Source organism: Lissotriton helveticus, chromosome 1_2, assembly GCF_964261635.1.
Source record: "Lissotriton helveticus chromosome 1_2, aLisHel1.1, whole genome shotgun sequence".
Lineage (NCBI taxonomy): Eukaryota > Metazoa > Chordata > Amphibia > Caudata > Salamandridae > Lissotriton > Lissotriton helveticus.
Window position 1 is genome coordinate 171,734,571 of NC_136058.1, and position 288,358 is coordinate 172,022,928.

Consider the following 288,358-nt stretch of genomic DNA (forward strand, 5'->3'; position numbering starts at 1 on the left):
AATTTGGTGTATTGCATTTCCGAATAACTGCATTGTCGACTTTGTCTCATCACTTAATGGTTCAATTTCTTAAGATCATCCACCATACAGTCACTAAAAACATCTATTGCATCCCTGGGCATCATTGGGATGAAAGTCGATGGAGGTTTAAAAGGACTGGACCCTGGCATATTGCCTCTAATCCCTGCTTCTGACAGATTTTCTTGTGTTGAATCATCTGATGTTGCATTTAAATTGGCTAAAGATTGTGCACTTAGTATTGAATCCACATCTGCAGCCTGAAAATTTGGAAACAATCCTTGAGTAATTTTACTTTGTGATGCCACTTTGGCAGCATTATTTAATTGGACATGCTTTCTCAGTTTCAATTTACGTATAAATGTGAACACATCAACTCTAGTTTGAGTATATTTGAAGCAATTAGTAGGACAATATGATAGACTCAGAGCTAGCAACTGTTTTTCTGCCAACGATAATGTGAGATCGGAAAGATTAATTACAGTATTATCAACACTATCACTAGGTACCTGGTCTACTTTTTGCTGTTGAATTTCGTCTTGCTTTTTCCTCTGTAGTTTGTGTTGCCGCCTCTGTTTCCTCCGTTGGTTTCTTCTGCTTCTTGATTCCGCGCTTGATTGCGCGGTCTTAGAGTTTGCCGGTGTACCTCCACTAAAAACTAAAGCTCTTCCCCTGGGGCAAAATTGATTAGTATATATATATATATTTGTAAATCTTTATATATTTATCAAATTTAAAAATAAATAAAAAATAATATTTGTAGGAGTTTCTAACAAAAGAATGACAAACCCCTTGACAGAAGAGGTGCCAGTGAAATTTGGAGCCTTATAGGACCCCATCAGTTGTGGTGTGTAATTCAAGTCCATTCTGTTTGCTAGGGAGTGTCTTGTTGTGACAATTGAATTGCACCATTTACTGCACACCAAAGGGAATCGAATTGCAGACTAATGATGAGGACATTGCCTTTAAACTGGCAAACCAATACTTTTTCACTACCTTGTTTCCTTTGCTGACAGTGTAAGACATGCTAATGGATTTGAGAGACACCACCTCTCCAGTGGTATGGGATTTCACAGGGAAAGAAATCAGATTGTTTCGAGGAGTCAAGCACGTCCACGTACAGGTCAAGCCAAACGCAGAGTTCCTGAGAACACTTCAGTACAACCTAACCCCATAAACAGTAGCACGCAATACACCTGTAATTGAATCCATGATTATGCAGGGCATTCTGAATGAGAACAATGGGAGTCTATGCGTTTCTCCTATTATGGGGTTGCAGAAACAAGTGGGAAATGTCACTTTGTTCAGGACCTGATGAAGATCAATAACATAGTGATTCCATGTTGTCCCATGTTACCAAATCCATCTGTGATCCTATCCCAGATTCTTCGCAAAGCTGAATGGTTCACTTTGATTGACCTCTGCCAAGCTTTCTTCTCCATTCCATTGCACAAGGAGAGCCAATTTTTACTGCTTTCTGCTTGGAGTTTGGATGACAATGGGCATAAGGTGTTGCAGAGTAAGCTTCAGTACTGTCTAAAAGAAGTACAGCATTTGGGTCATCAAATTGAGAAAGGCAAAAGGAAGGTATCACCAGAAAGAGTGGAGGCAATCATGAAAATGAATCCTCCCAATACTCAAATAGAAGTCAGAATGTTCTTTGGAATAGTTGGCTACTATCGACAGTGGATTCATAATTTTTCCTTGATGGCGAAGCCTTAGCAGATGGTGACCCATGAGGATGTGTGTGATCCGGTACCTTGAGATAATGATTTTCTACTTGCCTTCCTAGAGTTGAGAGAGAGCCTGTGCTGTGCTCCAGCTTTAGGAATGCCTGCTTGCAACAAAGCATTCTCACTGTTCTGCCATGAACAATAGGGTTGTGCTCTATCTGTATTCACCCAGACACATAGAGGTGCCCTTAGACCAGTGGCCTAGCTCTCAGCTACTTTAGATCCTGTAGCTCAGCCTTGCACAGATTTCTTAAATCTGTTGCTGCAACAGGTGTCAGTATTAAATGATGTGAGAGTATTGTGATGGGTCATCCTCTTACAATCTATGTACCACACTCAGTTGAGCTTTTGATGATGAGAACCAAAACACAGCATTTGACAAATAACCAGCTGACCAGGTATGAGCAGGTGTTGCTCACTGCTGAAAATGTCACTCTGAAGCAGTGTTCTTTGTTTAATCCTGCTACATGGCTACTTATTCCAAATGCTGAGGGGAAAGAATGTGAAGATCATGGCTGTCACAATGTCACTAAACTTTGCACTAAACCGAGATTTGACTTTGTCGATGAGCCCTTGCCTGATCTTGATCAAGTCCTTTTTGTTGATGGTTAATGCTTAAGAGACATTGAAGGTAATCTGAGAGCAGCGTTTGCTGTCTGTACCATCTCTGGTGTCATGGAAGATGCTTGTTTATAGGGAGTACACTACGCACAAGTGGATTAAATCATTGCCTTGACCCGTGCATGCCTTGTTTCTGAACAGATCGAGTCACCATCTTTACCAATAGCCAGTATGGTTACAGTGTGGCACACGACTTTGAAGAGCTATGGTCACAGATAAGGTTTTTAATGTCATCAGGTTCGCCAATACAGAATGGGGAGTATGTGAGACAACTGTTGGAAGCTCTATGTGTTAAATGCACAGCCCATGGAAGGGGAAATTATTTTATCACTATTGGAAATAGGTAAGCAGACAAAGTTGCACGTTACTGTGCTTTCCATGCATGTTTTCTGGCAAGAGTATAAAGCAGACCGAGCTCAGCGTGATCTTACCTGTTGCTGAGACATGGGATGAAGTGAGAATGTTACAATCGGAGACCATAGACAAGGAACAAGCGGGTTGGATCAGATAAGGGTGTGAGAAAGGGAAGGACAGCATTTGGGTATCAGTTGATGGCAGTGCGGTATTACCAGATTGTTTGTTACACCCAATGGCAAGGCAAATTCATGGAGCAGATCACATAGGAAAAGATGTGATGGAGAGACTGTTTAGACAAGCTTGGTTCAATCCTAAATTTCGAGCGATTGCAGAAGCAGTGTGTCATCTTTTTGTCATCTGTCAACAAATGAATGCTGGAAAGACGACTGTAGTTGCCTTGAGTCATATTGGCAGATCAGGAGGTCCCTTCAATCAGATCACATGGACTTTGTTGAGATGCCTGTGTGTAATGGATTGAGGTGCATCTTTTATCAATGGGTTAAAGCTTACCCAACTAGGAGATGTGATAACCTCACTGTAGCTAACTTGTTGCTGAGGGAACTCAATCCTAGATTCTGATTTTTAACTACATTGGAATCGGACAGAGGTACACTCTCGCCTGCTAAGGGTCCATAATATAGAGACAGCCCTAAATAGAAGAAGGGGTAGGAAAATGAGAGAACTAGGTAGAAACTTATGGGCCCCGTTAAAAACTTGGAGGGAATCCGTTTTATAACAAATTGGAATTGTGGGAGGTTTTACACGATCTAATGACTTTTACCCCTGATGAAGATGAACTGTCTGACTCCTTATGTTTATGTATACCGTGATTTATGAACCTTTGTATATTTATAGCTGTCTCAATCGTAACTTAAAATACCTATGTGATATATGTATAGTGGTTTTATTGGTATTATAACTGTATTATTCCTAATGGTTTTACCAGGTAATCAATAAAAATAAATAACACAAATAAAGAAATTGTAGTTACAGGTCAGAGACATGTGGAATTGTGGAGCAGGTCAACGGTACCTTAAAAGCAAGGCTGGCCTAAGTGTGTGCTTTGATATCATTAAAATGGCCTGATGCATTGCCTTTTGGGCTAATGAGTTTGCCCTACATTTCTGACAGGGGAAATGGGTTATCACCACATGAAATACTCATGGAAAGAGCAATGCGTCTGTCTGCTGTACCTGCCACTGTGTTAATGCAAAACACACAAGAAGATGAACGGAATGTTGCAGAATGGCAAAACATTCACCCCCAGTCACAGATCTGGGTTTAATCCATCGCCATTTTGCTCACCAACCCATCCCAGCTCAGACATGGCCATATACAAATCAGTCCTGACCCTGTGACTCAGGGGAACAGTCCAGACTGAACTGCCGAGCCATGTCATCCCTGGACCGGAATCAAGCATCCTAGGACCGGTGGCAGAGTGGGCTAAAGAATGGTGATGGACACTTTGGTTAGGAGGTCTTTACATCACCAACGCCCACGGTGCAGAACCACCTAAACAGTAAACACATAACTTTACTTTCCATCAATTTCACACAAGGCATTGCACCAAACTCAAAGGGTTTAACACCCTACTCACTTTATGTTAGTGGCTGGTGTTTTCACTCTGTTGAGAAAAGCAAATGGGATGTTTTAATGTTAGAATCCAGCATGTCCGTTGGAATCTATTTCATCTTACACCTTAGTTCCTTTCTTACCTATTTGTCTTTTAATTAAGTCCCAAAATTGGTTGTTAAAGCATGGGGTGACCACCGTTGTTAGAGAAAGATCCCTCGACACTACCGCCAAGTGCCTGGAAAAAGAAACGGGATCGTGTCACTCTAGATTCGTTGCCGACTTGTAAGTTTCATTTCTGAGATGCACTGTCTCAAAAAGCCTTACACCCGCGTCTTTTGCAGCGGGTAGGGAACTCCTTACCTGTTGTTGGTGCTGCTACTCCCTTCAATCGCGGTCTGGTCTCTCAGTCCCGGCCGGTCTGTGAACATCCGTGTTTACACAACCCTATATTCATGTCACATGATCTATCTAAGAATTTCGGCGCCATCTTAGTAGTTTTTTCGGGCGAATGTGATGTCCACTCTTCAATTTGTTTCAATATTATCGTAATAATAAGGGATTCTTAAGCTGAACATTTGCGGTCTATCCCAATCATTAAAACACGAAAAAGATTTTCATAGGGTGTATTGATGTGGGACACATTTAATTGACCCTATATCTCGCCTAGTTTCACGAATGCGGGCGCCATCTTTCAGATGGGATTTCTTTTTCAGATTTTATTTTATACAGTAGAAATTCCACCATTTTTTCGGGGGTCTACACTTAGTTACTCAGCTCGAAGCAGTGGGACAGGGTAGAATTGCCCAGTCCTAGCACATGTAGTTGTTTTATTGGGCGGGGGGATCACTGGGAAGATGCTCTGGTGATCTGTAAAATCCTAATCCACTAGTTGCACAAGTTTATTTTCTCTGTAAATCGGATTGGATGTAACTCCTGTGAACTTAAGGGTGCGTCTTGCTTAGATGAGGAATATATATGGGGGTTGTGTTGCTGAATCCAACCTGAACTTTAGAGGTAGTGAGAGATAGCCTTATTATAACTTATATATTTCGGACAGTTTGTTTAGCCCTTCAGTGGCAGAATTGAATTTCAGAATCATCATTGCTTCTTTTTGTAAAAGCTTTGCTTCTAAATCTCCACCTCGTGGATCCGGCTCAACTTTCATGATGACTGTCCATCGTACATCCGTGTCTTCATGGTTTTTGGTTTGCCAGTGATTCACCAATGGAGCATTAGGAACCTTCCTTTTAATTCTTGATCTGTGTTGTTGGATCCTTAATCGAATCTCCTGATTTGTTTTGCCAATGTACAATAAATTGCACGGACACTTGATCCCATAAATCACATTCCGTGATTTACAGTTTGTGAAGCAATCATGTCTCCACATTCTGTCATTGTGCTTGAAAGTTGTCCCTTCTTCAGTTAAAGCACAACAGTTGCATCCACTACACTTATGGTGGCCTGTTATGGGTGGTAATCCATGATCACAAAAAATATTGGGACCCTCTCTATGGTTACTTAAATTGACCGGGGATAAGAGAGGACAAAACACAACTAATACTAGTAGGGATCCCCCGTGGTCAAATTATAAATTTACATATGGCATAATCTCACAACATTAAATCAAAACCCTTCAAAATGATTACAGGTACGACAGAAGTATTTTTCTTATTTCATTTTTGCATTTTATTTCTTTTTTCATATTTGTATCAAAAGTATTTTTCATTTTTTTATAAAAAAATTTTTTTACTTGAATCTATATCCTGTCACAAATATAATTTAATACATGTTATAATGTACATATATATATAATGTACATACAATGTGTTTGAAAACCTACAGTGCCTTCCAATAAAACATAATACCCTGTTAATCACACACCAACCAACATATACACTTACTCATACATACCACTTGACAACATAACACACAAATACTTTTGATACAAATATGAAAAAAGAAATAAAATGCAAAAATGAAATAAGAAAAATACTTCTGTCGTACCTGTAATCATTTTGAAGGGTTTTGATTTAATGTTGTGAGATTATGCCATATGTAAATTTATAATTTGACCACGGGGGATCCCTACTAGTATTAGATGGGTGGTAATCCAATCATCGTTCTTAACGTCGGATGTGTTTTCGTTGGTAAGGCTGCTCTAACCAGTCTATTGGCAATACTTGACTCCTTTTTAAATGCGAATATTGGTGGCTTCTTTAAATCTTCGCATAGATTTTTGACTAGGTGCCAATTGTTGTTTACCAACTTTTTCAATTTATTGGAATTAGAGCAGTATGTAGTGACTAGTACTATTCTGTCCAATTTTTCTTTTACTCTTTTTTCCAATAAGCATTCCCTTGGGGTCCACCAAGCTCTTTTTTGCGAGCGTTTAAGCAATTTTTTGGGGTATCCGCGTGCCATCAGGTTCGTGGTTAATTTGTCTGCATGTTTTTTGTATTCCTCCTTGTGTTGACAATTTCTACGGATCCTTAAATATTGCCCGAAAGGCAGATTTTCCTTTAGGCTCCGGGGGTGATTACTGTTGAAATGCAGTGCTCGGTTTCTGTGGGTATCTTTTTTGTACAAAGTAGTTATCAGTCCTCCTTCTTCCGAAGGGTATATTTCAACGTCTAAAAAAGGGATTTTGTTTTTTGAATATGTCAGGCTGAATTTGATCTCTTGGGTTCTATCATTCAGCCATTCATGGAATCTCTTTAGCTCTTTTTCTGGACCTGACCACACAAAGAAAATATCGTCAATATAACGATTCCAGTTTTTTATCCATGTTCCAAAAGGATTATCCTGATAGATAAACTTTTCTTCATAACTAGACATGTACAGGATGGCCAGCTCGGGAGCAAAAGGACAGCCCATTGCAACGCCACCTACTTGAAAGTAAAAGTCTCCATCAAAATGAAAATAATTCCTTTTCAATGCGAAACTTGCCAATTGTACAATGAAATCCATTGGTACCTTGTGGGGTCTTTCTTTTGTCTCTAATGTCTTTTTTAGAACCTGTATACCCTCTTCTTGTGGTATCTCTGTATACAGGGACGTAATGTCCATTGTCACCATCCAATCATTTGTTTTATCAAATTCCACTTCATTTAGTGTGTTTATGAAGTCCGTTGTGTCTCTGATATATGATTTTACGTTAGGTATGAATGGTTTTAAAAAATAATCCACAAACTTTGATGGGTTCCATTAGGGACTCACACCCTGCGACTATTGGACATTCAGGGTTTTTTTTTTCATTTTTGTGTACCTTTGGCAGTACGTAAAACAATGGAATTCTAGGATGTTGAATTTTTAAATATTCCGAATCCTTTTTGGATTCAAGATAGCCTGGCTGATGAGGATTATGAATCCGAAACCGGTCCCAGGATGCTTGTTTCCGGTCTAGGGAAGACATGGCTTGGCAGTTCGGGCTGGACTGTTCCCATGAGGCACAGTGTCAGACTGATTTGCATATGGCCATGTCTGAACTGGGGTGGCAGAGTGAGCTAAAGAATGGTGATGCATTAAACCCAGATCAGTTGACTGGGGGTGAGTGTTTGATTTGCTCAAATGCTCCGTCCATCATCCCCTTTTGTATCGCTTTGTTCTCCCTAAGTTGGCAAAGTATGCTCAGACGTGAGTCCCTTGCTCACTTTGCCACTAGATTCAAGATAGCCTTGCTGATGAGGATTATGAATCCGAAACCGGTCCCAGGATGCTTGTTTCCGGTCCAGGGAAGACATGGCCTGGCAGTTCGGGCTGGACTGTTCCCATGAGGCACAGGGTCAGACTGATTTGCATATGGCCATATCTTAACTAGGGTGGCAGAGTGAGCTAAAGAATGGTGATGGATAAAACCCAGATCAGTTGACTGGGGGTGAGTGTTTGATTTGCTCAAACGCTCCGTCCATCATCCCCTTTTGTATCACTGTGTTAATGAACATCACAGATAATTTGGTTCTTGACTTCTGTAAAGGATTGGCTGGCGTGGTTCGTTTGGTGTCTCATTGGGTTGAAGCAGTGACTGCACAAAGGTCAAAGGATCTCTGCCATGACTTGAACCCAAAAGACTGGGTTCTCATAAAAAACCAGTGAGGAAGAATTGTCTTGATTCTCGTTGGTGTGGGCCATACCAAGTGATACTGGTGACTACAACTGCTGTGAAGTGTAGCAGAGTGCCAAACTGGATCCATGCTTCTAACACTCAACGAGTCTCAGGTCCCTCGGATGAAACAGCATCTCTCCCAGACGTATTTCCAGCCGTGACTGAGGGGTCACCGGAGAGGGCAAGCCAAGCTGTAGAGGTACCTGAAGAGGCTTGACACACACTAAGTCAATCTGAGTATGGGGGGTCACGATACACAAAACCCTGGTGTAGACTGTGAGGAAGACAGTAGCGTTGCGAGTGACAGAGTCTGACTCAGTGGAAGAGACTGGTGTGACAAATGGTTGTGTGCAGTTAAGGAAGAAAAATGCTGCAGGTGAAACGTGGCCTGTGAGACAAGGAGGGAAAATCTGAGGCTTGTATCTGAAAGTGAACTCGCACCATAAGATGACTCTTCAGAGTCTGATCTAAGCAAAACAGAGCAAAAAGGTCCAGGAGAGTTTGAGTGCCATGTCGGAGATATTCCTCCCGCAAGTGGACTTACTTGCTTACAAATGCCCAGGAGAGCGAGATACGAGATTTCAATACCAGTTGTTGAGATCTTGTTGAGAGTTCCTGGAATTGAAGCTAATGCACTTCTGTCATTGACTGTACCTTTCCCCCACCAAGGTTGAATGGCTTACGGACTCTGATTCTGGAAGACAAGGTATTACCATGCTTTGGAGCACTGGAGTAACTGTTACAACGTGATATTGAGGAAGTTGACTCTGATCTGATTAGTGATGTGAAATGAACTTTGATTTGTAAATAATTTGTTGGAAGAAGATAACCAAGGGCCGAGTGGAAGAAGAATAAACTTTTCACCTAGAAGAAGAAGAAAGAGGGCTAAGGAGGTCTTCCAAGCTGGGTAAATACTAGGCCTGGCCAGGAAATTCCATTCCGTTTGCGGAATTTGCAGAATTTGGGTAATTTCACGTTCCGCGTAGAACGCGATACTGCCCAAAATTCTGCATTCCGCGACTTTGCGTCATTTTTTGCATGTTCGCATTCTCAAATGCGTGTTCGCGGGATATTTCCCCCGAGCACGCAAACAGCGATTGCGAACAGTAAAAAAGCATCGCGAACAAGCAATTCCACGTGTTCGTGGAATTTCTGCGTGTTCACGGATATTTTTTACCGTTTTGCGGAGATTAGTGTAATGCGATTACGCAAATTCCGCCCACCCCTAGTAAATACTGTAAACCAGAGACAATTTGAAGAGAACTTTCAGAGATTTCAAAAGTTGCTCGAGAACTCTGTCATACATGAAGAAGGCTACTTAAAGATGGAGTCTGGAAATTTGAATTTTAGGCACAAATTTATTATAGGTACACTCATTGTAGGGGTAGTTATAGTAATAGCTGTAGTCATTTAGAATCCATTTGGAGTTCATCCGAAAGCAAGGAACATGTGGTAGGGGTGCAAGGGACATCCACACCTATCACTGCTGCTTCAAAAGAGGGTACACTAGGATCAGGGAAAGGCTCCATAGAGCAAACTAGTCGCTTTCTTTATGTACAACTATCCAAGGGTGATTATATGCTGACTGTTTATGCTATGTCATTGTATGAGTATGTTGACACCATGGAAGTGAGAGATTTTTATGTGTGCACGCAGTTGCCTACTTCAGTCGAGGAAGGAATCTGTTACCATCACTTACCCTTGACTTATGGCATCAGTTGTAGTTTACGGCTTAGTATGTTCTATGGAAAATGCCAATACGAGTACTATTTTTCAATTTATGATGTGGTACTTTCTGGAATAACCATAAACAAATATTAGAAGGAAATAGAAAGAATGGTAAATTATTACAGTAACACTAGACACTGCTTATGTGCATAGGCATAACATAACCTGCATACTAACAGAGATAGAAAAGAAATTTATAGATAAAGTTAAGGATAGACGTAGGGGGTTAGTTGTTAGTACTGGCAATAAGGAAAAGATTTCTGAGTGGCCCATGGAGAAGTTAGCTCACAAGGCTAAGGAAAGTTCTGGTCCTATAGCTTTAGATTGGGAACAACAAGGCAAGCTTTGCATACGTCAAGTTGAGAGTCAGATTGATACTGTGTTTGTTGAACAGAGTGTGTGTGATCACAACTTCTCAATCAATGGTCCATGGAAGACGTTTTGCAAGATTCAGTTAAAATGGTACCAGGAGCGTATTTTGATTGTGGAAATAATGAGTATGTTTGTTTACCATGCAAGTGGTATGGTACATGCTATGTGGCAGTTGTGTTTCCAAAAATAAACCATGTGGAGGATTTGGAGAGTTTGGAAAGGAAGTTGAACAGCAGGAAAAAAGTGGATTGAGTGCTGGAGAGGTTGTTTGGAGATATATTTGGAGCGATAATAACTAGTTGGTAGTGGTGTGGAATGGTGTCAAGATTAGAAGGCTATCCACAATAGTGGATTAGTTATATGTTAATACAGCTCAATCTTTGTTACTCCTAGATGAGGAGATGGTCTCTACAAGGGTGATGGTGAAGCAGAACCATCTTGCATTAGATGTATTACTGGCAAAAGAATGCGGAGTCTGTCAGCTGCTGACAGCCCAACAGTTTAGTATTTATATCCCTGATAGAAGTAAAGGTCTGAGGGGATATATAAATACCATTACTGATATACATTGTGAGATACAGGACTTGGCAGCTGAAGGAGTTTGGTATAAGGTTGGAAAGGGATTTGGTGTGGCTGGAAAACAGTTTGCAAATTTGGGAAGTGGAATATTTGGATACATCTTGAAACCAATCATTATTGTTATAATTTGTATCATTATCTTGATCAGAATGATAAGAGCATACAAGGGGCACAAAGCAAAACAGTTGGAGAACTCCTTAAAGGAAAGAGAGAGAAGGATGGAAAGACTCCAGGACAGTCATTACGAGAATTTGATGTGAATGGAGGAATTCAGACAGAGAAGATTAGCTATCACATCTGTTTAGATCGATCTGCTCGGCAGGGATGTTTTGAAATGTTTTGAAATGTTTTTAACGTGATCAGAGGGGGGAACAGATGGAGCGGAAATCTCATGTTGATTGTAGTGGTGCATTATACCCACGTGTAGAACACATCAACATACAATCTTGCAATTCATGTTACCATGAGGTACTAGAATTGTGGACCTTATTAATGCAAATATGTGATGGAAAAGTGTCATGGAGAATGAACATAGGAAATAAATGTAACTAGCAGAAAACGTTAACATGCCAAATTTGTGCTGTGAAGCTGACACTACTCACTTATTACATGTGCTTGACAAATTACATTTTCTATAAGTAGGTAAATTGATTAATTGAAATGCTAACAATGGATATGCAAATTGTATTGGTGAAAAGAGACACTCTCTTATGTTAGCCAAAGTTATAGGCATTAAATGCAAGTCCCCGAAAACTCTTGGTTTAGAATTAATAGCTGAATCTCATGTGCACTGCAGATGCTGTCATTTCTCATGTTTCTAATTGCAGTTGGAGATGCATTTTTTGGGGATTAATAATGTCTTTGTTTAAGTAAGCTAAGGAAGGAGAGAATAAGTTACAATTACATGGGTCAGAGGTAATAAAGACAAAGATGATTACACACGGGAGAAGGCTTGAGAGCCAAGGGCAAACTGTTGAGGAGAAGCCTCTTGGACAAAACCGTGGAAAAGTACTTCCATAACTGCACACAGATAGGATGGCGTGATGTGAAGTGCATCATGGGAATGCCACATGTGGATAACTGTTTGTTGGAACTTGGGGAAATGCCCATTTCTTTCTTGCCTTAGGAGAGAGCATCTCAGAACAAGCTCTTTCTATTTATAGTGGATTTATGCTACTTGACCTATTGATGATGGAGCGGTTTCTTAGGAAGACTCCATTCACTGACACATTTTTCCTTTTCATTGCAAATGCTTATGTTGGGATGTCACCATAGAGCTAGAGTAGGGATAGATTGATGCTTTTTTACTCATCAACCCTCGATGCAGGGACATTTGGACTCATGCTTCTTGATTCTCTGTATCCTACTTCTTGAATTAATAGTTCTGTTCATGCTCCACCATCTAAATTGGATCTGGCTTCATGTTAATTCCGTTATATTTCTATACCCTCATGTTGAGGTGTCTCTATGTCCAGTTATTTTTGCTTTGTAATAAATTAACTAACTTTTTCTAGTTGTCTGTGGATTATTATGCAGTAAGAAGAATTGTTGATTAATCAACTGTGTATTAACGTTTTTCTCCCCTTTACACTTTCATGCTGCAAAAAAGAACAATCAGTTTGTGTCTCTAGAACACGTCAAGAACTAGTGGGACCTGCCCTTTCAAAATCCAATGTTAAGAGCTGTTAGAAATGTATATAAGGCACAAATGCAAGTCCAGATCCTCACCACTGACCACCAATGTTAGAAATGGGAGTCTCTAGTTGGCAATGGTTTGCACCTTTGTCCATGTAGGGACTCTTCTTAGCAGTCAGGGTAACGGTTACACTTCCAAAATAACCACTGCTCACCCACTAGGTAGGTTGGCACGAGCATACAGGCTTATCTCAAGTGTAAAGCATTTGTGCATGCTTAAAGTAACACAGTGAAAACACTACACATGGACACCACACCAGTTTAGAAAAATTAGCAAACCTTTATTTTAAACCAAAAAGACTAAAAATGAAAAAATCCAACATACAATACTGTAAAAATAGGCACTTTGCAAGATAACCTTAAATTTTCAAGAATATCTGAAAAACACAGTTCTTCCGAGATAGCAGCTCTATCGAGGGATACCTGAAAATTAAAGAGTCTAACAGGTCCAGCCGACCGTGTCAGTACGGGCCAGCTAAAGCATCAACAGACTCGTAGACCGTACCTATTTCATTGCAGCCGACACATTGGTGCGGGCTGATCGGGCAACTGTTGCGGTTGTGTTGTGAAGTGGAAGCGGTGCAGCGTACACTGCCCTTACTGTGCAGTGCAGGCAGCGGTGACGGTTGCCCAATGGCATCGGTGAGCCAAAGGGTTAAGATGCTAAATGAGGCTGTGCTTGATGCGGTGCTGGCAGGTCATGGTGCAAGCAATGGAGCCAATCGATGTTCAGGTTGGGCAGCGATGGTGTCCGTGACGTCCGGGCATAGTAAAGAAATGCAGTCCTGAGTGCAGTGCCCACAGGGGACGGTGCAAGCAACAGCTCAGTGACTGTCGCCCAGTGGCATCAGTGAAACCAAGGATGCAGTGCAAAGTGTGGCGGTGCCTTCAGGACACGGAACCAGTGACGGCTGCTCTTTTCTTCTGCGGTGACTGAAACCAGCAGTTCCAGAGATGGAGCCCAAAAGGATGGTGAAGTCTTTGCTGTTCATAAGACTTCTTGAACAGGGGGCCAGCTCTATCTTAAGCCCTTGGAGATACTTTGTCAAGCAGGATTCACACACAGTTCCTCTCCTTGGAAGAAACAGCTACTGCATGCCAACCCCAGACAGCACACAGAAAAAGGGGCAGTAATTCTCCTCCAGCTTCTTCCAACTCTTCTCCGTGGTGGAGGTTCCTCTTGAATTCCAATAGCAATCTGAAGTTCAGGGGTCTGTGCCCCAACATTTATAGTCCATTTCTCTTTGTTCTCTGGTGTCAGAGAGGCTCTGTGCTCAGTCAAAATCAGTTCTGTCCTCCCTACTGCAGCGTCCCGGCAGGAGGTGGAGACAGCATTATCCAAGGCATACCAGGCCCATTCAGGTGTAACGGAAATCTCCCCCCTACTCTAAATGCAATCCAGGTCTATTCAGCCCAGCCCTGACTCACACCCTCCCAAGAGGCTGTATGAACAAAAGGCACATCCCAAGCCCCTGTCACTCCAAAGCCAGACAGTCAATCCACAAACCTAGCAGAGGTACACTGGATGGCTAGGCAAGAAAATACCTACTTTCTAAAAGTGGTATTTTCAAACCCAGAATGTAAACATCATCCTTACTAAGAGATGCATCTTTAGCTTCTGAGTTCAGGCATACTAAACTATATTTTCATATCATGTTCCCATTGGCAGTTATACTTATAAGATGTTACAAGTAATCTCCCTAATTTATCCTGTGGGACAGATAGCCTTTCAATAGTGAAAAACAAACTTGGCAGTATTTCACTATCAGGACATGTCACACACATAAGGACCTGTCCTACCTTTCACATACACTGCACCCTGCCCACGGGGGTACATTAGGCCTACCTTTGGGGTGACTCACATGTAAGAAAAAAGAAGAAGGTTAGGGCCTTGCAAGTGGGTGCACTTACCAGGTCGACATGGCAGTACTAGATTGCAAACAGACACTGCAATGGCAGGCCTGAAACCCTTTTGCAAGGCTGCTTGTGTGGGTGGCACAATTAGTGCTGCAAGCCAACTAGCAGCATTTCATTTACAGGCCCTGGGCACAGACATTGCACTGTACTAGGGACTTAACAGTAAACCAAATAAGCCAATTATGGAATCACTAATCCATGACAATAAATTACAGAGTGAGCATTTGCAATTTGGCACTGAACTGCAGTGGCCAAAGGATCTAAACCAGCAAAAACGAAGTCCAACACACAGTAATAACATAGGAAGTAAAGGCAAAAATACAGGGGAAACACACGCCAAGGATTCCAGGTCTAACAAGAGCCAAAATTAAAGAAGGGCCCATCATTGTCTTCCTATGCAGCACATTACCATGTGTTCTTCTGAAGTGAACAAGACTTTAACTGACAAGTAAATATTTGTTCACAATTAATTTACCTCCCACCATTTTCCCATATAAATGTCACCTACAATATTGTAAAATATTAATAAATTAACATAATTAATTAAAAGTTAATTAATTAACGTATTAAAATTAACAATAAAATAATAACCACATCTAAATGAATTCACAAAATTAGCACTATAAAATAACTTTTAATAAATATATTTTAAAATATAATAAAAATTACATTAAAACTAAAAATTATCCCACCCTACTCCCCTATCAACCCTCACCGCACTCCTGCAAAAAAGTACATAATTAACATATTTACAAATTAATTATTAATAATACATATCTCAGTAATTACAAAATAATAAAACAACACAACATAATTACCAATTAATTATTAATTGTTATTAATCAATTAATAATTAATTAATAATAAATTGATTAACTATATAAATAATTAAATACTAAATAATTAATTAATAAAATATTTAATTAATTTCAATTAAATTACTTCCCACCCTATTCCCCTATAAATCCACAGCCCGCCACAGAATTAAATTGCACCAAAAATAATTAACATATAATTAATTATTTCAAAATATTTCCAGAAAATATATTTTAATTAAATTACTCCCCACTCTATTCACCTATAAACCCACAACCCGCTAAGGATTTAGATTACGAAAAAATTAATTTAATTAAAATTCGTTATTTTAAAAAAATTCAAACCTACATTACAAAAATAATACATACTTTTAACACATATACTAACACTTAAAACACTATAAAAAAATCGATATTTGTAACAATTTTATTATGACTGTCGATATTACTAACTTCGATATTATAAGAAATTATATTTCTTACCTGCATTTCGATATTCTGCACCACTATGTTCTTGTAAGTCCATATTATGTCCATTCTATATTTTAGACTCGATATTTTGCCATGTCGATGTTAAAAATGTGATATTCTGACTGATTACCGAGCACGGGTGGCAGTTCTACCAAACAATGCAATGAACTTTAATTTAAAGTTCAGAAATGGCCGCTGTATTTGCTATCTGATGATAGTTGGGAAGGCTGGCATCTGTTTCTCTAGGCCTTTGTTATGCTTATGTTTCTGACGGTAGCCACGCACTTCCAATATGTATTTTTACAAAGCGAAACGCAGCGCACCTAAATTAAATTTAACAAAAAATGTTTTCAACAGTAGCAAAATGCTGCACTTTCACTCTAATGAGGGCGCCCATGCCCATATTGTCAGCAGTACGACAGCTTCTAACATTTTCACCACTTTCCCCACGTGACTGAGTTGTCACTGGTGTGTTGCCTCGTCGTAGCTCCAAGACTTCTCCCTTCATCGAAACCTCTCGCGGAACACTTTTGGGTGAGTCACCAAACTAAAAAGTACAGATTATTATGAAGATAAAGCAGGGCGGCTTGTATTTGTAGCTCAGCAGTGAAGGAATTGACCCGATTAGGGCCACCTGGGTCACTCATGACCATATCAGCCTTCCATACAAATAAAGAGTTGGTCAGACAGTAGAGATTACAAACCAAAGTTATTTACTAGTATGCACTTGAGCGGAGTCCGGTCTGACCAGCATCCTTAGATTGCTGCAGAGGGACTGACCTTAGGTAACATGTTAAGGCATAAAATACATTTCCAATACCCCTGAAGACACGCCCAGACAAGAATTTTCCAGTTTGGTAGCTGGTGAACAAAGGAGGTACAGAAGGATGAGCTACATCCTGGGACCTGGTACACATTATCTTGCATTCTATGTTACTCTGCCTGCCCACACTGTTCTGAGCTGTGGGAGCAAGCCTAAGGTATTCAATAATATGGACAGTCTATTCATTAGCACAGCAAACTCAACCTTGAAGAAATACTCGTACAGAGGGCACATTAGCAGCTGCTTTTCGATGTGGCAGACACGAGGTGAGACAGAAGTTAGTTTCGCTCATTACTCAAAATGGCGGCTAATACAAAATAGTGCCGCAAATGCTAACTTAAATCGCACAATGCTAGAAGAAGTCAATCAACAGCATTTTCAATCCAACAGTTCCTCCTTTTTAGGTTTCGGCTACCGTCCCACTGCGTAAGCAGTGGGTGGGCGGAGCCGAAATCTTTTGTTAGTAGTATGGGGCCTGAACACGCCCCTCTTCTTCATTGGTGGCCCACAAGTCTGGGACAGGCCCCTTCCCCTAAACAGGTGGTGAAAAATCTGGGGGTCTGTCTGGACCAAGACCTCACTCTTGCTCACCATGCCAACTCCACGGCGGGATCCTGCTTTCACATTATCAGCCTCCTTCGGAAAGTGTTTCCTCTTCTCCCTGACAGCACTAGGAAGACCTTGGTCCAGGCCCTCGTATTGAGTCGCCTGGACTATTGCAATGGCCTACTTCTAGCAGCCAACGAAGGAGTGCTCAACAAACTTCAGGTTGTACAGAATACCGCGGCACGCTTGGTGATCAATGCCCCCCCCAGAACACCATCCTTGCCCCTTCTTAAAGGGCTCCACTGGCTCCCCATCCGGAAACGGGTGGAATTTAAGATCTGTTGTGTGGTGCACAAAAGTCTCCACAACCTAGGGCCGCACTATCTGGCCGAAAAAAATTTCCACCACCGCCCTTCCCGTAACTTGAGGTCCAGCAATCAGCTGTTACATCAGATTCCCCGACATAATAAGACCAGACAGGGAGGTCGCGCCCTTTCTGTTATGGGCCCTCGTTTGTGGAACAACCTCCCCCTTTCCCTTAGACAGTGCTCGAGCCGTCAAGCCTTCAGGAAACGTCCAAAGACCACTCTGTTTTAGAATTTGCGCCAGTCTGACCTGTTCACTCTACAGCACCGCGCGGAGATACACCTTCGGGTGTGATTCCGGCGCGTTACAAGCCCATAAATAAATAAATAAATTGGCTGGCCTCGTAAATGCTGGCCAGCCATTGGAGGAGAGGAGCGTCACTGAGTTCAGGGCCCGCCTTGACGCGATTCGGGGGCGTTTCCGTGTCTTTTTTTAAGTCCCGCCCTCTCCTCTTCCCATTGGCTGGAATTTTACCTTCCAGCAAATGGGAAGGGGAGAGGGCGGGAAACACCCCCGAATCCCAAAATGACCTTGTTTTATTGGCTACTTGGATCCCGGGCGGAATCCGACCGCCGCAGCAAGCTTTACACCAGCGTCAAGGAGCAGAACGGTAAGGTGGCTGCCGCCGTGCCCCTGTTTATGTTACAACTTCTGGTAGAAGTGTATGTGTCCTCAAATGCATTTTGCGAGGTTGCTCGGCTTGTTAAATATAACTTCATAGGTTGAAAAGTTTGACCGAGAGATACGTCGAGACCTGCCCCTCCTGCACGCCTGCCCTTTGCCGTGGGACACGCAGGGAAATGCAGTAAAAACAATTCCTCTCTAGGCACCAAAGCGTCTGCACTCCGGCGGCAGCAGTTTTGGGAAGCCTTTTCCAGTGAGCAACTCTTGCCAAACCGCCCTTTTCCTCGGGTTCCGGCGATACTCCGCATCCGAGGGCTGGTGGTGAAGTGCAGCAAAACGAGGCTCACAGGAACAGTTCCTCCCATTCTAGGATGTGTTGGTGGGCGAGGGGTGCAATATCAAATAAACAAATGCGTGGACACTCAACTCCACTGTTTATCGTTTCCCTTATTAGGTCCAGTAAAGCCACCCGCCCTCCCCAGGTCCCCGTCCCCCAAACTTACAGCCATATTGGGGGCGGTAGACGCCCCCGAGTCCGTCCACTTCATCCGAGGTTGACATGGTGCTGGGTCGGGTGGATGGGCTCTCCGGTTCCGAGGCGCGGCAGAGCTGCAGCGGCGGCCTGGCAGGCAGTGGCTTGGGAGGAAGGTACAGAGTGTTCCTGGTCGGTGCCTCTCGACAGGGTGTCTCCCCGCCCTGCAATTATGATTAACCCTTTGAGTAAACGCTCGGCTCTGACACTGCCTTGCAACACGGGGCGCTGTGTGAGGCACGGGGCTCGCCCGTGTGGGGCGGGATGGGTCTGCTGCGAGGACAGGAAGCTTCTCTGTCAGTCAGTGCCTGAACACGAGTGGGGCATGTGTATAACACGCCGAATAAAGCTAGTTTATACTCAAATGGAAAGTGTGTGTGTAGCGTTAGAGGGAACGGACTCCTTTCCTGGCAGGGTGTGGCTCACGGCAAGCGGGGCGACACTCATTATGATGGGGGGACGGGTCTAGTCTATGGGCGGCGTGTGTGCAACACGTCAAACGGGGGTGCCTTCATACTTCATGTACGTGAGTGTGCAATACTGCACATCAGGGAGTCACGGCTACATTCACAATTCTCTGCAGGTGGAGAATGCTCATTTTGCCACAGTTCCCAAGTGTACTGTTGCCGTGTGGCACACCCACCCAGTTCTAACGGGAAGAAGACGGTAGAGTGAGTTACATTTACTCCTGCAGTGTGTGTGTGTACTAGTACAGTCACAAAAAGATCTCAACCTACACAAACCCCTCTCTCAAATGGAAACCCAACCTCGCAGGTTACTCAGAACCAGTAGTTAAAACTTCAAAGTTAAATTGCCCTCGAAATCTGAACGCTTACGAGTCTTTAAAAAGAAATTAATTATGGTAGCTACGCTGTGTAAACACCAACTTCTTCTCATAAAGCTAAATACTCCATACACAGATTTAACACATTGATTTTAACTTGTTAACATATACAACAAGGACTGGGAAAGGCAATAGGTCTGGTGTTGGTGTGTTAAAGAATGTTGAAATGCAGTTGCGTGTTGCATTGCCCAAATGCTGTGTATTGCATTAATGCCTGCCCCATTGTGAGGTTCCGTGAAAATCGTTACGGTGTTTTGGGCATTGCCGAATATGGACGAGTTTGGTATCTATGAACCGTAAATGGCGAGTTCGGTAAGTGTACGCGTTTTCGCTACACTACTTGACACGATTCGCCTAAATTACGTGTTTCCTACCTGAACCCTCGGGTTCCATTTTAGATACGGCATCCATTTTGTTTCTTGCCCTCACGTAGTCATCGAGCAGGCAACTGTTCGCCTCATGACCCCTTTAGTTCCCAAGCCATACGGAAGACGCATATTCCTTTCATGCATCTTTATGACCGGAGGAATGACACTGCAGAGGCAAATGGCTCAGCTTGAGGGTAATCTTGCCGTGCCGGCCTATTGTTTCAGCCGTGCATGTGCTGGGATCAAGCTCTTTGATCCTATGATCATGTTCCCAATATTACCCCCACACTCTTTTCTCTAGATGTGTCTGACTTCCTAGCAGCTGTTCTTGTCTCTTTTCTCTTGCTCATTTACAACTCAAGTGGAATGTGCCTTATGGTGGGAAGATGTGTTTTTACAGTTGGGAACCGGTGATGTTACTGTGATTATGTTCCGGAGTTCTGAAAGCATGAAAGCGACCCTTTTTGAAGTTTATTGTGGGAACTGGGTTGTAACCTTTTGTTCACATGTTGTGCAATGGCAAAATCTTGTATAAAAGAGAGCGACTCACATATGCAATTTGAAGCAGACTCGTAGAACCTACACGCTGTTGTACTTCTAATGACTTTTGCCTCCCTGCAGTAATAAACTCTGATCTTTGACGCCGAAGGAAGCCTCCCGTGTCTCTGTCACTTGTGCGCCGAAACAGGTATCCCACGAAGGTTATAGGTGTTGTTCCCTGGCACCGCTGGGTCTTAAATAGCTTAGTCCTTCAGTTGGCGCCCAACTCGGGGCGACATCGGCGGTACCGGTCCAAAGCCTGACGATTGTGAGGAACTTCGTGTGAAATCTCCGAGGAAAAGGTGCACCCCGCTTCATCGATCCTGTTGTCGAAATAAGTGGTCCGAAGATTTTTCCCGCGAAGATTCCCGCCTCCTGACGGCTGCGACGGACCGATGCCCTGACTGTCGACCTGTTTTCGACGCCCGGCGTAGACCTTCCGTACAAGCGAGACGATAGACGGGCCTTCCTGGTGACGCCATTGAAGTTCTCAGTTAAGTATTTGTGGGTCGCTCCCAGTCCTTAGTGGTTGTTGCAGCTTTTTTAAGCTTTGTTGTATGCATGGTTCCATTGCATTAGTGGTTCTTAGTTGTTGGTCCTTAGTTGTTATTTGACAATTGCAATTGCCAAAAACCGAGGGTTTTGTTTTTCACGAAGAATTAGTGTTTCGGTAACCCTTGAAGTTTGATACTAGGTTAGTGTGCACAATGCCTAGCCATAGTGGATTTCTTGGTTTTCTTAAATGTTGCAACAAGGATTCCCGGTTGGAGGACTCGTGTCCGATACCTCCAGTTGGAACTCCGATATATGAGCTCTATAGTCGACATGGTGTGGGTCCTATTATTTATAATAAATATTGGGTCCGTTACACGAGAAAAGATGGTGTCCTTAGTTGGCCACCGCATGGAAGTTTTGAACTTGCGATTTTAGATAATCTTGAAACTAAATTATTTAAAAAGAAAGCTAGGCCAGCTATGTTTGATTCTTTTCAGTTATGGCGTAAAGAGGCCAAGCAGAAAGAAATCAAACAGCTTAAAAAGGATCGAAGAGAAGGTTTCGTTCCGATCATGCAAGTTATACAACAATGTCAGCGAGATAAAGAAGAGGAAGAAATAGAAGTTTCCACAAGACTACATCACATGAGGATAGACAAATGTTATCCGGTCTTACCAGCTAGTCTTGATAAGAAAGAAGAGGATTCAAAGGAGGATCCCCTGTTAGCGTATTTGATGAAATCGCCACCTCCTTATGCACAGGGTGCTACAGCTCCTGTAGTTCCTCCAGTAGTCCCACCTGTCGTTCCTCCTGTTGTCCCTCCTGTTGTTACGGCGGCTGCTGGTCAGCCCGTTGTTAATCCTACGTTTGTCCCACCACCTGTTCCTATTCCTACTGCACCTTTGCCTGTACCCCCTCAACCGCTAGTTTCTGCTGCTTCGACTGTTTCGTCTGTCTCTACTGTTCCTACGTTCACTTCTAATATTGTCGCTCCTGTTCTTTTTCCTACTTCTCCTTCTGTTCGTACCCGTATCCCTAATACTGTTGCTACGCTCTATTCACCACTATCTGGATCGATACTGCCGCCCAGCGTTTCTGAAACTTCTCAGAGACGAAGTCAAATCCCTGGTGGAAGGGAGAGAGAGAGACGTTAGTGACAATGGCACATAGGTGGATAAGACATCCTGTTAATTACCCTCCACGAGTGGTCTTCGACACGTTTTCTCAGTTCAATGAGCCTACACAGAGATTGGTGTTCGAAGAAATGTGTAACTTTTTGAGGGAGAAATGGTATAATGATGATTTAGATACCGTACCGCCCGATATGATTGAACTTCAGAGTCAATTTTCGAATGGTATGATTGTAGGTGGAGATGTACGACGTGCCTTAGAGCGATTGCTAGCCCATAGGTCAACAGTGCCTTCTCGAGTGTCGTTTGATGACGACTATGAGAATTGGAAAGCGGCTCCTGGGCAGTATCCTATGAGAGAAGTTCCGCCAGTATGGATGCCAGGTGATCCTGGTGCTGCCCCTCCGGTCCCTCCACATTTCCAAAGAGTTTGGATACACCTCCCATGGAAGCGATCAGAAGTCTTACAAGTCAAACAGTCCTTGCCTGATCCACGCAAGAATCCGGCGGGTTACTACAAGGAGTTGTCTCAATTGGTAGATGCGACCATTATGAACCTTGCCGACATCGACATGCTGTTCGGTAATGTTGTACCACAGCCAGTTTGGGCAAAAATTTGTCAGGAAAATCATGCGAATGAGTTAGGCGGTGATTGGGCTACAATAATAGCGGCTGATGGTCGACAAGTTGGTGGGGCTAAGCCTGAGCAGGTAATTTCAGACCTGCCCCAGAGAATAATTACGCTCATGAAAACACTTATGCCGGCGATGAGAGTAAACTGGGATAAATTATCAGCTTGTAAGCAAAAGAAAGACGAGAGTGTCTCCGATTTCTTCACTAGGTTCGAAGAGGCATTTGTCGATCATAGCGGTCAGGATATGGGCACTGAGGGAGGCCAACGTTTATTTGTCGATAAATTCGTATTAAATTTGTTGCCAGAACTATGCAACAAATTGAAAAATTCAGAAAGTGCATGGGCTGTCTCAACCACTGCACAAATATTAGCAACGGCTCAATACTATGAGAATAGGGAGAAAGAAGAAAGTGATCACGTGGATAAGAAAACGAAAGAGCTCAAAACGAAGGTTTTGTTGCAACAAGCGTATCCTCCATGTTCGAATCAAAATGAGTCGCAACAACAATATAGACCACAATCACAGTCCTCCAGAACACAGCCACGTTCTGACTCCTTTGACTATAGATCTACACTTGGGTATAATCAGTGTGCGTATTGTAGAAGGGAGGGTCACATAAAATACGACTGTCCCGCTTTGCGTGACCGTCTTAATGGTGTATCGCCACGAGGAAGCCGTGGTAGTCCTCAGCAGGCATCTCGAGGTAGAGGCCGCGGTACTATTCACAACCAGAATGATCACCCCCAGAATTCACCAGATACGAATAATTGTTTTGACCAGCGAAATGCGGGGCCAGTTAGATCTACACAATATCATGTGGACGATTACTACGTTGAACATGAGACTGTTGCAAACGATCATTACTAGGACAGCCACCGACAAAGAGAGGGAGTAGTATCAGTTCCGGTTGATCAGAGTGGGCCTTACGTCGCGGTAGCTACTTCTGGCGTAGTTGAGCCTTTTCTGTTGGACACTGGTGCGACGAAAAGTTCCATCATGCATTCGAAACTCCCTGGCGCACCTTTGTCTGGCTTAACAAATGTTTCCGTTGGATTCTCTGGCGCCCCTGTTAGCAATCCTGTTTCCAGCCCTTTGCCACTTACGATTGGCCCTCGTGAGCTGGAGGCTCCATTGATTCTATCTACTGGTTGTGGTGAGAATCTTTTGGGCTTGGATTTGTTAAAACGGTTATATGCGACTTTGTATTGCTCCCCTGAAGGAGTGAAGCTTCCATTAGGTCGGAGAGTAATCTCTCCTATGTACTTGTCGATCGATAAACTCCCACCGGAATTGAGCTCCCTTCCTGCGTCTCTATGGGCCACAGGTCCCAATGACGTGGGTCTCTTGGACATCCCACCTTATATGATCAAGCTGAAACCAAATGTGCGTCTGCCACGTATACCACAGTATCGTATCTCCATTGAGGGAGAACGAGCGCTATTAGCGATTGTACACGATCTGATCAAAAAGGATGTCGTTGAAGAAACTCGAGGAAATCTGTGTAATAGTCCTGTACTACCAATTTTAAAACGCACTGATCCATCTAAACCTCCTGTGTACCGTTTCATAATCGATTTGAGAGAGGTGAATAAAATCGTGATTCCACAATTCCCCGTGGTCCCTGATATCACGGCTTTGCTGACCCTGATTCCAGCTTCTGCCTCCTGGTTCACGGTGATCGACCTAAAGAATGCTTTCTTTAGTATCCCGATCGCTGAGGAAAGCAGAGACCTATTCGGATTTTCATTAGGTGGTCGCAGTTTCAGACTAAAACGCGCACCACAAGGCTATTGTGAAAGTCCGTCGATCTATAGCCAGGCACTCAAAAGCCAACTGGATGCATTTGTGTTACCGATGGGTGCGGCTTTGATTCAATACGTTGACGACCTATTAGTGGCAGCTGATACGGAGGCTATTTGCAAAACGGCTACAGTATCACTATTGCGCTACCTACATGACTTACATCACAAGGTGTCACCTTCCAAGCTGCAATATTGTTGCCAAGAAGTAACCTACTTAGGTCACTTATTATCAAAAGAAGGGAGAAGGTTGACCCCAGAGAGAATTGCAGCGATTTCTAGAATGACTGTGCCTAAAACTCAGAGAGATGTACGTGCCTTTCTAGGTATTACGTCATACTGCAGACAATGGATCCCAAATTTTTCACTATTGGCGAAACCATTGTTAGCCCTCACGTGCAAGGATGTTCCGACTCCTTTGCCATGGACTGAAGAGTGTCAGAAAAGTTTCTCTGAATTACGTGATGCGTTGTGTTCGGCTCCTGTGTTAGGTACTCCTGATTACAGTAAGCCGTTTACACTGTACGTTCACGAGAGGGATGGTTGTGCGTTGAGTGTTCTGGCGCAACAATTTGGTGACAAACAGCGCCCATGCGCATATTTTTCTTCGACCTTAGACCCAGTAGCCAGAGCTTTGCCGAGTTGCTTAAGAGCAACAGCGGCAGCCGCGGCGTCCATTCGACAGTCCGCAGGTCTGGTCATGGATAATATGCTTATGGTGATGGTTCCACATGCAGTTGACACTCTCTTGAACCGAACGAAAACTCAACATTTGACGAGCGCCAGGTTGTCTGGGTATGAGTTGACGTTACTGGCTAGTCACATACGCATCAAACGATGTAATGTGTTGAACCCAGCAACATTGTTGCCAATCAACATGGAGTCAAGTGGTGAAGTACCACATGACTGTTATCTGAGAACTGAGGAGGAAACAAAGGGTCGTATTGACCTGAAAGATACTTCATTGGTAGATCCCGATGGTTCTTTGTATGTGGATGGTTCCTGTTTTAAGTTGCCGAATGGTGATGTGACGACTGCGTATGCTGTAGTGACATTGAGTACGGTTGTAGAAACTGCAAGATTGAGTCAGAATTCGGCTCAGGCTGCTGAGCTGATCGCCTTGACAAGAGCGTGTGTGTTGTCCAGAGGAAAACGGGTGAATGTGTTTACCGACAGCCAGTATGCTTTTGGTGTGGCGCACAGTTTTGGGCGATTGTGGAGAGAAAGAGGATTCTTAACGTCGCATGACACGAAGATTCAGCATGGTCAGCTTGTGAACGACCTTCTAGATGCACTTACATTGCCTAAACAGGTGGCAATAATCAAATGTAGTGCGCATCGGAAAGTGACGGATGATGTTGGTCGTGGTAATGCGTTTGCAGACGAGATTGCTAAGGAGACAGCTAAAGATCTGACAAATCGAATGTGTGTTACGAGTTCAGTGAGATGGCGAACGGAGACTAGTATGTGTGAAGACACAGTTGAAAGTGTGAAGGGAATACAGAATGAGGCCACTGAGACGGAAAAGACTAAATGGAAAGAGAGCGCGGGGAAGTTGGATGAAAATGGATGTTGGGTTGACTTGTCAGAAAAGCAGAGATGGATGTTACCGGATGCATATGTGCTCGCTGTTGTTACAATGGCTCATGGTCCAGCACACATAAGCGCAAAAGGCATATGCAAGTTGTTGTCTCCTGTATGGAAGAATGATGGTATCACTAAATGTGCAGAGAGAGTGGTTAAGAATTGTATGGTGTGTTTGATGTATAATCCCGGTAAGGGCACTCCCACTCCACCTGGTCATTTTGCCCCTCCTACATGCCCTTTCGAAGTTATCCAGTTGGACTTCATCCATATGGAGAGATGCAACAATTTGAAATATGTTTTGGTTGTAGTATGTGCCTTCTCCAGATGGATTGAGGCTTACCCCCTTAAGGATAATACTGCCCTATCCACAGCAAAAATTCTGCTCAAAGAGTATTTCCCCAGATACGGCATGCCTCGGATTGTATGGTCGGACAACGGAAGTGAGTTTGTGGGAAGTGTGATGAAGAGTGTGTGTCGGGGCTTAGGTATAGTGCAGAAATTTCATAGTGCTAATCATCCTCAGTCAGCGGGTTTGGTGGAAGGATACAATGGCACCCTGAAACTGAAACTTGCAAAAATTCAGGCAACAACTGGTTTATCATGGCCAGATGCTTTGCCTCTAGCTCTCTTATCGACCAGGGCAACTGTGCACTCTCGAGTAGGGCTTAGCCCATATGAGATTGTGTTCGGCCGTCCTGCTAATATTTGGGGAGTCCCGAGACCTAAAGAATGTGATAGAATTGAATATCCCATGCTGATTGATTATCTCCATGATCTGACTGCTAAATTGAGTTTGATTCATCAACAGGTCTTTGAGGCTCTGCCGTCACAGACAGAGGGTCCTGGTCATCGGCTGCAACCAGGGGACTGGGTCCTCACCCGCAACTTCGGACGAAAACGAAACCTTGACCCGAGGTTTGTGGTACCCTTCCAGGTGCTACTGGCAACGAGGACGGCGGTTCGGCTGGAGGGACGGAAGCATTGGGTGCATGCCACCCACACCAAGAAAGTCCCGCTTCCTTTGCCGGCGGATACTTGGATAATAAAGGGTTTTTCCTCGTCCAAGACCGACGCCCCACAACGCTTTGTCCCGTTCAGCGAAGCTCAGCCCATATCTGACACCCTTGTTGATTCCCCTAAAACAATTTCCTTTCCCTCTACCTTGAAAACTTCAAGTGCTGAACAATTGTCTGAACAATCGAACACTCATTTGCCATCCAATTCATTGTTTGAAGATCAGACACGCCCTGGGAGCAGCCGATACTTTTTTCGCCCACGCACAAAAGACTAATAAACTAATTTTTTTTTTTTTTGGATCCCGCAGTAACTCTGAACATTGTGGACATTTTATATGGTGTACCTTTTTCCTTTTTCGTGCAGCCGAGAACCTTATAATAAATTGAATGTTCAATTTATCTAGAACCTATCATCCGGGTTGGCCGTAGGGCCGTGCGGGTACTTTCTTCTGGTTAGCAGTTATCGACACTAGGTCGGTTTCTTTTGTCAATTTCTGGGAACTCCTGGGAATTGATGATCGCTACACAGAACGAAGTGCGTCAAGAACGTCGCGGACCGTCGTTAGAGGATGGAATTTTCTAAGCTGTCGAAAAGAGAGAAAATGTTGGCGCAAAGATCTGCATTAGATAAGGTGTTTCGTACAAAATGTTTCTTGCTACAGGTTTTCATGTTGTTCCTACCTGTTTCTATGCTGCTGGTGAGTGGAGTATATTATGGTTTTCAATCATTACTGCCTTCTGCCTTGCCTACCTCTCCTTCTAATGATCTAAAATTCGTCTCTACTGTTTCTCCACATTCTTTCCACATACTGCCCCAACATGAGCAAGTCAGACGTGCGGAATTTCGAAACAATTCTTTTGTGCAACTTCTGCACCAGCATCAGATGGTGGTAAATACTACAAATTGTTGGGTGTGTGGACTAATGCCACACACCATGGACAGGGGTATCCCGTATTTTGTGCTTCCGTACAGTCCCCAAGGGTCAGCTCGGGCATTCCAAATCATGTTCCATAGTGCACTACATTCCTACCCCCACCGAGAGCCACGCTCAGCAAGCTTTGGTCCAGGCCCATACCATAAGTCTCTGGCGACAGCGATTGCTGATCTAGATAGAGACATTTTCGATACCTCACTTATCCCAGAGGAGGAAGTGCAGGCCTATAAGTACCTTAGTGAGGCTGAGTATAGTATATCAGTGGGTGATAGGCAGCTTAAAAGCTCATCTCCAATCTGGATTGTACCTCACCTAGGCCACTTTTGTCTGCAAGGTCGTGGCCGAAATCCAAGAGCCCAGCTTGGGAAGAGCGCTTGTGTGGATACTTACGTTCTACCGACGCTCTCTTCCCCTGTCTTCTTAACTGCCAAGGGTACCTATTTTGTATGTTATGATCGAGCATATACGTGGTTACCTCATGATTTCTCGGGTATCTGCTATATTGCAAATCTCTTGCCTCCGACCTTCACTGTTGCCTCAGATTATCACAGAGCCAGAGTTGAGAGAGGTGTTATTAGCAAAGAAGATACTGCCGGTCAAGAAGCAGGAGACTTCTTTAAGGGTTTCCTACCGTTCTGGGGCCCTATGGTTAATAGCATAAATCTGAGACAGTTAACCCGTGTAGTAGAGTCAACTGCTAACATAACCGCAAGTGCCCTTGGTAATTTGACAGCAGAGCTTCAAGCGGATAGGCTTATGACGTTACAGAACCGTATGGTTCTCGACATTGTTCTAGCAGATAGAGGAGGTGTGTGTAAGGTCATCCATTCGAGCTGCTGCATATTCATACCTGATAACGCTCCAACGGTTTATCAAGCCATCTCCAAGTTGCACAAAATCTCGGAGTCCATACACGTGGACGAGGGAGATTGGACGCTTCTAGGATGGTTTTGGGGCCTGATGTCGACCTGGGGTTGGAAGATTCTGATGATTATAGGGGTTGTTGTGACGTTCCTGTTCACGTGTTGTCTTTGTGTACAGTGTGGTCCTGCCTTATGTGGCCTTTGTGCTACAACGTGTATAAGAAGGCCGACTGTTTCCAGAGAGGCATTGATGGATAGAATAATGTTCCAGCAACACCTGAATGATCTGATGAATATCGAGATCGACTCTGATTTCGACTAGTGCTTGCCTACATGAGGGCAAAAGGAGCGTCTGAGGTTCCGTGAAAATCGTTACGGTGTTTTGGGCATTGCCGAATATGGACGAGTTTGGTATCTATGAACCGTAAATGGCGAGTTCGGTAAGTGTACGCGTTTTCGCTACACTACTTGACACGGTTCGCCTAAATTACGTGTTTCCTACCTGAACCCTCGGGTTCCATTTTAGATACGGCATCCATTTTGTTTCTTGCCCTCACGTAGTCAGCGAGCAGGCAACTGTTCGCCTCATGACCCCTTTAGTTCCCAAGCCATACGGAAGACGCATATTCCTTTCATGCGTCTTTATGACCGGAGGAATGACACCGCAGAGGCAAATGGCTCAGCTTGAGGGTAATCTTGCCGTGCCGGCCTATTGTTTCAGCCGTGCATGTGCTGGGATCAAGCTCTTTGATCCTATGATCATGTTCCCAATATTACCCCCACACTCTTTTCTCTAGATGTGTCTGACTTCCTAGCAGCTGTTCTTGTCTCTTTTCTCTTGCTCATTTACAACTCAAGTGGAATGTGCCTTATGGTGGGAAGATGTGTTTTTACAGTTGGGAACCGGTGATGTTACTGTGATTATGTTCCGGAGTTCTGAAAGCATGAAAGCGACCCTTTTTGAAGTTTATTGTGGGAACTGGGTTGTAACCTTTTGTTCACATGTTGTGCAATGGCAAAATCTTGTATAAAAGAGAGCGACTCACATATGCAATTTGAAGCAGACTCGTAGAACCTACACGCTGTTGTACTTCTAATGACTTTTGCCTCCCTGCAGTAATAAACTCTGATCTTTGACGCCGAAGGAAGCCTCCCGTGTCTCTGTCACTTGTGCGCCGAAACAGGTATCCCACGAAGGTTATAGGTGTTGTTCCCTGGCACCGCTGGGTCTTAAATAGCTCAGTCCTTCAATTGGCTTTGCCAGTGATGGGTCAAAAAGTAGCAACAACGGATTACTTTCGGTATATAATGCGTTTGGGAGATAAATACTTGAACAGGAGAATTAGCATGATTACTAAGGTTACTTTTAAGATGTAAAATAGTGCTGCATGCTTGCCAATGTAAGCACTTCAAGGAAGGTGGAACGATGTATCAAAGAACCAATACCAGGAGGTGAGTGACCAATACTCCTCTGACTGGAGCCAAAGCCCACTGTGTACATCATTTTATTTTTATTATGTCTCACCTCTGTCTGTTGCCAGACGTTTTGGTACCTTACAGTGGACTTAGCGCCCGCCCATTTCTACTTCGGTTCATTGTCACTCTCCTTTGCTTGCTTGGAATTCTTAGCTTCGGTAGGTTTTCCTCCCTCTACTTTATTTCTTTGGTTTTTTTCTTCTTCTTTAGCGTTATGGACGCACTGCTGTCCATCCATGGCTCACTATTTCAGGTGGTACTTTTTTCTTTTTATTTAAGCACCACTTTATGAGTGCTTGTTTCTTCCAGCTGGCTCCCTTGTGTACTTCTTCCCCTCTATGTTCCTCCCTCATTCTGTTCCTGCCTTTCATCCTTTGTCAGTTTGCTTGACCCAGTATCTCCTACCCATCCTTCGTTGTCAGTGTGCTCTCCCTACCCTCTCCTGCCCACCCTCCATTGTCCATGTGCTCTCCATACCCTCTCCTGCCCACCCTCTGTTGACGTGTGCTTTCTTTACCCTCTCCTGCCCACCCTCCATTGTCCGTGTGCTTTCTTTACCCTCTCCTGCCCACCCTCCATTGTCCATGTGCTCTCCATACCCTCTCCTGCCCACCCTCTGTTGACGTGTGCTTTCTTTACCCTCTCCTGCCCACCCTCCATTGTCAGTGCTTTCTTTACCCTCTCCTGCCTACCCTCCATTGTCCGTGTGCTTTCGTTACCCTCTCCTGCCCACCCTCCATTGTCCGTGTGCTTTCTTTACCCTCTCCTGCCCACCCTCCATTGTCCGTGTGCTTTCTTTACCCTCTCCTGCCCACCCTCCATTGTCCATGTGCTCTCCATACCCTCTCCTGCCCACCCTCTGTTGACGTGTGCTTTCTTTACCCTCTCCTGCCCACCCTCCATTGTCAGTGTGCTTTCTTTATCCTCTCCTGCCCACCCTCCATTGTCCGTGTGCTTTCTTTACCCTCTCCTGCCCACCCTCCTTTGTCCGTGTGTTTTCTTTACCCTCTCCTGCCCACCCTCTGTTGACGTGTGCTATGTTTACCCTCTCCTGCCCACCCTCCATTGTCCGTGTGCTTTCTTTATCCTCTCCTGCCCACCCTCCATTGTCCGTGTGCTTTCTTTACCCTCTCCTGCCCACCCTCCATTGTCCGTGTGCTTTCTTTACCCTCTCCTGCCCACCCTCCATTGTCCGTGTGCTTTCTTTACCCTCTCCTGCCCACCCTCCATTGTCCGTGTGCTTTCTTTACCCTCTCCTGCCCACCCTCCATTGTCCATGTGCTCTCCATACCCTCTCCTGCCCACCCTCTGTTGACGTGTGCTTTCTTTACCCTCTCCTGCCCACCCTCCATTGTCCGTGTGCTTTCTTTACCCTCTCCTGCCCACCCTCCATTGTCCGTGTGCTTTCTTTACCCTCTCCTGCCCACCTTTCCTTGTCCATGTGCTCTGCCTACCCTCCGTTGTCCGTGTGCTTTCTCTACCCTCTCATATTTAATGTACTTATAAGACCTTTGGGATAGCTCCTTTCATCCATTGGTCTGTTTCTGCATTATTCACATTTTGCTTCCACCCTCCAACACATACACCATAGGCCTGCGGTCTGCGCACTTCAGTTGTTTGGATCCCCCGATTTATGTATGGCTCATGACCGCCCCAGCTCCTTCCCTATTCCTTTGCCTGGCTCACTGCAGTGTCAGTAGCTTCGCAGACTCGGCCTCCTACTCTTGTTGCAAATGGGAATCATTGCAACATGTGTTCTATTTTGTTCAGTATAAACATTTGTTGTCAATTTAGGAGTACCATTCTCAATTTACTTTGTAAGGTGCACAGCGGTTACCCTAGACTCCCCCTATAACATGTGTATTGTGAGTATGTGAAGAAAAAGTTACATGCCTGTGGTAACGACCTATCTGGTGGATGCTCGGTCTACCTGCAGATTTCTTACCTGTAGAATAATCCCAAGGATCACACTGGATACGGAAACTTCAAAGCTTTCAGACTGCTGTTAGTGGTACGCTGGCTTTGTATCGATGCCGGAAGAGGCATCAGATGACATCACTAAACATCCTGGTGTAACAACATTCAGTTCCCATCCATTATTTCCAAGCCTTCAAGGCGAGCTGACGGATTGGCATTGATAAAAGTAGTACAAAACTAAATTTGAATCTGGGGATTTTATTAGCTTTCCCCAACACAAATCCATCAGAGAGGCGGGCTGGTTGCTAAGGTATTATATATATATATGAAAGAGCTTAAAGATTACAGCCTAAATGGTATCAACGGTCAGCATCTTTTTTATTTGCTACATATGAGAAAAAGCCCATGGAGGTCAGCAACTGTCGTTAGTGACAGTGGAAGAGTAGACTGTATCTGACATTCGATACCCGACAATCTCTGTAGGTCAAAGGCCAGCGATTCTGAATATTCATTGAGGTAACCAATTATTCATGTATATAGGAACACAAAAAATTAGCGCCTGTGCTAATTTGGAATCATTCACTTAAGCGTTTTTTAGCAATGGTGTGGCAAAATACTCTTATGGGAATATGAAGGGCAAATACAACCTATTGCTCAGCTTTAGAATTCCTTCTCTCCCCTTCAATATGTATTCATCAATTTGCATAAGCCTTTTTTTTTAATCAACTTTAGTTACATGAACTATTTTTGGTAAAGTTTCATGAAAATGATTGAAGGAAAGTTATGGTTAGGTTATCGCACCAAAAAGTTTTGATTAAAAAAAAACTGGAAACTCACAAAAACACGCACGGTGCAGTTATGATTGTGAATTAAAGCCTAAAAATCCCACTGACATTAACAATCCATAAATTGCAAGATAGTCATGCAAACTATAACTCGGTCACCAAAGGAGAACTAGTGGATGCCAAAAAGAAAAAAAACAAGCATTTAGTAGTGGATGCCAAAAAGAAAAAAAACAAGCATTTACAATGCAATGGTCTCGGCATTTTTAAAGTTAGAGCTATTGGCATTGCTCATGACATTATTTTTATTTATGTTTTTTTTAAAAACATAAATAAATGGCATTGTCATTTACAATGCCAATAGCAGGGCAGAAGAGCAAGCACAACGAACGAGGGGGCAGGACAGGAAGCACAAGCAACGAGCTATAAACAGACACAGAGAGGAGAGAATCCCCAGGTGCATGGAACACTTACCCAATCAACAATTGTGAGACTAAAGGTATATAGGAAGGCACACAAAGCACCAGTTCCTAGAAGAAAGTATGTTGGGGAGCTCATGGGAGGTCAAATGAGAGCAGAAGGAGGTAAGAGGGCATTTGAAGACTGGACCGGATCGTCAGAGCAGAAGTCATGTGGGGAGAACAGATGGCCAAGAAATAAAAGAGTGCAACAGAGAAAGGTAGGGCAGGGAGCAAGGAGAGAAAAGGCAAAAACATTAAAAACGTGACAGGTTAGGAGATCGTAATAAGGGGGTACAAATGAGGGCAGAGAAATGCATGCAAAGGGAAGGAAGTCAAGTTGTCATTTACAATGCCAATAGCTCTAACTTTTCCAAAGGCGAAACCGTTGCATTGTAAATGCTTGTTGCATTTGCTAACAATTTTGTCTTGTGTTAGGAAACAAATATCTTCTTGCAAATTAGGAAGACTACTATTACATGTTAATACACACATTATCAATATTCAAAAATACCTTCATCTATTGACATTAGGTCTTGGACAGACTGCATCATGATAGCCGTCGGCTTAGTGTCATGTACTGGGATCTCCGTGTGGGTGTCAATGTTTTTACACAGTAAGCACAGCAAGCAGGATGGCAATGTATGCACAGGCAACAGGTGAAAAGTATACCAGCAATTGCTACTAGAAAGATAGGAATCTTCCAGCCCCAGGATGCTAGTAGACCCCAGAACCAACCAGAGAGAGTCCAGGTACCATTTTCTTGGTGGATGTCAGATGCGAGCCTATGCAACTTCTGTATAGCAGCATATACATTAGGGCATGGTCAGGGATGTACACGCAGCAGCTGCTGCTAATGACGCGCCAGGCCCCTCCTCGGTCAGCGAGGATGGCGTCTAATATTATCAATTCTGTAGAGCAACAAGCCTCGTAGCCTGGAGCTCAGCTGTAGTATTGGTCAGAATCCCTGCTTTGGCAATAATGACCCCTTTTAGAACTCTGGTGAGCTGACTAATGGTAAGGCTATTGGACATAGGGCCCCAATGAGGGTAGGAGACCTCTCATAGCATCTGTGAACTGTTGCAGAGTGGTGACTGTCTAATCTATGGCTTCTGTATGAATAACCCTTTTAACCCGGGGCAGATGGGCACTCCTACACTGCAATCAATGGTCCTTATGGTAATTAGGTGGTACCATCCCCTGGGGAGTCAAACATAAGTTTGAGATCCACAAACAAAGTAGACATTATGCTAGGGTAAATCCTTGGTAGGCACGTATATGTTCTAACACTATGTGATAATCAGCAGATGTCATATTCATAGTAGAAGACTGATAATGGATGTATATCATAGTAAACAATACAAACCACCCCTCACAGCTCCCCAGATAGGACAATGGCAACGATAACAGACTATCACTCTTATGTGTAAGTGAAGAGAGCAATCCACAGACCCAACAATTGGTAACATTAGACGTATCATGGGCTTCGTGGAACATTTGTAAAAATACATTATCTATATATCAAATCAAAAATCCTTTATTCGACTGTCATAAAAGCAGTCATAAAAGCACATAAGTACATTGTTATACAATTCATTCAAAAATTTTTATAAACATTTTTAAAAGTAAGCAATTCACGAGAGAGTTAAAAATGCAGTAGACCAGCAAAAATAAATGTGCCTGTTCAAGACATGATTTCGTGTTTAGTGCAGGTCGTCTTGGAATCATCCTTCCATACTTAATCTGACCTTCCGGGCTGTTTTTAAAAACTTACAGATAAAAAAGGTGCTGACGTCATGCAACATCTGCAGATATAAAAGTGCAGGCTTGATCTGTACAAAATTCAACTTTGTAAGCAAGGGTTTTAAAAACATTTGTATTGGAATCGAATAATAAGGGCACAGAAATAAAAAGTGAGCCAAGTCTTGCGGAGACAGATTGTCGCAGCCGCAAGCTGGCAACACTTGACCTCTATGCGCTCCACTCGGCACAGCTAAAAGCAAGTGGTAGAAACCAAATCGGAATCTGCTCAACAGAAAGCGGTCGTATCTAGAAATGTTCCATGATAGGTATGGTTCACAGAACACACATGTCTTTGTTAGTATATGGTTCCTAACACTGGACTTCTTCATCTCGATGTCTTCCCTGACAAGTTGTCGTTTTAACAGGAAAGTATTTTTTACAAAATCAACATCATTCTTTGTGGTATGCTGTGGTGTTAGGTATAGATCCAATCTGCCCAGGTCTTTGCAACAGTTTCTAATATAATTCATCCAGGGTATCTTAAGATGTCCTTCCCAGGTGAGGGCTTCAGCAAGGATACTATTTGTCAGCGGTATAGATGCATTGCGCCAACAGTTTAACCAACAGTGCAGGGGGTTTGCAGCAATTTTGTCTCCTAGGTACGGTGAGCCCAGTTCCTCATGTACAGAGAAGTTAGCGGTGCTTTTAGGTAAGCTCAGAACCTGTTTCAAAAAATTATTTTCTAGTGTTACCAGAGCTTCTACTGATGAGAAACCCCACAGCTCACTCCCATAACATGCCACTGCGACGCTTTTTGCCTGATATAGTTTCATTATGGCGGACACTGGGGTGTTACCTAATTTGCGTGCAAAGTCCAATATTCCAAAATTGGTTCGTAATAACTCGCCTTTCTTTTTGTTTATAGCAGGGCCCCATGAAAGTTTGTGGTCAAATAGTACCCCTAAATATGAAAATGTTTTTGTTAGCGGTATACTTTCCCCGTTAACCGAAAAGGGGTATCGTTTTTTGGGGGTGTTTCCAAACGTCATAATAAAAGATTTGGAATTATTAATATTCAGATCACGTGAGGACATGAATTGGAAGAAAGAATCCAACAACTTTTGAAGTCCTAATGCGGTTCTGGACATCAAAACGGCGTCGTCCGCGTATGGCAGGACCGGCACCCCTGTTTTCCCAATACGAGGGTAGTCTGTGTCAGTTTTTACCAGATAATCCTCGAGTCCATTAATGTACAAGTTAAAAAGGAGAGGTGCTAAAATACAGCCCTGTCTGACGCCCCGGTTAATATTAAAATCTCTCGCTACTTTCAAGTCTTTTGTGTACCGTACATTAGCACGTGTGTCGCTATGTAGGTCAGCCAGGAAATTGATTAGATTATTTTCGACGCCCATGTTTTGCAAGATTTCCCATAGTTTACTCCTATCTACGCAGTCAAAGGCCGAAGAAAGGTCCATAAAGGCCATATACAATGTTCCATCTCTTGCTTGGGTGTATTTACCACTTATTAGGTATAGATTCAGACACTGAGTAGTTGTTGCATGTCCTGGTCTGAATCCATACTGTGCTGGGGTCATTATATTATTTTGCTTGGCCCAAGCATTCAGCCGGTTTAAGAGTACCCCTCCCACTACCTTCGCAACAGAGTTTATCAGGGAGATAGGTCTATAGCAAACTGCTTTTGTTCTGTCGCCCTTTTTGTATACCGGGACGATAGTGGATGCTCCCCAGGATTTAGGGGCTCCCACTTCAACCCCGGCGTTAATGACAGATGTAAGAATTGGGGCCCATAAGGTGATGTTGGATTTAAATAGGTCTGGTGGAAGACCGTCGGGGCCCGGGGCTTTGTTGCTAGAGAGACCAAGAATCCCTAGTTCAATTTCTTTAATAGAAAAATGTAGAGGGCTGCTTTCGGGGGGATGAGGTGATTTTGTTGTCTGTGGAGCTTCGCTCTTAAAGATAGAACCAAAATGGGTGATCCAGTCATTCTCTGGTATGACTGTGCCGAGACTCTCAGCGGTCGGGTCGTGAAAAAGAGGTTTATTAATTATTTTCCAGAACTTTGAGCTGTTGCCCAGAATTGAGGGATCGAGCAGAGATTCCCATGTTTTAGTTTTTATAGATTTTTTACATGAGGCAAGTGCTTTTTTGTAATCTGCTCGAAGGGCCTTTACCAGTGCTAGATCTCTCGGTTTGTTTTTAAGAGCAGCCTTTAATTTGCGGTTAGCAGAAGAACAGGCATGATCGAACCATCGTGGATGTTGAGCAGGTGTTCCCTTGGCAGTTACAGTCAGAAAAATTTCTATCCTTCTAGACACCACTGCAAAGGCGGATAGAACGCATTCAGGTGAAGCAGAGTCTGTGGCACAGAGCTTAAGTTCAGGTTCACAGTCTTTGACAACAATCTCATACAGTTTGTCACTATTTATCAGATTCCATTTCAAGCGACGGTTGTTATTAACCGACTTAAGTACCCCTGGATCCTTGATATTGTTTTGGAGTACGAAAGAGTCGCATTGTAGCTCGAGATGTAAGGGGTTGTGATCACTATAAGTGCTCACAAGGATATCGAACTTTAGAACCTGTTGGGCCACACCGGCAGAAAGAAGGATGTGGTCTATGATGGACCCTGACTCAGATCCTTTATAGGTGGGATTTTCAAAGGTAAAGGAGTCCTCTTTCAGAGATAGTGCCATGGTCATATTCGTGGAATCCATTAAAGTGTTCAATTTTGATCCACGTTGGCAGTGTGTGAAGTGGGGGCCTGTTTTAAGACCACAGCCCAACGATCCCAGAGTTGTCAACAGAGGGTTACCGCAAATATGCGTATTGAAGTCGCCGAGGAGTATTTTGTCCTGTGGTAATTTTGTCCAATTTTCAGCTAGACAATTTACAAGGTTGTCGATGTTACAGTCACTTGGATTTGCGACAGAATTATAGAAATTAATCAAAGTTATGACTTTTTTCCCCCTTCTGAGTGTCAGGATCTGAATACTCCTGCTATCCATCTGCACATGATTAATCTGCATTTTAAGGGACAGACTGATAAATATTGCCAGGCCCCCCTTTGCCCTGCCACTAGGTGAAGGGGATGCGTGGACGAAAAAACTTTGGAATCCCTCGATGAAGGTGTTGCCATTTATCAACCAGGTTTCCTGGAAACACAGGATGGTGTACTTCTTAACAAAGGCCACCCATAATGGGTCATTGATTTTAGAGGCCAATCCGGCAATGTTCCAGGACAGTATTTTGATAGGGTTAGAAGTAATATGCTCTGATTTAAGTTCTGGATTTATGCTGGAGTGGGAGCGTGGTTCTGGGATGGTCCCTGTCACATGCTTAGACCTTGAGTTCTCAAGTGATGAGAAAGGTTGTAAAGCTATGGTTTTAGATGGACTACCTACTTCAATCACTGACGGAGCATGAGCTTGATTTGCTCGGGGGCTGACTATGAAGCTCGATATCGTCGTGGGGGTGGAATTTGCTAAGCAAACTACATGGGAGGTGGATGTTTTTACTGCGTTAGTCTTGCTTTCTGAGGGATTCCTTGCTTTATCGGGAAGTGTATCTTGGAATTGGACAGATGACAGTCAGTCAACCTCGTCCAATTGGTCGTGGTTGTAGAGAACATCGTATCTGTTGGCAGTAGGAAACTCATATTCATTAAATTGTACAGTAGCAGGGTTATAGGCACGGTAAAAACCGTGCCTTTGCCGTTCAGCTGTTTCAATTGATTGGTGATTGTATGCTTTAATTCCCCATGGGTGAGTGTATGGGTGGAGGTCTGAACCCATTGGGCTATCAAATCGGGGTAGGGCAGGGACCAGCCAGGGTTGGAAATTTGGCTGTGTCATATGACGTCCTTCTTGGGTGTAGTTATATTTGGTTTTATTCCTACATGTATCTGATCGGGCTGGATAGAAATAACTTAATCCCATAGTCCTAATCAAGCTATTTGTCCCCGAGCTCCTCCAGTCTGCGATGAATTTTGCCGGTCCTAGATGTTTAAAGGTGACCACAATACAGTCACCCTCTGTGGATTTAAAACGAGTGCCCACCCACTCTACTCTTTTGACTTGGTGTATAGTGCCTATTATATTTTGAGGGAGAGGCCTATGTGTAGAGAGCCATTGCATTACTTTGTTCCTCAATTCCTCCCGCGTTTCCTCCCTGTTGACGTCGACTTTGGGCACCCCAATCATGACTATTGTGTAGGGGTTAGCCTGTGGAGATAGATTGATATGTGATAGTGAACTTGTTATGATAGGTTTAGTAGGATGAGCTCCTATTTCTTTTGATTGAGTGTTATTTTTAGGAGAGGCCGTGCGATTCTTGTTCTTTAGTGCACCTGTATGTGTTTTTGGTGGATGTCCCTCTGTAGCCCATTCACTGTCATCATCATCCTCGTCTATTTGGTTATTTGGTTTATTGAATGTAGGAGTCGTTATATTCACAGTGAGGTTGGGGACTGTTTGAGACTTTAATGTTAGGTCTATTGTGGGTAGGCTCTGTGATTGTGATTTATTTTGTTTTTCTGTGTTCTTTACTGAGTTGCCATTTTTTTTGGAATTTTTTACATTAAGTGTAGTTGATGAGGGAACAAAAAGAGAAGAAATGTTAGTTGTTTTGAGCAATCTAAGAATACTGGAAGATATATCATTTTGTGTCCTCTCAAATTTACTCAATACCTTTTCTATGTTATCTATCTGATGACTAATAGGTTGAAGAAGTGTTTTAATTAAAGTTTCAATCTCTCTCATGAAGGGGAAACTCATGGTACTCTTCTTATCAATGTGACCTGTTTCCTCATTAACTACAGAAATTCCTGAATTGGACTTAGATTTTCCATCTGTGTCGTATAGATCTGGGGAGTTTGGAAGGGGTCCCTCACGTTTTGGTCCAGTGGGTTCCACTAAGCTTTTCTTCTGCCACATGTCTTTGAGAGACCGTTTGGGTTTACCCGGAGGTAGGTGGATTTTCCTCATAGGGAATTTAGTTCTAAACTTTTTCCGTTTGATCTTTGGAGCTTTGTGATGTTTTAGTGATTGTGATTCTGTTAAAACAATGGCAGGTAAGGCATTTTCCTCGGTGCGAACTTCCAGTGTCGAGGGAATATCCATTGTCTGCTGATCATTTTTTGCGATGTTAGATAAGATCATAAGACTGTTATCCTGATTATTTGCTAATGACTCCAAGGAAAAAGAGTTAGAGGGTTTTTCCTTAATGTGTGATCTAGGTAATTCCGAGAACGATTGCATTAGTAGAGACTCCTGGGATGAGATAGTGTCATCCTGATTTTGATCGTCATAGGTAGTATGAGAAGACAGATCAGGGAAGCATAGATTAGGTGTCAAGGAGAGTCTCCTCTCGGTGTTCTGAATAGCATCCGCCACAACGTTGATAGTTTTTTGCAGCATTATATCTATGGCGGTTATAGTGGGCAAAGGTGTACTCACTGTTTTTAGTCTGCTGGTAGATCTTGTCGCCATCGGTGTTTTAGTTGTTTTGGTCATCTTTGAACAGTGGTTACTGCCCCTTTCCTCTACGAAGGTACTGGAGTGGGGAAGTACTTAGGGTGGCGGCCCGCCCCGTCTCCTTCAGTCCCCTGAGGGCCACAGAGGGCCCGCCCATTGCCCGGGCTTAGCCCGGCGCGGCCCCGCGCGCTCCCGCGACGCGGGAGATGAGGTCCGTTTTTATTCGCCTCCTGGCGCGCTCCGCCTCAACTCGACTTCCGGTCGCGGAGGCCGCTGGGAGTTGTAGTCTTCCCACTCCCCCACTCTGCGGCAGCACTGATGGTGAGAGGCTGCGGCGGGGGGAGGAGACTGGCAGCGGTGGAGCAGCGTCGATGGCGGCAGTGAAGGCGTTTTGGCAAGGGCTCCCAGGTAGGAGTGACAGCGTTTCTCCCTGATTTGGCTGTAGCAGTTTATGCACCCACACCACAGCAGATGAGGTCCGTTTTTATTCGCCTCCTGGCTCGCTCCGCCTCAACGCGACTTCCGGTCGCGGAGGCCGCTGGGAGTTGTAGTCTTCCCACTCCCCCACTCTGCGGCAGCACTGATGGTGAGAGGCTGCGGCGGGGGGAGGAGACTGGCAGCGGTGGAGCAGCGTCGATGGCGGCAGTGAAGGCGTTTTGGCAAGGGCTCCCAGGTAGGAGTGACAGCGTTTCTCCCTGATTTGGCTGTAGCAGTTTATCTATATATGTCTTTGTGTGTTCACCTTTATGAGGGGCCAAAGTAACAAACGTGTTCAGGGGGAACATGCGTTGTACCAATCAGAAAGTGCACTGGATATTTCTCCTCAAGGAACCATAGTATTCCAAGTACCGCTATCAGGGAAATCAGAACAATCACCATGAAAACGATTTTACTCTTTGTGGACCAACTGAACAAACCAGACTCATCCTGCCATAAACGCAGTGATGCAAATGGCTGTTTCTCCTCAATAATTGGGCGACCAAATGGATACATTGTAGTCGGAGGAAAGAAAATGCAATGGAGCTGATGACAAGAAAACAAGAAGGGGGCAAATGTTCCCAGTGTCCTTCTGAGCCTCACTGGTAGACTCCTATTGTTCATCAAGGTTGTCGCTGTTGAGCACCGGTGGTGGAGCTAGTCAATCCCAACTCTTTGAAGAAATCCCACGTCGCTAACTGTAAGGTACCCCCTTCCAGGGGAGCACATTCAATTTATCCTATCCAATGTCTGAACAATGCACCAATATCTCCTCTCCCTATTCTACTATAGCCTGACTTATCGAGTCCGTCCTCGATAATCTCACTTTTTCTTTGGTGCACTGTTCCTCCGTCGGGGCGCAAATTGTACCTAGCTACCCAGGCACAGAAGGATCAGCAAAAATGGGCTCAGACACAGAGGGGCCAATGGGCTGGGACTCAAGCACAGATAGGCCAGCAGAACGGGGCTCCTGACTGGCTTGGACCTCAGAGGGCACCGTTGCATTCAACACAGCATCATTATCATTCTCCGTTTGGGTTCACGTTAGCTGGGCACCCGAAAAGGGTACAAAACAGGGCTCCTGTTCCCACTGCGAGTCCCCGACGCCATCAAGGACCCATTGATCGTAGTGCAGGGGCAAAGGTACTCTGCGGCAGTGAAGGGTGTAAATTCACTTCTTTCAGCCGGTGACCTTCATGGCGGTTCAGGTAGCAAGGAGCAACTGCACTGGCCCCTTTCACTGCGGCTCCAAACTTCTTTTCGTCTGGAAATGGCAGACTAGAACAAAATCAGTGGCCCGAATATTGTGTCCTGGCCCCTCAGGTGCTGTCGGAAGGGCGTTTTAGATCTGTTGGTGAATAGAATGCAGACTTTTAGTTAACTCATATTGGTAGTCTACCAACAGAGGATATTCAATTTCTGAAAATGTACAAGGCCGCAGGACGTCCCACACGTTTGCTGGGCACCCAAACATGACCACGTGGGAGGCCATCTTTGGCATATTGTCATTCTGCCATACAGGGTCTAATAATTTACAAATGCCTTTTGCACTGATATGGGCTGGCCCATGCACCACAGTGACTACAGGGAGGACATATGCATCTTGTAACATCCATCTCTTTTTTCATGACTTATCAGTCCAACACCCGAACACATCCAAACATGCTATGCTTTCCATAGTGCTAACTCTTCAATTGTTGCTTCACTTGAAATCTCCTTCACATTGTCCAGCTTATCCTCAAACATAGTAATCTTGGGCACCCACCTAGCGGGACCTGCTACAAACCTCTTTTTCATCTTCTTCGAGCTGTCTCCTTAGTTGTCTGATCTGCGAATGCATGCCCCCTACCCACGTTGTCAGTAATATCCTTGTGGGCGCTGCACTTCACTTTTGCTAATTTCTTGGGGAGTGTCTAAGCCGACAAAAGCCTATGTATCAAAGGGCCATGCTGGATCTTCATCCCATGGGACGTGAGAAACCCTCTCTCTGCCCAGAGCCATCCAAAATTATGGGCGGCTCCGAAAGCATACGGGCTGTCAATATAGATATTGACAGCCAGTCCCTCATTCAACTCAGAAGCTCCTATAAGGACAACAAGCTCCGCAGCTTGGGCCGACTGATAGGGAACTTGGGATGTCTCACAACTACTGTGTGCAGTGTTGTGATAGAGTATGCAGCTGTTGTAGTGCCATCTGGTAACTTAAAACAAGATCCATCAACATATAGTTACCCTTGGGGGCCAGATATGGGAACATCAGTCAGGTTTCTACCCGTCCTTTCATCTTCTCCTCCGTCCGAAAATACAGTCATGTATATTAATTTCCTCACGCTCGGAAGGGAGGTTAGCAACGTGGCTAGATTTAAAGTGGCACATCTTTTAATCGTGACATGAGGGTCAATTCATAACCGGTTAGACATGCACTGGTGAGGTGCTGTGCCTTTGTTTTATTCAGAATTGTGTCCACAGCATGAGGTACCATGACTGTGACACCGGTATTAAGTTCGAGCCCAGTCGATTGCCTTAAAGAGATGGCCAATACCGTGCCTGCGCTTAGGCAACTCCGGAGGGCTTTTGCAACAGGGTCAAGATGAGCACCTCCAAAGGCCTGTGTTAAGACAGAAAGCGCACAACCGGCTGACTCGTGTTCGTACAGCACAAACAGCTTCCCAGAGTCAGGTATACCAAGCACAGGCGCAAAGCAAAGCACAACTTTTAATTGCTAAAAAGATTGCTGACAGTCGGGCTTGGCTATATATATTAGGGCTCTCATTATAGCCCTAAGGAGCTCAGCAGAATCTAAAGCTTCTACCAGCTAGGGTAATACCAAACAAGTGTCTGCTGTCGGATGGATTGGGATACTAAAGAATTTATTTTTTAAGCCAATGACCGAAAAGAATTTAGCAGAGGAAGGAATCATTGTCAGAATGGCAGTAATGTCAGGGACCACCAGGAACTGAGGGAGCACTATTTTATTAACTGCGCGCAGATCAATCACAAAATGATAAACATTTGGGTAATCATCGGGGGAATCTGAAGATGCCTTTTTAGAATGGGAAGAATAGGGCTATTACACACATTTGCAGTCGTCTCTTCACTCCCATCTCAATCAGGTCCTGTATAAAGCTCGCTCCCCTGCTTGTGGTATTTTGTACTGGGGAATACGAAGCAAAATGGCATTGCCTTTAACTTTTAATGGAAACTGGGGTCATTTGCAATAGTCCTACATCCATGTCACCTGTTGCCCACAGCATCTTTAAATTCAGCAGGAAGGGCGCATTTTTGGACAGACACTGCTTAGAGCTGATCACATTCTGACCCATTGTCATGTAAACACCTTCCGGGGAGCAATAAATGGTTGCATGCAACTTCTTTAGTAAATCTAGGCCAATAAAATCTTCTCTACAGTTTGAAGTCAACAGGAACGGTGAATCCACAGTAAAAGGATCTATAGTCAATTTAAAAGGTTTGGAGATGGGGCTTACAACCGGTACACTAGAAAATCATAGCAAAACGTTATTATGGCCAGACAAAGCTGCCTCAGGGACCAATGAACAGAGCTATTCATTGCACCTGTATCCACCAAGAATTCCTTAGCTGAGGCATGCAAATCTGCAATACCATAAAGTCGGCGCTGATCTACGGGTATCTGGACTGGCCCCTCACTCTGTCATCTGGCTGTCCTAGTTGTTCAACATTCCTGTCTCTTCATCAAAATCATAGTCATCGTGGTAATACTGGCCGCCCTTTTTGCCATCAAAATAAATACTATCTGAATGATCCTGCGATGTGGCAGCATGCTGGGCTCTGTCCTGTCCACCAGCTCCATGACCCCATCCACCAAAACCTTGTCCTCTATGGGCCGCGACTTTCTGCAACAACACGGGACACTCGATACGCCAATCTCCCTCCGCTTTACAATATGCACAGGCAATATGTACAGGCACAGTATTTCTGCTTGTTTGAAACAGCTGGCGGGCGGTGCCACCACGTCCTCTACCCTTCCCCCGAGAAGCCTGATGTAACAACACCTTTATCTGCAATTCATTGTGCTTTTTCTCCACCTTCTCCTTCTCCTTCTCCTCATTTTCCCAGTGTTCATAATACTGTGTCATACTCAATATTACAGAAGGGGAGGAGGTCCTCCAAGTCCTCTCCGAAGCCTGCACCCGAGCCGCAATCTCTGGGAGCAAGTTGGTAACAAATCGGTTAACGAACAATCAGACACCCCCCTCCACTCACAAATCCTCTCCGCTAAAGTACAGAAACACATCCTCAAACTGAGTGAACAAATCAGACACACTTTCATCTTTCTTCTGACAACATGCAGTTAACTTGTCCCAATCAACTCTTCTTGGTGGAATAATTGAATGCATATAAGAGATAATTCGGCCAGACAAGGCCAGTATCTCGGCCCTAGGCTTCTCACCAGGCTTTCTCTCCTAATCCCATGCTTTAATCTGATCCCAGGTACCACCCAATTCTGCAATGTGGTCCTGTGTGTGTTCCTGCCTCCAAATATCAACGGGTACCAATAAACCAAAGAACATTTCAATATCCGCAAGCGTCATCACTGTCGATGACGTGGCCTCCATCAATTCCTTATAGTACACAGTAGGATTTTTCTTAGGGTCGGGTAACAGAGTCTTAAGGGACAACACCTCACTCCTCTTCCTTGGAGTATAAACCCATTGCTCTTGGAACTGAGCCTCTACCCTTGCTCTGATAACGACATCATGCTGGTCTCGCTGGTCTGGTATTGTAGGGTGATATATGGGGTGCACCACTCTCATCGGAAACTGAGACACCATCTTCGGGCTCTTATCAAGCAGCCTACTCTGGTAGGCAACCATCATCGCAAAATCACCAAATACCTGACCAGGTGCCATGTCAGCTACATAGACATGATTCTTAATATCTTAGATAATCTGTAGCACTGCCTCATTAAAACACTGCTACCAAAGCCAAATCAAAATAACCGTCATGTGTTTAAGCGCATGCTGCTGGACAAAAGGCTCATATTCTTTCATCACCTCCCACACATCCTCCACACTGTAAATGGGGTACGAGTACACTGAGCTGCCTGATTCACCACCACCTTTTTCTCAGCCTCCCCCACATCAGATCGTAACAACATCCATCCTAACCGGTCCTTGGATTTCGTCCAATCCTTGTCCTCAGGGCCACGTACTGGTATGTCAATATTTTGAGACACCGGGAAATAGGGGAAAATAGTGGGAGTGATGACAGAGTTACCGGACAGTAACATTACTACTGGCTGTGTTGTAGGCGTAAGAGCTGGCGAGAGCGATGCCGAGACAACAGGGGTTGCCTGAACACCAACAGACGTAGTTGCCACAGACGAGAAGGCAAAGAAAGGACAGGAGGTGATGTGGCCAAAGCAGATGAAACAACAGTAGCAGAGGCAGAGACAACAGAAATAGAAAAATCTGGTTCCTGAGGTGGTGGGGGAAGTACAACGTATACCCTCTTTGGGGCAAACGGGGCGGGGGGTCGAGCTTCGAACAATTCCTCTACAAATGTATCATTATCTCCTCAAGCAACATACGACTTTTCACAGTGCAATCGAAACTTCCTATTGGCACATTCTATTCCTTTCTCTGTTTTCTCTCTAAAATGCACTACAGCTTTCTGAGTCACTGTCTGCATCTTTCCCTTCTGGGCCTCCTTCTCTGCTTTCATTCGTCTCTGTTTAGCCTCCTTTTGCCATGTTCTAAGGGAATCAAACATTGACTGCCTACTTCTTCTTGCAAACAGTTTATCCAGTAGGAAATTATGTTTTTGTTCATCAAAAGTGTCCGTCAACGGCCACTGCAACTCAGCATTGTACCGCGTATATTTGTGCCATAATGTACCAAACATAATAGGGCCAAGGCCGTGTTTCACGTACATGTCGAAGTAGGGAGTGCCTTTTGGAGGCACAGGCTGACTCTCTTCCAAATGAGCATCAGTAGAATAACAACGACAACCCACACAACACAATTTACTAAAACAGGGCACTTTTCACGAGAAAACGAGTTCACTGTTTATGCTGAGCCGATATTTGCAAATATCTTACCAAAGTTGGTCCTCAGACCTCACCAAATACCAGTGGCGGCTGATGACATTTGAAAGTGGTGGGCGTAAAATTATTGTCATACTGAACCGCTGCGAGCGAGCCCGGCGTACCCGTCCCACTTAGGGCAAACATAGCAAACTAGCAGTTTGTGCTGGACTGTTCCCATGAGTAGCAGGTTCAAGAATGATATGCATATGACTAGGTCCAAACTAGGATTCCACGTTGAGCAAAAGAGCAATGGATTAATCTCAGCTGTCTTAACTGGGGGTGAGTGGTTGAAAAGTTTCAGCACTCCGTCCATCATCTTGTGTTTATTACAGAAATCGCAGCACTTGGTCTCTCTCTCTCTCGTCTTCCCTGACTCGTCTTCTCTCTTCCCTTATCCTTCTAACTCTTCTCTATCTTTCTGTCTTTTTCTTTCTTTATACTCCTCTCCTGCTCTATCTTCATCTTCTATTCTTTCTCTTTTACACTTCTGTCTCTCCCCTCTCTTCCTCCTTCCTCTTTCGTTCCCTCTCTCTTTCTCCACCTCCCATTATTTACCTGTCTTGCTCTTGCTTACACTCTCTGCTTGCTCACTCTAGTCTGCCTCTTTCTCCTTTCTTTGTGGTTTGTATTTTCTTTTCCCTCTGTATCTCCTGTCACTCTTTCCATATATTTCTCGCTCCTGCAAGTGCCTACACTTTTTCTCCACCCCTCTTCCACTACTTTTCTCTCTCTCCCTCCACACGCTCTATTCTCTCCCTTATGTTTCTCTTGTCACTCTCTCACCCCTCCTGCATACTCCTCCCACCCCTTAATCAGTACTTAGTCGGCACCTTATCTTCTTGGACACAATACACAGCACCCTTACTCCATAAACTCAAGACCCAGCACTCTCTCAGTGCCTTAAACAACACATGCTTTTGAATTAATGGTATTTACTATAACAAAAGTATGAAAGGCGGAGTTGGATAACAGCGTGTATAACAGCGTGTAATCTGAGACAGTTTAAACGTAGAAGATTCAAAGAGTATTACAAACGTAATGTACATTTGGTAAAGGAATTATGCGGATTCTAATATGAAAACACAATTACAATCTTCATGTGAGCGTTTACAAAGATCGCTTAGCATAATAAACAAAGTGGACTAAATCATGGCTATAGATTTCTGTGCTCAAAGTAAATATTTAAATACGCGTCCTGTATGCCGACAGGTGTACTGTCCACCTGCTGTAGACAGAACAAAATTGGTCCTGGTATCAACACATCTAGTAGTAGCTGAAGGGGAGATTTGGTAGTAGGCTCCGCCAGTGTTACCTGAGATTGAGAATACACAATAAATAAACGCAAACTGTCTCATATTAACAAAGTAAAACAAGGGTGGAACACTGCTGTGGGCTAACCACACATATTATGTGTGCGTGTGAAGACAAGTGTCACCGCATGTCATACACACAGAGGCATGAACAAAGGCACACAACGCCCTTCTCATTCGTGTTTGTTACTCGAGCTACTTGCTTAACACAGGTATGGTGTGCACAAAAATCCGAACCGCCTGCAGCTTGACAATATCCCTGTTGGTTAACCTAACCTCCACCAAGAGTGGTGAACCCCATCAAAATGTGTGCTTTCCACAGATAACGTCAGGCCACATCATTTCCAGATCGGAATTGCAAGACGTTTTATATGTGCATATACACGACTGACAACCTTTTAGCTCACTGGAAGTAAAAACAACAGAACTGGTCATTTCAAAGTATCATAACATCCTCCACCAACATATGTTTAAAAGCAGCAGTCAGTTACTTGAGAAGGAGTCGTTAATCCAAAGTGTCTATAAGGTGGAATGCTATGCATCACAGAACATTACACCAATTGGAATTATAAACACCAGATTGTGGAAACATGGCCGCTCTTTGCCCCTGATTATCAAGTAAAAATCGGCACAGTTTTCATTCGTCTTCGCTTCCACGTGCACACTAGAAGTAGAGACGCCATCTTCTTCATACTAAACCCGAGAGGGCCTTTTATTCGACTCGGTACTGGGGTCAAGGGCAGTCAGAGTTTGTTTGCAAAAAGGTAACCCCATCCGGTCATTTTAACCTCAAGCTGAAATGCGCTGGTGGCAGGACGGAGCACTGTGCATCACCTGCAATTCCCAGGTTAAATGTGCCGTTTGCATGACATCATTCAATATTCACTTAGCGTTCTTGCTGCTTTGATCTGGAGTGAAGTCCACTACAAGAATGTTACTTTAAACAGTCTATTGGTTTGGTGCTTCTTTAGGCGCGATACCTGCCTGGGTATTTAGAGTCCAGAGGGTAGAGAACTCTTGCAGCTGAAGAAGGCAGCCCATAGTGAAATGCAGGTTTATATTGAAGATATGAAATCTCTTGAACAACTTATGTCTCTCTTACTTTCCAATCGTATTTCTTTACTACTCTAAATCCTCTTCGGCAGGGCTGGGCTTTAAGTAGATCGAGTCCGTCCGGGTCTCAAACTCGGTAGTAATTACAAGCATTGGCGGCCGCAAAAAAAATCGGCCGTGCCCTGCATTGAATCTCTACGTGCATTCTAATGAATAAGTCATTACATTTACACTTGAATGTAAGGTACTGTTCAGCAGAGCAATTTCTTAATAGAAAGAGGTGCTTTCAAAGGCCTTGTAGTGTGGCCACAGGGTGAACCCGAAAGTTAAGAAAGCTAAGCTTTACAACATTCGCCGAATAAATGAGGCACAAGAAGTGCGTGCACGTAGGCCCGTATTCTGATAAGTGCACATTGCTACTGCTGGGAGTCATCTGAAGGAAAGCCAGGCCCACATGCACTCTTCTGCTTGTAAACAGACTGTCTCCCGCTTCTTTGTAACCAGCACGAATCTCTGTTTGCTTGCTTCGCATTCGTGGGGGCCCGGGGGTCGTGGGGGGGCGGGGAATTAAAGAAAGAAAACTTACCTGAACGCCGCCGGTCAGCGCTGCATCTTCTGTTCTGGGACCTTGGCGCCTACAACTGCTGGTACGGAAACCCCGCCCTCCGTCCTCAGCCAATCCTGGCGCTGGAGCAGCACCAGGATTGACACAGGGCATGGTTGCTTTCTGCCCGCCTGCCCATTAGGAAAGCGAGGTTTCGCTCTTCTATGGACATGCGAGCAGGCACAAGTGCACATGCGTGGGCAAGGCTTAAAAATGTGCCTCCTTCCCCACTCATGCGCACCTGTGTGCTGCTGCCTGCCCCAGACAATGCCTTATGCCTGTCAGTCAACATGACACAGGACCGCCCACCCCCTTCAGACTCTGAAGGGGGTGGGTGGTCCTGCATCATGCTGACTGACAGGCGTTGTCCCTCGGCGTCTTTGAACTCAAGTAAACTGAGAGTTTACTTCAGTTCAGAGCAGTACGCCGAGGGAGCTGCGGGTGCGGGCGGGGGGCAACGCCCCAACGCCCCCAATGGACGGGCCGCCACTGCCAAATACAAACAAAAGTAGTACCATGTTCACAAAGAACTCATACAAATTCAAGCACTTGTCCAAAGATGGTCCTCAGATCGCACCAAACACAAACCAAAATGGCGCCGTAGCTACCACAACCAAAGCAAACTCACCTGGTGTATACAGGTCGAACCAATATATTCTCCACTGCCGACTCTTCGGGCCAAACAGTCAGATCCCAGGGTTTCACTGTTCAGGACCCCAGACGGGATGACTACTCGCCGAGGCACCACCCAGTCAGCCAGATGGGGCAGCTGTGAGTACCAAACTCTCTCGTGCAGAGATCCCTGGTCCGCCCATCAACCCAGCGTGGCCCTGACCTCCTCACCCGTCTGTGGACAAGGAAGCGTCACTCACCCGATGGAGTCCCTGTTGGGGTGCCAACTGAAGGAAGTGACTCGATTAGGGCCATCCGGGTCACTCGCGATCACCTCTCAGCCTTCATACAAATGAAGAGTCGGTCAGACAGTAGAGAACACAAACCAAAGCTTTTTATTAGTATGCCTCCTTATATTGCTGCAGAGGGACTGACCTTAAGCAACATAGTAAGGCATAAAGTACATTTCCAATACCCCTGAAGACATGTCCAGGCAGGAATTTTCCAGTCTGGTAGCTGGTGAACAAAGGAGGTACAGAAGGATGAATTACAATCCTGAGATTGGGTACGCATTATCTTGCATTCACAGCTACTCTGCCTGCCCACACCGCTCTGCGCTATGGGAGCAGGTCTATCTAGACAGAAATGTATGCAATAATATGGACAGTCTATTAACCCCTGTGCTGATGACGGCTCCCGGTCGTCATCAGTTACGGTAGGCGTGTGCTGATGACGTCCGGGAGCCGTCATGACCACGCCCGCGATCAGAATGTGCCGCACAGGCGCAGAATTCCGGCCCAGGCAGGGGGTTAATTAGCACAGCAAACTCAACCTTGAAAAAATGCATGTACATAGGGCACATTAGCAGCTGTTTTTCGATAAGGCAGATACGAGGTGAGACAGAAGTTAGTTTTGATCATTACTCAAGATGTCGGCTAAAACAAAATGGTGATGCACATGCTAACTTAAATAACACAATGCTAGAAGGAATTAACGAACGCATTTTCAGTCCAGCAGCACTCTTGTAATAAGCCGGTGCAATGTTTTTTGGGGTTCATTGCCCTGCGTCACGAGTGACTTGGCTTGGAATTAGCCAGTACCTTCAGTCTTTCCTCCTATGTGAGCCCCTTCCTTTTCATGCATGTTTGAAGGCTGTTTTTGCCTTGCTGAAGGTAGCGTTAACATACCAGGAAATGCAGTCATATGCTCAAAGAACAGCACTCGTCTCTAAAGTCTCGCCGATTTGAACATATTTATTTAAATGAGACACTCGTCTTTAAAGCCTTGCTGGCTTGAACATATAAATGTAAATTAGGCACTCGTTGTTTCTATGCTGTGCAACATGTCTATGTAAATGAGGCTCTCATCTCTAAAGCCTTGCAGATTTAAATATATTTATTTAAATTACACACTGGTAGAATTAACAATGGCCTCCTCGTATGAATTCATAAATGCCTCTTCTGGGCGGGCCGTTCTCATAGGTGGACTTGTTTGTTTCAGGTCAAACATGAAATTATCAATGGAAATTACAAAGCGTGGCTCAATCCTAAAGCTACAATACTTAGCCTTCCGCCTGGAAGCAATGTGGCAGCCATTCAAGACACAGCCTGCTCAATGTATAGTCACTGATGCACAGATGCCCTTGTTTTGTGATGGACGCTATCTTCTTGGGATAACAACAGATGGCAGCCCAGCATCCATTTAACAGGAAGTGGCATGAAGGCGTTGCATCTCTGGTCGCATTTAATTTTGTTTCGGCCTAGTAGCATGCATTTATTTTGTTGTTTTGGCTCATCACTGGACAGGCCTCTCCTCCTTTCCTGAAATGTCTTTTCATTCTGTTAATCAGTTTTGTGGTCTGATCACCTTCTTCCTGTGGTTGGTGCAGACAATGCAGACCCATTACGTGCCTTTTATCTCAAAATGCACTTGCAAACTGCACCTCACATCCCTCCATGACCAACCAGAAAGAAAGGTAATGGATGCTCAACCGGCAGTGGCTAGATCAGCGAAGGGAATATCTGTGTATCACACATTACCTACATTATGTGGAGGAAAGGTCAACACTCCTGATGGGCCAAGCCTCGCTCTTTACCAGGAACAAGCATAGTAGATGGCAAACACAAACATAGGGGCCCATTAGGATGTCGGGCGGATTGCCCCCGCCAGGCTGGTGGTGCCTGACGCTTTGTTTATGCAAATGTAAAAGTGCATTTTTAGCATTGTGGCGGGCAGTGCTGAGAGCATCGCCCGCCACAATGCTAAAAATACAGGATGCGCCCGCCACAGTGGCGGGCGCATCCTAATCCCCCCCACGGGACCTCCACCCTTATGGCGGGCGGTCCCGATTACCGATGGGATGGCGGGCGTACTGCCATCCTAATGGACCCCATAGCGTTGTGAGCAGTGCAACATTAAATAATGTATCTGATTGGTGGCAGGAGTTGCTATTCTCCTTTCCTGTTCCCCTCCCCTTGAAGCTTTTCATAAGTCACTAGGGGCCAGATGTAGGTAGAACTTATTTACCGATTCTTAATTACCGAATTTTACCGATTCGGTAATTAAGAATCGGTAAATAAGAAGGGGGGGTATGTAGGAACATCCAGATGTTCCATTTACCGAATCGGTAAATATCTGTATTTACCGATTCGGTAAATACCGACCGGTAATGCTCCATTCATTCCTATGGGCTTTGAAGCCCATAGGAATGAATGGGGCATTACCGGTCGGTATTTACCGAATCGGTAAATACCGATTTTGACAAGGGTGCAGGGGGTGTCACTTTGACACCCTCTAGCACCCCCAAAAAAGGTTCGGGGGCCATGTGGCAGGCAGACCTGCCCTAAGGGCAGGTCTGCCTGTCATATGGCACAGGTGTGCATGCACACATGTGCATGCACACCTGAATCGGTATTTTACCATCAAATTGAATTTGATGGTAAAATACCGAATTTGTAGGGCTTGTGGGACTCAGAAGAGTCCCACCTACATCTCAATTTTAACGATTCTGTAGAAATACCGGTCGGTAAATTTACCGACCGGTATATTTACCGAATCGGTAAAATTACCGAAATGGCCTGTTGCAATCCCCCTACATCTCAAAAGCCAAATACCGGTCATTACCGACCGGTATTTGGCTACCTACATCTGGCCCTAGGTCATTTAGCACATGTTTTGTGCTGCGCACACTTTGATCAGAGTTACACAGGGGATTAACTCGATGAGCATTATTTAAGAGCAGCTTCGGGTAGCAGTTATTATCCCTACATCATCTCACTGTTGCTGCTTACTACACCTTTAGGCCACATTGCACACCCCTGTGATTTCAGTCAGCTCATCTTTTCCAAAAGTGAGCAAGTCCTAGACTTTTGCTGGTTTTAGTAGCATGTTTGTTGTGTCTATTAAAAGTCAGTTTAAAAATGTTGCTGCCTTGAGATTTAAATTACGTGTTTGAGAGAAAGGATTCTATATCAAGGCCGAAAGTCCATCTTTCTAATATTTTAATGGGCTTCTTTCGCCATCAACACATATTTCACAAGTGACTGACTTCCTGTGCTTGCAAGGAAACATGTAAATGAGGGTGGAAGTAGACTGCTAATTACCACTGGACTCATTTGCCAGATTCCCCTTTATTTGTTTTGTTTTACCTTTATAATGTTCCAAAGTAGACTGCTACAGTCCACCACACTAATGACTGTTCATATCAAGCACAGCCTCATGGTCAGGCGCCCTTCTTTGTTGGCAATATTTATTGGGTTTCATTATTAAAACAGGGCAGATAATAAAGGCGATGCCAACATTTGGGTGAAATGCCAATCACAGTACCTTAGCAATGGCAACAACAAAATAAGGGCCCAGAGTAAGACATAGTGTAGTGTTTTGTAACAAGGCTGTCAGGGATGGGAACACTGGTCTCTGGGTGGAGGAGGGGATGGAGTGGTGCAGCAAAAACAACTGCTGCATGCCATTCATACTGTTGTAGCCAGTTTCGGCGTGGTAAAAAGACAGAAAATAAAAACATTGTTTTACCTCCCATGAAGGCTGCTGCCTCAGCACTGCTGTACATAGACAACAAGCACTCAACTCAACATAATTCAACACACAACAACAGAATTCCCCATCACACAATTCCACACAACCCAGCGTATTTACACTTCACATAATACCACTCTATACCACATAATTCTACTCCACCTAATCAAATAGTACTCAATACCACATAAATACACACCTCATAAAACCACTCTATGCCACATAACAATCCACATAAAAACTCCACACCATGCCACATATTTCCACTCAACAATTTCACTCAACGCCTCACAGTTCAATGGCACACAATTTAACTCCACACAAATCCTTTACACACCACATAATTCCTCATCATTTTCCACGCCAAACCACACACTTCCACTACACAACACAATTACGCTACACATCACATATACCCAATTCACAACACATTACTCAACATTGTGTCACACAATTCAACAGCACATCACATAATTAAATTCCACTACATAACATTCCACAATACAATATACCATTACACGTAATTGCACTCCATGACACACAATCCAGCACACGTATATACCACCAAATAGACACACATCATATGCGCCTCTTTTGTTTTTCCTTCTTCTTTTCTTTATTCTTTTATTTCATTGTTATACGTTGGTATTTCAATGTTGATTTTAGGGTTCTTATTAGTTGATAAGATGCTTTGAATATCGAATCATCTGAACTCTGCCTTTTATATATTCATATTCATCACCGATAACACCTGCAACACTGGATTCTGGACCCGTTTACAAACATGAACAGACGATGACGCATGGCTGGAGATTTGCACCCTCATTGTGCCGTACCCACGAGACCCGCGGGATACATATGTTATGACCATGTGGCTGTACACTCTCTAAAGCTATTTCTGAAATACACACCTGCTCCGTTTGCACGGATTGAAACATGGGCCTCATCACAATTCCCTAGCTCCTGAAACACTCTCACTATTTCAAATGTAATTACAATCCTTTGAGGCAGCTGATTTCTTTTGGTAACAACAGGGCCCTTGTGAGTGTTCTTGCTTTTTGAGATATGGTACAGGTTAGATGTCTTGCAGCCACTCATTGTACATTTTCTCTTTTTTTGAATTATTTTGTATGTATGCAAGATGACATATTGCATTTCTCGATTACCATACTGTTATGTATTATGAATAAGGAAAAAGATAATAAACATATTCAAACAAAACAAAATGACACACAATCCTACTCCACATAATTTCAGTACACTCAATACCACATAATTACTATCCACATAACTCCAATGCACACTATGCCACATACTTCCACTACACAAATCCACTCCACACCACACAATTCCATGCCACACAATGCCACAACAAAAAATTCCAATCCAACCCACATAATTCTACTACACACCACATATGAACACTACACTCCAAACCAAAACACATAAGTAAAAAACATTATAATTTACAACACCAATCGCTCTAAATGTCTCAAATGCAAGACCTATTTCATTGCAAATGCTTGTTTGTTTCTATCCTCCGCCTTCCCTCCAAGCCCTGCATAAAGGTGGTGCAGGTCCCAAGGGTAAAAGCTCTATGTGTGCCTATCTCTTAAAGTAACAGCATGTGTCAATGAATAAGCAGGTCATTTTGTAATGAAGGCAGTGATGTCGTGTTTTGATGGTGGGATTTCCATCTGTGTCCTTTACCACACCAGAGGTGGAAAATCTACTGCATTTTGAGTTGGCTGCCATGTGCATGATCACTATTAAATTAGCTGCCCTCCAAGAATCAAAGCACACGTACAGACGACTCGAAAAAGCATGGAGGAACAGCAAAACCTCGGAAGCATGCACCACCTACAAGACCGCCATGACAGAACACCACCAACTCATCAGGTCACGAAGACGAACTTCATCCAGGACAGAATCGTCTCCAACTCCTGCAACTCTAAGGAACTCTTCAACATCATACAAGAATTCACTAAACTCCCAAGCGAAACATTGGACGTGCCTCCCTCCCAGGATCTCTGCAACAAACTAAGCTCCTTTCTCCTTCACAAGATCAATACTCTTTACGACAACTTCGACAAATAAAACCAAGGCACAGACACAACACCAGCAACACCACCCAGCCGACAATCACCACCTGGACCACGGCCGCCACAGAAGACAATGCAAAGATCATGCAGAGCATTTACTCATGAGACCCTACCAACCCCTGACCGCCACACATCCTCCACAGAGCCGCTTCTGCCAAAGTAACTGAACTACAACCTATAATCAACTGCTCTCTTGAAACAGGCACCTTCCCTGATGACTGGAAACACGCAGAAGTAAAACCCCTCCTCAAGAGGCCCTCCACAGACCCGACGAACATTAGAAACTACAGACCCATCTCCCTCCTCCCCTTCGCTGCTAAAGTCACCGAGAAGATTGTCAACAACCAGCTCATGACCTTCATAGAATCCAACTCGATCCTCTACACTTCTCAATCCAGATATATCAGCAACCACAGCACCTAGCCGCCATGGACGACATCCACACTCCCCTCAACCAAGGACACACAGCAGCACTCATCCTACTAGTCTTCTCAGCAGCTCCGACACCGTCTTCCACCGCACAGTAGCCACCAGACTCCACAACACCAGCATACAGGGAGTTGCCCTAGACTGGATCTGTTCCTTCCTTGCCGACAGAACTCAAAGAATAAGGCTCCCACTCTTACTCTCCGAACCCACTGAGATCGGATGTGGAGTACCCCATGGTTCCTCACTCAGCCCCATGCTCTTCAACATCTACCTGGCCCCTCTCACAGCCATCATCAGGAAATACAGACTCAGCATAGTATCTTACGCGGACGACACCCAGCTCATTTTCTCCCTCACCAAGGGCCATATGTATCAACAAACTATTTTGCATTTCCTAAATAGCGAATTTTAAGGAATCGCTATTTAGGAATTGCAAAATGGTATGTATGAAAAAAATCGCTATTTTTTAGCGATTCCTTAATTTTCCTTATTTGCGAATTCGCATTTTGCAAATTCGCAATTAAGGAATAATTTCCAATGCATTCCTATGGGCCAGGAGGCCCATAGGAATGATTGCAAAATAATTCTCAAATTGCGAATTCGCAATTTGCTAATCGCAATTTGAGAATTATTTCAAGGGTGCAGGGGTGTCTCAAAGACAGCCTGCTGCACCCCTGAAATGTACATGTGTGTGCATATGGCGCACATACATGCCCTATGGGTATGTTTGTGCATCACATGCCACCTTAAAAAATGCCATTATATGCATTTTTTGAAGAATTCGCAAGTTACCATCAACTAAAAGTTGGTGGTAATATGCGAATTCTTAACTATATTTCGCTAGCCAAAAATGCTACATACATAGCATTTAAGTAATCGCAAAATTGCGATTCCCTAAATGCTATGGCAAAATAAGGAATCGCACAACTTTGCAATTCCTTATTTTGGGAATGTTTCATACATCCCAAAACATGCAAAACGGCCGTTTGCGAGTCGCAAAGGCCGAAATTCTGCGAATTTCGGCCTTTGCGATTCAAAAACGGCTTGATACATATGGCCCCAAGGAACCCGACATCACCAGCCACAGCTCCCAGGAAGGAATGAAGGTTGTTGCATCCTGGATGAGCAGCAGCTGCTTAAAGCTCAACTCGGAGAAGACAGAAGTCCTCATCCTCAGATTCACCCCCTCCGTGTGGGATGACACCTGGTGGCCAAGCGCCGTCAGCACCCCTCCCACACCCACGAACCATGCCTGCAACCTCGGCACCATACTCGATTCCTCCCTCACCATGAACCTGGAATAAACTACCCCTCAGTATCAGACTAATCCCCACACTATAAACATTCAGGAAGAGCCTCAAGACCTGGCTTTCGGATGACTCAGAGCTGCCCAAAATCCCCCCACCAGCACCTTGAGACCCTCATGGGTGAGTAGTGCACTTCCCAAATCCCTCATTGATTGATTGATTGATTTCTCCTCTGGGAGAAACTACCCTGAGTTAGAAATATTGCCACAAATGTTGCCATTGTCCATGTCAGATAGTGGACTACCCAATACAGACACTGAAAATCTTCCCTGAAAATTGGTTGTACTGTCAGCGTCCACATAACTAGATTACATAATATTCTTACCAGAGGGTTTTTTGCTGAATAAAGACACTGCACCCTCCTTTTTAGGACGGTACAGCACCCTTTCCATGACAATCATTCACAGTAGCAACTCTATTGGTAGTAAAAATTCGATAACTAGTGCACATCTGATCACACAGCCAAAGGTGTTTACATTAAGTTGCATTTCCTTTGTTGTTGTTCAGAAACAAACCTGCACTTTGGAGGTTTGTTTAAGAAAAAACAAAGCAAAGGCCTAACAGGCCAAAAAACATGGTGGCCTATTCTGCACTAGGAGTGGCAACAGTGCATTCAGGTTACCAGTGTTAGCACTTTTGTCACACAGATACCCGCCGGGCTTGTTAATATCTCTAACTAAAGTGTGTGCTCTTCTACCAGGGGAGCAAAGGTCAGAACCTCCCCTGGCTTGGCAGGGTGGCGACCTGCCCGCCATGTCCTTAATAAGCCTCTCAATATGCAGTATCACAACAATGTGTACAGCACCATAAGTCGCCCAGCATTCACAGTGATATAGCATGAAACTCCACAAAAATCAAACCAGTAGCTATAATAGCCAGTAATTGAAACTCAAGCCACAAGCAAGTGTGCATAATGCCACACTATGTACACAGCCATCAGAATGCAAGAATCTACAGTACCACTCAGCACATAATGCACCAAATTGAAACCAGTCACCCTTGGCAAACATCTCTTATTCAGAGCGAATGTTGCCTGTCAAATACTGGTACAAACATACACAATATGTACAGAATTAATTTCTCGAATTCACAGCACTACAATACCAGAAACAGATAACAACCACTCCATACCCCCCCAAGCCCCGCCACTTGCATCCGGATGATGCAATACTTTAACAGCTGGCTTACTCAATGACGCTGTATGATGCATGGTGACTTGGGCACCCACTGGATTGTGAATACTCATTCTATTCCCAGGTCCACGACATACACACCAGGATAGACCTCATCCAATGCACTGAACAACTGGGCATGCATATGCTCTGATCGGAGTAACCAGCACCTCCCATTTTGGATCACTGTCCCCTGCAAGTTACCCCTCAATCGGGTAGGCTGTGCCCCAACATACCGACTTGGACCCAGCAAACAGAAGTACTTCTTGTTCCCCCGTTATGGGAGGACCTGGCAAAATGCATCACCTAATATTTCAAGTTGAACAAAGAAACTACCCCATCCAGGCTGCGGAGTGGGATGCGCACAAGTAGTCACACCGGGCAACTGCATTTTGGCTTCTTGAGGGATAAGCTGACAACCGCATTAGGAGCTGAGAGCCTTTGAGCCAGATCTTGTTAGAAATGAGGATGGCCAACCAGGCCACGACGGTCAAACAGCTCCAACAGTTGCATAAAAAATGCAGTGACGTGGAAGCGCATCTGGGGAAACACGTTTACAAGCGTTGCCTCACAGTGCTACATGCCAAAAGGGATCTCTCGGGGAGGCTACTAGCATGGCAGGTAAAGGAAGACCAGGGACGGGCTCCAATCTGAGCTATTTGAATTGGATATGGCACACTGGTCACAACCCATATAGCCATTAATGTCATGTTCCAGAACTGTTATCAAGAGTTGTATAGAGCAACGTGCTCTCCAACTCCGGAATACACGCATGGGTTTCTGAGTAGCCTACAAATAACCAAATTGTCCTCGCTGCAGCAGGCGGAAGTGGATGAACCAATACAACTGGAGGAAATGCGTGTAGCCATCTCTCAAATTGCTCATTAAAAAATGCTGGGCACAGACAGGCTGCTGATTGAATACTATGTCACTTTCTCTGCCCAAATCACTCAACACCTCTTGGAGGAGTATTTTGAGGCTAGAGCCACTGGACAACTACTGGGCTCATTCTGGAAAGGAAGTGTCGTGAGCGCATAGTACAACTTTTGGGTTTACCTTGTCTACGAGAATTAAATACCACATGGTTTCTGTCATTCAGACCAATCTGGCAAGATTGCATCTTACCTGTTCTACGCTGCCTGCTTTGCGGTGAAGAATGCGTGCTAGACATCTGTCTAACACTTCCATCAGTCATGCCAATGGATATCGAAACTCTGCTGGACCCGATAACGCCCCATGCTCTGTGTTGTCCCCAGAGGTTAACAATCCTGATGACCGCATTCAGTGAGATCTCACAGACGCAAATTGCACGCAGGTAACATCGGAAACAAACATTGCAGATGCTTCCAATGCTGAAGGCGATGCTTCGCATCTATGTGCGGTTAATCTACTAAACGAGGTATTCCAACTTTCACCTACAATGGTAGATGATTTTTTGTCTACAGGAATAGAGGATTTCATGTTTTCTCCATCCACATACACTGTCTTTTGATTCAGCTCACAGAGTACTGGTAAGTCTCTGAATTTGGCCTTCATTTTTTTTTAAAACCAAACGAAAAACCTTGGAACTTTTTCCTATGATTATTTTTTTTTCCAAATTTGTATTTTTCTTTTTTGGGCAAAGTAATCTACTTACAGTAGAACTATTCATAGAGGACAGAATTCTTTGAACACTTCCAGAGACAAAGTGTAAATTTGTCAAACAATTTCATTTATGTAACCTGACATGAAATGGTTTCGAACCTTTTTCTTCTGTAATTACGAACCATTTCAACATGTGTATATAATTATGTTCATTCAGTTAGCATTCACTGCAAATATATGCTTGGAATGGAACATTGCTTTAATATGTACAGCACCATTGCATTTCATGCATAGCAACAGTTTTGATGCATTTTAAAATATGTTTTAATCATGTTTTTAGCAATTCAAGTGATACTCTATTTTAGCATGTTTAGCATTTAGTAATGTTGATCATTCAAAATTGAAGTGGGTGTTGTGTTTTGATTTAGATACCCGTGCATAGGTTTCCCTAATTATGTCCTTACATAGGCACAACTCACATTGCCCTTATTTAGGCATAGAATCCCAGTCCTCATTTAGGCATCAGCCATGCTATCCAAATACAGGCATGGTCACCTACATCCGTCCATCCCACGTCACAATGAGTTCTTAGAAACCAGACCCTTAAGCCATTGGGACTTTCCCTGCTTGGATTATTGATTTCCCCAAAAACTCATTTATTATGCATGAACCTCTATACCCTAAGGGTTCATTCATGACGTCTTACTCTGCCAGACTTTACGTCAATGCTAGCATTCCTAAGTACCTTCCAGGTATAAATATACCTTTACTTACCATGGCAAACCATGGCTCGGCTACACAGCTCGATACGGCTTGCCACAGGAAGTTCGGAAGGAATTCGAGACCCCGCCTGAAGCAATGACCAGACGCTGTCATCCTGCTCGCAGAGAATCCAGCTTCCAAGTGTCCTGACTCACTTCGTGGGGTGTTAGGGATTGAGATCCTGAAAGAGATTTCCACCTCTCTCATTCTAAGGTATGGAGCAGCCTAGAACCTAGAGGGACTCTTGGCATAACAAACTATGTCTTACCATACAATAGAAAACAGCACCTACTTCTTACCTCATACTACACTTAGGTTAGGTACACTGGGGTAGAACTTTTTAGAAGCACCAGATGAGTATTCACATTTTAGCCTGTGTTATTTATGTATGTTGATCTGAATATATGTCATAGCTAAAAGACCATGCTATTGCAGTATTATTTCTTCTTACTGCTCATGCTGTACATTTTATATCTTGCATTCTGTCTTGCAATTGTAACAGCTCATATCTCTTGCACGAGAAATAAGACTGTTCAATAAATCCTTTTATTGAAACGCACGTCTATTCTTTCTGTGTAACTCTGCAGAAACTAAGCATGCACGATTAGCTTTGTGATACTATTCTCTATTATTTCCATGATTCCGATTCAAAAGGGAAACAAAGTTGTCATGTTTATGTGGTTTTCAGAACCGAATCCCTTCTTGTTTATTCAAGAACTTTCTAGTGACCTCTGAGTTAGCTAACACACAAAGTAATTAAGTTTAATATGCTTGATAGGGACATACTGACCTCAGTCCTATGCTAAAACTATAGCGTATATTATTCCAATGTGCAGAACCTATAAGGGAAATAGGAACTACACTACATCCCACCCGGATTTGGTGTAAACCAAAAGTGCAGCTCTGCACTCCAGCCCCGGTACTGCCACTCCTTTGGCAAGTACGGGCAGCGATACGAGCCAAAGCAGAGGCTCACGCTGCAGGGATGAGAGAGGCTGAGAGCATCCCCCTCCGAGCCTGCACCCCGCCCCAGGCGTCGACTCGCGTTACCTGGGGGGTGTGACCTCGATCTCCTCTCCTCTTCCAGCGATTTGGACCTCCGATGCAATCTCTGTCAATTCTGGACAGTGGGACTCAGGCCCTTCCTGACGAGGTTGGTTTGAGGTCCTGCTCTGGCAACGGTGGGCTCGGGCCGGTGGCTCAGATCCTCCGGGGCTGCCGGTCCGGGCCGCTGATGCTACGAAGATCTCCTGCTGCCACAGGACACACACACACAGCGTCGCTGAGACTCACGAGCTTTGGGTGCACGATCACCGGGCACTCCTCACGAAGGTCTCAGCCTGCACGAAGCTCACGCACATAGCGTCGCTGAGACTTACTTGGACTCCGTGTGTGCACGTTAACAGAGCAATCCTCACGAAGATCTCAGGCTGCACAAAGCACACGCACACAGCGTCGCTGAGACTCACTTGTACTCCGGTGCACACGATAACAGGACAATCCTCACGAAGGGCTCAGGCTGCAAAAAGCACACGCACACAGTGTCGCTGAGACTCGCTTGGACTCCAGGGGGCATATTATCAAGGACCGGTGTTAAAATTATCTCCGTTTTATCGGCAGGAAACTGCCGATAAAACGGCGATAATGGGCTTGATAATACGCTCTTGTTAATTCTCGTAGAAGCCCATGTTCACACAAGAACATGGGCTTCTATGGGAATTAACAAGGGCGTATTATCAAGCCTATTATCGGTATTTTATCTGCAGTTTCCTGCCGATAAAACGGCGATAATTTTAACACCGGTCCTTGATAATTTGCCCCTAGGTGCCCACGATCACAGGGCACTTCTTATGAGGGTCTCAGGCTGCAAAAAGCACATGCACACAGCGTCGCTGAGACTCTCCGCGAAACTTTTGTGTTCTTGAGTTTCCGCAACAGGGAGCCAGCTCACCTCGGGCCCTTCTGGATAAGTTACTTCCGGACACAGCACACAGCAAAGTCCTTTCAAGCAGAGGGACAGCACACAGCAAAGTCCCTTCAGCCTCTCCTTGGTTAAAACAGCAAACTGCAGGCTAGCCCCAGAACACACAGCAAGGGTCAGTCCTTTCCTTCAGTCTCTTCAGTTGTTTCATCCTTGGCAATAGGGTTCCTCTTGACCACGAAGTAGCTTCAGTCTTGTTCAAACTTGATCAATCCATTTCTCCAAAGTTCAGGGGCTTCAGCTCTCATTGTTATACCCCAAAATGTCTTTGAAGTCTTTGTACTCAGGGGGGCACTGACCCCTATTCAAACCAGTTCTGGGTGCCTCCTTGCCAGTGACACCTTCTTCCTTTGATTAGCAGGGGTCTGGATTCTCAATCACTTAGCAGGAGATGGGACCATTGTTTTATGGCAGCAACCCAGGACTCTTCACCTCTAGGGGATACTCCTCCCCCTACACTCCAGATGCAGGTCAGTCTGTTGTTGTCTCACCCACTCCCCTGGGTCCAGACATTCCCCAGATCCTATCACTTTCAAATCCAGACAGTCAATCCGCAACCAGGCAGTGACACACAGAAATGTTAGAGCACAAAAACCCAGCCATTTCTAAAAGAGTGGTTTCTAAACATACAATGCAAAAACCACCTTCATAAAAAGATGTGTTATTACATTGTGAGTTCAGGCATACTAAACTTCACCTCTCCATCTTAAGCCTTTGGGAAGATAGGCTGGAAACATATTACACAGCCTCCCCATTCTGTCCTATAGGCAAGATGGCCTTTCAACAGTGAAAAAGATAATGGAGATTATTTCACTGTCAGGACATGGTACACACCTTAGTACATGTCCTACCTTTCACAGGCACTGCACCCTGCCCAGGGGGTACCATGCACCTATCATAGGGGTGTCTGATGTGCATAAGAAGGGAAGGGTAAAGTCTGGCAATTGGGTGCACTTGTCAGAACAACTTGGCAGTTTAACAAACTGCACACAGGCACTGCAATGGCAGGCCGGAGTTCCCTCTTTAAGGCTATTTGTGTGGGTGGCACAATTAGTGCTGCAGGCCCACTAGTGAAAAATAGCAACAATGTATCAACCGGATTCAATGAGGAAGGCAGATACTTGTGTATGTACACGACATTACAAGGAAGAAAAAGGGGAGACTCCTGGTAGTTTGTTCAAAAGTGCTCATGGCATCATATCTTTGACCAATTTATCAGCGCAACTCACAGCGCACATTCTACGTTGGTTCATAAAAAGTTGAAAATCTTGTTCAATCACTGTAAACAACCATTCTTGCTGAACCATTGATCCTTGTACATTTTTTTTCATCACTTTGTCTCCTTGCGCCTTTCGCTGTATTTGTCACTTGTCCCTTGCACCGTCACTCATTGTATCACGAGCAAAATGTGGACCAAGTTCCTTTTGGGTTGCCTTCACAATTTATGCTCATAGTGCTGATATAACTGTTTTGTATAAACTGTGTTTTCAAATAAATTACGCCATGAGCACTTTTGAACAAACTAGCAGGAATCTTCCTTTTTCTTCTTTGTAATGTCGTGTACATACACATGTATCTGCCTTCCTCATTGCATCCTGTTGAGACATTGTTGCTCTTTTTCGCTTACTCACCCAGATCTCACCCTGGTCAATGGGTTATACTCCTGTTGTCTTTTACTGCAGGCCCACTAGTAGCAATTGCATTACCAGCCCTGGCACACATAGTGCACTTTACTAGGGACTTTACTAGTAAGGCAAACATACCAATCATAGACAACCAAATACCATTACACTTTATTCAAGTAGTACTTGTACTTTGACACTGATCAGCAGTGGCAAAGTGCCCAAAGCATCTAAGTTGGCAACACCATGTCAGAAAAAAGGGTCTAGGGAAAAGCAAAAAGTTTAGGGAACTTTAGCCAAAAAGGGCTAAGTCCAACAAAGTTCCTAGAAAATACAGGTATTTATACGTGGCTGCCGGACCTGGAAAGTCGCCCACGGCACAAAACACGTCAGATGACTGTGGCTCTTTTCTGTTGGTGCAGATTTGTGCATGGCAGGGGTTCCCAAATCCCTTTCTCTTCATCCATAGCTAGATGATGTCGGCGGCTGATACACAAGGATGTGGGGCGATACAACATAGGCCCATGAAGGGAGGCGGGAGTTGACTAACTGGGGGATCTTTATATTTATATCTTTATAGGCACTCTCATGTCATTCTAAGACATTATGGATACATACAATATGACATGTCACGCCATGCAACACGCTTTGCACGCCACATGGAACATGGGGGAAGCGAAACCACTTCTATTCGCCTACACTATACACACTCTTAACTTATGGGGCCACACATAATGCAATCACTATACTATACACATAAATATCACACCCTCTGGCTAAGTTGAGGGGGTGTGGGTCAAGTGGGACGGCGTCCTTCCCCAACCATTATCAAGCAAGGCTTGGTACAAAGCACTCCAGAAAGTGAAGGGGGTGTCCTGCAACCTGAGATTCTGTTTCACGCTATTGTGTTCTGTGCATCACGCATACCTCTCCCCATAGCAAATTAAATGTATGATGATGGACCTGACACCTTAGTGCCCAGATGCAAACTAGCAAACGCTGGATTCTATTACATGGTGTGGGAGTCCTCAAAGCTACATATGGTCTGGTAGGATGTCATTAACATTGTTGCTGAACTTGCGGAACACACTCTGACACTCCTGAATCCTGCCTACTAGCGCTTTGCCTCAAAGCCAGTGGTGACTACAATGATTAGGTCATGTCCAGGTGGGAGTGGGGGGCGGGGGCTCTGTTGCACCACTCATGCCCAAGACTTGCCAGACATCCCCAGCCCACACCCACAGAATGACTCACCCACGGTCCCAGGAGACTACCCAGTTTCAGTTTATATAACTCAATGTGTCTTGTTTTCTTTTTTACTTCCTCCCTGTCAATGATTGACAAAAGTTGTTGTTAAGACAGGAAATGTCTTCACTCGGATTGAGACATGACTTATTGTATTGCTTTGAAAATATAATCAATATAATATCAATATAATGTGATGGTACGCAATGGTATTACATCATGTAAAAACTCAATAAAACACATTTAAGAAAAAATAATGTCACGTTTTACATTTTTAAATAAAAGCTTAGAAATAAACTTTATAGTTGTTTACATGAGTTAACCATTACATTAACAATAATAAAATGTTTAATTATTAATATTGTATCATTTTAACACAAGAAAAAATATAGATATGTTTACTTTAAAAGTCGAAATAATATAATTATATATACATTATTTTCATTTGAGCATTATTTTAATTCTCTGTCTCCATAAATTTCGATGGGAGTGTGTTGCAGGATGTGTGAGTTGCCATATGTGGTGCTAGATGTACTTCAAGTCTGGTCTGGAGTACATTTACACCAGATTGTGTGACCATTAGGGCTGTAGTAAATGTAAAAGAGTGGTTTGTTAATAGCAATGGACTCTCTTTTGTGGGTTTGTGTTTGTATTAGCATGTCCCTCCCTAAACCCCTCCTTTCATTTCCCTAAACCCCTCCAAACTAGGAGTAGGTATTCCCCATTTTCCTACCACTCTTTGGTCCATCCCACATTTACACCTAATTGTATACTTAAGTGTCCGGTGATCTCTGCCATGTTGATGGCGATCTACACACATAAAGATAGAAAAGTAGTTATCTGACCATAAGTTAGTGAATAGCATTTTGTAAAAAATAAGTAGTATTACTGTAGCACTACCTCACACACTACAAAATACAGTTTGTGAGTGGGCTCAAAGTGAGGAACCTGGACCTGCTGGAATGATATTGTTTGGATGTTTAGGCACATGCACCCACATGCATCATTGTAGGAATTTGTGATTCCTAAATTGCGAAAAATAAGGAATCGCAATTTAGGATTCGCAAATTCCTATGCAGCAAGAAATTTCAAAAGTTTCAGCGATTCCTTAAGTTTCTGTATTTGCGATTCCTTAATTGTGAATCGCAATTAAGGAATCGCATTACATTGATTCCTATGGGCCTAGAGGCCCATAGGAATCAATGGCAAGGCATTCTCATTTTGCGAATTCGCAATTAAGGAATCGCAAAATGAGAATGCAATTTCAAGGGTGCAGGGGGGGGTCCAAAGGACCCCCCTCCTGCACCCCTGAAATGTCACGTAAGTACATTTTACTCACACACATGTCCCAAGGGCATGTGTGTGTGTAAAACAGAAGTTTCAAATATGCACTTTTGTGAATTTTTAAAACTTTTCGCAAATTACCATGAAGGTTGACTTCATGGTAATTTTCCCCTTCCTAATTGCGAATTCGCAATTTAAAAAAAATCATGCATAGCATTTAAGAAATCGCAAAATTTGTGATTTCTTAAATGCTATAGCAATTTAAGAAATCGCTAAAAATTGCGATTTCTTAAATTGCGGGGAAAAAAATGGTGCATCCCAAAAATGGTTTTTGCATTTGCAAACGGCCGATTTTTGCAATTCGCACAGTTTGCGAATGCAAAAAGCAATGATGCGTGTGCCCGATGGTCCAAGAGTGAAAGTTCGCTTGGGCTGATGCAGACATGAGCGTAGAGATGCTGTGAGACTTTTGGTGCACATGGGCAGGCGCAGTCAGGGCCTCGTGAGACAGATACAGCCATCACGAGTAGCTCTAATTCGCGTAGCACAGGATGTACCAGGAGGACAGGAAAGAAGGGCATTTCAAAGAGAAACTTGAAAAACGACCTTAGACTTCGGGCGCTTGTGATAAACACAAGAGGTGCTTTCATTCTAAGGCTTAAAGTGGCTACAGAAGAAGCACACCAGAGAAACCACATAATCAAATTACACCTACGAAGTTTCATTAAATTGAGGTTCTCACTTATAACACCTTTCATAAACAATGCTTGCATTTATTCCGTAGCACAAAGGGTGCCATTTTGTTGACAGGTTGCAGTGATCCCAATCACACTTTCTGTAGTGATTTACTTGCTAAGTGCATTGAAGGGCTTTGCTAAAACATATTATGGAGTCAGGTTGAAAAATAAACTCACAGATAAAAACAACATTTACACAATGCGCTTTTCAGGACGACATTTACATAATTTAATTATTTTCTATTGAAATTGCATGGGTGTATTTTCCAATTTGAAAAGGCTGCGATTTAATTCATTTAACGAACTGGAGCTGTGAAGTACAATTAAACAGAGCGTTGACGCAGGAGCTGAAAACAGTGGGGGCTTAAAAGGATTATATAAAATGTGGTTACGTGCCAAGTAAGACATGGAGAAGTTCTATTGAGAAGAAAGAGAGAGAGAGAGAGAGACAGAGTTCCTTCGGGGTGTGCGCGTTTTTGTGTGCGTGTGTCGGTGTTTTTGCATGTGTGGGTGTGTTTGTGTGTATGCGCCTGCGTGTGTTGGCGTTTTTGCATCTTTTTGAGAGTGTATTTGTGCACACGTGTCTAAAAAGCTGGAAGAAGTATGGGGAGAGAGAAAGGGAAAGTGAATAACGGAGTGAGAAACGGAGAAGTAAGTAGAGACTAATGGAAAAGGAAGAGCAAAGTGTAAAATCCAGTAAATGAAAGATGAATCCCTATTTGCTGTGTTAAGATGTATGTTTATTCTTGGTAATCAAATAATCAAATGCAGCATTTAGATAAGGTAGTAATCCAGGTTCCAGTTAAGGTTAAGATAAATGCCCCACCGGGAGCAGCTGCCCTGCTGCTCAGCCTACAAGGTAACTGACAGTACACTTAAAGATACACAGATAGAACTAAGGATGACATCATAGAGACAGGCTGAGCAGCAGAGTACAAGAGACTAAGAAAGGACAAGAAAGAGAGAAGAGCAGGGAGAAGCAGGATATAACACACCTTCCCCCTTTAAAAGAAAAGTTGAAGAAGATAAAACAGAGAGCAGAAGAGTAGAATAGAGGAACAACATAAAAACGCACCAAAAATAACACCCTCATCAGAATGGTGGAGAGAAGAGGAAACGCACAAAATAAACTCCGTCTTCAGAATGGTGGAGAGAAGAGGTAAGTGCGAGGGTACCAACATTGTACCAACACCATGAGCTAACAAAAATAAAAGTGGTTATGATAAACCACTTGACAAAATCAACATTAGAATGGAAATGGAACTGAACACCTCAATGAAAATTTGAGCAATAAAGGTTCAGTAGCGTCAATCATAAATGAAGTCTGAACACCTCTAAAAAAAACATAGAGCACCGAAGTGGTTCAGCATACATAAGCACCAACAGAATTGAGCCCTAGGCTCATCACCAGTAATAATAAATAGAACTGTGAATCAATACGAATAGAACACCTCTAGCGAAGTAGAGCACCAAAGTGGTTCACAAAATGAAAGCATGAATATAACTGAGCACATCTACGGCTCATCACAAACACTGAGCATGAAAATTTAATATTAACACTTCTAACAAAATAGAGTTAACAATAGATAACACTGAGCACCTCAACAAAAGTCGCGCAACTAAATGGCTCAGTAGCAATACGAATAAAACTGAGTACCCCTATGGCTCATCATAAACATTGAGCCCTCTATGGCCCATCACCAATAAGCAAAACCAGAATGGAGCACCTCAATAGATATTGAGCAAATAAATGGCTCCAACAAACGTAGTTGAACTAAAATCCCTAAAACTAACCTCCAGAAGATACACATGGAAATGAACTCCTCAAATAAATTGAGCATCAAATGGTTCATTTTAGTACAAGTAAACATAGAAATAATTGAGCGTCACACTTGCCCATTACCTGTAATAATAAAAAGCATTATACACCTCAAACAAATAGAGCTCTAACGAGGTCCAGTAAAAAAAACAACTGCACAATAAACGGGATAGAGCACCTCAATAAATATATTGAGCACAAAAATGGCTCCCCACAAAAAGATTAGGATGCCCAGCTCTGGGCCATCCTGAGCTTCAAAGGAAGAATTATGAACGACCTGCATAAAATGGCTTGCATAAAGTATCACATAACAGGTAATAAATTACATTAAACTTTAAATCATCAGACCAATAGCACAGTTCGTAAATGCATTGAAATACAAGATGCAATTAGCAATATTTTAAACATAACAAATTAAAATAATAAATGTAGTCACCGTTGTCTGATTTCCGGAGGCAGCTTTCTGAAAATGCCAGTAAACTTTTACTGTCACCAACTGCAAGAAGATTGTAAATCTGATTTTCGGAGGAAGCTTTCTCAATACGCCGGTAAACTTTTCCATATAGAGACTGTCACCAACAGCAAGAAGATTGTAAACACAACCGAGTCTACACTGAAGAAGATATGGTGAGCGACATCTCACCCGAACCCAAAGCAGTCTCCACGAAGTCGTCACCTCACCACCGCAATAATCCACAAACCGATCCAGGCGAAAAGAAAATAGCCACCAGATCCTTCTCTGAAACTGCCTCGATGCAGTTGCCAAAGGAGAACATACGTAATGAAGTTGGTTGGCAAACTGAAGACTTGCACCAACCTGCAGACTGAGCCACGACCAACCCAAAATGGCGGCACGCTTTTGACGCGGCGCCGAGTGGCTCATGGCACACTTTTGCAGCATAGCGTCTGTTAGCAGTTAGAGGGATTGATTCAACAATGCCAGAACGTCACGGGGGAAGCTATGAAGGAACTTCAGGAGTACATGGTGACAGGTAAGAGCGCGCGTGCAGGCACAAGAGTGGAGATATTTTGAAAAGTCGGCTTGTGCTCAGTTTAAAAGAAAACACAGTTAAACGGCATTGCAACAACGAAGCTGCCAATGGCCATGGTAAATCGATCAAAAAGTCCATAAAAGTCACCTTTTCCCCAAAGTAGTGCGAAGGATGATACCATCTAGGAGGGAGGAATTTCCTTTAAAGTACACCAAGTAATCTCAGCAGGGTTCACAGACTCTCCAGCTCATCTAAGATGCACAGCCAAAATTGATAACTGTTCACAGCACACCAACGCTAGATTATTTCACAACTCTGATGGCAGCAAAGTTTGTTTCAGAATATACTATCTACTCATTTTCAGCCACATGAAAGCTGGTAGTAGGCAGCATAAAGTATTCATGTACAAGTTCCAAGTTATTCAAATCAAATTGCTTCCTTTTAAAATATCACTGTAAGGCAGGTAGTCTCCACATGTAGCTGCATATTATAGTATATAAAAGCAGATTTCAAACAGCAGGTGACAACTTAAACATCCAAAGTTTAAGCTTACTTTAAAATGTCCTAAACCCAACTTACTTCTGGCTGTCTGCTGGTGTAGACACGGGTGGGGCAATCAAGATGTTGGGCATGAGGTTAAATTAGTTTCTTCTGTTGCAGTATCTTTTTGATCACGCGTAGTTTCTTTTCTTAAATCGTCGCCAGTGTAAAATCCAGTAAATGAAACATGAATCCTTATTTGCTGTATCAGTGTAATGTAAGGGTGGAGGCAGGTCTCTTCAAATAGGTTTATTCAAGTTGTAGGAATAAACAGGTGAAGCCAGGAAACACAGCTATACAGTATTCAGTCAGGCTGCAACTGACTATTCACAGAATGCGAATACACAAGGAACAAAGCATTCCAAGGAACAGCTCGCTCTAACACGAGCCTTAAAGCAACATGCATTAATTAAGTGAAACACAACATAACACATCCCCCCTCCCTCACAATAACAACCCCATAAGAATCCCAAGGGAAAGGGACAAAGAAAACAAGGAAAGGGAAACAAATAAAAACAGATGAATTACCTAACATAATCCTTTAACCAAAAAGGCAAAGCCCTTGTCCTTTGAAAATTCTTAACGGGTGGTAAAGAGGGTACAGGATTTGTGTCCCTACTAACTGGAAGGGAACTTACACTGGAAGAGGAACTCACGTTACCACCCTTGTAGTCAATGTCAACAAGGCAAGGTTCTTGTTCCACACGGCAAGGTTTTTGCACCGACTCCTTAACTGGACAATAAGAGGAACCAATCACCGCTTCCCCCCCCTTTAATTGAGGACGAGAAACACCAGGCGCCAGTTGAGATTGTAATTCACTGCCATCAAAATGATCTTCAACCCAATCAAAATTGGTTTGTTCGTTCCTTACAACCTTACCCTCGTCATGATTTTGACAAATGTCCAAAGCAACATCCTTCAGGTTCCAAACCTTACCATCACTTAGCCTGACTGAATTTTTTAAAACTTCCAGAACTTGTCTAGGCGAATCAAACTTATTCTCGCCCTTCAAAACCTTATAAGGCTTTTTGATCCTAACCCAATCTCCTGCTTTTACAACAACATCTTTGACACAATGACGTTGATCATAGTAAGTCTTGCTTCTGCCATGCACCAATTCCAATTTTTTCCTAACCTCCACTGGTGACCATTGTTGAACATTATCTTTGAAAATCCAGCTAGGGTTAAACTTGCACCTAGGTAATCTACCTCTCATCATCACAAAGGGGGAAACTCCTGTAGAATTATTCGGAGTCACCTTGTAAGACCACACAGCCTTTTGTATCTCCAATTTCCAGTTCATCCCTTTGTAATTGGCTGCTTGCAAAATACCTTTAATCACTCTATTGAAACGTTCTACAGTTCCATTCCCACTAGGATTGTACAATGATGTCGTTTTGTGTGTAATACCACATTTCCCAAAATACTCCTTAGCAGCCTTGGACAGAAACTGAACACCATTGTCCGTTAACACATTTATAGGTAGTCCTTCCACCATAAAAATGTTATCTAAAAATCTTAACACCGCTTGCGTATCCACTTTATCCACAAATTTAACTACAGGCCACTTGGTGAATAGATCAATTGCAACCAACCCATATTCCTTTGGATCCCCAACTGGACCAAATATATCTACTGCGATGGTTTCCCAAGGCATGCTAGGAATGAGTCCATCACTCATTGCTGGTCTCAAGGTCCTTAAAGACTTATCTGCGGAACTGCAAACCGAACAACTTCTGACAAAAGCCTCCACTTCACTGTCGACCCTTGGCCACCAAAACAAACTTTTTACCGATAACTTAGTCCTAACTATTCCAAAATGCCCCTCATGACATAATTGTAGGATCTTCTTCCTCAACCCAGAAGGTGGAACAATCCTGTCCCCTCTCAATAAAACCTCTTTCTCAAAAGATAACTCAGATCTGACCTCCCAAAATGACTTCTTAGCGCCCGACAAAAATCTTTCCTTTGGCCAACCTTGGCAAATGAACTTTGAGACCTCTACTAAAACTTCATCTGCATTATGTTCTCGTAACCAATCCTCCCTACTGATGGCTGGGAAACCAGAATCATGTATCAATGCCACACTAAAGTTCGCCCAAGGATCATCAACACAATTTTCCAGTGGGGAAGGGAGCCTTGACAGACAATCAGCTACAACATTGTGTTTCCCAGGTACATAGGAGATTTTGTAAATGTATTCTTTCATACGCATTGAAATCCTTGCCAACCTAGCAGAAGCAGTCGCAGTGCCATCAGTGGATAAAATGTGGACTAATGGCTTATGATCAGTCCTGATGTTAACCATTTTTCCCCAAATGAATGCACGAAAATGCTCTAAGGCCCACGCACAAGCCAAGGCTTCTCTCTCTATAATGGGGTATCTGCTTTCTGCTGGTGACAAGGCCCTAGATGCAAATAAGATGATTTTTTCTTTACCATTTTCTCCCACCTGCGACAAGACTGCGCCCAGACCTTTGTCACTTGCATCAGTTGTCAAAAGGCAATTCAGATTGGGGTCAAAGTTAGACAAGGCATTCACTTTCTGTAATTCCCACTTGATTTCAGTAAACTCTTTCTCACACTCCTTGGTCCATTCAAATTTGAAATTTTTCTTCAACAGTGACCTAATATTATATACTTTTGAAGCAAAATCCTTAATGAACTTGGCACAGTACTCTGCCATGCCCAAAAATGATTTGATTTCTTCTTTAGATTCGGGTGTAGTCAAGGTAACTATATTCTCTACTAATGAAGGCTTTGGTCTGACACCTTCTTCACTAATTATGTGACCAAGGTATGAGACACTTCTTACCCCAAATTTGCATTTAGATAACTCCACGGTTAAACCAGCCGAATTGAGTGTGTCAAAAACCCTCCAAAGCTTTGTGTCATGATCTTCTTTGTCAGTACCTGCAATTAAAACATCGTCTTGAAAAAAACAAATGCCTTCCATATCTCCAAATAGTTTGTGCATTAAACGTTGAAATACGGCCGCGGCCGATGCGAGGCCGAAAGGCATCCTTATAAATTGGAAACAACCAAATGGTGTAATGAAGGCTGTTAGATGCCTAGACTCAGGTTCTAAAACTACCTGGTGGTAGGCTGCAGAAAGGTCTATCGTGGAGAACCAAGTCGCACCCCTTAAGGAAGAAACCATCTCGTTAATTTTTGGCAAAGGAAAACGTTCAACTACAATGTTTTGGTTAAGATGGCGTAAATCAATACATAAACGGATTTTGCCATTAGACTTCCTTGCCACGACCACTGGACTAATCCACTCCGAAGAGTCTACCTCTTCGATAACTCCTTTAACCAATAGACCCTGAATTTCTTTTTTTGACTTCGTCTCTTATCAACAGAGGAATAGGCCTAACTTTATGTATTTTGGGTTGTGCATCACCTTTGAGTATGATTCTATGCTCAAAACCTTTAAGTTTGCCTAATTGACTACTCACCACTTTAGTGAATTTACTTTTCAAAATATCCTCTAATTTGCTACACTCATCGAGGATTAAAACCTTTTCTTTGCTATTGGGGTCTAAAATGATATGAAGATTCTTCTGGTCATACCACCCCAGAACAGAAGGCCCTTTTTTTGCTATGTATAACTTGCCTCTAGACATCCTGCCTTTAAATATAAAGGTAAGCCATCTGAAACCCACAAGGCCAATTCTTTCCCCTGTATAACTCACAGGACTGACATCTGAGGCATTTAACTTATCTCCTATATTTTGTATAAACTTTTTCTTCCATACCTCCTCGTTGACAATTGTATATGGAGATCCAGAATCTGCATATACTTTGACATTGACGCCTCCTAAAGAAATTTCACAGACAGGTTTGCCCTCCATTGCTTCGTCAGTAATATTTAACATGTAATCGCCCCTCACATTTTTCACACAACCATCCTCATCTTCACTACTTCCGCTAGCACACACATTCTCATTCCAAATGCATTTGACATTAGTACGCCTGCGGCACATTTTGCTAAAATGGCCTATAAGGCCACAAATACTGCACTTTTTACGTAAGGCCGGGCATGACTTGTAATACGCCATATGTTCCTTGCTACCACAACGGTAACATCTTCTATCTTCCATCTTATTATCCATTCTTTGACTCTTAACCGTTTGACTGAAGTTTTTGCTTGGAACTTGCTTATTCTGATACTTCGTGGTTCCCTGAATTTTGAAGACAGCGGACGATGCTTTGTCCGAATCTTTAACAGTATCTTTTATTACGGTGGCACATCTCCCTGACATTTCTGACTTCCTCATTATAGCGAGAACGTCGTCAAGAGGTGCATCCCCATTTACCCACAGGCGATCTTGAATTGGGGAATTGTCATTGTGCATTACGAGCTGGTCCCGAATAAAATCATCATGCAAGTCTCCGAATTTACAGTCAATAGCAAGTTTTTTAAGGTCATCCACCCATTCATCAACTACTTCTTCCTTCTTCTGTTTCCTTTGGAAGAATTTGTGTCTTACCACACCTATGCATACTTTAGGTGCGAAATATCTGTCCATATCTGAGATGGCGTTGTCAAATTCACTTAAATCCACATTAATTAATTTCTGCATTCGTGAATATGTTTTTAACCCTTTGGGTCCAAGGGAATGTAGTAGTAACCTTTTCTTTTGCTCAGGTTTCATTTTGGCATTTTCATCAATAGCACAAATGTAATTATTAAAATATTCCTTCCATTCCACCCATTTCATGTCTGGTTGTGATCCTGTAGCCCAAAAGGGTTGTGGAGGGCTGATAACAAAACTTTGTTGAGCCATTTCTACTTCTGAAACACTTTCAGATTGATCTCCTGAATCCATATACTAACACAAGATAATAGGAGTTTTTCCAAAAATACTTCGCTTCGCGGTAGTAAGATATAGATTGTAAATTAAGTGCCCCGACAGTCTCACCTGTTTATCCTATTCTTCCTTGCTCGACTGATGCGTCGCTGAATGCTTGCGATAAGCGACTCTGCACTGGTTCGTTAAATCCGTTTTTTTTTTTGTTTTTTTTTGCTGCCTCGGTACTCGTGAAGGCAAAGAGAGACTTCGTGACCAAACCAAAATGGCCGCTACGCTGGGTCACGCAACGTGACCTTGCGCAACCGCGTCATCACGCGATAACTATGAATGCGTGACTGACGTGTGTATGGCTTGCGATGGTCGCGCGTCTGAAGACCGCGCATGGAATGCCGCTCTCAGTCAAAGGATGCCTTCAACGGAAACTTGCAGTAAGTGCTGGTAAAAGTTAATAAAACATATACGAACCAGTTCGGTGCTCTGTTGACAGTCGGCAAGGAGGTATCGATTCCTTAAAACCCAATCTGTTAATTTTTACCTTGAGGGTAATGAAAAAAATGTTTTGTTTTTTTTTTTTCCGCTCTCTGTTCTCCGACCTTGTAAAAGTCCCGCTCCTGATCCCGATCGTCGCCAGTTGTAATGTAAGGGTGGAGGCAGGTCTCTTCAAATAGGTTTATTCAAGTTGTAGGAATAAACAGGTGAAGCCAGGAAACACAGCTATACAGTATTCAGTCAGGCTGCAACTGACTATTCACAGAATGCGAATACACAAGGAACAAAGCATTCCAAGGAACAGCTCGCTCTAACACGAGCCTTAAAGCAACATGCATTAATTAAGTGAAACACAACATAACAATCAGGATGTATGTTTATTCTTGGTAATCAAATAATCAAGTACAGCATTTAGATAAGGTAGTACTCCAAGTTCCAGTAAAGGTTAAGGTAAATGCCCCACCGGGAGCAGCTGCCCTGCTGCTCAGCCTCCAAGGTAACTGACAGTACACTTAAAGATACACAGATAGAACTAAGGATGACATCATAGAGACAGGCTGAGCAGCAGAGTACAAGAGACTAAGAAAGGACAAGAAAGAGAGAAGAGCAGGGAGAAGCAGGATATAACACAAAGGTGCATGGATCTCATGGTAATGAATGCGGCTGTTTGCGCACAGCAATAATTGTTGTGTGCCTGTTCAAAATGTTAAATGCCTGTTAATGGGGAATAACTGTATTCCTTTCACCGTGCCAAGGAGGCTCCTCCCCTTTAGCCCAGCGCATGCTTCGATTATGGAACAAGCCCGGCAAAAAAGGATTTTGATCCCCTGGGCTGCGGCCCTTGAAGGCGGGGTTTGGAGGCTCAGGGCCGCTCCTGGTGCCTTTGTCAGATCCCCCTAGACCATGGGTACTCACAAACTTTCTCTCGGGGGCCAAATATACAGTGTGGTTTGTGGCTGAGGGACGCACCGGTGGGGGCGGGGTCAGAGGGGGAGGGGGCGGGGCTAAAGCAAACAAAAATTGTAACCATGAGGTTAAACACAGGTCCCTGCAGCAGACACCTTCGTCCACTGAGCCACCAGACCCAGCATACACACATCTTTCTCTTTCTCCCTCCTTCTCTCTCTCTCTCTCCCTCTCTCTCTCCCTCTCCCTCTCTCCATCCCTCCCTCTCCCTCTGTCTCCCTCCCTCTCTCTCCCTCTCCCTCCCTCTGTGTCTCTCTCCCTCCCTGTCTTCCACTCTCCCTCTGTGTCTCCCTTCCAGTCTCCCACTCTCCCTCTGTGTCTCTCTTCCAGTCTCCCACTCTCCCTCTGTGTCTCCCTCCCAGTCTCCCACTCTCCCTCTATGTCTCCCTCCCAGTATCCCACTCTCCCTCTGTGTCTCCCTTCCAGTCTCCCACTCTCCCTCTGTGTCTCCCTCCTTGTCTCCCTCCCTCTGGGTCTCCCTACCTCTCTCCCACTCTCTGTTTCTCTCCCTCCCTCTGTGTCTCCCTCCCTCCCATTGTGCCTGCCTCCCTCCACTGTGTCTCCCTCCCTGTCTCCCACTCTCTGTTTCCCTCCCTCCCTCTGTGTCTCCTACTCTCCCTCTGTGTCTCCCTCCCTGTCTCCCACTCTCTGTTTCCCCCCTCCCTCTGTGTCTCCCTCCTGCCCTCTCTCTGTGTCTCCCTCCCTCCCTCCCTCTCTGTCCTCTCACCTGTGTGTGTGTGTCAGCCCTCAGCCCGGGCTGAGACAGCTTCCCCGGCCGCGCGCACACAGCCCCACCAAGTACTTCATGGGTCTTTAAAAGACCATTTACATGTTAATGAGGCTTTGTTGAAGTTCACCTCTTAGGCCCCTGCAGCTCCCCTCCAGCTCCTTGTTGAGCGCAGTCTCACAGCGCTCAGACCAATCATAATACTGCACTACGTTTTGATTGGCTGCAGGGAGCCTAAGAGCCCTGGTGCTTCCTGTCTCCCCCAAAAAGCCAGGAAGAAAACGCAGGAGAGGTGGCGGCCGGCCGGGAGATAAGTGATTTTTTTTAAACCATCTCTCATCCCGCGCCCCGCCCCTACTCCCCCGACCCACTGCTGCTTCCAGGTAGCAGCCGAAACTGCAGAAACACACACACATGTGTGTTTTTACTCTGACTTTGGGCTGTCTCTCACTGTTCAGTACTTGTTTGACTCCCAGCTAAGTTTGTGCTACCCAAGGTGCTCTCTCAATCCCAGAGAAGCGTCAGCGGAGGATGAGTTTCCTGATCAATTTTCAATTAAACCCATTTCCCTCATAAACAGACACAACAAAAGTGAATGATCAAATATGCAAGGCAAGAGGCTTCCAATCTGTCACAAAAACCAAGCCAGAATGTAAACGATTTCAGCTGCACTGCCACCAAAGACCTGACCTGGGGCCAATTCGATCAATTCATGTCCTGCATGTAAATTGATCTCTGCCTTAAAAAAATGTGCAGGAATTTCCAACTGGAATTGTATATTCTTCCAACTTTTAGTTAGTAGGTAGATAGTTGAATCTTTGTGTTTCGTTGTGTGGGAAATGAATTTGATTTGGCATATTTTTAGATCTATTTATTTGAAATTATTTCCAGAAAACCACGTTCATCTCCTTGCTGCCACTTCAGAAATGTTTGCTACACATACATCGTCCAAACCTATCCTGATATTATTTACGTCGCGCGCAGTATTGTGAAAAAGGATTCAAAATGGTCTTCAGCAACTTCAGGCTTAAAAGCGCCTTACCTTGAAAGCTATATTTGTTATGATAGTTTTGCGTGAAACAGAGGGATAAACAAATCTGAATATTGGGTTTGTGCATGTGAGGAGGGGTGTACGAAGCTGAAATATCAATGTTGTGCATTCTTAAAAAAAGAAAAAAAAAAGAACTTTTCAAAAGCCACGGATTTGGCATTTTAAAAAGAAAAACCCCCGAAAAATAGTATATGTAAAAATCCCCCAAGTTGGTTATGCAGGGAAATATCCCACAAGACTTTTTTTCTAAGCCAAAGCTCCCATAAAAAATAAATGGTGGTACAAAATGGACCCAACTGATATTTTGTAAGATATTTCACGCTAACGTGAGAAACTTTACAGCTGTGTGGTGTTTGCTGCCTTCGGAGGCAGAATAGTTAATTTGCACAATCCTAATGATGAGCAGCTATGGTGGGACCCTCCAGTTTCATTTTAATTTTCACCACTTTAAAGCTCCCTTTCGGGCATAAATAAGGTGATTTGGAAAGTTTGGTAATGAGCCTCTCATTGCTTGGAGAGCGTGGGCTGATCACTCGACACTGACAAAATGTAGTCTTTGGGAGAGCAGGAATTCGACTTCCAAAAGGAAGATTTAAACGTCCATCATTCCGAAGCCAGTAAACTGAGTACCAACAGCAGATCGAATTAGCATCTGTGCAGTATTTACCGCCCAACAGAACGTATTACTGCTACTACCATGGGAATCAGTTCAAAAGCGGGTTCGAGACCAAAAAAGCGTGTCTCTGGTAACTCGGTTGGAAATACTGTTTATTTAACCTGCTCGAGTTAATACTCCGTGTCTCCATCCCTCCCTCTGTGTCTCCCTCCCTGTCTCCCACTCTCTGTTTTTCTCCCTCCTGCCCTCTCTGTGTCTCCCTTCTCCCTCCCTCCCTCCCCTCTCACCTGTGTGTGTGTGTCAGCCCTCAGCCCGGGCTGAGACAGCTTCCCTGGCCGCGCGCACACAGCCCCATCAAGTACTTCATGGGTCTTTAAAAGACCATTTACATGTTAATGAGGCTTTGTTGAAATTCACCTCTTAGGCCCCTGCAGCTCCCCTCTGACAATCACTGGAATCCCCCGGCCCCCTAGCGCTGCTGCGGCTGTATTTGCAACACTATTTAATTTATTTATTTTTAAACACATGTGTCTGCAATGTCCGCGGGCTGCCCAGGATGGCTTGCCGGGCCGCCACCGGCCCGCGGGCCGTACTATGAGTACCCCTGCCCTAGACTAATTGCAGAAGGGACAAGGAGGTTTCAAGAGAGGTACAAAGAGATAGATGGAAGGAGGAAGAAAAAGTGATCACAGAGGGAGAAAAGAGACAAGCACCAAGGAGATAGAGAATGGATAAATGAAAAGAGATAGAGCGCAAGGCGACAAAGTGAAATGAGCTGGTTTGAGCATTTTTGCAAGAGCTGCTTTTGCTTCCTCAGTCCGGCTCAGGGGCCAAGCCTTGGTACCACTTCCCTGCAGGGCCGGACTGGCCATAGAGGGCACCGGGCGTTTCCCCGGTAGGCCACTAGGGTGGGGGCCGGTTTTGGGCCCCTCAGGGCTATTCTTGTTACCGGGGGTCGGCAATATCGGCCCCCTGTAACAGAATCGGCCGAAACCGGAGCACGCAAACTGGTCAGCTTCACTCACCCTCACCCCGGGGTGGGGGGGGGGGGGTCTGAGCAGTTTGCCAGGGCCGGTTTCTGTTCCCAGTCTGGCCCTGCTTCCCTGGGAGATCACTTGAAATGAGGCCAGGATGCTTCCTTCTGAGATCTAGCTTTTACCACTCCCGACCCAGCTGCACCCGCTGCAGGTAAGACCAGTGGAGCTGCTGGAGGGGATTTGAAGAGACAACCGCTAGGGAAAATGTATTATTTTTTAAATTTTCGCTTGTGGTATTCTCTCAAAATCCCCCCCAGCCAATCCCACCGCTCTTACCAGCAGCAGCCACGGCTGTCCCGACCCACCTTCTGTAGAGCTCCAGCCTCATCAAAAGATGAGAACGGTTGTCCAGAGAAATGGAGTCAAGCAATGTGCAAAGCAGGTCAGCCTACTTTCTGTGTCATTCAACATTGCTACCAAATCGCTGTGTTGCATTACTTTGCCCTGGGTGGTCTGTGGGCGATGCATGGATGTTCCCAAGCAACTCCCACTTCCTGCCCCTGGTACCTCAGTCATGTGCCATTCCGCTCCTCCTATTGTGACTAACTTGGTATCTTTTCTTGCGCATGAGCCTTGTTATTCTACCTGCTTTTGGATGTTGATCATCGGGAGGGTGACCGGCCCTGTTGGTCAATAGGAGTAAACCCAAAATTGTAATCCTTTCGTCATGGGTGGCTGTCACCTCCAAGCACACCTCATTACATGACTAACAGGTGAGGGCCCCTGACAACGGCTATGGGGCCTTTCACCCGGTATCCCAGTGGGGTGACTGCCTATCTGCTCTCCCTGTGTTAATCGATGCTCTCTGTCATGACTGTGTTTCATGATTCCTCTGAGTGTAAGAGGTGTGTGCGTAGTTCTTGGGTATATGAGTGGTGGGGTGCCCACCATTTGGAGAAACCCCTTGTGTATGTACCCTCTAAGGCTGTGGGGTGCGTCAAAGGGTGTAGGAGTAGTCCAAGCTGGTGTCTCCAATTTCGCAGCATGTTGCACTGTACTGCTCACCTCACCTCTCATCCCTGACCTCCCTGCAAAGACCATTGTAAAGTCAAAGTGAATTTGACTAGTTTGATTCACATGACTAAGAATGGATCAAAGGGCTCCTTCGTGTTCATATATCCCTCAATGTATCCAAGGAGCAACTCCTGACCAAAGCACTGTGGTCGGGGTAGTCTGTGGCTGCCTCCCCTAACGGAGTATGAGACATGTTCCAGCACTTAGAAAAGCCGCTGCTGCAGCAACTGGAGGAGAGAAGGTGATTGACTTCATGTCATGTAGAGTGGCTGAGGGCATCTGCCCACTGTCTCAAACTGAGAGTGATGCTGTGACTGCCAGACTTTGGACGTGCATTGCACAGGGCTGCACAAGAGCACTGCAACCCCCTGCCTCGGAAAAAAAACCAGCCACGCCACACACGCACCAGTCAAAGAACCGAGGGAGACTTCAGAGCAGCTGCCATTTGGTATCTCCTTAATCCAGGCATCGCTCTGCGGTTATTTTCTCGCTGGAGTCTTGCATGAGACAGATTCTGAACTCGCAGTTTCGTTAGCATAAAACTTAATAAAAGAATTTCTTCACCATCCTTCACAATCAGATTCACATTACTAAGCAATTTTAATTAATAGCCATAACTATTATCTCTGTGAGCACTGCCTGGACGCTGATGATTTATTGTAAGTGATACATATGGTACTTGAAGTCAATGTTCCACAAAAAATCCATAGGTGGGGTTAAGCTTTGACTGTGCACACCTTTCCACCTTCTGAGAGCGAAAGGCGTAACTAGGAGGTACATGGCAATTCAGTGAGCTTATAATAGTACCTGGGCTCTATGGTGCCAGGGACAATATCCACACTTTTAAGGAATTGTCCTGACACGGATCACTATGTGTGAAACACAAATGACTAAAGCACAGTCTGTCACTGTCCCTCTCCAGGAATAATGGACCGAAAGCAGATACCCCCGATGTTGCAGAACAGATAACATGTAGACGCTAAGAATGTGTGAGCAAAGTGATTGAACAGTCTGTTGGACAATATATGTTTGACACCATCTAACTCTAAAAAAAAATTATATTTTTGCCAAAAATACATTAACCCCTTGAATGTTGGTGACAGAACCACTCCCTCACCATCCTCGGACGCGCTGTGCTGGTGATGGAGTGGTTCCGTCACGGCCCGGCCGTCACGCCTGAGCGGCATTAATGCCGCGCCTGCGCTGAGCGTTTCATTGAGCGGGCGGGGCCATGACAGAACCACTTCGTCACAAGCACAGCGCGCCCGTGTTATGTTATGTTATCTTAATAACCCTTTATAGAGCACAGGTACACCCATAGGTTTCATGGCGCTGTTGTAGAGAGACGTAACCAATCCCTAAACGTAGGCTTGCTTGAACAACCATGTCTTCAGGGAGTTCCTAAAGACCAAGAGGTTGTTGCAGTTCCTGAGTGAGAAGGGGAGGGAGTTCCAGAAAGTAGCAGCTAGATAGGAGAAGCAGTTCCTCCTTGCATTTTTCGTTTGAAGACGGGATGGTGACTAGGCAAAGATGGGCAGAGCGTAAGTTATGCTGGGGTTTGTAGTTGTCAATCATGTTTCTTACAAATTTAGGGCAGTTACCGTGCAGTGCTTTGAAAGCAGTGCAGCCCGTCTTAAAGGCGATCCTTTGGCCCATCTGTAACCAGTGTAGTTTTGCCATACCAGGTTTAGCTGACTGCCATTCGGGTTGTTTCCATATAAGTCTTGCCGCCTGATTTTGGACCATCTGGAGTCGTTTTAGCAGTCCCACTGGCAGGCCAAGATATAGGTCGTTCCAGAAATCTAAACGAGAGAGTACCAGGGCTATCACTACCTGTATGAGTGCCGAGGTGTGCAATTTTCCTGATCTTCCGAAGTTGGAAAAAGCTAGAGGAGACGACAGCTCCCACCTGTCCTTTAAGTGACATGTCGGCGCTGAGGATGACCCCTAAGCTTTTGACCGAAGGGGAAGCCGTGGGCGGGGAGCCCATATCGGTCGGCCAGCAATGTTGGCCCCAACTGAGCTCACTCTTCCCGGCAGTACTAGTTCTGTCTTGCCCGGATTGAGTTTTAGATGGTTCAGGTCCATCCACCTCCATATGTGAGACATTGTTGCCCGGAACTCTGCCGCTGAGTCTGGGGAATTCAGAGGAATTATCAACTGCAGGTCATCAACGTAGTTGAAAATGGTAATCTTGTGGTTGTTTAGGGAATGTATCAGGGGTCTGAGGTATAGATTGAACAAAAGTGGCGACAGTGATGAACTCTGAGGCACCCCACAGAGGGAAGATAGTCTCGGGCTGTAAATGTTCCAAGTCTTACTGACTGCGTCCGATTGGTGATGAAGGAGGCTATCCAACTAAGAGCGGGTACCTTGAGGCCGGCCTGTTCGACATGGTTCAACAGTATGTTATGGTCAACCTTATTGAACGCGGCCGACAGATCCATGAGCACCAAGGCCTGGTGGATGCCCTTGTCTGCATTGACTCTAAGAGTATCCTGGACTGCGAGGATCACCGCTTCGGTCGAGTGTGATGGGCGTAAGCCAGCTTGGTTCGATTCTAGATAGTCGGAGTGTTCGGTGAAGTTCGAAAGACATCTAGACACGTGAGCCTCTATTATTTTGGCCATGAAGGGGAGAAGGGAGATGGGCCGGTAATTGGACGGGTCCAAGGGGTCTGCCCCAAGTTTTTTTATGAGTGGGACGATCGTTGCATTTTTAAAAGTGCAAGGAACCTTGCCCTGTGAAAGAGATTCATTCAGGAAGGGGAGAATGCTCTGGGGTAGAGCCGAACAGACCTCCTTCAAAATGTGTGGTGGGCAGCGGTCATTAGGCGACCCAGAGTTGACCCGAGACAGAACCTCCGAGAGTGTTTTTGGGTCGATAGGAGGGAGGGCATCAAGAGTGTAGTGATTATTACATATGTCGTCTAAAGGTTCCTGACTGAGCGGATTAGGGATACTCTTCTTTATAGCAGAAATTTTGTCTATGAAAAACTTATTTAGCGAGTTACAGAGCTCCTGGGTAGGGATCTGCGTGGGTGCCGTTCTCTCGCTGTTGCATAGGTCATTTACTATTTTAAAGATATCCTTTGATTTATTTTGGGAGTTTAATATTTTCGTAGAGAAATAAGCAGCTTTGCTATTTAGGATAGTTTTCTTATATTCCCTACGGGCTGTGGTGAATTCCTCCTTATCTTGCGGGGTGTATTTTGCTCTCCATTTCCTTTCCTTCTAACGTAATTCAAGTTTTAAGTTTTTTAAGTCAGAGGAGAACCATTTGTGGGCATCCATACCGCGTGTGCGGGAGAATTTAACAGGGGGAGCATGAGTGTCGCTGGCCACTGATAGCCAATCTGTAATTTTTCCTTCCATAATGTCAACATACGAACAGATTGTGGGTACGGTGGATTTCAAAGAGTCGATGAAGGCCGGTATGTTTCAGAATTTCCATTTTCTAGTTACCCCTCCCGCCCGGGGCAGAGATTTGATATAACCGTTAATGGTGGTTGTGAACTGGATTAGATGGTGGTCAGACCATATACAGGGCGTGATGGAGGGAGTCGAGAGTGAGAGGTTGTGTGACCATACTTGGTCCAGGATATGACCTTTTTCATGAGTAGGGGAGTGTATGTGCTGGACCAGGTTCAGTTTCAGAAGGAGCTCTGAGAGTTCGGCTGCCTGGGGGCCGCCTGTGGCATTGTTGAACCAATAATTCAGGTCCCCAATTAGGAGAACTTTGCCAAAATTCACCACTAGGGAAGCCATCTGCTCTCCCAGAGATGCCGGGAATGTGGCCATAGCTTGAGGAGGACGGTAGATCAACACGAGTACCAGCGAGCCAGTGTCCGTGTCGAGTTTGATGACTAAGTTCTCAACCTCCGTAAGGACAAGAGGGTAAAGAGCCACAAACTTGTGGTTTTTGTGGATAATAGCTGCCACCCCACCACCCAATTTGCCCAAGGGGCAATTCGATGATAAGATGTAGTAATCTGAGGGGAGTGCTGCTAGAATATCAGGCAGTGAGTCCTGGGTTAACCAGGTTTCCGTGACTAATAGGATTTCAGGTTTTTCAGTGGCAAGCAGCAGGAAGATGTCAAGTTGGTGTTTAACCAAAGAGCGGGTGTTGAGATATGCACAACGGAGATCCAGTTGGGATTTAGTGGTGAGGTTAGTGATAGCGGATGGATCATGACTAGGTTCTACAAAACGATGATCTGATAAAAGGCCTAGAAATACCATTGATGGAAATACGACGATGTGTATTGAGATCCAGAGAAGGGCAGAGGTGTGTGGGGGGCCGTAGTGTTTTTAGTTCCCTAGTAGAGTAAGTTAAGTTTTGACCATAATCTGTGGCCCCTGGTCCCGGACGGGCGCGGACGGGCGCAGATGGGCTTGCCTTTGGCGCGCCCACTGCACGCGTCCGCTGCGCGTTAACGTCATAGTGTGATTTATAAGGCATGTAGCTGATGAAGCACTAGAGCGCCACCCTGCCACAATGGCCGCTCTAATGTGCTCAACCAGGAAGTGAAGCTGAAATGCCTCCCTCCACACAAACAGCACGAGATTGCTGCTGTGGACCGGGGAAAGCAACAGAGCAAGCGCGAGCAAAAGGTAAAACAATTAGGTTTAAAAGCTAGATTTTTAAAAAACACAGTACAGTGGTATTTTAAATCAGCAGAGCTAGCGTGAGGAGATTGTGCTAACTGTCCTCGAGCGTGTCGGCCACGAACTGGGTTTTAGTACCCTGCAACTGATGGAGCACTAGAGAGCCACCCTGCCACAGTGGCCGCTCTAATGTGCTCAACCAGGAAGTGAAGCTGAAGAGCCTCCTTCCACACAAACAGCACGAGATTGCTGCGGTGGACCGGGGAAAGCAACAGAGCAAGCGCAAGTAAAAAGGTAAAACAATTAGGTTTAAAAGCGAGATTTTTTAAAAACACAGTACAGTGGTATTTTAAATCAGCAGTGCTAGAACAAGGAGATTGTGCTTACTGTCCTCGAGCGCGCCGGCCCCGAACTGGGTTTTAGTACCCTGCAACTGATGGAGCAGTAGAGCGCCAACCTGCCACAATGGCCGCTCTAATGTGCACCGTGGCTGGTGACGGAGTGGTTCCATCACCAGCATGGCGGTGCCGCGCAGCCCCCACTCACCCCCAGTGCCACGGCGGAATTACCGCAGCGGCAAAGGGGTTAATTTATGTTTTGTTGGAAAAAATGGTGCAAACTAACTTGGAGCAAGGTATAGTGCTTGTATAAAATGGAATGAAACCGACAGAGGTTGCTTCTAACTAATATTTTGCATCAGTCTAAGTAACAGAGCCAAATCATTTACCACTTTTTGCTCTGTTTATATGCGTACAATAGAGCAAATATTAAAAGAACTAGGAGCTGGATATACAAAGCCTTTTTGCAGCCGCAAACAGCCCGATTCACAGAATCTGCCCGTTTTCAAACAAAAAAGGGCATTTACAAATGTGCAAACCCCAATTTGCGATTCGCTAACCTGTTACTGAATTGCAATTTGGGTTTGGCGAATTGGTATTTGGAAGGGGCGTTGTTGGAAAGTGGTTTATTAGTAGTGATAAGTAGGGACCTACCACTTGTAATAAGACCACAAACACAATTAAACATTCAGTCAAGATATCAATACATGAATCCCTCTCTCAACCCATGTTAGATGGCAACGAGCATGCAGGCTAAACTATGTATAAAGCATTTAAAAACACCCATACATTAACTAAGTAAGCACAAAACACACAATAAAATCCAACACTAATTTATAAATATAGATTATATTTTTATGACCAAATAGGCACCAAAATGAAAAAAAAAAATGTAGGAAATCAGAGATATGAATTTTTTAAATGTAAAACGAGTGCTTCCAAAGAAAATAGCGCTCAAAGGGTTCAAAGAAACTCGTACTGGACCAGGACAAAGTCAAGAGTTCTTTACACTTACTTTCAGAAGTGTATCTTCATGCAGGAAAGTGGTCCACAGCACCAGCTAAGGATTCAGATGATCTGGTTTGCCTCTTGGGGTCTGGGACTACAACTTCCACAATGCAACTGGTCAATTTATCAAGCTTTATACAAAATTTGGTCTAAACTTCTCTAATCTTCTGTAACTTCTTCCTGAAGTTCCTCTTGTGGGTTCAAAGGGTCGGAAACACTAATCCAGGGGTCTAGAAGCTCTGTGGTGGCCTTTAGGATGTTGGGACTAAATTTCCCACAATGCACCTGGTCTACTCCTCATGCAGTCCATTCCTTTCACCTTTGAAGCAAGGCAAAGTCCCTGGGCTGTATTTCCAAGAGTGCACCAGGTGCATGCCAAGGTTTCAGCAGGGGAGTCCGTCATCGTCTGTAGTGTTAGGAAGGGAACTCTTGTGGCTGTTTTGTATCTTTGCTTTCAGGGAGTCTCTCCTTAGTCCTTTTTAAGCAAGGCAAAGTCCTTAGGGATGTAGTTCCAAAGGGTGCAGCAGGTGCAGCCTTATAAGTGCAGTTGTCTTGGATGCAGCAAAACACACAAGCTGATGGATGGAATGTTGCACAATGGCAAAACATTCACCCCCAGTCACAGATCTGGGTATAATCCCTCGTTATTTTGCTCACCAGGCCACCCCAGTTCGGACATAGCCATATGTAAATCAGCCTTGACCCTGTGCCTCATGGGAACAGTCCAGCCCGAACTGTCAAGCCATGTCTTCCCTGGACCGGAATCAAGCATCCTAGGACCGGTTTTTGGCTATCAGCCGTCTTTAGCCAGGATAGCTTAACTCCAGTGGCGTAGTGAGCACGGGACCCACATCTGGGCATACCCTTCCCACATAGGGTGAACAGCAAAACACACAAGAGGATGGACGGAATGTTGCACAATGGCAAAACATTCACCCCCAGTCACAGATCTGGGTATAATCCATTGTTATTTTGCTCACCAAGCCACCCCAGTTCAGACATAGCCATATGCAAATCAGCCTTGACCCTGTGCCTCATGGGAACAGTCCAGCCTGAACTGCCAAGCCATGTCTTCCCTGGACCGGAATCAAGCATCCTAGGACCGGTTTCTGGCTACCAGCCATCTTCAGCCAGGATAGCTTGACTTCAGTGGCGTAGTGAGCACAGGACCCACATCTGGGCATACCCTTCCCACATAGGGTGAACAGCAAAACACACAAGATGATGGATGGAATGTTGCACAATGGCAAAACATTCACCCCCAGTCACAGATCTGGGTATAACCCCTCGTTATTTTGCTTACCAGACCACCCCAGTTCAGACATAGCCATATGTAAATCAGCCTTGACCGTGTGCCTCACGGGAACAGTCCAGCCCGAACTGTCAAGCCATGTCTTCCCTGGACCGGAATCAAGCATCCTAGGACCGGTTTCTGGCTATCAGCCGTCTTTAGCCAGGATAGCTTGACTCCAGAACGGGGGTTCCAGCGGGTCAGTCCTTCTTCTCTTGATTATTCCAGGCAAGGATCTGAGTTACTACAGAGTTCCTCGGCATCAAGCAGGAGGGCTTCCCTGACCAATAGGATTTTTTTTTGCAGAGTCATTCAGGGTGCTACCCAGGTGTATGACCACTTTCTCCAAAATGGGGCATATTCTTGTCCTAAAAAGTACTATTCTTCCACAATGGAGAAAGTCTCACCTGAAGAGTTGGATGTGGCTAAGCCAACCCATTGGTGTGGCTAAGATTCTCTAACACTCCACTTCTAGCCCCTTCCCTAATCAAATTACTGGGGCTACTGTGTGGCTGGGGGGGACAGGATGTGGGGGTGAGGCTGTGTCCTGTCCACACTTTCATTCCATTTTTGAAAACCAGATGGCTCCCCACCCTCATCCTGCCTTCCGCAGTTTCCGTTCCACTCCCACAGGAAATCCTTTGTCTCTCTAGCAGGCCACTTCACACCTCATTAAAGCAGTTCGGCTCAGCCTGGCAGAGGCTGGCCAATCAGGAGAGGGCAGCTGAAAGGCTGTCTATTGGCTTACAGAAAAGAAAGTTCTATGACTTCTTTTCTGTAATAGTAATTATAAATATGTACAAATAAGGTAAGTTACTACTTTGGGAGTACCTTTAATTAAAGTTGAATTTAACATAATTCTACTTTATCAACAGCCTGGAAGGTAGGGCTGGCTTTTACAATGACAGCAGGTACCCCAGTAGTGCACACTTGAGTATGTTAAGACTACTGGGCCTCTAAACCTACATGCACTACCATATATAAGGGACTTACAGGTAGGTTGTCAATACCAATTGTAATTATACCTAATACCCATGTACTTCTAATCAGAGCACAAACTCTGAGTCTGGTTAGTATAGCCTAGGGCACAATCAGAGTCACAAAACCAGCATCTAGTAGTAAAAATGAGGGCAATAAGTGAGGGGACACTGTAAACAGGTGCTGGTTTCTCACAGGCATGTTTCAGGCATATCTTGCAAATACCAATTTGCATTGATATGAACAAATGTTTTGCAACCAAAACGAAGTCGCAAGATATTTGCACTTTACCGCCCACTGAAAGTTGGTGGTAACCCATTTGCAAATGGGAAGGGGTCCCCAAAGGAATCAACCTATCACAACCCAGCACTCCAGACAGAGGTTTGGTCTTCAAGGTCCTATCAATTCAATGTTCTCTCTCCCTCCTTCTCCCATGTGCAGAGGTGTTCAAGAAGTACAGAGAGATCCAGACATTAGGCACCTGTACCTAATTTCTGAATGGCACATCATCCCTCAACCCCTGTCCCAACCCTTCTTCACACAATTGTGAGACTCTCCAAGAAGGTGACATCAAGTGGTCTCTTAAAAGTGATCCCTGGGAGACCAAAGCCATGCCACTATCACAGCAGACTGGACCATCCCTTCCAAAACTTCAAAGGAAAGCTCTCATGTGGTTGGAACCATAGGGTTGGCTACTTCCCTTTTGTCTCCTTGGGCTGAGTCTTCCCAGGCCAGTGCAGTGTGAAAAGATTATCTCCTCTACTTAGGAAAGACCTAACAACTGGAAAACGCCCCCCTTGTGTAGGGAAGGCTTTGATCCCCTTCAGGTGAGCATGATAATTAATTTGGCCTATCAAGGTGATTCAAAGCCAGATTCAAATTTAGGAGTTGGCTCAGAGTTAGGGAATACCTGAAGTTACTGAAGAAGTGCAGATATGGTAAAAACTAATGTGCTTTTTGCATTCTGTAGACTTCTTTACCAAGAAATTGGTGGGCCAACCTAGCTCTGCCAAAATTGTATTTTGGTGCAAATTTTATCCATGATGTATAATATGAACGCCCACTGACATTATAAGACCCGCACCAATTCATGCAGAGTCCCTTTTACAACAGGCTATCCGTGCGCACATACTGGGTTGAATGGGACAGTAGTTCTACTTGCTCGGCCCATGCACTCAATGTACTGCATAGTAAGACATTGCTCTGTCAGTCTAATCCCTAGGCCTAGTTATTCTGAATATGCAGTAGGCAGCTGGCTCTCACCTCCAGTCATCTGTTGATCCAAACATTTACCATTTAGGACAATATCATCAGTACACACAATCCTTGGCTGTCAGATCATTGTTTTCATTCCCACCTACACTGTACAAGATATGTCAAGATAGTTTGGACACAATTACACAGAAGGGTCATTTTGGTACTTATCAAAGCAAAGAGAGAGGTGTCCTAATATCACCATGCACCCATTCTCCTTTACTTTATCACTTTGCATAAGGCAGGGTCGTAATTTAATAAAATATCAGAGTTTGTCTTATTCTTAATACTTTTTGATTTACCCTTGACCTTTCTAATACCCTCGTAGTTACTCATAATCTGAGCGCAGGGTGAGCCTACCTTGCCCCATATGGTATTGCCAAAGTACCACCCTTATGCTGAAGCATGCCACCTTGTCTTGGTGAAGGGCTCATGTCCTTTTTACAAAATGAACTGAGGAGATATGGCCAACTCATTTGAGTAAATAAGACTGTTACTCTACGAAAGAGCAACCCAGCCTAATTACTTTGTGAAGGCTGTTAAAGAGGAAGAATATGGAACAAGCAAGAGATCTTAGGGAAAAAACACGCTATGAAATAAAAATGCAAATGACTTTGTGATATGCAATAGTTGCGAAAAGCATGGAAAATTATTCATATGCAAAGGTATGTCTTTATTGAAGCAAAGACAGAAAAATAGAAAGGTGCAGTTTAAGAATTTCAGAGCAATATTTACCTAGACTGGTGTGAAAACCAACCCTGGCCACGGGTCAGTTAAGGACAGGAAAACCCTCAAGGAAGGATAACCCTCAGTGGGACAGCAGGTGCAGAATGGACACCCCAGGACAGGACAGGAAACCCCGATTAGGATCAGGACTGGACCACCAGGACACGACCAGCACCCGCAGTTCGGAAGCAACGCCTGCGCTCCACCCTCTCTGCAGCTATCGATCAGGACCCCGATTGGGTCAGCGAATTTCCCAGGAAAGTGCTCCGCCAGCACTTAAGGTTCAGTAAAACCTTCAGAGTCTATGGTCAGATTTTGGACAGAGAGCTCCGCAGCACCTCTGTATCAAGACACCTATTGAGTGCGTTGGGTCAGTGACAGGTCAGCTATTCAGACAAGTCGGACAATTTCTCTAGCTAAACCTAGGCTAGATATACTGTTTTGGGACAGGGTACCACCCCCCAAATGTTGCAAAGTGTCAGAATCCCCAATTTGGATTGGTCCTAAGGTAGGATTTGGTTAACACACCAATCAGAACAGACTATTCTAAGGCCTATTTTGCATCCTAAGGTGCCGCCTAGCAAGATTTACAATGTATTCAAATAGGGTACAAGTTAGGCTTTCTCGCTGGGTGAAGGTGCATCTTTCCATGCATGCTCTGGCATCAACCTTCTTTGGCTTGGTTTCAATGCCACCGCACCATCGACTGATTCGGCGCAGTAGTGCCCTCCAAGATGGACTCCCCAGCCCCATCACCCATCAGTGCCGCGGATACATGAAAAGTAAGCGAAAACAAATTAGCACATGGAAATAAATGAAGGCATTACATGTCATAATTTCGTACTTCACGTTTATCATCATAAAAATATACTATGCAATTACGGGTAAGTGCTACACATAACAACACGATAAGCAATAGCATGAGCTTCACTTCATTATCACATTAAGCTGCCATTTTAAGGCGATTACGCATGCGCACCCTTTCCCTCCAAAACTATCTCTACGTGTAGTCACGTGAGTGTGACTGACGCATGCGCAGGAGAGAGAAAGTCAAGCAGTCAAGCAGCAGCCATTTTAGGAACAAGGATTAATTGTATTAGTAAAACACATAAGCAAGCATCTCTATGATACCCACGCACATTCAAAATACATAAATTAGTAAAACGAACAATTTAAGTTACGAGATTATAATAGATTTTCGAGGTTCTTGACTCGAGCAAGTCGCAATGCGAAATCTTGCTCTATCAATGCATCCCCAGACAGGGGGATGCATCAGTGGACCTACAGTACCAATCACAGTAGTAGACTCTCCTTGAAAAGCAGCCGCCCACAAAGTGAAGCGAGTGGCTGCCATTTTGCCACAAAACCTCAAATAAGTGTGAGTAACAAGGCGGCAACAGAGCTGAATAGTAGCAAGCACAGTGGGAGACCTCGTTGAAAGAGGACCCAGGGCCTCCACCTATGGTGGCACTCTCACAAATGAAGGAACAGCCTACAAACACTAAATGCCAGTGGGAACTCTGACAACAAGAGCTAGGCCTTGAGTTGGCATGCGATGAGCCCTTATTAGCCCCTACATGCATCTAGTTGGACTATGGACCGGGGACCTTGAAAGATGAGAAATTCCTGGTTGCACTAATCAACGAGAGTGGACTGGCAAAACCCTTTTGCCTTGGCCTGATCTGCTGAGACCTCCTGGTACCTTCATAAGAGTATCTAGTTGACAAATGAGGGAAGCCAGGCTGAGATAATCACTGCGGGGAGCCCTAAGAAATGATCCCGCTGGCCGGAGGAGCACTCCAGAACAACAGGCAGCAGGAGACGATTTGTGGGCAAGGTACTATGACCTGCTTCCACAGATTTCTAAAAGCAATAAAATAACAGAACATTGACATCGCCCCAAGTGAAGAGGCAGCACAATGGCTTCTGGCAAAGGCTGCCTCAAACACTCTACAAAGGACACTATGTTAGCTAAAGGGGGCAAAAGCGACAAGGAAGACAGAGCCATAAGGTCCATACAATCCTTACCTAACAGAGAGGATGTACACAACTCTTCCGTGATGATCTCCAAAGGCTACCTTCCTTGTGGAAATCAAAGTGAAATCCGCATGATAGGAGATGACAAAAAGGAATTGCTTTGTGAAATTCAGCTGGATTTTAGTGATATGGCACAAAGAGTCAACAACACGCAAAACTTACTGAATGACAGGTCAGAGGAAATCCACCAAATGGGGAATAGAATACTAGATCTTGAAAACCGAAACTATTATGCTCATTGCTCAAGCATGACGGCCTGGAGATACGATCATGACTCAACAACAATTTCGAATTACAAAAAGGGAACATTCAAGCCTTCATCCACAGTCTACTCTACCACATAAAAGACAGGCCAGATGATCCACTGAGTCACTGGGACCACGATGATAGAATAGCACCTTTGGGGCCTGATCGGGAAGTGCCTCCTAATTTACTTACTTGAATCCACCTCTACGATGAGAAAGATGAAATGATCCCAATTATCCGATCAAAAGTGACTATGTGGACTATAATGGGCCAAAATCTGTGGCTATACCATGATTTGGCTGGGTCAACATTAAAAAGGTGAAGAAAATTCTTTGCAGTCACTGACTTCCTATGCATGCATTAAACGCAATACCAAGGGGGGCAACCGTTTTGACTCATCTTGTTTTGGGACAATACGAATCACTATTATAAAATATTGGAGGAAGCTCATAGAATTGTTGGCCTGCCTACAAATGTTCTCCTAGTAAGTAAAAGGGCCCCTGTACCAGGGAGTGTTTCTCACAGAAGACCTAGCAGTCCGTTTGTTGGGGTGATAGTTGGAGCACCCCCACAGGTAAAGAAACGGAGAAGGCCAATAAGACATCCTGAGAAATGTGGAGAAACTGCATTAGCTAGAGCCTACATGAAGAAATATTGCTAGTGACAGCAGAGTCAGTCATAGCGCATCAACTTTTGTGGTTGTATTAAGGCAATCCCCGGGGCTACCCTTTGGGCTCAGGTACCCAGTTTTGAGGGAGGGCTCCTAATGGACACAAGGCCACAAGATGACCATGACCGAGTACTGAAAGAATGGGTTAGTTCAAGAGGGTGCTGGGAAATTTTTATGAGTGTGGTTTGATCACTTGAGAAGGGGGATGACTTCTTGATACCTATGGGGATGCAGAATAAGGCAGGGCCAGATATTTTGTCTCTCAGAGCCAGGCACACAGCCGAGACTCCCACCTTGCACAGACAAGATAGCCAGATGCGAAAGATGGGTGGGAGACAGAGAATTGACCTAAATCAAATAGTCTAGCCCACTTTTACAATATTTTCTACGGTCATGCTAAAGATAATTAGTCTCTGTGAGAAAGGCCTCAACGAGCCTATCAAGAGATGCACCATCTCAACCTTCCTGCAGTAGAGCTTGAATTAGATGCAGCACCTGCGGGCAGATTGAGCCAGACTGAAATCCAAGTTCTTTCCTCTAAAGTTCTTCTCCTCTGACTCTTACAAATGAGGAGGGGTAGCTATCCTGCATATATTCTTTAGAGGCAGAATTAAATGCACAATCGCTGACAAAATGGTAAGAATGCCTTTCATATTGATCTAATTTGCTAAGGTTATAAATATTTTTACTACTGTGTATGCCCCGTACTTCAGTCAAGAAATATTTCTCAAATCCACTATGTCCTTGATATTTGAGCTCACTGAGAGGGGAGGCAATAATTGGGGGTAACTTTAACCTGGTGATTGACAGACCTGCAGATTGGTCACACTAGAGGTTCGACTGACTGGGGCGGTCAAAGCTGGAGTCATAGCTTGGTTGAGAAACGAGAGCCAGATAGACAACTAGATGGAGAAACAAAAGGATGAACAATACAACACCTTTCATTCCTAAGCGCACAAAACATATCCCCTCTTAGATCACTTCTTTCTTGGTGTGGGCTCTTTAAGCCAAATTACGAAAGTGTTCGTAGGCCCGATAGCCCTACCTGACCACATCTCACTCTCCATTACAGTCCAAGCACCATGCCTTCCTATGTGTGATAGATCTTGGAGGCTCAATTACTTTCTTCTCCATGATCCCTTGATAAGAGAGGAGGTTGGGAAGGAGATCATGGACATATGGCTACCAAAGACAACCCAGAGATTGGAATAGCCATGCTTTGGGATTCTATTAATGTGGCTCTGAGGGGAACCTTCACATCTGGGGCATTGCACCTTGAAAAAGCTAAGCAAGATGCCAGAGCAAGCTTGGTGGTCTAGAATGGGAACATGAGCAAAGAACTTCAAACAGACATAAGTCGAGGCTCTGGATTTAGCTAGATCAGAATACTCAATCTTGGACACAACACATAAATACTATGCAAGGGATAACAAAGCTGGGAAACTTCAGGTATCCCAAGAGCCAGGATCACATCAGGGACAGTAAAAGCAACCACTAATCCAGAGAAGAGTTCTGTCACCGATGACATGGCTATTGCTAACTCAATCAGCCAATTCTACAAGGACGTATACGCTAGAGAAGTGTAAATTCCTCTGGCATATTTTTATGTAGTACTTCTTGCTGGCCCAGTTCTAAAACTGGAGAAAGTAATGCCCCATCCCCCACAGAGGAATCTATAATATGTCTGGAATTCATCACAGTGATTAATAAGCTGAAACTGGGCATGGTGCAGGCGCCAATGGGTCTCCTGCTCTCTCATATAGGATGTTCTGCCACGATCTGGCGCCAATCCTGACCCAGCTCTTTAACCAATTTGGGGCAACTGGGGAGGTAACATAGCCCATGAAAGATGAAGTTATTCATAATGCCTAAACTGTTGAAAAATCCTACTCTTTTCCCAGCATATAGACCCATTTGCTACTAAATCTGGCCATAATGCTCTTCGCAAGCATAGTAGAAAGTCACCTGGCTCCTTTGTTACCTGATATAATTGTAACAGACCAGTCTGGTTTCATACCTGGCCACCATTGTGGAGACAATTCCAAAAAGCTCACTCACTCAGGAATGAGCCCAGCGGACACGCCATAACACCCCCCTGCTCTTGCTTGACGCTGAAAAGCTGTGAAAAGCGTGGATTGGACATTCATGATGCAGGTTTTGAGCAAGGCAGGCCAGGCATTCTACATGTGGGCCATAGTGCTCTGTGTCACTCCACAAACCTATATTAGGGTTAATGGAGTTAAATTGTCACAGACAGCGACAGCCAGGAGGATGAGCACAGTCTGCCCACTCTCACCACTCCTCTTTTTGTTGACTTTAAAGCCATTAGCTAATACCTTTAGGCACAGGGAGGATATTAAGGGGGTGGAACGGTGAGAGGAAATGTATGACCGTATGATGTTTGTGAACGATATTATGATATCCATGATGAACACAAAGGCTTCCTTTCAAATATATGACGTTACTTCACAAGCCATTAGTACGCATGGCATTATTACGAAGTTTTTACTTCGCACTGACCATTACTTCGCAAGTTTATACTGCAAAATCATTTACATTGCGAATGCATTGAAATGTACCTAAAATGTGTATTCACCGCATTTAATTAATACGCATACCATTTCAACTCCTTTACTAGACACAGTAAATACAAAAATATCTAATGCAAACTTATCCCCTGGAACGGGATGACAGGGAATTATAGTTTTTGGGTGGAGGAGTATAGTAAATGTAATTAAAAACCACTTTTAATTTAAAAAAAGTCACGTAATCATTAATGTATTTTAATATTTTCAACATGCTTTTCATAAATTAAATATGTCTTTTGAGTGGGTGATTCCTTTCACTTTTTAAACACATTCACATTTACAAATAGAAACACTACACTACACAAATCCTCAAGCACTATACTACCCTACACAACTCAAACACCTCTACACTACCCTAAACCCTAAATCACTACCCCCTAAACGTCCTTCCCCAGTCCTGTCCCTACACTCTTACACTACACTGCATGACCCCCTGACACTAGATTAGACCCTAAAACTCTACCCTACACTACTCAAACACATCTACACTACCCTAAACCCTAAATCACTACCCCCTAAACGTCCTTCCACCTTCCCCCAGTCCTGTCCCTACACTCTTACACTACACAGCATGACCCCCCAACACTACCCTAAACCCTAAAATTCTACCCTACACGACTCAAACACCTCTACACTACCCTAAACCCTAAATCACTACCTCCTAAACGTTCTTCCGCCTTCCCCCAGTTCCGTCCCTACACTCTTACACTACACAGCATGACCCCCCGACACTAGCCTAAACCCTAAAACTTTACCCAACTACTCAAAGACCTCTAAACTACCCTAAACCCTAAATCACTACCCCCTAAATGTCCTTCCCCCAACCCTGTCCCTACACTATTTCACTACTTTGCAAGACTCCCCTGACACTACCCTAAACCCTAAAACTCTACCCTACACTACTCAAACACCTCTACACCACCCTAAACCATAAATCACTACCCCCTGCACATCCCTCCCCTGACCCCCTGTCCTGTCCCTACTCCCAAACACTACTCTTCACGACCCCCAACTCTACTTTAAACCCAAAAACAAAAATAAACGCTACACAAACAAAACACTACAACCTAAAAGACTACCCTCTGCAAAACCCTAAAAAATACACAAACTACTTACCTCTCTTTCCTCGTGGTTCCTCTCTTCCCCTTCATCCGTGGTTCCTCTCTTCTCCTGCTTAATGCATCGCAATAATTGCACGTCGTTGTTTGGAAATGGAAGCGCCTCCTTTTCCAAACAACGATGTAGATAGTCTGCAAAGTAAAGTTCTCTGTTTGCGAAGTAACGGTAAATGCTAAGTAAAGGCATGCTAAGTAAAAACATGCGTAAAAAAAGATGCAAAGCTGACTGATTCTTTCTCAAGAATGCAAAGGACTCACGTGCCCAAGGTTCCTGCGAATCAATCAATCAATCAGCATTTGTAAAGCGCAACTCTGTCACCCCCAGGGGTATCTGGGTGCGGTGTCTCCCCATCGAAGAGCTAGGTCTTGAGTCTCTTTCTGAAGTCTGCCAGCGAGGGGTGCACTCCTTCTCCCAGCACATGGCTCTTAGCCATTGCTTTAACCCCTTGGCCGCGGCGGTAATTCCGCCGCAGCACTAGGGGGAAGGGGAGCCGCGCGGCGCCGCCATGCTCGTGACAGAACCACTCCGTCACGAGCCACGGGCACGCTTTGCTTGTGACGGAGTGGTTCCGTCACGGCCCTGCCCGCTCAATAGAACGCGCCGCGCAGGCGCGGAATTCCATCAGCGTGGGCGGGGCGGCCGCGCCGTGACGGAACCATTCCGTCACCAGCACAGCGCGTCCGTGGCTCGTGACGGAGTGGTTCCGTCATCAGCACGGAAGAGGTTAAATGGGCAGGTACTCAACACCTGCATTTCCATAACTTGTAAGGGAGAATAACCGCACTCGTTAGAAAGGAGGCAATACTTTTAATAGGACAGTACTTGCACTTCTGAGGAACAAACAGGTACTCTGGGATAGTGACTGCACTTTCATATTTCCATTTCAAGCACATCTCTCGTCTTGTCCGACCGGGAGGATCTGACTCTTCTAAAGAACTCCCCGCCATGCCTGCTCCCCTTGTCGCAGGGATTGCACAGGAGTCACCAAGGGGTTGGGGGCAGGGGGGGCCACTCTGCGGCGTTCTTGTTGAATTATGGTAGAACCTAAAACGGCTTTGATTTGCTCCTCGCCGGCCTGTGCGTTATAGTCAGGCGCGCAACACCCATTGGGCTCACGGGGCTTCAGCCCCCCCCCCCCCCCCTTTCGTCGTGTCTGTCAGCCCGGGCAGAGACAGCTTCGCGGGCTGTGGAGCATCTTATTGCAGCCGCACCGACCATTTACTTGCAAATGGGGCTTTGTTGTGTGCTGACCCCTTCTTACAGCCACTCTGTCTAAGGTGGAAGAATTAGCCCCCCCGAAATATTTTTCAGCCCCCCCCCCCCGAAATTTGGCTCTAGTTGCCCGCCTGTAGGTGATGATATCATGTGAATCTCAGAAATGAATACATCAGTGTTAAACCAGAGTTGGAGAATATCTGAGATGCTGCGTTAAACCAGAGTTGGAGAATATCTGAGATGCTGCCACGTTAATCCCCATTCTGACGTGAATTGGAACTCAATATAAAGTGGCAATACCGCACCTCGAAAATGCAGCGCGCAGTGGGGTTCTAGAATGTTCTGTACACTGCATTGCCTCCCAAAATAACAGGCAAATCCGAACGAGGCCAACATTATTGAAGGCTAGAGAATCAAGCGAAAAGCACTCAAATGTTACTTTGCCAACTACACAAACCCTGTAAAATAGCAACTATTATTATAGTACAAACATATTATCAATGTAAAAATATGAATAGTCACCAAAACAGCTGATCACGGGGCGATGCTTAGTGTGACCATCTGAAATGACTTGCCAGCAGATTCTGCAGCTCAGTGGCGCCTCAGTTAGACATACTTAACCCTCCCCCCGCTAGAGGGGGCTATCAGGGGCGTATTTGACACGTCTTTACATGCTAAAGGGGCATTTTTCGAAGTGAAAGAAATGAACAAATTAAACACGGGGATTACGGGTGGGAGTGATTTCCAAAGAAATTGAGAAAGACGAGGCTGATGGAATGAAGTCTTAGATAAATGTGCGGATTACTTCCCGCATCCGAGGGACTCCTGTCAGTGACCGCCTCGAGACGGTGGATTAGACCTGAGCTCGCGCTGTTGGCACGCACTTCTGAAAGTATGCAGCGGACACAGTAACCTTGGGATGGGAACAGTTAATGAATCAGAGAGCTGCAAAAAACAAGCTTCGAGGTTGAGTGTAAAGGCAAACTGAGCGGAGAGTCGAACTTTACGACTTTCGGTATTCACAAAGGGCATTTACTACTCCTAAATGTCATTGTGAATATACTGAAAGTCGAACCTTACCCCTTTTGGTATTCACAAGGGCATTTATGAGTAGTAAATGCCATTTGTGTATACCGATAGTCGTAACATTTGACTTTCCTCTCAGTTTATTTTTTTGTGATTTGGGACCAGCTACTCTGAGATTAGACTTTACAGAAACTTTTTATGGGGCACACTAGTTTTGTGACAAAACTTAGAGGCGAATATCATATAACAGGCATAAAATAGAATGTGTTGACCTACATCATGGGTCTTTCCAAAAAACAAAGTTTAAAGGGTCCTTGTAGTTAGGCAAAAATATTTGAGAAAACATACAGTTTTAAATTAACAAAACCACTGAAACTTACCAGTTATAATTATCTCGAATAACTGTAACTTGTATCCCTGCCACACACGGTGTTGTCATCAATGTAATTTCAGATGTTGTATTCGTGTTAACAATGATGTTATAGAATATGACATGAGTGATGTAATATGGGAGGTAATTAGTAGTGCATGGCAAGTGCGCAAGTTATATTTACTTTAGGACTCGAGTTACAGTTACTTGAGATAACTATAACTGGTGAATTTCAGTGGTTTTGTTAATTTAAAATAGTATGTATTATCTGAAATTTTCAACTAACCATAGCATCCTTTTAATCTTTCGTTTTTTTCTGTGAATTTCTAAGGCTTTTTTTAATGCTAAGTATGATAATGATACCATACCTAACAATAACATCACTTTAACATTTGTTTTTTTCAGTGAATTTCTAGGGTTTTTAAAACGTAAAGTATTATTTATTACTGTACATAACGCCAACTCCATGCCTTAGGCCGTGTGTGGCATGGGGTTACCTGCAGGGCCTGGCCACATGAGATAACTATAACTGCGCAGTTTCAGTGGTTTTGTTTGTTTAAAACTTCATGTTTTAACTGAGATTATTACCTAACCATAATGACCCTTTAACCTTTGGTATGTGTGTGCGTGTGGGGGGGGGTGTCTTCATATAGATCTTCATCCAGAAAGTGTGCTTTTTGTGATTTTGTGTAATTCCGTTCAGTACTTTTACAGAAATTAAGATATTTCACGCAGCGGAAAACCTGTGGAGCTGACGGATCTAGAGATAAAATCTGATTGACTGCCAACACATCAACAAAGATGTAAGGATAGCCATTTTAGAGCCCAAGTCCTGTGCCTAGAAGTTAAAAAAAAGATATAAGCAAGCAGCATAGATATATCCTGCTCTTCGAAGCCTAGTTTGGGGGATCCCAGAGGGACACTCCTTGGGCCACAAACTGCATTAATTTTTATCAGTGCCCCGGATTCCCGCAGGACCTGTGGATACACGGATCACATTTTTAAAAAAAAGGTGGTCTCACGTTTTTGATAAAGAACCCCCTCCCCACGGGTGGGCCATGGCCCAGGATGAAACTTAAATACATTTTGTGCGGAGGGGGTGCAGGGCCCTCCTCCTGAGCCTCAAAAAGGGCTCAAGCCATATTTACAATTAAATGGAGGAGGGCATCCGGCGTCCTCCCCGAGCCTCCACTAGGGCCTGTAGTCTCTCCAGAGACCCAAACCCCCTGGCGTCGTAGTAAAAAATAAGGGACCACATTAGGGTAACTGGGACACCATCCCCCAGGGCCGGTATCCATTTGAGGGGTGGGGCCCTATCTCTCAGGGTCCGTGTTTGTTATGGGAGAGGGAGGTGTTGAGCTCTCACCCAGAGCCTAGATCGACTTCAAAGACTCCATCCCAAGCAGTGTCCTGTAGATCCCATCCCCTAGGACACTGCAGTGTCCTGCTTTGGGGAGTGCTGTCATACTCTGCCGCACTCTCCCAGGCATGAAACAGACGTTTCTCCACCACTCTGATAACCCGCCTCCTGGTGCAATGCTGGTTGGGAGATTAAGTCATCTTGGATGCTGACGGACCCTGGGGGCCAAGAAGCCCTCCTATTTCCTCCAGTAAGTCCCTTACAGCGGGATTCCTGAGAGCTGCTCGGAGGCCCTGCCCCCTTTCTCCACCACTCTGCAAACACGATTACAGTTACAAAACCATAGAAATTCACCTAAAAGACAAAGGTTACAGGGACATTATAGTTAGGAAAAGGACTTTAAAAACCATAGAAATTCACTGAAGAAACGAAAGGATTATAGGAACGTTATATGTTATAGTTAGGAAATAGAATTTTGAAAACCTTAATTCACTGAAAAAAACAAAGGTTACAGGGATGTTATAGTTAGGCTGAGATTTCCCTCTTACAAAACCAGTGAAATTCAACAGTTATAGTTATCTGAGCCAACTATAACTTGCGCCATTCAATGCACTGCTTACGACCTCACACATTACATCACTCATGGCATGGTCCGTGACATGAAATTAAATTAAATAACATTTTAATTTATTACGTGTACTCCTACCTGAAGGTGTCTAGGTGCTAGTGGTCTAACAAGGAGGAAAGAAGAACAGGGAAAAAACCTGAGAATGGGAAAAGAGCTTAAATTTGAAAATGTTACTGATGACTTCGCACATGACAATGTATTACCCAGTGGGTGGCAGTTGCCACTGAGTAGTTATATCAGGTCAGATATTGCATTGCATATGCCTTTTTTGTTCTGCTAATAATTTTAGCGCTTTTTCACGAATCTCCACAAAACTTTCCAAAAAGTTTCTCACTCTTGCCTAGTTTGTGCATAGAAAGTTTTGGGGTGAGTTGTCAAGAGGGCACTAACAAAAAGGGAGGTTCCAAAATGCAAAATCCTTGTGCATTTTCCCTAGACTTTAACAGACAATACCGCAAAACTGCTGAACATAATTAGACCAAATTTGTCAGGAAGCTAGATCATAGTCCAAAAAACATGCTGTTAGACCTAGCATCCTTGGCGTGGGTTTCCCCTGTATTTTTGCCTTTGCCTCCTGTGTTTTACAGTGTGTTGAACTTCGTTTTTGTTGGTCTAGAGACTTTGAGCACTTTGCCACTTCCTTTCAGTGCCAAAGTGCAAGTGCTCCCTCTGTAAATTGTTGTAATGGATTAGTGTTTCCACAATTGGCTTATTTGGCTTACAGATACATCCCTAGTACAGTGCACTGTGTGTGCCCAGGGCCTGTAAACCAAAGGCTGTTAGTGGGCTTGCAGTTATGATTGTGGCATCCACACAAGTAGCCTTGCAAAAAGGTTTCAGGCCTGTCACTGCAGTAGCTGTGCACAATTTGGTACTGCCATGTCGACCTGGCAATTGCACCCACTTGCCAGGCCCAAATCTTCCCTTTTCTTACATGTGAGTCACCGCTAAAGTAGGCACAGGGTACTCCTGTGGGCAGGGTGCAGTGTATGTGAAAGGTAGGACATGCCCTGATATGTGTGGCCTGTTCTGATAGTGAAATACTGCCAAGATTATTTTTCACTATTGAAAGGCTATCGGTTCCATAGGATAGATTGGGAGTTTCCTTATAACATCTTATAAGTATAACTGCACATGAGAACAAGATAGGAAAATGGAGTTTAGTATGCCTGAGCTCAGAATCTAAAGATGCATCTGTTTGGAAGAATGATTTTTACATTCTGGATTAGAAAATACCACTTTTAGAAAGTCGGTCTTTTCCTGCTTAGCTGTCCAGTGTGCCTCTTCTAGGTTTGTGTATTGACTGTCTGGCTTTGGAGTGACAAGGGCTGGGGATGTGCATTCTGTTCAGATCGACACTTGGGGTGTGATGTGTGTTCTGTCTTTCCAGGGTGAGTCAGGGCTGGCCTGAATAGTCCTGGGCTGCATTCAGAGTAGGGGAGGAGATTTATTTCACACTTGAATGGGCGTCGTCTGCCTTTGACAATGCTGTCTCCACCTCCTGCCGGGCAGCTGCACCAGAAAGGGCAGGATTGGTTTTGGCTGGGCAAAGAGCTTCTTTGCCATCAGTGAACAAGGGAATGTGTGCTACAAAAAGTGGGGCCCAGGCACCAGACTGTTAGATCACTTTTGGACTTCAAGAGGACCCTCTGCCAAGGAGAAGAGCTGGAAGAAGCTGGAGGAGGAGTCCTGCCCCTTTGCTGTGTGCTGTCTGGGGCTGGCATGTAGTAGCTGTTTCTGCTAAGGAGAGGAACTGGTGTGTATCCTACTTGGCAAAGTATCTCCAAGGGCTTGAGGTAGAGCTTGTCCCCTATTCAAGAAGTCTCAAGAACAGCAAAGACTTCATCATACTTCTGGGCACCATCTCTTCAACCACTGGTTTCAGTCACTGCAGAAGAAAAGAGCAGACCGCTCTGTCACTGAGTCCGTCTCTGGTTCCGTGTCCTGAAGGCACCGCAGAGAGCACCTCCCCACTTTGCACCGCATCCTTGGTGTTACTGACACCACTGGGTGACTGTCACCAAGCCGTTGCTTACACCACATCCTGTGGGCACCGCACTCCACACCACCTCATTTCACTCTGCCCGACGTCACCAACACGGTCGCTGCCCGACCCAAACACTGACAGGCTCAGTCGCCTGCACTGTGACGTGCTAGCACCACATTGAGCACCGCCTCACTCCACATCTTAAGCCTTGGCCTCATCGATGCCACTAGACAACTGTCACCGAACCACTGCCTGCACCACGCTGTGAGGGCATCGCACTCTGCACCGCTTCCACTTCACATCGTAACCACAATGGTTGCCCCGACCGACTTGCACTAACAGGATGGGCAGGAATGAGAAAGGTACTGTCTACGAGTCTGTAGACTCTACCGCTGACACATACCAACGCAGTTAGCTGGAACTATTAAACTCTGTCATTTTCAGCATTGCTGTGGCCCGGTCATCCCGGTTGCTGTGTTGGAAGTGGTGCCCATTGACTCATCATGACTGATTGTCAGACTCTGCACAGAGGGGGCCCGGAGTGCTTCATACCCACATTCCATCTTGAGGTAGCGATGGATCCCACCTATTTTGCATGTTTCAAGCATGTCGGTGTTCCACGCGCTGAGCTGCTGCTGCATACTTTTGGTTCTTCGGTGGATGCACCCCAAGCCAGGTCTGTGGTGAAGGGCATGGTGACCTCCCTGTTACTACTTGTTGATCCCTTGCCTGACCCCAAAATGGCTGCCACCGTGTTCCCTACCACGTTGTGTTACTCCTCTGAGAATAAACCAGTCTTCAACCAGACCTTAAACTCATCCCCGATCCATCCTACACTTCAGGACACCAAATCTGTGAACCTACCTCGGACCGTGGAGACCTAGCCTTTTGGCTGGATGTCCGGTGGAGCTACTTGATAGCTTTAGAGGAGATGCACTGTGAGAGGTGTACAATCTGAAACTGACTGCCTAAAATCTCTCTCCTGAGTGACTCTACAACGTATGCATTTCCTTTTCTGCTATCCGTATCTCTTCCCTGTGGGACTCTTCAACTCGCTGACTCCCTCCCTTTGTCCTCTCTGACCCTTGCCTTTCGTGGACCCTGTCTTTTTCTGAGTCGCTAATTTACCCTGGTATTGAATGTGTTATCTTTCTGTATTTAATACAATTTTCTTTTGCCGTTTATTTCCCCTCTGTTGACCTGCTAGTTCGGACCCGCCTCCTAGCCCGCTGTCTCTTGTTACCCTTTGACTAAGTACTCCTTCTCCCGTTGTTGGGGGAAGATCCAATATTCTTACTCTGGAGTCTCAGTGACACCTCTGAGACAGTCCACAGCGTCAAGGGAACCATGCATAGCTGAGGCATGGTATGCGCCCCTTACCAAAGCACTCCCTCTTCGTTTGTTGGGGAAGGATCCAAGAGTCTCAGAGACCACTCTGAGAGAGTCAACTGCGTGAAGGGAGCCTCACACTGTGGATATGTGGGAATTATAGCACTTCCCCTGGGATCACAGCTTACCGGACCTTGGACGAGGTTTTTACCCATTTATTGGTTTGTGCCCCCTTCACCCTCCCCCGTCTCTCCCACCGTCCCCTACCACTTTCCCTCTTTCATTCTTTGTCTACTTTCTCTGCCCCATCCCCTCTCCCCTTAATCTCTCCCCTTGCCTGTTACGCCGCCTAGCCCCCTGTTCCTTGTGCCCTTTAACTAAGCACTCCTTCTCCCCTTGTTGGGGAAAGATCCAATTACTTTTACTCTGGAATCTCAGTGAGCCCTCTGAGAGAGTCCACAGCGCCAAGGGAGTCACTCACAGTTGAGGTATGGTTTGGCGCCCCTTGCCAAAACACTCCCTCTCCCCTTTTTGGGGAAGGATCCTGTAGGTAGGCCTTGGAGTTTCAGAGACCCCTGTGAGAGAGCCCACTGCGTGAAGGGAGCCTCTCGCAATGGAGTTGGGGGGAATGATACCACTTTCCCTGGGATCACAGCTCACTGGACTTTGGACGCAGCTATTACTTGTCTACCGGTTTGAGCCCCTGTCACCCTACCCCTCTTCGTTCATGCTGTGTCTCTCGCCCTCCCCCTCCTCTTTCCCTCCTTCATTCGCTGTCTCCTTCCCCTGCTCCTACCCCCTCTCCCCTGAATTCTCTCCCTTTGCCTGCTTTTTCCCGTACGCATATTGTCCTTATTGCTTGTCTCGACCTAACATGTAACTGTAGCTATGCTCCAATAACTGTGTAACCTTTGTAATGATGTAACCTGCAACTATGGTCTGATACTCATGTAAAGCGCTCTGATACCTCCGGGTCTAGCCACCTCTATATAAAACCTTTCAAACAAATAAACAAATAAAGAACTGTGTTTTTCAGCTATTCTTGCAAATTGAAGGTTCTCTTGCAAAATAACTTTTTTACAGTATTGTATGTTTGGATTTTTGTTGTATATGGTCTTTTTGGTTTACATAAAGTTTTGCTCATTTTTCGAAACTGGTGTGATGTCCATTTGTAGTGTTCTCACTATGTTACTGTATGCATGCACAACTGCTTTGCACCCTGCCTCTGAGATGAGCCTGTCTGCTCGTGCCAAGCTACCATGGGGGTGAGCAGGGATTATTTTAGAAGAAGTGTATCCTCCTTACCCTGATTAGGAAGAAGGGTCCCTACTTGGAAAAGGTGTAAATCATTGCCAACTAGAGACCCCATTTCTAACACATGCTTTTTGTCATTAGGTGTAAATCCGTTCAGTCATTTTTGAGATATTAAGTCTCATATATATTTGTATATCTGGACAGTTGGGTTTGAGGGACTCTTGTCAGAGTCCCTCAAACCCAATCTTAAAAAATAGAGCCTTCTGATTGGGCCAGGTGGCTTTTTTTTTTACCCTTGAGCCATGTTATTGCCGCTGGGGCAAGGCTATAATTCACTGGCCAAAACATCTTAAAAAATGTTGCAGCAGCCATTAAAGGAATATGGGGCTTAGTTCTCTGTCCTGAAGTCAAATAATAAAAATAATATATGATTCCTGAGGCACATACTATGGTATTGGCTGGTGCCACAGGGGCTCTGGGGCTCCCCGACCCCCAATTTTGTGTTTTGTGGGTATCCGTGTGCCAAGGTTCTTATTGGCTTGAGGCAACATCTTGGAAAACATTGCAGCAGCCATTACAGAAATATGGTACCTAGTTCCCTGTCCTGAAGCTAATTTATGAGCTGACGAGGGCTCCACAGGCCGGATACCACTTCTGCGAAGGACAGTTAAACAGAATTTGCTGCTGCAGAGAAGAATGTGTAAAGGAAACAAGTGATGGACAGAATGCTGGACAATGCAAACATTCACCCCCAGTCACAGGGATCTGTGTTAAATCCATCATTCTTTTGCTAACATGAGGCACAAGGGTTAAGACTGATTTGCATATGGCTGGGTCCAAACTGGGGTGGCGTACTGGGCAAAAGAACGATGGATTTAACCCAGATATCTTGACTAGGGGAGAATATCTGAATCATTCAGCATTCCATCCATCATCTGTTGCAGCTACACGTTTCACCCTAAGTGGGATGGGTATGCCCAGACGTTGGTCCCTTGCTCACTGTGCCACTGGATTCAAGCTAGCCTGGCTGATGAAGGGTTACAGACCCCGAAACCGGTCCCAGGATGCTTGCTTCCGGTCCAGGGAGGACCTGGCTTGGCAGTTCCGTCTGGACTGTTCCAATGAGGCACAGGGTCAAGACTGGGGAGGCATAGTGGGCAAAAGAACGATGGATTTAACCCAGATCTCTTCACTGGGGGAGAATGTTTGAATCATTCAGCATTCGTCCATCATTTGTTTCAGTTACGTAGAGAAGAATGTAGCGGGACCTTACACAAAGTAAGGCTGACTGGCAATGCACCCAGGCAGATACACAAGCGGGTTGCTCCAGGGTTCCTTTCAGTTTTCAGACTAGTTTTTTTGCCCAAAAATCCCAAGTTTTAAATTTGGGCTGTCTGGGCACCTTTAACACCACTTTTAATGGTGCATATCTGTTGAGGCGCCACTTAGAGGTTTGAGACTCACTCAGGCTGAGTCCAGGTGCAGGTTCAAGATGGTTGGAGCCTTTTTAGTTCCTGAGTTTCTGATCAGGAAGCTAGCCAATTAGCCCTTGGAGTCACTCTGGTAGTCCTAGGTTCAAGAAGTGAACACTGCTCAAGCAGCAGGTCACGTCTCTGAGAGTTCAAGGCAGGCTTCAGGTAGCATAACAGTTCTTCCAGGTGCACCAAAGCAGTTCTCTATAGTACACAACCGGCCACAACAGCAGGCATTCCTCTAAGAGTCTGAGGGTCCTATTACTATACCTTGTGCCTTCTTCGAAGTAGGAGAAGTATCTAGAGCACTCCCTGTGAAGTGCTTGGAATGTCCTGCTTTCCATCCCTGGCTCCAGTCTGGCTGCCTGAACAATAATGTGGTGCCAAGTACTATGCATGAAGCAGGGCACAACCTATTCATTTGCAAATGAAGCTGTGCCCAGTTCTGCCCCCCATTGTGCCATTGATGGCCGAATCCAGGCACACCTAATCCCTCTATTGTGTGGCTCTGTGAGAGGAATAAACAATGTCCCACTGTCAGCTACACCCAGTCATGTGACCCAGGAACAGGCTGTAGCTACAAAATAGCGAGGGAACAACAAAATGCTTGATTGATATTGATTCTGCCTTACTGCAAAATGAGGCGTATCTCATCTTGGAATTTAATAGTGTGGCCACCAGATTAAATGGAAGAACAGAATTGTCCAAAACATAAAGCCTGGGTGAGCAAGGCTTGCATTGCGACAGAAGATAAAACATCCTACTTCAGAAAAAACTGCAAGTCCCATAATGCACTGTGTTGGCATTGGTGTGAACCGTTAATGATGAAGTCACGATTGGCTGCCTTGAGTCATACTGCAACTCCCATGGGCCTATGAGCAGCTAGGAACTTGATCTAGACCAACAGGAAATGTCTGAAATTGCCCTACATCCATGCGTGCAGGCCGTGATTAAATGATTAGGTCCATCGAAATAACTCCAAAGTAAGTTAAAGCAGAAGCGTTCAAGTAATTGCGTACCGCGCCCTGAGAAGCTTGTCATTTAACTGACGGCGTTGCTATTTTTAGGAACGCGTAACAGATTTAACAGAACACCGTAACTGAAACGAGACCGATTCGTGAAGCAAGCACCCGTCATAGTATGTCTTCTTTTATCATAAGTAATTTAGGCAGTGTCAGAACTCGCACAAAAAGTGTAAAGCCCTGTAGCGGCACTAATAGGTAAAAAAAAAGCCTCTCCTTAATTTTGTAGATAAACCAAGAAAGTCTCAGAGAATCGGTAGAATCTACCGTCAAAAACACACCTGGAAGCAACGTTGCGCCGGTGCATGTATACGTTTGAATTGTTATTAAGTTACTCAGGGAAAGGCTGTAAATATAAATAAGTGACCGTCCCTTTTATTTAAACAGGTTTGAGAAATTCAGCACAAGACAGTTCTCAAGCGTTCGCATTGGTGAGACCATCGTCCACCAGGTAATGCGGCCCGCAGAAATATTATTTCACGAAAGTTCAAACTGTTCTGTTGAATTAGAGATTAGGAGGGTAACACGAAACACTGAAAACCTTTCTTCTACACCATTTATCTTTTAGATAACATCAGTTTTTACCAACTACGAAGCCCTGACGAGAGCCCCAGTACTTCATGCCTGGGACTCGAAACGCCTTGGCATTTGGTAAACACTGAGGAACTATGCAGAATTAACTTTAATTCAATTAGAGGGATATGGAATGAACATTATCCCCCACCTCCCCCCCTTCCCCTCCTTCCCCTACGTTTATATCAAAATTGTTCTCAGTGTTTGCACCCTGTGCAGGCAGACTAAGTGGCAGCCTGCCGTGTGCATTTGTAAATAAGAAATGGTGAAAGGACATGTTTGCGAATTGTTTAATGTAGTGATGTTATATGTGCTAATGTTTGTCGCTTATGATTATTACGTAATTATTGAATGTATTGTTTTCTAATGTGTATGTCTTTGGAATGAATGTGTTATTCTTTTCACACGATTGAATTTTTTTTTAAAATAGCACAAAATACTAATGAATGACCAGGTTTAAGAAATAACCTGATCAAACCAAAAAGTTGTGATTTGTTCATTGCTACAAAGCGATAGAATAAAAATCCATAAGGTGTCACGTTTACCCCATTTTGTTTTAATAATTTATATGGCCCTACCTGACCCTGTTCTTCTGGGCCTAACCCCACTTGTTGGTTCAACTTTCTAAAAGTGGCATTTTCAAAATCTGATGTTGCCACTTTAGAGTATTTTAAATTACAATTTCTTGGACACAAACATGATATTTCTACCTGTTCCCAATCAAAAGTTAGCATTTATTAAATGTAAAAAGGCAGCCTAATCTTTTCCTATGGTAGAGGTAGGCCTCACAGTAGTGAAAAACGAATGTGTAAGCTTTTCGCTACCAGGAAATGTTATACATAAAAGTGCATGCCCATTAAAACGTTTAGGAGTAGACAATCCTAAAGCAGACAGGCCATCGATGATGACAACACTGTGCATGGTGAGAGCATGAGTTATAGTTTCTTCAATTAAGTATTACTGGTGAATTTCAGTGTTTTTGAGTTTAGCCCCTTGAACGCTCATGACGAGCACAGCTCGTCATGAGCCATGGTGCTTGTGTGCTCATGACGAGCTGGGCTCGTCATGATCGTTGGAACGCTCGCACGCTGGGCTAATTCCCCTGCTGTGCGAGCGCTCTACACAAACGGGTGTGGTCATGATGAGCTCAGCTCGTCATGAGCACACGACCACCGTGGCTAATGACGAGCTGAGGTCGTCATGAGCACCGGGGCGCTGTGCGCGCCCCTCCTCCCCCCAGCACAGCGGGGGAATGAGCCCTGCATGCAAGGGGTTAAAATGTTACCTTTTCAACTCACAGTTTCACCTAACTAGAACGCCACTTTAACTTTGTTTATTCAGTGAGTTTAGATAGAAATAGATAGACACCCAACATTCTTGTAGGTATATCCATCATTTTGTTCTCCGGCTCAATGTGTGCCACCACCTAAAATTCACTTCTAGAAACACCACTGGAGGATGATGAGCAAGAACCGTTGTGAGTTTAAACCTCTTTGCATCCCCAGCTGCTGTGGTTGAGGCCTTCTGGGACTCTCATCTAGGCCTGAACCTACACACTTGAACAGCACAGTTTCAGGTAGAGGGACATGAGGAGTGAAAGGCGAGGGAGGCGTCTACAGCATCTGCCCTGCATATAGCATGATGGAGACACACTTCTGGAGCCACACTGCTCCAGGAAGCACCTGTTTGAGTTTCAGGGTGTGACAGCATCAGCACATTCTACTCCCCCATCAGCTGTGCACAGTGCTTTCACTTTCTACACCACCACTAGAAATGTCCATGCAACACAGATTTTACCACTATGGGCCATACAATATATAGCATCACTCTATGTAAGCAATGGGTGGCACAACCATAGTCAATCATATGGACCAGAAAGACACCTAACAGCTGAAAGAGATGGTCTTTCAGACACCAGTTGGTAATAGGTTCAGACACATAGGAGGAAAACCAGAAACAGGAATTTCAATAAACAACTGTAAGCAAGTAATGGAGTAGCACCACATAGATTCTTAGTTGCCAGGCTATACCCAAAACAATGAATATAATCCACAACTCAATGAGTACAGGTGTGCTCTACATGGGATTAATTTGGCAAAAGGTGCAATCTTGAAGATGGTGCCCTACTACTGATGGCTAAAGGTAATGCCTCACAGCCAGAGAATTACAGATTAATTGCTCTACTAGACGTTGATGGGAAGGCATACGCAAAAGTGCTTCTGAAAGAGCTAGAGGCATGGATAATAGGCAATCAAATAATACGACAATACCGAACAGGATTTTGGCCGAACTCATCAACAATGGACAACGACATTGCATTATCATAGGTGGCAACTAAGGCTATAGAGGGAGTTACCCCACCCTATACGCTTGCTTCGTCGACTATAGTGCTGCTTTTGATGTTATCGACCGCAACATACTGTGTGCAAAGCTCGCGAAGTGGGGTATAACGAGGAAACTTCTGGCAGCCAATATGTTTCTTTACACTGGTATATGGGTCTGCACTTAGCTCACACAGACACACACACACAACCTCCAAGATCTACACAAACAAAGGGTTAAAACAGGGTTGTGTGATCGCACCAACACTGTTTAACCTATATACTGCGGATTTGGGAGTTGCACTCTTAAAAACCAACTTCTTCCCATCCAAATTGAGTCACCTTAGAATACCTATCATGCAATACGCGGACGATCTTGTCATCCTGGACCAAACCAGAATAGGCATGAAAAGGGCCTTGGTTACTCTTCATCTTTATAACATGGAAAACAAACTTAAAACCAATGCAAATAAAACCAAAGTATTGGTCTTTGGACATAAACCAGAAAAATCCTTGCTGGGCAGGAACATAGGACCTCTAAGAATTGCAACCTCAAACAAGTACACCTACCTGGGAGTACAATTCTCAGATACTGGTTAGATAACACTCCAGGTCAAAACGCTGGAGGCCAAAGTGGCCAAAGCCACACATGCCCTATGCAAATAAACCAGAAGCTTTTGAGCCATTCAACGAAGGACATCCGAAGAGTAATATAAGCCAAGCTATTACCAACTATTAGCTATGGCCATCTGGCCTTCCTTGGCTTATTGTCCGATAACTTGGAGCATTTATATATCATGGCTTTCAGAAAGGTCTTTAGGCTGCCATCTTCGACAAGGTGTACACTGATCCGACTTGAGTTTCATTTAACATCAATGGACATAGAATGTAAAAAAGATATAGTGAAGCTGTATCGTCATGTGACCAAGGCAAGCCCGGGCACCTTGAGGAAAGCTCTTCATATACTCTTCATGGACAAAACAAGTCGATGGGCTAGGTCCCTTGTTTCAGCTAATAACTCACTGTGCCTGCCAGCTGATCACACAACGGTATTTCAACTGCCAACGGTTAGCTTAAAAAACCTGGTAAAAAACAGGGAAAGATCATCTCAAGGAACCAGGACATAGAAACAATCAGAGCTATCCGTGCCGCAGAGGGTCTTGTCAAATTGCATGAAGCCACTCTATGCCAACCATACCGGAGAGCCGGTGTGGGCAGACAAGCTCTTCAAAACGTTCTGAAGACTAGGCTGCTAACTCTACCAATAAAAGACTACAGGACAATGTTCAACCTAAATAAAGTAAGAACCTGCATGGAGGCTCTAACGTACATATATACTACGACAGTACTAATGGAGCTTGCACGTGCTGCGAACTTCTTTGCCGTTGCCGGAAAGACTTTATATCAAACTTAATGAACAAAAAATAACAGCATAATAACAATGTACATGCAAACTGTGATTGAGCATTAACATCACCACTAGCGATCTTGTACTAAGCCCAAAGGTTAAGATCATTGCCATTTTCGCTGAGCATTAATATCACTGCATGATATGGCCATTAGTGATCTTGAAGCAAGCCCAAACAGTTACGATGAACGAGGGCACCGACTGATCAACATATGTATAAGTCACTAGCTGTTTATTCTTTTACAAATAACCGCATTTTAGATGTCTTTTAACTAATCTATTGTTTTAATTATGGAAATAACATGCATTGTATTTGTAAATGAATTTAGGTAATCATACAATAAAGTATTCATTCAGACTGATAGATAATTTGGCCATTAACTGACCTCTTTGTGGTGTAATAGCCCCAGCATGAATTGTGCTGTTAGCCAAAATACTGGCATTGATGAAGGTGCTCCTGGAGACATGTACAGGGCATAATGTGGGTCTGTGAGCTTCAATGGCAAATAAGTGTCCTCAACTGGGAGGGCTGCATGGGGGATGCGGCCAATGCTTGGTATAACAAACAACATTACATCAATTAGAATGACATAGTCTTTCTCAATACTAAAGTGCATTTCAGGGGAAACAACAAGATAATTATATATATCATAATCATTTGATAACCAGCATAATAGCTTGTTGCAACAGCATTCTCTTTCTCTTCGCTAGAATGCATTTAAAAATGTAGCCAACTCGATGTCATAATCATTTAGTTGCTGGAGAAAGAGCAGGGAAGCTTTGCATTGAGAGAACTTATACCTACATAATAGGGGAAATACAAAAATTCTGGTATAGGGTAGGTAATAATTACAAAAAATTACAAAATGGAGTAAGGCACTGAGGTGATTTCTCATCGCATGGGCAAAAACATATATCAGACGAGGAGTAGTACCCTAGCCAAAAACATAACAGCCAACAAATCATACCCAGTCTAAATCTAGTCTGCATTGTTCAATCATAAACATTCTGTACAAAAAGTAAATATGGTGAATACCCTTCTTTTATCTGAATTACAGAATAATCTCTCACAACTGGTTTTACCACATTAACCACCTCTCTGGAAGACTGTCTGTGCTTTAGAAAATAATCCTGAATCCAGATGTTATCTTTTTTTTATTACTAAATCTGGATTTTCAAACATATCGCACAGCCCAGGGACAAAAAAGTATACCTTATGTACTTTAGCCATGGAATTTCCACTCCATGTTTAGAGGAAAGGCATTCTCCTATGATTGCCCGTTTATGCTCAGCTTCGCTATTTCACCATATTGAGCATTAGAGAATCAGGGGGTCTAGATTAATAAAATCTAGTACACGGGTACTCATAGTACGGCCCGTGGGCCGGCAGCAGCCCGGCAAGCCTTCCATGGCAGCCCGCGGGCCATGAGACATCGTACCCGTGTTTTCAAAGAGTATCTGCAAACACTCTGCTGCTCTGTGGGGGCCGGGCGATTAATCCCAGCGAGGCCAGAGTGGAGCTGCGGGGGCGCTAAGAGGAGGTAAAATACAGCAAAGCCCCATTCACATGCAAGTGGTCTTTTTAAAGACCTGTGAAGTGCTTGGGTGGGGATGTGTGTCTGTGCGCACTGGGGAAGCTGTCTTGCTCAGCCCGTGACACACAGGCAGGGTGAGATGACAGAGGGAGGTAGAGGGACAGAGACAGAGGGAGAAGGAGGTAAAGGGAGGGAAGACAGAGACAGAGGGAGGGAAAGGGAGACCGAGAAATGGAGACAGAGAAAGGGAGACAGACAGAGGGAGAAGGGCGACAGAGGGAGGGCGACAGAGGGAGGGCGACAGAGGGAGGGTGACAGAGGGAGGGCGACAGAGGGAGGGCGACGGAGTGAGGGGGACGGAGTGAGGGAGGGAGGGGGTGAGAGAAGGAGTGACGAAAGGGGAGTGTGGGAGTGAGGGAAGGGGAGTGAGTGAGGGAAGGGGAGTGAGGGGAGTGAGGGAAGGGGTGTGAGGGAAGGGGTGTGAGGGAAGGGGTGTGAGGGAAGGGGAGTGAGGGAGGGGGTGAGGGAGGGGGTGAGGGAGGGAGAGTGAGGGAGGGAGTGAGGGAAGGGGAGTGAGGGAGGGAGCGAGGGAGGAGGGAAGGGAGTGAGGGGAGGGGAGTGAGGGAGTGGGAGTGAGGGAGTGGGAGTGAGGGAGTGGGGGTGAGGGAGTGGGAGTGAGGGAGTGGGAGTGAGGGAGTAGGAGTGAGGGAGTGAGGGAGTGGGAGTGAGGGAGTGGGAGTGAGGGAGTGGGAGTGAGGGAGTGGGAGTGAGGGAAGGGGAGTGAGGGAAGGGGAGTGAGGGGGGAAACACCCTATACGCAGGAACCACCGCCAAACTGCAGAAACTACTACAACGCATACAGAATGCCTCCGCACGCCTCATCCTAGACATTCCTCGCCACAGCCATATATCCGCCCACCTGAAACTCCTGCACTGGCTCCCCATCAGCAAGAGGATCACCTTCAGGCTCCTCACCCACGCACACAAAGCCTCCACAACATGGGCCCCGACTTCCTCAACAGCCGCCTCTCGTTCTACACGCCCACCCGTCAGCTCTGCTCTGCCAGCCTCACCCTCACCACCGTCCCAAGGATCCACAGAACCACCGCAGGAGGAAGATCGTTCTCCTACCTGGTGGCCAAAGCATGGAACTCCCTCCCCGCACACCTCAGAACTACCCATGACCATCTCGCCTTCAGGAAACGCCTCAAGACATGGCTCTTCGAGCAGCAGTAACTCCCCCCCCCCCCCCCCTCTCCTCAGCGCCTTGAGACCTGACGGGTGAGTAGCGCGCTCTATAAATGAACTGATTGATTGATTGATTGATTGAGTGAGGGAAAGAGGGAGGGAGGGAGGGAGAGGGTGAGGGAAGGGGAGTGAGGGAAGGGGAGTGAGGGAAGGGGAGTGAGGGAAGGGGAGTGAGGGAAGGGGAGTGAGGGAAGGGGAGTGAGGGAAGGGGAGTGAGGGGAGGGGTTGAGGGGAGGGGGGAGGGATGGGGAGTGAGGGAAGGGGAGGGAGAAAGGGGGAGCAAGGGAGGGGGGAAGGGAGTGAGGGGAGGGAGTGACAGAGGGGGTGAGGGAGGGGGTGAGGGAAGGGGAGTGAGGGAGTAAGCAAAGGAGAGTGAGGGAGTAAGGGAAGGAGAGTGAGGGAAGGGGATGGAGGGAGTGAGGGAAGGGGAGTGAGGGAAGGGGAGTGAGGGAAGGGGAGTGAGGGAGGGAGAGAGGGAATAGGGGGAAGGGAAGGGGAGTGAGGGTTAGGGAGGGAAGGAGAGGAAAGGAGAGGGAAAGGAGAAAGAGAGGGCGTGAGACAGTCAGAATGAGGGAGAGATAGGGAGAGAGAGGGAGTGAGACAGAGGGAGACTGGGGAGGGAGGGAGGGAGGGAGAGAGAGGGAGACAGAGAGAGAGATAGAAAGAGAGGTGTGTATGCCGGGTCTGGTAGCTCAGTGGACAAAGGCGTCTGCTGCAGAGACCTGTGTTCAACCTCATGGTCAAATCTTTTTGTTGTTGCTCTAGACCCGCCCCCTCTCCCACTGACCCTGCCCCCACCGGTGCGGCCCTCAGACACAAACCACACTGTAAATTTGGCCGCCGAGAGAAAGTTTGTGAGTACCCATGATCTAGTACATAGTCCAACCCTAATTCCTGGTGCAAGCAGAAGTGTGAAATCGATAGGGGAACCCCCAACAGGCAACAACAGAATCTGTTATCCTCAACCTGGATCACCCCAACCTCTCTATAGGCCTGGATCTCCATACCATATGTCACAGTTGGAATACACTTCCTTTTTGTAAACTTCCTGAATTGGAGCAACCAGTACATGCGGCTTCTAAGGCAGGGGGAACAAGAGCAGGCCTCAAAATCCAGGCCATAAAACTTATTTTAACCCTAATGCTCACCTGAACCTTATGTTTCATTAATTGTTCCATGTCGTTTTTTTAATACTAACTCCACATGTTATTGTAGTTCACAACACACATAAACCAAAAAGTAATGTTATTGTAAAACGACCACTAGTCCTAACCCTCATTTAATGACAGTTATACTAACCCTATTCCTAAAGTGTTAACAAAACATTTCTTTACAATGTATTAAGTTGACCCTTTTACCCTAATTCTAAATTCTTGTTAGTTAATTTTCTTTATCCTGATATTTTGGGAGAAGTAATGGTATTACAATGACAAAGTAACAGGGACGATGTTAAGAGAGGGAAAATCAGAGTAATTAAATTACTGACAAGTAATTAGAGCAGTCAAGCACCCACGTGTAAACATGAGATGACTGAGTCAGACATTCATTTTTAGAAGAATAAATGCCAGGGGCCAACGTTTTGCTAAGAAGCCAGTGGCAGGCGCTATCTAACGTCAGGCAGCATAGTACTTTGGGGCATATTATCAAGAGCCATTATGCAGCTTTTTTGGCTTTAAAAGCCAAAAAAGCGGCGAAAATTACTTCGCCCTATCTACAAGGGGATGCTAACATGCATTAGCGCATGTTAGCGCCTGTTTCCCCAAAGCCTCGCTTTGCATCTCCAATGAGATGCAAAGTGGGCGTCACTGGGCAGTACTCCTTGTAAACTATCTCTGATGTGCACATCACGATATTTACACGGAGGCCCACGCATTTTTGCAGATGTTTGTTTTTGGCAAAAACCGCGTTTTTTGCCAAAAACTAACATCTGCAAAAATGCGGACTTAGGTATACTTACCATTGGGGGTGGATTATGCTCATACGACCACAGGGTCGCATCACCAAGGTTATTGCCGTTTTCCATTGAACATCGCTGAAAAAACAGAGTTGTTCCATGGAAAACACAGCTATCGCTGGGATAATTATCGCCGTAGCGCAATGCGTTGTTAATACAGCGCTAGCATGGTGATAATTACCAGCGATAACCTGTGATAGCATTTTTCACGCTGAGTGCGGCCAGCGATAATTATCGCTGCTGCTTGATGATATGCCTTGGTTCCATCACTTGCTCTTTCATCCATCACCAGAGACGTTCTGCCCCTTTATTTCACTCTTTCATGCTCTTTTTCACCAGTACTTTCTTTCCTTGCAGCTATTTTTCACCTGTCTTTTCTCCATTGTCCTTCTTTTGTGCTTTTCTCTTGCTATGGGTCAAAGTCTGGTGAGATAAAATAAGTGCTATCTCCAAAAAGGAGTACCGGTGTGCCTCACCTGTTCACATTAAGCACTGGATTGAGTCCACGTTGAGCCTTCAACAAATTATTCTCATAAATATGTTGAAATATTGCCTCAAACAAAAAAATCTTTCAAGTTTAGGTTTTGAATGAATATCACACTTTCAGTGAAGTAGAAGCACATGAGAAGTAAACAGGAAATAGGGCAGAGTCACACAAGCGAGCTGTATTAAATTGAGATCCATTATTTTTTCTGTCACATCACTGTGCATTCTAGAGCTATTTAAAGGAAAAGCAGCGTTCCATGAAATTAACATTTTTCCATGAAAACTCAAGTAAAAAGGTCTAGCGTTAGTCAAGTCCCTTTGTTTTAACTCAGATTTTATGTATATCATGTTTACTTATAGGGGCTTCCAGCCGGCCCGCTTTATCCTTTGGTGTGGTGTCATTCACAATTTTCTCCCACCCTCTAAAGGATGTAGGATGAGGCAGTAGGTCAATACACGTCAGCCAGTGGCTTACTCCATTGTGAGTGATGGCATACTGCCATCTCAGAAGCAACACAACCAAATAAAGCACTTCCCTTCGGTATCAGGGAATGCTATGGCAGAGCGTGCCTTTAGCTTTTTGCTTTTAGCCAATGTTTGATTTTATTATTGGCGCTTACCCGGCAGATACTCAAAAATAAACGTTGACAAAACCATGACAAAATAAACACTAGCAACAGCTGGCAGCCAATGCCTTAACTATTGGCTTTACCAATGGTTCCTTTCTTAGTTGGGTGCTGGAACTCAGAAACATTCCGTTACTTGCTTTCAGATTCCCAAGCAACACTGTGTACAAAGATGTCAGTGCTCAGTTCAAACATTTATCAGAACAATATCTGCCGGCAGACCTAGTGATCCATGCATGATGGGGAACATTTTGTCTCCTCTTTTTTGGCAGTTAGGTGGATTACCGGGTGACCTCGCTGACTCATGCGCATTTATTTTAAAGAAAAATGTGACCTCAGTTGTTTATTTTTAGGAACCTAATTTTTCATGAGCTGTGGTCTACCTTATACAGGAGTGTCCGACACAGGTTGAGGGTGGCTGACTACTCGTAAGATTTTCAGACTAACCCGTCAGTATGTAAAGGCGTGTCCATTTTATGATTTCTTTTTTATTTTCAAAAATCTTTATTGAAGGCAAGAATCATTGACCACAGCATAGTGCCTACATCCCTGGGCGTGCCGGCAACGCAAAGTTCTGGTATGTATAGCAATGTAGACGAGGGAAAGATACACAGCAAGCCGCCTACAACCACATCGGGCCGGCCGTGGCAGGTGGGATGAAGTTAGCTAGTAGCACTAGACGCTCATGAGCAGTTTGATCCACACAAAAAAGGGGAAAAAAGGAAAACTGTTGAAATCAATATCATTACCACTTGAGCACAGTTATATGTAGAAGATGCCGGGGGGTGTGGTTTGGACGCCGAAGAAGATGGCAGCCTGAACCCTCTTCTCCTCCCGTGGTGCCGAGTCTCCATATGATCGCTGTACTTTCCTGCTATCGCCGACTCTCTCCGATGGTGAAGTGAGGCGGCGGAATTCTTCAGGCAGCTAGCGGTGCTACTCTGGACTTTGGGGAGCCTGCCTAACCGCCAATCTGGAGATCAGAGACCTCGGCCGCATGAGAGCCCTCGCGGTTCTCTGCCTGGCCCATTGACGCATCGATCTTCTGCCCTCACCTCCCGAGAACTGCCCGGCTCCCGATGCTCCTCACACCGGCCCGCTTGGCTGATACTGCTTGATCTTCCGGCGAATGCAGTCCCAACGTGTGCCGCAACCTGGCTTGACCGACCTTCTTTATTTATAAGGTACGGCGCGTAGCAGCAGACAAAATGGCGGCCGCCCGACCCTTTGCTGGCCCGACTTCCGCGAGGCGAATGCCTTTGTTTCCCCGGGAGGCCTAATAGACACTGCATACTAATGGGCAGATGACGCCCTGCTTCCACGAATGCCTAATTACTACTATAGAAGGCTTCTACCCCACTCTGCCTTGTGGATGCCTGCCTGCCATATTATAGGCCCAGCGCTCATGAGTCTCTACAGGCACTACATCATGGTTAAAATCTTGTATGCCTCTGAATGGAGCCATCCTTAGTGCTGCATTATTTCTTGGTGCCCATATTGTGCTCTATTATCTAGATACCACAATGTACTAAAGAAGGTTCCATCCCATTTTCGACTATGCCGGACCCTAAAATGGCCGACGCTTGTGACGCTCCCATTGAAATCGACTGCTACCACATTTGAAGCTGTCTTTTGGTTGTTCTGGTGTTTGGATGGGCAACAACTAGCTCCTGATGTGGTCATCAGTGTCAATCTTGCTTCACTAAATCGATACTTACTCAACCCATACTTCATTCAGTCACTCACGTCAAGTCTGGCCTCACTCTCTGACCTTCTACTTATCTAGAATTTTCGGTCAAATCGCAGCTCATGCAGCCTGTGCAGGCTTCTAGATAACGGTGGCCAACCAACCAATCAACTGCGCTAATCCAAGACATACCACTGTGCTGTCGCTGCTCTATCGATCGTTCACAAGTCGCCAAGGCTGCCCTTCTAGATAACGGAGGCCAACCAACCAACCAACTGCGCTAATCCAAGACATACCACTGTGCTGTCGCTGCTCTATCTATCGATTGTTCACAAGTCGCCAAGGCTGCTCTCAAACTCTAACCATGGGAAAAAAGGAGGCCAAGAATCTGAAACGGCTGAAGGCTGACGCGTCGAATCCAGTTTCACCAATCAAGGGCACGCGTGATATTAATGCGACGCTGGACACAATTCTACTCAAACTTGCTGAAGTCCATGAAATCACAAAGTCTACTAGAGAAGAGATTGCTGCGGTGCGACAAGACATTAAAGATACTAATGTCAGGCTCTCAGAAACCGAATGCAGAATCAGCCAACTTGAAGACTCAGAGGTGAAGGTGAACAAGTCCCTTAAAGAACTCTCATTATCTACTACATCCATGTCACAACGCATCTCTGAATTGGAAGATACAAATCGCAGAGGGAATTTGCAAATATTTGGTATTCCGGAAGGGGCAGAGGATAAAGACGGATCGTGCATACCTTTTCTGCAATCCTGGTTCCCGCAGGCCACCGACCTCTCCTTCGCCACTCCGCTGGAGTTCGACTGAGCCCACAGGGTTCCGGCCCGTATCACGCCTGGTCAAAGGGGCTCTAGACCGATTGTCTGTAAACCACTTAGGTATCAGCACGTGGAGCAAATTTTATTGTTAATGTGCAAGCATAATCACATCTTATGGAAGACCAATAAAGTATACATCTCTCAGGATTATTGCAAAGAAACTGTCAACTTGAGAAAAAACTTTCTGGCCCTCCGCCCACGACTTCGCACGCTTGATTACCAATATGGCTTCGTAGGCCCTGCACATTTCCGAGTGATGATCCAAGGGGTGCCACAAATATTCACTGATCCATCGCATCTGAAGAAATTTCTGGACGGTCCAGATGAATCATCTATGGACACTGCTTCATCGAATGCTTCCGGTGCTGGCACATAGATCATGAGATCGTGTGGCTCATGGTGCGCTTAGAGTGATCCACCTGCAATCACTCTGCAATTACTCTGTCATTCCCTTTGTCTATTGATCAACGCATAGTGATAGTCTATTCCTATGTCTCATTCCACGTTGGATTACTGTCCACTGTCTTCATCATACCTCACGGCGTCTGCTCATCTCCATTGTCTTATGTTACAGGAATGGTTGGCGGTGTGGTAGGACGCTCTTTTTCCTTCTTAAAATGTCTACACTGCTGTGATGCCACCTCCACTGCATGCAAACAAGAGACGTGGATGCCTGCCATGTTATCCATTTGAACTTCATGTGTCTATTCAATAAGGGGGTGGTCTGGAATCTATGAGGGATTTGTAGCGTGGCTGAACATTACTCGTCAAATTGATCTGCACAGCAGCATGTTATGCTTTTAGTATACTTCGTCTGCTCTGGTGTAGTTTGATCTTATGTTGAAATGTAGCAAATCTGGCTTCAGAACTGCCACTTTGTCATGAGCCTAACTTAATGTTCTAACGGTTAATCTAAAGCAACCAATACATGTTATCTCATACCGCGCTTGCGTGGTTGGTGAGTCGGGAGTGTTGAACTGACTGCCTTATTGTGTTCTTTTTATTGAAACAAATGTGACCGATTTTCTAGTTACACTTAATCACTTGGAGTGATGCACTCAAGACTTGTTCTGATGTTCCTAATGCTTGTTTATGTTACACGCTTTACTTCCTGCAAGAAGCAAGCAGGGATATCATATAACTGCCACGGGAGAGGGGACCTGGTGTGGCTACTTCTCCCTGGTCGCCATGTCCTAAGTGTACTTTTGGGGTGGAGAGAGTGGGTCTGGGTTGTGGGTGGGTTTGGGGGGGTTCTTGGTTCTACCTCTATTTATTATTTTATCTTTGTTTTTGCTTTTGACTCTCCGTTTACCTTTGTATTCATGCAGCAACATTCTATATCTCAGTGTCCATGACAGTGCTCACCCTGTGTTCATTCTTCATTGCCTGTCCATTTTCTGGTCTTTTTGGCATCACCTTTGAGAGTTGTATAATGTTCTGCACAATTTGCGCTACGAATAGCGTGGCGTATTACACATCATACCTCCTCACTCCTCATGGCCTTAAATAGACAATCCATTAAGATAGTGTCACTCAACATAAAGGGTATCAACCACCCAATCAAAAAAAGGAAAATTTTAGACTATCTACACAAACAAAAGGGTGACATTGTATTATTACAGGAAACTAAAATTGACTCGTCCCAATTTAACTCTATGAAAAATAAATGGTACAGTGAGGCAATTGGATCCGATGCCTTGGGAAAAAAGAACGGGGTTCTCACTTTAAATGCGAAGAGAGCCAATATTGATGTTTTACACAGTACTGCCGACACAAAAGGTAGATGGGTCTCCACAAAATTGTCAAAGGACAATAAAGAGTTTTATGTGACTAACATCTATGCCCCCAATAAGGACGACCCAGGATTTTGGAAGGAACTCTGTGCCTATGTTGACACCATACCAGATACTGCAACACATGTCTTTGGTGGTGACCTTAATCTCCCTATGGATCCTATTTTAGATAGGGATTCCCGCTGCTCTTTTTGGTCAAACAACTCACACAAAGCACTCGTCAATCTCTGCTCCAGCTTTAATTTAATTGACTCATGGAGACTGTTGAACCCGACAGGTAGAGACTATATCTTTTACACTTCACCTCACGACTCATATTCACGCATAGATTATTTACTCGCTTCTGGCCACTCCACTGCCGACATTGAAGACACTTCCATTGAAACGCGTGTAATTTCTAATCATTCATGCATTACGACGACTCTGGCATTGCACAATGTGGTTAGGAGGTCAACTCTTTGGAGATTCAACAACGCGGTTTTGAAAAAGGAGGCAAATAGAGTGGCTATAGAATCGGCCATAACTGATTATCTTATTCATAACAAAAAGGGGGATACAACAGATCTAACAAGATGGGAAGCACTTAAAACAACGGTCAGGGGGGTATTAATCAAAACTTGTGCAGCCATGAATAAGGATGCTAATATCACCCTACAGCGCTTAGAAGAGGAGATCTCAGTGCTAGAAAAGCGGCATATAGCTTTTAAAGACCCTTTGGCCCTAAATGACTTGATGAACAAGAAATACGAATACAACAAAATAGTAAGTGAAAGGGCAGGTGTGTGGCTTCAACACCACAAGAACTTTAGGCTTTGTCATACTAATAAGGCAGGGAAGAGCCTTGCTTCTTACTTGAAAATCAAGCTACAACAAACGGCTATCAAGAGCATTGTGGATAAGCTAGGGACTCCGCACTTGGACCCTACCAAAATTGCCGACATCTTTAAGAACTTCTATAGTGACAGTAAAAACCTGGAGATCGATGGTTCTAAACTAGGGAAAAATTTAGACAACTGTAAGCTCCCTTCTCTTTCGACGGAAGACCAGATCGAGCTCAACCGTCCCATATCCTCTGATGACATCGCCCAAATCATTAAATCTCTTAAAACCGGGAAAGCACCGGGCCCTGACGGGTTCAGCGCTACGTTCTATAAGAGTTTTTCCTTTTCCCTAAAGGAACCTCTCAAGGACTTATACGAGCACTTTACCATAAGTGGCCAAGTCCAAGGCACCCCAGCAGAGGCTATCATTGCGGAAAGACCCGACGTCCCCGAAGAACTACAGGCCGATATCCTTGATCAACCGCAATTGTAAGATTTACGCCATGATTCTGGCCAAGAGGATTCAAAAGGTTTTGCCCCAACTTGTTCATCCGTCACAAGTGGGGCACACACATTAGAAAGAGCGAAGTTCACTACCTCCCCTACGGTGGCTGTGACCTTAGATGACAAGAAGGCCTTTGATAAGGTCGATTGGTCTTACTTGGAAGCCACTTTACGGAAATTCAACCTGGAGTCCGATTACATCCGTATGGTGATGGCCTTATACTCTAACCCATCGGCGAGAGTAAGAGCAGGCGGATGTCTGTCGGATTCATTCGACCTGAAACAAGGCACGAGACAGGGCTGTCTCCTTTCTCCCTCCCTTTTCTCTTAGCAATTGAACCCTTCCTTTATTCTCTCCGGAATAATGATTTGATTAAGGGTATCTGCTTTGGAAATCTCACAGTCAAAATTTCGGCTTATGCTGACGATGTTTTGGTGGTTTCGGAGAACGCAGACCTGGCAATCCCCGCACTGATGTCCTCTATTGCAGACTTTGCAGAAGTATTAGGCTATAAGCTTAATAAGGATAAGACAGAGGTTAAACTACTTAATAATATAGGTGAGAAGAGCGTTTTAGGAGATTCTGGCTTATGCTGGCAACCGAAGAGCTTTAAATACCTAGGTATAGAGTTTGAGAAAGATTTAATCAGCACTCCCTTGTCAATTGTTTGATAAGTATGCTACCTATGCTACTTTACGATGATTTCCTCAACAAGACATATAAGCTTTTTAACACCTTTTTGTGGCAGGGAAAGAACCCAAGAATCTCCTTGCGGAAACTCCAACTTCCAAAAGACAAAGGGGGGATTGGTCTACTAAATTTCAGATGCTATCAGACGGCTTACCTATATAAGCAAGGGGCGAACTGGTTCCAAGCACATCAGGACTTCACTCCTATATGGGTCCAAGTCGAGAAGTCTATCATTAACAACCTCCCGCTCTTCGCCATTATATCTATGGATGTCACTGTGTTTCCTCACTCCAAGTATATCTTTCTTAACACTAAACTGGCACTTCTTAACCTAGAGAGACATTGCAAAGTTAAAACCAAATTCTCCAAGTCCAACTTAACCTTGTTCTGGTTTAATCCGGCCTTTAAGGATGAAGGTAAATACCTCTTATGGGAAGAGTGGTCTAAGAAAGGGCTGAACTTACTGAAGGACATTTACGATGGGTCTTCACCTCTAGCTTTTGCCTCCTTACAGACACGGTTTGATCTCCAACCACTTGATTTCTATAGGTTCCTACGTCTCAAATCCCTTGTCTCTGCCAGAGCCATCTTGCCACACGCACCTACACTATGCAGTAAACTACTTCAGCTTATGTCTCTAGGCCACATGGTTTCGAAAGTTTATAACATTCTTTCCCCAATGCCTCAGAAGGCTCACAGGAAGTGCGAACTAGACTGGGAGAATGAAACTAACTCCTCTAATAATGTTTTTTTTTTTTTTTTTTAGTAAACTTTATTGTCAGGAAGGCAAAAAAGACATTCACAGTAACTTCATGAATTAGCAGTTTGACATTATAGCATACTTTTATCAGAGATACAGATAATTCCCATTTCGTTCAGATGGCCGAGTCTACTGCACTAGTATGAATATGAAGAGAATAAACGTCATTGTGTAGTGCAGATTCTTATATGCCAACATGTCAGTCCCGGTTCCAGGTCGTAGTTTGCCCACTTACGATACAGCAAGTTGTGTTCAGCAAGGTCAACTAATCAAACGAAAATCACAACTACAAAAACTCAACTAAGGTCATCATCACAATCTAATGCTAAATCTTTACATAGACATTTTTCATCCATTGCACATAGTTTTTACACTCATTTAAAGGCACTCCCGTGTTCCCGCTTCTTCCCACCACAACTCAGAGCCTCAAGCACTAGTTCACCCCTCCTAATCATCCTCTTCCTCCGATTCCAAGTCCTCGCTCTCTGGCAAGGGCACACATGGTTCCCCCCTGTATTTATTCCATGGCAACCACACTTTATTCCATTTACGGGGACAGGCCCGCAGCATATATACTGCCCTCTCCCTTACCATTAGAAGGTCCATATTTCTAATCCAGCCATGCTTCGTAGGCACCTCCGGGGCACCCCACTTCTGTGCAATGTCTCTTTTGGCCACTGTCACTGCCAACGTGACCCACAATTGACCATACCTGTTCAGGTCAGTAGGGTCCCAAATGTTTAACAAGCATTTACGGGGTTCAGGAATGAGTGACACCTCAAGAACTTGGGATATTGTGCGCATAATTTGCTTCCAAAGTTCCTGGATCAACGGGCAATCCCACAGTGTGTGGAGCAAAGTACCTTCCTCCCCGCAGCCTCTCAGACAGAAGGGGTGTGGTGCTCTCTGTATTTTGTGTAGAAGTGTCCTGGTGTAGTAGGTGCGGTGTAGGATCTTGAGCTGGACTAACCTGAATCTGGCCGAGATGCCCACTTCCCTCGGCGATGCCAACGCCTCATTCCACTCTGTGTCATCCATGTCCCCTATGTCTTCAACCCACCTCTCTCTAAGTGTCTGCGTAGGGATTGTCAGGTTGTTAACCAGTTTTTTGTACGTAAGAGAGGTCGCCTTCTGCTCCATAAATTCTGTTAACAATCTGTCCTCCAATGGGGACGATTCTGGGAGTGTGGTGTCAAGTGGAATGGCTTGTAGTAGGGCGTGACGGATTTGCACATACCTGAATGTTTCATTGGGGCCCATACCATACTGCTGCTGCAGCTGTGAGAATGTAATCACCGAGCCCTTATCCCAAAGATCTCCCACCACCGAAATTCCAATTTGATCCCAGCGTGTGAAGCCCTTACTGACCCTCAAGTTTCCTAACGATTTCGCGTCCCACAACGGCGTCATTCTAGTGATCTTCCCCTTCCACCCCAGTCGTGATTGCGCTGTATGCCATAAGGTAGCTGTATGTAACGTTGGTCCAAGCAATTTTCGAACCTGTGAGTGGTTGTATAACACTGAAAGCATGCCGTCCGTCCCCAACTGCGACCAGTCCGCTTTATAAGCAGGGTCATCCCTTGGGACATGGATCCAGTAATTAACTACCTTAAGTTGGGATGCCCAATAGTATAGTTGAAGGTTGGGTAGTGCGATCCCTCCGTCAAACCAGCTGCGAACCAGCTTGTCATGTGCTATACGAGCTGGGCCATTGCCCCACAACAGAGCAGATACTAGCGCCTTGACTTGTTGGAAGTAGCGTGGAGCTACTACATGAGGGGTGTTTTCCAGCACATAGAGAAATCTAGGTAGAGCCATCATTTTATATAACGCTGCCCGCCCAAGGAGGGTCAGCGGAAGGGTAGCCCAATATTTAACGTCCGCACGCAGACGCGTCAGAGGCGGCACTAAGTTCGCAGCGTAGAAGTCCGCCGCGGTAGTGGCGATGAAAATGCCCAGGTATTTAAAGGAGCCGGTCGCTAATTGCAGGGGGCAGTCATTCCGCAGTAACGGCTCCTGGCCTTTAAGGACAAATATTATGGATTTGGACCAGTTTAGGGTGTAACCGGACGCCTTCCCGTGCTCATCGCACAGAGCCAGCAGGGCAGGAATCCCGTCATCGGGATTGGTCATGTAAATCAGCATGTCGTCCGCATATAAGGAGACTTTATCTTCCCACCCGCCCTCCCAGGTGATGCCCCGAAACAGTGGTGTCGCTCTGAGTAGGATAGCTAGCGGCTCCAGTACCAGCGCAAAGAGCAAGGGGGACAATGGGCACCCCTGCCTGGTCCCTCGTCCCAGGGGGAAGGTCTGTGAAATGTGACCATTCGCCACCACCTGTGCCATGGGTGACCTATATAGCAGCCGTATCCATGCTATAAATTTTGGGCCGAAGCCCATACGAGCAAGGACCGCAAATAGATATTCCCATTCCACCAGATCGAAGGCCATTTTGGCGTCAAGAGATAAAATGACTGCCTGTTCTGAAAGGAGATGCGCTCGCGCCAGGACCCCATGCACTCTCCGCAAATTCAGCGACGTGCTTCTGTGTGGCATGAAACCCGATTGATCGGGGTGTATGAGGGTCTGCAGATGCTTAATCAGGCGACTAGCCAGGAGTTTCGCTAGGACCTTTGCTTCCACGTTAAGCAAGGAGATAGGTCGGTACGAGGAGCATGCCGTCTGCGGCTTGTCCGGCTTAGGAATGGTGACTATCGTGGCCGTGCGTTGGTCCAAAGGGAGTTCAGCTATGCCCAAACTCTCTACATACATATCTAGCAGGGGTTTGCTCAACATGGGAGCCGACGCCTTGTACCATTCCACGGGTATCCCGTTAGGTCCGAGTGCCTTTCCGGATCGCAACGACAGTATTGCCAATTGGATTTCGTCTGTGGTTAAGTCAGTGTCTAGTTCCTGCCGCGCGTCCTGCGAAAGTTCGGGGACAGCAATGTGATCAAGCGATGCTAACGCCTCCCGTTCTGTGACAGCCCGAACCGGTGTGTATATTTCCTGATAATGTCTTGCCAAGGTGCAAACTATATGCTCAGGGTGTGTGTGCAGCTGTCCATCCTGTGCATATATTCTCTGAATACCTTTGTTACAGCCACTCCTTTTGTCTAGCCAAGCCAGCATTTTCCCTGCTTTATCGCCCAAGTCATATACCCTGTGTGCGGTGCTTGCCAAGTGTCCCTTGGTAACCATTGTAAGATGGGCCAAATGTTGTTGTTGACTGAGGTGTAGCGCATGCGCAGTGGCAGGGGTGGGGTCGGCCATGTGCGCAGTGTTTGCATCATGTAATGCCAATTCCAATTGTGCGAGGTCCCTTCTGGAGTCTCGTTTGTGTCCCGTGATAGCCGCTATCGCTGCGCCGCGCAAGACTGTTTTGTACGCCTCCCAGAGCACCGAGGGTGAGGAAACTGTGCCTACATTTTCTGTAAAATAGTGAGACGTGGCCAATTTAAGCTTTTTCCTAACAGCAGGGAGTTGTAAGTAATTGGGATATATAGGATAGATCCTGGCACGTTTTCTCTCCTTAGTCGTAATGTGGAGGGATATTGGGGAGTGATCAGATATACCTCTAGGCAGGATCTCTAGTTTGTCTACCGATCCCAGTCCCATCCCCACAAAGAAAAGATAATCAATACGTGAGAGGCTGTTATGTGTAGCTGAGTAATGTGTGTATTGAGTCGCTGTGGGGTTTAATTGACGCCAAACATCAGTGAGGCCTAGCGCGGTCAGAAAACCAGGAAGCGTGGCTGTCCCCCTCGGGCGGTCTCGCATGGGAAAGGTGTCCAACTGCGGATCAGTTATGGCATTGAAGTCCCCCCCAATGATCATGGCGCCCTCTGGGAGGTCAAGTAGAAATTGACCCAGCGCCGGCAGTGCCGTAGAGTGTAGCGCTGGTGGGATATATACTGACACTATGTTGAGAGGTCTCCCTTCCCACTGGCCAGAGAGTGCCGCAAACCTACCCTGGTCATCCCTCTTGCGGCTTTCGACCATAAATGATGAGTTCTTCCTAAGGAGTATCCCGGTGCCTCTCGATCCTGTAGTGAACTCCGCATGAACCGCCATGGCATAACCCCTCCTGTCGAGCGCTTTGCAGGTGGACCCAGCCAGGTGTGTCTCCTGCAACATCACCAAGTCAGGCCCATGGCGTTTGACCGTCTGGAGGACTAACCCTCGCTTAATTTTGTCTCCCAGTCCTCTAACATTCCAGGTGAGCAGTTTTAAGGGGGACACCACTGTCATCGGCGGGCCACTGTCTGCGGGTGTGTTACTAGCTCGCTGTGCCATTTGGGACCAAGAGTAGTACTACTGACGTGTGGAATCGGAGTGTAAGACATATGCAATGACTTGCGCCAGGGTACCATGTGCGTGGAGCCTGTAGCGGGTTCGCGTGGAATCGTAATGTAACATAGATGCACTGACGTGCGTTAGGAGACCAGAAGCGTATGGCCTGGAGTGCGGCCACGTTCCATATTGAAGAGGTGATGATGACTAAGAACAACAACCATAACATTAGAACTATCCCCCCCCACCCCCTCCCTGCTCCCCTGCACCACGGACGAAAACCCGCCCGCCTCCCCAACTTGGCAGAGTGCTTAATCCCATCCCCGTTCATCTTACTTGCTCGTGGGGTTGGTGAGACCCCTACAGGCACCGGCCAATGCCCGCCCTACTCAGCTCCAGTAGCACCAAGGACCCAAGGGGCTATAACTCGTCTTCCCTCATGCAGTCCAGTCAAATCAGCCCCTAACCGGTTGTCCAGAGTCAAGGGGGTCAGTTTCAAGATCCGACTCCAGGGCCGCTGCTCCTTCCTCGTTCGTGGGACTTCTCGACGTGTGATCCCCCTGTCCTCCGCTGCGGCGTCGCTGTCGGTCTCTGTGTGGGCGCTGTGGTTGGCCCACCTGTCTCCATCCATCAAGCCATTCCCTAGCCACTTCCGGTGAGTCAAAGAACCACGTTTTTCCCTCGGCTACAATGCGCAATTTGGCGGGGAAAAGCATCGAGTACGCCAGGCCTCTGTCTCGTAGCGCTTTTTTCACATCCATGAAAGATTTCCTACGCCTAGCCACCTCCGCCGTGTAGTCCGGAAAGAATGCCAGTGTTGAGTTCTGAATTTTCACCGGCGGGGAGACTCTCGCCGCCTGCAGGATTGCGTCCCTGTCTCTGAAATTGAACAACCTGGCCAGTACTGGCCGTGGATGTGCGCCTGGTTTGGCCGTTCCACCGGGAACTCGGTGTGCTCTTTCAACAGAAAAGAAGTGAGACAGACCTTTAGGTTTCAGCTGGGTTTTGATGAGGTCCTCGACGTATAAATCCATTGCAGCTTTACCCTCCGATTCCGGCAGGCCGAGGATGCGAACGTTGTTCCTTCGGGAACGCCCTTCCTGATCGTCGAGCTTCTCTTGTAGCTGTTTTGTGACTTTCTCCATGCGCTCCATGGCTACTTGTAGATCTGATGTGTCCTCGATGAGCGATTTCGTCACAACCTCCACTTGAGACACCCTCTCCGCCATTTTCTTGAAGTCCGCCCGGAGTAAAGTGACCTCGGAGGAAATGGAGCCCACCGTTGTTTTGACCTCGGTGAGGGTTTTCATAACATCCTCCAATGTCACCTTGGGCGCACCCCCCGCTTCTGGAGTCGTTCCAGCAGAGTGACGGCCGCCAGTCTGGGACTGTCCATGTTGGCCGTATGCAAATTTGTCGAGCTTCGCCTGTGTCGACGTACTCCTCGTGCCCTTACCGGCCATGTCGTCTTGGCGGGGATATGCGTAGTCGGACGCTGGGTCAGCCTTGTGGCCACTGAGCCGTGTATTGCCCCCGCGTCCCGGGTGGTCCAATCGTGCGTTGCACCAGTCACAGGGGGGAGCCGGGTATCTCCCACAGGGTGTAGTTGCTCCGCAGTCGGTGGTCGTGGTGACCGGCACGCTGCCCCGCAAGGATTAGTAGCGCGATTCACTGTTCGGCTTTACCCGGTCTGTGAGCGCCTTGCAGCGCAAACTCGGCGCTTCAGCGAGTCTTCAGTGGGTTCTCGCCGGGGGGCCCCCGCGGAGTGCGCCCAATCTCTTCTGCGTCACTCCACAGCCTCGCCAACGCGGGGCTAACTGCTTCAACCAGGCTCCACTCAGGGTTCTCTCCGTGTCAGAATAGTGGGGCGCTGATGTGGCCCCCCGCCAATGAGGGGCGAGTCTCGGAGCTGCAGCAGCGCAGGGAGACGGCAGGACCCCCCAGCGCTGACCGCCGTAGTCCAGTGCGAAAACGGTGAACAAGATGGCGCCGCCCGTGAACCAGGGAGGCCCTCTCCTCCGTCGACAGTTTTGTGTCTCTGGTATGGTGTCCTCAGCAGGCTCCGGTCCAGAAAGTCCCCCGGCCCACACAGGGTTCGCCGCTGTGCAGGTGGCGCGCTCGCGCTCCCCCGCAGCAGAGTGCAGCAATGGCCGGCTGGCTTCACCTCGTCCGGGCCGACATGGACGGACTTCCGCCCGGGTCCCACCAGTCACTTGAGGGCGGTGCGGCTATGCCGGTGCAGGCCCCAGTCTGCCGCCGGAGATTAGAGCAGTTCCCGGGGTCCGTTTTTTACCGGGGCTGGAGCATGGAGCGCCGCTTGGGTCCCCGCACCACCGTCGCTCCTTCGAGCGGGCAAGAAATCGGATGAGTGGTCGGATAGTCGATGCAGGCCGGTGTTCCTGGAGGAGCTCCCTCTTCAAGCTGCCACCATGTTCGGCAGTCGGCCACGCCCCCAATAATGTTTTTGAATGGGACAGAATTCACCTAACTCCTTTCTCCAGCAAAATATCCCCGATACTCTCTCAGACCAAATTTATGCTGATCAATAGATCGTATTGGACCCCGGACAAACTTTTTAAACTTAAGCTCCTTGACAGCCCTCTCTGCTGGAGTTGCAAATCCCATGTTGGTAACCTGGCCCACATGCTCTTCCATTGCCCGATACTCCAAACGTTCTGGGATAAGATTTTTAACTATATTCAACGAATATTTCACTATCGGCCGCCTAGACATTTCGCATATGTCTTACTGGGGTCAATTGATCCGAGAATATCAAGTAAACACGATAGACACCTACTAGATCTCATGCTCACACTTGCGTCTAAAGTCATTTTGTGTAAATGGAAAAGTGCTTCCGATGTATCTTTCAAAATGTGGCAGGAATGGCTGACTTCCCTAAGGGGTGCGGATAATGACGTCCTACACTCATCACCTTGGCGAAAATCTCATTCTAAACTTTGGAGCTCGCTTGATTCAAGGGAGACATGTTACGACCCACCTTAGACTCATTTGGGGATATACCCCCTGAATCACACCCCGTCTTTGTCCACGAATGGAATTTGTGTTGGCCCATATCTGCTACTTTGAGCCAAGTTTATGGTAATCCGCTATGTTGCTGCTGTTCAATTTTCCTTTCCCTTCTGCTTCTTTTCTTCTTCACAGTCTTTTTCCTTCCCTTTCTTCTCGCTTTCCTCGTTCCTCTCCTCCCTTTTCTCACCCTACATTACATTTGTACTTCATGATTAATATTTCATACATGGATAACCTATTCATTGTACATTGAATGTGTGTTTTGCTGGCCATGATTTGTTATATTTTATGTTATTTTCCCAGTGATATGTAACTCAGATTAGATTATCATCATGTATGTATCCTTTGTGTACATCCTTGCATTATTCTATGTCTCCTTTTCGTCTATTTCTGTATTCTTTGCTTCCTTCAATAAAAACGATTTGAAATACATAAGTAGAAGATGCCATGTATGCTGACATATGCTAACAGTAGTTCTAAGAAATGATTTTACCCTGTGTTTGGTCGCCTCTTTGACCATTATACCCCGATCTAGGTGAGATCTCCCATGCATCATGTCACATCCCTGTTTTGTATCCCAGCGGCGCTAATGCTAGGTTCAGAAGTTGTGTTTGCAGTGGTGGTGTGTTCCAAGACATAGATATGGAGGAGGGCCCATATATCTCGTGGCCGAGAAGATGGCAACCACCCTCTTGTGTGACCGGGAGGTCATGCCTGCCATGGAGGGGCAATAGGGTGGAGTAGAGTAGAGTACAGTGTAGTAGTCTAGGTAGGTCATATCTGGCTCTGACGGTCCATTGGACAGTGGTGGAGGCTAAGTGACTCTGGATGACAGGAGTGCTTTGGTAGGCCGTGCACTGGGTTGGGGACATGTACCCATCCTCTATCGCCAGGGGTGGCATGTAAGGGGGGGATTTATCCAATATGACGTGAAGTGAGCCTGAGCACAGCTGAAGTATAACTCCAGGTCTGGTACTTCAAATACCCCAGCATTAAAGGGTCGTGTGAGGGTGTCCCAGCACAGTCTGGCTTGTTTCCAGACCCAAGTAAGGTGAATACGTTGAGATTTAATGGCTTCGAAGAAATGTCAGCTGGGGTCGTAGGGGATATTGATGAAGAGTTAGAGCAGTTTGGCTAAGACCACCATTTTTATAAGGGTGATGCCCCCAGCCAGGGAGATGGGTAGGGGGATCCACCTTGTGATTTTTTCAGTTATCTGATCGAGTGCCCGCCCATAATTGGCCGTCATCAAATCATTCCTGTTGCGAGTGATGACGATGCCAAGGTAAGTAAGTGTACCATTGCACCATGTAAAGGGATAGTCAGGTACGAAGCACGCAGTGGCATCAGTGATGGGATAAATCTGGGACTTCCCCCAATTAATATTGACCCCAGAGAGGTGATCAAACAGAATGAGCAGCCTGAGAATGGGGTTAAGACTTTCATCCGGGTTACGAAGGTAGAGGGTGAGGCCATCTGCGTACAAGTAGATTAGTATTTGCCTCTCTGGGTAGATGAGAGCATGGTCTTGGAAGTGCTGTCGAAGTTTGGCAGCCAGAGGTTCAATAGCCTGGGCTAAGAGGAGGGGTGAAAGAGTGCACCCCTGGTGGGTACCGCTAGCTATTGTGAAGGGGGACGATCGGGTGCCGTTGACCATGATGGTGGCTCATAGACCAATGTATAATAGGTTGATCCAGGCTAAAAAGGGGTGACACGTTGCATTGCAGGACTAAGGCAAGGTAATCCCACTCCAGGGAATCGAACGCCTTAGTGGCGTCGAGAAAGACGGCCGCGGCATTTGTGTCAGGGTCAATATATTGGAACAGCGAACAGGGTGCGCAGGTTGTGTGATGTGTTTCTACTTAGTATGAATCCCGATTGGTTGGGAAGGACCAGGACGGGCATTTAGGGGGCTGATGCGATTAGCGATCAGTTTCGCTAGGATCCTAGCATCTAGGTTCCAAGTCTTCATTCTTTGCGGCTATGAGCTTCAGAACCGTCTCCATGTCTAACATTTTGGTTATGGTTGTGGCGGAGGCGTCATCTAGGTCGGAGATGCGTTGCTCACTTTCTTTAAGTTTTATGCTCTAGGGTGTTTATACGGGCATTCATAGTGTCCATTTTGGTTTCTATAGAGGACAGACTGGATTGTATGGCGAGAAGGAGGGCCTTCTGGTCATCTGTGGAGGTAGGTGGGTCAGGGGGGCCGGACTGTTCTCCCTCCATTTCGAGGCCAGGAAATGTAAATGTAAATGTAAATGTAAATGTATGTATACTTGTAAAGCTCACTGTTACCCCATCTCGGGGCGTCCTGGCGCTGTATACCGCTGGGGAACCCGTCCTGGCTTTCCCTGTGAGATGGTCCCTCCTGGGCACCCCCAAGGTGAAGCCAGGCATCCCCGGCGCTGATAAGGCCGTTGTGGAGATTAAGCAAGCTATTGCCCAGAGTTGCAGAGTGGGACCCATGGTTAGCGTAGGCACCTAGGCGAGAATTATCGAGTCCGCGGACATTGACCCAAGACCCTGCCGCGTCGGAAATTGAACCCTGGTCCCGGGCCGACCTCTGCTTCAGGGTCTGCCGCTTCTAACCAGTGAGCCACACTTCTCCACCAGGGTTAAATAGCCTGTGTGCAAGTGGATTTCCTGGCCTTGAAATTAAGTTCAGGTTGCTTCCCATCCGTTCTGCCCATGTTGTAGTGGTAAGACAGCAAGAAACGGGCAGCGCCCGGAATGGCGGGAGAAAGTTGTAGTGCTGCGTGGGGATAGTTGTGAGTCCGCCAAAGTAGTAGGGCGCGTGTCGTGTCCATGCATGAGGAAAAAGGTCTAGAGTTCCCCACTCCCCTTAGGTCTCCGGCGTTACAGGGAGGATGCTACATGGGGGTGCCACAGGATCAGGAGTGAGCCGCCACTCACTCTGCGTTAACCGCATCGCTGCTAGAGAGATTCTGCTGCTGTGCTGGACAGAAATAAAAACGGGCGTGGTCATGACGAGCTTAGCTCGTCATGAACACAGGAGCACTGTACTGCATGACTGAGCTCGTCATGAGCATGGAAGGGGTTAAACATTAGATGGCCTCCCGCAGACAAATAGGCGATGGGGTCTCCACCAGGCAGGTGGGGGAGTGTGCCTGGTGGGTATAGTTGGAGTTTTGGTGGCGGCGGGACCCCCAGAATGGCAGGGAACGAGGCCTGTAACAGGGCCCACACTCAGATGTCAGGGTGGTTTCTGTCGTTAGGCAGCAGGGGGACCCAGATCCTCTAAGGCCGTGACTCCGCAAGGCCATTGGCAGGCAACGGGGCGTGGTGACAACTGTCCAGAGGGAGGCGGTGAACAAGCTGGCCAGGGGCTAATTTCCTCTCAGCATGCAGTTCAAGCAGGCTATGTCATCTAGTCCTTGCAGGCCCCAAGGGTACACTTGCACAGTTCTACTGATGGTGTATGGGCAGTGTAAGGCCCAGGGGATTGGTGTAGGCTGGGAGTGGCAGGACGGGTCCCCCACCTCATGTGGAGGCCCCACCAGCACCAAAAGGATGTTCAGGATGCGCTCCCCAAGCAGTATTGGTGGCAATTAAAGGCGTGTGGAGCATTGTAGGCGCAGATGGGAGAGCTGTCCCCTACCACTAAGTGATCCGTGGTGGGTCCCAGAGCGCGGCCCGTGAAAAGGCGGCCGGCGGGCATGGCACCGCCAGCGGGAGGTGCAGGGCGCGACGATGCAGGTGCAGGGCAGCGGGCAGGAGGTCGGGAGCAGCAAAGTACCTCAGGCAGACTCACCAAGCTCAGTGGAGGCGAAAGTAGCTCTCTCCGGCGCGGGCAGGCCCTCCAGCAGCTGGATGCAGACTCACCATAGGGCCCAGCCAGGAACGAGGAGAAGACGACCGCCCCAGGCAGTGAATGATATCAGTGCCGGCAAATACCGCGTTTTCTCCGCCAGCGATACACAGCTCAGAAGCACAAGAGCGGGCCACCACCGAGACGGGGGTGCTATCGGCAAACGTTTCTTCAGCCGTCCTGGGCCAGAGCCTCCCGGTCTTCAGGGGAGATTCAGCTGTGTGGCCAATCGGGGAGGCAGCAGCAGGATATCCGGGGCGCTGTGGTAGGCGTGAGGGCTCGGCTCCCACCGGCAGGCCAGGTACCGGCGGCAGAGTCCATCACCGGCCACGTACCCTCACAGGAGCTGCCGGATCACACCGCAGCACAGGGGCGGGTGGTGACATTTGACAGTGGTGTGGCGTGAACTGATTTGCATACTGCACCATAGCGATCGAGCGCAGCGAGCAAGCCCGAACCCCATAAGGAGGGTTTGGGGGGGTTACCCCCCGATAAAATTTTGAAAAAAGAGAAGAAAAATTGTGCATTTTCAAGCAAATTTGAAAGAGACACTGTGTATGTGGTCACTCTCAAGGCCCTCAACTTGAGGGCCTTGAGAGTGACCACATACATAGCCCTAACACCCCTGTAAAAATATATAGCATCAGTTTCCTTACCTTTAACACTGGTGTTTGCTGGGTCGTAGCCGGGGTGAAAGAGCAGCAAAGGAGGTTGGGGTCCTCTTGTTGTTTGCTGAAAAATTGCCCCAAAATGCGGTAATGTTTCAGGTTATTCCTGGCTCACAGTTACTAACATCACTGTCGTGAGAGGCAAGAGGCTTGCACTAGCTGAGACCCTTTTCTGCCTCGCTCCTCAGTATACATAAGGGTAAGTGAAACTGTAGGCTCAAGTCTTTAATGCACGAAATAAACTAATAAAAACACTGTGCCCTTAACATCTTTGTCCCCAACCCAGCGTTACTTGGCTGCAGTTTGACTGATCAAATGCAGTAATAATCAGGGTTGAGTGGGCCCTTCAGGCTGCCGGCCCCGGTGCCACTGCACCTGCTGCACCAATGGAACCATGCGTGAATGTCTCCCATAAAGGCTTTCCCCGCAAATCCCCCTTCTTGCCCATTATATGCATAATCACAAACACACTATCAAGTGCGAGCTGGTTGTGCGTGGTGAAGATGGTCTAGCTAATGCATGTGTGAAAAACATGCAGTTGATTGCACAGTCAGCACCTAACTACAACTTACTTAAACTAGTAGAAAATGTGTTAACTGGCTGGGGATTCACTTTCTGGGGGCCGGCCGTGAGAGACAGAGCAGAGTAATCACAGGGCTATCTCTGGCAGTGTTAAACACCCTGTGTCGTCCTGCAGTGTAGTAATTTTTGTGGTGAAAGGGACACACACTCAGTCAGTGTAAATTATTCCCGATCGTCTATGCAAATTAGATGCAGTAATTAAATAGCATGTACCCGGCAATGAATTTGGGCAAGACAGCTTGACAAGCAGCTGAGGTACACACTTGAAAGTTACAGCTGCCCTCCAACACTCGCATCACTGACAAGGACAAAACTATAGTGACCAACAGGCAGCTGATCGCATGCGAAAGGCACCTAATTTAAAAGCAAATTTGATTAACAATACAAGGCTGAGTCTTGCAGTGTCGACTCATTGATACTTACAAACGTGCGCCAGCCGCCCTGCCAAGACCACTCGCTTAGGCTCAGAAGCACCTAAAATCGCAATGCACTCCTTGTCCCTAGGGTCATTACCTGTCCTCTAGAGGAGGGTTATTTTTAGCATAGCCCGAGACTGCTCGGCCCTGAGATCAAAAAGCCATATATCGATTGCAGTGCAAAACAAGGAGCCTGACCCCGCACAAAGGCTGTGTCTGCAGAGCACTATAAACAGGCAATTCAAAAGTGAAGCCACCCCAAGCCAGTTCTCCTGACTCCTGGTCGAGTCGTCCAATGTGCTACGCTTGAACTTTTGTTTGAAACCGTTTTGTTATGCAACTTTCATCGCGTTGAGAAGAAATAAGTAAATAGGAGCATATGTGCCATGCCCTACCTTTAACCACAATTACTTCTGAAATGCAGTCGTGTTATTGATGCCAAACACATTACTGCCTGAGACTTGGACACCTGATCGACGCTGCATGCTTCATGGTTTACACACTTATAAGCAAAACACTGAAACAATGTCATCTGAGTACAGAAACTCTCCCTCTCTTCGGATGCATTATTACATAAAACATGCGTGCCTAGAGGTCCAGATATTGTGAAATGCCGTGATTTTCAAATAGCACATAGCAAAACATGACACAACCCTCCAACCACAGGGGCACTTTAAAGGTAAGAGTGTGGAACATACGGTCCAGGTACAATGTCCCAGAGCCGCCCAACAGCAGGTCCAACGGTGAATCAAGGTTACGCCAGGTGGCACATTTCAATTAAATGCCTCAAAAATAGGACTAATGTTAAAATAACTGTATCTTTCAATAAACAAGGTAGACGTACACCGCGTGAATGCACGTTTCGGTGTTTTGTCTAAATTGCCACTTACAGAACTTTTTTGTCTTGTGTGTGTTTTTTAGCATCGTACAGTTAACAGTCTCTGATCTCTAGCATACAATAATGAAGAGGTAACCTAAATACAATAGTAAAACTAAACACAACAGATAACATAATGTAAATATAAAAACATGACATGAAATAACGTTATTTATCTCATCGAGTTTGAAGCCCTATTTAAATTTCAACAGTTGTTTTTTCCTCACACTAGAATCTTGGGGCCTAACGACAATGCCTGTTCAAGGATTCAAGGAATATTACTCTAAGGTAAATTTCTTATACCGCGAGAAGCACCTGGATCGACTAAGAAAGTCAAAGACCCGTGCTCCTGGTCTGCTCCATGCACCAGTCTACCTACCAAAAGTGCATTCTGTCTGGACATGCAAGTTATGGCTGTCCAGTAACTAACACTGTGACCTTACTGGAAGAAACTGCCTTCTGGCTAATACTCACATAACAGATCACTTGCCGAGGAAGGCCCCTTCCGCGAGTTTTGAGAATGGGTTATTCCTATTTATACGGTAAACAGTTTCCTTTGGTTGGGCGCTGTCTGACTTGTAAAGTTGTTTTTAGGCCTCAAGGAGGCTGTGTGTCTAGGCAGAGAGTGCCTTTTGGAGTGCATGAGGGGCTGTGGGACCCGATATAAAAGTTACAGCACAAATGGAAATACTTGATCAGCAAGCTTGAATCTGGGACTTTACTGCCCACGGGTCGAGACTCGAGAGAAACCACAGGGCACAGGCTGGCTCATGCGCATGCACCACGGTCCACGAGGCGAGTCCCAGGGCCCCAGAGAGAGAGAGGATATGACATCAGCAGCGCCGCACGCCGCGAAATGGCCAATCACTGCATGACTACATGAAGTCACACACAGTGATTGGCCATTATGCAGTGCGGCTGAGCAGTGTGCCACCACCCATGCATGCCATCCAATAATGGATTGCCCTGCCCTGCTGCGCGGTGACCGGCCAAGGATTGGCTAGGAGGGCACACTGACTGCTCGACCTGTGTCGCGCTTTCTAACGCCGGGGGCTGCGGCCCAGTTAAACCAGCACCCCTCTGGTCACTCTTTATGGGGGAACTTTAATGCGCATGCTCGGGCTAGTTTCAGCCCCAAGCTTCACTTGCGCGCTACACAGATACCGTGGCTGTCTGCTGCTGCAGCTGAGTGAGTGCGTGGACTGTCACTCAAGCTGCGCAGCAGTCCAGACCAGCCCCCCTGTGCAGCGCACTCCCGGATAAGTCGGGTGGTGCCCGGACTCCCGGCGGCGCTTACTAAATTATTCATGGGCGACAGTGACAGTGTTTATTTTCTTGCAGCCGCGGGTCCATGGGGCTAGTGGGGCTACGCCCCTACGCCCCAATGGATGCACCGTGGCTGCCGCAGCAGGATAGTCAAATGGCCTCCATTTCGAGTCCGCAGGGCGGAAAGTATAGAGGGACAGCTAACGCATTTGTAGTTCGATTTGCGGCAATATTTCTATGAGGGCGGATAGCTGGTGCATGCTATCCCTCCATTGAAGTTTCAGGCGTGCAGAACTGGATTAGAGGAGGATGACAGCCAGATTGTGTCCCGAGCAGCAGGAGCCTCACAGAAGTGTGGCCAACTTGCTTGGCGCCCTCTAGCACCCCCCTCATTTTATTAAATGTATGTAAATATATCCTCTGTGAATTTCCTGAAAACTCTGAGACCAACTTTGGATACTCCTGGTCTAATGCAGTGTGACAAAAAGTACTGTACTTATCTGAGAATGAACCATTGTTATTGATTGATTTCATGATATGTTCTTGAATTAACACATAGGGACAGAACGCACGCGCAGGATGGGGAAAGGCACATTTTGAATATGGCCAAACTAATGAAGTGCTATAGCACCTCCACCAATCGTGTCATGCACAAGGTTTGCATATCAATTCTTTTTTTGGGGGAGGTGGGGTGGAGGTGCAAATGGCTCATGCCAAATTTCTGTTGTAGGCCAGCGCTATGAAGGAGGGAATCACACACTGTAAGGTACAAAGAGATTATGCAAAGTCACAGGCTGGGTCTACTCTGTGCATGATGTGGGGATCATCGAATGTCTATCTAAGTTGTAAAAAGTGATCAAAAACTCTTCAGGTTAACGAATTCTGAATGTAAAGAACTGTCCTTAGGCATTTGCATTTGACTGTCAGATGAGTGAAAGGTGAAGGGGTGAATAAAGAATGTATTGTGAGTAAGCTTTACCTGGCTAGCCCGATGAGGGCAGGTCGAACATAAGAGGTGTGTTTGTAGGCCTCTATGGAACAATTAGGACAACCTACTCAAATCTCAAGGAGAACGAGAGCCCGTTCCAGAGGATAGATCATTGTATATGGAAGCGAAAGTGACCAGAGGATGGCCAGTAACTATAGGGATGCCCACCGGAGTCACTTCATTTTAGGGTACATATGGAAATTTGGCAAGGAAGGAATGCATAGGCCTCAGTGCTGAGATCTGTATTTGGCAAGGTGCTGGTGGAGTGACATGCGCGCTGGTAAGATATGGTTGCTACATCTAAAGTAAGGAATGGATCAGGCAGCGTGACTGTAGACCCTTTGCAATTTGTCAGTTGTCTTCTAGAAGAGCCCTCCTCAGGTACTGTTATACTAGTGAAGATGTGATGCTACTATAGCCTGTGTCAGCTACGCATCATTTTCAAAGTAGGTGGCAAATTATAAATCACTGTCATTGCACACTAAACAAGTGAACAGTAAAACTCGCAGGAAGAATAGTATAGTGCCCCAGTAAAACCAGTATGTAAGAAAGTGGATTATTATTTGGGTTGTGCGGATGTCCATCTGATGGAACAATTTCAGGCCAACCACAATAGAATGCAGATTGGATACACCAAGCAGGAGCGTCCCTGTTAAATATTTTACCTTATGACTTAGGGCCTGATTCCGATGTTGATGGTCGGAATGCCGACAGGCCGTCAGTGGCAGTCTAACCGCCAACAGCCCTTCGTTCCAACCACCGTATAATCATCCTGGTGTTTGGGCTCAAGACTCCCGCCTCTGTCAGGATCATAAATCCCAATGGTGCAACAGTCAGTGTCCCTGAATGGCGGCGGTGCCAAGGTAGGCACCACCGACGGTATTTCGATATTTCTTTCTGACAGCCTTTTCATGGCAGGAACCCCGCCATGAAAAGGTTGTCATAAGAAGTCAGGCACCCCAAACAGGGCCCCCGGTCTTCATAGGTCAATGAGAAGTGTACCTCACTTACCTCCATGCACCATGTGCAACGCATGACATGGTGCATGGATGAACGGGAGGTGCTGCACAGCGGCAGCATGGGCTCAGCCCTTTTCCAGGGCTGCAACATGCCCCCACTGTGGTACCGACCACTTTCCGACTGGCAGTCAAATCCTAATACGGTGGTCAGTCATACGCATGCTCGACGGCAGTCTCACGACTTCCGTAATAGCAGCCGTCGGTCCGACCACCAGGCATGGTAATGATGCCCTTGGTCTTTTTTATGGAGCTCAAAATCCTCTAACAGGGCAAGCCTGAAGCTGTATCTAATGAAGTTGCATCGAATTCGGACACGTGTTCTGCAAGGTCCCACTTTACCTCCAGAGATCTTGGAAGTACAAAAATGTCCCAACTTTTCAGGGTTTCTGGAGCACCTCCTCTGGGTCACTTCTAAGGCTCCTAGGGCCTCAGGTAGAGCTCTCAGGGGCCAGGTCTCACTCCAGCAGAGGCCACCAGAAGGGTCTAGTCCAGGTCCAATTCGTATTTTTAAAAACCCCAAAAAATTTTTACAGCTTTATTTGACATAGATAAAATTACTTCTCATTTCAAAATTTTGTGATTCATGGATTAAAATTGTAGATTACAGTCTTGAGCAAACCTCCTTTAGGGGCTAGTCGTGTTTCTAGTATAGCGAGTTCTCTTATCCTGATAATTAAAATCTCATTAGATAGCTACATAAAAACAATTACAATATATACAAGACTCATCTCTAGATACTGTTCCATTATGAATTAATTTGTTTCTGCAGTATGCAACTATATAAGGCACAGTGGATCACTCGCTATATTTCGCCATAACCTACTCAGTGGTATAATCATTAGTTTAGAGCGTCTCAGTTTTTACTCTCGCTCTGGATTATTAGGCGAGCCCTCAAAGTCCATGCCCACCCTAGAAATTTTGCCATGGCTATTGCAATGGGCGGTGAGGTGTCGGTCTGCAGAATGTGTTCTGCTTCTGCTGCACGCCTCGAGCCCAGGAGCCTGCAGATTGGGAGCAACCATGTCCGACGCGGGGCAGCATAAGCAACACAGACAAAAAGGATGTGGGCCAGGGATTCGTTACAGGTTCTGCACCCCGGGCATGTAGATACTACTTGAGCTGACCATTTTACAGTAAATTATCTCACCGGGAGAGTTCCCACCCTGAACTGGAAGTACAACTTACGGCCCAATGGTTTAGTTATTATGTCCCAGTAAGATTCCAGCTTCGGCGTGGCTTTATGATCCAAGAAACGGCAAGTGAGGGTAGATGACTCCCTTTTCCTAATGTTGTTAACCTGGAACCAATCCCAGTACTTAGCCTTCAATGCCTTTTTTGTTGGAAAGTGAGAGTTTTCAGGGTCTGCCCAAATCGAAATCATGCCTATATCCGCCAAGGTGCACAGTCTAAATATCGATTTACTAAATATCGAACTACAGTAATATCGAGTTGGAAATATGGAAGGTACAGAATATCGAGATCAAGAATATCGTTGGACAGAATATCGACCCTAAGGTAAGTAATATCGATTTTTTTATATCGATGTAAGTAATATCGAAGTTAGTAATATCGATATCAAATATATCGATGTTACTAATCTTGATGTTACTAATATCGATATTTGTATTATTGTTATGTATTTTATTATGTATTTAATATGTATGTGTAATATGTTTTTTGTTAAGTATTTTACTTGTTTTAAATTATGTGTACTATTTTTATATATTAATAATGTTATTTTTAAGTCAATTTTATGTTTTAGTACCGGAGCGGGTTGTGGGTTTTTAGGGGAATAGGGTGGGAAGTAATTTAATTATACTAAATTAATTATTATTTTTTAGGAATTGTAAATTATTTTAATTCATTTTTGCGTTTAAGTTTAAGTTATGTAGCGGGTTGTGGGCTTATAGGGGAATTGGGTGGGAAGTAATTTAATTGTAATTAAGTAATGAATTATTTTTCTTTATTGGTATTGATAAGTATTTTATTTGTAATTAATTATAAATTGGCAATTACTTATTTTAATTGGCCAATAATTATATTAATTGCTAATTACTTTCTTTAATTGGTAATTAATGAATTGGTAATTAATGTTTTTAACTGGTAAATAATTTTTTGATTGGTAATTAATATTGTTTAGTGGTGATTACATTTTATTAATTGGTAACTATTTTTTATTAATTGTTAATTAATGTTTAATAAAAAGTATTTTTGGTATAAAAACTATTTTATTGTTTAATATTTTTTAATTGGTAATCAATTTTTAACAATATGTTTTTTGTTATGGAAAATATTTTATTGTTCAATATGTATTATTTGGTAACTAATATTTATTAAATATTTATTGGTATTTATTGTTAATTAATTATTCAATTGAAATTATGTTTTTAATAATTATTAATGTGTATTTGTAAATGATGTAGAGTCATTTAAAAATTAAGTTATTATTTATTTTAAATATTAAAATTATTTAGAAGTATGTTATTTTTAATTCTACGCTATCCAATGCTTTCCCTACTCTTGCACTCTCTGGAGTGGGAATAGTCATTTTTACCCCAACGCTATCCAATGCTTTCCCTACTGTTGCACTCACTGGAGTGGGAATAGTAATTTTTTCCCGTATGCTATCCAACGCTTTCCCTACTGTTGCACTCTCTGGAGTGGGAATAGTAATTTTTACCCCTACGCTATCAAACGCTTTCCCTACTGTTGCACTCTCCGGAGTAGGCATAATAATTTTTACCCCTACACTATCCAACATTTTCCCTACTGTTGCACTCTCTGGAGTGGGAATAGCAATTTTTACCCCCACGCTATCCAATGCTTTCTCTACTGTTGCACTCTCTGGAGTTGGAATAGTAATTTTTACCTCTACGCTATCCAACGCTTTCCCTACTGTTGCACTCTCTGGAGTGGGAATAGTAATTGTTACCTCTACGATATCCAACGCTTACCCTACTGTTGCACTCTCTGGAGTTGGAATAGTAATGTTTACCCCTACGCTATCCAACGCTTTCCCTACTGTTGCACTTTCTGGAGTGGGGATAGTAATTATTACCCCTACCCTATCCAATGTTTTCCCTACTGTTTCACTTTCTGGAGTTGGAATAGTAATTTTTACCCCTACGCTATCCAACTCTTTCCCTACTGTTGCACTCTCTGGAGTGGGAATAGTCATTTTTACCCCTACGCTATCCAACGCTTTCCCTACAGTTGCACTCTCTGGAGTTGGAATAGGAATGTTCCCTCCTACGCTGTCCAACGCTTTCCCTACTGTTGCACTCTCTGGAGTGGGAATATTAATTTTTACCCCTACGCTATCCAACATTTTCCCTACTGTTGCACTCTCTGGAGTGGGAATAGTATTTTTTACCCCTACGCTATCCAATGCTTTCCATACTGTTGCACTCTCTGGAGTTGGAATAGTAATTTTTACCCCTACGCTATCCAACTCTTTCCCTACTGTTGCACTCTCTGGAGTTGGAATAGTAATTTTTACCCTTACGCTAACCAACACTTTCTCTACTGTGGCATTCTCTGGAGTGGGAATAGTAATTTTTACTCCTACGCTATCCAACTCTTTCCCTACTGTTGCACTCTCTGGAGTGGGAATAGTATTTTTCACCGCTACGCTATCCAACGCTTTCCCTACAGTTGCACTCTCTGGAATTGGAATAGGAATGTTCCCCCTACGCTATCCAACGCTTTCCCTGCTGTTGCACTCTCTGGAGTGGGAATAGTAATTTTTACCTCTAAGCTATCCAGAGCTTTCCGTACTGTTGCATTTTATGGAGTGGGAATAGTAATTTTAAGTCCTACGCTATCCAACATTTTCACATTACTGTAGTTTTTTTGGGACTTTGAATAGTAGTTTTATTTATTTAGCTAATTAATATATTTTGTATTATTTTAGATAATGTAGTATATAATTAGTTTTAAAAATATTGAAAGTATATTTAATGTTTTTAATGTATTAAACATACATATTTACTTTTTATTTGTTATTGTTTTATGTGTGTAGATGTATTTGTAATTTATAATATTTTTTATTAATTTCTAAATTATTACAACAATTATTAAAACTCATTATTAAGTAAGTATATATTATATATTTTATGTATATGTTTAATTAGTTTTATTATTATATATGTAGTATTTATTCATTTTAACATTAAATATTTTTAACTATGTTTATTTTATTTATAATTTACTTTATTTTACACTTTTTTTGGTAACAGAAAAAAACGATATTTTTAGCTATAATATTTTTAATATCAATATTTTTGTTTCGATATTTTTGTACTTACCATGTTGTAGATAGGATGTCGATATTCTTGCCTTCGATATTCCTGCGACGATATTTCTGTAGGTCGATATTTTGTAGGTCGATATTCTTGCCTTCGATATTCCTGCGACGATATTTCTGTAGGTCGATATTTTGTAGGTCGATATTCTGTCAGTGAATCATCCGCCAAAAGATCCCTGACCGCCCATAACCATTTGATACGGTGTAAGGTATCAGCCCTTATTATTTCTAGGAAACCTTTCGTGTAGCCTGCAAGTTCTGGTGTGGTCCAGAGTCTCCTCCAATACAGGAGGGGGTAAAGTTTGGCTACTGCTGCAATCGGTTTTTTACCTACATCAATTAATAATGGGCACATTGGGGTACTCTGGGGTAATCTAGTGATTTTTCTTAGAAACCTGTTTTCTGTGATGGTAAGGGCTACAAGGTTCTAACACCCCCAGAGTTCCGAGCCATAAAGGGCTGAGCTAACAGCTTTCAAATTGTAGATTTCTAAAGCTGGGCTAATGGGCTTAAAGTGGGAGAGATTATGTTCCTGATGGAGAATCCCTGAAATCTGCCTGTGTTTGAGGGGCGCTAGTTCGATCTGATGATCCCACTTCATATTTCCTTGGAAGTTCACCCCTAAATACGTGAACTCCTTGACTATTTCTAGCGGTCCATCCTTCATTCTAAAGCCCCCCATGTGGACCTTATGAGCATTAAAAGCCATTAGCTTTGTCTTAGACACATTGACCTCCAAGCCCCTCTGTGAGCAAAAGTCTTCAAAGATTTTGAGGGCTTTCTGAAGCCCACTCAGGGTCTTGGACAAGATCAATGTGTCGTCGGCAAACATCAGTATCGATATTTTTTTCTCCGGCTAGTGTGGGGGTATCAGTATTGCGTTACACTTATATAGTCAAGTATCCCGTTAATATATAACGAGAATAGCGTAGGGGCCATTACACAACCCTGTCTTACACCGCGTTCTATAGGGAATAGTTCAGTGACTTCCCCCTGCTCCCCCCATCCAATCTGGGCACTTTTTCCTTCATGAAGCCTTACAATCAGAGTCAGGAGATCTGGTGGGAGCCCAAGCTGTTGTAGAACTAGCCACAGCTTCCTACTGGGAACAAGGTCGAATGCCGCCTTGAGATCCACAAAGGCAGCATAAAGACTGCCCTTTCCTAACGTCACAATCTTCCAGTGTATCAAAATTAATCTGAACACCGGGTCGATGGTGCTTATGAACGCTCGGAATCCAGCCTGCAATGGGGATAAAACCCCAGACTCCTCGATCCATTCCTGTAGTCTATTTAGCACCATCCTACCGATTATTTTCTGGAGGCAATCGATTAGGCTGATGGGCCTGTAGTTCCCCGGGCTTGATTTGTCCCCTTTCTTGTAGACAGAGATGATTTCTGCACTCTTCCAAGAGTCGGGTATCGGGGCGCCTTGTGCGATGGCATTCGATAACAAAAAAATGTATCTGTACCATCTGGCTTTATCATATAAAAAGACGTAGCCTGGAATGCCATCAGGCCCTGGTGCCTTTCTGGCCAATATTGATTTCAGTGCGGTCTCTACTTCAACCTTGGTGAATGTTTCCTTCGAGTACAACACACTTAAGATTTCGTATTCACTATTGTGTACGATTGAAGCATATTGGGGCTTGAAGTAGTTTACCCAGTCAGCTTGAGAGACATGGTTTTGGGGGCGCTCAGCCTGTCCCCCGGTGGACCATTTGTAAACGTGCCAGAATTGTTTTGGGTTATTCATGGCACAGGCGTCCCTTAATTCTTGCCATCTTTTATCATTCCAAGAATTCGTGGCTTTTGACTGAGTACACTTATAGAGTGACCTAGCTTCACAAACCTTTATTGGGTCACCCCCTTTGATGGCTTTCTCTAGGGCCAGGCTCCCCGCTTTCGGGACAAATACTTTAGGATTCTTTTCCGCTTGAAAAAGTAGGAGCGTAAAAGTTTAAAAAATGTGGTATGAATACTTGTTAAATTGGCTAGATCTCTTTTTTTGGTGAACACAGGCCTCTAGTTCTTTAGTGGCGTGATGCATACTCTGAGCAATATTATATAGTAAGGCTGGCGACTCTATTATCTTTACCCACTTAAGCCTCCTTAGATTGTTGGTTGGAGCAACCTCACCTAGGTTGTGCCTATTCCTAGAGTGTGAATCCGACACTTGACAATTCAAGTGCAGGGTTCCACACAGTGGGTTGTGGTCGCTTTCTAGCCTATCAATGACCTTCATGTCCACCACCAGGTGCCATGGACCCTGGCTTACCAGGACATAATCAATTCTACTGGCATAATAGCCACTGTTAAAGGTGTTCGCTCAATGTCTATCTGATTTGGGGCGCCCATTTAGAGCCTGTAAGCCCTGCTCCATACAAATATTATTTAATTGAATGACCACATCAGTCCATTTCCTAATAGGCTTTAACTCTAGCGGTGGAACACCCCATTTGCTATCGTCTACCTCTGTCCAATAACCATCTTCCAGGGTGAGGGGTTCAAACGTTGAATTAAAGTCCCCCGCTATTATCACGTTTGAAGGATCAGGTTGCATATCAAGAAGGGCTTCGAGAGCGCTAAAACTCTCAATCTTTTCCCCCTTGTTCCCCTGACATAGATGTTAAATATCACTAATGATAATTGATCACGTGTGGTCAGTCTGATTGCCTGTATATCCTCGCTATGAGTGGGGAGAACCTGGACATTGGCCTCGAGCTCTTTGTGAACCCAAATAGTTAAACCACCCGAGGGCCTTCCTTTTGCTCCCTTGTCTCTGGCTACAAAGAAATTCAGATACCCAGCACAAAACTGGGGTATTTTGGCACAGGTGTCTTGAAAGAGGCATATGTCATGTGTCTCTACAAATTTGTACCATTCAAGCGAGCTCATCTTGGAATTAAGACCTGCAATGTTCCAACTCAGGATGCTGCTTTCTGGTGGCGGAATTTCTAAAATCTGGGGCATTATAATAAGCGGTTCTGGAGGGCTGGCCGTACCTGATACAAATGTGCCCAGATTAATGTTAAGCCCTGCAAAGTTCCCACTCGTGTCACTACTTTCAGGTAATGGAAGACCCAGGAACTGGGACATAGTTTGATTCAATGCTGGTGAGATGATCGTTCCTAGCACACCCTCAGCTTCTTGTGATGGAACCCCAACCATATTAAGAGGGGATATACTCATCAGGGACGCCTCCCTAAAAGATGTCATTGTGGGGCCTCTATGTACCCTGGGTATTTCTTTATGATTTAGTCAATCATTATTCTCAAGAGTAGAGCAGCCCTGTGGTCTATACAGTCTCTGAGAGGCCATGATGTCATGGCCAGGAAGGGAGCGTCTGAATTGTATTTTTGAGTTCTCAGGAGGGCTAGTGCGGAACTCCAGTGTAAAAAGATTCTCAACTAGGTCAGTGCTTTTCATAGTAAGTATGATACTATCATGGGGAAGGTTAGGGGAAGAGATCCTACGCGTGGCAGAAATGTCTTCCCTAATCACCAAGTAGCAACCTCTCACATGCCTTATGCAATGGATGGCTTTGTTGGTTAGAGAGTCCCTATTCTCAGTACCGCCATTAGGGTCACATTTTGGAACATTTACCATGTAGATTTTTGAGGAGTTTGGTAAATTAAGCTTGTGCTCTCTATCTGGCCCCAAACTAGGTCCTGGGAGTGTTAAGCCCCTGTTTGCGTAGACTTTATGTCTAAGGGGCGGATAGTTCGTCCTATCTAATTGTGTACTATGCAATGTAATGGTGTTGGTGGTGTCTGCGGCGGGACCTATGTGTCTCTCTACTTGAGCATTCGAGCCATTAGAGCCTTTCATTGCTGGGTGAGATTTCTGATTTAAACTCGTCCCCCTCAAGGCTTTGTTAACAGGTATACCTGAGTTGGTCAGAGGGCCCAGAAAATCTTTAGGTGGTGGACCGAGAGGGGATTCCATGTTGTTGGCGCCCTGTAAGCTACGCTCTCCCTGGGGCCCCATCCCGAATACTACAATTTTAACCAATGATAGTATCTCCTCCAATGAACCCTTCATTACCTACACCTCAGCTCTCAGTATGGAAACTTCTTGTGCCATATCTAGTAGTGCCTGCGCTTGTACTCCTGCGACAATAATTTGTTCTTGTGGGAGAGTATTTGTTAGGGTTTGGATTTGCGCTCGCATTAAGTTATCCTCCCCTTCCCTATTCTACGTTTGTATGTCTGAAAGTGGTTGAAATCTATTAGTGCAGATAACAATTGGGTCTATATGGGCTACATAGTCTACATCTAGAGAAAGCTCGCCAGACTCATGTTCATTTACGGTTGATAAAGTAACACTATGGTCCTGCGTCCCATTGATTGCAGTGGGTGGCTGTTTCTTTCTCGCCTTATAAAACCTTTCGGGTATAACAGATTTTACTTGCTTTGCAGGTAGCTTCTCTATTTGGTTAGATTTAGTGCTGCTGTTTACATGTTTTAGAGGGGTTGAATCAAGAATGTCCTCACACTCACTAATAGGCGTATCTATTCGGTCCATGACACAGTTATTTGCTGCAGGCTTCAGTGACTTTTTTGCCTTTTTCCTAGTATCATGTCTTACTCCCCCCTCACTCCCCTCCCCGCTCTCTTCCAGTGTCTTCCGCTTCCCCACTAGCCTATGTGTGGTTGAGATAACACTGACTACGCTAGGATGGCTAATAGCCCGGTCTAACCTGTCTCTTCTACTGGGCCCCAGTAAACCTTAAAAGTACAGATTTTAAAAATGGGTTATTAAAATTATACAAATAATAGCGAAAGATGTAATTCTGCCAGGTGTAACACCAAATTGTCTGGAAGTCCAAAGGCAAACACAAAAAGGGCCAGAGTACAGAGTGGTACAGTACCTTAGGTTTTCTCAGCACGCTCTGCTTTAGGAATGCACTGAATTTGAAGTGAAAGGGGGGTGGGCCAGCCCTGCCTCTTCCTGGCTGTGATGGGCTAAGACGGGCCCGCCCTTGGCCCGGGCTTTGCCTGGGCGCCGCCCGCACGCTTCCCGCATCGCGTGCGGCGTTGTGCGCTTTTGAGGGCGGGTGTCTGTAGCAGCAACTCCCCCAGGCAGCAGTGTCTTCTGGGATCTGGAGCCCCCTGGTGCAGTGGCGGCGGCAAAAGTAATCAAGACCCGCGTCGAGGGAGGTGTTGCGTGCTTTTGAGCGCGGGTGTCTGTAGCAGCAACTCCCCCCAGGCAGCAATGTCTTCTGGGACCTGGAGTCCCCTGGTGCAGTGGCCGCAGCAAAAGTAATCAAGACCCGCGTCGCGGGTGGCGTTGCGCACTTTTGAGCGTGGGCGTCTGTAGCAGCAACTCCCCCCCCAGGCAGCAGTGTCTTCTGGGATCTGGAGCCCCCTGGTGCAGTGGCGGCGGCAAAAGTAATCAAGACCTGCGTCGTGGGAGATGTTGCGTGCTTTTGAGCGCGGGCGTCTGTAGCAGCAACTCCCCCAGGCAACAGTGTCTTCTGGAACATGGAGCCCCCTGGTGCAGTAGCGGCGGCAAAAGTAATCAAGACCCGCGTCGCGGGTGGCGTTGCACGCTTTTGAGCGCGGGCGTCTGTAGCAGCACCTCCCCCCAGGCAGCAGTATCTTCTGGGACCTGGAGTCCCCTGGTGCAGTGGCAGCGGCAAAAGTAATCAAGACCCGCGTCGCGGGTGGCGTTGCGTGCTTTTGAGTGCGGGCGTCTGTAGCAGCAACTTACCCCAGGCAGCAGTGTCTTCTGGGACCTGGAGCCCCCTAGTGCAGTGGTGGTGGCAAAAGTAATTAAGACCCGCGTTGCAGGTGGTGTTGCGCGCTTTTGAGCGCGGGCGTCTGTAGCAGCTCCTCCCCCCAGGTAGCATTGTCATCTGGGACCTGGAGTCCCCTGGTGCAGTGGCGGCGGCAAAAGTAATCAAGACCCGCATCGTGGATGGCATTGCACGCTTTTGAGCGTGGGCGTCTGTAGCAGCACCTCCCCCCAGGGCAGTGTCTTCTAGGACCTGGAGTCCCCTGGTGCAGTGGCGGCGGCAAAAGTAATCAAGACCCACGTCGTGGGAGGCGTTGCGAGCTTTTGAGCGCAGGCGTCTGTAGCAGCACCTCCCCGTAGGCAGCAGTGTCTTCTGGGACCTGGAGTGCCCTGGTGCAGTGGTGGCGGCAAAAGTAATCAAGACCTAATCTACGGCTCCTAGGTCCTCAGGTAGAGCTCGCAGGGGCCAGGTCTCCTTCCAGCAGAGGCCACCAGAAGGGTCTAGTCCAGGTCCAATTCGTATTAGTCTACTGGTCACTTCAAGTATAAGACCTCTTGAACTTTGTTTTGTCCCTGTGACTACTCAGGATGTCAGCCAATTGACCCTTAGAGCCCATTTCTTTGCTCTCGGTACAAGATTGAAGATCTTCTTCAGGTAAGAAAGTGTTCAGAGGAGGGTGCCCTTGGGGGTGCCATATTTATGGTTTTCACTAGCTAGTGGGTGGGGTGGCTCCACCCTAACCAATGGTCTAAATATTCCCAGGGGCAACCCTAACCACTTTTCCTATTTGCCGTACTACAAAGAATCCCCCAGTGCACCTTACTCCCAAAATCAATGATGGGATGGGGAAACCCATTCTTCCTTGTGCAGAGCCTGTGTGCAGGCCCAGAGGTGTACCAGGGAAGAGATTAGCCCCCACTTATTTGTGGTCACTTAAAACTGAAACCATGTTTTCCAGCCCCACTCTGTGGATGACACAATAGGTGGTGCAGTCAACACATGACATTTAATTTCCAGGCCCTGGGTGCATCTTCTACACCAGTGTTTCCCCAGGGGTCCATGACACATTCCCAGGGGGTCCGCAGGCAGCAGTATCTTGTATAATTAGAAGTTTTCAAACAACAATAAAAGTGTCAAGATAACACCAGTGATTAATGGAGAGATGAGAGTTTTATCCAGTGGCTGCTTTCAATTATCTAATGTAGCACAGAGGGTTAACATGCCTACTGCAAAGAACATGTATAATGCATTTTAAAAAACAGAGATTATTTTGGTACTGTGAGTTCATAAGTGATAATCGTAATCTAGCATAGTGACCTATAAACTGTCATCAAGGAGCTGCTTGCAAACTGCAAGGTACAAGTTAGTGACATGTTTTTCCCAGTCTTTCATTATTCTGATACTGCTAAAAAGGTTTATTTGGGTGGAAATACATTTTTATTGTTAAAGTCAATGCTATGTGCTGCTCATCGCGCTAAAAGGCTATTGTAGCCCGTGAACCTACGGGAGTGCTCTGCTTGTTCCTTTTTTCCCCTGGACTTCAGTCGATCGGATTTCAGCCCACTCCTCACGGCCCCCGCTTCGCGGGCGCCGCTCGAGGTTGGTGACTTTGAAGGAGGGCTGCAACGAGACTAATTCCAGACCCCATCGGGACTGCGAGGACCAGCGTGCAGTGCGCTGCCCAATCTGCACCAGCTGGTCCTCTTCCCGCCCCACCTTTCGGATCGTGAAATCTCCATGCAGACTGCACTTTGACGGATTGCTGCTCATCGCGCTAAAAGGCTATTGTAGCGCGTGAACCTACGGGAGTGCTCTGCTTGTTCCTTTTTTCCCCTGGACTTCAGTCGACTGGATTTCAGCCCACTCCTCGCGGCCCCCGCTTCGCGGGCGCCGCTCGGGGTTGGTGACTTTGAAGGAGGGCTGCAACGAGACTAATTCCAGACCCCATCGGGACTGCGAGGACCAGCGTGCAGTGCGCTGCCCAATCTGCACCAGCTGGTCCTCTTCCCGCCCCACCTACTCCCTCTATTTAACTGACTACGGTATCGCGCACGCGGGACGCGCGCAGGCTAGCCGGGCGAAGCCCGGGCAAAGGGCGGGCCCTCTGAGGCCCTCAGAGGCCTGAGGAGACTGGACTGGGCACTAGACGCCGGTACCTTTGGGACACTTTATAGACAGGTACTTTTTGTGAACTCCTGTTATACATATCTAGGTTTAGGTTTTGAGCGCTGAGCGCTGAAGCCCTGTTGTCTCGTTATTATTACCTATCTTAACTATTTTTACTATCCTTTCAGAATCTGTATGAACTTAAGCTAGTATGACGTCTAAGGAGAAATTAGACAAAGGGCCTATGGATAATTATTTAATTCAGAAAATTACCCAGATTAATTGTAATAGACGGGCCTCTCTAGGTTATGGGAACCTTTCTCTGACCCAGGATGAGGCGCAGTTAATTGATATATCTACGCCTAAAAACACCCCTATTGCCTGTGGGAAAGTGGTCACTGCGATAGCACAGGTGCATGCTGTAAAACTTGCCGATCACTTAGATATCGTGGAAAAACAACATCTTACACCCCCAGTAAGAATATTTAAAAAGGCAAAATCAAGAAAGAGAAGAGGGAAGCAAACTCACAAAGTACAAACAGCTAAAAAGAGCACACAAGTGGTTAACATGATATACAAAAGTACTTGTGCGGGTCATGTAGGGACAGCCCCATCGATAACCCCATCGATAACCCATATACATAGTAGTATGGAAGAAAATAGGTCATCTAACTTAGGAGACAGGGGGGATAAAGATGAAGTATCAGATTATTCTACCACTGAGATCTCCATTTTAAGTACTCCTGTTGGTATGCAACCACCCCACACGAGTCTGTGTAGCACTTATGTTGATGAAGGGCTATCAAATTCCCCTAGATTTTCTCCAGCATCATCTCCAAATACAATCCAGGTGTCACCGCCTAAACCTAATACTAATATCACCAAAAAAAGAGGGGGTTGTCCTATGAAGACTAGGGAAGCTAAATTACAGAAGAGGAGTGCAAATGCAGTAGTGACTGATGCGGCTACTTTACCATCCCTTCCGACTCTACCTCAAATGATAACTTACCCTTGTTCTTTTAGTGAGACTGGATTATTAGTAAAATTAGAAAGCCTGTTAAAAGCGCTAATTCAGCCCCTGCTAGAAAAAATACATTTGTGTAATACTAGACTTGATCAGTTAGATAAAAAAAGTAGGGAAAAATACGCTATTACTAGCTGATCTGGTACAGGGGGTGAATCTCATGAAATCTAGTGGTCCATTTGTTTCAATGATGATTGCTCCTAAACAAGTTCCACCTTGTTCAGCCCCCCCTACAAAAATTGTTCAAATTGGGGTAAAACCAACTGGGCCGATACCAAAAAATGCTCCATCTACATCTTTGTTAAAAAAGAAGCCCGACCCTGAAATTAAAACTGTAAGTATAGTAGGTGGCTAAGGCGGGGAAAATATGATTGTGGAAGAAAGGCCACAGATACTGCAACCTAAGGCCACTAAGGAGAATGGTACAGCAAACTCTTATAATAGAAAATGGCACCCACAGAGAATCATTGACCTACCACCTGAAGCTGCTCCTTACACAATAGTCATGGCGGGTGTCCCCGAGTTACTCATGGACATTAGGGAAGACCATCGAGCCTTAAGAAACAAAGTGACACATTGGTTACATAATAATAGACCCCTGCCTGCGCATATTAATGGAGAAATCCTGACCGTGAGGCGATCATTTTGGGTGGGCTCTAGACCCAAAGACAAGAAAGGGGATGTTATTATTGTAAATTTTAAAGACCATAGAGCGGTCCGGCATATAGGAGATTGGTATGAGTCAAGAAGTAGCGACTCTATCACCACCCACTATCTCAGCTACTTCTATCCTTATTGCCCAGGGCAAAACCCTGGAGATAGGGATAAAGTAAGGCATCCCGCAGATTGGTTTAGCTCAAATCAACGTGGATACGGTTAGATTCCTTTATCCCAAACTCGGAGACAGCTTAATTTTAATCAAAGGCAATTTCTTCCAACAACGTCTGGATTAGATTATGGAAATAATAATCGTTTTGGGAGAATAGAGATTTTCCCCTCCCAGCCTATAATCGACCAATCTATAACAGATTTGACGTTTTTTCGGGCCTTGATTACGTCGATTGACAAAAAAAGGATGCCGATCGGACAAACATTTTGAGTGTAGGAGATGTGGCTGACTCTAAAAAGAATCTTAAAATGTCCACCCTGGGGGAGGGATGTAAAACTACCTTATCTTTAGAACTGACCCTAAATATAAATTATGGTGACGTTGAAGAGCCTCCCTGTAACATTCTGAACACCCAGGAGGCAGAGGTGGGGGATAACAGTGGAGGAGTAAGCCCTTCATGTAAGGAGACATCCTGTGATATCCCCCCGGCAGATTTGGAAGTAAACAATATAAAAGGGAATTCCTGTACATTTCTATCTTGGAATGTAGCAGGACTAAAGAGCAAGATAAATAATCCATCCTGGGAGATTATCCTAAAGGGGCGGGACGTTGTGGTTCTTCAAGAAACTTGGACCACGGACCCGGTGTATATAAGTGGATATAGAACCTTCTTTACTTCGGCTGAGGGGGGCCAACACGGACGTCCGAAGGGAGGTTTAATAACACTTCTCTCTAATCAGCTTAAATATGAGAAAGTACGTTTTAAGTCTAATTCTAGTTACTACCAAGTAATAACCCTAAACTTAAAAAAGGGAGTTAATGTAGTCCTGATAAATTTCTACAATAACATTCTGAAAGATGAAACCCCGAATACCTTAAAAACACTTAGGGAAGATATACAACATGAAATAGACAAATCAAATAAGGAAATGGTAATTTTATGGGGGGGGGGATTTTAACTGTCCACTCTGTACAAAGGGAAAAAAGGGGATTTGTGGCTTAATGCTAGAACAAGATATAAATCTAACACACTTTGATCATTCCTTGATCGGGGACCTACTTAATGAACTAGTATTTATGTATGATCTGGGTTTTGCAAACGAAATAGCTCAGAACCCTACTTCTTTTGGGCCTACATTTATTGGCAGAGGAGCCATGTCCACTATTGATTTTATTCTTGTATCAAATAGTTATAGCCATAGGATCAATAGCTTAGAGATTTTAGAGTTACCCCTAAGTGATCATTTGCCCCTATCATTAGAGATTGAGAACCCTTTTTATGAACATATTGAACATACTCTCACCTCACATACCGCCTCTGATGTGAGTTTGGGAAGGCATAATGGGTACACACTAAAATGGGGCAAAGTCATGCCAGAAATGTTTCTTGCAAAGCTGTTAAATGCCTGTTCAGATAGTTTTTCTATTTGTCTTGGGGAGACGTCTCAGTCCAATCAGATTTTAGAGCATTTTGATAGAATAGCTCTTGAAATTAAGAAAAGTCTGTGGGTGGAGGTAAAAAATAGGACTAGGCGTACTAAAAGCTGGTTTGATACCGCTTGTACCAGGGCACTAAGTAATTTGAAACATGCTATCCACAGGTCTCCCCGGGATCACTTAGTAATAAGAGGGTTGAGGAAAACCTATAATAAGGCCCTGAAAAATAGAAAAAACGCTATAAAAAAGGAGGCCCTAGAATCCCTCTGCGAGGCCGCACAGTCAAAGGATGCATCTGCTTTCTGGCGGGCTGTTAACACTCCCTTCCTCTTTGATAGTCATAAGGCTCGCATAGAGACGGCGATTACCGAAGACGAATGGGTGGGACATTTTTCAACTTTATATAGCTCGCAGGATGTTCCTTATACTACAAATGTTCTTAAATTGGTTAACGGTGGAATGGGTGAGGAGAATCTGGTGATATCCCTGGAGGAAGTTTTAACCGGGTTGAAGGCAACGAAGGGTGGAAAGGCTGCTGGCCCTGACGGGATCCCCGCAGACCTATATAAAGCAAACAAAGAGATCTGGGGTCCCGTGTTGGTACAGCTTTTTAATGCCGCACTTGCCAATGGCTTAAATTCATCCTGGTTTACTTCGATAATTGTGCCGATTTACAAGAAGGGTGATAGACAAAATTGTGCTTGTTATAGGCCAATCTCCCTTCTTGATTCCTCTGTAAAAATTCTTGGTAGAATTATCTTGGCAAGACTCTAGAATTGGGCGGAGGAAAACGAAATAATGAGCGACCTGCAGTATGGTTTCCAGAAAGGCATGGGAACTGTTGAACAATGTTTAAATCTAATGATTATCCAACAAAAATATACAAGGGTTAAAGGTGAACGGTTATATCTTATGTTCGTTGACTTGTCTTCGGCATTTGATTGCGTATCACACACTAAATTGTGGGATATTCTGAAAGGGCTAGGCGTGGAAGCTCCCATAATCTGTTTCCTGAGAGATTTATACTCAGGAGCCACAGCCTCAGTCCGATTCGGCCGTGGGGGAGAATGTACTAGAAGATTTAGAGTGGGACGCGGAGTACGCCAGGGGTGTGTTCTAGCCCCCTTCCTATTTCTTCTTTACATTAATGGACTTGAACATCGTCTCCTGCAGGAGTGCAGGGATGTGCCCAGGGTGGGGAAGAGGTTGATCCCTGCGCTCATGTACGCGGACGAGCCGTCCTAATGGCCCGTACCCCCTTGGCCTTACAAAAATTGTTATTATCATTCGAAAAGTTCATGTTGAGCTTAGACCTGAAAATTAACTGTGGTAAAACATACTCCATGAACTGTGGTACAACATCTGGGAAATAGATGAAAAGTATGTTTCTAAACAATGTTCCCTTGGAAAATATTACTTTTTTCCCTTATTTGGGTATTTTGTTCCATGAACTGGGGGGATGGACAAGTGCTATAAAGGCCAGAACTCTTTTGTTCCAAAAAACTATAATGGCCATCAAGACTTTTTTTAAAAAGCTGGGTAATAAACCAATAAAAGAAATCTTGACTATATACAATGCCAATGTACATCCGTAGACCTCTATGGTGCGGGACTCTGGGGTTTTTCTAATATTGAACCATTACAAATTGTTGAAAACAAATTCCTGCGAGATGTTTTAGCTGTACCGCAGAGCGTTTCAACTTATATTTGTCATATGGAACTGGGCCAACCCCACATATCAGATTTAATTAGAATACAGCCCATTCTCTTGTGGCACAGGGTATGGACTACTAACGAATGTGTAGTTAATCGGGCTGTGATACAGGATATATTGAATATGGAAAATATGGGTACCGTTGACTGGCTAGCATATATTAAACATTTTATGATTGATATTGGACACCGCGAATATTATGAGGACCCACCCTCCATGGAAAACATACCCAGAAATTTTTTGAAAAAACTGACTTTGGAATACCTTGAGGACAAAAGAAGGCGAGCGGAAGCCAGCAAAAAGACAGTTGCCTCGCACAATTTAATATTGACTGGTGTAAAAGTACAGCCCTATTTGACCCTGTTGATGTCAAATTATGATCGATTTCTCTTAACCCGCTTTAGATTAAATCTTGTTTTTAGACTCCTGTCCTTCCCAGAAATGAATTTATGGTCACGACATTTACCTACCTGCCCTTGTGATGATTCCTCACCCCAATCTCATATTCACATTTTATTCTTTTGTAAATTTTATATCATACCTCGCAGAAAAGTTTTAATCCCCTTCCTTAAAGACATGAATTTAAACAGATGTCGTTTAGCTTTTCAAGAATGTCAGAGAATGGATACAGTTTTAACTGTTGTTGTACTTTCAAGCTATTTTAAACATGTTCTTAAATTACGGAAAACTATTGGTGTAAAAGAAATATAATGATACTGTGTGTTTTTAACCAGATTGGTATAAAGTGTAATTTTCATGTTGTCACTTTTATGGTTAATGATTTTAACCGAATAAAGTATTTTCTGATTCTATGCTAACCACTGTGTTATTTTCTGAATCCTGAGTTTGTGCTTTTCCAGACCAAGCTCTATTTAAAAATGCCTACCAGTATGAATTATGTGAATTCTACACTTTGTATTACCCTTTGCCTTATTTGACATTTTCTATTCACAGATTTATATGTAGGATTCACTGTCTCTATATGTGTGTGATGTAAAGTGCTCTCTCTCATACAATGGTATAAGAGATGCTATAAAAATGTTATACATGTGACAGAGGGGCTATAGAGAGATGAGAGGTACTGTTGGATGATGATAGTGGGGGAATCATTGAAGAACCCCAAAAAAGATTGTTGTATTCTGGTGCATAATAAGGACTTAATTTACTATTCTTTATTAGCTAATACAATTCAATATGTAATGATAACTGTGTTGTAGACCAACCACTTGTTTCCATTGTTTCCTAAATGTTTTTTGGGGCGAGCATCCCAAAGCCCCCTTTGTAGTGGTCAGGCTCACTCACTGCACTTGGTGTGCACCCTATGGGGACTGGTCTGAAAACATTTGCCAGGGCTGCTTTGAGTTTCCAGTCTGGCCTTGGCAGGAGCCTCGTACTGCGAAAAAAACCAAGCAACCATTTAAAAGTTAGTCAGGGAGATGCAGCACCAACCTTCCCATCTATTGTCTTCATTTTTTCCAAATTCTTTCAATATAAAATACAACAGAAGTGGCAGAGAGAGCCGTTAGGCTCCTTGGCTTAACAACACGCTCCGCCACTTCAGAAACACAGGGCTGCACCTATATTTACAAGAATATGATGCAGCCCTGTGTTTCCCATACGCTCACGCTAAACTTAACTTTAAGGCACCAACGCAGGCACCCTTGCACCATAGTGCAAGGGTGTCTGCGTGCAGAGGAAGATTGTTTTTCCCTGGTCTTAATTTTGGCACTGCCTCCCATTTACGCTGCCCTTGTTAATAGGGGGCAGTGTCAAAATCAATGGGTGTTGCGGTGGAACGCCCACCGCAACACCCACTGCCCACCCCTTTCACGCTAATTGGGTGAAAGGGGATGTCATTTACAAGCCAGCATTAAGCCATGTTAAGTGGCCTAACGCTGCCTTGTAAATAAAGCAAAGTCCCTGTCGCCATGGGAACGTCGCAAAAAGTGACATTCTCATGGTGATAGGGGCTTGTAAATATGCCCCTAAAATACTTACTAATCAGAGTCTTTGTTTTGTGTGCACACGTTTGTTTATTTTCTTTCAAATTACTGTTTTAATGTTTGAATTTTAAATCCTACAAATTGCGTGGGGGTCCCCTGCTTACAGTGGCGACTCAATGGGGGTCCGCAGGAGTCAAAAGTTTGGGAACCACTGTTCTACACCATATGCTTGAGGCTATGTATGCATGTTTCCTCCACAAGCCTCTTCAAGCCAACAACTATGGTAGACTAATCAATCCCTTAATGGACTTCCCTGCTTAGGCAATTGAACAAGGACATTTACCCGACTCTGCAATGGCAAATGTCTGTTGTATGGTCCTTTGAACCTATCAGTACCCCTCTGTCAACATCTGCCCAGCAAAGAAACCCTGTCCATTAGAAACTCTTCTTACCCTGTACACCCCACCTGTGAGATAGCTAATCATAGTCTGCTCATACATGCATCCCAGTATGCGAACAGTACCACAATGGCCACTGAGGAATACAAAAAAATGATAGATGAAATGCTTAAATTAATCGCAACCACTGGTAATTACTCAGGCCACATCCCAAACCATCATTGTTTTGCACACCATGCCAGGACTGGGTTTGCTCTTATTAGTGCTTATGGGCCAAGTATAGTTTGATTTCAGTGGCACAGTGTGCACGGGACCCATTTCCAGGCATACAAGTCCCACTAAGGGTGACACACTGAAGTATGCAAAAAGTGTTGAATGAAATGCTTGAATTAATCTCAGCCATTGATAATTACTCGGTTGTATGCCGGTTATTACTTTGTTTTGTATACCTCAGTTTGGACTAAGCCATATGCAAATTAGTCTTCACCCTGCTCCAAAGTGAACAGTCCAACCGGAACTGCCAAGCCAGGTCCTCCCTTAACCGGAACACAAGCAATTCAGGACCAGGTCCCTTCTTATTAGAGCTCATCATCCAGGTATAGCTTAGTTGAAGTGCTACAGTGTGCATGGTACCCACATCTACTCATACCTGTCCCACTTAGAGTGACACACTGAAGCATACAAAAAGTGTTGAATGGAATGCTTGAATTAATCTCATCCATTGGTAATTTCTTGGGGTTGCATCACAATCCATCATTATTTTGGACATTCATGCCACCTCAGTTTGGGACCAGCCATATGCCACTCAGCCTTGACCCTTCTCCATTGTGAACAGTTCAGCCCAAACATGGTTATGCAGCCCATTCTGCCTCCCTTTTCAGACCTCTGTCCCCAACTTATGGTTGTTTCTGCCAACAAGCCAACCAACAAGAAGAAACAACTGACAGCTATCAGTTTTTTGCACCAGGTAACTGGCCATGGGCTCCCGGGTGAATTCTCAGACCTAGTGCCTTGTATAGGCATCACTACCAGCCATTGGACTGACATGGAGTGACAAATGGGTCCCTTGGCACATTCCTGGCCATTTTATCATAGTAAGCTCTGGTGGAACTGTCCTTCCTAAGGCCAAGCCTTTCAAGCAAGAATTGTGTACAGGGCCTTAGACTCCCTACTCGCTTGTCACCACCGGGCCCACACAAGGGTCCTTGAAAGTTTCATGGGAGGGAAATGCAGATCTCCACTAACATACTGTTGCTTGGGCAAGCGCTCCTGTCCCTAAGACACTGGCTAAGAAACCTCTCTAAGGTGTCTCTGACTTCTTAGGGCTTTCAAAGTGGGAGCTTACAATATCATACTGCAGACACACTCCTTCCACGATCTCAGGTGTGACACTTTAAGACTGACCATTCCGCTTAGGGTCTGTACCCTGAGACTGAATACATGCCTGGAAGCCCAGGACATACAGTGGGGACATTCTGTGTCATGCAGGGGTCTGCCTGGTGAAAGCTCTTGTCTCATGTCATTGTGACAGTGCAGGCAGCATCTCCAGGCGAGAAGTGACCTAAGCAGTGCCAGACTTGGAATACCCTCCTGTCAGAGCAGGTAACCCCTGGCTCTCTGGTCCTCCCACTGTGGATGAAATCCACCTCCTACCCAGACAGACAGACAGATGCAGATATGTGATTTGGCTCCTCTCCAGAAACATCTTGGCTTCATGGATCCAGTCAGCAAAGTAACAAAGCGGAACTCAAAAATTCTCTGCCGGAGGATAAAATGATAAAATCTGCAACATCCCTGCACCTTGTGAACAACAAAATATTTAAAGCATCCCGGCCATTAGAGGTTCAGGCTAACATCATGTTTAGCCCCTTAATTGAAGTTGTGGAAAAAGGGTTAACTGAATGGGAATTTCAGTCGTATAACGATTTCACCCTCCCGGACATAAACTTGGATCATCTCAGCGTAAGCGGTGAAAAGGTAGGTGGAACATCCTGTGGTAATCCTGTCACTGAAGTTTCTTTCAACAAAAGCTGTGTCTAAAGCTGATACCATTTTGCTCAATCTTTTTACCAGTACACCCTGTCTGTTTTTCCCCTCTCTGCTGGGAAACTCTCCTGAATTAGACTTGGGTGGTCAAGTCTCACATAACCTACCTGGAGTTTATGTTCATGTCTGAATCATTTCATTTTCATTCTTTATTTCGATCGAATAGATCATAAAAGATTAAATCCAAAATTTAAAAAAGTGCACTTGGTTATTACAAAATCATTCAACAATAGTTAAAAAAAAATGACATTACAGTTTTCATCCTAATATACAGAATCAGGCAGTTACAATAGTTTGCCTATCATAAGTCACAAGTCAGATTTAAAATATCGTAGATTGAATGCACTATGTTTCAGTTCGATGTCAACAAAACATGAAATTGTATTAAAACTTATACCGAGTCTATATCAAAGTGCATGCAACGGGTACGTATATGCCACATCGCAGTTAAGAATTTGGCTACCGCAAACACAATCGGGGATGATACGTCCGTCTTTAGTATTCTGTAAGCTGGCAAGTAATGCCTGAACCCCAAGTTTTTAAGAAGGGGAACGAGCCAATACTTTCTGGGTTTCTGGTAAGCATTGCAGAAAAATATGACATGCAAATCATTTTCCTGTTGGTACAAACATGCTGGACATAGCTCTGGGGTTGGGGGGCTGGGACCAGGTACTGCTGAGTGCTCTAAGAGGGAGTGTGCCGTACCTCCACTGTAAACATAATTTTCTTGTCAGGACAGGGCTAATTGTATCAAGGACGAGTTCCCGGTGCTATGAGTCTTTAGATTTAATGAATAAGTGAGTTAAAGACCCCAGGCGTGGATTCTGTAGTAAAGATGTTATTTTAAAATCATAGTAGTCCTGTGATAAAAATTTGCGCGAAACCTTGCTTCAAGCATTTGCTGGGTCCAACCACAGTTCCGGCCTCACATGTCTTTTTTATATATTTTAGCCAGGGAATGTTCGTTATGTTTGGTAGGGATAAAATCTCTTGCAACTCCATCCTGTAGCTCATGAGCTCTGGGGTACTCCAGATTCGTTGCCAGAAAGTTAGTGGTTTTAATCCCAGTACTTCCTCAATTGTTCTTAAGCCCAGATCTAGTCTGAGCGGGAAGAGTGGGGTGCTTGGTGGTAAGGCCACCATCTGCCTGATAAATTTATTCTCAGTGGTTGTCAGGTTTTGGGCGGGTATATGCCCCGACAACTCCCCCCGTGTGTGACTGCCCCCCGGGCCTGCATTTTATAAATTTGGAGCAGTGGCCCGAGGGGTTTGTGAGTTGATCTGTTTGCCATCCTCGAGATACCACCCGTTAACTGCGCTAATTTGATGTTAGCCTTTGTCCGATGTGTATCCCAGGTCAGATTTTGATTGATGGTCACCCCTAGATACTCAAATGTGTTAACCCTCTCTAATCTCAGTGTGCCCATGGTGGGATTGGGGCATGTTGAAGGTGGAGGACTGAGAATCATATATTTGGTTTTCAGGGCATTGATCTCCAGTCCCCGCTCAGCACAAAAGGTTTCGAACCCGTCCAAGACCCGTTGTATTCCCATCGGGGATTTTGACAGCAGCAGGGTGTCGTCCGCAAACATAATAGCGGGCACCCTGCTGTCGTTGAGCTTTGGAGCATCAATGTCCGCTATCCTAGTCAGGTGGTCGATTACCCCGTTGACAAAAAGGCAGAACAGGGTGGGTGCAAGGACACAACCCTGCCTCACCCCCCTGTCAACGGGGAATCTTCCTGAGAGCATCCCATTTCTACCACACCTGACCCGTGCATAGTTTTCTTGGTGCAGTCTTATCAGGATATTCAGGATGTCAGAAGGGATACCCAACTCCGCCAACACGGTCCACAGTCTGGATCTTGGGACCAAATCGAAGGCGGCACGCAGGTCTACAAAGACCGTATAAAGGCTGCCTCCCTCGATTATAGCAGTTTTCCAAAACAAAAGATTCAGTCGGAAAATCTGGTCCGTTGTTGAGATCTTCCTTCGAAAACCAGCCTGGTAGGGGCTGAGAATGGAGAACTCCTCAATCCAGTTTTGGAGGCGATCAAGTATCAGCCTGCCGAATAGTGTTTGGTACACATCGATGAGGCTGATGGGCCTGTAGTTGGCTGGAAGCAGAGGCGATCCCTTCTTAAATATAGGGACAATCTCTGCTCCCAGCCAAGTACAGGGCACCTCCATGCCCCTCAAAACGGCGTTAAAAATTGTCAACAGGTAAGGGGCCCAGATATCTCGTTCTTGTTTGAAAATGTCGCCCGGGAGCCCATCTAGGCCAGGCGCCTTTCCTGAAGCCAGCCCTGAAATGGCCACCCGTACCTCTGCCTCCGTGAAAAGATCCCCCTCTACCAGTGTACCAGTAGTTGGCAATACTTCGGTTGGGTCCCTATCTCCATCCATGTCTGAATCTCTTAAGTGCTTGAAGAAGATTCTTAACTCAATTCTATCAGTGCTTGAGAAATCTACATCAAATTCCGACCATGTTCTTGAGACTGTCCTCAATCCTTCACTGCCTTTCATCAAAGAAAATTGAGATCACAACTGGCAGAATAAATTAACTTAGGAACGGTAACAGAGAAGTAAAGATTGTTCCTACTGTCTCCAAAAGCATCTCCCCAAATGAGCAAAGATCTGATCTGACAGCTAGCAGGTTTTCTCTTTCCATCTGTAAGTCCATGTCTGCCCACATCGTTAATCAAATTGCTGTATCATGCTCACAGGAGGAGGTGATGTTAGAGAGAATAAACAGGGTGAAAAATAAGACTGACAGCAGAGTCTTATCATTAAGATCTGTTTAAAAAGCCAGTGGGTAGTAACCATTGCAGTGAACCAGTCATATCAACGCCCGTATATTCCATCTTTCACAAGAAAGGGTTGCCTAAACCCATGAAAGCTGAACCCAATTGAGAAGTCTGCAGTGGTACTCAGAATCCATCTAGCAAGTTACTCCAGCTATAACAAAGATCCAAAGGCCTGGGCTTTGGAAAATTAGGACAACTTAATAAAAGGGGTCCCGTGAAAAAATTCACTTTGCCACTATTCCCACTAATGCAGACATGGTGCTAGTCCAAGTTTGCAGATCCTGAGGGTCACCTACCCACATTAACAGCTTCCCTTCACAATCACAGTCAGTTGCCATAAGGGGTCCTCTTTAGATAACTATTCAACCTCTGACTCTACCAAACAACACTGGAGAAGTTGGGGAGGATCTAGGATCAAGGAGAGAAATCATTCCAGAAGGTTTGGATCCTTACGCAACCTTGTTTAACCCTCATGTGTGTATCCAGCTCAAAAGAACTATTTCATTAAAAAAATAACACAATCTCAAGAAACTGTAATGGCTCTTAGACAAACTTCTCTACTTAGATTTTACGCCGTTTTTTTAGGATAGTGGGTGGCCAGTGAACAGATCTTTCTTGTTAAATTTGTTTGCTGAGATCCACCTGCTGACATTGGTATAAAATAGTGACATCCAGTTTATATTTTCCAATTTCACATGGGCTTATTGTTATATTTAAGGTTTCTACCTTACATCTTCCCTGTTTCTCTGTCTCTGCTATTCAGCCAGTGAGTGTAGAATGTTAGTGTGTATGTGATGTCATTGGAATGTTTGGTATGCCGTGTGTGGACCGTCAGTTGGATCCTGGGCTGAGCCGCAGAGAGGATGCTCCTGGTGGGGTTTATATTACATATCTACTGGTAAACCACTCTAACCATCTAAGAACAATAAACTTATCATATGTAACCTAACCAAGTCTACTGGAACTCCTTACTATGACACAACACTTATACACCTGGGTAAAGTTCCAATCGTAGGGTATGACTAACCTTGTTTTGGTAAATTGTGATTACTTTTTGAGCAGGGGCATTGATGTAGTACCCCAGCTCTTGTATAAGAACACAATGAATAATAAATGTGTTATTAATCAGGGAGAGGCCATTGGGAAGGCCTCAAACTCAGCCCTAAAGGAAAAGGCTTCCTTTTCAAAGATACATGACACACTAATAACTGTAGCCCCCACTGGGAGATCGGTATTCATCTTTCATGTAGAGGATTTCTCCTGTGGCAACCACTGAGGAGGAGCTTCAGAACTAGGAATGGCGGGCTAAATCACTACTTTATAGCCAACCACTTTCCTGCAGGTTTGGTTCTCAATCCTAATAAAGGCCCTAGTGTAAATTCCTGGAATATGGCTCGCAACTCAAAGAAAACTCGCTCTGCTTGTTTAACCTTAAGGTTGATATCTGTATTCAGGAAACCGGGAATTCCTCTGACATTATTCTCAACAGATATTTTTCAATGTATTTACCTGCCTTATCTCCAGTTCAAGGCCATGGAAGTTGGGGCATTTTGATGCTATTGACTGCGAATATATTGCAGTTCACTAGTTTTTTACACAAATCTAGCATAGAACAGGGACTTCGATTATCTGCGTTTTAGCCTCAATCTTCTACAGCCCATACTTTTTTACTAATGAATGCCTAATTCCCTCCAGACTCAAAGAATACCATATTAGTGAAAGGGCTGAGCCCATAAAATCTAGACCTGTTCTGGAGTCACAATTGGATGGTTGTTTTTCGCAACATGAAAGTATAAAGGGGAGAAAAGTCATTAGGCAAACAATCAATTAGCCAACAATTCCCGTTGATGCATAATAACTCACAGACAATTACTTAAGGTTAGTAAATTTATTACAAAGCCAAAAATGACTGAACATAGAGATACCTCAACAAATGCGTGAATAAGTACAGGGGAATTAGCATAATGCCAAATCTGTGCAACCAGTTTAGACGGTGCAGCATAAGCGATACAATTTGATCAAGAAGTAAGATACAGGAAATTGGGAAGCTTACTCCAAATTTCCCTGCATTGGGGGTTGGTGTGCAAAAAAGCATTAGTCTGTCCCTACTCTAGCACTAAGGTGACATCCCTAAATAAGCATTCTCAATCGGAAGGATAAAAGGCGTTAGTACGTGGAGTCTCCTTAAGAAGTCTCTCCACAATCAATGGGTCTTTTGTAGCATAAAGCTACAAAAGAAAGAGCTCGTTCTACGATTCTCTCTCGCTGAAGGCAAGGAAGAAGTGCCGTACTAACCCTAACTTCAACAGCAAGTTTTCCGTAGATGGCATTCCCAGGGTGCAGTGCAAATCACGCCAACTGCCCTGGGTACAATCCTGAAGGTGATTTTCCACGGCAGAATGGTGCAACTTCCTTGATACAATTTGTCCTTGGTTCCTAGCCCTTCTCCTGTGTGAAGTGCAAGGACATTCCTTTATCGACTCAAACCACATGATTGCAACTTCTTCTCTCCTGGCCTAACTAGTAAAACTATTATTCTATCTAGTGAGAGCACTTCTTTCACCTGCAACACAAAACGGGAGAAAGAAAATATTCCACAGCACACATGAAATTTTAACTGTTACTTCCAAAATGAGTCTCAGGGACTTGCATTTCAGGCCTACAAAATTCAGCTAACATAAAAAAGCATCATATAAGCTTTACGAATTCACACAGCGTTAAGGCACTTTCAGCTAAGGCACTTACCTCCTTATGAAATTACATGATTAATAAGCACTTCTGTACGTAAACTGTGATCCGTTACACAACATGGGTTCTTCATAATAATGATTTCTGCTAGTTGCATTCATTTTCTACATTGATTCTTTGTTACTTTTCAATGGCCTGAAATACATCACTTTTCATGTTAATACATTTCACAATTCTAATACTTCACTTTAATACAACAAATGATTATATGCGAGTGCACTCTAAACATGAATATGATGCATCCTTACAAATGAAATAAGATCTCCGCACTATCAGTGCCTCCAACCCTGCAATAAGAAGACTCAGAGGATATTACTAAAATTGAATCTTCAAATATTCCAAACCTGTCCTTCCTAACTTCGAATTGATTAGATATAAGAGGGCTTTTTGGGAACAAATGATTGTATTATTTGTAATGGTAGAATGGAAGCTACCTCCACATTCAGAATCTAACACCTGTTTATCTATCCTCATGTATATATCTTCCTTCTCTATGTTTGAGTTTCTTTCGAATTTGACCATTCTATAATTTTCTTTACAGTAGATGTTACAGTCCTGGAATCTTCAACATGGAACCAACAATGGGAACATCTCTCATTGAATATCCGCAATGGGCGCACACACTGGGATGAGGGAAGACTGGCCGAAATAAATACTTTCCATAGAAAGGTTTTAGAAGACTTAGAGCAACTGCAGTTTAAACCTCTGAAGAAATATAGCCAATGGATGGGAACTTTTGTAAGGCAAAAAATAGACCGTCCAAGGTCAAGCAAAATAATGAGTGAAATTAGCTCGACAAAGACCATAAGAAGTAAAACAAATTAAGAACTAAAAGAAGGAAAGGAAAAAAATATAAATGGTATGTTCAGCAAAAACAAGTGGACTCAAAATCTATTATCAACATCCTACGCATGCTACGGAAGATCTTCTGGTGGATCCCCACCGAGACCAGGAAGACCGTCACCCAGGCCCTCGTCACCAGCCGATTGGACTACGGCAACGCCCTCTACGCCGGTACCACCGCCAAGCTCCAGAAGAGACTCCAGCGGATCCAGAACGCCTCAGCCAGACTCATCCTCGACATCCCACGAACCAGCCACATCTCCGGACATCTGAGAGACCTTCACTGGCTCCCCGTCAACAAAAGAATCACCTTCCGCCTCCTCACCCACGCACACAAAGCCCTACACGACCAAGGCCCGAGCTACCTCAACAGCCGAGTCAACTTCTACGCTCCCAAACGCCAGCTCCGATCAGCCAACCAAGCCCTCGCCGCCGTCCCCCGCATCCGAAGAACGACTACAGGAGGAAGGTCCTTCTCCTACCTGGCCGCCAAGACCTGGAACTCCCTCCCGACCGACCTGCGCCTGACCCAAGACCACCTCTCCTTCAGGAAGAAGCTGAAGACCTGGCTGTTCGAGCAGTAGCGGCACCCCCCCCCCCCCCCCCAGCGCCTTGAGACCCTACGGGTATGTAGCGCGCTTTATAAGTGTCACTGATTGATTGATTGATTAGATTTGGAGAAGCTGCAGTTACTAAAAACTCGACAAAGTTCTGGACTTTGATAGCAGAAGCGTGTGCAACTAGAAAGGCGCTTTTTATATAATCCTGATAATGAAATGACCTGTTTTAAGATATTAACTTTTTTTGTAGTTTTAAAAAATATTTATTAACTTTGCACCAGCTCGCCTTCAAATGTCGATTGACGTTATTCATGAGCAGATGTAACTCACTAAAGATATTGATATACTATTATGTGGGGTTATAAGGATTAATAGAAACCACAGTGATTTTCTTCTGCTATCATATTTTATTTCAAAGTTTTATATAGCACGAACAAGATCCTTACAGATCTCAGAGCGCTTTACATAAATATGAGATATGAGGACTAAAAGAATATTTAACAAGGCATTTTGTGCAAATAGAGAACAGTGCAAGGTAACAACATGTGAATGGGTGGTCGGTTCAAACAATGTAATACAAGGGAGAGATAAAGAGTAACAGTATTTCTACAGATTATGTTCATGTGAATTTAGCCAAGAGGATCGATTTGACTTCCTTTTTGAAGGATGCAGTGGATGAGATAGGTCTTGTTTCTGGAGGGAGGGCATTCCAGATCCTGGGTGCCATCCCTGAGAAGGAGCGTTTATATGTTTTTTTCTTGTGGAATCTTTGTGGTTTCAAAAGGAGAGTGCCTGCACTTCTTGTGGCTCTTGAGCCTCCTGAAATTGTCAATTACTGAGCAATGTAACTGGGTGAATTGTGGTGTAAAACCTTATGAGTAATGCACACGATTTTCAGGTGTATTCTGGCTTCGTAAGGTAGCCAATTCAGAGATTTTAAGTCAGGAGAGATGTGTGAGCTAATTTTTGATCCAGTGATGAGTCTTGCTGCAGCATTAATAGAGGCTCTTAAGGGTGCGGTTGTTGATAGGGGGAGGCCGCAGAGGACGGCACTTCCATAATCAATCCGAGGGATAACTAACACTTCGACTGCATTCCTAAAGTCGTTGGCTGGGAGGAAGGGTTTCAGCTTCCTCAAGGTATTGATTTGGAAATTAGCTCCCTTCGTTGCATTTCTGATATGTTGTTGCATATTGAGATTGCAGTCGAGGGTTATACCTAAAGATTTTGCTGAGTCTACAATGATAGGTTGAACGTTGAATGCAGTGAGGTGTTTAAGCCAATCCTGAGCGATGGGGATTTTTGAGGAGGGTGCTATTAGGAGGAATTCTGTTTTTAGAGCATTAAGTTTGAGATGGTTCTCTGCCAGTCATGTCTGTGTGTCCTTAAGTGTTGAGTTGAGAAGTTTGATGTCTTCAGGGGATTGTAGTTTAAGGTAGAGTTGGGTATCGTCCGCATACATGTGAAATTGCACATTAGAAGCTTAAAGCAGTGCGGTGAGTGGTTCCATGACTAGATTGAACAGAGTTGGGGATAGGGAGGATCCTTGTTGGACACTTTGGGGTCGATTCCGATCTGGTAAAATCCCCATCCGTACGAATCGTATCCGGAGCCGTTTCCGTACGACTCGTACAGACGGCGTACGACCGGACGATTCCGATCCCGATCGGCCGACCCGGACGCGATTCGTACGGTACACGTCGATTCGTACGGAAAAGCGCACGATCACCTACACACCGTACGGCGCGTACCCCCCATGATCACAGGGGTACGCGCTGTACCCCTGTGGTCATGCGGGGTACGTGCCGTACACCCAGCGTACATGGGGTACGGTGCGTACCCCATGTACGCTGGGTGTACGGCACGTACCCCGCATGACCACAGGGGTACGGCGCGTACCCCTGCGATCATGGGGGGGTACGTGCCGTACCTGGGGGGGGGGGGCGTTCCGTACCTGTTTCGGCGCGAACTCTGCGTTTACGACTGTTTTCGGCTCCCGTAGGAAAAGGGTCGTACGGCGCGTACCCGACACGAATCTTACTTGCTGGGTTGTAAAAACGTGCCGCGATGTCGCGTACAGCGGGTTCCGAGTGAGATTCGTACGGAGATTTGAGTCGTACGGAGTCCTGTACGACTTGTACGGAGTTCGGCACCTAGTACGGATCGTACTTCATCGTACGTACGGGACGTCTACGGATACGATTCGTACGGGGAAAAAACTCTCCGTACGACCATTCGGAGCGCATTTTACTGGATCGGAATCGACACCCTAGTGTTACTGGAACGGGTGTGGACATAGTGTTGTTAATCTTGAATTTCTGAGTCCGGTTATGCAGGAAGGAGGTGAACCATTTGAGTACTGTCCCTGAAAGACCCATTCTGATAGTCAACAGCTCGAGTAAGTTCTCGTGTTTGACCGTGTCGAAAGCTGGTGAAAGGTCGAGTAGAATGAGGAGGCAGGTACCATTTTGATCAAGAATTTGAAGCGCGTCATCAATTATGTGTGTCATAGCTGATTCTGTGCTGTGGCCTGCGCGGAAGCCTGATTGGTGTCGGTTCAGGAGGTCAAAATGTTCGATGTGTTTTGTCAGTTGGAGGTGAACACATTTTTCTAACAATTTGGCTAAGGTAGGGATATTGGAAATAGGACGATAGTTATTAGGGTCAGTAGGGTCAGCTATGGGTTTCTTTAGTATGGGCGATACATGTCCCACTTTGAGGGAGTCCAGGATGCACCCTTGTTGAAGTGAACTGTTAATGATTTTGGTCCAGAGCGGGAGAAGCCATGGGATTAAGTCCTTTACAGCGTTTGCAGGTAGAAGGTCCCAGAGGTGATTTGAGGGCTTCAGGGTACTGAGGATCTTGCCTATAGATTCTTCCGTGTACGTATCAAAGGATGACCATGTAGAATTGTTTTTTAGTTTAATGGATGTTTTGCTGAGGGAGCTGGAGTATAGGCTTAGATCAGTGAGGAGATCATTCTTGATGTTATCTGTTTTTAGTTTGAAGAAGGTAGAGAATTCTTCACAGGACGGTAGAGTGCTGGTTGTGTTATGTAATCGTTGAGGTTCGTCCTTGGATTGAGTTTTGATTAGCTCAAATAGTTTTTTGGGTAGTTTTTTTGCTTGGTCTAGTTGATGGCTAAAAAGTCAGCTTTCGATCGTTTGATTTTTCTAAAGTAAGCGTTTCTCTTTTTCTTTAGTGTTTTGAGGTGCATAGCAATGGGGCAGATCTCCAATTGCCTTCAGCTAGTCTCATAGCTCGTCTATCTTCAATAAGCAAACCTTCGTTCCATGGTTTTGAATTTTTAGAGGAGACTCTCTTTAACTGAAGGGGGGCAACTTCGTTGACTATCGTGGTCATTGACTTGAGGTAGTGGTCAGTGAGAGCCTGAACATCGTTGGTGCCGGTAGGGGGTAGGAGAAGATTGTAGCTGGGAGAGGGTGACGCGTTGGGATTGAGTTTCTTCAGGTCTCTTTTCCAGGCCTTGGGTTTGGTGGATTGGGCCGGGCTGAGTTTCACATATTCATTGATGAAGAATGTGATGATGTGGTGGGCAGACCAATCACAGGGTTGGATTGAGTCTAGTTGGATGGCGGCACCTTTGGAAATGATGAGGTCCAGGATAGAACCTTTGTCGTGAGTGGGGCTGTTGCAGATTTGGGTGAGGTCTAGGGCGTTGAGGAAGTTTTTGAGACTATTGACCACCGAATCGTTGCGATCATCCCAGTGAAAGTTGAAATCACCAAGGAATATTTGTGAGTTTTTGAGACCCTAGTTCATTGTGATCATGTCCATGAGGTTTTCAGTGAAGGTGAGGTTGTCTCCTGGTGGGTGGTAGATAATATGCAGAGAGCATACTGGATTACCCTCACTGTTGACGTCGAGGCAGATGTGTTCACAGGAGGAGAATATAGGGGAGACGGCTCTAGTTACTGAGAGGTTGCTCTGGTGAATACATGCTATTCCACCTCCTGTCTTGCCGGTCCTGTCTAATCTGATGATGTGATAGTTAGGGGGTACTAGAATATCAATGAGAGGGGAGGAAGATTCTGTTAACCAGGTTTCGGTGAGTATGGTAAGGTTGAGGTCAAGTGCGAAAATGAGGTCGGTTATGTCAGATGCGTGTCTAGGGGCAGATCTACAATTAAGTAGTGTGCATTTGAGCCGTGGTGTTATGAGGGAGGCGGAGGGGTCCAGAGTGAGGGTGACTTTTTAAAGATTATTAGAGATGGTACCTCTATTATTTTGTGTAGGGGGCCTGTGAGGGTCGGAGTGGATAGTAGGGATGGGGAGGTGTGTGGTGGCTGTGTGGGCTATGGGAGCGGTATCATAGGAGTGTAGGAGGGCACGTATGTCGTACCGTGTCAGTGGATTGATGCTTCGAATAGGGCGGGTGGAAGAATTATGGGCAGGAATTGAGGTCTAGTAAGGAGGGTTGTGTTTGTGTGAACGTGTAGGAAGGGTGGAGGGCTTGCGGAATAAGAGGGTACTAGGTAGAGAGGGGTGTCTAGGTTGATTCGCATACAGCTCTTTGAAAGTTTGTAGCTCATCTTTAATTTGGAGAAGGGTGGACATAATCTTGTCCAGAGTGGAGTTAGGAACGGTAGTGGAGGGGGGATGATAAAGCGTGGTATACATTGAGGATATTTGGCTCGATTCGGTGTGAGAACTGATGAAGGCATGGGGAGAGTATGGGGAGGAAGTGGGTAGAGTGTTGGGTATGTGTTAGGCGTGGGTGAAGAGGAAGTTAGGGTAGGTGGTGAAGGAAGAGGAGGTGTGGTAGGAGTTTCAATAGTGGGTAAGTGGGTGACTACAGTGATGGGGTGGAGGGGAGTGCCAGGGTAGGGGGGAGGGTGGTATAGGAGGAGGGGGGACTAGATGTGAGAGGAGGCGGGGTGGTGATGTGAGAGGAGGAGGGGGAACTAGATGTGAGAGGAGGGGGTGGTGATGGAGGAGGGGGCTATATGTGAGAGGAGGCGGGGTGGTGATGGAGGAGGGGGAACTGAATGAGAGAGGAGGCAGGGTGGTGATGTGAGAGGAGGAGGGGGACTAGATGTGAGAGGAGGCACGGTGGTGATGTGGGAGGAGGAGGGGTGGTGATAGAGGAGGGGGGCTAGATGTGAGAGGAGGTGGGGTGGTGATGGACGAGGGGGGCTAGATGAAAGAGGAGGCAGGGTAGTGATGTGAGAGGAGGAGGGGGTCTAGATGTGAGAGGAGGCGGGGTGGTGATGGAGGAGGGGGCAATAGATGTGAGAGGAGGTGGGGTGGTGATGGAGGAGGGGGGCTAGGGGTGGGAGGGGATGTGGTTGTTCTGGGGGAAACGATAGGTTGGTTAGGGGGTGGGTTAGCGGTTATATTAGTGTGGGTAGGAAGTAAGCAAAGCTTAGGTGGAAAGAGGAGATGTGTGTTGTAGGGTGGGGTAGAAGGGCTGAGGGAGGCGTGCGGCTCTGGGCATCTAGAAGGCAAGGGGGTTGGGGTGGGAGGGTGGGGTAATGAGTAGGTGATGAAATGGTTTGGGTGTTAGGAGTTGGGGTAGGTTGGGAAGGAGTAAGTGGATTGGATACATGCTCCTTAATAATGGGAAATATGTTATTGAATATGTTAAGGCTACGATCGGTGGACTGAGTGAGAATAGTACCTTTATTGTAGATAGTGATGGTTGCTGTCGCTTGGAAGAGTTGTGATGGTGCAATAGAAATCAGAAGACCATGTGCGGACTTCCTCGTGAAGGAAACCGTGAGTAAGGTTAGGAAGGCTTTCCTCCATTGTGCTCTGCGTTTAGTGTAGAAAATGATGTCGGTGGTCGTGACTCCATTTTGAAGTGAGAAATAAGGGTCTGCAAAAGGGGTTTCTGGGTGGGATTTCAGAAAGTTGTGTTTGAAACGTTTGGCAGATTTTTTAGTGAGCTTGGGGGGGTAATTGATTTTGTATGTGTGGGTGCCTGTGAGTTCCATGGTGAGAATTGTGGTGTAGGTGAGGTGAGTGTGTAGGACTGTAGAACGAGGTGCTGATCTAATGCGTGTAGGAGGGGGAAATAGCAGCTAAAGAGAATGTGATTAGGATGCCTGAGGTAGGACTGGTCTAAGATGGCCGACACTTTAGGAAAGAAAGAGAGTGGCTATGTAGTCCTTTGTCTGTTTCCATGAATTGTGTGAGGAGGAGTTGTCCTGTCTCACTTTCTATATCATTCACGGGATGATGAGATAAGTCCTGTTTCAATTATGATGAACAGGTAAGGAATAGTGAGAGGAGGCGAGTATTTCTGTTTCAGTTTCTCATGGAGATGATTCCTTTTTCCCTTAACATGGATAGGTCGTGGAGGTCGTGGTTTGATGATTCCAGTAAGACAATGTTTTTACCAGGACTAAGTGATGGTCAGTGGGTGGGGAGGTGATTTGCTAAATGTGGTTTATGACCACAGCCATTTTGAGATGCAAAAGAAGTCATGGTTCTCCTGGGGATGATCAATAATAAGTGAGAAGAGGGGACGAACAAAAATAGGAGAGGTAGAAAGAGAGCAAATAATAATAAAAAATTAAAATAAAAATAAAGCCAAGGAGTACCTTCATGAGGAGAGCTCTGTCATCTCAAGGGTCAACCAAAAGGTAGCAGGCAAAAGTGTTGTCAAGCCTGCGACAGGCTCTGTGGCAAAACACCAAAAATGAGGGCCCAAAGGAATGTGTAGACCGCGCCGCTTATGAATAAAGAAACGTTTCTTTTGGGGTGGAGCAATGTAGAGAGAGCGCACTGCCCTCCCGTCTTTTCCACGTCGTCGAGTAGGCTCTGCACCACGCCCCCAGTCACGATGGCCAAAATCTTGCGGGGCCTTTGGCCCAGAAAGTCACCTCGGACGGTGGCGAGATATCAGACTTGCTTCGTAGTAGAGCGCCGAGGGACGAGTCCACTGGAAACCACGCTCAGGACTCAGCGCAGCTCCCTATGGCTCCGACGGTGAAAGTGAGCTCCAGGGTAACTGGGGCAGGCAGCTGCCTCACGGCAGTCTAGGCGATCCCGTGGCCTCCTCCGAGCCCCGCCCGCAGTGGCTCGGAGAACCCAGGCAACCCAGGCGTCAGTCCGAGCGCGTGAGAGGATCCTGGTCCAGGAGTCGGGTCGAGAGTAGACTCCGCAGCAGCGGGTGAGGGGATCCAGGTGTTGGGTCGGAAGCAGACTCCGCAGCGGTGGGGAAATCCAGGCAATGGAGAGGGCACCAGAGAACAGGTGAGTCCTTGCCTTCTACTCCACTGCACCCCAGAGCCCGAAGCAGTGAAGGAACCGAGAGCATGTAGCCTCGGGCCGCGGTGAGCATGAAGTTTCGATCCAGGGGCCTCCAGGGGAGATTCTCTGCAGAGTGGCTGGTGTAGGCGGGTCTCAGTAAGGAGCAAGTGAAATGTTAGGAAACTTTGGAACCCAGGTGAAATTCATTATAACATTGAGGGCTTGATTTAGATCCTAGCAGAATCGGTCCAGACGTCGCTTTTCCATCGGATAATCCATCCACCACCTTGAAGGTCGGAACGCCCTATTTTGATGCTGGTGGGACCATAGACGATATACCTCCCAAGTATCACCGACTCCAACTGAACTTCACACCAGCTTTGATGGCACTATAGAAAAGAGCAGCTGTCAGCGGGACCTAGCCAGTTTTAACAGCTAGCCAATCACAATGTGTCTTCCCGCTAAGGCAACTGCGGCACGGTAAACTGCTACACCTGAGCTTGCAGATTGCAAGGGAACTGAAGTGAAAACCTACCTTTTTTCTCTTTTCCACTTCAGTTTTTGACTGGAACCCGACTGAACAAATCATGCCACTGCTGCTGCATCTTGACCATGAAGGGAAACAATCCAGTCATAGTCAGATTTGAAGGTGAGCAGTCTATCTTACTTATTAAAGTTGAATTGTCACTTAACATTAGCTCGGGACCCATGCGTTTACATACATGTCCTATGAAAATCTTTAAAACACTTGTATAATGCATATGTAGTGAAACTAGTTTTGTCTGTAATGAAATGAAACACACCTGTATCAACACCCATTGATAACTTTTTTTCCAAAATTTGTTTGGTGGAAATATGAATTACCGTAATGAATGCTTCACCACATTCTGAAAGTCTACCACAATTGGCAACAATGACAATGTTGGAACATATTGCTACCGGTCATGTCAGTGAAATGTTGAATTACCTTAAATGAATGTGAGTCACAGAAAGTATCTCACTGTTACATCAATTCCATTCCATTTACACAATGAATTGTACAGCAATAATCAATGTGGGACAAACGTTGTGAAAGCTGTACACAAGTAATCATTCATGTAATACCCCTCACATGTACATTATTTTTTCAAAGTAACACATATGTGACAGTGACAATGTTTTGAAAATACAATTTCTTCTAACTTTGTTGCCCTTAACTTGTCTTCTGGCTATAGTCCAGGGGTTACCTCCTCAGGAAGGAGTGTCTAATGGGCACATATCAGGCACCTCAAGGCTTTTACTTTGGAAGGGTAGGAGTTGGTGTGATAGGGGTCAAGGCAAGATAGCTTAAGAATTGGGAGGGAGTAGGAGGGGTGTAAATGGAGTGTAATGTGTAGTGCAGTATGCAGGTGGTCAAATATAGCCACAGTACATGAGTTGTGTGCTGTCGGCATCCATTCTATAGCCACAGGCATAGGACAATGTTAGACACCTCCTTCAATGGACCCACTCCATCAGGACACCGCCACCAGAACAACGTCAATGCAACTGTGAAACCTAAATATGGTCGGCGTAACTTGCCAACCTGACAGCGAAGGAGTAATGCTAGCCAGCATAGGTTTCCGTTGCAGCGTCGGCGGGGCAGCTCTGATGTGAAGGATAACAATCCAGCAAGTTGGTCGGAGGCTCAGCAGTAATACATCTAAATATGGCAGTCGGAACTTCGTCAGCTTGACAAAGTACTTGAAATCGCTGCCATGGAGGAACAGCATTATTATTTACAACAAGGGGTGGTGATGGACAGAGTCTCTGAATTAAGCAGAGTACTCTCACCCAGTCAAGAGATCAGGGCTAGATCCAACACCGTTTTTTAGCTCATTGCACCATCCCAGTTTCAGAACCTGGCTGTATGCAAATTAGTCTGTCCCTGGCCCAGTGCATCATGGGAACAGGGCAGACCAGACTACAAAAGCCAATTCTTACACTGGGAAGGAAACAAGCTTCCGGGGACCGGTTTCTGCCATTTCAGGCGTCTTCGGCCCGGCTTGCTTGAATCCTGATGGTGCAATGAGCAAGGGACTCACATCTGAGTATACCCTTCCACGCTTAGGGTGGACAAAATTATTTACAACAAGGGGTGGTGATGGACAGAGTCTCTGAATTAAGCAGAGTACTCTCACCCAGTCAAGAGATCAGGGCTAGATCCAACACCGTTTTTTAGCTCATTGCACCATCCCAGTTTCAGAACCTGGCTGTATGCAAATTAGTCTGTCCCTGGCCCAGTGCATCATGGGAACAGGGCAGACCAGACTACAAAAGCCAATTCTTACACTGGGAAGGAAACAAGCTTCCGGGGACCGGTTTCTGCCATTTCAGGCGTCTTCGGCCCGGCTTGCTTGAATCCTGATGGTGCAATGAGCAAGGGACTCACATCTGAGTATACCCTTCCACGCTTAGGGTGGACAAAATTATTTACAACAAGGGGTGGTGATGGACAGAGTCTCTGAATTAAGCAGAGTACTCTCACCCAGTCAAGAGATCAGGGCTAGATCCAACACCGTTTTTTAGCTCATTGCACCATCCCAGTTTCAGAACCTGGCTGTATGCAAATTAGTCTGTCCCTGGCCCAGTGCATCATGGGAACAGGGCAGACCAGACTACAAAAGCCAATTCTTACACTGGGAAGGAAACAAGCTTCCGGGGACCGGTTTCTGCCATTTCAGGCGTCTTCGGCCCGGCTTGCTTGAATCCTGATGGTGCAATGAGCAAGGGACTCTGATCTCTTGACTGGGTGAGAGTATTCTGCTTAATTCAGAGACTCTGTCCCTCACCACCCCTTGTTGTAAATATTTTTGTCCACCCTAAGCGTGGAAGGGTATACTCAGACATGAGTCCCTTGCTCATTGCACCATCAGGATTCAAGCAAGCCGGGCCGAAGACGGCTGTAATGCCAGAAACCGGTCCCCGGAAGCTTGTTTCCTTCCCAGTGTAAGAATTGGCTTTTGTAGTCTGGTCTGCCCTGTTCCCATGATGCACTGGGCCAGGGACAGACTAATTTGCATACAGCCATGTTCTGAAACTGGGATGGTGCAATGAGCTAAAAAACGGTGTTGGATCTAGCCCTGATCTCTTGACTGGGTGAGAGTATTCTGCTTAATTCAGAGACTCTGTCCCTCACCACCCCTTGTTGTAAATATTTTTGTCCACCCTAAGCGTGGAAGGGTATACTCAGACATGAGTCCCTTGCTCATTGCACCATCAGGATTCAAGCAAGCCGGGCCGAAGACGGCTGTAATGCCAGAAACCGGTCCCCGGAAGCTTGTTTCCTTCCCAGTGTAAGAATTGGCTTTTGTAGTCTGGTCTGCCCTGTTCCCATGATGCACTGGGCCAGGGACAGACTAATTTGCATACAGCCATGTTCTGAAACTGGGATGGTGCAATGAGCTAAAAAACGGTGTTGGATCTAGCCCTGATCTCTTGACTGGGTGAGAGTATTCTGCTTAATTCAGAGACTCTGTCCCTCACCACCCCTTGTTGTAAATATATGGAGGAACAGCAGCAGTCTCACCAAGATCTAAATCATTCCCTAAGTTAGCAACTATGAATTAAGGGTGATATGTTTGTTTTATCAGAATATTGCTGTCCCTAAAACATGGGACAAAATAATAAAGCTTTTTTGTCTGTCTGTCACCTTCTATCCTATACTGTTATCAGGGGCCTCTGTGCCATTCATTTTGGGACAATGCCTACTGGAATCTGTATTTTTGGGGCACCTCAGGTGACTGCAGCTTCTGGCTCTTTTTTCATATTAAATTGCTCAACTCCAAGGATGCAATCTATGGGCAATTAGGGGCACACAGCTACTTTTGTCTGTTCAACAATCCACTTCCACTATATGGAGGCCATGGGATGCTCCTATTTCACCCCCCATGGACGTACCTTGCCCTACAGACATCTCCCTGTAGATAATGTTCTGTGGAGACAAGTATGTCCACTAAGGCATGTTCTACCCTATCCTACTGGGAATCACTTCCACCTAGAGCCTCACTAGCTACCCTAGAAGAGTGCTCATTGGTGAGTCCCTTACTGATGCATGATATATCTCCCTTTCTATGCCCTGACTCATGACAGTCAAAGCACCTGTCCCTAGCAAAGGTCTCCTCCCACCCTGGGAACCTACTTTGCTGCTTCCCTGATGTGGTTATAGATTATTTCCCCTTGTCAGAAAATTCAGACCCTAAACAGTTCTCAAGTTTGTCTTCTCTTGGGGTTCTGACCCAACCTTCTTGTGGTCACTCCCTGGGACCTACTTGGGCACACTGGTGCTGAGCCAGACTCTGCTGCCTTCCTAACATCCCTATTCATAGCGAGCTTGTAGTCTATTTGGTGCCGGTGCAACTCTGTAAAACAATTATACAAGATGTGCTCCAGCATGAACTATACAGCTCATCATAATCCTTTACTGGCCTTCACCGACCCATCCAGTGTCTTATTAGACAAATCCACAACATTTTTAGAAGACAGATGTGATTGTTTCTAGAAATCCCGTCAGGCAATACTTTTCTGGGGTTAAACCAGATTTGCACATAATCACTTTTTTCATAGTTAGTCTGGTCATCTGCTTTTAGGGCCAATTGTGAATTCTTCCTAACAATGGGCATGTGATTCCACAGGCTAATACCCAGGCTCCTATGTACATATGCAAGGCCTCCTCATAAGCTGCAAACCACCTTTCAAGGTAATCCTCCACCACATAACTAGGTACCAGGTCTTTTCGGATGTGGACTCTAGGTTTGACTCTCCTAGGTACTTCTGAAGAACTGCCACCATCATCACTGGACTCTAATGCCCATCTGGACCTCAAGTCTATCTTGTACTGGCTTCTCTTGTGGGAGATCAGGGCCCTATTTTCTTCTAGGGACAAGGTCAACTTTGTCTCCTCTAGTGCAACGGTTGCTGCTGCTCTTTTCTCCTCAGCAGCCAAGGCTAACTTTCTCTCCTCAATAGCAAGTGTAGCCAGCTGCAATTTAAGATCCTCTCGGCCTTCCTGTCCTCCAGCTCTGATGGGGACAAACTACAAAAGGACACACTGCTCTTTGCTCCGGACAATGTAGGGGATTCCGCTAGTTGGGGAGATCCCTCCTCTGACACTAAGGCTTCCTCAAATTAGAGCTCATTCCCCTTTAAGGGGGCCTGCAGCTGATGAAACTTTTCAAAGTCTCTGACTTCTTGGATTCCTTTCTTAACTTCCGCCCTCTCTTCACATACTCCTTTTCTCTGCCAGGCTAAGTCTCTTCATGTTTGCCCAATCCACTAGGTGGAGGTGCAAAAATTGAGTGTGTGGTGATGCAAAACACATGTCCTGTATTCCACCAGCAAACATAAATGTAAGAAAGTGGATTATTATTTGAGGTCTGCAGACACCACCCTCTAGGAATAATCACACTATCCTGTCAGGTTGAACCCTAAAATTTACTGAATTAAGCAAAGCTTAGATCCATGGTTGCCATAGGAAGAAACAGGCAGGCTTAACTTAGGGTAATATGTAAAGTTACACAGTACCATAACAGAATTAGAGTCAAATCAACAAACAATTTTTAAAAAATTGAAAAATAGAGTACATTTTAATAACAAAAATAACAGCATAATGGCAAAACTTCAATAAGGGAACCTGGAGAAAGGAATTTTAAAGCTTTAATCAAAAATAGGGTAAAAAAGCACTAAGTGGCAATAATAAGCTAGGGACTCTAAGATTGGGACTTAGACACAATTTCATTCTGGTCACAATGGAGCACAGCTCGGATACACCAAGCATGTTTGTCCTGGTCAAAGATTTTACCATCTGACCTGGGGGGTGGTTTATTTCTTGGCAGTTGGGCAACGTTCCGCCATGGGGGTGGAGTAAATTACTTTGTCCCCATGGTGGAGAGGTCACCCCCTAATTTCTACTGACCAACAAGCAGGCAGTTATTTATAAAACATTTCCAGGTGCTGCCTCCAATGCGCATTACTCTGTGTTATGAGGCTGCCTTCGCAGGATGCAGCCCTGTGGCACTGATTGATTTTTTTTTTCTTTATAAAAAGTATTTCCCAAAACAGAATTTTCTGGTTGTAAAGATAACCTATAATGCTCCCCACACCACGGGAGCTTCTCTCATGTCTGGGGAGCATTGTCATGTTTTGACTGTTCCATACTGCCAGGTTGAAGAGTAAAAAATGACCACATGTGCTCCTATCTAAACCAGGCGGGCAGATATGTAGCCATTTTGCCGTCAGAGAAGTTTGGCCCTGGCGAAGAGACAATAGTCTCAGCCGTGGCCAAAATGAAGGTTCGCCCGCATTTAAATCAGGTGTTCAGACCTTCATGTTGGCGGTTTGTATACTCCATCGCCATTGTGACTGTGAATACATACCGCCAACATATAAATCACCAGTTAGTTTCTTTCATGGAGCTCAGAATCCTCCATCAGGGAAAGCCATATTCAAGGAGGTTGCAGTGAAATATGACACCTTTGCCGCTAGGCCCAGCTGATGCTCTGGAGGTCTTGGAAGTACAAAAATGTTATAAGTCACAATCTGTCAGGGTTTCTAGAGCAGCTCCTGTGGGACATTTGTACGGCTCCCAGGACCTCAGGGACAGAACCTAGGAGCCAGGTCTCACTCCAGCAGAGGCCACCAGCAGGGTCCAGACCAAGTCTAATTGATACTGGTCAATTGGTCAGTTCAGGAAAAGGCCTCTTGAAGCTTGTTGTGTCTCTATACCCACACAGGAGGTCAACCAATTGACTGGGTACACGAGGTAGCAGGTTCAATCCATTAGCCTCCTTTCAGGTTACAGCAAGCAGGGTCCAGTCCTTTTCTGATCTTCCACAAGTCCACAAGTCAAGAAAGTTTTCTGAGGTGGGTGTCATGGGATGCCTCATTTATAGTTGGCACTTGCAAGTGGATGGGGGTGACTTCTGTCTTTTCCCTAAATAATGGGGTAAATTGTCCAAGGGGCAACCCTACCAACTTGTTCAGCAGTTTCTGTTTGAGCTACTTAAAAGCAAATCCTACAGTGCACCTTAATCTTAAAATCCAAGGTGGAGAAACTCTTTATTCTCTGTGCACAGCGGGTACAAGAGTGTGCCCAGGAAAATGAGTAGCCCCCTCTATTGTGGTCACTTAAAATTGATTCTGGGGGTAGCTTCCCTTCTATTTGGTGTGAAGCCATTCTGGCTTGGGAAACGGAGATTTGCCATCTCAAGGGCTCACCTTCCATTTACTTTTGAAAGGGCATGGTCTTTACAAGTAAATGAAGTTCCTCCATCCACCCTAACTGGTCTTCCTGCAAGGGGAAGAAAACACATCCACACCCCCAGGCCATTGTTTATGATTTGGGGGCATGGAGGTCAAGCACTGGCAGACAAGATGTCAGTAGGCTAATGCTAATTAGCCAATTCGATGTTCAAGCAGGTAAAAGGTAACTTTCGAAAAATGCAGACGGCATAAAAAGAGCAGTATGAGATATCAAATAAACACATACATCACTAGAGTCATATCATTGGACCTAGGAAATTAAATAAATGTACTCCTCTTAAAAGTCGACAAATAAGAGGGTGTTCTCCAATGGGTTTTTCCATCCACTAAAACATGTTCCACAGATATGACAGAATATGTATTATCTATTCTATAGGCTCTTTCTTGGCTGGTCGAGGAAGTTGAACAATTTAGAATTAAAGTTACATCTGCTAAAAAGAGTTTGACACACTTGTCAGTGTACTGACTAGCCCAGACTGCCCATGCAGGTCAATAGGGCTTGGAGTTTCTCAGAGCCCAAGATTGGTGAATGAACTTTGCAACTTCTAATGATCTCTAGGCTGATCTGAAAGTCTCCAAGATATCAAGACAGGGATCAGATTGTGAAACTGGTTTTGCAGATTCAAGTGAAGATTGGTAAAACTAGAGATGTGTACCGGACAGGAGGGTGTCAGTTTTTGGAAATCATAACGAAGACTACCAAAATAGAAATATGAATACAAGTGATGCTCCTTGTTTATAAACTTGGGCTAGGGCAATCATTATGAAAGGGAAGGCATAATATAGACTTTGAGACCAGTCCTGTAAGAATGCATCTGTGATTGGAACTTGGTGATCTGGTCTCCAACTATAAAACCTAGCAAGGTGAGAATTCAAATATTCAGTAAATAGGTCTATAGAAAATAGAAAAGGTTTGGAAGAAAAATGTTTGAAAATAGAAAGGTGCAGTCATCAATCACAATAATCCTGAAGATGTCATGAGCACCAATATGCAATCGTTTTGAGACTGTCAAGGAGATATTTTGTTGTACAGATCAACATCTCTTAGCTAAACCCTCAAGGTGTCTATATTTAGTTCCCCCTAAATGGCTGATATATTTATAGAGTTTTATATGGTGCAAACATGACCCAGGCAGGTATCAGAACACTTTACAAATAATCAGGAACAAATGAGAGGGTAAGAAGAAGGGAAAAACAACAACATGATCATGAGAGATAAAGGTCGTCACAACTCTGAGCTGGTGGAGGAGGGCTGATACATCGATACGTCATATATTAGAGCATAGATAAGAGATTAAAAAAACACATGGGTAGAGAATACAAACAAATGTTCAGTAAGATACAGGATGTTGCAATGCCATGCTGGGGAAGGAAGACCCCTACATAGCCAGGCCGAGAAGTAAATATAAAAGGTCATAGATTGCGGGTAAAACATATGTGAAGAAGAAGCATCATAACATGCACCTGGAGTGGAGTTCTTGAATTTCTAGTTCAGAAAAGTACTCATCAGTAGTACTGTAACTTCTTTTTTGAAAGATGCTGTTGAGGTAATCAGTCTGGGTTCAGGAGGCAGGGAGTTCTAAATTCTGAAAGCAATACCTAAGAAGGCACAGTTATATGTTTTCTTTCTTTACATTTTTGTGGTTTCAATGATAAGTTGTTGGAGCTCCTGGACGATCTGCAACCACCCAATAGTTTAAGTTTTTGCGCAAGGACAAAGGGGTGTTGAAGTGTTAGGCTTCGAGGGTCATGCAGGCAGTTTTTAATTGAACCCTGCCCTCATATCGAAGCCAGTTTCGTGATTTCACATCCAGAGAGATGTTTCTTTTGGATCCTGTGATGAGCATTGCAGCCGAGTTAAGAGATGCCCTTAGCGGAGCCAACTTGTAGCTAGGTAAGCCATAAAGATGTGCTTTACTATAATCAAACCTAGAAATGACTAAGGCTTGAACAGCGGACTTGAAGTCATCAGGGGAGAAGAAGGGTTTTATTTTTCTTAGATACTCATTTGGAAGTTCCATTCTTTGGTTGCTGAGCTGATGTGCTCCTGCATGTTCAAGTTCTTGCCTAGTATTATTCCCAGTGATCTTGTGGAATATCTGATGTGTGTTACACAGTTGAGATCATATATTCTTCAATAATGGGTTTGGGTCGGGAGGGGCGATTAGGAGCAGTTCCATTTTGAGGGAGTTTAGTTTGAGATGTTGAAGGTCAGCCAGTTTTGGGTTTTGTGAAGAGTTGTGTTGAGTGACCTGATATCACCACCTAAATAGATTTTTAAGCATAATTGGGTGTTATCTGCATACATGTCATTGTGGTTGTTAGAAGCTTTGGGAATTTCAGATAAAGGCTCCATCAACAGGTTGAAGACCATGGGTGAGAGCGAAGACTCCTTTGGGACCCCTAGTGTGATTGGAGTGGAATTAGAAGGAGACTGATTGAGATTATTCTTTGCATTCGGTTGTGAAGAAGTGAGACAAACCAGTTTAACACTGACCCTGATAGTCCAATCCTTCATTTTAGTAGGTCAAGGAGGTTGTCATGTTTGACAGTATCAAAAGCTGACGAGAGGTCGAGGAGGATTAGCAGGCAGGATTCAGTCTGATCCAGCATTTTAAGCTCGTCATCAACTATGTGAGTAAGGGTCGTTGCAGTGCTGTGACCTTGATGGAAACCAGATTGGAATTGGTCTAGTAGCTGTAATTTATCTATGTGGTTACTTAGTTGGACATGGACACATTTATTGAGGGGCTTTGCCAGAGTTGGAATGGTAGTGATTGGACTGAAGTAATTTCGGTCCATGGCCTGCAGTGGGTTTTTTTAGAATGGGAGTAACCTGCCCCAACTTTAGGCAAACCTGAATCACACCTTGCAGTAGGGAAGCATTTAATATGTTGGTCCAGAGTGAAAGTATGATCATCTTCATCTCATTAAAGAAATTGAAGGTAGAGGATCACGAATGTAATTTGAGGGTTTCAGTGCTACAAGGATATATTTAGTATGGAGATTTCGTCAAAGGTTTTGAATTGGCTTCAGGAGGCGCTATTTGTGGGGGGGGTCCTGGTAGAGGAGGAGACTGAGGGGGAAGGGAGAAGGGGAAGGGATAGGACTGTAAGTTGGTTCATTGTTGTCCGGAGATTAATTTAAATCTTGTTCATCTTTTCAAGGAAGAAGGAGGCAAAGTCCTTACTGTCTGGCTGTGGACAGGACACCGTTGGTGAAAGAATGGGAAGATTATTGTATTGTTTAATTAATTCAAACAGTTTTGTGGGTTATTTCTAGCTTTATCTAGTTGGCTTCTGAAGAAGTTCACTTTTGCACTCCTGGTGTGTTTGTTGTAGGTGCTCCTCCTCGAGCTTGAGGTGTTCAAGGGATGGAGAGACTAACAAATTCCCTTTTCACTTGTTATGTTGTCGAACCATGAAGGTTGTCATTTACAAGATGGTAGTAGAAAAGGACCAATCTATTGTCTGGTAAAAAAAGCATTCCTGTGAATTTTAATAGAAAACCAATCCTGTGAATTTCAATAAAAACAAGTGAGCACATGACATGTATGTATATGCATTTATTTTATTCTTTATCAACAATTAAAATTACATTCATACACTGAAATATGTCTACCTTGTCATAGTTGTATTCTACTGTTTAAACCATGTGCCACCGGAAAAGAACTGACCACATTTTGTACCTCAACCTACCTGGATTACATCAGATTCCGATAGTAGTTATGGAGAGGAAGCAAATATTGCCCTACCATTCGAGGCCTTTAGTTGAATAATTAACCATCTAAACTACGATTGGGCCTCCTGAACTAGAGGAATGATGTCTGAGTAAAAAATGTCTCTTCACAGATGACGTATCTTCAATTTCTGAAGGGCTTGATAATGTGAACTGCACAGGAAAACAACTTGGAAAGAGGAAGATAGGAGATCCACAATTTGAGCTAGAAGCCTGAAATATTGTGAATATTTGAAGAATCTGGATACTCTCCCTTTTTATTAATGGTACTTTGGTTTGTGGTATCTGTGGAATAGCTTTCTCAGAGACTACTTTAAAGTCAAGAAACTGTATTTGTTGCGATGGGACTATATTGCTTCTATCTTGATTAGGAATAGAAACAAAATCCTGGATTAGCTTAGTTGCCTTAGTAAAATGCTGTTGCAGCCTTGAGACTGGAAAATTATATTGTTCATAGATACTATTAACCTGATTCCCTGGGTACACAGAGTTGATATTACTGGTTTAATGACCTTCAGGAAGTACCACTGTGCTCTAGGGGAGGCATGTGACTCCATAAGTCTAACATTTCCATTGGAAATATAAGATCTTTCTTCACTTTTAAAAGATTAGAATCATGAGGCACCCGTGTTTATGGTTTAAATGAGGCATCCAGTCTTATGCTTATAATAACCTGTGGATTCAAACTGCATTAGCTTGTTTGCTCCTTTCTGGAGAAGACAAAGTACCTCGCAATATATGCATGTTTATAGCTCTTGGGAGAAAAAGTGGGTGTGGCCATATTTCTTGAAAAGAAAGTGCATAACACTCTGTAAAATACCTTTGAACAATTTTTAATGTGCAAGAATCTTCTGTTATGTGTTGCCATGCTGGAAGAAAAAGAGTCATGCTTGACCCTATGATATGAGGATCAGAAACAGAAGAACTCACATGATGATTGGTTTCCTATATAGATTCATAATGACCAGTATATATATCATCGGCCTAGCTGGGGAAATAAATGCATTTTGAAATTTAGGGCTTTGTACTAGGATCCTCTAAACTTGGAGTTGAACATTGAGTAATACTGGAATGGCAACCAAGTTCTATCCTTAGTTGGCATTAGCAAAAACCCAAAAACTCTTTTGCGGGAAAACTGGGCTTTGTTAAGAGATGAGGCAGGGGTGCGTGGCTTGGTGCCCGAGACAGATGGAGGCAGCCGTGTGACGCTCCGAGTCTCACCCGGGAGAACTGCGGCTAGGCATAATTTTTTCCTGTGACGAGGCCAAAGATAGTCGTCGGAAGATGTCGGGGATGGACTGCAGTGTGAAAACTTTCCCCCGACGAACATTAAAGCAACAAATCCAGCGCCATTTTGAACTGCTCGCGCGATGAGGTCTTTGCTTTTCAGCTCTCCTCCTCGTATTTCCTAGAGGACAAACCCACCATCCTATGCAGCCAGGATGCCATACAAAGACTTTCTATACAACATTTGAGACCTGGAGAGTTTGCTTACATTTCAGCTGCCTTATTTACCGCTTGCATTACCCTCTGAGCAGCGGCCATCTTAAGAGCTTTCTCATTCCCTAATCTGCCTCCTCATGTAAGCATATGCCGTTCAAAGGTCTAATATCATTGAATTTTTGCTTACTTTGGCTTCCTGAACTCTCTATCTTTCTCATTTTCGATTTCCTGCAAGCTGGAATTACTGTGTTAATGTTGCATGTTACCTTTTAAAATGTACCTCAGCACTGATGAGGGTCGGAGATTTATTTTATTCCAGCGGAGATGGTAAACGTAATGGTGTTCTGATGTTGTGTCGTAAATCCCTTTCCTTTTCGTTTATTTCACAAGATTCTGATACAGATGGTTGTTGGCTTAATGTTAAATTGATGTTTAAGGATGTTCCAGTCTCTTTTCTCAATGTTTACACTCCAACAGGCGGTGACGCATCCTTTTGGCGCACGCTGGCTAAACAAATCACTCTTCACATGAAAGATAATTTTATTTTAGTGGGAGATTGCAACCAAGTGTTTGACCCTTTTATTGATCGGCACTCTATACTGTCATTTATTCCTAACAAGATACATAAATCCTTTACTCAAACGATTACACAATATAAACTTTTGGATGCCTGGAGGTTATGTAATCCTATTACGAGGGAATACACTTTTTATTCCCCGGTGCATCATTCCCAATCATGACTTGATTATTTTTTTGTATCACATAATATCTCACAAGCTCTTACCCATGAGGAAATAGGCCCTATTCTAATATCTGACCATGCTCCTGTCATGATTGATGTTGACATTTTACCCAGGCTTGATGCCCCCAAAATATGGCGTTTTAATAATGCCTTGCTTTCAGACCCAGTTTTCTCTTCTTCATTTACAAGTTTTTTTAATGAATATTTTTTCCTAAATCATTCTGATTCCCTACCGTTTTCAACTATTTGGGATGCTTTCAAAGCTTCCGCTAGGGATTTCATTATATCCTACGTTTCAAAGAAACGTGCTATTGCTTGCAATCATACCCGTTCTTTGTTTCAAGAAATAAAGAGACTGGAGCATTCTTTTTATACTTCTAATTCTAGTGATGTCCTCACCAATCTTATTAATGCCAAATTACAGTTTAATAAGGAAATAACAGACAATGCTTCCTTATACTTGTTGAAATCTTGCGCCAAATTTTATGGTGGCATAAAAAAAGCAGGGAAACTTTTAGCAAATTATTTAAAAGCAAAACAAAACAAAGTGAGTATTGATGCTATTTTTGATGATGATTCGAATTCGAAGTTTAAGGATTCGGAAATTTTAGATGAATTTGCTTTGTTTTACACGAAACTTTACTCATCTGAAACAAACTCCACAGATCACTCACTCTCACAGTTCTTTTCACTCATTCACCAACCCCCACAGCCTATTGCTGATTTTTCGCTTTTGGAAAGTCTGATAACGCAACCAGAACTTTTAATTGCACTCCAGCATCTGAAAAAAGATAAAGCTCCTGGACCAGATGGAGTTACTGTTGAGTTTTTTCTTCACTTTTACAATTTATTAATGCCCAAATTACACCTTTTACTTGAGTTTTTTCAATCCTTAGGAAAATCAAATGGTACTTTCTCCGATGCCCATATTTGTGTAATCCCCAAAGATGGAAAGGACCCAAAATACTGCAAGAATTATAGACCCATTTCACTTGTTAATATTGACTATAAGATTTTTTCCAAATCGTTAGCCATTTGCTTAGATTCCTATCTTCCTAAGATCTTAGGTAAGGAACAGTCTGGCTTTGTGAAATGTCGTGTTATACAAGATAATACCAGACTTTTCTTTAATATCCTATTCAAAGCTTCGCATTTAAAACATCCCCTAGCGGCAATTGCACTGGATGCTGAAAAAGCACTTGATAGGGTTGAATGGCGTTACTTATTTTACACCCTTAAATGGTTTGGATTTGGTCCCAATTTCATCTCCTTAATATCTCTATTATATTCTGGTCGGCGTGCTGCTGTTTGTGCTAATGGGTTGGTGTCCTCCTTCTTTCACCTTGGCAGAGGAGTACGTCAAGGATGTCCTTTATCTCCTTTTCTTTTTAATTTGGCCCTCGAACCCTTCCTTTCCAGAATTCGTCAAAATGTACATATACAAGGTTTTCAAACCCCCACAACTAATGTCAAAATCGCAGCATATGCTGATGACATTTTACTTTTTATTTCCAATCCTTCTAATTCGATTCCAGCCTTTTTAGATGAAGTACACTCCTTTTCATTAGTGTCAGGATATAAATTAAATAGTGACAAATGTGAGATATTGCCCTTAACTAAATACACGTTTAAGACAGATTTTACCTCAACTAATTTTACATGGAAATCGTTCTCCATTAAATATCTTGGCTTAAATTTTACACCGACAATAAAATAAACAGTTATACTATGTTTAAATAATTGTATCCAAAAGCTCACGGACCTTACTAATAAATGGCATCCTCTTTATTTATCCTGGTGGGGCCGTCTGGATACTATTAAGATGATGCTTTCCCCTATAGTTTTATATACCATCTCTAATATCCCAGTTTCCATATCTATTACGTTTTTATTAAATCCATTAATTCAGTGCTTTCTTCCTTTTTATGGAAAAAGAAGAGTTCAGGTATGTCCCTTTCAAAGCTCTCACGTCCTAAAGATGAAGGTGGAGTAAATTTCCCGAACTTTATTGATTACCATAAAGCCTTCCTTCTGCGACAGGCTTCATATTGGTTGCTTTACTCTATGGAGGAATGTCCTCTTTGGACGTCAGTGGAACTCTCATTTCTCTCTCCCTTTTCCTTTCAAAAATACCTCTCTTTTTCTCGTAAACCTCAAAAACATTCTACTCCATTACTTAAGGGTACCTCCAAATTATTAAGCCCTGTTTTTTCTCTGCTTTATGATACTCTAGGAATCCTTTATGGATTCCCCCATATGGCATAATAAAACGTTGTTAATATGTAATAAACCTTTTTACTGGAACTCATGGAAACAATGTGGTATATTTTGGGTACACCAGTTGTTCTCAAATGCAGAATTTCTCCCATTTTCTTCGCTTCAACATTCATATGCTCTACCCAACTGTTTCTCCTCCAAATATCAGCTTCTTCGTAAAGCTGTTCTTGATGTTCATACATCATTATCCAATAACATTGTTTCCAATCCCACCACTCATGTACATACAGATCTCTCCGATCTCTTACACACTCGACACAAGGCTTCCAAATTATACTCCTTTTTGCAAAGCACCAGCACGTTACGACGGAAAACGAGTATTGAAATGGCGTGGGAAAAAGATTTCAACACAGAATGGTCTCTTAGTTTGTGGAATAACTTATGGACCAAAATGCGTAAGTCCTCCAGATCAGCTAGTTTAATGCAAACATTGTTTTATGTGTGTAACAGACTCTTATTTTCTCCACAACTTCTACACAAAAGTGCTGCAGCCTTGCCACCCCATCAATGTCTAGGATCCTGGTGAGAGGACCAGTCACAGCTAATAATTGATCTTGGCAGGTTGTCCAAAGATGATTCACTTCTTTCTTGGGGTTCTTGACACATTTGAGAAGAATAGCAATATATTAGTGTCAATGGTAGGAGCTGCAGTTGTATTATTGGGTCAAGCTCAATGGGAACTTTCTGAATATAGTCTGTTACACCTTTGTTTGTCTGAGGCTAATTGTAATCTACTTGAGACATAACATCTAACATACTCAGAGGGTAATCATGATGTGGAATTCAGGTGCTGGATTAAAGTTGACTCAGATTCAGAAGAGTTTTATTCGGTTTTTCAAGCAAAAAAACCATAAAAGAAACAATATCACAGTTAATAAAATACAGTTAAAACAAGGTGTATGATCATAAAAACCGTATATTAAAAACATTGCATTTAAAAAGATATAATATAAGCAGCAACAATTGGAAGGCAGCTATAATAGTGCCAACAATTTATGAAGTAGTAAGTTTAAGGGCTGATTTTAAAAAAACAAGAATAAAGTGCTTTCGGGCTTCAACAATTGCAAGTAACAGAGGGTTGGTCGGACCTGAGTAAAATTCAGTTTTTTAAAAAGGGGCTTTAAAAAAAACCTCCGGTGAGCATCATAGAGGGAGCAAACAAATAAAAAGTGCACCAAGTCCTGCAGAGACTTATTGTCTCAGCCGCAGGACGGTAGCACTTGGCCTCTGTGGGATCCCCTCGGGCAGCTAGTAAAAGGTGGTAATAGTCCAACCGGAACCTTATTAACAGAAACTGCTCATAGCCCGATAAGGACCATGATAAATAAGGCCCCAGTAATGGTATGGTTTTCAGCATGACGTGTTTGCGAACACTGGGTTTAGTTAATTCCACCTCATCTCGGTTCATTTGTTGTAATAGGGTGAAAGATTTTTTCACATACTCCACGTCAGCAAAAGCAATCGAATCCGGATTTTAAAAAGTTCCGGACGCCCCAGTGCAAAGAAACAATCTTTTTAAATATTTTAGCCAAGGAATTTTGAGCATGTGATCCATGGACAATACGTCTTTTAAAAGCAAGTGATTTAGGACCAAATCTTTGTTTAGCCAGCACTTTAGCCAAAAGTACCGGTTTGCTCATGAACTATTACATTGGAGGTTCCTATTGGTATCCCCAAAAGCTGTTTCAAAAAATTTGTTCTCAACCACCTCAATACCATCAGCTGCCACATACCCCCAAAGTTCACTACCGTAGCTATCTAGTGCAACACTTTTTGCCTGGTAAAGCTGTAGTAATGCAGGGATCGGTCGTTTGCCCATTTTCTTAGCAAAATTAAAAAAAGCAGAGTTTGCCCGAGTTATCTCACCCCTTTTCATTTGGAGCAATGGTCCCCATTTTAACTGGTCGTCAAATAAAACTCCCAGATAAGAAAATGTTCTAGCCATGGGAACCTTCTCTGTATTTACCATAAATGGATAACGTTTCTTGGAACGCAGCCCCACCTGCATAATGTAGGATTTGGTGTTATTAATAGATAAATCACGGGCAGCCATAAAACTATGAAAGGCACTTAATAGGAAATGAAGACCTCTAGCAGTTCTAGCCAGGAAGACGGCATCGTCTGCATATAGCAGAACAGGCAAACTCCTACGACCAAGATAGGGGTAGTCAACTCCAGTGTTGACCAGGCGCTCATCCAAATCGTTAATATACTAGGACACTTACAGCATCCATAACTAAAGATTTAGGACTTTGACAAATATTGTTGTGTTTGAGCAATCAAAAGTTGTGTAATCTTCTTTTCTGGAAGATGTTATCTAGATTATTTGCATCATCATCTTTATCTGCATTATGCACATAATTGTCAGTGCCATTTATGTCAATCAACCACATTAAACATGGGTTGAGGTGTAGTAGTTGAGTTTCACACCTTTCAGCTAGGAGGATCAGAACCAAAGGATTTTTTGGAAAGTGTAGATGATTTTTGCACCCTGATGGCGCAATGAAATTTTGAGAATCATTACCAGGAAGCCTATTTTACTGTCTGATTTTTGTACAGGTGGTTTGGCCCACAATCCAGAACCACACACATCTCCTTATTTATTGTTACCAGGGTTTTTCCTGCTTTCGCCCAAAGGTAAGGCAAGACTTCTGAGCCAACATATTATGTCCTGAAGCTTTAATATGTTTCTAATTGAAGTGGGCATAGTTTGTTACACCGAGGTTTGATGAAAACATTCATGCTAGTCCTAAAGATTTGTACTTCTTCCTACTGAGAACAAAAGGGCAGAGAATCCTCAAAGTTCATATTTAAGGTATTTCTTCTTCTTCTTTTTCTTCGTCTTCTTTTTCCTCCCCTCCTTCTCCTTCTTCAACTTATTGGTACTATTGTTATTGTTATATAGCAAGCTTGCAAATATTGCAGAGAAGGCAAGGCAGGAAAACATAAGCGCAAGGCAGAATTTAGACTGAAGGCCTGATTACAATCTTGGCAGATGGGATACTCCGTCACAAATGTGACGGATATTCCGTCTACTGTTTTACTAGTTCCATAGGATTTAATGGATTTGTAAAATGGTAGGCAAAATATTTGTCATGTTTGTGATGGAGTAACCCTGTCCACCAAGATTTTAATCACACCCTATTTTTTAATTGAACGTTGAAATACAGAAACGGAGTTAATTTAAAAGAAATGTAGACACCAAGACACCAAGAAGGTCAAACTGTGTCCGGTCATAGTGGAAACATGAAATAACACGTCCAAAGTGTTTTCAGCCAAGTCAGTGGGGGATTTCAGAGACTATGACACAGAACAAGGCCGCACCCCTAGAAGTACAGCACCAGATTGACAAAACCAAAGAAGCAGAGTTATTTCTGCCATGCCCAACACCTGTCAGCCAGTGAAGCTTGAGGATCAATGCATCAGACTGACAAGGTGGACACATCATGGTCAGAATGAACTGGAAATGTGGCAACAAGCATTCAACTTGGGGTTTGGTATTTGGGGTTTGGTGCGGTCCCATGACAAAAAGCTGGGGACCACACCTTTGTCATACTGTTAGTGGCAAGTTAACTGAAGTATTTCCATAAAGCATACAAATTCACTAAACCTTACTAAAAATTGATAAGACATTTAGTAAGCAATTTAGAGAGCAAGCTTATGCTACCTATCTTGACCGTGAGCAGCAAAAAGGTTATTGTTGTAATCTCCTTTCTCCTTTTCCTCTTTGTCATCCTTCTTCCCTCTTCAAGTGGTACCTTCCCCCCTCCCCGCGTTATCCTGCCTGTTGAAATGCTCCTAGGGAGCTCACATTAGAATGTTGGCTTTGTCATCACCTGCAGAGAGAGGGTGACAGAATAAAGACGTTCCTACTTACCCTGCTGAGTGCTTGCTTCATTTCAACAGTTATAATGCTCACAGTCAAAGGTATTATCAGGTATACTGCATTATGATTGATTTAGTACATTTGTGTTCCCATTGGTTGTTTTGGGGCATATCATCAAGGGACAGCGATAAATAACGCAAAGCGCGCTTAACGCTTTTTTATTTATCGCCATCTATCTCTGGAATTCATCGCCCTGGTAGCGAGCTATTAACAACTAGTTTCTCCAGGGTGATAAGAATTCCAGCAATAGTGGGGAGATCTCAGTTTTACAGGGAACATCGCTGGTTTTCCAGCAATGTTCCCTGCAAAACGGCAATAACCTTGCTGATACGACCCTGTGGTCGTATCAGCATAATCCACTCCCAATGTCAGGGATAGATAAGTCTGCATTTTAGCAGACGTTAGTTTTTGTCGAAAATAGCGTTTTTCTCCAAAAACTAACATCTGCTTAAATGCTGGGGCAGCCTTGTAAATATTGTGATGTGCACTTCAGCGATATTTGCAAGGTTGTACTGCCCAGTGACGCCCACTTTGCATCTCATTAGAGATGCAAAGGGAGGCGTTGGGTAAAAGGGTGCTAACATGCGCTAATGCATGTTAGCACCCACTTGTAAATAGGGTGAAAATATTACCTCCACTTTTTTTACTTTTATAGTAAAAAAAGCAGAGATAATGCCCTTATTAATATGCCCCTTTGTCCCCATGCTGCAAGGAACTGTTGTTGCTTATAGATCTTGGGTACTATCATTGTTAAGTGAAAACGAGAAAGAATAATAAGAGCCTGCACTCTTGCCATAAAAGTTCCCAGATATGAATGCATGAAATGCACACATTTTTATGTGGGTTGAACATTTATATATAGAAATATTAATTTCAAAATTGTACCAGTTGATAGAGCTATGAAAAAAAATAATATTTAAAAGATGCAGGTACGTCCTAATCTCAATTACACTGATATATACCATCTACTAAGTAACCAACCAATAATGGCTGATACAAAATGTGGTGTACACTGTGTATGTCTGTGTTATTAACTGAAAACTCAAAACAGATTCTAAAAAAAAATACATTAATAATTAAATATCAAGTAGGTTAAGGCTCTACATAATTTAAATGAGCCGATCACTATTATCCTTCCCCTGGGTCTTGCACTTTGTGGCTCACTTCCAACCGTCCGCTGAGAGCTATAAACTTGGGTTTAACAACCCATATTTGCCATAAAATTATCAATAAAAGCTGTTGAGAAGCAAGTATCCAATGGGATTACATAGATCTATAAAATTTGGAAAATATAAAATATTTGAGCAAAGAATATATTCACTAAACAACAGGATTATGATTCAGAATATTGCCTGTGATCAGGGCCATGGGAATTATACAGCAGTGGACAACTAACTTACTCATCAGAGTTGACCAACTTGTGCAAGAAAAAAAAAAGGCCAATTATGCATCAATTATGTAACACTTATTTCCATTAAAAAACAGCTCTGTAGAACAGAATAGCTGATTTTACATTTATTATGTACATGGTTCATTAGGATGTCTTGTAGGATTCAAGACGGAGAACCATACAAAGAGATGGGACATATTAGTAATTCTTTTACAGTCTGACTGTCCTTTTGAAATAACTAGACCTTTGAGAATGATGTTGATCATGTGGAGATGAATTTCTGTTAGTAGTGAAATAGAAAAGAACAGCAAAGTCAGAATCATTTTATCAGATCTTTAAATTACAGTTGAATATTTAAGTGTTTTGTCTCCTATTGCAGAGAGAAGCCCTTCCCAGACTATATCAAATTGGAATGTTTACACAATCTGCAAAATCTCCTTAATCGCAGCAATCAGCAGCTGAAGGTGAGTTGTTCTATTTTGTAAAGTATAACACTCTGATATATCCTGAGCTAAATTCCACAATAATCAATGTTCATAGTAAATCAAAGTTGCCGCAGTCTTCTTGTATCCTTCATTTATTTTTCTTATTCAATGATGATCTTCACACTCGAGCCTAGTCAACACGTGTTTCGTCTTTCGTGGTAACAACCACAGACTTCGTCAGGGCTAATTGTTTCAAGGAGTAAAGTTAAGCCAGTAGGCGAACTTTAAAATCATTTAACAGAAACCATCACAGTCGTCACAATTTTGTACTATGTCATATTCACGGAGAAGGTGCGTGGCCTCTCCTAGTAGTATTCTCTCAATATCAGAGTCAACATCGGACCGGTGAGCGTAGGGTTTCCAGCGCGCACGTGTGAATCGGCATCTCGTCCAGCCATCTGTACGTGAGTGTTCTATTTTGTAAAGTGTCTGGCATTGCACCAGATGTGCAACAATTTTAATAATGTTTAATCAGTTTGAGCTAGAAAATGAGGCAGATGTTGGATTTAGTAGTCAGTGCAGCAATTGAATATATTGATGAGAAAACAGCCATATAATATATATAATATAATATATATATATATATATATATATATATATATATATATATATATATATATATATATATATATATATATATATATAATTTTGTGTTCACAGCTGAAAACATCAAATCCCAAAAAAGGGAAGCTTGTATTTGTTTATAGAGGATACACTCATTAGAAGCAAAGCACCCCCAGTGTCAACAAAAATACTGGAAATGCATCTGGTATTATTATTCAAACGCACACATGCAGGGCAACAACTACAAATTAAATAGTTGAAACAACCATAATATTACAAAAATATAAGTGCGAGATTTAAAGAGGCTAGTACAAGCTCACAAAAGTTAACAGGAATGATACTTAAAAATAGTATACAAGACATTCCTAAACAAGCAACAAGCCAACTCAGTGGTACACCAATCCTAAAATAATTAATTGCCAGAACACATAGAACAGCCAGGAAAGCATGAGTAGCACTTAAAAAATATCAAGACATAGGCATACCCCAAAACTTATTAATCACACATAAAAAGACAACTCTGTACTTCATGACAACCTCAATAATAGTAACAGTAAAAACAATTATAATGTATGCTAGCAATAACAATTTACTAACCCTAATTCAATGGAACACATGGATGACGAAAGACACTTTTAAGTCCTTCGTTCCATCATTCAGTCAAATATACACAATACTAGGTCTGTATGAAAATTCAAACAACCCATTAGTGTAAGCACTGTTACCTAATAAAGTGTGATGTACCAGGACCACAAAATGCTAGCACATATAAATCAGCAAACTAACAGCTGTAACCCACAAAAAATCATCATCGATTTTGAGCAGGGAAAATTTTTGATCATACATACAATCTACCCACTTACTGCAATCCAGGGTTGTACTGTCTGGGCTTTTTAGAAGGGTAACTTACACTTCTGAGACATGTACATTTACTCTTACACTTTTGAGTTACTACTACTTTTGGATTTTCACCATTTACAAGTGTAAAGTTACTCCACCCCCAGAAAAAGTGGTGAAGCCAAATTTAGGAGTGTAAATTGCTACTGCCAAAAAGGAGTAATAGTTAGTCTCGCCTCACACATAGTCAAGCATTGATATTGCAACACCCTCCTAAAGAAAACAATGGATGCAGCGATTCAAATTAGAACACTGTAGGAAATAATGTTATATTAAATTAATGTATTTTACTTTTTTAGATATATGGATAAAATTAATGTAATTTAAAAAAAAAAGAAAAACCATATTAAAAATATATATTTTATGATAATATGTTTTAATACATTTTACTTTTAAAACACATGCAACACATTTTTTTTAATTGATTATTTTCAAATAATTCTACAAAATGTTTTGTAATTTTTAGTACATATTAATTATATATAAACATTTTACTTTATGTGAGATTTGTGTAATACATCTTTAAAAAAGCATTTATTTATTTTAATATACTTAAAATAATAAAATATTTAATTCAAAATAAGCTTAATTTTAATAAAAAAATGTAAGGATCTTAAATATATTAAATTAAATTAAACTAATTTTTCCGAAGTGTGAATGTAAAAAAATTGTTTACATTTTAAATATAAATTCCATACTAAAATAAGAAAACTATTCTTTACTTAGCATTAAAATTGTTAGAAGAGAGGTATATATCAGTCAATCAATACTTTATTAAATTTTATAATGTAAAAACATACAAGTGACATAAAATAAGCCCCCAGCACAGCTATACATGTAAGTATACAGTAAAATTACTTATCAAAACTGGCATAAAGGTAACCTCAGAAGCCAAAACCACTAAATATTTCCCTATCGCGCGCCACTAAGTACCCCCGTAAGTAACTTTGATAGAAAAAACTAACTTTATGTGTTGCTAAAAGTTATAAGTATAAAAGAGTAGGCCCGGCCTAATAAAAGTCCTGTGTTAAAAAAAAAAAAAGGTTTTAAAAATTTGGGCTGGATGGATTTATACAAGGGGCATATCAAAACAATGTGCAAAGATTTGCATTTAGAGATCGAATCACATGTATATGCGGGTGGTTCATAATACTTATACCATGTTCCCTTGGGATAAAACAAGTGGTGGAACAAACCTAACCTGAAATGGGTGAGCAATCGATACTGGTGAACAGGCATTTCAAGGAGTAGGTATGGTTCTATTTCGGGAAGTTTTTTTACCATAGCAAATTTACGAAATAATGGTTTTCCAGAGCAAAGGCTTCCCTCTTATTTGCCACTCTGTGGTGAAAATAGCTCCCGTCTCCCAAGAGCTCTGAAATTCTCTTTAATAGAGACTAACCAGGGAATGTTAAACATAATATTCACCTCCATACACTCTAGGATACCTAGCCTATTAAGGCTTAATTTTTCCTATAACTGAATGGCGCACCACAGAAGAATACGCAGCCGAATATAGTCAACAATGTAGCTCATTCCGAACTCTTCATGTAGTATTTCTGTAGGTAGTGAGGTATTTAATAACTAAAAGCTGTATAATTATATTTTAATAAAAACAATGTGCCATTTATTTTTAAATTACAAAATAGTTATTAATAAAAATGTTTTATTTGTTTTTTAATTTAACATTAAATAACATTTATTTATATTTTGAATTAGTAATTTTTTTTTTAAAGCTAACATTATTTCTTATAACATTTATTTGTAGTCCCTATCTCCATTATTTTCTGTGGGAGGGTGTTGCAGTGCCAGCGATAGGCCATATGTGGTGCTGTACGTACTCCAGCTCAGAGCTGCACTACATTTACTACTTTTTTGTGTCTTTTTTGCCTGCAGTTGACTTTACAGGTGTAGTTTTGAGTTGTGGTGTGTTTACCCTTTTGTGGTTGGGTGAATGTCCCTTTGTAAATCCCCTTCCTTGTCCCTCCTAAACCCCTCCTTACTCTTCCCTAAACCCCTCTCATTTAGTAGCAAGTATGCTCCTTTGTTCAGTTCCCCTGATCCCTCCGACATTTACTACCAAGGGATCGATTACGATGTCATTCGGAAAGGCTCCGAATTGGATTCAGGTCTGCCAAATCTAATTCAGAATCCGTCTTTCTGACCAATTCGGAAAGGTTTGCGAATGACCAATTACAATGTTTGGAAAGCGTTCAGACTTTCCGAGTCAGTTCCAACTTGGTTCTGGATGGCATTCGGAGTACCCGAGTCGTTCGAAGCCGACTAGTAGAGGTCTGCGACCGAGTTTCCGACTGACTTGGATCGGCAGTCAGAATCTGCAGTGGTCCCGCCAAGCATATTGCGGCCTCCGACCACCATGCCACCCCCAGGGAACAATGGTCAAGTTGTAATGGGATCGTCAGACCGCCAGTGTGGTGGTGGCTGGACTGCCACCCCAGTGGACCACGATTCTGGCAGTCCTCGGACCGCCAGACTCGGTATCAGGCTCATAGTGGGCAGCTGGTAAAACAGACAGTGGCAGTTTGCCAAAATATTTTTTAGCTGGGATCTGCTGGGAAGGCAGTTCCTCTGAAGCCAAAGAGATCACTACTGGGCCCGGTGTTAATCTCTTAAGTCTGCCGGCTTTACCACTACAGGATTGCAGACCTAATATTTTCTGGCACCTTGACTGACGGACTACTGTCCACTAAAATCTGAGGGCCTGATTACGAGTTTGGCAGTCCTCACACTGAGCACCACACCAGCGCTCCACACAAGGACCGCTAAACCTTTCTAAGGCTCAAGGGAGAGCCTTAGAAAGCTAATGCAGCAAGACCACTGCAGCACATCCCTTCACAGGAAGGAATACACCATGCACACTGCAGCTGCACCTCCAGCATATTTCAGCCTCTGACTGCTGCCTCACAGCCACAGGATCACAGATCCCCAGTGGTTGCAGCGGTACTGTGGTGGTCCCACTGCCACTCTCGTAATGGGGTGCATGGTGCCGCAGTGTGGCGGTGGCAGGACTGCCACCGCGGCTATGTACCACCGTAGTCCTAATTAAGTCCTCAATCTGGCCTTAAGTGCCAATTGCTGTCATGGGGCATTTCCCAGTTTTGCCAGAAGGGCAATGTTCTTATTGATTATTTGTACAAATGGATGGAGGTGCAATTTATAGAACATCCTAATACAGAGAGGTTATTGGGTGCCTGAGAGATGTATTTGGGGTGAGCGTTTGTTAGACCTGATTGCCTTTGGTGTGGTCTTCCCCCAAACATTTTGTCTTATCACCACAAGTTTGCTAAAATTCATTCACAATTGATGATCATTGGAGGGATCCAGTACGGAGTACCACACAGTAATTTAGTTTATCACTAAAATCCCATATAAATAAACCAGCACCCAATTCGAGTATTTTTTTAATTCTCCTTTATTGCCATCTTTTGCTTTTTCCACATTCACTTCCATTCTGCCTGACTGTCTGAGCCGGTAACTCTGCCTGCAAGCATTGAGTTTGTGCTCAACAACCTGGAGAGCTACACTGTGGGTAAGATCAAAGGTGTCTGCAGGGAGAGGGGCTCCCAGCAACCAAGAGCTCCAAGGACAGGAGCTTCAAAGGACCCTCAGTGCCTAGGAGGAGGCCCACAAGTTGCAAGCTAAAACTCAAGAGGAGGAGGATATGGACGAGCAAGAGGAGGAAATAGAGGGGGAGATGGCAGCCCCCTGATCATGGCTCATGGAGAGATAGGAGGGCCCACATGAGTGAGTTCTCCTGCCAGATCCAGAGCAGGCAGCAGCATCTCTTCCCACTCTTTGTCCCCAGAGAAGCCGGAGGACAGTAGAGCGGGAGTTTAGGCCCTGGACTCAAAATGTAAGTAGCCAATGAGGAAGCTGCTGCAAGGAGGACAGGAGCGGAGATCACCCTGGCCAAGGAAAAAGCAAGCTGAGGCTGAGAGGGCTTTGGCTGGAAGAAACTGGTCTAAACTCATAAAGTAAGTCTTGAGGAGCTGGACTTTAAAGCAAGACAAGTCCAGCATCAATGGTGGCAGCATGCATTGAGTGTCCCATAGAAATGTGAGAGTCTGCATAACCCAACCCCAGTGCCTACCTGTGTGGTGGGGGTGATATTGATAAATGGTTTTCTGCATTTTCTAAATTTTGAGTAAAGGCCCTGGGGGTCTAGTGGACCTCTCCAATTTAAAATATATATGACCCTGGGGAATGTGGTCCCCAGGGCTATAATAGGTTTGGAGAGGGGGCCACGTGGCACCACTCCCATTTAAAAAATAAAAGCCCTGGGTAATTGGGTCCGGGGTCCAGGGATGTCTTTTTAGTGCAGGGAGAGGCCCCTTGGGCAAGGGTCGCTCACCAAAATATTTGGGCAGATTTTTTGCCCATTTTCCACCCCTCACTCTCTGGGAGCAGATCAGCCCTTTTTAGGCCGATCTGCCCCATGGGGGAGGGGGGACTACACCCTAGGGATTATATTCAAAATAATGTTTATGGGTTGCTCTCCTTCAAGGGTGCAATTTTCCTTTGTTTCTGTCCCGAGGGGATGGAAAACAACTAGGAGAATAAATAAATATTTTTATGTGGGGCAACCTCTTGGGTCAAGGGTCACTCCTCATTCACTGGGAGAAATGTTCGAGACATTATCCACCCCCATCCCCTATGACGATATGCCATTTGTTCAAAGGAAGTATATATCTGTAGATGACTCTCTGATCCTGTTCAAGGGCTGTTTGGTTTTCAGATAATACATTCCCAGGTGTGTAATTCAAGGGACTGTTCAAAGTGGGCACCGTGGCATGTGGCATAACCTGTTCTAACTGTAAAGGTTACCCTAAAGAGCTTGTATGTAAAAAATGTAAAAGGAGACGGAGCAGTGCTTTGCATAGTAATGAACTTCTTGCTTTCCAATTTTCAGACAGAAGAGATGTCCAAATGCTCACAACTATTCACAATGAAGGCACTTCATCTGTGACTGGGGTCGGACAGCAAAAGTTCATTTTTGACTACAACAAGCACATGGGAGGTGTTCATAGAGTAGATCAGAGGTTGGAGCTTTTCAATGCTGTTCGAAAAGTCATACATCTGGTTCAAGACGTTGGCTGTTCATTTGTTTCATTTAGTATGCTTCAGTGCTTATGTTGTTTCCAAACATTGTTCTCCAGATTTTAAAAAGAGTTTCCTACAGTTTCAGCAGTCTGTAATAGACAGCCTTGTTGTAGTCGAGAAGAAAATTATTCCTAGAATCGGAGTGGTGGAGGATGTGCCTAGATTGAAAGATCTCCACTTTCCTGAATACTTTTCTGCAGCATCTAAAAAATCAAAAAAAGCCAGAGATGTATAGTCTGTGTCCAAAGAGGAGTAAATTATTCCTAGAATCGGAGTGGTGGAGGATGTGCCTAGATTGAAAGATCTCCACTTTCCTGAATACTTTTCTCCAGCATCTAGAAAATCTAAAAAAGCCAGAGATGTATAGTCTGTGTCCAAAGAGGAGCACAAAAGGAGAGTCACACTTACTCGAGTGTCCTTCTAAACCTGGCCTATGTGTGCCCCAAAGTTGGAAAATGTACCATGCATAACTCAAGTATTGGGAGCAACCATGAGAGTAAAACGGAACTGACTGTGGTCTGTATTGCTACATATATTTTCTGTTTAGAGCCCTGGTTGGCAGTAGTTTGATGTGCTTAGTTACACCTTTTGTGTATGCAGACGTAGTTGATAATTCATCTTCTACCAATAGGTTGGTTCCTTCTATTTGAAAACAATATGGTCTTTTCAGTTGGATATTTTATTGTTTAAGTCTGTGCTTTGTGGGTGTAATCTGTTTATTGTGGGAGTGTTTTTTCGAAAGGAAAGTGGTGTGGAGCTTCATGGTGATGTCTGACTGGCATTTAGCTGGCTGTGTGTGTGTGGACTGGAGTCTGGCTGGCAGTGTATGTGGCTGGTATCTGGCTAGCAGAGTGTGTGAACTGGTATTTGGCTGGCAATGTGTGTGACATGGCATTTGGATGACAGTGTGTGTGGACTGGCAACTGGCTGGCAGTGTGTGTGAACTGGTGTTTGGTTAGAGTTGTGAGTGGACTGGTGTCTGGCTGTTGGTGTCTGTGGACAAGTGACTGGCTGGTGGTGTTTGTCGACTGGCGGCTGGCTGGCGGTGTGTATCTGTAGTGATGTGCTGCTGGTCACTATACACACACTGGCAGCCAAACACCACTCCGCACACACTGCCAGCCACTGGTCCATACACTCCACCAGCTGTCAGGTGGTGTGATTGTTGTGTTAGTCCTGTAGCTGTATGAACAATTTGAGCCCTTGAATGGCACTTGTAAGAAATTGGGTTACTACTTCAGGGGGGCGAAAATGCTACTCAAGCAGCAACTTAAATAACTGTTATGGTGAAGTCTCAAGCAAACCACAAATTAACCTGTGTTCAGCCCTTTGGTAGATTGCCACAGAGCAGTCAGGGTTAACTTAGAGGCAATGTGTAAAGTATTTGTGCAACACTTCAAACAGTAATATTGTGAAAACACAATGCAAAACAAATACCACAACAGATTAGAATAATAGAGTACATTTTAAAAAATAAATCAAGACCAGAATGACAAAAATCCGATCAGTGAAACCAGAGATTTGCAAGTTTAAAAGCTTCAGTGAAAATAGCACCAAAAAAGCACAAAGCGCCAGCTGTGGATATATGATCGCACTAGATCGGGACAAAGTCACAAGATCAGGCCGACCATGATGGAGTGTGGGCCGACTATGGGGACCCACTTGGGTCCTCTAAACACAGTACCTTAATTCTAGTGGCAAAGAGATGCGGAGTCTTACATAGAGGATGCATCATGCAGCAGCGACAATGTGAGGTCGGGGCAAGGAGCAGCGACGCGCAGCAGCGGTTCTGCAAAGCTGCTTTGGGTTATACAAGATCATTGCCTGGAGATGCATCATGTAGTGGCAGTTCTAGCCGGACACTGTAGGTAATGCAGAATTCTTGCATCGGAGTAGTTCATGCAGCAGAGGCGATGCATCGGTTCTGCTTGGGGTATTACCATGCAGAAAAGTAGATGTGTCAGTTCTTCTGGGTCCACAGATGGGCTGGCATAGCACCTTCAGGCCCACTACAAAGGGTCCATAAATGGGGTGGCATCACTTAACAGTGTATGATTCACAGTTGCAGAGTCTAGGTGCTGGTTACAAGAGACTAGCCTTTGAAGTCACTCTGGTGGTCCTGGGTACTGGTTGCAGCTCTAGTCCTCCTCACCCAGGCAAGAGGACAGCAGGTCAGCACAGCAGGATAGCAGTCCTTTAGGACAGCAGTCCAGCAGAGTGGCATCCCATTGAGCAGCACAGCAGTCTTCCTGGCAGAGACGTCCACAGGTCCAGAAGTATAATTAATGATTGGCGCATGAAGTCCAATATTTATACATCTTGTCTCCTTTGAACTCTGAGAAGCTTCTAGAGGATTTCCTTTGAAGTGCACAGATTTTTTGCCTCCCCTGCCCTGGCTCCAGGCTAACTACAGAGGATATGCTTAGTGTGAAGGCAGGACACAGCCTATTCAGGTGTAAGTGGAGCTGTGCCCAGTTCCACCCTCCATCCTGCCAGTGTTGGCCTATCCAGGCACACCTACGCTTTCAATTGTGTATGAATAGGAGAGATACACAAACATCAACTGCCAAATTTTCCTGGTCATGTGACCAAAAGAGAGGCTCCAGGCACAAAATGGCTAAAGCAGAAAAATGGCAACTTTCTAAAAGTACAATTTTCAAAATTGTGATCAGAAGGGGAGCAAGGGGAGCATTGCAATTTCCACCACCATGAACTATTCACCTGTTTCCATTTGGAAGTTATTCATATTAAATGTAATAAGGCAACCCCAATGTTATCATATGGGAGAGTTGGCCTTGTGGGGAGAGGAGTTGGCCTAATGGCTAGGGAGAGGAGTTGGCCTAACAGCTAAGGCAGTCTATCTCGAATCTGGGGAACTGGGTTCGAGTCTGGGCAATGACGCTGAACATCCTGTGATTCTGGGCAAATCACGTAATCTCCCCGTGCCTAACAAAAATGAATGTGTCCTCATGTAATGCAACTGATGCTATGTAAAGCGCTATGATACCAGATTCGGGTCAAGTTTGCGCTATATAAAACTCTATAAAAAAAATATATTGAAAAACGAATTTAAGAGTTTTTCACTATCAGGACTTGTAAAACTTCAAAGTACATGTCCAAGTTTTAAAATATATTGCACCCAGCCCTGTGGGCTATTTAGGGCCTACCTTAGGGGTGACATATGTATACAAAAGGAAGGTTTAGGCTTGGCAAAACTGGTATTTTGCCAGGTCGAAATGGCAGTTTAAACTGCACACACAAGCTGCGAGGGAAAGCCTGAGACATTATTAAAGGGCTACTTAGTGGGTGGCAAAATCCGTGCTGAAGATAAACTAGTAGTATTTAATTTATAGGCCCTGAATACAAGTAGTACCACTTTACCAGGGACTTGCAAGTAAATTAAATATGTAAATTTGGTGTTGGTCAATTCTGCCATGGTTAGAGGAGAGAACACAAACAATTTTGCAACGGTTAGCAGTGGAAAATGCACAGAGTCCTAAAGACCAACAAAACTGTGTTCAGTAAACAGGAAGGAGAAAATAAAAAGGTTTGGGGATGTCCCTGCAGACAGGGCCAAGTCCAACAGCGCCGTTTGTTGATGTGTTATAATGTGTTGGGCCACTGGCTACTGGCGAGAGGAGAGAATGGAAGGTGTGGGATTGGCCTGTAAAGCTGTTGATGCCTTGTTGTGGTTTTACTGGTCAAAAGCTGTGTGTCACTGGTTCATTATTCAAAAATGTTAATTATAATATTAACAAGAATTTCTATGTTTTCATTTTCGTGAAATCTTTTTTTGATAAAATGTACATTTTGTACTTTTCACTCACTCGTGTGCCAATTCTAACCAGTATGTGTGTGTACTTGAGCAGTAGATGGTTGTGCAGTAATGTTTGTCTCTTCTGTCTTTCACTGCCAAGGCGTACATTGTCTCTAAGGAAAACCCAGATATTTTTGTAAACTAGACACCAGGGGACTCCAGGGTGGTGTGTCTCACTTGGATATATCCATATTTATTTGTTACCCAAGAGCCCTTGCTAAAAACCTGTCACCATATTTCTATGAGTCAAAGTAGTGGAGTCTGTAGGGTGCCACAAATATTCTACCACCCAGCGTTCCCACATGTCTTCCAATAAAAATGGTACCTCACCTGTGTGGGTGGGCCCAGCATCCGCAAAAGGAGGACATCCAAGACACAATGTGGCAACATCAACAAAAGAGGTAGTTCAGGGTAGTGTCCCTTGCATGGATCTCATGAAGGTTTCTTACCCACAATACCCTGAAAACCTCAATATTTGCCTCTTGTTGCTCTCCCTGTCTGTACCCTGCATTTCAGCAATTTCTGCAGAAGTTGCAGCCAAGAGAGAATTCCGGTAGGGGAACTACATTTGGTCACTGCAGAAATGCGACCGCCATAAGAACAAGATTTCATTGTAATTCCTCTGTTGCTGCTTCCTCCTCCCCTGCTGTTAGCCAGTCCTTTTGTGTAAACCTCTTACCACCTGAGATGAAACAATCTCAATGATGGATGTTGTGATGAGTAGTGTAGTGTGAAAACAAGTGAAGTAAATAAGCTAAGAGCTGCGACTGTCTCATGAATTCAAAACATGCATGTGCATTTTATACTTATCTCTGTCACCTTAAAAAAAAAAGAAACCCTACTTCTGCAACTTCTATCCAATATTCCAATTCCTCTGCTGCCCAAGTAGATTTCAAGGCAGCGGTGACTACTCAGCAACCATTTCCCCCTGCCCTTTGAATCAATTATGCCTGCCAAGAAGAAGGCATAATGTAAAAGAGAAAAAGCCTGAAATAGCTAGAATAATGCTGTTAAGGAGAGTATGGTGGATAAAGAAATCCCAGTGACTTTTAATGCCCACAACATAGCTATAAATAGCACAATGCAGGCAGTAAAAGAGGTCCAGGAGAGGAGTGCAAGCACCGGGACGAAAGAGATGCCTGTAGTACAACACATGACACAGCCTACTAAGCAGGTGTGTCACCGTGTTCAAATACAAAAGGATGGGCACCCACCCTACAAAATTCAGCAGAGAGTAATGATAGTGCTGATAGGAAGAGAAATCCCTCTAACAGCCAGATAGATTCATCGCTGGGGGGCCAATAAACAAGAGCCAACTTTGTCAGAAATATATTCGCTGATACAGAAATATTGTAAGTAAACTTCAACCCAATGCACAGAAGCTAAACTGAAACAGCTGAGCAGATATATATGTATACAAGACATATATGGAAAGATTCGAGATATACAAGGTTGCAGGGCTGGACTGTGAACCAAAACCGGCCCTGGCAAAGTGCTCGGCCCGCCACCCCTCCCCACTCGGGGGGGTTGGAGGTGCCGCCGAGCTCTTTGCCAGGGCCAGTTTTCGGCCGATTTTGTTACAGGGCCGATTTTACAGCTATGCTGCAAAAACGGCCCTGTAACAAAAACGGCCCCCAGGGGCCCCAAATCGTCCCCCCCACCGGTGCGGCGCACCGGGGGATCGCCCGGTGCCCGCTACAGCCAGTCCGGCCCTGCAAGGTTGTATTATAGAACTAGAGCAACGCAAAGCAGAAACAGAAGAAATGAGTGCCTGAACACAGGGTATGCTTACCAAACAGACAGCAATGTTGTAAGAACTAGAGGATAAAATTGAGGACTTTGAGAATCTGCAAATGCGCAATACTCTACGTATTTTTGGTATAAAAGGAGTTGAAGGAAATTATGGTCAGAGCTTTGTGTTCAACTTATCAGATGGCCATTTTCTGATTTAAACGATTGCATTTTTGAATCTTAAATACAGAGTGCAAATTGGCATCCCTTACAGAAAATGGCTCAAGCACAAAGAAAGGAAAAACCAAGAGCAATACTGATTACATAGGACATTTCATTTTCAGAAAGGAAATCTAGGCTAAATCAAAACAAAATCTCCTTTCACGTGGGTGAAGTATCATTTTTCTAAGATCAAACATTTATTGCCAAACAGTGGAACAGCGCTAGCAATTATGAAAGTTCCTTTCTCTTCTGCAAGGTCTTAGTGCTATGGTTTATATACAAGAACAATGTGGGCTAAAAATTATTATGAGTGGTCAAAAATACTTTGATAATAATGAGCAAACTGAAAGACCTGATGAAAACATGGAAAAAAACTTTTATCCATACAGACTTAACTGTTAACCGCATGTATCCTAATGATTAGATGGGAGTTGCAATGACTCCTGAAATAGCTTGTGCCTATAATTAGATTTGCATCACATTGACCACCTAAAGGACCACAATTGGTAGAGTTTGGTGTAGGTGACAGGGTGGATATTGCGGGAGGAATGGGTAGAAGACATTAGGAGATATTTTGGTTTGAGGGTGGGGGGGTTTGATGGGCGAGGGACCGAGGTGATGGGTTGCAGGGAAGGGAGCTAGAGACTAAAAAATAGAGAGGGAGAAGTATGCTTATTACAAGTTGGTTATAGTGTCAGAAAGGTATCCAGGGTACAGGGAAGACTTCCCATCACAATGAACAGCTTATGAAAGTTTTAGTTTGATTATGGCAGGATTAACTATTCTTACTTGGAATGTATGAGGTCCAAATAGCCCTAAACGCACAGAGTGGTTCAGCAAAGTTTGATAGGCTACAAGACTGTTGTGGTATGTTTAAATGAAAGGCATACAGCTAATAAAGATAGAGCGTGCGTTAGGGAAATTGGATACACTATTTTAGTGCATAGAATACAATCAATATCCTAGCTAGAGGGGTGGCTATACTTGGAAAAAAATAGGTACTAAGATTCAAATTGTCCAAATTAAGGCAGCTGTACAGGGAAGACAAGAAATAGTACAGATAAAACCCATGCCAAAGATAAAAAATATTTGCGGGGATCATGGGTCTAACAAGACGATCTTAGAATTTGATATGATATTTCTCCTAAAGTATCAGGATGGATGTGAAAATTATTCTATTGGGAGATTTCAATTGTATTTTAGATCCCAAAAATATATACTACTAATACTAAAACACCATGACATATGGCTAAAGGTAGGGATACAGTTAAAAGGATGTGTAAGGAAATTGGGATGACAGATGCTTGGAGGTATGTTCACAGATTGATATTGTCTTTGCAACTTGGTATTCAGATACGTTTGGGACCAATTATGTGTTCTGATTATAATGTAATATTAATTGCATCAAATAAGGCATATTGTGAATGGACATTCAATAGTTCCCTCCAGCAAAGCGGTAAAGGAATGCGTTAATAAAAATATAGAGTCAGCTAAATTCGTAACTGTGCTGGATATCTTAAAAGCATATATCAGGGGTTCTACTGTACAATTTGTGGCACAGAATGGCCGTCAAGACAAATTAAGGGAACAAAAACAAATAATAAAATTCGCAATTTGGAAAAAGAATATGCTATGAAATCTACCACTCAGGTAGGAGAGATTTATCAGACGTTTACCACGTTGAGAACAGAAATAGGTAGGGAAATAAGGGAAAAAGCTGCTGCCAAGTTTGCTCACTATAAAGGAAAGACACTAGAAAATGGTGAATCAATAATGCATAAAAAAACAAAGGTTCAAAATAGCGCAAACACGATATTCGAAATAAGGGATGTACAAGGCAATCCGAATACAGAGCTCGATAAGTTGACAGTATACTACACGAATCTATATATGGAAGGCTCCCCTTCTCCCCAGCCAAATTTAGATACAGATGTTCAGGAAAGCTGCCTCCCAATATTAAATACTGAGTTACAGGATGAACTAGTCACAGCTTTGCACAATGATGAAATTCAATGTGCCATAAAGTAATTAGTATCTGAGAAAGCTGAGGGGGAAGATGGCATATCTCTTGAATTGGTATTATTATAAGTATTTGGTGATATCCTCACTCCCATTACTGTGACAGAATTTTGTACAGATAACTATTGTCTTAAAATAAAATAAGCTGCCTAATGAATGTGGTTCATATTAATCAATTTCATTGATCAATGCTGACAAGAAAATATACTCAAAAGCACTGGCAGTGCATCTATCTAGAGTGATTCAGTAAAGACCTACTTGGGTTTATCCCAGAGTATGGTATGACAGAACATATGAGCAGCGCAGCTATTGCTGTGCTTGATACAGCTAACATTCTTCACAAACCTGCTGGAATTATTTTATTAGATGCTGCTAAAACATTTGATCGGGTTTCCTGAAAGTTCTGAAAGCAAATCCCAAGGAAATTCATAGAACGTGTACAGGCCATAGATACGTCACCCAAGGCCCAGATTGCAAGTATGGTAATGACTTCACAACAGATACATTTTACTCTAGGGACCAGGGCCATAGCCATTGGACAGCATTTGAGGACCAGGCCAGCCATAATAATCTTTGCCCCCTCAAAATGACCGAGGCAGCTGGCATAGTATAGTAGACGTGCAGGATTTCAGAAGGTGAATGAACTATAAAAATGTTTTTAAAATGTGTTTTTATACTGTTACATTCGCTGCATATTCCTAGACAGGCTAAATGTCAGCCTATGTTTACTGACAAATGTTTGCTTATTCCTTTAAGGTGGAGATGTGCAGGCAGGCCGACTGCAATTATGTAGCAGGGGATACCTAAATTATGCATAATTGTTGACTAAATGATATGGTAAGCTAACACACATTAGGCTGCTTATTTTGACATTTCTACATGTTATCACTACCTGGGCAAGTTTTCACTTCATTACTACCAGTTCCACAAACAGCTATAAGTAAATAATGACTAGTCAACCTTTGCAATGAACCTTCCACTGCACGGCAGCATCTGTTGCATTAATTTTAGTAACTGTTGAGCTGTTTGAGCTGGAAACAAAATTTCTTTTTTGTTGCTGAATTATGTGGGAAATGCACCACATTCATAACAATGCGGAAACGCCACCGCATTGGCCTTGATTTCAGAGAGTGCTAAAAAACACTGTAGGACGTCAATTCGTTTCTAATCCACCAAAAAATAAATACCTGTAAATGAACAGTACACATATTTCAAAACATGCCAGCAGTTATGAAAGCACAAATGGAACACATTTCGTTTTAGAATTCTGAACTGTAATGGACATAAAACATTTAATAGGATCAAAACAAACATTGGTGATGCAGAAATAATAAGTATTGTATTGCACACTTGCAAATTGCTTACTACCCCTATGCGTGGCACTGAAGAGCTTACCTTTATTGAGAAAACATGGCGTCATATAGGGTGGTGTGCTTTTGGAAGGGTGGTGTCTTTGTTTTGTAATCGTATATGGGAATGGTTTCCATTTCATGCGTGATGACCACCGAGGTGTAGTTATCATGTTATGAGATGCAGCACACAGTAGTGTGGTGGATGATGAGGTGGTAGATACACAAACCTGCAGTTTATGGTTGTTCAGTATGCGGGCAGCTTTGAACAGCTCTGCAAATCCTTTAAGGTATTTCTCACAATTATAGTCTGCTTACCTAGTTACTGCACTGAGTTGTCCAATCAGAAATTTTAGGGCAGAATTATTTAACTTTCATGCAACGGAGCAAGGCAACTTGTTGTACTGCATTGCATAAAAGGCTGAAAGCAGAAATGTCCCATATTTACAAAGATATAGTTAATTTTGCTGTCTCCTAGCACTGGCACACTGTGTGTTTAACAAATACTTTTGATTCAAGAGATGAGGGAAACATTTTCCAGGTGGTAGTGAGAGAATCCTAGGAGGCAGTCATTGGATCTGGGGGCGCTAAATATGATTGTCGCACTGGGCGCCACCAGCGCTAAAGCTGGCCCTGTATGTGTGCTATAAAATGCAGCACACATAAAATGAGGAAGCAACAGGGATAAATAAAGATATTTCTCCTTGTTACACCTCACTGAGGAAGGTGTAGCATTTCGACGCAATCCCTAGCTTTAGTAAGTCTTGGAATGTGCGAAAATCCATGGATGGATGCATGGAAATGCCCATCCTCCACCAATGGAACGCGCCTTCCCAATGCAAGGTAATGTAAGGTAGCAACACGCACTGCCTTGTGTTACTTTGTATTTAGTAAACCACACAAAGCCATGCAAAGTGGCTTTGCATGGCTTAATAAATACCATAAATGATTTTACGTTGGGGCTCCGCCACAGAATTAATACTACTATGACACAAAATCTTAGTAAATATGCCCCCTAGTGTATAGTTCTGGGCATGAGCTTGCATTTTTGGAGGGATTGAGAAGTCGAGGGTTCTGCTGGGATGTGCATTGTTACTATCACCCATCAACAGTCCTTCCACTGAATCCCCACATAGAATCCTCCCACAGAATTCCTTATTCCACACTCCCCATTCTATTAAGAACACTACACACCTTCCCCTTTTTAACCAAAAAAAAAATATATATATGCATAACAGTCTAGTCAAAACCAGTCCAGAGTCAAGTAGTGGCAGTACTTGGCTCAAATACAAAGGTTTCTATAAGTGTTCCTCTTGCAGGGCGTGCAAGTTTGGTGTTAACACCACCCACTACAGCACGCCTTTTTGCCCTACCAGAAAGACTATTCGTGGCAATTACAATTGTCACAGTGAGTTTGCAATATATGTCCTGACATGCACCTGCGGCCTGCGGTATGTTGGCAGCACTAAGTTGCAGGTGCATGTCAGAATATTGCAACACCTACGGGCAATAGTAAATAATGACAATACCTACCCGGTAGCCCGCCACTTCAAATCAACCCACAACAATGATTTGTCCCAGTTGACATATTTTGTCATAGATGTGGTGGCTCCTTTAACACGGGGGGGTGATAGAGAGGGACTCCTAAGGAAAAGAGAAACTGAATTCATAGTAGAGCTGGATAGTAAATATCCAAATGGACTTAATACGACTGAAGACTTACATCATATGTTATAAACTTTCACATTATCTATATCATATATTGTGTGTAAAATTTAAAGAACTAATTCTCAGGAAACATGAATTGAATCCTTATGTGGATCTCTATGTTTTTTATGTCTCAATTTCCAAGGGCTTTCAGAATATACATACTACGTATGATAAACATGAATATCAATTGCACCAAGTGGCACCATGGGGGAAATGGTTGTGACATTACATCTATTTTGAAAATGAAACTGATAATGAGCTAAGTAATTGTCAAAACTCTCTCCAAATGATCATGTAAAACACATTTTTGTATATAGTATATTTACTTTTTTAGTTACTTGCAATCACAAAGGTTGCTTATAGGCACTTTGTAGGTTTATTTAATTAATCAATATCACTCATTATTATTTTGTTGCCACTAAGGGTATGAGGACGGGCATTGGGGGAAATGTCAATGTATTGAAACCTTGAATTTTTTGATCTCATGTGCATATAGTTTCGAGACTTGTTTTATTTACGGTTTTGAGTCTCTATGTATTCATGTCAGGAATGGTGGACTGTCTAATTTATAATTGTTATATATAGTTGTATAGGGATACATCGTATGTAAATATCTGTATATAGAGGAATATATATTTTTTTATATATATATATATATATTTTTCTATGTGTATATACATTGTTTCAAAAGTTATTATCAATATTTTTGAGTTACAATTTTGGTATGACGTCCATAAATTTCGGCGTATGATAGTTTTAGTGAGGAATGCTCTATGAGATCAATGGGGGTTTTTGCATTCATGCAGTTATATTGTTTTTTCCCAGCCTTTTTAATTTAAGTGCAGTGATGGTGGGTGCCGTATTCAATAGCATAGAAAATTGTTTTTTCCATGTCTATGCACCATGTGATTCACTCAGGGGGTGGAGCACTGCAATGTAAAAAAACGTACTTAAATGCATGCTGACCAGGTGTATGGTCTGTGATCAAGAGCACTAGTTGCTCGAAACGCGTCGCCTGAGAGGTTGAATAAAATCTCCCTTACTGCAGCCTGGGGTCCGTGTCTTCTTTGTGCAAAGATTGAAGATTTGGTGTTTATATATATATATATATATATATAGCAAAATCTTCAAACCTCCACATGCAGCGCCGAAAGAAGAGACAGACCCCACGTTATCCAGGCAAGATGTTATTTATTCCGAGTGCCTTCCCAAAATGCAACGTTTCGAGTACTGGCGTATATATATATATATATGTATATACATATTAATCCTAAAACAAGTTTTACATATTTAATACAGAAGAAAAATTGCTTAATGCTGAACAAAATCATTCAATTCCATGGGTAAATTCTTTACTCATGTTCTTTTCAGCACTCATACAGCTTGCCCTTCCTTCGCTGTTTGATCATCAAATTCTTCACTGTGGTTTCTTATATTGCTATCCGGAACAGTACCCTGCCTTTCAGGTGTCTCACACCCACCAGCTTTAAGTTCAAAGATACCCAGTAATTTTAACCCATCACTCGTATCACTAGAGTCAGCAATACACTCATTATCAACATTAGACTCACTTCATCCAACCTCCCTACACGGTGCCATCCTCTCCTCCATCACCTTCTCAACTTCATCATACAAACCAACATATGTGTCTCCTGCAACTCCATCTGTTGACCACTTTCTTTTCACCATGGCATCTTTACACACTGAAATACATCAAAAATCCAAGATTTGTCCTTCCTCTATTCTCACAGCTTTACTAAAAATTTCAACCACTCTAACAGGATCAGGCCATTTGGATAACCTCCTGTTGATCATACCACCCAGTTTTATACAAACCATCTCACCAAATCTCAACTTGGACCTTGCCACAGGAACCTTAGAACAGCCACTCATCATTTTCTCCTGCTACTTCTCAGCACACTCCCTGACTTTAGCAACATCCATAACTGTGTCATACGAATTTCTCTCTTTCAATCACCATGTCATAAGTTTAGATCCTGGTTTCCTGCCACATAACATTTCAAATGGGGACAACCCCATGACAGAATTAGGTGACATTCTATACATCAACAAAGTGGCCCTTAAAGCTTTTCTCCACTGAAAACCACTCTCTCTTCATAGCTAACTGAATTGACACCTTAACAACCCTGTTGAAGTGTTCTACTTGACCATTAGCCTGGGGTTTATATTTAGGCACCCTGTTGTGTTGAACTCCACACCTTCTTAAAAATAACTCTATTTCCTTACTTACATATTGTGGACCATTGTCAGATATAAGTTCCTTTGGTAGCCCTTCACGACAAAAAATGTAATCTAAAAATACAATGACTTGCAGAGATGTAACTTTTTCCACAATTTTAAACTCTGGCCACTTGGAGAAATAATCCACTGACTTTCCAAATGGCCCCAACATTTCAATCCTTAGTTTCCTCCAGGGAACCTGAGCATATTCAATAGGAGTCACATCAACAGCTAATGGTTTGGCCGATTTGTCAGTTTTCACACAGGAACCACACTCTCTCACCCAACTGTCAACCATACCATCAACACCAGGCCACCAGTAGAATTTGCACATCCTCTTCTTGGTGGTGGACATTCCCATATGGCCATCATGAGCTGAAGCACAAATCAATGCTCTTAATTTCTGTGGAGGCACAATTTTGTCACCCCTAATGACAATATCATCCAAAACCAAAAATCCCTCTCTGATTTTGAAAAATGAAACTAATTCCCCACTCAATTTTCTTTATATACAGTTTTTAACATCTCTCAAAAGGCAGTCCGCTTGCATGGCTTCTTTCCGTCTTTCTTCTGAAATAGCTTTGGCTGTGTTCTTGTTCGTACACCACCTGTTAAGATCATCCAGATTATACGCCACATCACATTCCACCGCATCCTTCACATTGGTTTCATCCACAATTGATTATTGTGACATACAATCCGCTTGGACATTAGCATGACCAGGAACATATTCCACTACACATTAATATTCTTGTAATTTAGCAGCCAGTCTTCCTAACGAGCTGTCAACATTCTACCCCACTTGTCATAAAGCTCAAAAGTTTTGTTGAAATATTCTTGGTGTACATTTCTAATGTCTTTAATATTTGATAGACTACAGTATTTCAAGTACCATAAATATCAGGGTTGTGCGAGCACTGCTATTTACAACCTGAAAACAAACTTTTCTTGTCTTAAAACTTCTTGACCAGGATTGCCCAACCCTCTAAGAAACACATTATCTGAGCCAAGAAGCCAGTGATATAAACCATAAAGTGCACTGTGGCTGTCAAAACGTTCTGACAGATTAGTGATTCTAAAAAGCCTGTGTGGTTGGAGAAGAGTCAGTTATGTGGCAGGACTATGCACCATGCAGTTGATTTCACTGAGGCTCCAAAAGACTAACCTTAATAACTGTGGCCCAGGCTAGATGTTTTAAATGGGTCAGGGACAAATGAGTGTTCTAAAGATTGCCTTAAAACCCAGCAGTTGAAGTGGATAAACCAGTATTGGTAAAGCCACTAGGTCTCACCCACAAGAGCTATTGACTTTCTCTTTTTTTTGTTTTACATATTGTACAGCAGCGCAGTTGAAAGTCTAAAAAAGCACTGTGATGGGGCAGCACTCCTTTAAGCCATAAGTCCATTAGTCCTTTTTTTTGTATAATTCTCATCCATAATGCACAGCAGCCACTCTGCTGTACATGCCTAAAAACATTGACAACACAGATAGCTGTCCTTAAAAGCATTTCAGCCATGTTGTACAGCAGCAAGGCTACTGAAAGTAAAGAAAAAAACAACTATGATGCGGTCTGCGCTGGCCATGTCACAGCTTTTTTTTCACTTTTATTTTAAAAAGGCATTCCTCACAATGAACAGCTGCTGCAGAATAGCTTAGTGCTCAGATACACCAAGCAATTTCAACATTTATCTTAATATTAAAAATAATACACAATAAGATTTTCTCAAGCTCAGATTTTTTTGTGTTTCACGAAAATAACACTCCAGAACTCAGCTAGTGGTAACACATTTTCTGCGAAGAAAACATCTTTGTCACCATTAAGCCTCAAATTTCTCAATGAATCAAAGCTGTACACTGGCTCCTGATCTATGTAGCCTTTAGATTTGCTAATTAAACAATGTCACATATTTACATGTCTTTCTGGTACCTGGCATACTCTGAGATTTAATCTACCATAGTTTATTAGCACAGGATTTGCTCCCTGTCCCTATCAGACAGAGGCACTTCATTTTCTATATTAACAATTCAAGAATGCTTGTTTTTTTTTTTAAAAAACACAAATTAAGGGAAAGAAGTAACAGACGATTCTTGGTCTTCCTTGGCTTTGTGCTGTCAGACATGATAACGTGTCGCATTCCTAACTCCTTGCTCCCAAGTATGTCGCATTAAAAAGTATGATACATTCATTCAGTCTTGAATTTTTTTAACAAAAAATCTGAAACTTGTCCTATTTTATCCTAGTAAACATAAAGCTCATTTCTTCCAGTTTTTTTTATTAGTGTGAACTTGGCCCATGGGTGCTGCACCACTTTACATGAGCGAAGTAATGTTATGCATGGTAGGTTAATTTTTCATTTGATGGGTCTTGGAGATTAAGTGATTTGCACGAAAACACAGGACCTTGAGACAACTCTGGAACTTTAGCCTAGTTCCCCAGTTCCAAAGGCGGCCGCTCTGGCAGTGACTCCACATATCATTCAACACAACTTTATTTATTTATTTATTTATTTATTTATATAACTCAACTAATACCCTGAGGCATCTAGGCTCTTGGCATCTAACCACATGACATCACTGAGATTCCATTTGAAGGCTCAGGGTCTGAGTTTAATAGACTATAAGGTAAATAACCAAGTCTTTAAACCTTTCCTAAAGGGCGAGCTTTTAAGCTTAATGGGCAGACGATTCCACAGTCTGGTCATGATGTTTACAACGCTTTCACCACCCCAATTCAGGAGTCGAGGTTTGGATTTTTCCACAAACTTATGAGAAGAGGACCCAAAGATTTCTGGACGGAGTATACCATCAGAACCGATCCATCAAATAATCAGGGCCATAATTATGCAGCGCCTTAAAGGCAATGCATAGGGCCTTCAAATTGATCCATTTTTCCATGGGTAGCTAGAGTAGGCCATTTAGGGCCTGCTTAGCTGAAGGGTGTTTAGATATGCTAAAAAGCAGCCGGGCCCCAGAGTTTTGGAGAACCTGCAGTTTAACAAGAAGTGCTTTATTTATCCCAACCAGAAGAGCATTACAGTAGTCCATCTTAGACAAAACTAGTGGAGAGACCAATGTTTTTTGTGGTTCTGGTGGTATAAAAGGGAAAAAGTTTCTCAGAATTTTCAACATGTAAAAAGTAGATGATGTAAGCGCCTTCATGTGATGAGAAAAGGACAGGGTTGTGGCAAAAATGACTCCCAGATTTTTCGCCTTAGTGGCTGGAATGGGAAGAGGACCCAACTCCACAGGTCACCAATCAGTGGACCAAAAGGATGGGCCTCTACCAAAAAGTAGAACTTCGGTCTTATTAGAATTTAACTTGAGGCAGTTCTCTGTCATCCAATTGCTCATGTGTCGCATGGAGCCGTGAAAGTTGAGGTCTGTGTCCTGAATAATATTTGAAATGGAGACAATATTCTGAGTATCGTCCGTGTATGATACCATAGCAAAACCGTAGGATGTAATCAATCTGGCCAGTGGTGTAACGTACACATTAAAAAGGGTTGGGCTCAAGGACGAGCCCTGTGAGACGCCGCATGAAAGCTTAAAGCAATGGGACATGAAGCCATCCACATCCACAAATTGTTCACGATCTGTCAGGAAGGATTTGAAAAGTGAGAGGACTGTGCCTGCTATAGCTATTTCTTGAAGGCGACTTATCAAGAGGCTGTGATCTACCATATCAAGCGCTGCTGAAAGATCCAGCAGTATCAGGGCAGTCATGCCTCCTTTATCTACTGAGTGCCTAATCTAATTTCTTCTATTGCTGTGATCAAAGTAAGCTCAGTTCCTTGCTCATTCCGGAAGCCATACTGCAGTGAATCCACTTTAATTATTCCCCGGTCGGCACTCTTGAAAACTGTTTTATGGCGGACATTGCAATGCTGGCTGAAAAGATAGTTGTCTGGCTTTTATTGTTTATTTGCCTCTAGGTTCCGTTTTTTTTTTGGTTTTTTTTCTCACCTGCCTCGTGACTCCAGCACTTTCTGCGTGGTAATTTGCAGTCTGTCTGCTTTGTCACCCTCTGCATTCAGGTACCTCACTGCCTGCAAATCTGATGTGCTGACTCAAACTAAAAGTAGCGCACAATGAAGACACTTTGATTCTGCGCCATGTGTCTTCAAAATATGTGAAGATCTATGACACAAACTCAATTTCTTGCTTGCTGCCAACAGTCTCACAGCACCCATTACCAACATGTCGCAGGGTGGGGTCAGTGACATCACTAACCCCACTCAACACTGTGAGGAGTATGGAAAGGGTGGGATGACAATGCTTTCTAATCCCTGATTGACACGAAGCCCCTGGCACTGCAGGGCTTGAGCCTGAAACGCCAGTGGCTAACATTATATCCATATCCTCAGGGGGTGGCGCTTAGCCATGGAGGCAATGATTTTGCTGAGCTGATGACCTCACAGGCTTCAGGGCTGTGAAATTGTCATCTCGACAAATGCTTTTTAAGGCAGATGTCAATTGACAGTCTGTGCATGTGCCAGTACCACGAGGAGAGTGCTGCAGCTCCCAGCTAGGGAAATAATTTCAATAATTTTTTTTAAAAGCAGTATGAACACTGCTGAACTTAAAGAAGCCTAAGCTTAGGGATCAAAGTAAAGGAGGCGGAGCCCCATCGCTCAAGTGAATGGACCACTCCTGGTCAGTTCTTAATACAAATTTAGTACCCCATAAATCTGACGAAAATGTTGTGCTGCCCATGTACAGGCTAACAACTCCTTCTCTATAGTGGAGTAATTGCATTCTGAGTCACAAAACATTCTGGAGGTGTATGACACTACATATTCACCTGTACTATCTTTTTGTATGAGTACCACCCCCAACCAAACACTACTAGCATCCACTGACACTATACATTCCCTACCTACCACATATTAACCTAAAAAATGGTGCACCAACAATCTCCTTTTTTAATCATTTGAATGCCTTTCGCTGGTACTCACCCCACACATATTTAGCATTTTTCTTTAACAACTGCCTTAATTGATGCTCTTTAGTAGAATAGTCTTGTACAAATTTCCCATAGAATTCTGTCAGTCCTAAGAACGACAATAATTGATCTTTTGCAATAGGCGCTGGAGTATTCAAAATCCTTTGCACATGGTTGTGTTTACGTTTAATACCCTCTCTAGAAATTTAATGTCCTAGATACTCCACTTTGTTCTCCCTAAATTTTTATTTGGAAAATGTTAGTCAGTCCTTTTTCTTGCACTCTTTTAAACACATCTTTTAAATTATTTTCATGTTCGTCATATGTTTTCCCAAAAATGAAAATATCATCTTGGAAGGCAATGGCTCCCTTGATACCTTCCAATACCTCTTTCATTAAACTCTGGAACACAGAATTAGCACTTGTCAATCCAAACAGCATCCACAAAAATGTAAACATCCCTTCTGGTGTATCAAACACTGTTTAAAAGTTTGGATTCCTCATGCAGTTCCACCTGGTGGTAAGCACTTGTTAAATCAATAGTGGAAAAAACAGAAGCACCAGATAATGTGGTAACAACTCATGTATATTTGGAAGAGGATGTTTGTCAATCCTAATCTCCTTATTTAAACTGCTTAAATAAACAGACAGATCCCCCATACCTTTAAAAGATAACACAAGGAGAAGATTCTATGGTTTCAATTATTTTCCTCTCAACCAGATCGCTTAACATCACTTTATGTTTGTCACAGTAGGCCAATGGTGCATTCCTCACCTTGTACCTCACTGGTATTGCATCTTCCTTGAAATAATGTTGTGTTTAAATTTGGCATACTTTCCCAAAGACCCTTCAAAAAGATTTTGAAAGAGTGTCCTTATACCACTAACGTATTCCTCACTATTGGCTGTAACTGCTTACACCAGTGGCCTAGCATTAGGGTCGAGTCATACTCATTTCTTGTTGATGAGGCCACCTCAGAATAGCCTCTCCCTTTGTTGCCACGTACATTTTCCTCCTAGTTCTTTTCCCTTCATATTCCAGATCTGCCCACATGTACCCTTGCAAATCAATTCTGTGACCAGAATAATCACCAGGCTGAATATCAGGTGGAAATTATTTCTTCCCACCACAAAGCTCATCAAACAAAATCTTCCCAATGATACTGTACCAAGCATGAGTCAACCATCATAATTACGGGTTTACCATCAATTTCCATCGTACATATGGGTAAACCTTTGCAATTAACATCTTCTACACATAATGTGGAATTGAACTCTGCAGATTCCTCCTCCTCATCATTAGTAATATGTTTAACTCTTTGAAAAGATCTGACACTTTTCCTAGGTGTCCTCTTTTTTTACATTTGACACATACTTTATCCCATGCAAGATAACCTTTAAAATTCTCCACATGGTACAAACTCCCACACTTATAACAAGTGATACCACCTTTCTTTCCATAATATTTAGTACCAAAACTCTTCAATTCAGTATTTTTCTTAACAGCAATAGTCTGATTTTTCTTCGAACTCATGTGACTTTTCACTACAGAAACTTCAGCACCAGTATCTTGAATTCGGACACTCTGACCTTAGATCTCTTTTACAAATTTTTCAGATTGTTCAATACCCTTTGCAATCTTAACAACCACACTTAAAAAGGATTCTGTACCCAACCATAATCTTTCCTGGATCTTTTTACTTTTAGTTTTCATCATTATTTGGTCTCTCAACACCTGTTCATAGGTAATTGAAGCACTACTGAAGTCCTACCAGAGTGTGTAGGACTGATACGTAATCTTTGATTGACTCCTCTTCCTTCTGTGCACGTAAATAAAACTTGAACCTTTCCATTACGATGTTGATTTTCCTTCCGAACCGAATGCTCATTTGTTGGATTGCCTGGTCAAATTTATTCATGCCCCCCACACTCTTTAAAGGGGGAAGATTGTTGAATTCTTTTAAACCTGCCCCACCTAAACAATGCTTTAGTAAAGCAACTTTACTTTTTGCCGCCAAACGATCTTCTTCTTCCAGAACCTCTACATAAGCAAAAAAACATACCAAGTAAGTTTGGTACATAATGTCTTGGTTTCAAGGAAGTAGTCAAGTTTTGGAACGGACTACTTCCTTGAAGCCAAGACATTATGTACCAAACTTACTAACAGAGTATACCCGCGTAGACTTGTTTGCAAATCGATGACAAGAGCGTGGTACTGACCGCGCGAGGCTCTACTAGAACCCAAAACAAAAACAAAGACAAAGACAGACCGTCTGGTATGCGTAACAACCTTCTCACCCGTGTTTAATGATATACGCAAAACCATCATAAAAAGCTGGCCTGTGCTTAATGCTGGCTCTCTTAACCTAGAGCGTCACTTATTTGCTTAAAAAAAAAAGCAAAAACATCAAAGACCACTTAGTCTGTGCAGTCCTACCAGACAACAGAAATCTTAATTCCACTCTACATGATCTCTGGTCTCTAGCACAGCTAAGGGGGCATTTTAAATGTGGTAATTGTGTAGCATGTGAGTTAACTATTGAATCCAAAGAATGTGTGTTTAAAAATGTAAAGAATGAACTTAAGATGTTTCAAATTGCAATATGTGCAATGTTGTGTACGCAATTTTCTGCCCCTGTGACAAAAATTAAGTGGGACAAACAACTCCGAAGATCCGTCTATGAAATTCTCAACACAGGAGCAGGATCAGATGCAAAACATCAAATGCACCCCTGGTGGGACATTTTGAATTGAATGGACATTCCGAAAATGACATTCGCTGGACCGTTATCACCATGGTGAAACTACCTACAAGAGGAGGCTACATTGCAAGAATACTAAACAAAGAGGAACTAAAATGGATACTTAAAACAGACAGTTTAAATACAGGTCTCAACTGCTTCGAGGACTGGACGTCACTGACCTAGTATGCACCTGTAATACTGTTAATCTTCTCCTTAAATGTCTGCTCATATGCTTAGTGGAATCCAAAATGTATGATATGCTACTAGTTCCTCACTTCCCAAACACTCCTAAAATGGCCACCACGTATGCACCTCCAGTAGTCCTCCCCTTATTTCCATCACAGCTAGTGACTAGCCCAGTTTTTAGTCCTTCCTTCCTTTCACTCATTACCCCACATGAAGCAACCAGCCAATAAGAATCCGGTTACCAGTCACGTCCTTGTAGAGGAGAATTCACTGCCGTACACATCGATTGAATTGACAGAACCCCGCCACTGAGCTCCTGTCCAGGCTACCGGTAAGCTATGATCCCTGGGCTTCCCGCTATGACAATTCGCTGTCATGAGTGGGTTATAATTCCCCGTACCTTTTCCCTCCTTACAGGCGACCGTGCCAGTTAAAAATGCATTTGCGTCCATTGCCACTCTCGCCCATCCCTCCTCCCTAAGCGGTAAGTTTTTGGGCGCTGAGTCTCGCTGGTTGTGCCACGCCCACACACACACCAATTAACGGCTTCACCCGGGAAGCGTATATCTACCCCTTCCCACGGAGCACCTTTGGAACTCCACCCAGGCCGTAGCCCGACCTCACGTTCCCTGCATGGGACGTCCAAAAACACTCTCCCGGTAAGCCTAAAACCATGCACGGCAGCAATTTAACCCTAAATCACGAAGCCTTGCTCGTCCCGCACCCACACTCACTTTTAATTCGCTACGACTGTGTGTTTTTATGTGGCATGTACACCAACCTGAGCTACCACCCGAGCGATGCTATGTATGTTTAAATAGCCTTTCTAAATACTTAAACAATCAATCATTTTTATGTATGCATTAATAAGTTAGTATGTACCAACTACTTTTCTCACCAGGCTCACATTGACTTTAGAGCTCGGCACTTTTACCACCGCCGGTTTTTCTAATGAGTATTATTTTACATGCATCATAAACGACCATTCTAAATGAGCAAGCTGCTTTTGTTTTATACTGTGGTTAAGTAGCCGAATTTTATAATTTTCTAAACACTGGGTACGCGCATGCAATCGATCCTTGAACGTTTGTAGGAACCACATTCCTTTTTATGCTCAATTGTTTCACTGTAAGGTTCGCTTGCACAGACCATAAATTCCAACCATAGTTGGTAGCCTAAGTTCCTCCCTTGAGACTGGCGATCTCACCCAACTCTAAGCTCACAGAAAACGCTCTGTACTAGCTACTCTTGCATGTCTCCTCACCCTGCACCTCTGGTCTCTGCACGATTCTTCCTTGACTGCCACATATCGCCTCCTTGGGCTCCCACTCAGCCTTATTTAGGCCATTAGTAACTTCTGCAATTCGCTAAAAATTGGAACCTGGTCTCACTGACACATAACCTTCTTCATTGAGCACTCTATGCCCGTATCCTCCAATGTGGCTCCCAACTCATAAATTGACCTCACTACCACATCACCTGATGCTATAATCACTGAGTCACATGCTACGTTGTCATTGTATAATCTAGACAATTTTAATTCTATGTTCTCTGTATTTTTCCTCCTTAATCTTGCTCCCCCAGGCATATGAGGCTCTAATTGCACAGGCATATTAATTCTTGTCCTGATGATGATCCGCTCATACTTTTGCTGGATCGAAACGTCGACGACATTGTACACACCGTATACGCCTAAACCGTTGGTTATTGTGTTGTAAAGGTGTAAATTGTGATTTATTTTTGTGACACTGTTTATCTTTTGTGTGTAACAAACCTTAGCTTTGCCTGAAGCCCTTCTGTCCTCCCTGCCTTTCCCCCTTTTTTGTACTCTGTTGGCTAAGTAGGGCACAGGCTTGTGCCCCACCTTATGTATTTTTCTGTACTATCTTTTGCATTTCAAAAAGTAAAGAATTGACCTCTGTCCGGCTGGACATGTCCACTTCAATAAAGTAACGATCGAGTCTCTATTCAATTAGTGTCTAATTTCCTTTCTGGGGACCACTGTTTAGAATAATTCCACCCTGTGATAGCAAATCCTTGTTTGCCTCGTGGAAGCAAGAGGAGGAAAACCTCGTATCGCTTTAATAGAGCGGATCTGGATGGTAAAGATGGGAAAAAAAATTAAGCAGGGCCTCACCCATTCATTCAAATGAGCCCCTGGTGGGTAATGTTACGGGCCAATCCTATTATTATAATGCGGGGTCTCTGCAGCACTGGGGACCTTAATCTCACATGTAAATTAGGCGCAGGAGGGCACAGAGACGTTTCGCATCCTAGGGGATCACCACTTCCCCGGGTATTGTTTACTAATTGTTCGGGGGGCTTCGAGGCCAACTCAAGTCTGGGGATCGCCACCCTCCAGGGCTTTTCTTAAATATGCAGGGTGGGCCTCGCCAGTCCCTGAAGCCTCGGGTCCCTAGGCAGTGCCTTATCGGTTCTGTTCTCACACAGGCAGTACTCATGGTGTTATAAAGTGATACACTCTTAGAACCCTTGCAGTTGTAGAATTAAGCAGGCTTCATTTATGTAATAGTCTGTTGGTTTATATTTAGTAGGTGCACCGCAAAATTACAAATGTTTTGCCCCATAACCTCCTATAAACAGTCGATTTTTCACAATAAACTACAGACAAGCGTTGTCAGAAAAAGAAGACCCATACACTCACTTATTTATTGGTAAAAAAATAACCTTTATTAAAACAACACAAATAAATGGAAACACAACTTTATTCAAACAAACAACAGTATAACATGAAATAAGTGGGTGGGACTCCTCCGGATGCAGCGTACAAAACCTGCAAGACAAAAAAGAAACATAAGTAAGTATGTGTGCCATGTCCAAGAGAAAAAGAAAGGTAGTCTGAATGAAAGGAAGATAGTGAGAATTGGACAGAGAGGGAGTGGGTGGAAGGGGGAAGGGGAGGGAGAGTCAAAAGAACAGATTGTCGGCCTACCGCACCCAGCCCTCACTGTTTACCTCCCGTCGCCCGTGTGTCTACTGAAAAAACCATAGGTTTCAGGGATGTTATAGTTAGTTGGACAGTTGACTCATAGAAAACCAGAGAAATTTGCCTATTAAAGTTAGTTGAGCTAACTATAACTCGCGCTCCCGCAATGCACTGCTGATGATGTCAAATACTACATCACTCATGACATGGTCAGTGACATCACTGATGACATCACTGATGTCATCAGACACGTGGCATTGGCTTTTGCAACACTGTAGTGAGCTAATTACTAAGTGTACATGCACACAGGCTTGCGCCACTGTCTTCACACGCACATTATGCTTCTAGCATGCACTCTGTTCCTTTGTATGTAAACATTGGCATAACATTTATTATTTAACCTGGTCTATTCTCGTGCTCTCCAACTCCTCTTTGAACCACGATATATTCACTGAAAAAACCATAGGTTTCAGGGATGTTATAGTTAGTTGGACATTTGACTCATAGAAAACCAGAGAAATTTGCCTATTAAAGTTAGTTGAGCTAACTATAACTCGCGCTCCCGCAATGCACTGCTGATGATGTCAAATACTACATCACTCATGACATGGTCAGTGACATCACTGATGACATCACTGATGTCATCAGACACGTGGCGTTGGCTTTTGCAACACTGTAGTGAGCTAATTACTAAGTGTACATGCACACAGGCTTGCGCCACTGTCTTCACACGCACATTATATATATTCACTGAAAAACCATAGGTTTCAGGGATGGTATAGTTAGTTGGACATTTGACTCATAGAAAACCAGAGAATTTTGCCTATTATAGTTAGTTGAGCTAACTATAACTCGCGCTCCGGCAAAGTCCAAAAACTTTAACCTGCAAAATAATATTGTGAAATATAATGTTCCTGTCACTGAAAGTACAGGCCAACAAAAGTGCAGTAGATTGGATCTAGTGTGCCGGTCACCGAAAGTACAGGCCCATAGGATTCATACGATCTGAGCCTACACTTCAGCCCAATCCAAAAGGGCCCCCCTGCTCACGTGACACGACGCGGTGATGTCACCACGAGGCTCTCTTGCTCCAAACGATCCCACAAAGGCTCGCCATATGCCGGCCTCCTCCACATTCACTTCAAATTGGAGAAAATCCCCTGCCGGGGATATTCACGACCAGGTTGTTGCACCGCTAACACATGCCAGGAGATCACTGTCCGATGCTGTTCCACAGGCGCAAACGTCAACAGGTAAGCACTGCCTTCCTCCTTTGATCCGTTTGATCCTGATCGTCACCAGTTAGTGTTATGAAAACACTCATATACAACATGGGTATTTAGAAGTAGCTTTCTTCCAGGATGCAAGACAGCTTAACATCCACCCAGCTGGCGTCCTTCCATCGAATCCCCACATAGAATCCTCCCACAACATTCCTTATTCCACACTCCCCATTCTCTCAAGATCACAACAAGATCTCTTCAGTTATTTCATGCTGTTTCATTTAGTGATGGCTAATTTATTGACTGCACAGTACTGAGGTGGACAACCCTCATTGTATATATGCCTTAATTGAATGTAAGGGGTGTAAGTTATATTTGGCTGCTGACCACATTCGCTTTAGAATGAGCCAGAAATGTTATGCATGAATGTACATAGCTATATAATACCCAAGCGAAGCATAGGTCAGCCCTCTGTTGATTGGAAGCTAAAGATTGAACTTGAGGTTGTGTTTGTCTTTCCAGGATTTGTTGCTGGGATATGAGGTGATGTAGTTGTCTTGGAAAAAGCCATGTTTTCAACTGTCTTCTTAAGTGTATATGCTCCTGGAAGCTTTGAATGCTGGCTGCTAGTGTGTTTACAAACCTTGGCGGCTTGTACTGAGAAAACAGTGCCTTCTTCAGATTTCTTATCGTAAGGTGGCATGATGATAAGTGGTGCAAACCTGGAGTACAGTGTCCTAATTTGTTCATGTAGCTTAAATTTAGCTCTTAGATATAGTGGTCCTTTTCCTTGAAGGCTCGATGAACAATGCAAAGTGCCTTGAACTTTGCTCTTCTTGCTATTGGTAGCCACTGGAGTGAGTGTAAGTCATATGTTCACTTGGTTGAAGGCAGAGAAGAAGTCTTGCAGCAGCATTTTGGATGAATTGTACTTTGCGTATGATGCACGAAGGTGCAGATCGGTTGGCATGGTCAAGTCTTAACTTTACTACTCCTAAACTGAGAAAAATCTCAACTTTAAGACTTTCGGTATTCACAGAAGGCATTTAGGAGTCCTAAAGTTAGGACTCTTAACTTCTGTGAACTCCAAAATGAGTAAGTGCCTTCTGTGAATACCAAAATGGTAGTAAGTTTAGTATTTTGTCTTAAGTTAGTTATGTGAATCCGGCCCTTAGTCATATTTCCTGAGTTTTTAATGCCTAAGGCAATTATCAAGTCTTAAGTTGTAGACATCTTTCAATCAATCAATCAATCAGATGTCTTTTAAAGCGCGACTACTCATTTGTAAGGGTCTCAAGGTGTTGGGGGTTTAGCTGCTGGGCAGGCAGAGTGCTGTGGTTTTGTCGATGAGCCAGATCTTGAGATCCTTCCTGAAGTGAGGCAGTGACGGTGATTGCCTGAGATGGAGAGGTAGTGTGTTCCAGGTCTTTGCTGCAAGATAGGAAAAGGATCCTCCTCCGACTGTGGTCTTGTGAACAAAAGTTCCCTTCCTACCCTATAGCCCAACCCATCCCATAACCCTAAAATCCCTTACCACCCTATGCCCGACTCCTCTCTAAACCCTAAAATGCCCTTACCACCCTACACTGCTACCCACCCCTAAACCCCAAAAATATCCTTACCACTCTATCCCCCATTCATACCCCTAAACCCTAAAAACACACTTACCACTCTATGGCCCTACCCACCCTTAAACCAAACTCCTTACCACCCAATACCCTTACCTGTCTCCAAAACCTAAAAACCCATTACTACCCAATACCCATAGCCATCCCTAAACCATAAAAATAACCTTACCACTGAATACCCTTGCCCATCCCCAAAACGTAAAAAAAACCCTATTGGCTATTACCTTTACCCACCCCTTAACACCCAAAAAACCTTACATCCAATACTCTACCCACCCCTAAACCTTAAAATTACCCTAACCACTCTATGCCCCTACTGATCCTAACCCTAAAAATGTCCTTACCACCTTATACCCCTACCGACCCCTAATCCCTAAAAACACCCTTACCACCCAACACTCCTACCCACATCTAAATCCTTAAACACCCTTACCACCCAAGACCCCTATGTTATATTCTTCCCTCACTTTTGTTCTGTAATTTGTTCATATGCATAGAACTATGCACATGCTCTGTATAACTGTTGTTCTAAGTTCTGGAACGACTGAAAGGCAGCTAGACTAACTGGTTTCCTGAACTGGATGTACTGTGCCGCTCTCCTATTAAACTATGAATTTCACTTACCATCCTGCTGCATGTCATCCTTTACAAGTGGCGACGGTTAAAGAAAACATCCCCAGCTGCGTTTCTCTCTGTGGCACAGGTGCAGTGATGTTTTTCGGACCCAGTTCAATATCTCCCCTTCGTTTTCGGCATATCCTGCTCCCATGATGACGTTGGAGGTTCACATTTTCGTCCTCTATATGCTCTCGAAGATCTGGTCTCTGTGACCACTTTGTTTCTATTTTGGCACATTTTTGAAAGTTTTGGACCATCCTGAACTCCATTTCTTCCGATGACCGCTCTCCCATGCGTCCTCATGACGGTCTCCTAGTAATGCTCCACAGGAATGCTGACCCGGTGACGGCAAACTTCTACTTCTGTTTCACCTCGCGTTACCCACGTCACATCACGCTTCCATGTCATCATGCTGTCGGCCATTTTCCATTGGTTTCCTCTTCATTCATCGGCTACAACGCAACAGCACTTGTTTGCATGTTCCTGAGAGGTTGTCATTTCAGAGGATTATCGGATGCATTCACAGTAAAATTATTGGTTGTCCAGGTAGGAACAGGCACACCTTTTATTACCTTCATTTATAATTTTTGGTTATCCATGTAGGAAAAGCCTGTTGACTCACGGTGACAGGCACACCTTTTATTAGCTTCATTTATCATTTGACGTGCCGTCCGAAACATATGCCTGTCAACGTAAGCCTATATATTAATGTCAATTAACAGTGACAGACACACACACTCACAAACATCTTTTGTACTGTGTGTCATCCTATTGAAGGCACATCTTGACATATTATTCTCTGTGCCATTTTTGTAAGTTGTTCTTATTAATTACTGTGACAAGAAAATTAAGCTGACAGAATCTTGTCATTCCTTTTTACGAACTATTCTTGTCAATATTTTTGCCTTTTACAACTTTTATCCTATATTTTCTCTATTTTTCGTTTTGCTTCTGCTACCAAAATGCAGTTTGATCCTCCCTGCAAATTTCTACAAAACAAAGGTGAACCTCCCATTCCCTGGACCAGATGGAAGGAAGAGATAATTACTTATCTTAAAGCAATTGATGGCGAACGCATGTCAGTTGAGAGGAAGAAAAAACAAATGTTTGCATTGTTTGGGTTCTGAAGGTCAGGTTGTATATAGAACCTTACCTCCTGTCAGATCCGGGGGTGATTACAGTGTATATGATGAAGCCATTTTGCGTAATGAGAACTGCTTAAAACCGACTACCAGTGTTGCCCCCAATAGATTAAAATGTTATACTAGGGCTCAAGAAGAGGGAGAGAGTTTTGATGAATTTCTTTCAGCTTTACGTGTGTTGTATTTGCATTGTAGCTTTGGTTTGGTCACTGATGAAATGATCAGGGATCAAATCATAGCGCACATTAGGAGCGAAAAAGTGCAAGAACAGTTATGGATAATGGGTGATCTAAATTTAGAAGCTGCCATTGGTACAGCAAAAGCTTTAAAGCAGTAGGAGAAATGGATGAAGTCCCTTAACAAAGACGTGAAAACTCCCATAACTGGAGATGTTAATAGTGTTACCCCTGGAAACTCTAAAAATGTTTCTCACTAGAAGAACTATTCTAAAAGTTTCCATTGTTTCAGATGTCGTAATCCAGGACATATTGTATATTTTCCACGTTGTCCAGCCATTGGAAAACAGTGCAGTAAGTCTGGGCGGTTGGGACATTTCTCCAAGATGTGTAAAGATGTAAAGAAAGGTGTTTCTATTAATTATTCCAAAGGAAAAGTTTCATGTGTTTCTCATGATCCACGTGATGATGATGATGATAACCAGAAGAATCTGGAAACAGGTATTGTGGTCTCCATTCGTGGATTCTTTGATGATTCTATGGCACATAACATTGGTCCTCCTAAAACTCTAGTGTATATTTTGGGCAGCCGCTTGAGTTAATGATAGACTCTGGGTCACCTTGGGCCATAATTACTAGAGAATATTGCATCAAGTCCTTTGGTGATTTAATACATTTAGATACCCTCAGTGAGTCTGACATCATTGCCCAGAGGTGTGATGGATCCAAAATTGACTTCATTGGTTTTAAAGAAGTACCCATTGAATTTAAACTAAGAACAGCTCTTAATAAGCTGCTTGTGTCTGTTAAGTAAATGTTTTAGGATGGCGTGATCAAGCCAAAATTGGTATAATTTTGAATCCTAGAGATAAGGAACCTGTGTCCATCCTTACTGAGAGTTCCACCAGCACTGGTTTTATGGAGCTCTATCCCAATGTTTTTTTTCTGAGAAACTCAGAAGACTAATTGGATTCAGCCACAAAATTAAAATCAGAGAAGGTTCGGTACCGATTAAACAAAAACTTGGAGGTGTTCCTATCAGCGTTAGAGAAGAATTAAAGGGAATGTTGGATCACATGATTAAAGGCGGTATCATCGAAGAGATAGAGTCCTCTGAGTGGGTTTCTCCAATTGTTTTAGCCCGTAAACCTGATAAAATGTTGAGACTCTGTTGATATGAAAGCATTGAATGCTAATTTAGTAGTTTAGTTAACTGTCATCCTCTACCCAACATCAATGAGATGGTGTGTATGTTGGATGGTGCCTGTATCTTTTCCACTTTCGATCTCTGTTCAGCGTACCACCAAATTGAACTCACTGAAGACTCTAAACACTTTACTGCGTTTATTACACCTCACGGTTTGTTTCAATTTAAAAGGATGCCCTTTGATTTAGCCTCAGCAGCATTGGGTTTTCAAGGGGCAATATATCATATATTCAAAGATGTTAGCAATTTTGTCAAATGTTTCCAGGATTACATTCTTATTTTTTCTAAAAAAAAAATGCGGATCATTTTTATCATGTCAAGGAAGTATTTGAGAGATTAGAGAAATGTGGTTTGACACTTAAAGTAGGGAAGTGTACGTTTTTTGGTAAATCTGGTGAATACTTCTGTAATACTCTGTCTGGTGATGGTGTCTCTAAAATATCCTTAGTGGATGCTGTCATCAAAGCACCTTCGCCTGATAATAGGGAGAAACTTCTCTCTTTTGCAGGGTTATGTGAATACTATAGCAAATTCATACCGAATTTTGCCACCAAAATGGAACCTCTTAGAGAGTTGACCAGGAAATCCACTGAATTTGTCTGGTCGGAAAGACAAGAGACAACTATCCAGCAGATTAAGAATGAAATCGTGAATGCTCCTACTCTCAAATCTTTTTGTGTAAACAAGAAGTGGTGATGCAAGTTTGTATGGATTAGGAAGTGTACTGAGTCAATGTTGTGGCAAGGAAGAATGGTGTTTTGCATTTGCGTCTAGAACTCTCTCAGTAACGAAGAGAAGGTATGCTGTGATTGAAAAGGAACTATTGGCTTGTATTTGTGACATTAAACACTTCCGCATGTACGTATGGGGTAGCAGGTTTTTGCGCCGAACCGATCGCAAACCCCATGTTGGTATTTTATCTCCTTGGAAAGGATGGAATTCAACAGTGCGCATTGCTAGACTCACTTCTAGGTTACAAGAATATAACTTTGCAGTAGTGTATGTTCCCGGTAAGAACAACGTTACTGCAGACTGTTTGTCTAGGTTACCTTGTTCTAATAATTGTGATTTTCACAAAGAACAAGTAGATATGGTTGCCACTGTCAAAGATGTTGTTTCCAGTGAGTTGCTGGGGTTATCCGAAATTGAGTGGAGGAATGAAATGAATAATGATGCTATGTCAGTTGATTAGTGAGTATTTGAGGAGAGGTTGGCCCAAAGAGAAGTCTGTCTCTCCTGAGATAGTTCCGTTTTGTCAATTCTCAGGTGAAATCGAAGAAGATGGTAATCTACTGTTCAAAGGTGGCAAGATTATTCCTCCTAAGGCTATGTAAAATAATATTTTACAACTTGCTCATGAGGGACATTTAGGAATTTCCTCCATGAAACGTCTCATCAGAGCTAACTTTTGGTGGCCTGGCCTAGACAAAATGGTTGACAGGACAGTTAGGGAATGCTCTGACTGCATCAGTAGTGATAAAATGCTTAAGAGTTTTTTCTGCCCCCCTCAAGTCCATGACCTGGCCCGAGTCTCCCTGGCAAAAAGTGGCTTTTGATATTTCTGCCCCTTTCAACTGATTACCTTCTGATGCCCGTTTTGCCCTTGTATTTGGTGGACTATCACTCTAAGTGGCCAGAAGTCAAGTTTGTAGCCAATGCCACTTCTCAGGTTGTCATTACATTGTTCAAGCACATTTTTGCTCAAGAAGGATCTCCCGAAGTTTTGATAACGGACAATGGTGTGCAACTCACATCACAAGAAATGGAGGAGTTTTTCTGTAATGGCAGCATCAGGCATGTAACTACGTCCCTTTACGAACCTAGGGAACATGGGCAAGTTGAACGGTTCAACCATGTCCTTAAGGAGGGAATAGAGTTAGCTAATTAGTCCAGTGAACCTTGGAGGGATGTGTTGAGGAAAAAATTGTGGAAGTACCACATCACGCCTCACTCTCTCACTGGGGTGAGTCCCTTTAGAAGTTTGAAAGGAAGAGAACCTGCATCAGATATTGGTCCTTGGTGGATAAAGAATTCCAGCAAAACAATTGATGACATTGAGTTAGATGTTATTGCGGGACGTGTGAAAGATAAGCAAGATTAACCCCTTCAGTGCTGATGACGGCTCCCGATCGTCATCAGTTACGCTGGGCGTGTGCTGATGACGACCGGGAGCCGTCATGACCATGCCCGCGATCGGAATGTGCCGCACAGGCGTAGAATTCCGGCCGCAGCCAGGGGGTTAAATCAAAGAGCTGTTTGATGTTAAAATGAATGTGAGAGTTTCTGATTTTGCTGTTGGAGATTGGGTTAGAATCAAGAAATCAGGTTTCATGGTGAAAGTTGTTTCCAAATTCGGTCATCCTATTAAAACTGTTAAAATGTCTGCCATCTTGTGTAACAATACTGTTTTTGCAAAGTGTGACATGTGAGAAGAGTTGCCAAATGCAGATTCTCAGAACAGAATAAGGTCAGTGAGAGTGATACTCTGTTGTTTAACCCCTTGCATGCTTATGACGAGCTCAGCTCGTCATAACTGCCACGGATGCCCCGCGTGAATGGGGATAACTGTGCTAATTCCAAAGGTGGTCAAACGAAATGTGGTCAAACTGTGGTCTCCAGAGTTAAGGTGAACAATAGAACTAGGTCGTTGGCTGCAAGGTATATGTCTTGATGACTTTGAGCAATATTAAACTATTGTTTCTGTTTGGTCCTTTATATTTGTTTCCCTTTTACACCTTATTTTTGTTTCTTGGTTTTTTTTTGCTGTTTTTTTAATATTTCATTATTGTTGGGGTGAGATGTGTTATATTCTTCCCTTACTTTTGTTCTGTAATTTCTTCATATGCATAGAACTGTGCACATGAACTGTATAACTGTTGTTCTAAGTTGAGGAGAAGTTGTGGAGAAGTGTGGCTCACTGGTTAGAGGCGGCAGACCCGTAAGCAGAGAACCGCCCGGGACCAGGGTTCGATTCCCGACGCGGCAGGGTCGTGGACCAGGGTCAGCGGACTCGATAATTCTCGCCTCGGTGCCTACTCTAGTCAGAAACCACACTCGGCAACTCTGGGCATCAGCTTGCCTCATCTTCACAACGGCCCCCCCAGACCGCCGGGGATGCTTGGTCGCACCTTAGAGATACCCATCAGGGACCATCTCTCAGGGTGAGCCAGGACGGGTTCCCCAGCGGTCGAAGCGTGGAGATACTCCTCCGGGAGTCGATTCCTAGCGCTATATAAACCCAAAATTAAAATTAAATTAAGTTCTGGTACTACTGAACGGCAGTTAGACTAACTGGTTTCCTGAACTGGATGTACTGTGCCTCTCTCCTATTAGACTACAAATTTCACTTACCATTCTGCTGCATGTCATCCTTTGCACCCTACCTGCCCCTAAGGCCTAAAAGCACCCTTATCACCCTATACCCATACCTACCCCAACCCCTAAAAGCCCATGCCGCCCTATACCCCTAACTACCTCATAACCCTAAAACACCCTTACTGCCCACTACCTGTACCCATCCCTAAACCCTAAAAATACCATTACCACCATATGCCTCTACCCATCCCGAAACCCTAAAAAACACCCTTACAATCTAATACCCCTAATGACCTCTAAACCCTTAAAACACCATTATCACTGAAGACCCCAACCCACCCCTTAGCCCTAAAAACAGTCTTATCACCCTCTACCCCTGCTCACACCAACCCAAAAAAATGCCCTTACCACCCTATACCCCTACCTGCCTCATAAACCTAAAAACACCCATACAGCCCAATACCTATGCCCACCACTAAATATTCCCTTATCACCTTATGCCCCTACCCACCCCATCCTTACCACCCTCTACCACTACCCAACCCCAAAAACACCCTTGCCACCATACACCACTACCCACCACTAAACCCTGATAATACCCTGAACACCCATTACCTCTACCCACTCAACACAATAAAAATGCCTTTACCACCCTATAACGTTATCCACTCCATGACCCTAAACCACTGTCCACATCCTATCCCCTATCCACCCCTAATGCCTAGAAGCACCCTTACCACCCTATGGCCATACCCACCCCGTAACCCACTAATCACCCTTATCACCCAATACCCTTTCCAATGCACACACCCTAAATACCCATTACCACCCCATACCCTTACCCACCCCTAAACCGTAAAAATGCCCTTACCACCCTATATTTCTAACCACCCCATAACCCTAAAATTACCCTTACCAAATTATACCCCTACCTACCCCAACCCCTAAAAAACACCCTCACCACCCAAAACCTTACCAACCACTAAACCCTAAAAACTCCCTTACTACCCAATACACCTACCCACTCGAAACCCTAATTTTTACTTATGGATATATATATATATGATTTTAACAAAGGATGTGGCACTCCAGAATGGTTTTTAGCTTATTTTATTGATAAGCTCTCCCCCTTAAAATAAGCTAAAAACCATTCTGGAGTGCTGTTGAGCGCCCCTGGAGCTGAGGGTCACTTTGGAGGTAAAATATATATATATAATATATATCCTACTGGCGGTCGCCAGTAGGTAGTTATAGTTAGGACCTAGTTACCATAGGAAAATCGCAACATTCTATTCCAAATAACTTTGGTGCTGATTGCTGAATATTCCCAAAATTTTCAAAACTTATGGCCTACTTCGGTCCGCTCCTATCTTGACAGATTCGGGGTGATTCGGCAAGCGGGGGCCGTGAAAAAAGGGGTCCCAAAACGTGTTTTCTCCATGCAATTTTCCATAGGAAACTTTAGACCCGGCTACAGCCCGAACTGCTGAATGGAATTACACCAAATTTGGCAACAAAGTAGCCCTTGGTTCAGAAAGAGCCCTGTTTGTTAAATGGTGTAAATCCGTTCAGTAGTTTTTAAAATATTTATGGAAAAATAAATAAATATATATATATGGGCGATCTGATTGGCTGTCAGCACTTCATCCAAGAAGTTGTTGGCAGCCATCTTGGGACCAATATACATGATAGCACCTCATTAAAAAGCATTGCAGTTAATAGAAGGTTTTAAAACTTTAGTTACATTATAAATCATTTGTTGATGGTACCATACTCATTTTAGGAATTGTGGTGTGTTCTAAGGTGATTTTACCATGTAAAAAAGCCTTCTGCTGGGATATTATGAATCATGTTTGAGAGAAAACTATTTTCACATGCTTTTCCCACAGAGATTTGGAAGGTGATCTATAAGCTAAACTGAGAGCATATTTTCTGTAAATTCACATTATCTTTCTCAGTCATGTGAGAATGAAGTCTGACATTCTCAATAAAACATTTACATCCAACAAGGGCAGTGACTGTCAGTTGCTTCCTTTGTGTTCTACTGCAGCTTCCCAGAGTGTTCTAAAGAACAACTAGAGCGCTTACAGTCTTACTTATGAAAAAAGTATGGCACACCTGAAGCCATCTTGATTGGAATAAAGTGGTAACACTTAAAACATTTAATTTGCAAAGGAACACAATGAGGGGGTTCATTTTGCCATAGGAATTATGATTAGTGCTGCAGAAAGAAAAATTAGGGCACATTTTGACTTTTCAAATCCTCTTCTATTTCATTAACAAATTCTGACACGCAGACTGAAACATGCACTTTCAATGCCAGCAGCAGACTTCCCTGGTGAGCAGTAGCTTTACTACAGTGATCTAATGAGCAACTAGAGTGCTAACATGCAGAATTTATGACAAATGTGTGACACATCTGAATGCCTTCTTGATGGAATCAAAGTAAAAAACTGAAAGTATTTCCTACTGAGGAGACTGCAGTAAATGAGGAAATTAGGAAACTTAATAACAAATAAGTCTCCCAAGATGGCCACCGGAGACAAAAGAGCCCAAATGTAGCACTGCATATCATTCAGATGTAGCCCACATATAGCTCAATGACAGAATGTCCCAGAGTGTTCTTAAGAACAACTAGAGCGCTTACTGTCTTACTTATGACAAAAGTATGGGACACCTGAAGGCCTCTTGATTGGAATAAACTGGTATCACTTAAAACATTTAATTTAAAAAGGAACACAATGAGGGTGTCCATTTTGCCATAGCAATTATGATTAGTTCTGAAGAAAGAAAAATGAGGGCACATTTTGAGTGACTTCTCAAATCCTCTTCGATTTCATTAAAAAAATCGGACTGAAACATGCACTTTTAAAACCAGCAGCAGACTTCCGTGGTGAGCAGTAGCTTTACTACAGTGATCTGATGAGCAACTAGAGTGCTAACATCCAGAATTTATGACAAATGTGTGACATATCTGAATACCTTCTTGATGGAATCAAAGTAAAAAACTGAAAGCATTTCCTACTGAGGAGACTGCAGTAAATGAGGAAATTAGGAAACTTCGTAACAAGTAAATCTCCCAAGATGGCCACCTGAGACAAAAGAGACAAAATGTAGCTTAAATATCACCCAGATGTAGCCCACATGTAGCCCAATGACAGAAGTGTGCAAAACACTTTTTATTTTTTGTGTTTTTGCAGTTCTATATAGTGCAGATTTGTATTGGAGTGCTTTACATAAGCATTGGTTACATCACACAAGAACAAATTCATTTTGGTTTTAGACAACGGGGGATTAAATAATTTGACCAGAATCACTACCTGGTTCCCCAGTTGCAAAGTCTGCAGCTCTGGAAGTAACACCACATCCTCTCCCCTAAGTGCAACATTTAATCAAGTTGTCAACTGGCTAAAAAGACATAAAGATAACAAATAATTTAAAAGCGCTTTGTCGCTATTTGAAATATGTCCTCATCTCAGTTTTTTAGAGCACTAACCATAACTTTTGATGCAAATAAAACCCTCTTATATATGTAATTTCTAAAGGAAATGCTCTAGGTATTTTGATTACATCAAGATGATGTCAGGCGTTCCACACTTTTGTAATAAATATAGAATGTTAGCAAACTAGTTATTCATTAGGATACTGTTGAGAGGCAGAGGCCAAGGGCATGGACTCTGAAAATTGAAGGCAGGTAGGAGGGTGCAGAGTCAACAATTTGACCACACTGGGCAGGCAGGAAGGGCAGTGGCAGCACAACAGACTATGGAGGGCAGTGGAAAGGGGGAAAGGGGCAACAAAAACTGGCAAGAGAGGCTGTGGCAATATAATAGACCATTGTGGGCAGAAGGAAGAGGCAGTGGTAGTACAACCATACATGCCAATCAAAATCTTCCTCTTACCAAGTTCAAAATGTTAGCAAGTATGGTACATTGGATCATGGACGGCAGGAGGAATTGGGGTAGGGACATGGACTCGGATAACAGAGGACAGGAGGGACATGGAGAGGTGCACCAAACTGACCCTACAGGGTAGGCATCAGTGTTTACAGCAGCACAATACACAACACAGGGCATGCGGGACGGGAGTGCAGCACAACAATCCATAGGAAGCAATAGGGAGGGGACAGGGCCATGCACATTGACAACAGAGAACAGAGGGGAAAGAGGCAATGTGATTTAACCCAGGACATGCCTAACCTCCAGTCCCAACCTATATAGTTTGGCACACCGCAGCCCCTTCCGGAACATACCCACCCCAGGCTCCCTGAGAACACTCTTTATAGGAGCGTCCTGTCCCACCACGGACGCTCATGGACTTCTTTACTTTTACTTTTATCCTGGCTGCCATTTTGCTGCTGTTCTCGTCCGCTTTTCTCTGGACCCCGACCCGCCATCTTTTCCCTCATTTCCCCCTTGACGATCCTCAAATGTTTCTTCCCTTTTCTGATTTGCCTTTTCGCCATACCCTTGTATCCCTCCCACCCTCCCTTGGTGCTGTGACTACGTCCCCCCTCCAACCCCACTTAATGGAACTCAGCTTTTCTGGGGTTTTTGGGGTCTTGACTTGAGAAAATCTACTATGTGTATATATATGTATATAGAGATAACTCTAATCACTAGTATATGCAGTAGACCTTTGTACTCTCTGCCATTCCTATGTGACTCTTAGAGTATATCCATTTGTATCTCTTCCTTGAGTGACTTTACTATTTGTACATGTGCAATTTTTTCTGTTTGTATCTTTTATGTAACGCATGTAATCCTAAGTCCTTATGTTTTGCAACTGGTTCTTATGTAAAGCGCTCTGACACCTTTGTTTAAAGTTCCCGCTATATAAAATCGCATTAAATAAATAATTGACAGACAGGAGAGAAAGCTGCAGCATAACGGCCCATAAAGGGCAGGAGAGACGGATCAGGGGCATTACAATGGAACAGATAAGCCAGGAGGAAGGGAATAGGGTCTGCACATGGAAACATAGGGCTGAGGGCAAGGGGGCAGGGCAAGAGCAGCAAGATGACCATGGAGGTCAGGCAGGATGGGCACTAGAAGCAAGAGGGCACTAGAAGCAAGACACACCATAGAGAGCAACAGTGAAACTACAATGGCATACACACAGACCATGGAGGGAAGGTGGGAGGGGGTCAAGGGCAGCTAGCTGACCACACAGGGAAGGTGGGAGGGGCCGTGGCAGCACAGAAGACCATGCATGGCAAGCGGGAGGGTTAGTGGCAGCACACTGGCTATGATAGGCAAGAAGGAGGGTGCAGAGGCATGCGCAGAGGACCATGGAGGATAGAAAGGAGGGTCAGGACCTGGGCACAGACAGAGTTCAGGGGAAGGGGCCTCCCAACATACCATGCGGGGCAGGCAGGAGGAGCAGTTGCAGCACTTTAGACCAGGGAGGGCAGAAGGGTGTGGCTGTAAAATGGGCCATGGGGGACAGGAGGAAGGGGATAGGGGCATGGAATGTGGCCAGACAGGGTGGAGGTGGCAGGGGCAGGTTACAGTCATATGACAATGCTAGGCAGGTGGAAGGGGAGTGGCAGCTCAACAGAACACTCAGAGTAGATAGGAGTGGCAGGTCCATGGAACAAGGTGGGCAAAAAGGATGGAGTAGGGGCATGCACACCGACATCGGAGGGCAGGGGAAGGAGAATAGGGGCAGCAAGCTAAGCACAGAGGCTAAGCAGGAGGTCAATGATGGGGCATAGAATTAGGCAATGGAGGGCAGGAGGAGTGGACTGGTACATCATGCTAAATGGAGGGCAGTGGCAGCACATCTGAACATGCATGGCAGGAGAGAGGAGGCTAGTACATGGATTCAGACAACAGAGGATAGGGAGGAGGTGGATGGGGCAGCAAGCTAACTGTTCAGAGAAGGCGGGAAGGCCAGTGGCAGAACAACGGCCAAACAGGGCTGTAATAAGGGAGCAGGGACATGGACTTGGACAATAGATGGCTAGGAGGAGGGAAGAAAGGAGAAGCAAGCTTGGGTGGAGGCAGCACAACGCCAGGCTCTGCTTCCAACACCCCACCTTCCATTGTGCTGTGCATCTTACTTAACATTTTTTAAAAAACTAGAAATTTGCTGAAAAATACAAAGAATACAGGTACGGTATAGTCAGACTCAGATTTCACTCATACCCAACCAATGAAATTCAGCAATTGTAGTTACCTGAGAAACAGCGGCCCTCATCCTCCTGGACCTCTCCGCGGCCTTCGACACTGTCTGCCACCGCACCCTAGTACAGCGCCTCAGCAACGTCGGAATCCAGGAGAAGGCACTGAAGTGGATCACCTCCTTCCTCGCCGGAAGGACACAGAGAGTCCGCCTCCCCCCGTTCAGATCGGAGGCCACCGAAGTCATCTGCGGCGTTCCTCAAGGCTCCTCGCTCAGCCCAACTCTCTTCAACGTCTACATGAGCCCCCTCGCAGCCATCGCACGCCAGCACAACCTGAACATCATCTCCTACGCAGACGACACCCAGCTGATCCTCTCCCTCACCAACGACCCCGCCACCGCCAGAGCCAACCTGCACGAAGGGATGACAGACGTAGCCAAATGGATGTCGAACAGCCGCCTGAAACTGAACTCGGACAAGACGGAAGTCCTCATCCTGGGATCCTCACCCTCCGCCTGGGACGATTCCTGGTGGCCCCCCGCCCTGGGCAGCGCACCCAAACCAACTGACCACGCACGCAACCTGGGCTTCATCCTGGACTCCTCCCTCTCCATGACCAGACAAGTCAACGCCGTCTCCTCGTCGTGCTTCAACATCCTGCGAATGCTACGCAAGATCTTTCGATGGATCCCCACCGAGACCAGGAAGACGGTCACCCAGGCCCTCGTCACCAGCCGTCTGGACTACGGCAACTCCCTCTACGCCGGTACCACCGCCAAACTCCAGAAGATACTTCAGCGGATCCAGAACACCTCAGCACGACTCATCCTGGACATCCCCCGCCGCAGCCACATCTCCGGACACCTGAGAGACCTGCACTGGCTCCCGGTCAACAAGAGAATCACCTTCCGGCTCCTCACCCACGCACACAAAGCCCTACACAACCAAGGACCAGGATACCTCAACAGCCGCCTCAACTTCTACGCTCCCACGCGCCAGCTTCGATCGACCAGCCACGCCCTCGCCGCCGTCCCCCGCATCCGAAGAGCCACCACAGGAGGAAGGGCCTTCTCCTACCTGGCCGCCAAGACTTGGAACTCCCTTCCGACCCACCTCCGCCTGACCCAGGACCACCTCGCCTTCAGGAAGCAGCTCAAGACCTGGCTGTTCGAGCAGTAGCGGTCCCCCCCCCCCCCCAGCGCCTTGAGACCCTCCGGGTGAGTAGTGCGCTATACAAATGTTCTGATTGATTGATTGATTGAGCTAACTATAACTTACGCCCCTGCAATGTACTGCTAATGACCTCAGACATTACATCATTCATGACATGGTCAGTTACATCACTCATGACATCTCAATGGTCCTTCCCGTTTGTTTCTGCGGTGGCAGCCGTGCGGCAGTAACGAAGGCTGCAGGACTTTCGACTGGGATGTGGAATTTTACGAGATACTGTGTTGGAGCCTGTTAGAGGTGGCAAAAATTGCAAAAATCGCCACATGTTCGGCAACCAGCGGTAGCGGCAGTTGAACAGCATCACTAGCTGCTCCTGCAAGGGATTACCATTAGCTTTGGTGGTGTTACTGTGCTCCCACGGCTTCCGCAGCTCGGGCTCACGGTCGGGAACAGATTTCAATAGCAAGAGGAGGAGTTTACTTGAGCCTCGCGGCTGTGTGGGGAGAGAACTTTTTTTTCATAATAACGCTGTTGGCGTTCTGCTCGAGCCTCTGTGAAGGGACTGTGAGAAAAACTGATGGATATTCAAGGCTCCGGTGAGTGTGTATTAGGGACCAGACTGTGTGTTTGATATTAACCCTCTACAGGAATTGTTCTGGCTCCAGCAACCTAAATCAGACTATTGTAAATTGAAATTTACTATTTTTGAGTTACCTGCCATAAACGTTGGGGAGCCCTGCCGTAAACATTTGCTTGGGACACAGTTTGGCATTTTGCATTGCCCTCAGTTGCCGTCTGACACTTCCTCTTGCTCACCAGGAGCCTGGGGGGCCACCACCGCCAGCGAGTCACTGGACTACCATTCCCGGCAACACTCGCTGTACGCACGCCGCCACCACGTCAACCAAGGGCCAGGAGGCACTCTTAAGGAACACTGGTTTCCCCGTCTGAGCCCGTCAGAGACCGGACGAGGCCGGGCCCCCCCTCTAAAAGCGCTCATACCGCAAGGTCAGTCACTCTAATTACAGTATTTGTTCATAATAACACCTGTTGACTGTCTAGGCCCAACCAGTTACGATGAGTAAGGGAAACGGGAAGAGGATAGGTGCACCCAACGGTGGCAGTGTAGCGGGGACGTTAGACCAGTTTATATTAAGGGCAGCTTCTGTGCTTGAGAAAGGGATGGCGATGACAGAGCACAGATTATACCTGAACCCGCAATTAACTAAAAGATCGTCTCTGGGTCTGGGGCGCTAGGTGGCGCACTTGCGGAATGGCTGCGGCGACATGAGGCACCCGCAGTCCGGTGGTATATCCTGCAATTATCCTGTGTTTCCAGCCCTAATTCTTGCCCGCAAATAGTGTTGCTGTGCAGAGGACGACTGGAGGCAGCAGTGGCCTAAGTCTCAACTTCCCGCCCCTGGTGCTGCCGGAGACTCGCGCGCTGAGCGTTTCCAGCGGGATACGTTGCTCTGCGGTGTGGAACCTGAGGGCGGACGGAAGGCTCACGCGAGCTCCGGGGTCCCCACGTGGCAGACAGGCCGTGTGGACGAGCGCTTTCGAGCTGCGGAAATCGACGCACCGTGAGTACTGTGGCAAACACGCGAGGTGAATGGCAAGAGCCCTGGCGGTAGTGCGTTTGGTCCCGCAGGCTCTAAGAGACGGCTGCCCTGATGTTTGCACAGAGGTTCCGAGTGCTGGAATGCATGCGGGGGACAAGAGGCGGCGATGGTGGCCTGGGCCCGGGATGCGTGCCAGTGAGATTACTACTGTGGTGGATATTGGCAGTGAAGGCACCCAGGCAACTGCAGCAGAGAGGTTTCCTTCTGGGTGGCATCTACGTGAGAAGGGGATATAATTGCCTGCGGCAGTCCCCATGCGGCGGGACTGAGACTTTCTTTTGGCCTAGTGACGAGACATCATTGTCGGGGCGATCCGATAGGCTGCATTACAGCGTAACCCTACAGTGCACATATTATAAGAATTAGGCGGAGTGTGCCGGCTCTGTGGCTTGGTGCGTGCTCTAGGCCCTAGATTAATTGCCGGTTGACCACGCATTGCATGCTGTGAGCGGAGTCATCTTTGTGACTGTGCTGTGATAGAGACTTTTGGCTGGCACAACACTGGCGCTGAGTTGACCGTCACTGTGGCGTTAAAAAATCTACGCCCACTAGGAGCATCGTTAATCAAGTTTTGGTGGAGGTCGTGCTGCACTATCTAACCAGGCGGCTGTGCCTCTACGGTTGTATCCACGTTTGGCTGGACATCCTTAGATACTGCCATACTGTCTTCAAGTCAATCAATCAATCAATCACGGCATTTATATAGCGCGCTTCTCACTCGGGAGGGTCTCAAGGCGCTGGGGGAAAGGGGTGTGTTACTGCTCGAACAGCCAGGTCTTGAGTTGCTTCCTGAAGGAGAGATGGTCTTGGGTACGTCGAAGGTGAGTGGGGAGGGAGTTCCAGGTCTTGGCTGCCAGGTAGGAGAAGGATCTTCCTCCGGCGGTGGTTCTGCGGATGCGAGGTACTGTGGCGAGTGCGTGGCTGGTAGATCGTAGCTGGCGCGTGGGCGTGTAGAAGGTCATTCGGTCGTTGAGGTACTTGGGTCCCAGGTCGTGTAGGGCCTTGTGTGCGTGGCTGAGGAGTCTGAACGTGATTCTCTTGCTGACGGGGAGCCAGTGCAGTTCTCTCAGGTGTCCGGTGATGTGGCTGTGTCGGGGGATGTCCAGGATGAGTCGTGCGGAGGCGTTCTGGATTCGTTGGAGTCTTCTCTGGAGTTTGGCTGTAGTTCCGGCGTAGAGGGCGTTCCCGTAGTCCAGTCGGCTGGTGACGAGTGCCTGGGTGACGGTCTTCCTGGTTTCAGTGGGGATCCATCTGAAGATCTACCGGAGCATGCGCAGGGTGTTGAAGCACGAGGAAGAAACGGCGTTGACTTGTTTGGTCATTTACAGGGAGGAGTCCAGGATGAAGCCCAGGTTGCGTGCGTGGTCTGTAGGTTTGGGGGCGGTGCCCAGGGCCGGGGGCCACCAGGAGTCGTCTTAGGCGGAGGGTGATGACCCCAAGTGATTTGGAGGGTTCCCCCGTGGGCACAGTGACACTGCAAAATGGGTAAACCGGATGCACGACAGCCGCGCTTCACCTTTGAGACCAAAAGGGGAGCAAAACAGGTGGAGGTGGACGGCGAAAGGGGAGAGACGGGAAGTATGGCCGACAATGCTCAGGGCCCAAACACGGATATGCAGACCATTCTCATGGAGATGCCACAGGGATTTGCCACGATTGGCGATAAGGTGGACACTCTCACCATACGACTGGACGCTATCGCCCATAAGTTAGAAGCTCATGATAATCGGCTCAAGGAGGCGGAGCAGCGTATCTCTGACAGCGAAGATGTCACGGAACAGCTGAAAAAGGCTGTGACGCAAATGGACAAACTCATGCGGGTTATCGACGCCAAGAACGAGGATATCAAAGCTCGCAGTCGGCGTAATAACGTCCGCATCCTAGGCGTGCCTGAGAGCACCAACACGGGGCGTCTGGAGCAATATGTCGAGAGGATGTTGGCTGCAACGACGAAGGCCTGCTTTCATCTCAATTCATAATAGAACGGGCGCATAGGTCCCTTGGTCCGCGACCACCTCCTGGAGCCACCCCTAGACCCATTATCACACCTCTATTGAACTATCGAGACAGGGACGTGGTGTTGCAGATGGCCCGCGAGAAGAAACAACACACTTACGAGGTGGTCACATTCACCATTTTCCCTGACTTCACCATGCGGGTGCAAGAAGAGAGGGATAAAATTCAATGGTGTAAAACAGAAACTCCGGCAAGAACAGGTGGACTATGCACTGTTATACCCCGCGAGATTAAGAGTGACGCATCAAGGGAAACAGACTATTTATACATCGCCCCAAGCCGTGGAAAAATTCCTGAAGACACTGCGCAGCCGAAAAAGGAATACTGCCGAACAGGAAGATACAGAGGAGCCGCTACTTTCTGATGTGGAGTGATGGGATGTGCTGAACGGAAGAGTGACATATTGCTATGTGACCCATGAGTAACGTGCATTGGGAATGTTGATATGGTCTTTATGCTATCCATGCTGATTACCTGAATGTTAGCTTAATTCGGCCTCCTGGCTTGGCACTGCTAGGAGCGGGATAGAGTGCTTATTATGTACCAGTTGGACTGAGTAACACATTTTCGAGTTGAGCCGGACACCCTTTGCCGCTGAATGGGCACTGACGGTAATAGTTGGTTGCCTATCTAGGGGCAAGGTTTGCGGGCGCTACCTGGTGAGGTTCCCCAATGGGAGTACCCCTATTGTATGATGTATTGGTTATGTTGTTGGAATGGGGAGGGCGGGGTGGGGATGTGCTGGCATGTTTGGGATGCTTCAGTGGGTGGTGGGTGGGAGCACGGGGAGTTAGATATGGAATGTTATACGTGGAAGCACGAGGAGAGACAGTAAACAATGCTATTTTGATGGGAATGGCACACTTCGTATGGGATCCGTGGAGTTGCTGTACATGTATGGAAAATGCTCATGGCTGGCGAGAAGCCTGATTCCACCTTTAAGGTATTATCCTGGAATATTAGAGGGCTTAAAGATGCCAGGAAATGTCGCCAGGTGTTGGCTTATTTGGACCGGCACAAGGTGCAAATGGTTCTTTTGCAGAAAACACACATACCCCCTCATTCTAATACTACATTCGCTAGCAGATGGGCGAGTACCAGGTTGTTTTCCTCCTATTCCTCTTATTCTAGGGGAACCGCTCTATTGATTAAAAAATCTGTACCATTCACTCTGATTGGTCAACTGGTGAATCCCTGTGGAAGATATATTATACTGTGGGAGCGGCTGGGTGCTTCTACGGTCAACATTGCAAATTGCTATGCTCCGAACGTGGACACACCAGAGTTCTTCACCATGATCAGGGGCAAAATATTGAATGTTGGTTCCATGCACATCATATGGGGGGCGACTTTAATGTGGCATTAGTACCTGCACGGGATAGAGCGGATGGTCTAGCGCAATATAATTGTAAAGCGAGAGAAGCGCTGCAAGGTGTTGTTGAGGAGGGGGGACTGGTAGATAGTTGGAGGCACATCTACCCCATGAGACAGGAAGGCACACATTTCACTTCATATACGGGCACATCGGCGAGACTAGATTATTTTTTTTCCTCCACAGGTCTAGCAACAGGACTGACAACGCACCTAGCCAGAACATATTCTGATCACTGCCCTGTTCTGATCACACTGACGATCCCGGGGTATGATCGACCCAGACCCCGATGGCGCCTACAACCCACTGCCCTTCTGGACACAGTCTTTAAAGCAGAACTTGAAGACGAAATACACAATTTTTTTCCCTTGCAACAAAGGATCAGTTAACAGTGTGGAAACGGTGTGGGAGGCCTTTAAGGTCACAGTTTGCGGGTGGTGTATAGCCAAAAGTTTCGGGGTGCTACGGGACATACAGCGCACATTGCATAAGTTGGAAATAGACTTGAAAGGGTTGGAGAGGAAACTACAGCGCAGAGATAGGGGAGGCATGGAAAAAGAGTTTAGAGCTAAGTTGTCAAAACATGAGGAGGAGGCGATACGAGAGTCCAAATTCCGTGGTAAACACTGGGTGGCACGGATATACGGTGAGGGGGAGAGACCTGGGAAGGCTTTGTCTGAGCTCACCCGTAATGCAAGGTATCACAACAGTATATTGGAAATTGCCGATCTGGAGGGAGGGACCTGTAGAGATAACACACACATATTAGATATCTTCACAACACATTATGCACGGTTGTATACAACGCAGAATACTGGGGAAATAGACATGGAAGGCTTCTTGGGGGAGGTTGCGTTATGCTGGTTGAGTGATGTACACAGAGTTTCTGAATGCCCCCTTAGAGCTGGATGAAATCAGGGAAGCGATAATGTCCCTAAAAAATGGTAAGGAGTCGGGGCTGGACGGGATATCTGCTGAATTTTATGAGTGCTACAAAGACATCATGGCGCCGGTGCTGAGGGAAGTGTTTGAGGACTCATTGGAGACGGGAATACTGCCCCACTCTATGCGCGAGGTGGTGATCACTTCATTATTGAAGCCGGGTAAAGACCCCGCCACATGTGATGCCTACCGGCCGTTATCCCTGATCAACTGTGATGCGAAAATCTTGGCTAAAGTGTTGGCAACTCGCTTATCACTCTGAATGACCAAACTGATACTCCCGGATCAATCCGGTTTTGTCCCGACTAGGGCACCCACACATAATCTGTGCACTCTTTTTTTCTCTCATACAAACGGTGGCACCGGAGTTTCCGCTTGCTGCTGTGTTTCTCGACGCCTCTAAGGCGTTTGATTCGGTAGAGTGGAGATATCTATTTCTCGCATTACAAAAGATGGAATAGCCCCCTAACTTCCTGTCATGGATACAACTGTTATATAACAAGCCCACAGCCAAGGTACTTATAAATGGACACTTATCAGCAGCGATATCGATAAACAGGGGCACTCGTCAGGGGTGTCCGTTAGCTCCTCGTTATCTGCAGAGGATCAAGGGCAACCTGTTTGACATGGGGCTCCGTCATCTGTGGAAAGATCCTATAGGGAACTTATTTCCCAATAAAAATGAGTACAAAGAACTTTACTGGGTTATGATTTATAAAAAGACACAGTCGAGGGTGAGCAGTAGCTCACTCACAGGTGTTTTCCTGGAGCACAAGCCGGCAATGGAAGCAGAAGCCTACTGGAAATTGATTATGAAACCTGGTGATAGGAAACTATATCACCAATTCAGAGTAGGCACTCTCCCCTTAAGATCTTTCACTGTAAAATGGAATAAGGCCGCAGATTTCTACTGACCTTTGTGTCCATCTCAAGTAGAGTCGATAACCCTTGTACTGTTTGTGTGTCCTGCCTATAATGGCCCCCGTCAAAGGTGGCTTAAGCCATTGTGTTTTAATCTAGGTACCAGATCATGTATGACAGCTTTGCGTATCTTGGTTTCGAACACAAGTCTAGATATTGTAATTGTGATAGCGAAATGTCCTAGCTGGTTTTGGGCACTGAGAAGGAAAAACTTGGAGGCTGGTCAGGCAATTGCACACATTATCTGACTATGCTAATGGCAAGCAGGCACCCTTTTGGTCAAATTGTGTAGGAAATGGTTTTATAGATGTAATTTTATACTTAGTTATCTAGTCATGATTGAAAATCCGATAAAGCTGATATAAAATTTTGTATGGAATGTATGTTTTTAGGGAGCTATCTGTTTTATGGCATTTTATGACACTTTTATGTTTGTATTGTGTCTTATATGATTGCAAATTATCGAATAAAGACAAATTGACTGACTGACTGACATCTCAAATGAGGTGTGAATGGAACTATAATCGCTAGAACTTTATTTAGGGATAGTGTGTGTATATTAACACCCCTTTTTTTTCTTTTCTTTCGTGTAAGAACCATTAATTAATTGTGGGTTTATATAGCGCTAGAATCAACTCCCGGAGGAGTATCTCCGCGCTTCGACCGCTGGGGAACCCGTCCTGGCTCACCCTGAGAGATGGTCCCTAATGGGTATCTCTAAGGTGCGACCAAGCATCCCCGGCGGTCTGGGGGGCCGTTGTGAAGATGAGGCAAGCTAATGCCCAGAGTTGCCGAGTGTGGTCCCTGACTGGAGTAGGCACCGTGGCGAGAATTATCGAGCCCGCTGACCCTGGTCCACGACCCTGCCGCGTCGGGAATCGAACCCTGGTCCCGGGCCGTCCTCTGCTTACGGGTCTGCCGCCTCTAACCATTGAGCCACACCACTTCCACATTGTAATACGCAACGTGCCAAGATTAATATGGCTGATAGCCTTTCTCTTTAAAGTAATGTGTAGTCCATTGTTTATGTTGATGTTTGCAATCCTAAGTATGTTTATTATGAATAAGTCACGTTGAAGAACATACAGGTATGGCGGTCATGGGGCAAGATATGCTGAAATGACACTGTGTGCATACATGAAGAGCAACAAGGTAAATAGGCTCTTTGTCAACTAACCTGTGTGGACAGTCGTTTCTCATGAGTGACATGGGAAAATATGTTGGAGTATCAATCTTGTACCTTGTGAGTGGAAGATGGTCACATGTCGATCAGACCACAGTGGAGTGACAATCAATGTCACAGACAGACTCTTTGAAGTATTTAAGGTGACTTTCCTTGGGGGAGGGAGCCTTCTCATACCCTTGCCATTTGGGGGTCTTCTTTTCTGTTTCCTCCGATTGGATTCAATATGAATCCCATTTCAAAGCCCTTCTGAAATGAAATGAAACGAAATAAAATGAAAAGGTAATTAAATTAAATTAAATGAAAAGGAAATTTATAAAGCGCAAAAACTTTCACCCAAGGGTGTCAAGGCGCTAGCTCATCAGACGAAAGAAAACAAACAGATTTTACCACATCAGAGATAAAAAAGCCATGTTTTTAATGCCTTTCTGAAGGCCAACAGATGAGTTTCTTCTTTTATCTTTAGTGGAAGTGAGTTCCAAAGTCGGGTAGTACCTACCAGGAAGCTTCTAATGCCCCAGGAACACTTTTTAAACCTGGGAACTGCCAGGTTAGGAGCATAGGCTAAGCGGAGATGGTGGGTCGAATTATAAGGCTGCAGACTTTGTTTAAAAAAGGCAGGTCCTATGTCGTGAACAACTTTAAAAGCTATGCAGAGGGCCTTAAATGTGATCCGCCTCTTCACCGGTAGCCAGTGTAGCTCCTTGAGCATCATAGTGACAGATTTATGTTTTGAAACATTCAACAGCAGACGTGCTGCTGTGTTCTGCACAATCTGCAACTTGGTCAAAGATTTCTTCCGAAGATTGATTAAAAGGCCATTACAATAGTCGGCCTTGGATAAAACAAGAGCCAATACCACTAATTTCTGCAGTTTAGCCGGGATAAAAGGAAGAATCCTTCTAAGTCATTTTAAAGTGTAGAAGTATGTCGAATAACCTGATTCACATGACCCTCGAAAGAAAGCATGGAATCAAACGTGACAACTAAGTTGTTTACTTTATTCACTGGTTTTGGTAAAGAGCCCATCTCCTAAGGCCACAATGCAGGAGACCAGAAGTTTGTGTGGCTGCCAAAAAGAACTTCGGTCATTGCCATCCAGTCCCCGACTTGACGAAGACAGGTGTAGAACCGTGCTGCCGTGTCTGATGGTGAGCCTGTCACTGAAACCACAATCTGAGTATCATCGGCTTAAGAAATAGCTGAGAAACCCAGTGATCGAATCAACCTTGCCAGTGGAGCAACATACATAATAAAAAGAGTGGGACTCCGCAAAAAGCCCTGGGGTACTCCACTGGGCAATGTGAAATTAGGTGACATACAATCTGACAGAGCCACCAACTGACAGGAAAGACCTGAGCAAAGCAAAAGCTTTCCCCTTAATGCCAAACCTATCTAGAACTTCCAGTAACTTTTGATGATTCACAGCATCAAAAGCGGCCAAGTAGTCAAGCAGCACAAGTGCTGCACTATCTCCTGCATCCAATGTCTGCCTGATCAACTCGGATGCTGAAATCATTGCCAACTCAGTACTATGATGTTTTCTAAAACCAAACTGAGTGGTATCCAGAAAATAATGTTTTTCAATGTAGTCCAATAAAACACCATTCATGGATTTTTCAACCATTTTTGCAGGTAAGGGGAGTCTTGAAATAAGGCGGTAATTACTAGGATCTGCCCCATCAAGGTTTGCCTTCTTTAACAGGGTAAGAACCGATGCCAGTTTCCAACTAGTAGGAGAGATTCCAGAGATGAAAATGTTATTAAAAATAGATACCAAATGAAACGCAAAACCTTCTGGTAATAGATGGAAAATTTTGGGCAGGCACAGATCCAGTGGAGAGCCAGATTTGGTGGATAGCAGAAGATTAGTGACCTCAGCCACAGTTAATGGAGGGATAACAGATAGTTCTGGATGGTCACCAATATCTGAGGTAGCTGGTGGCATTTCCCTTTCCTCCTTAGGATTTGTTACGGTCTCCAAAGAGGATGATATCCCTTGGGCCAACAGTTGGGAGAAGCGACTATAGACTTCACTAACTTTATCTTGGAAAAATGTGGCTAGTGAGTTGCAAAAAGTCTAATTCATTGGTGAGTTTATCACCTCCGTACATTTGGCTAGTTTTTTCTTGGTGCAGAAAAGTTCCTTAGTAGAGTTTTTTGCTGTTTGCTGTGGTTACCGCTATGGTCGAATAGGCAGTTTTCCCCTCTTGTACAGATTGTTTATAGTCTAGCAGAGCTTGTTTATAAGCAGTTCTGTTGTTGATTTCATAACTAACTCTCCACTTCCTTTTGAGGTGACGACATTTTTGTTTTAAAATTCTAAGACTTTCGAAGTACCAGGGTTCCCAAATGTCTTAACCTACGATTAGCCATAGATTTGACCAGTAACACCTGATCAATTGTATTCTTCAGCCATTTGTCAAATGAGGAAGCAGCCTCATTTGGGTCCTCTCTAAGGTTGGGTGGGTTCTGAGACAGGGAATTTTCGAAAGTATCAATAACAATCTTGTTCCAAGGTCGAACTCTTATCGGCTGATTATTTTTCTGTTTTGCTATCTGTGCATTTTGGAGGGAAAGAAAGAATATAACAGCTCTATGATCTGACCAGACGAGAGGCAGCTATGAAAGACATTCTAGAGATGCAAACACTGGCCCCCAGAGTGTGTACTGCGAATCACTTTCAGTGTGAGGCCTAGGCTGTTAATGATATCCCAAAAATACACTGCATCTTTGTCCGCTGGGTCTTCAAGGTGAAGATTAAAATCACCTAAAAGTGTAAAATCCAATGACTGAGATATTACATCCAAGGATCTAGCAATAGTATTCAGAAAATCAGCCCGAGGACCGGGCAGCCAATACAATAGAATAATAGAGATTCCCGAAATGTTTCGTTATTTTGGGGACTAAACGTCCCTTTCCACTCACTTCTAAATATTACGGTCACTCCTCCTCCCCTTTTTCCCACTCGATCTTGCCTGAACATAGTGAACCCAGCAGGAACGGATGTTGCTAGGTCTGGGTCTGAAGAGAAGAGAAGGGCTCCCCCATGTCTCTGTTATGAAAGCAAGGTCCACAGCGTGTGCTTCCATAAAAATAGCAAACTCTAATCATGCTTACAAAGGGAACGTGCGTTAATCAGCGTACATAGTACTGTCTTCATCCCACACAGCCTGTTTGAGTCATATTTAGAGCTAGATGAAGCTAGTTGTGGTGTACTGGGGTAAATATTAAAACTGCAATCAGGGCACTGAAACCGTACTTCAGATGAATACACACTTGGACTGAACTTCCTACAACACTTACCACCGGTATTGTAGCCTTGTAATTGATCCGTTGTGTATTTCGGCCCTGTAGTGAGCTGAGAGCTGAAACCAGCAGCATCCCTGGCACTGGGCTCGGGCCCGGCGTGGGCCCGGCGTGGACGGGCGCAGACGGGCTTGCCTTTGGCGTGCCAGCAGCGCACCTGCTGCGCACAGCCACTGTGCTGCCGCTTAGCGGCCTTGCTTTTATCTGAATCACCGCTAAACATCTAGAGCGGCAACCCGCTCTGATGTACTTCCTGGAAACAAGCGGAAGTGCTTCCAAATAAATCCGTCCCCGTCACTCCCCCGAGATGTGCAAGTTCTACTGATTGAGGTGAGAGCAAAATAAATGAAGTTATTCTTTTTTAAAAAGCAGTCAAATTCATACAGATACAATTCATACAATTCCCATTCTGCACATAAATGACAAGTTTAAAACAATTAATTAAAACGAGATCCTTCAGTCAATTTAAAATCGTTACGCAGACGAGTGTCCTGCTAGCTAAACGCTGAGAGCTATTGATGAACTTGCCTGTTGGATGGTTTCGAGCTGTCTGGTGAGAGACTAGACCTGTACTTTTCCTGGTTATAGCTCCATTTCCCTTGCCCATGCCCACAGACTTTACTTGAGTGGACTGTAACTAGATCCTTTGCCCATGCTAATAGAAATCTTTGATACTATCCTCTTGTCATTGCTGGTAGTAGGAAACCCTATCCTAACTATCCCTTTTATTGATTATTTTATTCAGCAATAGATTTATTGAGTCTATATGTGTGATTTTTATACTACCTTGACAGAACTACTTAAAATATTGCTTATATGCATTGATTTTGGATCTTGAATACAAACACCAAATAATCTAAATTGTCTGAGTCTTAAATGTTCTTTCTATAGAAACAACGCTCACAAGTATGTGATTTGTAATGCGTAATAGAGAGAGTCCTAGATTATTTTCAGAAAATCAGGTTCTTCTGCTTTTGTTCTGTGTGACTACAGCAGAAATATTGGTTTGTATGCTTCTTGTTAGATTAAACATCTTTAGGAATTTCAGTCTTCCTATTGCCATACTTTGCATCTATAGTATGGTTCTGGGGGTGGTGCATTTAAACTTGATCAATAATCTGTGAGTTGGCTACCAATGATTCATCCTCATTGGGTGGCCAACAGTTAGACACCCTTATTTGTCACCTCTCATTGTGACCAGTAAGGTCCATCAGAGGACCAATGCATCTGTGGGTGCAGCATAGATTCTGATCGAAGTGACTAAGTTAGTGAGTCTTGGGCACAGCACGAAATTCCGCTGCAACAGAAGAGAATAAAGAAAGTAAGAGAGGGAGCCTAAAGGAGCAGAATGACAGCTAGGTACACATTGAGAAATGGTGATTGAGAATTTTAAGTGGGATTTATAGCTTATCATGTTTTGCACAATATGATCTCAAAGCATAATTTCGCACTTTATTTTATAAAAGGCATCTTAGTGTAAGATCCACAATTCACCTTGTATAGTGGTCTTTAAAATCCTAATAAGGTCTAACCAATGTTACTTAATCCATATTGCTTTTTGCAAATTCCTTAACAATGGCACCCCGTTGATATTTGTTACTATATGCTCTCTAAGAAAAGTGCTGATGCCTCCTCTTAATGCATATTAGCCAATTCTACATTTGCTGGTGTAGTCACTGGAAATTACAAACCTACTTTCTGAAAAGTCCAAGTTCTATTTAGAAGGTGATTTGGCTTCCTATTGTAGAATTAAACATGGCAGCCTCTTAACTGTTTAGTAACATGAAGGTGAACTTTTATCTGCACCTGTATTAATGCCGAACAATCCTTCAGCAAGTTAATTTTTTCCATGTCTAGTACACATGGCAGATTTCTTTGTTTTCTAAGTTCACCACTCAGAAAAGTGCATGCTCGTCCAAACAGTGTTAGCCACTAGAGGTTGCCACCTTGAGGATTCTATGCAAAGAGTTTACTGCATCTGAAAAAGTAGAGAATGTCCAAATGTTGATTTATATTTTTGCTTGCATAACTGTAAACATTCTCAATGCTTTAAGGTCCTCCACTTACTGTTGAAACTTACTGTTACTGATTAAACCATTGTTTGTTTAAGCTAACATTGATAAGATGCAACCATCAATCTCCGCTCAATATGTTTGACTCAGATGTTCTCATTCAGTGTAATTATTAACTCTTCTTCGTGATTTGAGCCCGTATTGTTTTAAAATAGTAAAACCCACATTTCTACACCAGCTTAATGCACTACACATTACATTTTTCTTTCCCCATCCCTACTGTATTTTTACTCCAAACCCGGGAAGTCTTTTTTTCTGTGTAACTCCCGTTCTCCTGCTGGTCTTAGCTGCTGCATGCTAGCGTGCATGTCAGTTTCATCACGCAGTGCTCCATTTAACCACGGGCATTTCCACAGTTTTCGGCAAATTATTTATTTATTTATTTATTTTATTTTTGCCATTTATAAAGCGCGAACGAATACCCGCAGGCATCTCGGCGCTAAACAATTCGCGTAACTTCATCTCGATATTAAATACTTCAAAGAAATGTGGTTGATGTTATTGATTAAAAAGCCATGTTTTTAAACTCTTACGGAACTGGAGAAGTGAGGGGCTTAGTCTGATGTTTTGAGGCAAGGAGTTCCATAATTTGGGTGCCACAACTAAAAAGCGGCGGTCGCCCCAGGACACTGTTTTGGAACGTGGGATCACTAGCTGGTTAAGGGTGGTGGAGCGAAGCTGTCTACAAGGTATATAGGGAGTCAGCTGGTCCTTGAGAAAATGCGGTCCTTGATCGTTGAGTGCCTTGTACACTATACACAGTGATTTAAACTTAATCCTATTCCGGATCGTCAGCCAGTGGGATTTTTTAATGGTTTCTGATATGGCCGCAAATTTAGGTGTTCCTGAAAGCAGACGTGCTGCGGCATTCTGTATTGCCTGTAGCTTTGTCGTGACCCTAACCTGAGCGTTTAGGAATAGGCCGTTACAATAGTCAAGGGACGATAAGACCAGGGAGCTAACCAATATTTTAGTGGCTGCCTCTGGCAGGAACGGGCTAATTTTCCTAATCATTCTTAGTTTGTAGTGTGCTATAGTTGCTACTTTGTTTGCGTGATCCATGAAATTGAGACCCTCATCAAAAATGACACCCAAGTTCCTGACCTTATCCGTCGGACTCGGGGGTACTCTGAAGGTTGGTGGCCACCAGGATGATGACCAAGCTGGTGAGAGGGGACCAAAAATGACTACCTCAGATTTTTCAGAATTGAGCTTGAGGCAGTTTGTTGCCATCCACTCTCCTATTACCAGCATTCAATTTTGGATTACAGAATCCTGCCGCCGGAATGCTGTCACTAGGTATGTGCGCTTTGAAATTTGGCTCATCTCAATCGCATTCGAATTTGCCTCATCAAGTTAGACTAAGATCGGGTTCTTCTCTCTTCCTGTATAGCTACGACAATGACTTGAAATTATTACGACGCCAGGCCTGGCATAATTACTACGCCTAATCACAATTTTTTCCAATTCTAAACAGATATAGCGGTACGCTTTGTCCATAGTTTCACTGGGGGGTTTTAAGTAATTGTCTCCAATTTGAACCGTACATTTAGGATTTATTCCATCTTTCTACAGTTTTTATGCCCCACAACTGGTTTGTTCTTTATTGGTGTCTGCCATTCAACTAAGTGATTTGGCTACAAATGCTCAAAGTGCCGGCAGCATTCTCCCTCCTGTTTCATTTCCCATTATCAGGTATGCTTGACCGGTTAATCCCACTTTGTGGGATGTTTTCATCCATTTGAATTGAGGAATTTTCCACACTAATGCTTCTTCAACACAACCCCCTGTCATTAATCTAGGTAACTGATTCAGTCTACCTCTGACTACCAGTTGGACCGAACTCCTGATTTATTCACCCTAAGGCTCTAGGGTCTAGCTCTAGCTCCAGGTGCATCCTTTGATTTTTTGAAGAACCGGTGAGTGTACTCTATACACCCCATACATTGGCATGTTCCCACACACTCTATCACACAGAATTATCTTTCTGCAGGTTGTCCAGCTCATCATCCTGTCCGGAAGAAGACCCGTTTTTGACATCCTTAACTTATGCTGTTTGTCAGGGTCGAAAAGTCAAGTTTTTTTTTGTCGAAGCTTTAATACGTCTCCTAGCACACTAATCCGTGTAATTCACTTATCGAGCTAGGGCCATTGCTGCTTTAATTTGAAATTGGACCTTGTTTTCAATAGATTCTTTTGTAAATATATGTACAGTATCATTTCACCTTGTTGTATAATACAGAGATCTCACCACCTTGGCACTTCACTCACTATGTCACTATAATCATGCTCACATCTGCCGTTTTATTGATTGGATTATCACACAGCCGTTCCATTTTTTGTCATTGTAATATTGACCTCACTTGAATAATTTGGAAACATGAAGTAAAATATTATCTTCTTTGTGAATAACACAATTTTGTCCTTGTGATTGTGTTCAAGCGCTATGTGTACGTTAATCACTTTTTAAAATGTTTAATACTACAGAGATATTGTTTGACCCGACAGAACCAATTGTTGTTTGTAGTACATATGCCCAGGTTCTGGGGGATACTGGGTTACTCCATTGTAATAACCCTGGACAGTGGTATTGAGTTTAGGTATAATGGCGCCACATAGAAGAATCACACACAATATCGTAATGGGCAAATTTCCTAACGGTGCTAAAAGGTGAGGAGAACCACCAGACTCCCCAGGACAGGCCTCAGCCCCCAAGAACATATAACACTCCTTAGCACACTTATATCAATAATCAGAGTACCACAAGTACGCAATACATGTAGTAAGTGCAGACATAAATAATAGGCACAATTTTCTTCTTTCTTCTTTGTGGTTCTGTTTAATATATGTGAATCTTCACAAATTGCTCCCAACAGCCAACACATGTTTTGTCGCAACCGGGAGGTCGTCCTGCAACTTTCTCAAGGCTATTTATTGTGTGTAAACTGCTTTAATTTGGGGTGAAATTTCCAACCCACAGTGGGTTTCCGGTAAGGTGGCATCAGAATTCAGTAATTTTACTTGTATGAAGTACTTTATGTTGTTATTCTTCTCAGCGCTTGCTCCGATGCTTAGTATCACCTCTGCGACGCCACCCAGTTAGTTTGATGCCGAGTACGCTCACCACTACCAGTGTTCATGATGCCAGTATATTTTAACAAGAATTTGAAATACAATCGGTCTCGCATTTGGGACCTTATACGTATTTAGCCATGCAGCACATTATAATGGGCACTGCAATATCTACTGTTCTTTAATATGGAATTCTTTCCAAAGTTGAGGATTGTTTAAAGCAACATATTTAAGGGGAGAATGAAGAACGAAAAAGGTATTATTTTCTTTCACCTGTTCAAAATGTTATGGGTCAGCGGTGATGGAATGTATCAGATAGGGCAAGCTGAGAGTGTGCGTGAGAGAGCTTTAGCAAGAGTGTGTGATAGTGAGGGGGAAACTGTGTGTGAGACAAGGGAGTAGTGTCTGAAAGCATGTGCAGGAGAAATGTGTGCGTGAGTATAAATTGGGTGGGTGCGTTTGAGAGAAAATGTATGCATGAGAATGTGTTTGATAAACAACTTTAGATGCAGTTCATATATACGTCTGTTTTGAAAAAAAAGTGGTGTCTGAGAAAGAGAAAGTGTATGTGAGAGTATGTGTGTGAGAGAGAGGGCGTGAGAGAGGTGAGATTGATTGTAGTGCAGCAATAAGACATTGAGCTATTGGTACTGTAAATGAAAATACCTTTTATGTGTTTTGAAAATCTTGAAATGGTGAACAATCACACACTTTGTACTTAAAGTCCTTGTTTACAAGAAGCACGGCTGGCAGTAAATGAGCATTTGTTGGCAGCCTTTCTTTTTATAAGCAACAACTGAGTATAAAGTGCGTGTTTAAGCATCGTTTACAGGTTTTTAAAACACATAAATAAAAGGCATTGTTATTTACAATGCCAATAGCTCCAATTCTCGCAAATGCGAGAGCTATTGCATAGCAAATGCTTATTGTTGGAAGCACTGAAGTGATTTTTGGTGTCAATGAAACTCTGTGCGGTGCTTCACCCTGAGCTTCTACCCTGCTACTTTTATATTATATGAGTAGCATTTACAATGTCAGTGAACGATTCATGTTGCGGACTAATTTGGAGAAGGTTGTTTAAATTTACAGAAATAGTTTTGATACAAAGTATGGCTAACAAAAAAAATGTCTGTTATAAAGTTTAAGTTAGGTAATACTCATCTTAGAATATTTCCAAAAACATTCTACAAAGGACAGTGAAGTGAAATGAAAACGTACATTAATAAAATAACCTCACTGTATATTTTTATCTGGACCCCTGCTGTCTTTCATTTGTTAACAAAACACTTTTGTGCTCGAATGCCAATGGAGGTCGACAAAAGTCTGCCCATACAGAGACTTTGTTTGCAAAGTAGAAAGACAGGGCATGCAAAAGTGTTATGATGTATTTTCCTTGGTATTCTACATAAAGAGTCTCCAAGCTGGCACTCAGCTTGCAGCACCGTATGGTTTAGTATTAATAAAACGAGACTACAACATTTAATCCCCCTCCCATGCCTCTTAGAACTAATGTGTGGATCAAATCGAGTACAACGGTTAACTTTTAACTGACATGCCCGCTGTTGGCTTCTCTAGAGGCACTGGCGTAGAGACATCCTTGAAGACTTGCAGTGTCAGGAAGTGAATCGGCAGCGCTCCTGCAGCAGCTTTTTTGGAGGTGGACCACTTAAGATTGCATGAAAGCATGTGCGTGGCTGCGTAAATAAAAGGAGCATCCACCTGGTTAAGCTTCCACCCAAAGGAAGAGAATAAAGTGTAAACCTCACAAGAATTTGTCTTTTTGCACCTCCCCCAAAGCCGACTCTTAAGGGGGCTCTAGTCACACCTTGTCTCTGTGAGGAGTGAAGATTCACCAAGCCACTTGTGTAAAAAGAGGGGGGCCTGGCTTTCTCTGAATATTGGGGCAAACCTCTTGCTATGGATTTTGCCCGCACGCCCATTGTGCCAGTGAATCTCTGCTGTGGCACCTCAGGTTCAGTGGAGCTGGATCCCCTAGGAGAAGGGCAGGTCGCAGCACCCGGTGTTATGTCTTTGAGCATTCTATTAGCTGGGTGTGGGTGGAGTAAAGGGGCGGAGGAAGAGGCGGGGCACGAGCAGGAAAGAGTTAGTTAGAGTAGGGACAGGGACGAGGAAGGAGTGTGTTAATAAAGCTCCGTGAACATCAAGTAGTGTCTTTCATTATTGCATGCACGACACTACAGCTGGCGAAGAGGGTGGGATGAAGTAACCTGCCATCCCCACATTAAGGAAACGAGTGCCCTGTCCCTGGGCAGCACCGAGAAGTAGTCGCCGTCGTGACACGTGTGCCCCCAGAGAAGATCGCCGCCTGAGGACCCAGGCCAGCGACAGCTGTGACAGCTCCACGATCCGTCGATCGTGTGGAGCGCTGCCGAGTGAGTGCTGAAATAAGCACTTCGCGCCAAAACGGGAGCTCACCCCAGATGCGTGCAACTTGGCAAGGAAGTGACAGCGAGCGAAGCGACAGAATCGCGAGCCTACCGTGACCCCTCCGTGAAGAAGTTACAGAGAAAGCAAGTGGAGCGCGGCTGCTACAGTGCTGCTGACAAGATCGGCGATCCGGTGAGTCTCAGTAACTGGATCGGAGTGAGGAGAAAGAATGAAGTTGAAATCTCGCTGGAGCCGAGATTTCACTAGTGGTGGCCATCTGGAAGTCAGGCAGCCCGCAGGACAATCCCTATGTGCAAATGGGAAGCGGCCATTTTGAAGTCAGGTGGCTCACGGCTCCAGCAAACAAGCATTGGTGAGTGCGAAACAAGCACTGGTAAATGCAAAACAAGCACTGGCAAATGCAAACAAGCATTGGTGAATGTGAAACAAGCACTGGTAAATGCAAAAGCAAGCATTGGCAAATGAAATAAAATAAGCATTGGTGAAAGAAAACAAGCATTAGCAAACGCAAACAAGCATTGGTAAATGCAAAACAAGCAGTGATACCTTAAAACGGGTTTCGACAAAACGACTGGCATCAGTAAAATAAAAGGTGACGTAGCCAATCACGCTCAAGGATGTAGAATCCACCGCAAGAGAATGGCCATGCTGCCGTGGCTACCTCGATTGAACCTCGAATAGCACACTTGCGTCCCCCTGGACCACTAATGTTGGTGGCTGGCGGAAGCATGGGCCCTCGATGGCAGGAGTGGCTAGAAGATTTCGAGGACTATCTTGAAGGTTCAAAGGTCACTGTAGATAGAGAGAAACTCATTGCACTGCGTAATTTAGTTGGCAAAGAAGTCAGCAAAGTGATTAAAGAGCTGCCGGAAGATGACAAGGGGACCTATGCCAAAGCAAAAGAAGCGCTGAATAAGAAATTCATACACAAGAGGAACGTGGACTATGAGAGATATGTTTTTCATCAAGCTCGTCAAGACAAAGAAGAAATGATGAGCACCTTCATCTCCAGGTTACGACGACTATCTCAGTGCTGCAATTTTGATGCGTTTTCAACGGAAGATGCTATCCGACTGCGAGTGATTGAAGGCTGTCACTCCGAAACACTCCGGAGGAGGTTGCTAAGAAAAAGCCATAGCCTTGATGATATAGAAGAAATGACAAGGGTACATGATCAGGCGGAGGAACATCCAAGTGCATGGAGATAGGAAGAAGCGAGAGAAAAGAACAAGCCTTCTGGACGCACAGCACCAAGACTCGCAGGCGGTCAGGTGAACAGCAGAGAAGGTCCAGACCAGCCTCTCACCATCAACACAAAGGACGCAGACGCTATGAGTCTAGCCGGAGAGCCAAGAAGGCCGAACCTGCAAAGAAATTGGACAGGTCTAGAAAGTGCTATCGATGTGGATACGATTATCCGCATTCAGACGTCTGTCCAGCGATGGGTCAACAGTGTCACAAGTGTGGGCGCAAGAACCACTTTGAAGCAATGTGTGGAACATATAACAAAGAAAGGAGAGGTGAAACGAACAGGCGGCAGTCTGACCCCAGAAGACACCACGCCAAAGCGGTGCAAGACCGGGCGATGTCATCCTCTGGATCGTCCCGCTCCAGCCGAGACTCTCGTGAATCTCAGTGGACCAGAAGGTCACCGAAACGATCACCGTTGAGAGAGTCCAGATCGACGTCGGCAGAGTCTAATTATACTGATGAATATGTCTGCATGGTATCAGACCCTGATCAACTAAAAAGGTATCCTCCAATTCTCCCTTACCCCAGGACTCACTACATGGTGTACCAATGATGTTCCTATGGCGGACAGCATACCTGTGCAGAATACAATGTACACATTGTCTGATAAGGTGAGAGCCAGCATTAAGGTCTGCAAGATGCTGGAATTAGGGGATTTTGAGCCCTCAAACAGCCCTTGGTCCAGCCCAGTGGTGTTGATCCCTAAGGCTGCCCCTCCAGGTGTCACACCTGAAAGTAGGCTACAATGGATTCAATGATGTCACCAAGACTGACACACTCCCAATCCCCAGAGCTGATGAGCTCATAGATCGGCTGGGAGCTGCCAAGTTCCTCAGTACATTTGACTTAACATCTGGGTACTAGCAGATTAGCTTAACCAAAGGGTTAAAGGGAGGTCTTCGTTCACTAACCCAGAAGGGCACTTCCAGCTCCGGGTAATACGGTTTGCAATGAAGATTGCCCCTGGCACCTTCCAGAGGTTCGTCAATCAGGTCCTAGTGCGGTTGGAGAACTTCAGTGCAGCCTAGCTAGGCAACATTGTCTGTCCCAGCTGGAAGGACCACTAGTGCCACCTCAAGGAAGTGCTTCAGGCTCTGCAGAAGGCAGGGCTGACTATCAAGGCCAGTAAGTGCAGGATAGGGCATAGGTCAGTGGTCTACTTAGGTCACCAAGTAGTAGGAGGCATGGTGCACCCCCTTCAGGCCAAAAGTGAAATCATCCCCCAAGACCCAGCCAGAGGTGAGTGACTTCTTATTGCTCAAAGGCTATTACAGGAGAATAGTCAAGGGGTATGGCACCATTGTTGCTCCCTTGACGGAGCTAATGTCCAAGAAGCAGCCACGTCAAGTGATCTGAACAAAGGCATGCCAGAAAGCTTTTGACAACCTAAGGGAGGCCATGTGCACAGCACCATGCTCAAGCCCCTGACTTTTCCATAGAATTCATTGTGCAGACAGACACCTCAAAGCATTGCATAGAGGCCATGCTCTCACAGCTAAACAAAGAGGGCCTGGATCAGTCTGTAGCATTTTCAGTATGTGGTTACTTCCCAGGGAACAGAGGTGGAGTGCAATAGAATGGAAATCCTTTGCTGTGCTCTGGGCACAGAAGAAGCTGAGACCATACCTGTGTGGTACTCACTTTTGGATTCAGACTTTGGCTTATCCCCAATTGCCACATTTCATTTACTTATAAGACTTTAACAAAGTACACAGCAGGTGTCCAGGGACTGAAACTTAAATGCTACTAGTAGGCCTACAGCACTGATTGTGCCACTCACAGCTTTTTTTTTTCTTTTTTTTTTCTCTGTTTTCGTTTTCCGCCCAAAATTTCTTGTTCACAATTGTACATGTTGTGAGGTGCTCTGATACTCTCGGGCCCAACTAGCACTTTCCAAAACTTCAATGAATAAAACTAACTGTTAAGATATAACTTGTTCAAATTTGGTGTCTCTAAAATCCTAGAGATCCTAGAGGACAATGCAACAGGACCTCACACCAGAGCTTCATCGCATCTCGGAACCAGCGTATCGCCTCAGCTGTGCTTTTTTGACCCGGATCCACACAACGCTCCACAACCAGGATTTAAGGTACTTTGTTCGGCTGGCCTAACTGGGTCCCTGTAGCCAGCCGCGATCGATTGTGGTCTGTCTGAACTTGTGACTTTGTCCCAGTCTGGCACAAGCACATATCCCTTGTTGCAGCACTGTGATTTTAGGCGCTATTTCAATTTAAAAACGTTCTAATTCAATCTCTCCATTTTCACTGATTGGAGTTTTTTCATTATGCTCTTGCTTATTTTATAAATTAATCTCTATTTTTCTAACCTGGTGTGGGATTCTTTTTGTGTGTTGTTTTCACAGTTTTACTGTTTTAAGTGGTGCACAAATACCTTACGTATTGTCTTCAAGTAAAGCCTGTCTGCTCTGTGCCAAGCTACCACAGTCTTAGCACAGGTTAATTTGGGGTTTGCTTGTGCGTTGACCCTTACCCTGACTAGGATTTTGGTGGCTGCTTGACCAGCGCTCACACCCTAGACAACCTGTAATCCAATTTCGAACACAACCTTTCACGTCCCCAGTTAACTACATATAACTTTGATGATCTATTACCTAATGAGCCAGAATTCAAACTGAAATCTAAAAGCCCCACATCCCTGATATAGTTAGTTTCAAATTGCAGTTTCGCTAATCCATCAGAAACAAACAGGAGACTTTTGCAGGGGCGAAAAGTGGGAAAAGGGATGAAACAAGCAATGCCAATGCCGGGTCAAAGGGTGTCATTTCCGCTATCCTGGAGTTCTGATGAATTGACTTCCATTTGAGACAATCGAATAACGCATGAGCACAGCCAGACAGCTCGGCCACATCGCCTGTACTCTCTGCCGCGTTGCAGCACCCATCTCTGTTCAACTGAACAACGAAGAGCACAAATCGTCAACCGAGCTTGGAACAGAAAGCGCATTCTCCAAACGTTCGGCCGGGTGCAGTAATGCAGGGCCGGGGTGTCTGTACAGGCAGCAGAGCTCCCCAGAAATTACAGCTCCTCTTTAAACAATTGATACCTTCCTCTTCCTCCAGCGCCTGTTACTGCCTCTGTAAGTGCATCTGAATTTAATATGCAGCACTAAAAGGTGTCATTATCCCAAGATAATCAGTGCCGTGTAAAAGGAGGGCTGCCGCTGGCCCTCATCACATAGCAACCACACCTGGATGCGATTACCTCATAAACAATCCAAGCCTGCCTCATTGTTGGCAACAAAAACCAGTTCCTTGGAAAAGGAGGGCTCTTTATCAGGGGCAATTATGGCAGTTTTAGTCTCAACATAAAATGATGGCTCTGCGTGCCATTTATTTCACGTTTCTGTGTGTTCGGCGATTGTTGTTTGTTGTGTTGCTGCTTTTAAAAGAAAAGCAGGATGCTTGGGTCCGATCCGTGCACTATTTGTCCAAGCTCTAAAGACACACTTTTGTACTGTTGAAGTCGGACTTGTCCAGCTACAGACGACGGGCATCCTGAATCCGAGTTAAAACAAGGTTAGGTACCACCTATTCTACTTAACTTGTGCTCTTGGTAGAACTGATTAACTGGAAGTTCAGTGCAAGAGCAGGAGGGCTGGGGCCAAGCACGGCTTTCAGGATAACATATAGGCAAATAGCCTTCTTACGAGTTTAAAGTGATGTTTATGATTTGCAGGACTTGGTTTTACGAGGTTAAAATGATTTATTTACTCAGATATCATTTTTCATTTTAATAAATCCCTCAGATGTCGGGGTAGATCTGCTGTGCTGAAAATTTGGAAATATATGTATTTGTATGTGGGTATTCCCGAACGTTTTGTCAGCCCTTTCCACTTTAGGTAATGACATGGATTTACTCCTCCGAAAAGAAAGGAGTACATTTGATTCCCAGCATGAATGGGATCTTCCCACAATTGGTGGGGAAGTAGAGGAAGGAGTTTCTCCATTGTGATAAATACTTTTGCAAAAGGCAGTTGTGCTCATGCAAGATAATTACACATGCGTAAATGTAGACTACATACATTTATGCATGGAGAAACGCTTTTGCCTGTGAGTAAATAGGAGTTCCCAGAAATGTTGCAGGTACACTCGTGGGAACTTGTAATTATTGCAGCCTCTTAGGCCTACTCCTGGAGGTCCTTGTGATTCCCAAAAGATGACATTTACTTTAAACTTAGAAAGCGACTATTTGGAGTAGACTACAGTTGTTTTGTGAAATGGTTTTAGGTATTTATTAAGAACCAAGAAGCCCATGGATAGTACTAAGCAAACAATACTCGAATAGTCCTTTAATCAGACACAGCATATTACTGATCTGCTGACTACCACCTCCGACATGCTGCCATCATCCACATAAACATCCTCTTCAGAGAGACCATCACACATACACAAATCATCCCTGACATCAACAGTCAATCCCATTCTCTCCGTCAAAATTCAATGCATCTCTTCCTTCCGCTTCAGTGGCAATGCTGCAGCTAGTCTCCTCTTATGTCAACACCTGGCCAACATCTCAATAACCAAACATCATCTCTCAACTGCATGGCTATTCACACAATCAGTAAACTTACTCAAGCACACAAGGCCAACCTTCTCCTTCTGGTCACACCGTTTTACTAAACAGTTCATCAGTTTTACAAGGCTGTGAGTTTTCGTCAAAGTCTTAACACAACCTGACTTTAAAACGTTTAGTCAATCACCATCATGCAACCAATTAACCCCGATTATAGTCTGTTTACCAAAGTGTTGCTACATCTTCACTTGTTCCAAATACATAATCTGCTTTGCTTTGGTGTATACGTCAGGCTTAGCACCAGGAGCGGCCCGTGCAGGTAAGAGCGGTGTGACGGGGTTGGGGGGGACACACTCAACAGACAAAGACGAGGGAAATTAAATAAATAATTTTCCCTCCTCGTCACATATCGCCCCCCAACCCCACCCCACCCTACTGCTCTTACCTGCACTGGCGTTCCTGCTTAGCAACCTTACTATTTACCCACTTTAATACAATCTTGGCACCAACTGGAGCCAGGAATCATATTGTTACAGTGTACAATGATAACCCGAAAACTTCTTTCTCAGACTACCTCAGACATCCTTGCTGGCAGTGTTGCAACTTGGATACTCTCACAAACCAATCAGCCTCAACTACACTAGTTGTTTGGGATTACATATGAACAAAGATTAAGCCCTCAGGACATCAGGCCTGGCCTAGGACAGGACTTAAACTGCACGCCATTATAAACGATAAGGGTAACTGGCAATGCTTCAATTGCAACAAAACAGATATCCTATTGCATAGTAAGAGCATTCATAAAGTCATACAAGCTCGACTTGGAGAAAATGTCTACCAAATGCACCAAGTGAAGGCAATACTTTGAACAGACTAAGAAGGATAAAGGCTAGATGTTCCCAGGGTTCCTCTGGAAGCCAGAGTTAATTGAGCAGAGTTTTGTGCACGTTCCACTGTTTATCAGAAAAGAAGTATTACAGGCAAAAAATCATCCAGTCATTCATTCAAAATTGTCCACATGTAATTCTGTCTCAGCAATTGCATGGTAGAAATAACTCAATTTTGACCAACAGGCTTATCAATTTATTACTAACATCATCAGGTATAATGAATCTCTCTCCAAGTAAAGGCAAATCCTTGTTAACAGTGAAGTCCTCTCCTAACTTCTGTATAGCCACAATTCTGAGATTAAGGGGTTTATTTACAAGCCCCTGCGCAGCCGGTGCATCACTTTTTTTGATGCACCGGCGGCGCTTAGTGCATAACCATATCTACGAGGTCATGCAAAGCCACTTTGCGTGACATTTCATGGCCTCGTAGATATGGAGTAAGGTAAAGCAATTCAAGTCGCTGTGTTGCCTTACTCTGCATCAAAGAGGCATTCAGTGGGTGATGGAGTGCGTGTTCCCACTCAACACCCATGGATTTTGATGCATTCCTAGGTTAACAAGGTCTTGTAAACCTTAGAATACAGCAAAAGTCGATGCCTCCCCAGGGAGCCGTAATGAGGAGGAATATCTTTATTTATCTTTGTTTTTCCTCAGTAGGTAAACACCTCCATTGACATATCTTCCTGCACAAAAACAATAATTCCTACAATGCAGACACCCTTGCACCATAATGCAAGGGTGCCTGTGTTGGTGCAAGGCAACCAATTGTGCACCAGCGCAGTGGAAGAGGACAGGATTGCGCTGTATCTCATAGATATGGTGCATATCTGCACTTTTCACACTTTTCTTTTGATTCAGGGCTGCACCGCAAACAGACTTACTGCACTGCTCTGTGTCAAAAACTAGTAAATAAGCCCCTAAGTGTTTCTCCTTAAGACAACCACTAACCACACAATTAATCACCTGCTGAAAATCATGATAACCATACATAACATCGAGCCATTTTTATGGACTCAGGGCCTCAGTTACTTATTTTTGGTATAGTGCAGAGCAGCAGGCCTTCCTGCTGCGCTGCCCTACCTCAAAAGAAAAGGACAAGAATGCACCATATCTATGAGATACAGCTCATTACTGTCCTCTTTTACAGCGCTGGTGCAAAAATGGCTACCTAGCGCCATTGCAGGCACCCTTGCACCAAGATGCAAAGGTCCCTGTGCTGAATTCAGGTTGTTTTTGTGCAGGAAGGGACATCGTTCTTCACAAAAACAACTGCTATTCCACTTCTAGGGAGGCGTAGGCTTTTGACACATTCCCACGTTTACAGTAAATTTGGGAATGTGTCAAATGCCATGAGTGTTACATGGGAAAACCCACCATAGCGCCCATGGCATGTCTTCCTATCGCAGTGTGAGGCAATGCAGCAAATGGTGCTGTGCTGCCTCACACCATATATTTGAGGCCATGAAAAGCCATGCAGACTGGCTTTACGTGATCGCAGAGATATGACTCTGCTGTGTGTGCCAATAGAGGGTAATTAAAAGTGAGGGTCCGGTAGCACACGGGGCTTGTAAATGAGCCCTTCAGCACTTCCTGCCCCCTATGCAATGGATTTTTAGAGAGACTCAACTCCTTGGCTCCTTCTTCCACTGGCGCCATCTCCTCAGTCATCAACAAGCTGGGCAGAAAATCCACTCTTAAAACTTCCACTTCTCCACAGAAAAATTGATAGCTAACATTTATCGGCCCCCCAGTGTAACTGACAATATCAAGAGGTCAACACCATGCTAGGGTCACCAACATTATGGACTAAACACTGGTGGAAAGAGAAAACAAGTCTTTTAAGCCCACGCCCCATGTATCTGGGAGGACCAGCATCAACCCTCTTGCGATTCAGGAAGAAAATTAAAGCTTATCTGTTCAAGGAACACTGCTTCAGATAGGCTGTCTTTTCAACCCTTCCACTGGTTCTACCTCCACCTTCAGCCCTTCCCCATGTATCGCCACTGGGGTTGGCCCCTGTTCAGTGCTCCATTGCAAGCCAGCTAGGTTAGCACTTTAGAAAAAACTAAACAACTCAAACAAGTATGCTCTAAAAGTTAATGCCAATATGATCAAATGCATATCTCCATATTGATGACAGGAGGCACTAGTGGTTGTATGCTAGAGACATGCATAGTTAAACCACGCGTGCCTCTACCACGCAGCCCAAACCACAAAGGCATCTTAACCATGCATTCCTTTATCACAAATTTTGTGGTATAGACATGGATGGTAAAGGGGTACGTGTGGCTAAGGTCGCCACTACCCCCCACCCCTAACGCTGTCCCTAAAACCCTACCCCTTTACAAACACTACCTCAATGCCCCCAACCCAGCTATCCCTAGAACTACCCCATCTACCCATTCCCAAGCCCCTGCCCTAAGGCCTAAAACTCTGCCCCTTTGCAAACACTACTCCGACCCACCCACTCCTGCGCAGCCCCTAAAACGACCCCGTTTACCCATTCCCCTCCCCCTGCCCTGAGGCCTAAAACTCTGCTCCTTTACATACACTACCCTGACCCCACCCTGTGCTGTCCCTTAAACTACACCAACCCCTTCCACTGCCCTGAGACCTACCCAGACCCCCCCCCCAGGCCTGAAAACTACCCCAACTACCCAAACCCCTCCCCCTACCCAGATTAAATCAAATTACACCAAAGCAACTTAAATCCAATCAGTAGGCCTAGAGTTACGAATCTTTTACATTTTTAATAAAAAACAGCACCTAAAAGATCAAATGCCAGTCGCTAGTATCTGGTAGCGCAAGACCAATGCAAAGTCAAAAGTTAAGGCCAACCTCATCTGGAAGGTTGGTGGGATACACAAGGTGGATTGGGCCTAGTCTCTGCTTTTTTTGAACTGAGAAGAAAAGTTCCTGAGGAAGTAAAGATCAACAGAACAAGGCAGCCTGTGGTGTCTGAGGAGGAGGCGTCTTTATCCGGGAACTGCTCAAGATTTATACCTTTTGGATTTTGTCACTTTTTTGGAAGTCGCAAAACTCCAGCAGGGCGAAACTGCAGGCTGAGCTGACTGGGGTTCCATGAGGCTAGATACCTTCATCGAGAGGTTGTGTTAAAAAGGTTTTGCTGCTTTCAAGAATAACTTATTAAGAGCTACAGCGGAGGCAGGTCGACCAGCAATGCGCTTTGGGTGGATCAGCGAGCGGGTACTTTGCTGCATGGCACCTTATTAATGTCAGTATGCACTAAAACAGAGATTTTCGACGAAACTCTGGAATATGAATGCATCTTGTTATACTCGATAAAAATCGAAAGGCGGTTTCAAATTATAATCCGCCCAAGCAGTGATAGTCGCAGAGCCCATCATTTTTGCCTTTCGAGTTTACAAACAAATATGGAGTAATGATTGGTTTTTATTTTCTGAAACTAATGAAGTCGGGCTCACATTTACAGATGGATATGCATTTGTGGTGGCCATCTTGTAAGAATGATGGTCGAGGTTGTGCTATTTTTAACTGAACAAAGTAGTGATTTTCATTTTATTTTGTTAAAAATTAGATCGTTTTTTCGTTTTGTATAGTAATAAACATGCTGATTAGCAAGTCGGTTAATCAATAGTGTGCGCAGAAGTGGTGTGCCTCAACTTCATATTTAATTAATATTATGAATTTGTGGTTTTGCTCAGTCCCTTTTTACCCTTTAAGGCAGTTTATATTGAAAGGACAAATGCGTTGTTGTCCGCCTGCCCTGATTAGAAAGCTTTGTTTCACACCGTGTTTGAGCTTTATCTTTAAAGCTGTTATTTTGTTGACATGGTGACACTTGTAGTCATGGCAGCCATCTTATAATGATGTCAGTCGTGGCTGCGCACGCCTTTAATCCAATAAGTACTGCTGTTCGTGTGATCTGCTTATAATTATGATTAGGACATTTTTTTTAAAATGTCGAAAATATTAACTTAATAAAAGACTTTAAGATGTACTTGGTTTTGTTACAGACTAGGGGCAATTGTACCACCTTGGGAGCTTTTCGACGATATCGACAACGGGCCTAATAAAAAGAAAAATACTTTGACTTTTCAAAAAACAAAACGGTATGAAAGGCCTTTTTACATTTCAGCAATAATCTTAGCTTTGTTTTATATAATTGATAAAAATTCTTTCCAATTAGAAGTTGGCAAACCATAATCCAGTGAACATTTTCTTCTTATATTTCGGTCTTTAATAATTCATCTCACCATTGACGTTCTCGACGCTGTGCTACTCTAGAGTTGCTTGTTCACTTACAGAAAGGTATGCATGACGATTTGAACATCTTGGACTTAAATAAATGCTTGATAATAATGCACATTCCAAGAAATAGGACAACTCCTAAAATGGGAATGATTGTTTCCAGCCATATTTCCATTACTGTAGATAAAATGGTCCAAACCCCGTGTTATTTATAATTTTTTCGCCTGTTATGGAATATGCTTCTGTATATTCAGTGTGAATTTATTGGTACACATTTCATGAAAATGGGTCTCCTTGTGGGTGTTTCTTGATATACATGTCAGTGTGTTGGTAAAAAGTTGATAGTCGAAATTATGTATATAATTTTCTCATTAAATAGAACAATCCTTTTTCTTTCTTGAATATGGTTTTAATGATCAAATGACTAAAGTTTTAAATGTTGTAAAACTGTTTAAAATTGTTTAGACAATGGCCACACAAAAAAAACAATTTGTCATTTAAATTTTTTTTCTTTATGCACATTTCTATAGCCTTGAAGAAGTCTCATGGAGATTAAACATGTCGCGTCGGCAATGATGGCTATGATTTTGCACTGTATTTTAAATGAATGATCATCCATCAAAATATTAAATAAAGAAGAAAAGAAGTTTTTTCACAAAAAACTTTGGCACTTTGTATACTTTCTTTAGAGGATTGTCTATTGGTTCTTGAACAATTTTGGTTTTCACTAATCTTGTGACACGTATTGTATATTATCGGGGTATGTGCTGAGCAGATGTGAATCTTGTGTTTTTGGCCATCCAAAAGTTGAGGGAACTAGAGAGGTCAGGTTCCCAGCTCTTGCACTACCATAATTGCTCAACCCCACTGAAAAAAATATACTTGTACCAGTGCATGATTCTAGCTCGTAGCTATGAAGAGGGTGGTCCGGAAAGCTCCGCACTTTGACTTTTACGCGGCATAGCTACAACCTGCGACACGTTGGTTTTCAGACGCGGATAATTGGGAGAAACGCCTCCTCTCTGGCAGGGTAGACACTCAGGCGCTCAGAGAAGCACTGATGCAGGGCATGGGGTCAGACGTGTCTCTTCCCTATGTCGTACGACACACAACTGGTATATGGCAGCGGTTTGTGGAAAGGGTCTTAACAAGGGCACCCTTTCATAGGGAGCTCCCAATCTTGATACTAGCCCCCTTCATAGATATGGGGAAAAAAAGTCATTTCAAATTTGGAGGGAGGGTGGGTGTGAAGTTCTTGCCGATCTTTTTCCCAACGACACCTTCATCACTTACGAACAGGAGGAGGAAAACTTTGGCCTTGGACAGGGCCAATTCCTACCCTTCCGGGGAATTCAGGATGTGGTGAAGGTCACCTGGCCTCAGTACCCAGACATCCCACCACTGACGCACACTTTAGATGTCATACTCACCTGCGGTGCCGGACGTCAATTGATTTCACTCTTGTACAAGGCGATGAAACAGGACTCATCCCCCCCGGTAGAGACACAATGGGCATGCTTAGGCTCTCTCACATGCTCATTCCCATGCAACACCATGTTCAAGTTGATGCATTTTAACTTCCTACACCGCAGTTATTTGACCCCGGTGTCCCTGAAACACATCTCTGGTGACATGGGAGATGGCTGCCCCAGATGTGCCGCTGAGAATGCGGGCTTCCTACATTTGGCATGGGACTGTCCACTGGTCCGGCAGTTCTGGTTGGAGGTGGTGGGTAGGGCTATGGCAGTTAGTGGCCCTCAGATGATGCCTGAACCCTTGTATTGCTTGCTGGCACTGGTACGGAAACCTAAGAAAAAGAAGCTTCAGTATTAACTGCTACAATTAATGCTAGTGTTAGCTAGATGTAAGGTAAATATAACTTGGATAGGGCAAAGGGCCCCAGAAGTGCCCATTTGGCTTAAAGACGTGCATGAGTGGTCCCTAGCTGAGGAGGTCCACATGAAACTCACCAGAAGGGATGAGAACGTGCAAGAAGATCTACTAGCCTGGCGGGCCAAGTGTGTCTCTGGGTTGGCAGAGGTGGAATTGTCTACGCAAAATGTAACGGACAGCGAGGAGAGTGATTTGGATATAGGCAGTGGACCCAATCATGACCGGGAAGGTTGATCCTGATAATGTACGCTTTAGTCTTCAGTAAAGGGCCCGGAGTTCTTCCTCACTATAATATGAGTACGAATGATTTCTCCTTTCCCATTCTATCTTTCCCTCCTGGATGCTACCTCTTGCCCTGTACGCCATTAATGTTGTCAATGATATGCTTTCATATGCTGATTTGATGCCAAATTGTTTTCTTTCTGTACTAGCATTTCGGAAAGTGAAAAATAAAGTTTATAAAAAACAAACTTAGGGCGCTTTGTAAAGTATTTATGCAGTGCTAAAATAGTAATAAGGTCAAAACATCAATCAATAAAAATTTAGTGACACCAAAACGAGAAAAATCCAATAAGGGGGACCAGAGATATGATTTTTTAAACCTGTAGTTGAAAATAGGTCTAAAAAGCGCAATGCGCCAATATTAGTCAATACTCCCAGTAGATCGCCACCTAGGTGTGATATGCGGCCATCTGCAATGAAGCTCTGGTGGGTTAGTCCTGGTGAAAGTCTGGAAGTCAAAAAGTTCAGAAACGTTTCTAAGTCCCAACGCAGAAAGAAAAATGTTTAGATTTCTTCTAAGTCTCAAACAACCACAGCAGTCTTCTTCTAATGTTCCCAGGACCTCGAAGGAGGGCACTTGAAGACACTCGGTGTAATAGGCAGAGGCCAATAGCAGTGGCCAGTCCAAGTCCAGTTGCCACTGGGCACCTGGGCACTTTAGGAAAAAGGATTCCTGAAGCTTGTGTCTCTGAAGCCACCCCGTGGGTCAGCCAACTGAACCTTGGAGTACACTTCTTTGTCCTGGGTACAGGGTCCAGGGAGCAGATCCATTGCTTCAGGGCTCCTCACAGGTCTCAGGCAGCAGGTCTAGTCCTCTTTTTCCTTCTGTAGGTCCACAAAGTGTTTTGATGGGTGGCTTGGGGTACCACATTTATTTCTGGTACTAGCTAGTGGATGGGGTGACCCTTGGGCACTCCCTAACCAATGGGGTAAAGGTCCATTGGGTAAGCCTTGCCCACTTTTTCCATAGCTCCTGTTTTCCTTATTGCAAACAGGCCCATAGTCCTACGTACCAGGAAATTTTCAAGATGGAAAAGTCTTCACCCACACTAAACTGAGCTCTAAGGATTGTAGGTGTGTAGGGGAGTACACTATGGTAATCATTACTGTCCCCCTACATTTAACACTAAAATCCAGTTTGAAGCAGCCCTGTACCCACAGCAACTAAGAGTCTGGTAGGACAAACACAGCATCTTCCTGCAGCCAGACAGGGGAAACACAACAATTGTTTTGTCATGATGTTGTCTTTCTTTCAAGTGTACCAAAGTGTTACATGTGGTTCAAGCAGGCCTGTCTTGCAGGATTTGATACTGTGATTTCAACTGGATGCCCACTACCCCACTATGCAGAGATGAGGAGTCATACCTGCTATTAAGGTCAACCGTCAGTGTAGCTACTGGCAGAAATTTCAGACCCCGTTCAGACCTCATTCAGGCTAAGAGTTGGCAGAGGCTAAAAGTTACTTTCCTGAATATTTATTTTAAATGTGCATTTAATTGGATTTTTAATAACGTTTCAAAATAGTGGTTTAATTATTTTTTTTAGCTAGTCCCTTTCCCGACTTAGTAATATCAGTATTTTAATCTGGACTGTGGTTTTCTACATGGGGCAGCAAAACCTGCCACAGTTAAGTTGCTTTTTGGGTCTTCTCACTGTAGGGATGTGATAATATTAACATTCTTACCTGGCCCACTTTTAAATACCATGCAACCTGTCTTGTCAGCTACCTGGCCTACATAGGGGTGGCGTACTAATATTTAAAAGGAAGGTTTTTAGCAGTCAAAAATGGCTACTTTGATAGGTCACACAGCAGGCTTTGTACTGCAGCAGTCAGGCTACACAGGGTAGGCATATATCCATTTTGCATTGCCACTCTAGTAGACTGCACAGTAAATGGCACAGTAGATGAGTAGACGCTGCAGTCCAGAAGTGGCATTTAACTTCCAAGTCATGGGTGCATTTTCTATATCATATACTAGGGACTGACAGGCAAGTTCAATGTGCCAATTATAAAACTCCTATTTGGTTAGCAAGGGTAAACGTCCACAGAGCTCTAAAGCCTGCAGAAAATAGGGTCAAGCCAAGGAAACAATCTGGAGTGATCAGGCAGAAAAGGCAGATTTCCTACAGTTTGTAGGTGTAAATTAAGGTTATTGTACATTTATTCATCTAATTCCATCTTTTACTTAAGTATGTGGTTCTGCCTTATAAAAGTTTTTTTTAATGTACAATGGCAATTTCATGATTGATTCATCCTTTATTGTTCTTTGATGATATTTGATTACACCAGAACACTTTGGTAAGGTGAGCTTGGTTAATTTATTTTTGGACTTGCCACAAAGTGTACCACATTAATTGTGGTTCCTGACAGTTCTTACATTATTATGTTATGTTTTTCGTAGGTTTCCACCTGTTTATTCCTGTCCTTAGAAGATCCAATACAAATCACCCTGATGGGTCGAAACATCAACTTTTTGGTCCTAACCATATCATAGTATGATGGACGATATACAAGCCTGAAAATCCATATTGTCAGGCTTAAAATTAACATATGTCCAAATGGTTGTTACCTTTGTCTACTCAATGTGTCATTATTTTAAAGTTCACTAGTGTTCACTTGCACTGTGCCGTCTCTAGGAGCACATGCAACTTTTTTGTAACTGTCTTTATCTTGGATTTATGATAGGTTGTCACTATAAAATATATTTTGTTGCTGTATCTGTTTGTAGCATGTTTGTTATGTTTTGGGAGTAACGTTATCAAACAATGGATACATCCATGCTGATACGCGAAATAATGTGTAAATAATTACTAAAGGCCCTTCATATTTAAATCAACCTTTATATCTAATATCAGTTGTTTATTCATTTAGCATATAAAAGGGTATATAAATTGCACGTGAGACAACCTTTTTATATTTTATATGTAACAAAATTGTTCATGCATTAGATATTTGGTTTCATAAAAGTGCATTGACTAAGAACCAGTCAATGTTTGTAAAATATTAGATTAAGATAGTACTTATACGGGGGTGGCTTAGCCGGCTGCAAAATAGCCGCACCTTGAGTGGGCTCTGCCAGCCAAGCCTAAAATCCCTTACCATCCTGCACAAATCTCTCCCATCGCCACTCGGAACCCACGCCATCGCCACTCACCTGACCTTGTTGCAGGGTTTGACGCAATTCCAGCTTTCCCGGGCCGTCACTGGGCCATACTTTTCCGCTGCATGTGCCCTGGGCCTGAGCTCAACAGCGCGCACAGCCATCCCAGCCTTCCTGGAGCCGACCACGCACTCCAGATCTGGGACCAGACATCTGCCCAACGCAGCATCTCCTCTCAACGATCATCAGAGCCGGTAGGTGCCGCTACTGCGCGGGCGCACTGTGGCGGGGCTGAGGGCGTGCTTGTCATGCCGCCTGGCCCGGCCTGTATGCTCCCAGGCGCCATCCTCCTCCCAAAGGCGCCCACAGTTCAGGCCTCTCACATCGGGCCTGGTGAAGCGGGTGGCGCGCTCTCCTTGCGTCCCGTGTTGCGTTTTGCCCCCCTCCCGCTGCGGCCTCCGGCTCCCCGGCGCAAACATCCAGTCGAATCGGCACTGCAGGCATATGGGCCTCACCTCTGCTGCAGCCTAAACCCTCTGGACGTGGAACTTCCCGAGAGGCACCCCGAGCACTGAGCACCCACTCGCCTTCTCTCCGCTTGCCACCTGCTGCCATGGTCAGCAGGCGCCATCACCCGCCGGCCCCTCGTCCTGGGCCCTAGCCAGCCAAAGCGTCTCTCCTGCTGCACCTGACCACCTCCCCTCTGATTCCGGCCGAGGAGCGGCCCGCCTTGTTGCACCCCTTGGCCGCCCCCTGCTGGGTCCTGCTGCCGCTTCCACATGGGGCTTGAGAATCTGCATAGAGCTGACCCCTGGTTCTCCTTCTGCCCAGTGCCCATTCCACCTGGTTGACCCTCCTCTAGCGGGCCTAGCTGTCCAAGCCCCGCTTTGTGCCTCCTGTCTCTACTGTGCTGCTGCTCCCTTTGGCCTACATCCCTCTGGCCACACTCGTGACTATGCTGGCGCTGTTTCTCCGGCGACCCAGTTCACTATCAACACTATCTGCTGCCATATTGCTCTGACCCCTCCTACCTCAAGCCAGACTCTGCCTCAGTTTGGCGGGTCAGCAGGCCGTCTGCTGCGGCCAACTGGTACCTGCAGAGTTCTAGCCTCTCCTGCAAATGGCCCACCTGTGTTTTGGTTCCGAACGACGTTGCAACTGCCTGCTGGGCCTGACCCCTCGGCGCTCCTCTGCTGGCCCGCTGACCTTTGGGGACTTTGGTCTTCTCTTTATACCTTTGACCTCTCCCCCGCTGCCTGGCTGCTCCTCTTGCCGGCGACCTCCTGCCATGGGGAGCACCGACCCCAAGCAGCCCAAGATCACTTTTGATCAGCGCCGCCAGACGCGCCAGGAGGATGCTGGCGTGGATGGAAGTGACCTTCTGGTTCCATCTGAAATGGCACAGTCCCGCGAGAACGATCTAAAGGCCATCATGCTTGACGTTAAATCCACCGTCACCAACATAGCGGCTCAGCTGGATCAAATATTCGGCCCGCCTGGACACGGTGAAGGCTCGGGTTAACTCCCACAATGCCCGACTCCTTCATGTTGAGACCAGGGTGTCTGACGCAGAAGACGCAGCAACTCAAGACCGCCAGAAACTGCTGAAGATGGACGAGATACTAGCTGTTATCTGAGATAAGAACGAAGATTTGGAAGTTCGCTCTCGTAGGAGTAACCTTCGAATCACAGGAGTGCCTGAGTCCACCAACATCTCTTGCCTGGAGGACTATGTGGAGCAATTTGCTCGTGAGCTCCTTGGCGACATTCTTTCATCTGTTTTTATTGTTAAGCGAGCCCACCGCTCCCTCGGCCCCCGTCCTAGCCCGGGCCTACCAGCCCGCCCCATCATAGCCAAAATCTTGAACTTCAGGGACCGTGATGCCATCCCCCGGGCTGCCAGGGAAAAAGGGGAAATTTGCCACCAGGGTAACTCCCTCTCCTTCTACCCTGATTACACCATTGCGGTTCAGGCGGCACGCCGTGAGTTCCTACTGGCCAAATGAATCCTCCAGAAGCACGAGATCTCCTTCATTAACATCCCCATCCCTCTCACCACTCATTGCTTTCGCAAGGTTTGCTCTTTGCTTATTACCCTGGTTTGAGCCGGACGGCAACCCAGGATCGTTTCCTACATACTGACCCTCCCAATATCTCAAGACGGGCTGGGAGCCCCAGACTTTAAGCTATACGCTCTTAGCGCTCAGGCCAGCTTTCTCCATTTCTGACTCCACCGCACTCCTTTTCAGCCCCATGTCGCGGTGGGGGCCGACCTCGCCCCCCCCCCCCCCCGTGGCCGTTCACAACTGCACTATTAGCTCCGGCGAAACTCCAACGCACTGAAATCGACACTGTCAAAACCTTGCGCTGGGCCTAGGACGGAATTTGTAAGATTTCCGGCTTTGATATGCTATCCGCAAACACGATGTCCATTGCCCAACACCCCGCTTTCCCTCCACTCCAGTCATCGGGGATGGTTAAACACACCGCTTGTCTAGGATTCTCCACAATATCGGACCTGTATCCGGGGGATACATATTTTTTGCTTGCCACCGGTTCGGGCCCCATGGACACCCTGTTATATTACCAACTCTGGGCCATTTGCAGGAAGTTCCACTCCACCTTTCCCAAGCCTCCTCCCTCGCTGGCCACTCTTGATCTTCTTTATGCCTCCTCCTCTCCTAAGAAATTGGTTACTAAAATGTATGTCTACACGCTTGCAGCGTCCTCCATCTCTACCGACTGGGCGCGCTGGGATCGAGATCGCTCAAGCTGATTCGCTGTAATGTTGTACTCAGATCAAACACCTCTCCCCAACTATCACTTGCACCTTATACACTTCAAATACATACATAGGATGTATCGCACTACCACCCAATTTCATAGATTAGGTCTTGTAGCAAGTGACAGATGCTGGCGCTGCTCCGCGCCTGTGACTGATTTCTATCATCTTACCTGGCTGTGCCCCAGGGTTTCGGCATACTGGCATGAGGTTTGTGCAATTATCTCTGAAATCACATTCGCCACCACTTCAACCTGACCCCGGAATCTGCCTCTTAGG

General features: G+C 44.4%; 1 long non-coding RNA gene across 2 annotated transcripts; it reads left to right on the plus strand.

Annotated features, from left to right (window-relative positions):
• The first annotated feature begins 111,787 nt into the window (after positions 1–111,787).
• On the plus strand, positions 111,788–221,515 carry LOC144807813 (uncharacterized). 2 transcript variants are annotated; one of them, XR_013606455.1, is made up of 5 exons: positions 111,788–111,888; positions 182,418–182,508; positions 202,993–203,077; positions 218,226–218,306; positions 220,671–221,515. It is a non-coding gene; the product is annotated as an uncharacterized LOC144807813 (long non-coding RNA). The 2 variants fall into 2 exon arrangements; XR_013606456.1 differs by lacking the exon at positions 182,418–182,508 and having other exon boundaries at positions 111,795–111,888.
• The last annotated feature ends 66,843 nt before the right edge of the window (positions 221,516–288,358 follow it).